At 43.8% G+C, this 235981-nt stretch overlaps 1 protein-coding gene and 1 long non-coding RNA gene across 2 annotated transcripts; one reads left to right on the forward strand and one right to left on the reverse strand.

Moving 5' to 3' along the window:
• Positions 1–7027: 7027 nt before the first annotated feature.
• LOC138736302 (dynamin-1) lies at positions 7028–222297 on the reverse strand. Its single transcript, XM_069885585.1, has 20 exons — positions 221967–222297; positions 169118–169191; positions 156171–156320; positions 155422–155625; positions 155052–155150; positions 148876–149036; positions 148366–148508; positions 146299–146434; positions 144952–145019; positions 140398–140536; positions 125496–125582; positions 124637–124707; positions 122976–123027; positions 112907–113020; positions 54452–54561; positions 50801–50912; positions 34616–34789; positions 28298–28539; positions 27936–28166; positions 7028–10649 (listed from the first exon to the last, which is right to left on the reverse strand). The coding sequence occupies exons 1-20, from the start codon at positions 222125–222127 to the stop codon at positions 10622–10624; spliced, it is 2556 nt and encodes an 851-aa protein (XP_069741686.1). The 5' UTR covers positions 222128–222297; the 3' UTR covers positions 7028–10621.
• Positions 208031–217962, forward strand: LOC138746949 (uncharacterized). Its single transcript, XR_011347211.1, has 3 exons — positions 208031–208212; positions 216824–217009; positions 217453–217962. It is a non-coding gene; the product is annotated as an uncharacterized lncRNA (long non-coding RNA).
• Positions 222298–235981: the final 13684 nt, after the last annotated feature.

A 235981-nucleotide genomic window follows, 5' to 3' on the forward strand; every position in this document is an offset into this window, starting at 1 on the left:
TTTGTAATTATAATTAGGTAAAAAGTACATTCCGAGGATTTCCCTGTTCCTACTTCTCAAACCATTGAGCACTTTGCCAACAAAGTATCAGTACAACACACCTCATCAACCTATATCTCCAAAGACAAAACACTTGCAGAGTTTTACCTGCTCATCTGATGAACCAAATAGATGAGAAAGAAGACTGGCATTGGTATAGCAGGGGGATGGCCAAACCACGGCTCATGGAGCCACATACACACAAATGTGTGGCTCGCAGATGTATGTTGGCTGTGTTATGTTAGTGGGCATGGCTTGCGATCATATGATTGTGACGTGCGTGGCTGTGTTGTGGGCAGTAGAATTAGCAGAGTGTAGAGTAAGTGTAATCCTGAGCTCCCGACACCCCGGCTGGCTGCCTGCCCATCCAAGCTCCTAATGTCCCTGCCACCCACTGAAGTTCCCGACATCCCAGCCATGGAGTATCTCCACCTGCCCACCCATCAGAACTCCAGACATCTTGGATGTGGACTTTCTACCCGGACCCTGCCAGTCACCCATCTGAGCTCCTGATGCATCGAACAACTCAGGTACTTACCGCTGTCAAAAGTTGTATGTGTGTAATAAATGACCCCCTAAATTTTTGCTTAAAAATTGACCCACAAAATTCCACAATTAAACAAGTATATGTCGTGTGCAGTTTGATTATTGAAACCAATACAAATTACCAGTTTAAAAACTACATACATGCATAAATATTATTACATATGTGTAATTCTTAATATTTGTATCAAATCACATGCATGTAAGAGTAAAATGTGTATGTAATTTTTTTTCATGTCTGCGGCTCTCAAACATCTTAAGTTTACGGTATGTGACTCTTACCTAATCAAGTCTTTCCCACCCCTGGTATAGCCCCTTTCGCAAATCTAGGCCATCACAAAGTATTAAAAAATAATGATAAACTTTTGGCAAATGGAATGTAGGAAATATAATAGAAAAATTCTCCACATAAAGAAACATTTAATAGATAAATTCTGCCTAACCAACACAAAACAAATGACACCAGTAACCTTTTATGTAGGATTTATTGTTTTTAAAAGAAGATTGAACACCAATGAGAAACAAAATTACGAGCTGGTGGATCAGATAACAAAGATCATCCTGCTTGAAGACATTATGGTGTGAATAACCAGAAATATTCACAAGAGAAATACCTTGTTTCCTCAGTCTGCATGGCACTACACAATACCATTAATTAATATGTAAAGGACCTAATGTAGAAACATTCCTGCAGGTGGCAACACAGGTAATTTGCCTTAATTATCCTGGACATAGAATCTGGCAGGGAAACATTGGTTTGACCATAGCTGGAGTACCATGTACGGTTCTGGCTAGCACACAAGAGGAAGGAGATGTCTGCACTGGAGAGAGTGTAGAGTCTTCAGGATACTGTCTAAGATGGAATGATTCATTTCTGAGGAGAGACAGGTTCATGCTTTACCAGTAGCCAATTACCACGGCGCAGTCATTTTTCTTGGTAGCCCCTTTGTGCTGCCTGTCCCTGCTAATGGTTCACCCGACACAGCCTGTTAAGTCTTCACCCTTTCATGTCTGCTCCAAATCCATGCCACCATCTCAATTTCATGTCTGCTCAAGCATATTCCTTTCAGGTCTCCAGCCCATCTACTGAGTCCACACTTTTTCCATAGCCAATTGCTGCCCACCCACTTTTTTTCCCCAAAAATATACTTTATTTGCAATAGATTATATACAATATAGGAGAAAAAATGTTGAAAACTTTTACATTCGCAGCTGCTATCATATCAAGTAAATTATTTCCAATACAGGAAAAGCTGTTCAAAACTTTTTACATGGTGCCAATCATCTTATCAATACACATTTCACATTTTACATTCATCTCTTAATACTACATTACGACCACTGCAGAACCTTGTTGTTCCCCCCCCCCCCTCCCCATACCCCGTAGGTTGAGAGGCTTGCTTCACATGCATCGCTCTGCTCGGTCATTGATTGGTTGCCCCTTCGCACTATCCGTCCCATCTTCTGCTTTTTTAAAAATATTTCATTTTTTGGATTTTTTTCATAAATATACATTATAAACTCTTCAATATTAATATATATTTCTGAACCATCACTTTCCATTAACTTTCATTTTCAGGCACCTTGTATCATACCTGAATCTATCTGTGTTTGACCTGTGTAGAGCTCGTCGAAAGAATCAAAGACTTGTTGATCCAAACCAAGGCTTTTATTAGCAAAAGACAGGAGCTCTTCACAGGTGGCCGACCAGTCCGGAATGATCCGACCTGGCTAGGGACACAACCCTTTAAGGCCCAGACAATAGGCGTGGCTTAGCTCTCAGCCAATCGCTGTAAGCACAGTCTAGATACAGTAACTATATTCACTATATACATTGGTGATAGATCTGTACTATCACAATCTGGAGCCCTTGGGAGTTATTGGTGAAGTTTTACAGATCATAAGCCATGGGAATCAATTGCAACATGTTCCACTATGCAGATGACTGCACACATAGTGATTGAGTCCTGCAGATTCTGGAATTGAAAGGCCTGGATCTCAGGGACTCAGGATTGAGCTCAGGCTCTCAGGAGTTTGCTGGAATAAACATGATAATTTACCAGAAATTTTGGGTAAAACCCAGTTTGCCCTTCTATTCAGCAGGACCAGGGATGTGCACTCTCTCAGCCCCACACAAGCACACTTAGGCCTTTTGCATCTCAGGCCACAGGGTTTGATTGGCACCTGATGATGAGGGCTGGTCTAAAAGGAAGCGGGACAACTCATCAAAAGCTTAAATCGTTAAGCATATTGGATAACGTGGCATTTAATACTGACTCCCACTGGAGTACCTTAGTCATTGACCACAAATAAATTAGAGTTTATTCTGAAATAGTCAATGGTTGATCAGGTTATTTTATATACTTTACTTTCTTTCCTTCCTTTTCCAAACGGCGGAGTGTTAGTTGACCTATCCCTCCCCTGCCTGGTGCCAGGCGAGTTTGACTGAGGTATGCTGTCAACCCTGTCAGAGGTCATCAGAATGTGGCCCACTCCTGCTCTTAACTCACCTCCAAACTGACAAATCTGCCAGCTCAGGCAACTGGCTGGGAGACAGGAAGGCAACTCATGATAAGCAACTCCCTGCTCACCATACTGGTGAAAAATTAGAGGGTGCTGCCAATACTATGGCTGCAATTTTACCAAAGTTTCAAGATAATGTAAAGAAATCACTTTATGATTTCATTCCAGGAAGATCCTGAGCAAGACAATTAAATCTTAAGCAGCAACACATTTCTGACCAATCTTATCATAAAATGTCTGAAAAAGCCAAAGGACATTAGATTCTAGCCTGTAACGAAAGCCAAACTATCAGCCTAGGCAACCTTTTCATCCCACACTATCAGAGCTGATGCAAATTTATCTTGTTCAATCATGATACATAATGTGGCCTGTTGCACGATATTCTAGTACAAATTTGATCCATTGTGAAATTAAGGATTTCGACACCGAGAAGATTTAGAGTTTCGTATTCCATTTGTTCAATTTGAGAGATGTTAAAATTCCTCAATGAGCTTTTAATGGTTATTTTAAAATCACTTCCATAGTTACTCCAACAGATGGTATCCTGGTTATATTTGGCCTACTTCATCAGCCACTTCCAAAGCAGATACAATCTGTTTTGGTTTATTGTTAAAGTGACAGCATTTCTTAACATCAGTTATTTGAGGATGGAAGGGATCATTCCATCACAACACAAAGATGTTGACAATGTATGACATTTTAAACAAGTGTAAATATATTAGTCATGTTCATAAAGGCTCTGTTTCTGGGATTGCGTGGTATTTCTGTTGGCCAGATGTTTCCAGCTTCCATGGCAAATGAAACCACACAGCCTCAGTGTCATCAGAATGTCAACTCCCTACGTATGGCCTTATACAGTCATGAAGGGTCCTTGACCTGAAACGCTTACTCATTTTATTTCTCCACAGATGCTACCTGACCTGTCGAGCAACCCTGGCATTCTCTGTTCTAATTCCACCCTGTCCTTCATCCTCCCATCTGGATATTCCATTCAGAGAACTGGTTTCCAAAGTAGGCCTTTGCTCTCATTCATTCCAAACATTATCTCTCACTCCCTCAGTTGTACAATTTACACCACTTGACAGTGCTACACCACCCAGTCAACTGTATAACAGACATTACAGTTTGCACCCCTCCCAACTACACACACAGAAAAGAAGGCTTCAGACTATCAAATATTAGAGGACATGCTTTTAAGGTAATGATGGAAAAGTTTAAGGGAGATGCATGGGGCAAATATTTACACAGAGTGGTGGGTGCCTGGAATAGTTTGCCAGGGGAGTGGAGGGAGCAGATTTGATAGTAGCATTTAAGAGGTGTCTAGATAGGCTCATGAATATGTGGAGGACAGAGGGATATGGATCAAATGCAAGCAGCAGAGCTTTAATTTGAGCATTGTGTTTGGCGCAGACAGGTGGCCAAAGAGCCTGTTTCTGTGCTGTACACTTCTATATTCTGTGTCCTACCAGGTTAGCAGCCAGATGCTTATACTATGGACAGCTTCCATTTCTCCACTTAGGTACTGCTTCAGATTTATCTCTTTGATAAAATATTTGGTCACCTCCCTCTTTAGCTCGCAAGGCTAGTGATGAAGCATATCAGCTTCTGTCAGAGCGGTGACATGGATCCATTCCAGTCCACCTATCATGGCAACAGGTCTAGAGTTGATGCCATCTCATTAGCTCTACACAAAGCCCTGGAACATCTGGACAGCAAAGATGCATACATCAAGGTGCTCTTTATTGACTACTGTTTGGCTTTTAACATCATCAACCCCCAAAAACTGATCAGCAAACTCCAAGATGTGGGACTCAACATCCCACTGTGTAACTGGATCATGGATTTCCTCACCTTCAGACCACAATCAGTGAAGATTGTTAGGAACTTCTCCTCCACAATCTCCATCAGTACTGGAGCACCACAGGGCTGCATTCTTAGCCCTCTGCTCTACTCACTTTACACCTATGACTGTGTAGCTTGATATGGCAATAGCACCATCTACAAACTTGCCAACGATACCACGGTAGTGGGTTGTATAAAGGAAGGGGACGAGTCAGCACTCAGGAGGGAGATTGAAAACTTGGCTGAATGGTGCACCAACAACAACCTCACACTCAATGTCACCAAAACCAAGCAATTGATTGTTGACTTCAGTAAAGCCAGAGGTTAAACAATCCAATGATCATTGGGGGATCTGAGGTGGAGAGGGTGATCATATTTAGGTTCTTGGGAGTCACTATCTCAGAGGATCTTTCCTGGACCCAACACACCAATGACATTGTGAAGTAAGGACGTCAGCCCCTCTACTGCCTCAGGAGTTTGCGAAGGTTTGGTGTGAATCAGAAACCCTGGCAAATTTCTACAGATGTGTGGTGGAAAGTGTGCTGACCAGCTGCATCATGGTCTGGTATGGGCCTCTTGAAGTGTGTTTCTGTTAGACTGGCTGTATAATGAGAATTCTTCTAATTTGTATAGAAATGAAATGAGGGAACTATTGTATAAAAATGCTGTAATATCAAACAGTCAAACCTAAATGTATACAAATGACCCCGATTAAAATCTGGAATGTTCACTTTAATCACACATGAATTGTTTGATTACAAATTTAAAACTGTGGAGCACAAGGGCAAATAAAGGAAAAAAAATGTCCTTATCCCAAACATTATGGAGGGCACTGTAGTTTCTTAAAAGTTCCATCTTTTTGTAGTTTACACCTGGAGTGAGACTCCATCTGCTGGACACCAGAATATTCACATCCTATTATCTGCATCCCAGATTAATATGCCAATTTATATGCATTTCAGTGTACCAGTCGTGTTTTAATGGGATTGTTCACTGGAGACACCAAGACTGATGAACGAATTCCCACAGATAATAAGACACCCCCCCCCCACCTTCTCCCCCATCAATCCCCAAACCTGACTGCCTCTTAGATGCCAGGACACCTGTCGACAAACTCCAAAATCTAATGCACACACAAATCCCTCAACTCCACACCCTGCCACGAGACCCCAAATCTCACTGCCCTGCAAACCATAAAACTCACTGACCCTCAGTCCCCAAAACCCTCTGACCCTGTCCCCAAAAGTCATTGACCCTCGGTCTTCCCATTTCACTAATGCTCTCCTCCAAAACTCACTGATCTTCACTCCCCAAAACTTACTGTACCTCAGGTTAGAAGCCATCAGACTTCTCAACAATAGACTCAATCAGGGACTCATTTAAGGTCTGTTACTTTATTGTTTTTTTTCCTCTCTGTATTGCACAGTCACTTGTTCATATTTCTTTTTTTTATTTACATGTGTGTATTGTGTACAGCTTTTTTTTTGCACTACCAATAAGTGGTAATTCTGCCTTGCTGGCAGAAAAAGAAATCTCAGGGTTATATGTGATATTATGTATGCCCTCTGACAATAAATCAGAAATTTATTATATTTCAAAATCTTCCCATTAGTAGTCTACCTGCACAAAATTATCCTTTTTGGGACAAATTGTTTGTTAAGTAAGTAATAATTGTTATTTAGTTCCCCTTTAAAAAACTCACCTAAACTAATAAAACATAGCATTTCCAGATGTTTTACCAAGAGTGTGATGTAGAATCAGCCTCCTTATCTGGTGGAATTCTCCCTATTTAAATAATCTGCTAAACAATTTCTTCTATTCTCCCTTGTGTGTATCTAGTTTGCCTTTTTAATCCTTCACCATGGTCAGATTTCTGACTTTGCATGATACTTTCCAAAACATTCTCCCTCTCTGGTGCTCTTACGCAGTTCTGTGCTTTCAGATTCCTGGCAGTTTTCCCTCTCTCCCACATGCCTGTTTCCCCTTTAGCTCACTTCCATATTATTTCACGTCAAATAATCTTACAGCAGGCCTCTGCTTGGGAAAAATGAGAGAAAATAAAACAGTAACCATTGATCAATAGCCTCCACAAAGACACAGCTTTATTGTAAGGAGACTTCGATTACACAGATATGCCATTTTTGTATATGCCACAGGTCACTTTCAAAGCATAAATACACCCTTAGCATCAAATTTAATTTATTTCACCAAGGATATCATATTCACAGATTTCAAATCATATGCTTGTATACCAGATATTTACTAAATTAATATACACCATCACAGGTTCATTTAAACTAAAACTCTACACAAAAGCATGACAGGTTTGTTTTGTTTTTCTCCCTGAAACACACATGAACACTTTGAGGAGAGGCATTTGTGACACCTTAACAAACTGGTTCATACAGAGGGCAAAATAATTATACAGCTCTGTCCTGGATATGTGCAACAGCGTCGATATGCAGACATCAGCATAGATAATTATATATATTTATATTGTTTTATTTCAGGATAGATTGAATGCTGAAGAAACTTGACGCACAATAAGCTAAAACAGACTAGAATCTCAGGAAGGGGCACTGGGTTCCTAGGTCTCAGGGGCTGCCAGTGGATTTGCCGAAAATATGGGAAAAAGAGAAAAACAGCAAGTGGGAGAGAGGAAGGGGAAGAGAGAGAGAGGGGAAAATAATCAGCCCAATGACATCAAGTTATGTCAATGCAAGGCTGGTTGGAAAGGAAAAGATTAAGGGTGTTGGCACCTCATCTGCCACAGGATTCTGCACATAATGTGGAATATTCAATGTTTCCAGGTGATTCTGAGATATTTTCTGGATAAATTTGATCACTGAGGAGGAGGCAGCGACATTTCTCCTCATAATAATTTTGCCAGACACCAGATGGAGAACTTTCCCCTTCCTGTGATGACTGTTTGGGGAAGAGGGGACACATTCAATTCTGACACAGGGCAGGGGTTTGCACAAGCCCAACTAAGGGCATTGCATCTCTACCTCTCTGATCACACCCCTACTCATTGCACAGCCTCCCATTTAAGACACCATCTTCCATTGGGCACACCAGCACTCTGGACCCTGCCCTCGATGAGATGACTATTTGAGGTATATTTTGTGGCCACCCTGAAAAGAAACTGAGCTGAGCCTTTTCAATCAGTATTTTTTAAAATTTTGGTCAAAATTACAGAGCCTGTTTTCTTGAATCAGTTAAAAAATAAAACAAAAAAACAAAATCGAAATGATAATTCAGCTGTTGAATTAAGTGCCATAATTTAAAATTTCACAAACACAGTAGCTGTGTGTTTTTCTTGGCTGACCTACATACACTAAATATGAAATTTATAAAGCACTCCAAACTACTTGTTAAATGAATAAAAGGGACATTAGGGGGATCCATTTAAAGATGAGAGCTTCCACATAATGACTCCTGCATTAGCACTGCATCCGACGATCACTTCCTGGGGCATGAATCCAAGAATATGTAAATGATTGTGAAAGGGATCAGCTCTTTTAATACAATGTAAAGGGTATGGAGGTCTATGATCTGGGTGTAGCTCAATGGGACTCGGCAGAATAATAGTTCATCACAGCTGTGATGTTCTATGGTTCTATGTTATCATTATACCACTTACCTAGTATGGTTAAGTGGAAAATGAATCAATGGCCAGTTGATGGACATGTGAGAGAGAATAGGTTGAAGGAAAACAAGGAAGGACTGATGGGTCGGCTTGGATGGGAGCCAACTACATCTTATGGGTTGGCTGGCCTCCTTCTGCGTCATGATAATTAGCAACCAGGTCAAAATTCAAGAAATAGTGTTAAATCTGCCTAAATCACCAGGCCAAACCCCTATCCTGCCTGATCTGGGCACACACTTTGACAAGGCATGAGGGTGAAGAACAGTACCATTTGTGTGATACCCAGGCTGTGACGGCAAAGTAGGTTCAGGGGGAGATGCTCAAGAATATGGAGGGTTTTGACAAAAATAAATAATAAAAACTATTGCCACCTAAATGTAATCTGAGAACACAGATAAAAGAATGACTCAAAGGATCGGGGATTCTTTTAACTGGCAAATTTCTGCTGCACAAATGCAAGTTGTTGGAAGCAGGCTCATCCAGAATTTTCTGAAAGGAATTGGATAAAATTGTTGATAGAAAGATATTTCAGGGCAATGAGGAAAGAGGTTGGGGACCAATGAATGAGTCTATCAAAGAGTCTTGTGCAGACCCAATGGCCTTTTTTCTGCCTTGTATCCACGAAGAGGGCACCTTTCTGAGTTTCCTACCAGCTCTCAGACTTTCCTCTCTCCCAAACTCGAGGAAAAGCATAAAAAGATTCAAAACAAAACAGTTAAAAACATGACAAGAATGAGGGAAGTCTCCTTTTGAACTGTCTCAAATATTCTACAAATAAATTCAGAACCATTGACAAGTCTAGGCTGTACATTAGCAGGTTTACTAAGCAAGCTGTATTAAAACAGAGGTATAGATGCTTTGGATCAGGTTCACTTTGATCTACGGAGAGGTCTTTCTCATGCACAAATGCACCAGTATACGATCCACTCTTTGTGTCGCTGTTCTGTCACAAGTCACCAGTCCATAGATTTCAGCAATGAGTTGACCACAAAGAATGGGATTGTGTCACCTGAAAATAACTTGATTGCAATGCCTAGATATATTACTATGAACTGTGTGGAAAATGCAAAAAGCAGGATGGATAATGGGAAGCCAAGGCAATGAGGAATATGAATGACCAGTTTTGACCCTAACTCTTTTGGGGCCTGAGTAAACAAAGTATGATGTTGGTGAATGTGCAGCAGAAAATTCCCAGAATGAGACCAGGGATGAAATACTTTGGTTTTGTGGAGGAGTGGAAGGATTGGAATTGTTCTTCGTGGAGCAGAGAGGGTACTCACAGTTACCAGGGGTAATACGAATCTACCCTCACAGGAGGACTGGTAATCAGAGGGCCACAAAGAATCAGAGCAAAGATGTATGCCACTATGATGTGGGGTGTATGTAGTAGGCCCATTCTCCTGGTGAAATGAATCATGCTGAATTTGCTTGAAATGACTGTGTTTGTAACAAAGGTTATCAAAAGGACATTCTTTTCCTGGAAAAAAGATGGCTGGCTATGTTCTGGGGGGAGAGGGGATTATATGTATGAGAGGTACCCTGAGGGCCTTCTGCCATATCAATCCTTGTAGTGACGTACAATGGATGAGGTGTTTTTATAGACCAATTCTGCTCTTTACACACTTTGATCTTTCTTTCAGCAGGGGACTGCCACACTTTAGTAAGAAAGAAATGAATAAACAAAATTATTACAATACTTGCATAGCTGGTGCAAAAATAAAACAGATTTCTTCATCAAACTATGATCTCAGATATTGGGAGTGTCAGCAGAACTTATGAGTAAAGAAAAAGTTGCTTCTTTCATTAAATCTGTGCCGTAAACACTTTTTGTGTTATGTGGGCTTTCTTTAATACATTTACAATTTGACAGTATACTTGACTAGCTGAGCATTCACATTATAAGCAGACTTTATGTTTGGGCTACATGGAAACATGAGGGGTAAGGGGTGCAACTGCACAACACAGCAGCCCCAAGCCTGCTCTGGTACCTAAGAGTCTCATCTCAATCAGTCGGACATTGGTGGGTCAGGTCAGCGAGGTGGGAGATCTCCTGCTGTAAAAAGAAAGCATCGCAAGAGAAAGAAACACACACAATGTCAGTCAACTGCCAAAGCACAGCACAAGATTCAGTCAACATCACACCATAATGCAAGGTTCTCCTGATGATCGGAGTGATGCTTAAAAGTGAAATGCCAAGGAGTTGGTCTTAGCTGTCCAACTCATTTGCACCATGAGACTCTACCTTTTTAACTCCCTTTCTTAGCAAGGGTCTTCTCGGCTCAGAGTACATCAGCCCCAGTGATAGCTTCGGAAAGTAGGTCAAGGTGAGTAGAAGAGGATGGATAATCCCATCACTTTGTACTACAGCCAGATCAATAACTACTGGACCATTGATTTTAGCAGTGATTTGATGACAAAGGAAGAAATGATGATTAGTTTCTGATATCAACTGACTCTTTTTATCTTAACTGAGGTAGGCCATTGGCTGTTATCCCACATGAGCCGAAGTGATCTCCTCAGAATATTCCCTGTGTTTTGGGCGAGGGTGACACGGGGTTAGATTAACAACATTTAGGATCTGAGTATGATGAATTACACTTACTGATGACACTGCCAGCGTCAGGTTGTCGAGGATGATGGTCAAGCAATGTGTTGATTGGCTGAGAGAAGCTAACAGCGAGCAGTTTGTTCTCTTTGATGACTATATTGACATCAGGGAAGGATGAGACAGTCTCAGAAACCCTCTCACACAGATTGGTATTTGACCAATCTATGTGTTTGTGAGAGGCATTGCAAACAAGGCTGAGAATATTTCCCAATATCATAAGTACATCATTAATGGCAAACAAAAATACACAGCAAAAACCTAGAGGTGCATTTAATAGTGCCTCAGGCTGTTATTGATTAGTTTAATTCAATGTCTTCCCTCCTGTGCCACCAGGGTGGAAGTTCAGTGAGACTGAGCTGAAAGTATGCCTACATCACAGATCATTTCCATCTGCAGGTCTTTTCAATGTAATTCATTTCAGAGAGAGGCAGCATGACTACTTTTGGTAAAATCTCTCTTTAAACTGCATCCAAGTCTCTTTGAGCAGATTTAGATCAAGGATCACAGAGTTTACAGGGTTACCCTGGAGTCCATTCAATAATGGATGAAACAAAAATGATGTTCATTCAGCTGCAAAGGATCATGTACCACACTGCAAGCACAAAGGTACAGCCACAGATTGAGATGACAAGCAGTCAGGGGTATTTCTGGAGACACAAGGTAGGTAATCATCCATTATCTTTCACCTTCCAAGTTGGGTTTTAATAGCTACAGACACAGCTGGGAAATATAGTCTTTTGTGCCAAAAACAGCAATGGCTTCATGTTACCCATCACTACCAATATTAGAAAAGTATCACCTATTGATCAGTCAGCTGGTGGCTAGGAAATGTCAGCCTCAGTTTCCAAATGGCATGAGCTCCACTGACATTGGAGGCCTGATTCAGCGACACTGGGACACAGATTCTGTAAATTCAGGTAAAACAACCCAAGATGCTTCACAAAGGCATGAGAACAAACCTGTCTCAACCTAAGCTTGGTCAAGGAAGATGTGAGGGGATGTTGGGGGTGGGGTGGGAGGGTGGGTGGAGAATGGCAGAGTATGTTATGGAGATGCAGAGCCTCAGCCTTAGACAGCTTTAGGCATGGTGGTTGTGGTGGGGGTAAGGTAGGGCTAAGGGCAGAGGGCACAGGATGGTAGAGTCTGAGGAACAAGGCTCCAGGCCTGGAGCACATTAGAAAGACAACAAGATGCAAGGCTACAAAGGGTACAAAATGATCAATGGTTTTGGAGAGGCCACGTAGCCAGCAGAAAGAACCAAGAATAAAGGGTGAGCATTTCTTTGGAGGAGGGGCTATGTACAATTGTTGTCATGGAGGCAGTCAATGGCAGACTAACTGGACAGCACTGGAGTATCTGGGGAAGCAAGTCATCCTCTGTGACAGGTTCCCGAGGACGAAGTTGTTATACCTGCTTGCTGGTCTTTGCTTCTGAAATTTGGTTCCATGCGTGTAGTGGTAACCAAATTTGAGAAGTAGAATTCAACTCATGTACATAACTATGATGTACATGTTACATTAACCATATGATTCAGCAGATAACAAGGACTTTGTTCCAAGTGATAGCAGCTGATGGACAGAGGCAGAATGAAAGATGGGTGATATTACAGGGACGATGACAGCATGCTCTATGGTAGACCCCAGGGTGCATGGTGTGCGCATACAATGTGTGTATTTTATGCATGCATGAGATGGGTATGTCTATGTATGTGTGTCTGAGTAAAAGTGTGCTTGAAAATATATGTGTTTATACGTATGTGTATGAATGTGTGCACACGTGTACATGTGTGCATACCATGTGTGTAATATGTATGTATGTGTGTATGTATGTATGTGTGTATACAAGTCTATGTGTCTACGTGTGCATGTGTATGTGTTTGTGCGCACGTGTGTGTGTGTGTGTGTGTGTGTGTGTGTATGCATGCCCCTCCTATTTGACTTCACCCTGTGAGACATTCTCTGAAATAAAACAACAACCCATCTGATATTACTCATTCCATCCCCCAGAATTAGTTTGTATTTCTGGGAATCAGTGGACATGTGAAGAAACATCAAATATTTTGGAAATGTTAAGTCTTGACTGCACACTTGCAGAGGTGACCTTCAACGTTTGTGGTTTCTGCAACATAGATTTCTTGTACACTCCTCCACATCTGCCAAGGTGCACACCAGTTATTCAGAGAATTCACAATGATGGATGTAGTAAAAAATGCAGAGTGTGACAGCACAGACTTTTTTTGGGGGAAATTCTGTATTTCTTTTTAAATGACCTATGAGAATAATGCTCAGCTCTGGAGGCCCCAACATTGCAATATAAACCTTTTAACCCATACAATTGCTACCTTCACATGTCATTTCTACCAGATTTAGCCAGGTACCCTGTGGGAACTTTAGCACACCCAGACCCCGTTTAAACAAACACCCTGAGGCTGGCTGTGAACAATGAATAGGTTGGTTACAAACCAAGACCCTGCTGGAAGCATGAAAGTGGTCACACCCATCTAGCAACAGGTCAAGAGAGAGAGCCAGATTATAAGAGACACGCAAAAAACATGCATGCATCATACGTGGAGAGGGGTCCACACCAGTAATGGGAAATGCAGTAAACACAACATAACAAGTCAAGAAAGTTTCCATTAAAGTTCAATTTCATGCTCTGTTCTCGAAGTATTGTCATTCAGTAGATGTCACATTAAATGGTGGCTCCTTTAACTTTTGTTAGACTTGAACGTTTTTCATAAACCCAATGTTTTCCCCTTATTCTGAAATCTAATGGAAACAAATTCCTCTCCCAATGCCCCACCCACTTGTGATGCTGAGACAGCTGTCTGCCTGGCTGGTGGGAATTTCACAGGCAATTGCGGGGAGTCATCTGGCTAGAGGTGCAAGTGTAAAGTTGACGCTGGGAATGTACTGGTATATAAGAATATGAGGGTACAGACAGGGTGGACTGCAAGCACCTTTATCCCAGGGCAGCAATGGTCAATACTAGAGGACAACTGTAAGGTGAGTGGAGGAAAGTTGAAGGGATAAGTCAGAGGTAAGTGTTTTTTTAAACACAGAGAGCAGTGGGTGTCTGGAATGCAATGTTGGGAGTGGTGGTGTGCACTGGTACAATGAAGGCCTTTAAAAGACTTTTAGATAGGAAAAGTAAAGGGTTATGGGCTGTGAGGTTGGAAAGGGTTAGATTAATGCTGGAGTAGGTTTATATATGCCAGCATAGCATTGTGAGACCATACTGTGCGCCACTGTCCTATGTTTTAAGATCAAGAGATCGCTGAGAGGCACTGGTTCTAAGCTCAGGATGTTGCACAGATGCACCTTGTTGTCTGGTCAGCTGCAGTTGTAGGTATAGGTTCAGTAGTGCAACTGGTGGAGCTACTACTTCTAAGATCCAGCCAATCCAACCCCTGGTGCTGACCCCGTGGTCTCCCCATGTTCTCCCTGTTAATGCCTGGCTTTTCCCTGAGTGCTCTGGCTTCATCCACTTGCCAAAGATATGTGGGTTGGGTGAGTAAATGGCCCAATGCAAAAATGGGCATAATAAGGTTTTGACAGAATTATTGGAAATGAGAGGGAAAAGGTTTCAGGGAAAGCTCATGGAAGAGCAAGATTGCTCTGTGAGTAGGCATACAAATGGCCTCTTTCTATGTGCAGTAAAATCTTTGTAATACGGCATCTATGGGGATTGGTAAGATGCTGGATCAGTGAATTTTCCAGTTGCTTGAGTTTGCGTGTTGCATGATTGGCGAACTAATGGCTTGGGGGCACCAATTTTAAACTTCTGTATTTTGTACTATTTATTTTCTGCAATTTTTTGCCAGTTGCTTGAATTGAGGATAACTGGGGTATTACTGTAGTAAGGAAAAATGGAAATATGGAAATAAAGGCAAGGAGTTTTCTCATTCACTTTTACTGTTCCCCGGTATCACAGAAGTCAGACTTCTAGCAACAGTCACCACATTTACAAAATCTTCTCCGCCTGCAGAATATTGTTATCAAAGGTACTATGCAAATACAAGTTATTTCTTTTGTATCATACATATTGCCAGATATTTGCTGCCATTTGCAAACCTGTACAGCAATTCTCTCCACTAGATGGATGGATGCATCTCAAGGAGACTAACCACTAGCCAGCAAACAAAATACATAAAAAGAGATTGGGAATTAATTCTGACAGAGAAGATAAAGGAGCCAAAACCATTTTTGAAGCAGTTTGGTTGAATCAATGGGTTAAATGATCTTTTGTCATCCTTGACTTTGTCATACATTGTGTTTCTGGTGTCTGTGCACCAATACTGGCTGGACAAAATGAGCACACAATTCAATGAATGCACTACATCACATTCAAAATATTCCAAAGTATGGACGTGTTGACCTGGCATACAGAGAATGCCATTGCACTGACAGTGTCCTCTATAACAGTCATTTTCCATTGGTAGCTGTCAGCAATGGTAAAATTTTAAAGTCCTTCCAGTCTTCCCCAGTTTTTACCCTGGTCAATGCCAGCATGTGTGCAGACCTGGTGATTGCCCCAGTATCTGAAGCTGGTCAATTGAGTAGGGGCTGTGGAGGTGTTCCAATAAACTTGTTCAATGATACAGAACTTCGAGTCCTGGAACAGGAGGCCGCTGCTTTGATGATCATTCCATCACGGGGACTGCCTGATGCTTGCTCACTGGTGGGAAAGTTACCTGAGCTGGTGAACAGGAGGTGGGGAGGTAGGTATCTGAGAGACAAGATGGGCAGGAAGAAAGATGAGGAATAGTGAGTGAGTGAGCGGATGGTGAGGAGTGTGGGGAGGGGGAGTGAAGGGACGGAGAATGAGGGGACAGAAAGTGAGGGGATAGAGTGTGAGGGAATGGTGGGGAAAGCAGTAAGGGGATGGTGGGGAGAGGGAGGCGACAGAGAGCAAGGACACAGTGAGTGAGGGAATGGTGGGGAGTGAGGGGACGAAGAAGAAGAGGACAAGATGAAGGGATTGGGAGTGAGGGGACAGGAGTGAAGAAATGGGTGTGGGAAGAGGAGATGGGTGTGGGGAAGGGGAGTGAGGGGACAGGCAGTAAGGGGATGGTGAAGTAAGGGGATGGAGAAGAAGGGGACAAGATGAGGGGACGGGGCATGAAGAAATGGATGTGGGGAGAAGGGGAAAGAGGAGATGGGTGTGGGCAGACGGAGAGTGGAGCAGGTGGAAGCAAGTCTCACAACTGAACTCTAAACAGAATGTTGTGCCAAGAGGGTAACAGTGGGGAAATGAAATGTCAGTTGCTACCAAAGAAAATAGACCCAGTAACAGAGGACATGAGTGTACTTCAACATCTGCAGTATTGTGACCCCATCAACACTAGAACGAACGAGTAGCAACAGCTCAGTGGACGAAGGGTTTATCGGCACTGCCTTTATCATTGAGGAGGAAAATGCTGACAAAACACATTTGATCCAAAAATATTTCCATGACAGACTAACACAGACTGGGATATCCTCTCATACACTTGCTCCCCAACCTCTCGATAAAAGCAGTGGCCCCTTTGTTGACTAGTCCTACATGGGAGGAATGACGGAGCAAGGGTCATGCAAAACACAGTGGAGAAGCAGGGTTAATGAGCAGCACCACGTACCAGTCGAGGTTTAATGTCCTCAAGGGTCACTTATTGTTATTCTGAAAGATAATATCAAATAAAGATGGCAGACAGGCAAGGTCAAAGGTTACAGATCATGAAGACAAAAGCACGTGATGAGCTTTGCCCTTGGATAATTTTCCATTACACAAACAAGCTCACACCAAGCCCCCCACAAACAAAAAGTACAGGTGCCTAGAGAGGACACACATTCATTGCCTGGACCAGTGTTATTCATTAACCTTCTATCATACACCACACTCCTAGGAATGCTCCTGTTCCATGAGTACGGGGAGAAATGCTTCTAATGAGGTGCCAGATCGTGAAGCACATTGAAGTTTTGACGTGCAGACCCTCAGCCGCTAATTTCCAGATCCAGACATTTGCTGATTGAAAACTGAGCCCTCCATTCCGGAGAAAATGGAAATGGAGGAAGTTCGCCTGTTCTCTGGACATAGAGAGTGGTGGGGGAAGCCCAGGTCTGTGGTGTATTTCTCTCAGAGTGATGGGGTCAGGGAAATGTGACCCTGCACATCAGCTCCATCAGTGAAGTTGAGCGCAGAGCCCAGACAGACCCAGGTCAATGCCTGCAAAATTCCCATCTACCCTACCAGTTTGTGACACAAATCTCACTGGTCTGGACATTCCTTGCCTTTTTGCTAGTTTTATTGACATATGTCAGTCAGTGCTCCTTTATATGGCGATGCACATTATGTAGCAAGGCAATTTACAGAACCTGGATGTTTGTCCCCTGTAGGAACCCGTACTGGTCCTAGAGCAGTTCAGTCCTGGTCAGCTAGAACCCCTGCCGGTCCCTGCGAAAACAAAAGTCAGGTCATTACTAACACCAGCCATCTGATTGGATGCACTGATCCTCCACTAATCTCTCCCTCCCATCTCACTTTAGGCCACAATTCCCCAAGAATTCCATTCTCAAGGTTTCTGCAGCCTTCCGGTCCCTTAGTCAAGATACTATGACTCCTGCAAGAGATAGACAGTAAGTTGCAGTCTGAAATACAATGAGGTGGAAACAGGTTCTACATCAGCTCCCAAAGGCATGTGCTGAAAAATAATCAAAATAACCTCAGTGACTGAATCATTTTCACTTTCTCCCTCCCTCCCTTTCCCCCCCTCCCTCTCCTTCCCCCATTCCCCTTGATAGCTCCATCCAGTAAAGATCTGTCTATCAGGCTCAGTTATGAAATTTGTAATTGACAACCTCCTCATCCTAGCTCATGAGCACCTACAGATCAGACTCAACCACTATCCCACCAGTATGGCTCACTATGCCCAGAGTTCTCTGCACTGCACAGTGGAACAAACTACTAATCCTTGTATCTCCTTCGGTGGGTAATTTAGAAACTGAGGGTGTTGAAAATTGGGATGTGCACTGTCTTCACTCGATGCTCCTGAATTTTACAGGTGTTCTAGGTGGCAAGGAGGGCAGAGAGCTTCTTCTATGCAGATTTAAACCAAGGCCCCAGGATATGATAGGGTGGCAAGCTGATTCACAAGTCTACCCTGCTCCCCAGCTAATTGCAGCTATGTGTTCCACTGATGTCTCAGCCGAACAGACTTTCCAACAAAGCTCATGTCAGCTTCCAATGTAGGTGAACCTAACACTAAATACTTCTTCAGGTTTTAACTTGGATAGACTAATTCTGTGTATCTGGTCACTGGGTGGCGGTGTAACAGAGGCTTGACAGGGCTTGGCTTTAATTTACTTGGAATAATCAAAGCCTTACACAGGTGCAACGGCCATGCAGATGAGACACATTAATAGTGAGGCCCATTTATGCGTCAAATAATTTAAAAAAAACAATTAATTCTTTGGGGAGTTAACTGCAGGAGTTAAATAGTCGCTTTGTACCTGCAAATCCAATTTTCACATTGAGATGTGACCTAGCCATGATAGGTTAGAATATCTGACCTAGACAAGAATTGATCTTAAACTTCTTTGACTATTTCTCCCACAATCTTACAGAGGATGCAAGAAGGAACTTGAATCCTGATGAGCAGTTATCTTACAGGTTACTTCGTCTTCCTAATCTCGTTTCAACAAAAAAATATCGGACTCTGTCAAAACATTCTCAATGCTGCAGTGGCTGGTACATTGTGACAGGTTATTCAGCCCTTGAGACAGTTTCCATTATTCATGTAGATTGGGCTGATTACTACCTTAACCCCTTGGTTTCTTTTCCTTTGATACCTTAACCTGATGAAGATCAATTATTCTCTGTGGCACATCTACCATTTATTCCTGAGTTGATTTTTACCAGCTCTCTTATGTCAGAGTTTTTCCTTCTAAACTTCATCTGCCAGGCTCGGTTATGCAGGGTTTCATCTCCCTCTCAGCTGATCTACTCTCTACTGCAATATATTATAGTCTTTGGTCCTGAGGGAAATGGAAAGTGATCTCCTGGGTTTTGATAAGGAGGGAGCTGAGAGGCAGAAACCTCGAGCTCAGGGTCATGATCTCAAGATAAGTGGCAGGCCATTTAGGATTGGAATGTGGGGATCGGCCTTCAGTTAGATGGCAGTAAATCTTCGGATATCTCATCCAAGCAAGTCATATTATTGCATGATCCTAGCTCAACGGACTTTTCAGCGAGAAGCAGGATATGCAGGAGCAGACCATGCCAGATGGGAATGAAGGTTAAAGTGAGGCAAGTGATCGATTAGGTAGAGCAGGCTAGAGTGATCACTAAGTTCCAGTGACTATTTCTCATTACCTAATCACCATCAGATTTTCTTCAACTTCCTTATATTCTTTCAATCCTTGGTGTTGTTTGTCTCCATCTAGGATTCTCAATTGTACAAGAAACATGCGTATGTTGCATCATCAACTGTCTTTCGTCTTCTTTGGAATGTGGAGTGAGTTCACTACACTGGACTATAGATGGTGCACTTAGCCAGCTGGTGCTCCAATTCTTGTGATGCTAGTTATCAGGGTGTTCATTCATCTTGCCTCTCCTGGCACAGGTGGATGTGAGGATCCAACTGCTCAGAAGGAATGTCTGCCACTACTAACAATCCTCACTGCTCCTCTTGGCATTATTGGCCATTGCAGCCATGAGATCATATGTAAAATACAAATCAGGAGAAGTCAGGATGATGTAGGTTATGGAGCAGCGTGGTCTAAGGGTGTGGATGGTACAGAGACAAGAGACAAGGAAGTGTCCTTCTCAGCAATTGTCCAGAAGTAAAGATGAGGGCAGGGGCTCTGTGTGGTCACCAGCCTGAATCACAATGGAAACTTCTTCTTTCCTCTTCCTCCTCTGAAGAAGTTAGAATCGAAATGTACTTGCAGCAGACACCATGGACATTCAATCCCACTGATGATGTTTCTGCTTTAAGTGTGATTTCCCTTCCTCATGTAGGCTCAGCAACACCCCAATAGTTGTCACTCCTCATATTCATCCCATTTCCTCCTCAACCACTCCACATTATGGAAATCTCCTGACCAGTCCCCGAATAAAGCAATTTCCCTTCAATTTTCACTGGGTTGAACACCAACAGATTTACAACTACGGTCACCTGAGCCTGGAAATGGGACACCACCTCCCCACCTCATTACCCTTCCCTACCTACCACCAGCCGATAGACAAATTTCTGTCCAAATACTCCATCTTTGTGGAATGGCATGCAGTAAAGACTGGGAATTATTTGATGGCAGAGCTTTATGCAAAAGTAAATTCTAGGCTCTGCCAAAACCAGCCGTTCCTTTCTGTATCATGACTGATGTAAATTATAGACTGCTTTGTCCTTTTGGTTTAGGTCAGAGGACAGGGCCCTGAGTTAATAATACAACAGTGGCTAGAAATGGGTCCCCAATCATTTTTCCTTTATTAGTTATTATTTATTTAAATGGTGAAATTCTCTCTTTAAGCACTGAAACAGAGAAATCTTGGGATTAGAGAAATCTGCATTATATTGTTTTGCACTATAAAACCACATCCCACTCATTTCTTATCTTCCTTTACTTTCTACTCATGCAATATAATTAATACTGACATCAAATCAAATGTAAGCAAGGAGGTTGAAGGGTTTATATATAGGATTTTTTTTAAAAAACTTTAAGAGATACAGCACAATACTGAGATGATGATTCTTGAAGAGGGAGTATCTTGAACTGGTGGTTGTTGCTTCTGAAGAAGTGGTCACCCTATTTTAGTTACAAAGGGAGAATTTCTTCACCCAGAGGGTTAATGGCTCTTTGGAATTCTTCTCCTAAGGGAGTAGTGGATGTTAAGTCATTGATTATATTCAAGGCCATGATGGACAAAAGTTTAGGCCAGATGGAAATGGAGAACAGGCTCAAAAATGGTTGAGGACAAGATTAAATCAGTTTTCAGAACCTTTGGTTTAGAAGGCTCGAATAACATGTGCACCTATGAGTTATACCTGATCTCCAGGGAAAGCTCAGAAGGAGATGGAAAAGAGTTCAACCATCGATCAGGAATGTGAGTCGGTTGGTTTCAGGCTGGTCAATGGCCTCACTGTTTCCTTGTGGTTTCATGGTGAATGGGGCCATACAGGCCAGACTGCTGTTTCCGCCTTCAACCAGCAAAAAGCACACCCACAGTACCAGAGGCACTCTGTAGCTATGCCCTGGGTCGCTACTTAAAATCAGCCACTGCAATGCATTCAAATATTGTGCAAACTGTAAGCATTTTGTAGGAACAGCTTTTATAAGGAGTGAGGTGGGGATATACACAAGGGGAGATCGAGAATGAAAGATAGTACAGTGACAAGAGGGAGAGGGTGAACTAGGCAGAGGCAAATAGACAATGCATACACACAGCTGGATCAGTATACAGCCGGGCAGAAAAGAATGCATGCGCGCGCACACACGCACACACACACACACACACACACACTTCATGCACAATTTCACACACACCTCACATATACACACCATGCACACACACACACACACACACACACACACACACACACATACACACACACACACACACATACACACACACAGCAAAACGAGAGACAGACAACTGAAGCGCTATCAATAACTCGAAAAACTGGAGTTACAGAATGACAGGCTTTTATTCACAATAAATTTGAAGTGTATCCCATGCTGTGACCCAGGCTTTTGGGGTAGGGGTTATGGCATTGAAGTCTTTATACCAGGTCAAGTGGGAGGAGCCACAGGGCAAGGGGGCAGAGCCAGATAAATGAGTATAAAACAGTTCACCATATTCACCCCTTTTTTTAAATTTTGTCCAGTGGGGTGAAGTGGGACAGAGGTTCTTACAAGTTATATCTGTCCAGTAGCCCAGTTTTTCGTTGCGACCGTTGGAGAGTTGGTTGCTGGGATATTGCTGGGACTGCTGTTGAGTCCTGGACCTCAAACACCACGTCAACTTGCTGGGTGCATGGCAGCTCAACTGGAGTGACTGTGGCGGGGGTGGGGCTAGGATGCTGTGGTGATACAACCACTACACTGGCCGGATTCCTACCAGCCTATTGCAGGGGAAACCACTATACCTGCAGGTAGGCAACCTGGGAGGTTGGCCCCACCTGCCCGCTGTCAATCACCGGCCTGTATAAAGACTCAAGCTGGCCCCTTCCTAAATTAGACGGGCACGTGGAACCAGAGGCTACACAGATCTGGTGTTCACTTTGGTGTTCAACTTTAAGCTGATTAAAGTCTGTAGTACAGTCTTCTCGAGTTTTGTATTTGTTTGCTGCACCACTGCACTGCACAATTTAATCAGCTTAAAATTTTGAGGACCATGCAGAGATTCCTCATCCTTGAGAGGCTGAACATAGACCATCAGCACCCGGATGTTCCAACATACTTTGAGATATGGAAGCATGCGATTGAGGCAATCATCCACTCTCAAGGAGAGGTCATCAATACGAACCAGAAAAAGCTCATGGTCCTACGCACCAAGTTGGGCCCCTGTGCTTTTCACGCCATCAGAGACTGCACAGACTTTGAACCTGCAATGGCCACCTTGGAAAATATGTACAAGCCCCCAACAAATATACTCTAAGCCCAGTACCTATTCAGCATCAGAGTACAGCAGCCAGGTAAGATGACCGATGCTTACCTGAGGGCTCCACGAGAACTAGCACCCCTGTGCACTGTTCAAGCTGATGTGAATGCAGGGGAAATGAAGTGACTCGTCTGAGGTGTCTGCGAGTGAGGGCTGCAGTCGAGAGCAACCCGACAGAGACTGTTGGAGGAGAACATTGCCTCCCTCGTCAGGATCATGGAAGTGGTCCACTCCCTAGAAGCTGCAGCTCACCATGTGGAGGTCTTTGATGCTCACCTCCCCCAGTCACCGGCTTGGCCAATACCGACAACAGCCGAAGTCACTGAAGGGCCCCACAAGGAAGATACAATTGCCGCCGCTGACGTCAGCCACCACTGTAAGTACTGTGGGTCATGGTGTGGGTCAGACAGGTGCTCCTGTAAGAACTGCCCCACGAGGATCTCACACAGCTCCAAAGTGTGCCTCTCCAAACCCATGGGGAGCACTGCGGCCCTCCGCGACCAGCCAGGAGTGTCTCGTAACCCTCTCTAAGTGCAAGTGCTGGGCTACGCCATTACCCTGATCATCCTTTCTGCCCACACCTACCTCACTTCCGGCCTGACCGTTGAACTCACCTTGTGCTCACCACGGGCACCGCCATCTTTTGTCACCCAACCTCTGCCTGCATTGATGACGTCACTTCAGGCTGGGCTGACACCATGTGCATTCCCTGACGCCGCCATTCAAAGGCTACTCACTGGCCGCACCTCACCACAACCGTCAGGGAGCAGTGACTCGGACCCCGAGGTGGTCCTAGCATCCACCATGCTGACGAAAGGCATTCTCCATGCACTCAGGTGCTCAATAATGGACATCACCGTCAATAGGAAGGTAACAAAATGCCTATTTGATAGCATTAGTATTGAGAGCTTTGTGCACCTGAATGTGGTCTGGACAATGAAACCCAGCATACTTCCCCATCATTTTTGCATTTCAGGACCACTCAATCACGGCACAGTGGTGCTGCTCAGTGAACAATGGTGGGGGGAGGGGGGCGGGGGGAGGGGAAGACATAGGCTTTAGGCTACTGGTCATGCCCAAGCTCTGACCCTGGTTATCCTGGGACAAGACTATCAATGTCACCTCCACAGCCTCACTCTTGCCTTCGGTGGCCCTCTCCCCCCACTCACCATCCACAACACGAAGCCCAGCGACTGCCCCCAGTGCACCTGCGGACTCTCCACCCTCCAGGTATCCCCGCCATCCCTTTTCAATTACCTAACACAGGATTGCAAACTAATAGTGGCCAAAAGCAAGCACTACTGTGCAGCCAACAGAGCCTTTATCAAGGCTGAGGTGAAACGACACGTGGTGGAGGGAGTTATAGAGCCTAGCAACAACCCCTGGAGAGCCCAGGTCCTAATAGTAGTAAAAGGGAGAAGCAAACCGAGAATGGTCATCGACTATAGCCAGACCATCAACTGGTACACCTAGCTGGACACCTACCATCTGCCCTGCATTGCCGACATGGCTAATGAGATAGCCCAGAACCGGGTCTTCTCCACAAATGACCTGAAGTTGGCCTACCTCCAGCTCTCCATCCATGCCCGGGATTAACTTTCTACTGCCTTTGAGGCAGATGGGTGCCTCTACCAGTTCTGTCGGATCTCTTTTGGGTCACAAATGGAGTCTCCATTTTTCACTGGAAGATGGACCGCATCGTAGACCTACACAATCTAAAAGTGACCTTCCCCTACCTAGACAATGTCATCATCTACAGCCATGACCAGCAGGACCATGATGCCAACCTGGAGAGATTTCTCCAGACGGCAGAGGCGCTGAACCGCACTTACAACAGGGAGAAGTACATGTTCAGCACCACCCACCTCGCCATCCTTGGGAGCATCATGGAACATGGTGTCATCGGTCCCGACCCTGAATCCATGTATCCTCTAATAGAAATCCCCCTGCTCCAAATGCTCAAGGCTCTCCATAGGTGTCTAAGGCTCTTCTCTTACTACTCCAGTGGGTCTTCCCACTTCTCCGACAAGGTCTGCCCACGTCCCAGACCACTACTTTTCCCCTCCCCACAGAGGTGCAAGCGGCCTTCACCCGCATCAGACAGGACATTGCCAACGCCACTGAATGCTATGGATGAGACCACCCCATTCCAGGTGGAGTGCGATGCCTCTGATGTTGCCCTCACTGCCACCATCAATCAAGGGGGCAGACACGTGACCTTTTTCTCCAGGACCCTCCACGGTTCAGAGCTCAGACATTCCACCTCTGAAAAAGAGGCCCAGGCAATCATGAAAACAGTCCACCACTGGTGCCACTACCTGTCAGGCAGATGGTTCACCTTCTCAGTGACCAGTGCGCAGTGGTATTCATGTTCCACCTACAGAGGCAAGATCAAGAACGACAAGATCTTGTGCTGGAGAGTTGAGCTGGCCACCTTCAGCTACTTCATCCAGTATAGACCAGCGAAGTTCAATGACTCCCCCGATAGCCTGTCCCAGACCTGCGACAGTGCAGTCTGAGCAACTGCAGATGCTGCACAACACCCATTGCCACCCAGGCATCGCGCGCCTCTACCACTTCATTAAGTCCCAGAACCTCCCCTTCACCGTCCAAGGAGTCCAGTCCACGACTGAGTCATGCAAACCGCACTTCTTCCATCCACCACAGGCCCACATGGTGAAGGTCACTCAGTCCTTCGAGCGACTCAGTATCGACTTCAAGGGACCACTACTTTCCACGAATAAGAACGTCTATTTCCTCTTGGTCATAGACGAATACTCCTGTTTTCCCTTCACCATCCCTTGCCCCAACATCTGCACTGCCTCTTTTATCAAGGCGCTGGTGTAGATCTTCACCATATTCAGATACCTGGAATTCATCCACAGCAGCTGGGGGTCCAGTTTGATGAGTGAGGAGCTGCACCAGTACCTGGTGGTGAGAGGCATTGCATCTAGTCATACGACTAGCTATAACTCCAGGGGCAAGGGCAGGTTGAACACGAAAATGGAGTAATTGGAAGGCAGTCCTCCTGGCCCTGAGGTTGACCACGACACACCACGCCATATAGTCGCTCTTTTGCACGGCTACCAATCAGACCCTTCATGAACGCCTTTTCTTCTTTCCTAGGAAATCTACAGCTGAGTCCAATGAACAGTAAATAGGCATGGAAGAGAGAAAGGAGTACAAAGCTTGAAAAGCAATATAGTTTGTGGGAAGAAAAATGGAACAAGAGAGGAAAACATTGGAGACAAAAACAGCTGGACAGTAAAACTGGAAGAGCTAAAGAATTAATTAAAAGTTGGGGGGGTGAATGGGCAAAGGGAAGCGAATGTTGTGGTGCTGACAGAAATAAGAAGAGGGAAATGGGGTGACTTTGCTTCGAGCCTGCAATGGTCCAAATGGCCTCTTGTATAATAATAAATAATTTTTTTCATTTTCTTTTTTCATGACTCAATTTCCACTGCACTCTTGGAAATAGAATTGCCAACAATCAACTTTCTGAACATAATTTCCCTAAGCAAGATTTAAGATCCTACAGAACTAAATTTTTATACTTTTATTAAATTCGATTACATTATGATCATTTTCCCCAAAAGTACCTTCATTTGGAGTCCTTTCTCACCTGACAGAATATTAGATTTAAATTCAGCTGTTTCTTCTTTAATTTCATAACACATTTATCTGGAAAACTATCCCTGAAACATTTCACGTTCTCCACAGTTACTCCCCAGTTCCTCAGGATTATGACATTTCTTAATTAGACGCACCCCTAACTTCCTGAGTTATGCCACAGCCTCATCACCTAAATGGATTTAAACAAGAATGTCTGCAAATGCTGGGGTCAAGTGTGATACACAAACATGCTGGAGACACTCAACAGGTCATGCAGCATCCATAGGAAGAAAGGGTAATCAACATTTGGGCTTGAAAAGGCTTTTTATTCCTTTTAACTCAGGCACCTGCCTGTTTTTACTTGTACCTGATGAAGAGCCCAGTTCCAAAACATTGGCTACCCTTTACTTCCTATGGATGCTGCATGACTTGCTAAGCTTTTCCAGCACATTTGTGCCCTGCATTGATTGCAATCTATGGACAACTCCCATCAGGATTTCCTGCCTTTTGCTGCTTCTTGGCTCTTCATTCATTGAGCTAAGATCCTTTCCATCCCTTAAAATCATGTCTTCCTCACATCTTTTTTTTTCCCATTTATTTCACTCTTCTAAAGTATACTGGAAAATGTTCGTGATTGTGTTGCAACCATGTCTCTATAATGCCTATCAGATGATATTACAATAAAACCCCTGGTATCTGGCATCTACGGAGATTGGTGGACGCTGGGTAAGCGAGTTTTCCAGTTGCTCGAGACTGCGTGTTCCATGAATGGAGAACTTAAGGTGATGGATGCCAATTTTAAACTTCTGTATTTTTTATCCATTTATTTTCCACAATTTTTTTGCCAGTTGCTTGAATTCAGGAATAATAGGGATTTTCATGTAATTGATTTCTGTTTGTGTCTTTAACTTACTTATTCCATTATGAATATTGAGTTCATTTGGATAAATAATCTATGTTTTTTTTTACCATTTCTCTCTGCTTTGACTCCAACTTATATCTGCAAAAACTTGTTCTTGTCATTATCCACATTGCTCCCCTGCATTTCATACCATGTCTTTACCTCCTGGTTCTGAGTCTATTCTGCAACCACAGGAAAGTTGTGAGAATACTATAGAGTAGAGTTGGTAAAGGACATTGATCAAATGGTGTGACTGGAAGACTTGCTTGACAGCTCAGTGTTGTCTGAACATCCAAAGTTCAAAGAAGTTTTTAGTCCATTGGACCATGGAAATGATTCAATTACAATTGGGTAGATATGGACTGGGAGATTGACTGCATTGCAATGCCATGGAGGGTTGGCATGAGTGTTTGTATAAGAACAATGCTAATTGTTACCCCCAGCCTCTGCTCTGCTTTTCCCACTGAAATTAGAAGACCACCATTTCAATCAACACACATATGCAAGTTAAGACATTGACAATATCTAACGTTCCCATCACTTCATCTCCATTGGGCAACACGTTTTCAAACAAATCTTACCTGGGGACCCCAGGTGGAGCTCGGTTAGGCCTGGAGGGGACCTGAGGTGGAGCCCCAAATGGATCAGGAGAAGCCCCAGGCCGAGAGGGAATTGGTGGAGCACTACCAGGGGGTCCTTGTGGGGGTGGTCCTGCAGGTGGTGGTGGACCTGGAGCAGGGCCTCGGGAGAGCGGCCGAACAGGGGGAACGGCCGGAGCTCTCCTCTGTGGAGTGGGGCTTGAGGTCGGAGACCTGGGGAAAATAAACCAATGGAAATCATTAACTGTGCATTATCATAGAGTGAATTACAGTGCAGAAATGGTACCACCCCTGTACCCCAGCACCAATAAGGTGAGACAAGGGTGATACTTCAGTTCACATACCTTCGCCCTGATGGTATTTCCCTGACTCCCAGCCAGGAGTCATCTACAGGTGGTGGGAGAGGAGTGCTGATGGTGCTGGTATTGATATCACCAATGATATTTAAGGCTTCTTTCAGGGCATGGTACATTCGTAACATCTCCTCACGGCGCTGTGCCTGTTCGGGAGACTCCTCCATCAGAACGTTCTGGTCTGCACATGAGTAGAGCTGGGCAAGGAGTTCAGAGTGAATGAAGTCTTTTGTCTGTTTGGGAAATATGAACACAGAGGAACCCCAATTAGTTCTGACTGAGTTTTAATCCTTCAGCAAATAGCAGCTGAACCGCCTGACTGCAAAGTAAATGGTTAGGATCCCAGTCACAATCAAGTCCAGGCCACACTGATCCCAGCTAAGAAGAAATGGGCCCACGGTCAAACTTAATTCCAGGCTCAGATCCAGAGCAAGGCCCAAACTCAGGACCAGGTCCAGCACCGAGGCCCAGCATCAGACCAAGACCAAGCTCCCCAACCAGAAAAACTAGTCCAAAACACCAGATCCTGATAAAAATAGGTGGGCAGTCCAAGTTATGCAGGAGCATTCATATAATGTGAAACACTCGAGAGGACTTTGTTAGCACTGGCACACCATAGCAGATTCCCTGCCCTTTAGAATCCAAACAGGCTCTAAAATAATATAAAAGAGGAACCAGTAACTTCACTTCCAAACACCTGACACTCCTCCGAGCGAGATGTTGGAGCAAGGCTTCTGATCAGAGAGATGAATATGGGATTAGGTTCCCTCACTGGGAGTGACTGGTTCAGGAACAACAGCTCAAGTAAAACAGGAGACATGGAACTCCACAGTCTTGATGTCATTCTCCCTTGGGTAGAGGGGATGGATACGTAAAGGTATGCTGTTTAAAATATAATGCAAGAACCAGAAACATCTTTTATATTAAAACCTAAGTTGAACCAACCAACTCTGACTTTACTGGAACTCTCCGAGAGCTTAACAGCACCACTCCCATGATCCTTTTTGCCTCCACTGGGACTATGATGTCAGCCCAGTGCGAGCCTGCATCTCCATACCCGGTCTGCTTGCGGATCAGTGCCACCCGCTACATGGCCTCCCCCCCCACCACGAACCAATGTGAGCCGAGTCCACAGTTCGTAAACAGTTCATTTGTTTGGGAGGCCAACCTCTCTGCTGTGGGGGGCTGGAGCTGTTACCAGTTGGTTGAGGTCAAGGGGTGCTGGTTGAGGTGGTCAACTATGAACGGTTCCTGCCTACCTCCAATGTCCAAAATGCACATCGTCCCATTGTGTCATAACATGGACCATCATATGGGCACTGAAGGGACATCTGGTTCGCACCTCACCTTATGAAGACATATTCACAGTCTTCAAAATCCTTCAGGATGTAGGATGGAGCTGAACCATGGCGTGAGTTTGGGATGGGGTTCAGAGTGCCCACCTGCTCGTGAAGTCGCATTAGCAGCACTGTAGGTGTTTCCTCCTGGCCGCGAGTCGCTGGCACAAACTCTCCCGGGACTGTCAGCAGGGCCCCATAGACAAGCTCAGCAGAGGACATGGCCAAATCTTCCTTCGGCTCTATGTAAATACCAAGGAGCACCAAAGATAGCTCATCCACCCAATCTGGGACTTGAAGCCATGCCATGAGGGCCGTCGGGCCATCTTCAAATACAATGGAACCTTTCCACCAGGCTGTAAGACTGTGGGTGGTAGGCCATGGTGTGATGTAACTGGGTCTCTAGGAGCTGTGCCAGTGCTGCCCATAGGCCGGATGTGAGCCATGTCCCCCTATCTGATGTGATAGTGGAAGGAAGGTCGTAACAGGCTACACAGTTGGTGATGAGGGCCCTGGTGCAGGATGATGTGGAAGTGTCTGAGAGTGAGACAACTTCCAGCCATCTAGTGAACTTGTCCACCATCATGAACAAGTACGTGGTGCCTCTAGAAACAGACAGCAGCCTGACGACGTCCACGTGGACGTGGTAAAATTGTCTATGTCAGTGGGAAGGACTGAAGAGGGGCTTTCACGTTCCACTGCCCCTTGGATGTCTGACAGTGCAGGCAAGTTCTAGCCCAGTGCCCAACCTGTTTATGCAGCCATGCCATATGAATCTGTCTGCGACTAGTTGAGTTGTCACCCAGATAGATGGGTGGGCCAACTTGTGTAGTGCGTTGAAGATGCAACATTCCATGTAGTGGGAACGATGAGCCTAGGTCGGTTGGTGGATACATCACAGAGAAGTGTGGCTTTGGATGGCCAGAAATGCACGTCTTCCAGCTGTAGCCTTGAGACTGCAGTGCAGTAGGCTGGTATCTTACCATCATACCGCTGGGCCATTGCGAGTGCTGTATTGTCGATTTTGGGGGACAGGAGAAACATATGGGTCAGAGCATCAGCCACGAGGTTGTTCTTGCCGGAAATGTGCTTGATAGCTGTTGTGTTCTCTGAGATATGAGAGGTGATGCTGCTGCCTTCCCGACCACAGGTCCGACACCTTGGTGAAGGCAAAAGTGAGAGGCTTGTGATCGATGAAGACTGTGAAATCCTGTCCTTCGAGGAAATAGCGGAAATGGAGTAAGGCAAAATAGAGGGCTAGTGACTCCCTATCAAATGCACTGTACTTCTGCTCCGGGGGTCGCAGATGTCTGCTGAAGAAAGCGAACTGTCTCCAATATCTATCAATCAGCTGCTCCAGGACACTGCCAACGGCCGTGTTGGATGCATCAACTGTGAGGGTAATGGGCACATCAATGCACGGATGCACTAAAAGGGTGGCGTTGGCCAGAACAACTTTGGCCTGGTCGAAAGCTGGAGAAGACTCCAGATCCCAGTTGAGTTCTTTGGTCTGACTGGACAGCAACTTGAAAAGAGGTTGCATTATCCTGGCATCATTAGAAGTTGACCATACCAACAAACTCCTGCAACGTAGATGGCTTGATAAATTTACAAATGGCCTCAACCTTTGAAGGAAGAGGGATCACCCCATGTCAATCGATGTGGTGCCCAAGGAAATTGATGGCCATCAGGCCAAACTGACATTTTATTGGGTTGATGGCTAGGCCGTAGTCACGCAGGCACTGGCAGAGCATCTGCAGGTATGTTAGGTGCTCCTGTCGTGAACAATTGATGAAGAGGATGTCGTCTAGGTAGATAATAACAAATTCCAAGCTATGTTCCACTGAGTCCATGAGTTTCTGGATAGTCTGCACTGCATTTTTGAAGCCAAATGACAAGCGGAGGAACTCAAAAAAGCTGAATGGAGTGAAGAGGGCTGTCTTGGGGACACTGCTGGGACGCATAGGGATTTGGTGGTATTTCCAGACCAGGTCGATTTTTGAGAAGATCCTCGCTCCATGTAGATTGGCCGTGAAGTCCTGGATGTGAGGAAATCAGGTACCGGTCAACTGTTATAGCATTGTTGAGCTGAGAAAGTCCCCTCAAGGTCTCCATCCCCCAGAAGACTTTGACACCATGTTTGATGGAGAGGCCCATGGGCTATCCAAATACCGAATGATTCCCATCTCCTCCATCTTCCTAATTCTTCCATGGCGAGCCATAGATTGTCAGAAGGAAGCCTGCGTGCCTGGGCATGTAGTGGGGGTCCCAATGTGGGGATGTGGTGCTGGACAGCATGTTTCAGGACTGTGGCATTATAATGGCTGAGAATCCTGCAAGGATTCTGGCAAACTTGTTGCCTGATAAAGTTACCAAGTCAAGGTGGGGAGCCATGAACCTGGGTTCTCGAAAGGTTAAGGTCTGAAAGGTCCTGGAATTGACCAGATGGCACCATTTCAGATCCACCAGGAGGTATTGGGCTCGAAGGAAGTCTGCGCCCAGTAGAGGCTGAGACACATCAGCCAAAGTGAAGGTACAGGTAAAAGAGCAGGAGCTGAACTCGAGTGGGATGGTCTGCACCCATACATGCATATGCTGCTATTATTGGCAGCGGTGAGGGACGGTTTCAACTTCCTGGAGTGAGTGACTCGGTTCGAGTGGGACAAGATGCTGACCTCCACCCGTGTCCACAAGGAAGTGCTGCCCGGAGTGCCAGTCCCATAGATAAAGGAGGCTGTCTCAGTGGCTGATCGTCATAGCCAACAGCGATGGCTGGCCCTGGCGTTTCCTGGATGGGAGCAAGGTGGGTGGCAGCAGCGGTCTCCAGAACCTCATTTCTGATGGTACAAACACCACCACTCCGAGTTTGAGACTCCACCTGTTGTGGCTGTCGCCAGCCTCCTCAGTGGAGTGGGAAAGAAATGAGTTGCTGGGTGTGAAGCAGCAGCTAGGTCAAAGGACTTCCTGCCATATTGCTTGGCATGCCACAGGACATCCGCACGGGCTGCTAACCTGTGTCGGTCATTGAAGTCATCACTCGCGAGGAGTAGGCAGATTCTTCTGGCGTCTGTTCTGGAAATATCTACTTGAACAGTAAGCAGGGCCTGTGGCCATCCATTAATGCCAGCAAATCATTCATAATGGTAGTCGGCATGCAGTCACCCAGGCCATCCATGTGGAGCAGTTGTGCTGTTCGATTGTAGCGGGAAAGGTCCAAGGTGCAGATAAAGTGCATCTTAATTGTATTATAACTGTTGGTGGCTGATGGCTGATGCAAGAAGTCGATGATTCATCCAACAGTCTCCAGGTCGAGCAAACTGATCTTGTAGTAATAAATTGTGGAGTCTGCGGTGATCTACCTGACCTGAGGCTGGGCCTCAGCCTGTTTGAACCAAATTAGCATTTGTGAGGTCCAAAAGGTTGGCAACTTCAGTGAGACTGTGTTCTGTGCACTCGTGTCATTCATCGTAGGGTCCAAAATGCCATTTTGGACCACTGTGGTCAGTGTGTGTACAGTGAATGAAAGAAAAACCACACAGAAGCTGGGAGTGAGTTGAACCAACCAAATGATTTTTCTTTAAATCTCAGAGAGCTTATCAGCACAACACCCATGATCCTTTTCAGCTCCTCCCATTGGGATCATTGTGATGTCATCCCAGTGCAAAACCTGCACCTCTGTAGTCCAGTTTACTTGCAGATCAGTGCAGCTCACTACAATACCTAATTACGGCCTCCTCAGCCATCCATGGCAATGCATTCTGCAGATTTACCACCACCTGGCTGGAGAAATTTCTCCTTATCTCTTTTCTAAAATGACATTTTTTAATTTGAGGATGTGCCCTCTAGCCCAAGACTCTCCCACTACGGGAAACATCTTTTCCACACCCACTCTATCTCGTCTTTTCATTATTTGGTAGGTTAAGAAAGAATTGCATTCACATTCATAAGGCCTAGATCTCTCAACAGCCATCACAATTTCTATAGGAACCTCTCAAACCAGCACACTCCTGGATTGGGAAGAGCAGCAGTGGTATGGCAATAGAACTAATGTCTGCTCTCCCACCTTCTCCCCACCCCCCACCTCCAAAAAGAAGTCCTGTATTGTCACTGAGTCAAATTCTAGAAAGGCCCTGCCAAACCATTGTGTGTGAATGCCTCACTTAAGGAGCAGCAGAGGGGAAACTTGCACCATCTCTCTTTCTTTCTTTCTTCTTCTTTGGCTTGGCTTCGCGGACGAATATTAATGGAGGGGTAATGTCCACGTCAGCTGCAGGCTCGTTTGTGGCTGACAAGTCCGATGCTGGACAGGCAGACACGGTTGCAGCGGTTGCAAGGGAAAATTGGTTGGTTGGGGGTGGGTGTTGGGCTTTTCCTCCTTTGTCTTTTGTCAGTGACGTAGGCTCTGCGGTCTTCTTCAAAGGAGGTTGCTGCCCGCCGAACTGTGAGGCGCCAAGATGCGCGGTTTGAGGCGATATCAGCCCACTGGCGGTGGTCAATGTGGCAGGCACCAAGAGATTTCTTTAGGCAGTCCTTGTACCTCTTCTTTGGTGCACCTCTGTCTCGGTGGCCAGTGGGGAGCTCGCCATATAACATGATCTTGGGAAGGCGATGGTCCTCCATTCTGGAGACGTGACCTACCCAGCGCAGTTGGATCTTCAGCAGCGTGGATTCGATGCTGTCGGCCTCTGCCATCTCGAGTACTTCGATGTTGGTGATGAAGTCGCTCCAATGAATGTTGAGGATGGAGCGGAGACAACGCTGGTGGAAACGTTTTTAGAGCCGTAGGTGATGCCGGTAGAGGACCCATGATTTATATGATGTAGACCATCTCTACATGGGAAATAAATGCCTTTGTGCGTATATCTCAAGAACAAATTTTAAAATGTTTTGGGAACCCCAAATTATTTATCACAAACTGTGGCCTTAAAATCAACCTTCAAGGAAGATGCAAGGAACTGAATCTGGTACTCACATTAATGATCATGAGATGCATAATTGTCTTGGGCATGAGGTCCCGGATGGTTTTGTTAACAATTCCCATGTACGAGTCAACGAGGTTGCGGATGGTCTCAACCTGTCTCTCCAGCTGGGGATCCATTGAGTGCATGAAGCTGTCACCAGAACCATTCTCTTCATTCTCACTTTGCTGCTTAATATGGTGTAAAGAAATTGTTAGATTGTAACCAGCAACAGACAACTAAAAATGTTCAGTGACTCTCTGTACTATGTATGCCATGAATTCAGGAGAAAGTATCTCCACTGGAGATACCCAAGTCTCTCAGCGTAAATCACCAAACATCATTTTTGGAAATGTGGCAGTGTACAGATTCCAGCATCAAAATTACTTTTGAAGGAATTTTGAGCTTTGGACATGTCTAAGATGATTTTTTTAAAAAACCTCAGAGATTTCCAAACTCACCTCTTTCAATAAGTCACATAGTTGTAGCAACACTATTAAGATATTCACCAAGTCTTAGGACGTGAAATTATTCATATGAACTTGGAAGCACCTGAAATTTTCTATACCAATGGTGATATCTCAGAAAAATATTCTTCTTGTGTTGAGACCATTGAAACAATTTACGTGCTCCAGGACTTCTCAGTGAATTCACACATATTCCCCAGTGTCCCTGAATATATTCAAACCCAGTGAAATCATTTGTAATTCCTCAGACTGAAAATGCTAACAATCGCTGGGGCCACCTGAAATTATTTACTTGCATCTTTGGGGCCAGCATTTCCAACCTCAAGAACTTATAACTCACTCAATTCTTCAACCTGCCCCATATCCTCTTATTAATAACTGAAGATGTGAATTATCCCTATTTGGAAATCTATGCTTCAAACTAAATCAATTTCTCCTCAAAATACACTGAAAAATAGAGAATTACTTTGTTTTTTTTTACTTAAAGTTGCAGCTTACAATAGACCTCACTGTGTGGGAACCTTATGATGGCAGACCTGACCCAAGCTGAGGAAGGGTCAAATCAAAGAAATGCCTCTCTTAACATCGATTCTTTCTTTGGGCTAAATTTCTAACAACCAAGAAAATGGAACAAGAAAGGCTCATTCAACCTATCTAACAAACTAATTCCACAGACTGTGTATAAACTTGCCTTCTCATGGGCTCTATCCATAATATTTACACTCCTGAGGGAAAGTTCTGTGTAAATAGTTCCTAATCCCCAAAGGAAGTGCTGCGTAAATCCAAAAATATTCAACCATCCTTACCCTTAACTGCTTTGGCACCTTTGCCCTCCCAGGACATATCTCTTGCATCCCACTCAATAACTGTTGTGCCTTGAGAAGGATTTTACTGTATTCTTAGACATGAAAAGACTATAAAGCTTTGAACCAGAATTAGGCCACTCAGCCTATTGAGTCTCTCTGATATTCAAAGCATGGCTGATGTATTTTTTCTTTCAACCTCATTCTCTTGGATTCTACTCATGATCTTTGAAGCTCTTACTGATATGAACCTAGCAACCTCTGCTTTAAATATACGCAATGATGGCCTCCACAGCCAACAAGTGCTAAAGATTCACCATCCTCTGGCTGAAGCAACTTCTCCTCATCTCTGTTCTGAAAGGACATCCTGTTATGCTGTTCTGTCTGGTCCTGGATTCTTCCACTCTGGGAAGCATCCTCTCTGACCAATCCTCTACCTTTTCAGCATTTAGTATGTTTCAATGAGATCTCCCACCACCCCCTCCCCCCATCCTTCTAAATTCCAGTGAGTACATGCCCAGAGCCATCAAACGTTAACCCTCTCATGGGAACATTCTTGTAAACTTCCTTGAGACCCTTTCCATCACCAGCACATCGTTCCTTAGGTATGGGGCCAAAAATGGCTCACAATACTCTGAATGTGGTTTGGGCAATGCCTTGTAAAGGCTCAGCATCATATCCTTACCTTTATATATTTAGTCCTCTCACTATGAATGTTAACATTGCATTTGCCTTCCTTACTACAGACTCAATCTGCAAGTTAATCTTCAGGGAATCCAGCACTAGGACTCTCAAGTCCCTGTGATCCCCAGCTTAATGAATTGTCTCCCTATTTAGAAAATAGTTCACTTCTTCATTCCTTGTACCAAAGTGCATGACCAACACTACCTGGTCCTCCAAGTGTCTTTGTGTCATCCACAAACATGGCTATAAAGCCATCAATTGCATCATCTAAATCATTTACATACAGTGTGAAAAGTAGTGGATCCAACACTAGTCATTGGTAGCTAGCCAGAAAAGACTCCTTGTATTCCCACTCTAGCCTTCTGCCAGTGAGCCATCAATAGAAGCTGAAGGGTTGCAAGGGTAAAGGTAGGGATCATTGTCTGAAGATGAGGATTAGGACTGAAGTAAAGGGAGATGTTATCAGTAGGAGGTCTGTGAAGGTTTGGATGCTCAATTGCTAAGTATATTCCACACCTCTATCATTAACACCAGACTAACATTCAGACATCACTAAAGGAGTGCTTTTAATCACATTTCAAGCGACCTGGGAAAGGTCCCAGATAATGAATAACATCTCTTTCATAATTGCCAGTGTGATTTATTCTTGGAGCTGGATCATTACAGCTCCTTTCTCTCTCACTTATTCCATTGGACACCTGACATGTCTATCCTCACAGTGCTCCACTCACCCACAACTGATTGAAAAGCAAGCAATTTTTTTTATCGTAAGATCAAACATCAAATTACCACTTTCTAATCTCCAATACTTGCAAACAGAACAAAAATGGTCCCTGTCAATTGCAAAGGTTGCATGGTTTTTCCTCAGGAATTTATATTTAATTCCTGGGAACTCCAGGATGATCCTAAGGCATTGGCGATCCTGGCCCCTTTAAATGTGCAAGGTCTAAGAATTGTGTATTCCAAGTTCTCAGGAAATGACTCATTCAGAGTTCATCTCAGAAACAATTCGGCAGATGCTCACAGAATATTTTAATACTTGATGGCTTGGAGTATTAATTTTTAAGATGCTGTTCTTGCTGTCAAGTTCAGTTTTCAATGTTGAATTCCATTGCAATGGACAAATTCTTGAAAATCAATGTCCCCTCTGAAAATGGGGAAGGGTGTAGTGCTGTGGTAATGTGATGAGCGGCAGCCATGCCTATAAAAGTGACACCTCCAACTCTGGTACAGATAAGGAGGATCATTTCTTTCAGCAATGCAAATGCTGCCATCAAGGGTGATCTTGGCATGGATGCTGCAGCACTAGTGCTTCTCCAATATTAGCCACATGCCATGTGTGACTAGTTGAAAATCCGGATGTGTTAGCTTGGGTTCTTGAAAATAATGAAAGAGTTACAAACACCATTAATGGGCTTGCATCATGAACGTATGTGAACTTGGTAAGATAGTAAGACCTATTTTTCACTGACTATTTTTTACCACTTTGATTAGATGGTTGGTAAATAAATGTGCATGCATTTATCTGAACTGTACATACTTATGTTTTTTGCTAAAATGGTGATGGACAGCTCAAATAGCTGTTGCACGGCCGTGCATTTGGCACACTAGTACATTTTCCTCTGCCATGAATACAATGACAGAGAACACATCTGAAAAAGATCATGCACTGCACTGACCACTCGGCATGCAACAATTCAAAGGCAAGGGTGATTTCAAATGGAGAACCACCACAACCATACCAATGAAACAGGCAATGAACAAAAATAGTACTAAGTCATGCAAATCTAACACAGACAGGCAAAATCAGTGTTCAATCACAAGAAAAAGGAAGGAGCCCAATTGTCAGTCTTTCTGAAATCAGAAGCACAGGAGACTGGTTCTGCTTCAGAAAGGAGATGAAGAGAGGTAAACCTACTTACATTTTCTTTATCCTGGACAGAGGTGATGCAAATTAAACCAATTAAAGGAGGAAGAAAATTCATTTACTGAATTAATCACCTGTTTAGCCACTGGGAGCAAGGTTTAAAAAATCAAATGAATGAACAAGCATAGCATTGTTAGAACCACTGGAAATAAACTCACCAATAAAACAAGGCACAAGAAGCAAGCACAAGAACAAACCCAGTGTTTTCTACTTTTATTTTAATTTCAGAATTCCAACACCTCCTGTATTTTCCTTTCTAAAGAGTTACAACCACTGCTGCTGGAAAATTCTTCTGTTCCTGTGGTTCTGATACATTTGGTCTTTCCTCTGTTTCTGCCCTTCCCCTTTCTACACATCAGCATGAACTTGTGCTGCATTAGGGCCACTTGGTCATCACTACCCTGATTATACTCTGCTTTCAACATATAACAATGGAATGTAGAAAAGCACAGTACAGTCCCGCAATGTTGTACCAACCTATATAAACCTACTCCGTGACCAACCTCACCCTCCTCTTCTTTACAGTCCGTAACGCCGCCACACCCCTTCCCATTTCTCTTACACCATGTGCCTATCTAAGAGTCTTTTATACCTCACTATTGTATCAGCCTCAACCTTATGTCCAGCAGTGCATTCCAAGTACCCACCACTCTCTGGTAAAAAAGGCTCTGCCACTGACATCTCTCCTCAATGTTTCTCCACTTACCTTAAACAGAAGTCCTCTGGTATTGGCTTTTGCCACCTGGGAAAAATGTAGTGGCTGTCCACTCTAGTTAAGCCCCTCATAATCATATACACCGCTATTAAGTCACCTCTCATCCTCCAATATTTCAAAGTAGTTCAATGTTTCCTCATAGGACACATTCTCTAATCCAGGCAGCATCCTGGGAAGTCTCCTCTGTACCCTCGCTAAAGCTTCCACATCCTTCCTATAATGAAGCAACAAAAAATGAACACAGAGTTATATCGAGCTGCAACATTACCCCATGGCTCTTGAACCTAATCCCCCATCTAATGAAGGCCGGTGCACTCCAAATGCCTTCTTCACCACTCTGTCAATTGTCACTGCTACTTTGAGAGATCTATGGCTAATGTTGGAAAGTGAGAACCCTGGCAATCGTTCACCTTCAAAGGCTTAAGCAATGCTGAGGTAGGTGTTGGGAAAGGGAAGTTCTGATTTAGGAATTACCCATTCACTTTTTATATAAAATATAAAGCATCTCTTTAATTTTGCAATTGCTGACGATATTATTGGGGTACTCAAGAAATTTTGTTCAGTCAATGATGCTACTGAAGCAGCTTCAGATGATTTCAGTGAAATTACAACAGCCAGAATCGCTTAAAGTATCATTACCAGCATTTTCCAGCTTGAAATAAGATCAGAGATGGACACCAGAAAAGAAAGCATGTTTACATTAAATGGGATTTGAGTGTGGGTTGCAGGTTTCCCTTTAAATGTGACTGTCCACAGAGAAGCTAAAAAATGTCAGTTCCTGCCACAGGAATTTTGTTGGCTGACTTGGGATGTCTACCCTGTTTTATGATTCTTTGAGCTCATTGAGCCCACAACCATTGAGCCTGAGGAATGAAGCAGTTTCCTCTCCCTTTCTTATTTTGTCTTTCTCAGCAGTTATTGATCGAGTACCACGTGGGTGAATTGTCTCAAATCCCTTGAAAGTTGTTGGCTTCTTAATGTCTTCCAGTTCTGATAGAGAATCATAGGTCTGAAGTATTAGCTTGATTTTTCTCTGCACAGACACTGCATGATTTTAGACATACTGTACAGTAATAGGCCATTTCGGCCTAGCAGTCCAATGCCGCCCAATTTACACCTCATTAGCCTACTTTTTGAATAGTGAGAGGAAACCAGAGCCCCCAGGGAAAACACACACAGGCACAGGGAGAATGTGCAAACTCCTGACAGTCAGCACGGGATTTGAACCCCGGATCAGGCCTGATCACTGGTGCTGTAAAGACGTTGCGCTAACCGCTACACCAACCGTGCTGGCCTGTTGATCTGTTGAGATTTCCAGCATTTTCTGTTCTCATTTTTATTTCAGCTTTCCATCTATCTTTATATTTTTCTTTGTTCGCAGCAATATCAGAACCAGAATGATAAACCTTCTGCAATATCGCCACATTGTAAACCATCATCATCACACTATTCCCTTCACCATTCACCAGTCCCTTTTTCCTCTCTACTGCAACTGCCTGCTGTTTCCCATCACCAGCTATTCCTGTGGCTTCTCAGAGACAGGTTTCCCTTTTGCTTATGTAATTAAAAAATTCTCCTGTGAATTAGTAACCAGAGGACCAGGGGTAGAACTGCCCACAGTTGTTTCTGTACAGCTCAGAATGACAGACTTCATCCCGTCCTGTTGTGAAAAATCTGGATCTGAACATGAATCCCACAGCACATTCCACCACTCACCCCTCAGAACATAAGGCTAAGCACATGTTGGTGTGATGCATGGATCATTCTTTGGCTCAAGTATTGGCATTGTTAAATTTTTGGTCTATGGAGAGTCAATGATAATTGGGAACAGGTATGAAAATGGAACTGAAGCCAAGAATGCATTAGCCACAATCTTATTGACTGCCAGAGCAGGCTTGATGAATCTTCTTTTTCTTACATTTAGTAACAGCTTGCATTTATAGAGGATCTTCCATGTGCAAAAGGAACATGAATTTAAGAGTTTAGTCAGACAATTTGACACTGAGCCATGTAAGAAGGTTAACAGTAAGTAAGGGAGAGACTGAAAGAAAGAGAGATAGAGAGTGAAATGAGTAAGACAACAGTTAATATTTTGAGAGGGACTTCTTGGCAGTGACCAGCCAGGTCTCCCTCCCAAAATGCATCTCCAGAATTTTCTGTTGATATTGAATGTAAAGTGTTTGTGTGTGATTTTGTTTATGTGATTTACTTTTTAACAAGTTAAATAGTAGAAACCCCAGCCCCTTTCTTTATCGTTTATTGGTTGCTGTTGTGCTGTGATAAAGTAGGACTGTGGCCAAGCAGATGTCGGCAAATGAACTGAATGGAAAGAATGACAAGAGTTTCCTATTATGCAGAGTCCCAAGTTATAACATTCAGCGAGGAGCCTGCCAGATTTCAAGAAGCAACATCACTTAACATCAAAAGAAGGAAGGGTCAGTGGAGAGATGGGATGTGGGGAGTTGAGACAGGGGAAATCCTGACATACAAATATTTCCACGTAAATTTTTAGACAGAGGCTATGCATGTCTGACTAATGCTAAATAGTTTGCTGGTGAGTGTGGGCCTGACAGTGCTTCCAAGATGTGAGGATTTTAGAACACTCCCTTGTTCAGTCATAAGTCAGAAACTGGAACAGGCTCCCTCCTACTCAAGATCGCAAGATCACAAGATTATAGAAGCCCAAGTCGGTCCATTGGCCCATCAAGTCTACTCCACCATTCTAATTATGAGTTGATCCATCCACCTACTAAGCCCCCCTCCCTGGCTGTTATATGTGAGCAGATGGGGCCGAAGCCAGGGTGCGGGACCAGCTACCAGCACAACACACTACCAGTGAATCCCAGTTCTATGAGGTCTCCCTTCATCCTTCTATACTCTGAGTACAGCTCAAGATCCGACAATCGTACCTCATGTACTAATCCTTTCATACCTGGTATCACTCAAGTAAATCTTCTCTGATTCTTCTCCAATAAGACACCCAAAACTGTACTTAACCAATGCTTTATAATGCCTCAACATTACATCCCTGCTCCTTTAGAAATGAATGCCAACACTGCATTCACCTTCTTCACCACTGACTCAACCTGGAGGTCAACCTTTAGTGTATCCTGCATGAGGGCTCCCAAGTCCCTTTCCACCTCGGAATTTTGAATTTTCTCCCCGTTTAAATAATAGTCTGCCTGTCTATTTCTGCACCAAAGTGCATGACCATACAGTTTCCAACACTTTATTTCATCTGCCGCCTTTTTGCCTATTCTCCTAATCTATCCAATTCTCTCTGCAGACTTCAGTATCCTCAGCATCACCCACCCTACCACCTATTTTGGTATCATTTGCAAATTTAGACACAAAATCATCTATTCCATAATCCAAATAATTTATGCACAATGTAAAAAGAAACGGCCCTAATATCGATCCCTGTGGAGCACCATTGGTAACCAGTAGCCAACCAGAATAGGATCCCTTTATTCTTACTCTCTGTTTCCAACCAAACAGCCATGTGAGTATCCTTCCTGTAATTCCCAGGGCTTTCATCTTGCATATCAGCCTTTTGTGTGGCACCTTAGCGAAGCTCTTTTGAAAGTGTAAAATCTACTGCATCCCACCTGTCTATCCTACTTGTAATCTGTTCAAAAAATTTACAATAGATTTGTCAGGCATGATTTTCCTTTAAGGAAACCATGCTGATTTGAGCCTATCTTTTCATACGCCTCCGGGTATTCTGTAATCTCAAACTTGACAATCGACTCCAACAGGTTCCCAGCCACCAATGTCAGGTTAATAGGTCTATAATTTCTGCTGCCTTGTTCCCTTCTTAAACAGAGGAGTGACATTTGTGATCCTAAAGACAACCGGAACCATACCAGACTCCATTGATCCTGAAAGATTATTACCAATGCTTTCACAATCTTTAAAGCTACTTCCTTTAGAACCAAAGGGTGCATTCCATCTGGTCTCGGGGACTTATCTACCCTTCGACTATTTAGGTTCCCAAATCCTTCTCTCTAACAATCATCACTGTACTTACTTCTCTTCCAAGAGAGTCATGAGAGTCTAGTATGCTTCTAATGCCTTTCACAGTAAAGACTGATTCAAAATATTCATTCAGTTCCTCTGCCATCTCCTTGTGTGACAGAGTATATATATTATATATATGTTTTTGGGAGATTCATTGGGAAATGTTTGTTAGAGTTGGTCATATACAAACACTTTAAAACAGATCTTATTTAAAATACTGGAGCTCTGACCCATGCTAGTCTTTGCAAGAGCTTTGGGGAGTGCCCAAGAGACTTCACTAATGGATTGTTATTTACAAAAAGACAACAGATGAAAGACCTTGTTGGAGCCATAGATTGTCTGCAGTGGAACTTGCAGTTCTCAAAGGGTCATGTGCTTTTGCAAGCAGAGAGAGTAAAACAGTCTTTCTCTGAGAGAGAGAGAGAGGCACACTCATAGAGATCACTTCTACAGTGTTACAGCCAGCAACAGTAGCTGGGACTGGAACAGGACCAGTTGGCAAACATGTAGAAAACCCCACGTGGAAGATGGGTTATAAATGCTTGATTCAGCCTGGTCAAAGCCATTGTGATTCATGCAAGAGGAGAGAATTGGCTGTCTAAAGTTTCACTTGGAATAAGAGAAACAAAAAGGAACTCTGTGGTGACCTGAAAGAAAGGCTATCATCTGAAGAACCCTGAAGGGGGCAAGTTTCATCAGCAAGACGCTGGAGTGGCTGATTAAAAAAGGAATCAGTTGTGGATGTCCTGGAACAACAAATCTCTCTCTGAAAACTGAAAAGAACCTTCCTGAGTGGTAACCATTTACCTTTCAAAGCACCTGGTGAACTTTATAAATGTTAAATTCTGTGCACAGCATAAGAATTGCCTGCAACCAGTGAACTTGGAGGAATGAGAAGTGAGATTGGACTGTGAACTAAAGAACTTTTCTGAACTTACACACACATTACATACACGTGCGCTTAGTATTAGAAAGGGGTTAAATTAGGTTAAGTAAGTTAATAGTGATAAGTTAAGGTTTGATTCTATTTTCATGTTTAAAGATAATTAAAAGCAACTTTTGTTTAAGTAATCATTTGTCTTGGTGAATATCTATTGCTGCTGGATTTTGGGGTCCTCTGGGCTCGTAACAGTTGTCTCCCATTACAATTTCTCCAGCATAATTTTCTATTGGTTGTATGTCTACTTTGGTCACTCTTTTACTGTTTATATATTTTAAAAAGCTGTTCCATTCTCTTTGATATTACTTGCTAATATCACAACCTTTTTATCTGCTCTAGATAGTGGACAGGACCAAGCCACAATACCCTGATGATGGACAAGACCAATGAGATCCTGGAACAAGATAATAATGCCACACTCCTTTAGTATTTAATATTAGCCTGTGGCAGTAAGGTTCAGGTGACCTGAACTTACAATATTCAACTGAGATATGTCTGACACAAAATTATATTGTCTTTTTTCCTTCATAGAGTTTTTTTTTAAATTTACTGTTACATTTTGGGTCAGTGAACTAGTTTGAGGCATGGCTACTACTTTGACCATTTGCCACCCATCCTCTGAGCCTTTTGTAAAAGTATAAAAATACTGCCCTGGGCATCAAGACCCAGAGCTGTGCAAATTAAGTCAAAAATAATCTTATAATATATGTTAGACCCATTCCCTCTGTCCACCACCAATCATTCATGTGCCATCCTTGGGTGTGATGGAGTGCCATGTCATGGAAAAGTTCAGTCAGATCCTTTGCCACAGGTCTCAGTAGCTTACACAAGAGGGCATAATGACACATTCTCATATGGAAGCCTACAGGATGTGAAAACCAGCATGGGATTCTGCCATGAATCTACCTGAATCAATATTCAGACATGGGCCAATGAGGGGAAAATATCATCCCAGCTATAATTCAAGATTCAATTTATTGTCATTGAAATAAAACTGTCATATTACACGTAATTGCCTTTGCCTGATGTAAGGCAGACAGATTCGCCATTGGCAGAAATTGCCTGAAATGCTTCTTACAGTCAGAGGAAGAGAAGCAGAGTCCCCCCAGAGTCACCAAGTGTCCAATAGATTGGCCTTGTCACGAATTAACAACCCTCTTTTTGTTAGGGACTAAAGAGACTTTGTTTGCACCAACATAGGAACAGCAAGGCAAAACTCCACCAGACAATAGTGAATTCAAAATATTAGTTTTTATTAAACTATAATAACATGACATTTCTAACATACCTCTAACTTAAATTCTAATGTAAACTCTAAATTTAACCCAACTATGTGCAAATGTAAATATGTGTGTTAAAGTCCCCAAATTCTGAAAGTCAGTTTATAAAACTTCAGCATCATTTTGGTCTCACTTGAAGTCTTAAATTTTCAGTTCAGAAATAATCATAAAGCGGTTTTAAACATCATCTCTTCAGGCCTCTTTAAACTCACAATTCTTTCAATGAGTTGTCCTTCAGAGAGAATTTCCTTCATATGAGTGATTTCACAAACTCCTTCTTAACTTGCCTAAGGACACCAGAGACTGTTTACTTCTCTTGAATAAAGACTTTTAGAATCTGTATTCCAAACATTTAAACTGCCCTCTTTATCTTAAAGAAACAGTTAGAAGAGAGCCGACTTATTTAAATTCCACTTATGTTGTATCTCCTGTGAATAAAATAATAAAGTCCTGCCTTTCCTGGAGGTTGTTTTTCTTCTTCTTCAGTTTTCTTCTTAAGAGTCATGGAGTTTCCATCCATGATGAGGCTGCACTCTTTATTTTCTTAAAAGGGCAGTCGGAAAGTCAGCTTCCCTTTTGAAATCCACTTATTTTCTGTATTCCCTTTTTATTAGGAGTAATACATAACAGTACCTATTCTGGTTAATGTAATTCAACCCTGTCTTTCACAAGGTTCCTGTCACACAGGGTCTTAACTTCTGAAAACTGTTTCAAAATGTCTGAATTTGATCATACATTTTCTCATGTTACATGGTATGTGATATCTTTTTTGTCTTTGAAGTTCATAATGTCTCTTGACATTTATGTGCTAAAACATCTCTGTCCAATTACTCACAGAATCAAAGTAATTAACTTTGTTTGATGATTCTCTCCTAGTTCCAGGCTGTCTGGAATTTACTAACAAAATGTCTTCTTGTCTTTGGCTTGTCTTCGCGGACGAAGATTTATGGAGGGGGTAAATGTCCACGTCAGCTGCAGGCTCGTTTGTGGCTGACAAGTCCGATGCGGGACAGGCAGACACAGTTGCAGCGGTTGCAGGGGAAAATTGGTTGGTTGGGGTTGGGTGTTGGGTTTTTCCTCCTTTGTCTTTTGTCAGTGACGTTGGCTTTGCGGTCTTCTTCAAAGGAGGTTGCTGCCCGCCGAACTGTGAGGCGCCAAGATGTACGGTTTGAGGCGATATCAGTCCACTGGCGGTGGTCAATGTGGCAGGCACCAAGAGATTTCTTTAGGCAGTCCTTGTACCTCTTCTTTGGTGCACCTCTGTCATGGTGGCCAATGGAGAGCTCGCCATATAACACGATCTTGGGAAGGCGATGGTCCTCCATTCTAGAGACGTGACCCACCCAGCGCAGCTGGATCTTCAGCAGCGTGGACTCGATGCTGTCGGCCTCTGCCATCTCGAGTACTTCGATGTTAGGGATGAAGTCGCTCCAATGAATGTTGAGGATGGAGCGGAGACAACGCTGGTGGAAGCGTTCTAGGAGCCGTAGGTGATGCCGGTAGAGGACCCATGATTCGGGGCCGAACAGGAATGTGGGTATGACAACGGCTCTGTATACGCTTATCTTTGTGAGGTTTTTCAGTTGGTTGTTTTTCCAGACTCTTTTGTGTAGTCTTCCAAAGGCGCTATTTGCCTTGGCGAGTCTGTTGTCTATCTCGTTGTCGATCCTTGCATCTGATGAAATGGTGCAGCCGAGATAGGTAAACTGGTTGACCATTTTGAGTTTTGTGTGCCCGATGGAGATGTGGGGGGGCTGGTAGTCATGGTGGGGAGTTGGCTGGTGGAGGACCTCAGTTTTCTTCAGGCTGACTTCCAGGCCAAACATTTTGGCAGTTTCCGCAAAACAGGACGTCAAGCGCTGAAGGGCTGGCTCTGAATGGGCAACTAAAGTGGCATCGTCTGCAAAGAGTAGTTCACGGACAAGTTTCTCGAGTCTTGGTGTGAGCTTGCAGGCGCCTCAGATTGAAGAGACTGCCATCCGTGCGGTACCGGATGTAAACAGTGTCTTCATTGTTGAGGTCTTTCATGGCTTGGTTCAGCATCATGCTGAAGAAGATTGAAAAGAGGGTTGGTGCGAGAACGCAGCCTTGCTTCACGCCATTGTTAATGGAGAAGGGTTCAGAGAGCTCATTGCTGTTTCTGACCCGACCTTGTTGGTTTTCGTGCAGTTGGATAACCATGTTGAGGAACTTTGGGGAGAATCCGATGCGCTCTAGTATTTGCCAAAGCCCTTTCCTGCTCACGGTGTCGAAGGCTTTGGTGAGGTCAACAAAGGTGATGTAGAGTCCTTTGTTTTGTTCTCTGCACTTTTCTTGGAGCTGTCTGAGGGCAAAGACCATGTCAGTAATTCCTCTGTTTGCACGAAAGCCGCACTGTGATTCTGGGAGAATATTCTCGGTGACACTAGGTATTAATCTATTTAGGAGAATCCTAGCGAAGATTTTGCCTGCAATGGAGAGCAGCGTGATTCCCCTGTAGTTTGAGCAGTCTGATTTCTTGCCTTTGTTTTTGTACAGGGTGATGATGATGGCATCACGAAGGTCCTGAGGCAGTTTTCCTTGGTCCCAACAAAGCTTGAAAAACTCATGCAGTTTGACATGCAGAGTTTTGCCACCAGCCTTCCAGACCTCTAGGGGGATTCCATCCATACCTGCTGCTTTGCCACTTTTCAGTTGTTCAATTGCCTTATATGTCTCATCCCGGGTGAGGACCTCATCCAGCTCTAGCCTTAGGGGCTGTTGACGGAGCTGGAGCAGGGCGGAATCTTGGACTGAGTGGTTGGCACTGAAAAGAGATTGGAAGTGTTCTGACCATCGGTTGAGGATGGATATCTTGTCGCTGAGGAGGACTTTGCCGTCTGAGCTGCGCAGCGGGCTTTGGACTTGGGGTGAGGGGCCGTAGACAGCCTTTAGAGCCTCGTAAAAACCCCTGAAGTCGCCAATGTCCGCGCTGAGCTGGGTTCACTTGGCGAGGCTAGTCCACCACTCATTTTGGAATTTACTAACAAAATGTCTTCTTGTACACTCAAGCAAACAACCCATTGTTCCACTTATCTCAAAAAACCTTCATAAAAATCCTTCATCTCTTGGTTTCAACTGCAGAAGCACCCATTCCGTCTTTCAAACTGGCTTCTGCCTTCCATCTCAAAGAATCGTGTGTGTTTAAAATGCTAATGTGTTGTCTTTATGCAGAAGCATGCTAAAAGCGACAAAGAACTATATGTTTGTAGAATGTAAATAAGCCCTGATGACCCAAACCATATCTAGATAAAATATAGTTTTAAAATTAAACTAAGGATTAACACAGATCTGTTACAGCCCCCAGCACTTCCACAGCCTCCACAGCCACATAGAGTCTAGTCCAAACCATTGGCAACCCGAGCTCCAGATCTGAACCTCCGACATGGTCAGGAACCCTTCAGTGCCTTCGGCACCCTGTAATATCCCGGTTCCGATACCTGGTAGCCCTTCAGCCAGTATCGAGCCAGTCTCCAGCAGCCTGCAACCTGGCGCGAGTGTCCTGACTGTGGTCTCCAGCAGCCCCCAGCCTCCATGGGATCCTCACCTCGAGTCGCCAGCAGCCCACAGCATGCATGGGACTTTCAATTGCAGAGCCCCCCCCACTGTTCTGCTGCCGTGGTCACCGTCCTGAGGGTCATCTCCTCTGCTTCTGCTTCTCAGAAGGGGGATGATCTCCCCATTTTCTGGTGCCCTGCGCCAGTCCTCCGCTCCCCTGGAGCCTGAAACCCCTCGTGGCTGATGCTGATCACAGGCGCTGCTATCTTAGGTGCAGACCCCATGGAAGTGGGATTTTTAATAAAACTACCATTGGCTCCTTCAACAGGCAGTTCAAAGCCTGCGCAGAGCTGACTGTAGTTGACTGGGTGGTTGGGCCCTATAGGAGCACTGTGTCTCAGCTCCCTGGTCTCTGTAGGTCCACACCAGTGACAGTGCTGCCATTACAACATGTCATCATGCTCCTATTCCCATCTCTACCAAGAAAGTCCAACTCCCTGCCCTTGACATTCAAAACTATTACCATTGTCCAGTACCCCACTATCAATATCCTTTCAACGACCAGAAATTCAACACAAATAGCAGGATTAAATCAGTTCAGAGGCTGGAGCATAAATACATATGCTGACACACAAAGCTTTTCCATCAACTTAGACACAAGATAAATTTGTGATGGCATACCCTTCAGTCACCTGGATAAACACCCAATAGGTTTGAACCAATCTGGAGCAAAATAGCCCACTGTATTGGGCCATTCACCATCAACCTATCTGTTAATGGTCCACAGTGTACCATCGAGAAATTACAGTATTTTCTGAACTCGTGACTTTGATCATTAAGAGGGAGAAGTGCATAGGGGGAAACCTGCAGGTTCCCAGGTTATGTTTTTAGACAAACAGCATGGTAACAGGCTCGTCTGGCCCACGAGTCCCTGCTGCCCAAATACACCAACTAACCTACAACTCCCATACATTTTGAAAGGTGGGAGGAAACTGGAGCACCCAGAGGAAACCCACGCAGACACGGGGAGAAAGTACAAACTCCTTATGGACAATGCCAGATATACATCATCCTTAGTTGGAAATCGATCAGTGTTTCTGCTTCATTGCTGGGACCCCCTCATAATAGCACCATCAGACCATCTTCTCCAGAATGAGGGTGACATTTCAAGAAAATAGCTTAGCATTGCTTTCTTTAAGGGAAAATACAAATTTCTTTATATTACAACATAAAAGGAAGACTTTTGGCCCACTGAGTGTATACCAACTCTCAGAATAATCCCACCTTTTCTGTACCCCCATTTACTTCTCTGCAACTTGTTCTTTCTCACATTCAAATAATTTCAGTCTTCCAGCATCCCACAAAATGCATAAATAAAAAAGTCAGGTTCTAATTCTTTGAAGAAGGAGAAAGCCACAACAGTAATTTCTTAAAACAAGCATATCTCAGTTTTGCAATTATTTTGGTGACCTCCAAATTGGTGTCAGGGCAAAATTCAGGATACCCATCCATGGAGGAAAAGAGTAATATCCATTTTCTAGTGCAGCCCTTTGTTTGGGATACACTAGCATACTAAAGTGTGTTTTATTAACATTGATATTGAAATATATGCATCTAAATGTAGATAACAATGGTTCTCAACCTTTTTTTCCCCACTCACATACCACCTTAAGTAATCATCTATTAACCACAGAGCACCTATGGCATCCTATTTATGATGACCATGCAAATATGGATTATATAAAGTTATGTCCTCTCCTTTTGTCTAATGTAGGTACTCCAACTTCAATACACAGACATATGAACACAGATTTGTACACAACACATGCGTATTTTAGGATACATACCCCAACTCTTTCTGGATAGACACCAGCTCGAAGGAATGAAGCCTTCCAGCTATCTACCTCCTCCTGGGTTTCACAAGCCAGCTCCAGCTGACGGTAATCTTTGTAAACATTCCTGTTAAAAAGATAAAAGATGGGAATGAAAAGCCACAAATTGGGAAGACTGCAAGCAGCACACTGACGCACAATCAACAGGGATATTGCAGTCTATGAAAAGTGAAGGAGTTCTGGCTGTTGTCGTTTCGACTCAGTATGCTGAGTGCACATCTGGGTAGAAATGTTAAAGAAACCTGATGTTTAACAGAAAGACAATTTGGTCTCTAAATAGAAGCAAAATGAAGCCCACTTTCAGACTAACTCAAATCAACTTAACTCACAGCCAGAATATCTGAGAGCTCCGCTAAAGTCTAAATTTTATTTTCATACATTGTGGGGTCCCTTTTTGAATTACTTTCATAATCTTTGATTTTTGATGGTAGGAAGTGTTGATTAATGAGGTAATTTATCACTGATAAAGAATTAGTCTTATTTTTCTGGCCAAACAGCTTCTTTCTTGGAAGTGGGTTTAGATTTTCTTTTTATTAATAAAAAAATTGGTACAAAACCATTTGTTTGATTGAAAATGTAGGGTACCTTGGATGAAATGATATGATATGACATCTTTCTAACTTTTAATATATGTACTCTGTAATTTTTGAAAAAAGTCTAAATTTTAAACTTGAAGATCGAACCAAAGGATGGAGATGTGAAAAGTAAAGGATCAATATTTCCCTGAGCCATTCTTCTCAGAAATATAAATTATTCATAAGATATCTGGAAGAAATGAAATGACTGTGACAGTGGAAATGGATACAAAACGAGGTAAACATGCTATGTTATGAAAATGTACTTTAGGTGGGACAGGAGGCTGTGAATGGCTTTGAAAGATGATAGTGTTGCAAGGCATAACTTTTTAACTATTGTTAAGGTATAGGTGCTGTCAGCAAGACCAGTGTTTATTGTCCATCACTAATTGAACTTGAACAGAATGGTTTATGAGTCCATTTCAGGAGACATGTTACCGTAGGTTTGGATCACCTCTTGACTATTGGGTTGGGAATGCAGATGTTAAGATTATAATTAAATTACAGATCCTTAAAAGATATTGGGTAGGGTTGAAAAAATTATATTAATTAATCATTGAATAAATATTATTTTCAGTTGTTTTATGCTTCCATTTTTGTTATAAAATTAATTATGGTACCAGAATAATATTGATTTTTTTTAAAGCTTCTCTTATTTTTTAATGGTGGGCGATGGATTAAGTCTGAACGATTAAGAAAACTTTCCAGGCGGCACTGAGATTCAGTCAGATCAGAGGGGAATTGCCCTTCTCTATGGCACCAGCAATTACCTTGGTAAAAGGTCTATCCAAAAATAAAATGTTGTAATGACTTGTACTTGCCAGGACAAATACCTGCCATGACAAAAGGCTATCTGTAATTGTACACTGGGACATATTAAATTACATAGCCATTTCATTTTGCCCTTCCCAGGTGCTCCCTTTCAAGTGTGGAACTACCAAACTGGTCAGAAGTGGGCTGGCCACAGCTCACATCAAGGCTAATACAACCTTAATGATTGGGACCACCTTAACAAAACAGATTCAAGCAATTCAGTGTAAGCCTGGATCACCTACCAAAAGCCATTTCTGAGAACATGCAAAAAAAAACACTACTGAAGTTCTTTGTGATTATAGTGTTATTGAAGCCATGGTTCAAAATGCACAATTCCATTTTCAAATTACCATATCAAACTCCATTTTTACATATTACAATGGATGCTACCATAATGATAGATGTCTAGTACGTTTCAACAGCAGTGCTGCTATCATTCTTTTGCCCATTATCATACTTAACTCTATGTCCTCTAAACCATGCATCTCACCTGATGTCAGGTTTGACAGAGTACAACTGGAAGCTTCAAATTCAAATGAAATCAAAGACAGCAGAATGATAGCGAAGTAATATTATTGACCACACCAAATCATGAATCTAACCAGTTTCAAAAGGAAATTAAACTGGACAAAGTGCAGAAGATTGTGACTTCTCTAATGTTTGCTTCAGATATAGTTCTTTTCGTAAAAGGCCTTGCCCTTTGTTCAAAAAATTCCTGCTCTCTCCAACTTTGACCTATCATATATCTGCACAAAACCAGCTATGACTTAATTGTAAAGGGTCCCTCAGTTCCACCATACACTGTTTTCTCCAGTGTTGGGTACAGTCATAGAGTCGCAGCATAGCACAGGCCCTTCAGCTCAACTTGTCCATGACAACCAAGGTGGCATTCTAGGATAATTCCATTTGCCTGCATTTGATCTATATCCTTCTAAGCCCTATCAATCCACAAGCCTGTCCAAATGCCTTTTGAATGTTGTATTGTGTCTGTTGCTTGTAGCTCATTCCAGATAAGGACCACCCTCTGAGTGATAAGGTTGCATCTCAAATCCCTCTTAAATCTTTTCCCTGTCACCTTAAACCTATGCCCTCAAGTTCTAGGATCATTAGAGAGTCCATCACTACCTACACTGCCATTTGGAATTCAATGCACCATTTGATATCTTCTCTTAATCATCATGACCTAACACTCAGCACCTCTTGACAACCCTGGGGACTGTGTGGTGATGTGAGATTTTGACATAAATCAATTGCCCTGAGAAATCGGTCCATTGTTGTATATTTCAATGGATTAGTGTTATATGTAACACGCACTGGAGGTGGAAGTCTATTTGTAACTCATTGAGGTTGACCTTTGCAGAGATGCTGAGTAAAATTTTCCCATGTGGCTGCAATGACAGGAGTGTAATTTCTTCCAGCAAGGTTCAATACAAACACTTCTTAAATCACTATTTCAGTATCTCATGTCCACTTTAAATTAACTACTAATTTACATTTTTGCAAAAATAGCGTGGTGAGAATGTATTCTAAGAAAGTTATGCATGAAACACACCAATGGAACTTCTACACTAATGTTTGTTTTTTTTTTATTTTGGCCCCAGCTGCACTGTACATGAGAGTCAATTCGGGCTAGATTCCAAACTGCCACAAAATGGAATCTCACTCACTCCAGCCAGTTTCATACATCGAGAATCCCTAGAGTATAAATTCAACCAGTTCTCCAGAATTCATATCTTAATATGAGAACATTTTATTTCTAAAGGATTATCTAACCGTTTCTGAGGGTAGGGTCTCACTGTAGTCTTCAGAAGGTTTCTGCATTTAGGCGGGAAACCAGGGTTATATGTGAGCAGATGGGGCCGAAGCCAGGGTGCGGGACCAACGGAAAAATTACAGTGAAAGAGTAATGCCAATAAACCACATGAAAATATTGAAGGAGTGGAAAGGAGACTTTCAGCCTTAAACAGTGGCCACCTGGTCAAGATCTTTCATTTCCAATGCCTGCCCAGTAAACACAGATCTGCCTGCCAACATCCCCCTCAAAAGTAAAAATTAATCCCAAAATGGAAAAAGGCTACTAAATGTAAATGTACACCAACTGTGTGAGATTACCTTTGAAATCAGTTGATCATTATTCTGGAATGAACACACTTTTTCCCTCTCCTCCCACCATACAAATAATCTTTAATCAATCAGGGCAACGTCAAGATGAACCCACCTCTGCTCTGTGTTGAAGAGAGCAAATATGTGCTTGCTGGACATAAATCCCTTTTCTATGTCACGCAACTTCAGGTTATCAAGAGGCAACATATATTTCTTCTCTTTCTCCTGCAAGACAACAATTTTGTGCATTTAAACATCTCTCTCTGAGCTCCCAGGTTGGAGGAGGTGGAAGAAGTGTCATCTTGTTCTGGTGGCACACACAAAATGTGAATAGCAAAGTCATACTCCCCATATAAGACAACAAAGACTCAGTAAACCAGAAACAGATGAAGGATATAATTTATGGGGAAGGTTAATGAGCTAAATTTTATTTAATTATACGCTAAAATCTGTAGGACACTGTAAGTTTGAACCAATTATGAAATGAAGGGACAGTGTATGATTTCCTCCCCCACCCCCCTCCACTGCTCTACTTACTTTACATCTCCAACTGTGTAACTCGGTACAACAATAACACCATCTACAAATTGCTGACTATACCACAGTAGTGGATGGTATAAAGGAAGAGGATAAATCAGCATACAGGAGGGAGAGTGAACACTTGGTTGAATGGTGCACCAACAACAACCTCGCACTCAGTCACCAAAACCAATGAGCTGATTGTTGTTGACTTCAGGAAAGCCAAAGGTTTACAATCCAGTGATCGTTGGGGGATCAGAGGTGGAGAGGATGTAGTGCGAATAAAAGTTCTCACAACTGGAGGGAGAACAAATGCTTTTATTAGCTTATAACTAAGGGTAGGGTCTCACTGTAGTCTTCAGAAGGGTTCTGTGTTTAGGCGGGAAACCAGGGTTATATGTGAGCCGATGGGGCTGAAGCCACGGTGCGGGACCAGCCATCAGCACAACACACTACCATTGAATCCCAGTTCACTGTATTCACCCCTTCCTGTAGAATTTAGGGTCTGTGAATGAAGACCGAGAATATATATTCTGGGAGTAAAAAAATATACATTTATTTGCAAATTTACAGATTTAAGCAGGCCATGCCACTTGAATCTGTCTGTGACCAGTTGAGTTGACACCTAGATGGATGGGTGTGCTAACCCATGTAGCGCGTCAAAGATGCATTACGTTCATGTGGCGAGAATGATGGGCCTAGGTCGGCCAGTGGACACGTCATAGACAAGTGTGGCTTTGGATGGCAAACTCCTTGCCCAATAAGGTTACGAGTTGAAGTTGGGGGCCAGGAACTTGGCTTCTCAAAGATGAAGGTCTGGAAGGTCCAGACATTGCTATTTCAGGTCCACCAGGAGGCACTGGGATCGAAGGAAGTCTGCACCCAGTAGGGGCTGAGACTCATCAGCCAAAGTGAAGGTACAGGTAAAAGAGCAGGAACTGAACTCAAGCAGGATGGTCTGCACCCATATGTACGTATGCTGCTATTGTTGGCAGCAGTGAGGGATGGTCTCGACTTCCTGGACGGATGTCTCGGTTTAAGGGGGGAAAGTTGCTGACCTCCACCCCTGTGTCCACAAGGAAATGCTGCCCTGAGTGCCAGTCCCATAGATAAAGGAGGCTGTCTCAGTGGCCAATCATCATATCCATCAGCGACAGCCGGCCCTGGCATTTCCCAGATGGGAGCAAGATGGATGGCAGTGGCAGGCTCAAGAACCCCATTTCTGAGGGTAGAAGCACCATCGCTCCGAATTTGAATCTCCACTTGCTGCACTGTTGCCGGCCTCCTCAGTGGAGTGGGAGAGAAACGAGTCGCTGGGAGTCAAGCAGCAACTAGGTCAACAGATGATCTAACATATTGCTTGTGGTGCCACAGGACATCCGCATAGGCTGCTAACCTGTGTGGGTCACTGAAGTCATCATTCATGAGGAGTAGGCAGATGTCTTCTAGCATCTGTTCGAGAAATATCTCCTCGAACAGTAAGCAGGGCCTGTGGGCATGCATTAATGCCAGCAAATCATTCATAATGATGGTTGGCATGCAGTCGCCCAGGCCGTCCATGTGGAGCAGCTGTGCTGATTCATCATGGCGGGAAAGGCCCAAAGTGCAGATAAGGAGCACCTTAATTTCCTCATACCTGTCAGTGGCTGATGTAAGAGGTCGATGATTCGTCCAGCAGTCTCCTGGTTCAGCGAACTGGCCACGTAGTAATAAATTGTGGAGTCTGCAGTGATCTGCCTGACCTGAAACTTGGCCTCAGCTTGTTTGAACCAGATTAGCGACTGTGAGGTCCAAAAGGTTGGCAGCTTCAGCGAGACTGTGTTCTGTGCACTCGTGTCATTCATTGTGGGTCCAAAATGCCGTTCTGGACCATCGGGCTCACCACTGTGGTCAATGTGTGTGCAGCGAACGAAAGAAAAACCACACAGAAGGTGGGAGTGAGTTGAACCAGCAACTTATTTTTCTGGAACTCTCCAAGAGCTTATCAGTATGACCCCCCCCCCCCCCATGATCTTTTGCAGAATGCCCCCCCCCTCCGCCCCCAGGACCATTGTGATGTCATCCCAATGCGAACCTTTTCTGCCTCGCCCGCAGAAAAGAGAATCTCAGGGTTGTATTTTATATACTCAGACAATAAATTTGAAATCTGTCTCTCACATCCTCAAACTCCTCACAGCTAATAAATATCCAGATTTTCTAGTCACTGTAATAATGAGGTAGGAATGAGTGTCATTTTGTCCACTGTGAACAGCAGTGTTGGTTGAGGAATAATAATTAAAATGGACTCAGGGTATAATGGAGTATGGTCATGCAGTGTTAATTTACTAAACCAGCAGCCAGTGTTCTGGGTGATTGGCCCACAAAGAGGAGCTCAATCCCTTGCATGGCAGCTGATCAACTTTAATTTAAGTACTTGACTAACCATGGAATTTAAAAAATATAGGCCTGTCATTCTAGTTTTGGAAGTTCAGTCTCATGGATAATTCTCCAATGCGAATATCACACCCATGGCAGAAGAACTCTGCAATGACTTTTGCCACTGGCAAATAGGCAGAGTGGCAGCTATGCAACCCCAGTTCGAGAAAGTTTAAGACAGCAGCTGAAAGTAACAGAAAATTACATTGCACCTATAATAGCTCTATGGAAATTGGGCTTGGTCTTACTCAGTTAATGAGTCAACCATGGAGGTATGCATCTCCCATAATTCACAGCAGTCAAGAAAAGCTCCTATTTTTGGCACAAGGTGCATGCATTCACTGAGAAAAGATGCTCACACACATCTCTCCAACATCACAGAAACTTGGCAGCCATGCCCTATGATGGATGATGTCACAGCAATATACAATGATGCATTACATGGCCCTTACTTTACAAAGATGGTTGTTCTGGTGTTGCCAAATAACAGAGAGAGTTCTATTGCCTCCAGAGAGGCAATCGCACATAAGCAGCAACCCTGAGGCAGCACAGGCAAGTACGCTTCCTCTGTGAATTGGCAGCAGATGTTGGAATAATAGACCTTGAACCTGTCCATACAATCTTCATTTTTCAGCTGTAATTTATTCTTAAGGCCAATATGGCAGACGGAAGGCACGTGCAAATCATCGAAAGTCGACATTGGATTTGAACAAAATACAGTCTACACGCTGAGCCCCAGTAGAAGCATGAAATTATATTCTTTCCACTGACAAGGACAGGTCTAAGGCATTGTTGAGAATCCCTCCACCTCCTTCACAATTATTTTCCTTGGCACATCCAAAGAGAGAGGCAAAGGTGGCATTTATGGTCAATATTTAAATTTTAAATAAAAAATAAATAAATTTACTAATACAGCATGGTAACAGGCTATTTTGGCCACGAGTCTGTGCCCCCCAATTTATATCCAATTAACTTACACCTCTGGTATATTTTGAACAGTGGGAGGAAACCAGAGCTCCCAGAGAAAACACACACAGACACAGGGAGAACGTACAAACTCCTTACACACAGCATGGGATTTGAACCCTGGACCCAATCACTGGCGCTATAAAGGCATTGCACTAACTGCTATGCCAACCATGCTGCCCATTTTTTAAGGACACAAATACCTTGGTGTCCTTAAAAAGTGATTGCACAGGATAATACATCTGCATGGTTTCCTGGGTGTAAGCCTGGAGATACATATAGTGAAAGCTGAGCAGAGACAGTAGATTTTGTCTCCAACATGAAATTAGCAAATGAGGTGAATTTTCACAATTACTTAATTGCTGATACTAATATTACTTCCAAGGTTTTTGTTTTGATGAATCCAGAACTTTAAATTGTCATGGCAGATGGACATTCGTGTTTTCTGGTTTATAAATCTGGATGGGACAATCACTCCACTCCACTACTAATGCACATTCACTCCAATACAATCCCTATTCTGCAATGGTATTCATGTTTGTCAGTCAGTGATAGGAAATGACTGCAAAAATGACTGACAGGCAATTTATCAGCTCCTGTTCAATTGGGGTTCAAGCCCCACTCCTGGAACAGGGGTATTAGGCTGTTCTAGAGATGCAGAATGGAAACAAGCCCTTCATTCACGAACTCTATGCTGACCATCAAACACACATTTATATTACTTCCATGTTTCATTCTCCTTGCATTCCCATCCACTCTCCCCGAGATTCTATCACTCACCTACGTAAAATGGGTAATTCACAGTGTCAACTAACCTACCCATCCCACACACCCTGGGACCTGGGACGTCTATAGAGCATCATGAGCAAACCCACACCACCACAGGGAGAATGTGCAGGCACCACACAGTCAGTGGCCAAGGTCAGGGTTAAACCTGACGCACTGAGGGATATAACTTTAAACTGGGACTTTGTGTGTCCGCCTGGGTGGATGTAGAGGCTCCCCTGAAGTTATTTTGAATAAGAAAGGGGTTATTCTTATGGTAAGCCTGCAGTCAACAGAACTAGTCCTTTCATAATGGGTACCAGATCTCGGACAGCAGTCATTACACTTCAAAAGGATCTTACTGCCTATAGTTTGAGGCCTTACGAGGGTGTGCAAGGCCCAATATGTGAAGTAGCTGGAGAGGAATCTCATCATTCTTCCTTGCTGAGGAAGCAATAGACCCATGTCCTGCTGCCACGTTAGCACACTCGTTGCTACAGGGGTGCAAAAGTTTAAAATTTCCTTTCGTCTAGCCAAGCGGCGCACCCTCCGCAGATACTGCAACCAGCAGAATACAGAATGACAGAACCATGAATTATAGCTTAGTTCCAACCAGTCTCCCTGCTCCAACTAATACCCTTTTCAAGCAAGTCATTTTAAAAATATATATATACAATACACTCTGCTAAGGTTTAGTCTGGGGCTGAAGCAGCTCTTAAACATCACTGAGAATCCTAATTTCCTTCAAAGGGCCTGCTTAATATTAATAACATCTGGAGTTAATAATCCAACTTACTGAACTGTCTGCCCTGTTTCATTATCAGAACTGCTGATCCCGCTAGAACAAAATACATCCAGCTGCACTATTTTAAGCAGTGCAATTAAATAAACCAGCTCAGAGCATTTTTTTTCATCTTCACTTCCCGCAGTTTATTCAGGCTACACTGTAAGGGGGCCTCATTGCAGCAGTCACCAGCACCCTCTTGACAGCTTGCGTTTCCATAGCAACCCTGCAAACCAGAAGGAAATCATGATGGAGCCCCTGGGAGATGAGATTGATGGCAAGTTCATCCTGAAGTTCTTCCAGGCTATTGGTGTTCTTACATGGTTGCATTTACAGCAAGAGTGCAGTCTTGAAAAATTAGCAGTGACACTGCATTTACTGAGGGACACAGTCCTCACAGTTATATTCCCAACTTAGAGAGGTCAAGAAGAGTCAGCCTCTCCCCTTCCCAGCCTCCCTGGCTAGTGCTGCCATTCAACATCAGGGCTAATCTTCCACCATTTCTTGCACTGAGACCATAACCTTCCACGTCATCATCCCAAAATCCTTCCTTCTCAGCCTCCAGTATTCAATTACCAAGCAGCTGCAGCCCCCTTGGGTTGAGGTGTCCAATTTTTGTCACCTTCTGATGAAGGCCACAAGACATAAGAGCAGAAAGAGGCTATTCAGCCCATCAAGTCTACATCGTATTTCAATCATGAGCTGATCCATTTTCCCACTCAACCCCACTCCATGAACTTCTTGCCATAACCTTTGATGCCCTGGCTAATCTGCCTTTCATACACCCAATGACCGCCTCCACAGCCCCCTGTGGCAACAACTTCTACAGATTCACCAACCTCTGGGTAAAGAAATTTATCCACATCTCTGTTCTAAGTGGGCGTCCTTCAATTCTGAAGTTGTGGCATCACCCTAGACACTCCCTCCATGGAGAAACAATCTTTCTACATCTGCTCTATCCATGCCTTTCAACATTCAAATGGTTTCAATGAGATCCCTTCTCATTCTCCTAAATTCCAACCAGTACAAGCCAAGAGCTGTCAAACGTTCTTCATATATCCGCTTCAATTCTAAAATCATCCTTGTGAACCTCCTCTGAAGTCTCTCTAATGTCAGCACATCTTTACTTAAATGAGGAGCCCAAAACTGATCATCCCCCTCAATGACAGACCTGGGATAACTATCATCATTTCAACTCTCCAGGCCCTGAGGCTGGTATCTATGGGTCAACACCACTGAGCCCAAACTACATCGCTATCAATGAGTCACTTCTCATCCTTCTCAGTGTGACTGTACTCAATCTCTTAGGAAAGGTCATTCACCCTGCTGGCTTATTCTGCCATTTTGATTGTGCTTTGATCTGTACCTTGAAGCTAATTCAAGATCAAAATTCCATTTATTGTACACAAAACAAACATATTGTTTGTCCTGTAAAGCCACAGAAAAAATCCGCCAACAATAATGTGCTGCTATCAACCAAAAGAGAATTCTTTCAGCGTCTGTGCGCCAATGAATCCTGCCACCTCCTCCAATGCCTGCCGCCTCCTGTGCCTCCTTCATCTGTCACCACACGGCCTGCCCTGCCCAAAGATGAACCCCAATCTCAGAGCACCTAAGTCACCTTCTCGGCCCCCTGGTTTTGAATCCCTGAACTAATTGGAAAGCTATTAGTGCCCAAGCCTCTTTGGAGTCCCTGCTTGCCATCGCCACCCTCAGATCCCAGTCTTGACATCTGATTCCCGCCATGCAGCTGCCAGCATTCCACAGCCTGGTATGAGGCCTTAATTTGCCAAGGTCCACAATGGAGAGGGGGGCCATGGGTGGGTGAGGGGGACCATGGGCTCATTGCCATCAAGGTTTACATGAACAATTGCCTTTCCAAATGAAAGACCCAGGAATCTACAATTCCATAAAATGAAGCAAAATTACAATTTAAATTGGGGTCACATAACCTTCAAGAATTATGTGTTAATAATCATCTGCTCTTTATTCCTTCCTCACCAATAAATGACAATATAGTTCGACTTCCTTGGAATATTATGCCATGTAATGCTTTGGGAGTGAAAGTCTTTTGGTCCATCTTGCCATCTTCTTTTCAGATCCTCACTTTGCCTCCATCATCAATGATTGAATCAGCCTGTTTTCCCACAACTCTCTGTTCAACAATCACATACTGGCCCAAATTTCTATGGTCCTGATCTTAGCTTATTAAAATGAGCCAAGCCTGTACTCCCATTTCCCACTGTCACCATCTTGTCTCTCAATGAAACCACCCCTATTATGCTTAACTAGTGGCCATGTGATCACTGACCCGAGACAAGGACAACCCACCGACCCTACAGAATGGGGAAGCATCAGAGAATGGGGGGAATTGGGTGGATGTGCCTGCGGCCACAACAAAACCACAGTGACAAGCAGAATATTCAGCAAAAGAGCTGACTGCTCTGGAACTGTGACAAACACCAGGCCACATGGCTGCTCAGGGTCTGGGATGAGAGGGCCCATGATGTTAACCTCTCCCATCACCTTCAGAATTGAAGGACGCCCACTTAGAACAGAGATGTGGATAAATTTCTTTACCCAGAGGTTGGTGAACCTAGGACAGCTTATTGGACCAGCTGCCTGAAGGGATCTGTGTTGGCATCTCCCGTGGAATCGGGTGGAGACGGCAGTGCAAGCCTGATACCCAACTCTGCTAGATTGAGACCTATACCACCAGCCACAGTGGAATGTGATTAGCGAGGGGACAAGATCATCAGGGAATGAGTTTTAATTACGGACATATATGAGGGACCCTGCAACTGCTATTTCCCTAAAAACACAGGGTGACTGATGTCCTAGAGGTCAGTGCGTCCTGACCTAAAATAGTGGTCCTGCCTATTATGGCACCAGCAACCAGGAAGACTGTCCGAGAAGCCATCAGATTATTAGAAGAGCTTGTCAAGCCCGCAAGGGTGGGTGACAAGGGCTCCCAGTTTACCTGCAAAGAGTATTTGTGCACTGGGGTGGAGTGCAATCGCATTCATGGGATCCCCACCTCTGCTTTGTATGAAGAAGAACTCCAGGAGAAGCCTTATTGGGGGTGAACCCATAACTCACAACAACACTTCCTCAGCTTCTCCCCCACCCACAGTGGCCCCTGACTTCCTTAGGGAAGAGCTGAGAACGCTGCTGAAACAGGAATTTGCCCATATCCGGCACCAGGAAACTTCACCCATGGGGTGGCAGACATCCGCATCCTTCCCATAGGATGGAGGCCAGGGTACCTGACGGATACGCTCAGCTGTCCTCTACTGGCTGGGCAACCTGAAGCCATACATCCCAGTAGCTGTATACTGGGGCAAAGGGAATACACAGTGTTGGATGGCCCTAGTACACACTAGGGCTGAGCATGCTATCACCCCCAGCATCCTGCAGTTTGGGGAGGATTGCAGGTCTCCACAGAGGGTTTAGGAGGTTCCACAATCCCAACCAGAGAAGTTACCATCCACCTATCTATAGGCAATGATGCACCCCGCTCCGTCCCCGTTTAGGTTGCTCACTCACCCTAGTGTATCTTGGGCATGAACATGCTGAAGGGGAAATCCCTACACACCAACAAGGGAGAAATTCACATTCAGGGTCACCCACATGACCAGAGTAGTTTGGGCAGCCAAATGGGATCCAATAGTCATTTCCTACTTTCCAAGGTAGTCAGCAATCAACAATACTGCATGCCTGGAGGCAACAGAGAGATCACAGTATCTATAGACACACTATTGCGTGAGTCATCCAGCCTGCTGTTTGACTATTCAACAGCCTGGTTTGGCCTGTGTGAAAGAAAAATGGCACGTGACACATGACCATCGATTACAGATAACTGAACAAAGTCACATCTCCCCTCACTGCTGCAATCCTGATGTAGTTACACTGGTAGGGGACATTGAGGGACAGGAGAATATGCCGTTGTCGACCTTGCAAGGGCTTTCTTCTCCATCCCCTCAGTCCCAACTCTCAGAGTGTCTCCCTAGCCACTGAACAAGCCTGAATAATATTGGTGAGCACTGGTTGAGCTTGTCAGTAGGTCATAGCGAGTGTAAGCAAGAATGGTACCCAGGTACGCCAGTGTCCACAGCCAAGGGTACAGCAAAACTGCAGGCTCCCTGGATGCTCAATGGAACTCACTGGATATGCAGAAATTGTGCTGACCCCTGGCTCCCCATGGAATGGTATGGTGGTTGCTTTCCAGGATAGGTTGTGCCATATCTATCACCTTAATGGCCTACCACAGACACCAGGTCAGAAGGGCAACCACTGAGGTGGAAAGATTCTAGATGATCGCCTTCCTCCGTATGGCACTGCCCACTGTCCCACAAAGTAATCTACATGACCAGTATGCTGGAGACACTGGCCAGTGAGATGGCTGTAGCATTGCAATATATGGAGGAAGCATTGACTCAAGTGGCAGCGGAGCTGATGGCACGTCCGATGGTTACCTTACAGAAATGGATGGCCCTGGACTATCTACTCATCACTGAAGGTGGTACCTGTGCAGTGATTGGTAAAGAGTCCTGCACTTACATCCTGACAAATCAGGGAACATCACTCAAGTGGCTGAACTTATCCAAGAGTCAGCGGGTAAAAGTGGAATATCAGGGGACCAGTTCCTGCATCATGACTCCTCTTGGGAAATCAGGTGTCCCTTTGGGGCTCTGGAGAGTTAGTGAGCTATTGCCATTCACTGGGTCACTATGATCTCTCTCGTGGCAGTGGGGTTTCGTTTTTGTGTTGTATTTATAAATTTATCTGGAAGGCTCCTAGTCTGTATTAATGTATGTAATGCTTGGGGAGTGTCGTGACTTCTGAGGGGTGGAATGTAGAGTGGATTAGACCCCTCCATCTGAAACCTGGTGGGAGTGTGGATTGTGGAGGGGCATGTGACCTCTCCATCTGGGACCTGATCGGAAGTCACCTCACCTGCTGATCAAGGTCAAGCCTTGCTCACAGGTCATCAAACACCTGATCATTGGCTTAACAATACCTGGGCCAGACTCTCCAAGTGATGGCACTATAAAGCCCACCACATGCGAGCCATCGCCCTCGTCTGGGACGAACCTGAGCTCCACTCCAGGTTGGGAATCGTGGGCCACGCTGGGGGATCACAGGTAAGGTGTGCCCAGGCAAAGAGTTGGGGGAGCTGTAGTATTGTGTGCCTAGTGTCCCTCATTTAGTTAGATTAGAGCTGTGCCAGCCAGGGATATCAAGGGGTGGCGGGTAAATCATTGATTGTAAATCCTTCTACTCACTAGTGGTTGCGAGTATATGGGTTCACCCCTGTTGAAACTTCCCTAAATGTGTCAATAAAAACTACTGTTCAATCAGCCGCATTCAGACTCGTTACCCTTCGGACCCATCAAACCAGTTTCACACACACAGAGAAATGGTTCCGTCCTCCCTCCTCTTCAAGACCCTTCAATCCATCTGAGAATGTTTGCCTCACTAGTTTGAGCAGGTGGCAGAGGTCAGTAGATAAGATCCTTCACATTCCCCTTGTTCCTTTACACTGTCCAATCATCTCACCCCACCCACCCACCTGACATCAGTTGGGACAATTTTACACAAGTAACATTCCTCACAGTGCCTAGCAGACTCTATGCTAATTAGCACGACACGTGAAGTCCACTGCTGAGAGGCAGTCACGATGGCTGGCCCTGGAAAAGTTAAAGAAAAACAAAGAATGCTGAGGCTGGAATTTACAGCAAAGATTTTCTGGAGTCAATGTTTCAGGTCTGGGCCTTTACCTCACCTCCTTTTCTCTTTAGTCTTGATAAAGATTGGGCCAATACAGACACAATGCTAAACAGCAGCACCAACCTGGATTCAAATCCAGTGCTGTCTTTAAGAAGTTTGTACATCCTCCCTGTGTCTGTTTGGGTTTTTCTGGGTGCTCCAGTTTCCTCCCACCCTCCAAAATAAAAACATGTAGATTTTAGGTTAACTGGTGTATTTGGACAGCACAGACTCTTCGATTAAAAGGGCCTGTTACCATGGTATATGTCTAAATTAAAAATTAAATGGTTGGCCTAGAATGTTGACTGAGCTTTTCTACTCATAGATACTGCCTGACCTGCTGAGTTCCTCCAGTGATTCTTTAGGCTGCCACGGAATTGATAACCCATGCTTTACTCTCTCCCAAACTACAGCATTTGCACCTGTTTGCCACTCTAGTGCATCATACCTGACAAAATGACCTGGGGTTTCAGTTGGTCCTCAGGCGCAGGGTACCTTGCGTAATAATTTGTAAGCTTATTTGAAGCAATGTGAGCATGAGCAGCCGGCGGATATTTTATTGCCCTTCCTTAACTGTTCTTCAGAAGAAAGTAGGCAACCACCTTGCATACCTCTGGTGAAGGGACTTGTGTAGAGGTGCTACAGGGCACAACTCCGTCAATGATAAAAGACTCTTCGACTCAAAGCACAGAAAAAGGCCCTTCAGCCCACTCGGTCTGCACTGCCCACAAAACATCCTACACTAATCCCATCTTATTTTCCCCAAATTCCCATTAACCCCAGGGAGATTCTACCACTCAAGTATTCATTTACAATGGCTAATTGGCCTACAGTTCACTTTCCTTTGCTATCCCCTCTGTTCAGACTTTGGGAGTCCCCAACACGATCCTGTACCCAAATGGTAGAGGGACTCCAGTACATCGTGTGTGCAGAATTCTCTGGATCTGCCTGTTTCTACCTCAGAAACATTGTCCTGCCCCAGCTGCAGTTGATGTGCTATCTTTTGCCACAACCATGTCTTTATATTTCCTCTGGACAGGACAGTTCCAACAGGCTCCTGACTGCTCTCCCGTCAATTCAAGTCCAACAAAGCTGCTGCCCATGTCCTAACCCATTCTGGTTTATCCATCAACTCCCTCCTTCCTTCTGCTCTTCCTTCCCAGTTTCAACCTGTCTCAAAACATTGGCACCAAAGTGACTTAATCTCCCTGCTGTCTTTAATTTGCATCGTTACTGACCCATACAACACAGCCAAAGGGCCTCAAGTGGTTTCATGCAATCTCCCCTTCTCACACCTCCCTGATATCACACCCTAACCTTCTTCCCTTAAGGCAGATATTAAAAACTTACCTCCTGGCCATCAGCCTTTGCATGATTCAGTGTCAAATTTTGTTTGCTGATGCTCTTTTAGAAATTGTTGTTGTTAGTGCACTGGAGTAGCAGCTTTTTGAGCCTGAACTGAGACTTGACTCCAATGCATAGCCTGCTAATGAATAACATGGGATATTTGTGCTTTGCCAGGTCTCTCAATGAAATTACATTCCAGTGAGATCCATTCCCCAAAATGAAAATCCGCTAGGAAGAAGAGAAAGTCATGGCATGCACAATTCATGGGATTCCCATTTTCTATCAAATGTCTGGAAACAGTTGGTGGGGGAGGGTGGGGGGCAAATGCCGATTAGTCCTTTGATCACTGCATGCAAACCTGTTAACCAAGGTTCTTCAATGCTGGGAGTTGTCTCTCAAAAATAAAGGTCACTTCACCCCTCATCAGATTCACCATGACATACCAGAAATGCAAGGGCGATTGGCCGAGACCCAGCTGTGGCCATTGAAGTAAACATTGGGAGTCAGTCATTGGTAGCTGAAGAAGGGGGGGAAAGAGCCACAATGTAGCAAGAGGTAAGAATGCTCTAGCAAGCCATTTCCCCAGCAGTGGAGACCAGCGACCCATGCCAGTGGGAAAACGTTTGGGAATTTCCTCCGGTTACAAATTTCTTCTGTCTGACCATATTCAAGGCACAAAGAGAAAGCAGGACAAATTTCACCAATGAGCTGAGGAACTCTTTTTTTTTAGAAACTCTGCACACAAGAATGTAGTTAACGTGCTTTTCAGAACTCTGCACGTGGTCTCTCCCTGGTGGTTTGATTTCCTCTGTCTGTAACCTCTGCAAAAGCTGACTTTGACATAAACTGATGCTGAAGTGCTACTTCTGGGGCCCCCTGGAGATTTATGAAAGTGGTATTGCTTTCCCCCCCTAATTCAGGAAACGAAGGAAATGGAGCTGTAAAGGAAATGTCTTGTATGGAAATTCTTTCATTCTCCTTTTCGGAGTGGTGGGAATGTACACATCGCAGCCAAGCTGCAAGGCCAAGCCATTTCCAAGAGCGTCCAAACTGGGTCAGAAGTTCATTTCCGTTCCTCAGCCAGTCTCACTAATGTTGTTCCTATATTCCGTGCTAAATACCAATTCACTTATCGAGTTATAAAAGCAGGGAACTTTGGAGAAAATAGAGGGAATAGAGAAAAAAATGTCAAATCAAGAAAGAGAGGCAGTGAAAAGAATAAAGTTGCAAATTTTTCATGTAATGTTAAGTTGTTTAATTTAAACATCATTTGATTTTGATTCCATTATGTTATTTTAATATTTTTCCTTCTATAACCAATTGTAAACTGTGCAAAGTTTTATAAAATGTACTAATTGGTTTCCTGTAGGATCTTTAAAAATATTGTTTCTCCCTCCATCTGTTCAGTTTGGCTTGTTGGCTGTTTTATGATCCATTGTAAGAAGGGTAATTTGGGGGGGGAGGGGGGAAATAAAACTATATCATTTGTGCAAGATACCACTGGCTGTCTGAGGGAGGCTGAGGGAACTCTGTTGTCAATTGGTGTGTTCTGCAGACGCTTGAGAGGGAGAAGCTACTAATGAGAAAAGGTAAAAGTACAAAGAGATACAGAGAAAAAGTCAAGAGTAGTGAGGAAGGAAGAAAGGCAGTTCCTTTCCTTACTTCTGTCTGATTTCTTTAAGGTAAGTGGCAGCAAGTTTGGAGGAAATATCAGAGGTATTTTTTTTTACTCAGAGAGTAGTGAGTACCTGGAATGCATTGCCAGGGGTCGTGGTGGAGGCTGGTACAATTGGGACATTCCGGAAGAGTCTTAGACACATGGATGTAAAAAAAAAGAGGTTTATGGGTGTGAGGTAGGAAACAATTAGACTGTCGTAGAATAGGTTTACATAGGTCAGCACATCATGGGCCAAAGGGCCTGTATAGTAATGTTCTAACTCCTCTGAGACTAATGTAGTCTTACTGTCAGTCGAATAATGTGCAGTAAGGTAACAAGCTAAAGTTTGGTGAGGTGGTGGTGGTGGTGAGAGATATGAGTATAAGTTAAGGATGAGGTGAATAACAGGTAGGAAAGGGAGAGAAACCTGTCAAAAGGCAAGAGTTAAGCACATTGTTGAGGTTGAGGATATGTTAGAAAAGGGAATGGAACAGGATTGGAGGAGGTGGGAACCTCGGGTGAGCTGGACAATACTCAGTGTCTGCACTGGTAGACAGTTTGGCCAACACCCCCACTCCCCTCCAGTGCAGAAGGGGCAGCAGCAGGGAGTTTTAGCAAAGAAGGAGCAAACGAACCTGGAACGAGCAAAAGATGGACCATTGTGCTTTCCACTTACTTTCAAAGAACAGTGATTGGATTGTAGGAAATGTCACTTGAGATTATTGTGCCCCAAATAAGCTGATTAATTTACTCATCCCACCCAGAGAACTTTACTCTCCGTCTCCCATTTATGGTTCCAAATGTTTTTTAAATTATTCACGGAATATGCAATACCTTTCCTCTGACAGTGACTGCTTTTGAAGAGTACATCTCTGGTTAGAAAAGGCTTCAAACCATCCTGGGATACTGGGAATAGAATATGACTTTCAGCTCTATCAGTAAATGAGGCCTCTCCAAAAATCTAACAGGGCAGGATTCTAAGAGATGGAATCTAATAACATTTGGATGGTCAGGGGGAAATTAGGGAGCACCAGCATTGATCTGTGTGTGAGAACTTGTGCCTCAACAAACAAGAGGGTAGATGTGGGCAAGGCAGTTGATGTTATTTTTATGAATTTTATTAAGCGTTTGATAAGGTTTCACGTGGTAGGCTGGTATGGAAGGTTAAGGAATGGAGGCCAATTAGTCAAGTGGAATAAAAAATTGGCTCAGAGAGTAGTTGCAGAGGGCAGTTTTTCAGACTGGGGGACCGTGACCTGTCAAGTGCCTCAGTGTTCAGTACCAGAACCCTTGTATTTTGTAATATACATAAATGATTTGGACAAGAATGTTGGTGGCAAGGTGAATCATTTTGTTGATGACATGAAAATATGTGCCAGAGTGGACAGTGAAGAAGGTTAGCTGGGTTTACAACAGGATCTGGACCAGATGGGTTAAGGAATTGTAAATGCAGTTCACCTGAGAGAAGTACATGGAGCTTATTTGGGTGAACCAAACCTTGGCATGATTTACTCTGTTAATGGCAGTGCCCTAAAGACACTGGATCAGAGGACCTTGGGGAGCAGATATACAGCTCTTCAAAGACGGCAGCACAGGTAGACAGAGTACAGCATTTAGGATACTTGCCTTCATCAGTCAGGATATTGAGTACAAGTGTTGGGACATTATGCTGAAGTAATATAAGATATTGGTGGAGCCAATACTTGTGTGCAGGGTCTATAGCAGGGGTGGCCAAATTTCCTTAACCATAAACTTCAGATGTTTGAGAGCGTAGCAATCATGCGATCACAAGCCACACCCACTAACACTATCGTTAGCTCCTTTCAGGTGGCCATAATACCCGAATGTAAAGCCACCTAAAATACCCGAATGTGGCTGTCGGGAGACCACCTGAAAGTGGAGAACCCGTCCCTGAGGTGTACTTACTCAACCCACCTTGGGGAGGTATATTCTCCTCTTCTGAGTGCTCTCCCAGGCACCTGAAAGCAGCAGCCTGAAAGCGGCTAGCCGCTTTCAGGTGCCTAGCAGGGGGCGGGCTGATGACAATCGGCCAGTGACCCAACTCCCTGTGACTAACAGCCCCCCTCCCCACTGCCCGGCGGCCCAATTCCCCGCTGCCCGGTGACCCAACTCCCCGCTGCCTGACAGCCACCCTCCCCACTGCCTGGTGACCCTACTCCCTGCTGCCTGACAGACTGCTGGGGCTGGAGCGGCCGGAGCAGGAGGTTGCCCACCCGATAGTTTTGTTGAGAAAAGTATTTTCCAATCCTTGTCTTGCAAATCATCCATTTGCAAAATGGTGATACACAGCAGATAGTGAAGAAGTACTATTTCAAAGGGAGCAATTTTGCAAAAGATGCTTTTCTAATCAAGTCTACACACCAAAAGTTCCCCCGAGGCACCTGAAAGCAGCAAGGCAAAGCTTTCAGGCGCCTAGCAGCGGGCAGGCTGTTGACAGTCAGCTGGTGACCCGCTGACAGCCACCCTTCCCGCTGCTGACACCTCCCCTCCCCACGAGCCGCACATTACATGTCAAAGAGTCGCGGCTTGGCCACCCCTGATCTATAGGAAGGCTATTATTAAAGTTGCAAAAGGAACAGAAGAGGTTTATGACGTTATTGCCAGGATTAAAGAAGATGAGTTATGAGAAACTAGACCCGTTTTCCTAAGCATGTAGGAGATTAAGAGGGAATCTGATTAAGGTCTATGAAATCAGGAGGGGCAGAGACAAGGTGAATAGTGACAGACTGATTCCTAGAGCAGGAAAAATCTAGAATGAGAAAGTATAAGGTGGGGGGGGGTGGGATTTAGAAGGGACATGAGGGGTCTTGAGCACATGGAACTAACTGCCTGACAAAATTGTTGAGGCAGATACATTAACTTTCTCATAGAAACACAGATAATTACATGGATGGGAGGGGAATGGGCCTCATGTGGGCAAGAGGGATTAAAGCAGGAGGGCATGTTGTTTCACGTGGACAAGCTGGTCCTGTGGGCTTGTCAGAATCTGTAATTCAGCAAAAGCCTGTGTAGCAACTTGGGTTCCGATAAGAAAAACAATAAATCTGAATGAATAAATCTCAATAAATCTGAACTTTTAACTTAAAAACTGGTCAAATCACTGATTTTGGCTTGGGGCTGTTTTCTTACTTTAGTCCCAGTTACATTCAATATTAGTTAGCCAGGACTATGATTAGCTGGTTTATGGGGTTGTGTCTGACTGTGCCAGAGTAAACCCTCCTTCCTCTCATCTCAACCCCCAAACCCCTCCCCCAATTCCCACATACCTAAAGTAACAATGACTGAAAGCAGTCAGAGCAGTAGGTGCAGTAACAGCTTCACTCCCAGAGGAACTCGATGTCTTCTACGACTGATTCGACCACAAGAACAAGGAAGAAGCAGCACTGTGAACCCCCATGTCCCCTGAATGTCCATATCCGATTATTACATGTGGGCTGCCTTCAGGAGAGTGAATCTAAGGAAAGCATCCAGTCCGGACAGATTACCTGGACTAGTATTAAAAACCTGTGCTGAACATCTTGCCAATGCATTCACAGATATCTTCAATATCACACTCTAGCAGGGCGAAGAACCTACCTGTTTCAAACAGGCATCAATTATACCGGTGTCCAAGAAGAGTGTAGTAACCTGCCTTAATGACTTTCAACAAGTGACACACACATCAACAGTGATGAAGTGATGAATAGGCTGGTGATAAAGCATATCAGCTCCTGTCTGAGCAGCAACATGGCTTTGTTCCAGTTTGCTTATCGTAGTAAGAGGTCTACAGCAGATACCATCTCACTGGCTCTACACAAAGCTCTGGAACACCTGGACAGCAAACATGCATACATCAGGATACAGGTACACAATCCTTTATCCGGAACCCTTGGGGGAGAGTGTGTCCCGAATTTCGGATTTTTATAGATTTCAGAAAGCCAGATTTAAACCCACCCGAATTGTGCTTCTGATCCACCCCCTTCCAGTCATGCTGTCGTGTCCCCTCGCCCGCCCAACTCGCGCTGCTGGTCTCCCCCCTTGTCCGCCTGACTGGCGCTGCTGTCCCTCTCCCCACTTGCTGGATTTTGGAGCTTTCCGGATTTTAGATGTCCAGATTGTGTACCTGTACTCTTTATTGACTAGAATTCGGCATTTAACACCATCATCCCCTCAAAATGGGTGGTATTGATTATACTGAAAAGTTGCAGAGAGACCTGGATAGATTAGGAGATTGGGCAAAGAGGTGACAGATGAAATACAATGTCAGAAAGTGTCGAGTTGTACACTTTGGTAGAAGAAATTGATGGGCAGACTATAATTTAGATGGGGAGAAAATTCAAAATTCCAAGGTGCAAATAGACTTGGGAGTCCTCATTCAGAATACCTGAAAGGTTGACCTCCAGGTGAACAAGGCGAATGCAATGTTGGCATTTATTTCTAGAAGGATACATACAAGAGCAGGGATGTAATGTTGAGAACTCTGCAAAGCCCTGGTAAGACCTCACTTGGAGTACTATGTATATTTTTGGGCACCATATTTGAGAAAAGACATGCTGGCCTTGGAGTGGGTTCAGAGAAGATTTAGTAGAATGATACCAAGATAGTATTTGAGGATGATTGTCAGCTCTTGGAAAGTACTTATTTGAGTACAGAAGGATGAAGGGGGACTCATAGAGACACTTCAAATACTGAAAGGCCTGGACAGAGTAGATGTAGCTGGGATATTTCCCATGGTAGGGGATTCTAGGACAAGAGGGGATAATTTCAGGATAAAAGGGCGTCAATTTAAAATAGAGATGCAGAAACATTGTTTTCATCAGAGGGTCATGAGTCTGATGAACTTGTTGCCACTGGTGGCTGTGGAAGCAAGGTCATTAGGTGTATTTAAGGCAGAGATTAATGGGTATTTGATTAGTCAAGGCATCAAGGGTTACGAGAAAAGGCCAGGGAGTGGGGCTCAGCGGGTAGATGGATCAGCTCATGATTTGAATGGCAGAGCAGGCTTGATAGGCCATTGAGCCTACTTCTTTTCCTATATCTTGTGAAAAATGATCAGCAAACACCAAGACCTGGACTCCTCACTGTGTAATTAAATTCTGGATTTCTTCACCTTCAGTCCACAATCAGTGAAGATTAGTAAGAACATCTCCTCCACAATCTCCATCAGTACCAGAGCACCATAGAGCTGCATACTTAGCCCCCTGCTCTACATGCTATGACTGTGCGGCTCGGTACGACAATATCAACATCTACAAATTCGCTGATGATACTATGCTAGAGGGTTGTGTAAAAAAGGGGCAATGAGTACAAGAGGGAGATTGAAAACCTGGCTGAATGGTGCACCAACAACATCACACTCAAATTTAATTTCTTGGGAGTCACTATCTTGGAGGATCTTTCCTGGACCCAACTCACAAAGGTTATCATGAAGAAAGCACATCAGCACCTCTATTTCCTCAGAAGTTTGTGGAGAATTGGTATGACACCAGACACCCTGGAAAATTTCTAAAGATGTGTGATGGAAAGTGTGCTGACCGGCTGCATCACTGTCTGGTATGGGAACACCAATACCCCTTAGCTTAAAGCCCTGAAAAAGGTAATGGACACAGCCAAGGACATCAAAGGCAAAACTATCCCCACCATAGAGAACATCTACAGGAAATACTGCCGTCAGAGAGCAGCAACTATTATCAAGGATCCACATCACCCCTCATCCTTTGTTCTCACTGTTAACTTCAGGAAAGAGGTATAGGTTCCACAGACCTGCTCCACTAGGTTCAGGAACAGCTGCTATCCTTCCACCATCAAACTCCTCATCAACAAACTCAATCAGGGACTCATTTAAGGACTTTTACTTTTCCACTTTATTGATTTTTTTCTCTCCAAGTTGCATAGTCAGTTTATTTTTACTTATTTACATGTGTATGTTGTGTACAGTTTTCTTTTGCAATAAGTGGTACTTCTGCTTCTCCCACAGGAAAAAGAATTTCAGGGTTAAACGTGATGGCATGTATGTACTCTGACAATACAGTAAATCTGTAATCTGAAGAAGTCATATCACAACAGTCAATTAGCAGCTCCAAAAGCTTGAAAGATTCCCAATTGTTGGTTAAACTTCATAATTATTTAACAGAAATTAGATAAAATGAACAAGAGGAAAACATTTAACTCTCTGGGTAAGGTAAGCTTATACATGATCACCACGAAGAATGGCAGAGGGTGCCGATTTTGATGGAGTTGGTTTTGTCAGGCTTGTCACTCACTGGACACCTGCAAGAATGGACATTTCAAACAACTATACAGAAAGATGAGGCTATGAGTGAGGGAACAAAGAGAAGCTGGAGGGACTTAGTGGTCTAGGCAGCATCCATGGGTAGAAATGGTCAGTCAATGCTTTGGGTCAGGACACCGATTTGGGGACTAGGCTGAAAAGGAGATACAGAAAGATGTGAGGGAAAAAAAGCAAAAAGAGAGGGAATTAAAAAAGAAGAAAAAAGTTAAGAAAATGAAAAAGAGTGATAAAAGCAAAATAAAAAAGCTAAACTTATCTTGAGTTTTCATATATATATTTTTTTTTAAATCACTTTATTATTACCTGTATTTTGATCATTCATCCCTGACCCTAACTGTGTAACATCAGATTAGATCTAATTCTAAATGAATAGTGTTACTAGCCACAGGGCCAAATGTTACAGGGAGTCAAACAACAGACTTCGCCAAAGTTTAAGGGCACTTTCTCTTTACTGCTGGATTTATCTTGCCTCTGAATTCATTTTATAGAAAAAGAACTAATTGTTAGTCCCCAAGAGTGGGGAGTACAGGGAGTTTGAACTGTGAGGTAAGAGCTAACAAGGATTTGAATATTAGATCAATTGAAGGCAATTTGAACACAAATGAAAACTGCATTTTATAAAGGGTTAAATATTCTCGAGTTAATTTTACATTCTCTCATTTCCATAATGTCATGATAAAATTTGAACTACAGTGTGTACTACTTATGACTGTTGGGTCAATTTTGGAATGAATGCAGTCAATTTTTTATTTTATAATTAGTTTGTATACAGAGTGACGAAATTCCACATTGCATGCAGTTAATGGAGTAAATTCTTTCCACTGCTCTGAAGGAAATTAAGTTTATTTTAGTTTTTCCCTCTCTCTCTGTGTATAGCAACAAGGTCTCTTCTTTTTTTAAGCCAGCGAGGAATTACATCCAGATAATATTCTTTATTGAGTCTGCAGGATTGGTGGAGAAGGAACAACCCCGATGGGTGATCAGAAAACATATGGAACCTTTACAAATGCAGTGAGTGCCAAAAAATGTTAACATTCCACAGTTTCTATATCCACAGTTTTTGCAACTCCAGTCCCCAAGGGATGACCTTTCCCTTATACGGCTTATGCACCTTCGCCTTTAACCCTTTTACCACCAGTCAGTGCCTCCTCCAGCTCTCTTTCTTCCTCTCTCTCATCCTCACCAGCGTCCCCCCAGCCCGCCCGCTTCCCCCACCCCACCCCCCCATCATAGATCATTTGAAACTGCCACGTCAATCCTTGCAGAAGTGAAGGAAACGAGGGAAGAGCTGGTGCTACAGAGAGAACAGTTGTCTGCGCTCTTAAAGCTTGCTGGGAGACCCAGAGAGTCTAGCCTGTGTGGAAAAAAAACAAGACTACAATCCCATTCTGTCTCCCCAGTGTTCAGACTACCTGTTCAGGTCGATGCTATTGTACAGTAGTCTGCACATTGGTTAGACTGTGTGTGGAAAAATCTTCGAGCTTCTTTTACTCATCGGCTGAGGATCCTCCGTCAATCCTTATTCTGACCCAAACTTGCTTCAGTCAATAAGCCTGACCTCCATGGAGACTGTCTTTCATTTCCCATGTGCTGTTAGTGGCACTCAGGTAAAGCAGTAGATTTTGATTCCTTTTAACAACTGGACAAAATTCTTCTGAAAGTGCCTTTTCTTTCTCATCCCTTGACTGTGGTTTCTGGTTCCAACGTACAGTATCTGTTATTTGTCAACCCTGTTCTTTTTACTTCTATCTCTGCATGCTCGTTCACAAAATATTTTAATCCTCTCATTTCACTCACAATGGTAACTATGCCACTGGTCAATATGAATGAGTAATTACAGCCAGGGAGACTCCTTAGCATGTCATGATACACCGCTGTGTGCGTATGGTTTAATGTAAGTTTTGTACATATTGAATAAAAAATATTCTGTTTAATGCTTCTCAGCCATTGTCTGCATTTCCATTATTCTACAATAGATAACCTTTGATATTTTTTAAAATTTGTTGCTGTCATGAACACGGTATCATTCAGCTCGGTTTAGAAGGAGGAGAAAGTCATCTAGGGGACATTCTAACTTTTAGGTTATGTTTCAATAATTTTTAAGTTATTAGAAATGCAAAATAAAATTGTTGCTTTAATTCTGTATCAGCCATGATAGTCCCTTGATTGAAGAATCCACAGCCAATTCTTAATAGGAAGAGAATGGTCATCTGGGTGAAGAATTTCAATGAAGGAATGAGCTATTATCCATGGGGCTGTTCTATAGTGCTAGTCCATGACTTTAGGTAATAAGGAAACAGTTTCAGGATGAAGGAATGTTTGGTGGGGGCCCTGAAGTTAGGGGAAGGGAGACTTACCTTTCACATGCTTCTCTCGGGAAGAAATATAAATCTCAGTCTTGCCATCTAACAATGCACAACCTTTCCCTCTGACACACTGTTTCTACCGTCGGGTGTTACCACTTCACAGGCTCTTGAGAGGTTTGTCTGTCCCACTCAGGGTGCTTGGACTACTTTTTCTGGGGTATTTCAAGCCCATGTGACCACGATTTTTGTCATAAAAGTGCATTTCATAAAGGTATCAGTCCAAAACTACAGAAGTGGAAAAAAGTCAAAGTAAAATTAAAAGCTTTTAACTCTCTTGTGACAGATAACCTTTGAACCTACAGCTAGCATCCTCTTCTGGACTGTCAAGCATTTAGTATTTCCTTTATTTTCTTGTCAAAAATTAACATCTTATTCAAATCAAATCCAAATTCTAAAGAGAAAGAGATCGGGATTCAATCCCCAATAACCATGCAGAGCTCAAAGGCTGCCTTTAATTCATCTCCCTTTCATCATTTTTGCAGAGCAGATGATATTAATATGAAACAGATTTTACTATTGCAACACTTCACAAAAATAAAATGGCCGCTCTTCACAACGCATTCAACATTAGTGGGTGGGGGGAGAGAGTTCAGTCAGCTTCTGACTTGAACAATATGGAAAATCTTTCTATTTTCCTTTTTGTAAAAACAGTGCAAAATACTTTGTTCAAGTTAAAAAAAAAAGAACCTTGGTTGGACACTGACAGGATCGACATGTTTCACTAAAAGCACCACCTCATAAAATCTGCTGACGTTTATTTATGCTTCTGTGGTTCCCCTTGCACATTCGGGTCTTAAGTTGAAAGCAGTTTAAAGTAAACTTCTGTTGGTATTAACCCAAAAACATGGACTTCCTCTTAGCTTCACATAAAATACTCTTTGGATGGGCACTGCTCTACATTTCTTTGAGCTCTTTGTCTCCTTTTTAATTTCAAAATTATTTTTTTTTACAGAAATAAACTTTGAAATTATTACTTTCGTTTGTCCTTGCACAGGCAGCACCTCTCCCATGCCAACACATAGGTATTCATCCCTTGTTCCATGTCATTCCTTGACAGAAGGGGCTCCACTTCTGGTCACTTGCTATTTCACTTTGTCACTGGATCACATTGGACCTGATTCCTGGCAAAGGACTGGTTCCTATCCACAACCCTCCAGTTTTGTCCTTGGGTCATCACGAAAGAAAGATTAATTTCCCAAACACTTATGTACATTGAAGAGAGAAAAATCGTAAGGGCATGAAAATTTGCAGTTTTTTTTCCCCACTTCATAGTACTGTCAAATTGTTATTTTGTACAAGAAGGCCATTCGGCCCTCTAATTATTTGTATCCTGTCCACTTAATATGCTTTTCCCATATAACCCTGCAAATAATTCTCTCTTGTGTCCAATGTTCCCTCGAAGGCACTGATTAATTTTTCTCTCACCACCATTACTGGCAGGGAATTCTAGATCATAACCAACCTCTGCATAAATTAAGCATTTCCTCAATCCCCACAAATCATCTCCACAAGATTTAAAATCTGTATCTTGTGGTCCTTGAATCAATTGATAATAGGAACAACATTCCATAAATGACCCCTATCATAATTGGTCATGATCTTGAATGCATTTGTTTAAAATTAGTTGTAAGAATATTGAAGATGGGAGAAAGATTTTTTACTAGCAGTTGAACTGGAAGCAAGAGAGCACATGATTAAACTCCTAAGAATTTATCCAACCCAAGCTGTAAGCATGGATCCAGGATGACTCACCTCCTGTCAAGATGCCACTCCTGCCTCTTAAGGTTTCTCTTTGAATCTTAACTTAGATCAGAAAAAAAAAACTGGAGGCTCAACATCAAAACCCAGACCAGAAGTACAAGGACCATATCAATCCACAACTGAACATGATTACATCAATCAATTTTTAAAAAAATTTAACATCCAATCATCGGAAATGAACATTTTCAGATTATTGACAAGACTAACCATGATATTATTCTGCAAGCCTTCAAAAAACTAGAATTGGCTGATAAAAAGTGTCAGCGCAAAGATTTATCTTCTCCTGTTACCTTATCCAATCAGTGCCTGGTGTAACACTTCTCAACTTGATTTTAAGGGGTCACTGCTTTTAGATGTTTTCATGATAACCCTGAATGACAGGTGTCAAATAAAGGTTTCGAACAGAGGGTCCAGAAATAAATGCAAATGTTAGTCCTAGACCTCTATACATGTTGTTTATTTATAACCCAAATGTGTGATGCGGCTGCCCATGAGTTTTGTAAATGCCACAATTGGTAACAAACCCGAAGGAATCTGATGCAAAATATTTAGAAGATAAAGTTTTATCTCATTGCAAAGATTATTCTTTTATTATTTTGAACACTGCTCTCAATCTGTTTGTGATTAATATCTTCTCAAGTTTAAAGCACAGAACTAAACACATAGGAGAAAAAAAATCCTAATTTTTGTTGAAATTTGGTTGATCGAGGTGATGTTTGTCTGAGCAAACGTCCTTGTATCATCTAAATTACCACAGTGACTCTCATTATTACCTCTATTCTATTACTCTCCTCCAGATCATTTCATGTTTAATCTTTCTTTACATCCCTTCAGATTCAAGTTTACACTACATATGCCTGTTTGACCCTAAATCTCTCCCATATCTATTTAGGCTGCTTTAAGTGCACTGTCATTATTCTCCACTACAATATTAACTGGTTCACGATTACTCATTTTGTTCCCCTTTTTTCAAGAACAGTGCAATTCTTCCACTCCAGGAAAGTTTAGACAAGTTGTGCAAAGCTTCCATAATTTCCTCCCATCAATAACCATATAACCATGTAACCATTTAGTTGGGACAATTTTCACCTGGATCTTACGTTTTCTTTCTTTGGTTTGGCTTCGCGAACGAAGATTTATGGAGGGGTATGTCCACATCTGCTGCAGGCTCGTTGGTGACTGACAAGTCCGATGCGGGACAGGCAGGCACAGTTGCAGCAGTTGCAAGGGAAAATTGGTTGGTTGGTTTTATCTATATTCAAAGAAGTTATAATCCTCAGTATTTTCTCTCCCATCATGTTTATGCCATGTAATGTTTCACACAACTCCTCCTCAAATACAGCATCATCTGCCTCTTTTGGGAAGAGAGCCACAAAATATTGATTAAGAATCTCCCCACAACCTCCACAGAGGTCTTTTTTTTAACCCAAACCCCTTTCTCTTTCCTTAGTTATTCTAATGTTCTCTGTGTAATTAGAGAACACACCATAAAGCCTCATATGACATTACTTTTGATACATGATCCCTCTCACAAGTGCAATTGTTTCTTCAATCAATGTTTCCATCAGCCCTCTTTTTATATCCCCACTCTACCTCATCTGGAAACCTTGAAACCAGGAACATTCCTGCCACTCTTTAAGGTGCATTTCAGCAATAGTTCAGATATCTTATTGAATGTTTGTCTGCTTTATTTACTATACATCTTGCAGTTGGGAATATCCCATTATATGTGTGTGAGAAAAGCCCAACATGGAGTCAACAGTAGAAGTTAAAAGCCTGGCAGAAATTCAATAGGAACCTCTTCCAAATCCTGATTTTCCCTGCTATTACCTAGGCATAGTGAAGTCTGTGCAGAAATCTTTGGCACTTCACTACGTTTCCTCGCCCCACCCCTCACTACTGTCCCCTCTGAGTGCCACACTTTAAATGACAGTTAAAGCCATAGATTTTAAAATGCCCAGCTGTAATGGGATATGAAGAATTTACTAACACTCTCCATTTTATTTGGAGGGGAAGATTAAAAGTACCACATATTAACTCATTGCTACACATCTGAAATTGTCACATTTGATCTTTTTGCTCAAATACTTTGCAGAAGAGATGAAAGGTCCCCTCCTCACTCCCCTTCCCCTCAGCTGGAGCTCGTTTGCTGTTTGCACTTTCCTGTCACTTCATAAAGCTATCCTGGTGATCAAAACAAGCATCTGAGCACGACTGCTGTCCAGATGTCGGACATTCTGCTTAACCCTTTAAACACTGCATTCATTCTTTTTTCAATTGGTGTATGGGTCTTCAACTCCACAGAGCAGATTTGCAGGTGAGTTGGCGATGGGAAATATTGCCAGGACTCCAAATGTGTCTCATTCAGTAGCGGGTGGGAAGATCACACCCCATTCGGGGGCCTTGGAACAAATAGTCAAGGCTAGTGCTCCAATGTGGTACTAAGGGAGTGCTTTATTGTCAGATAGACATTACACCCAACACCCAGGGCCTATCATGTGAGGAAGCAGATGCCGGCCAGCTAGTAAAGCTGCTACCTCACTGCTCTAGTGATGCAGGTTTAATTCTGACCTTCAGGTCCGTGTATGTGGAGTTTACCTATTCTCCCTGTGATCGCGTGGGTTGCCTCCAGATGCTCTGGTTCCCTCTCACTTCCCAAATGGTCAATATAAATTGTGGAATTTGCATGTGATGTGGAAGAATGACAGACTCCCTAGGAAGCAGAGGCTTCAGCACTACAGCAGGGAGAGAAGGGCGCAGATAAAGAAGGCAGAGATAGAGGGAGGGGTCCGAGGAAAGGAGAAGGAGAAGGAGAGTCAGAGAAATAGTGAAAAACACTTGCATTTGATTTATGACTCTAGGACACACATGTCAAACTCTGGCCCGCAGGCCAATTTTGGCCCGCAATATAATTATATTTGGCCCACAAGATCATTTCAAAAATGTATTAGAGGTGGCCCGCCCTGCAGCAAGAGCCGATGCTGTTTTTTGGTAATGTCACCCCCACCATCCTCCCCCTTCAATGCACATCCTTCCCCATTGTAACACGAGAAATTGTAATACGAGAAGTCTGTCGATGTCATCAGCCGGCAAGCCAGTTGGAAGGCTCCCCGCACAACCAGTCACTTCTCCCACCTGTCGAGCGGTGTGGCGGATTGGCGAGCGCCTGTGATTTCCTGTCGGCGCGACGGGCATGGCAGGCTGCGCACGGCCCCCGTGCAGCGCGAGCCCCGCGCGACTGGCACCGGACGGCCCTTCCAGAGCGCGAGTGCACTTCTCCCGGTCGCCACGGCCTTCAGCGCTTGCACCCGCGCGGACCCCAGGGACGGCTGGTTCGGCCCTGCACGTGAAGAGAGAGATGGTGGCTGTCCGCAAAGGCTGATCGGCAGCGCGCTGGGCCTGAGTGGGTGGGTAAGCAGGGGTGGGCAGAGGGTGTAGGTGAGGAGTAATGGGCAGGGGAAGTTATGGTGGTGCGAGGGGCAGTTCGAGGGAGGGATGAGTAGAAGGAGGGGTGGATAGGGAAGAGGTAAAAGGGGAGGGGCAGGACGAGTAGGGGAGGGGTGATTAGAGGGTGAGAGACGGGTAGAGGGAGGAACAGGTTGAGGGGAGAGGCAGTAGAGGGGCGTGTATAGGATGGGGTGGGTAGAGGCAGAGCGAGTGGAGTGAGGGGTGAGTAGAGGTTGGGTAAAGGACTGGTCAGGTAGAGGGATGAGTGAATAGAGGCCTAGAGCCTGAGGAGTGAGTAGGAAATGCTGAGTCCTGATGCAGGCCAAAATGGACACAGCCTGTGAATGCTGACTACATCTCCACAGGGACCAAATATGTTTCCCTCAGGTCAAGCAAAGGGTGAACTTGAGCTACCTACTCCTGACCTGTAACATTATATCCTAAAGTTTAACATTACATATGTTGAAAGAAGAGAAAACATGCAGTAGTTGTTGAAAATTTTCAATAAATATTTAGTTCGGCCCTCGACTTAGTCCAAGTTTTTAATTTTGGCCCTCAGTGAATTTGAGTTTGACACCCCTGTTCTAGGACATCCCAAATGGCTCTGAATCCAATGAAGTGCTTGTGGACAGGATTATCTACTCTGGGATGAAAGGTCAGTTTTCATGTTGTGAGGTGACCAGAATACATCCAAAGACACCACTTAATGCCATCTGGCTGGAGAATGCCTAGATGGAAAATCAGGTGTTGTTCCTTCAATTTACGGGTGAATTTGGAGGGATAGTACATGAGGCCATGAACAGAAATGTGAGTATGGGAATGTGATGCAGATCTGAAATGGTTGGCCATTGGGAGGTCCCTGTCACTGATGTGGATGGAGCGAAGGTGCCTGTGATGATTCTTTTATTGTGATAAAGAAATGTAAGTTATTTTATAACAACTATAATTTATTAGTGACAGTACTCATGACCTCATCGAGGCATCCATTTTGAATCTATTCCTAGCTGCAACAACTCATCTTTGACTCCCTCCAGTGGTCAGGAGATCAGGATTATCACTAGCACTCTATCATTGCATCCTCTTTCCTTGAGATGATTAACCTAACAACATGACACACCAATACTCTATTCATTTCAATTTAAAATACAACACCAACGTAAACACAACCATCATTACCTCACACTTATCCAGATTGAACACCATGTGCTACTTTTCCACCCAACTCTGCATTCTGTTCATATCATTTTGTAACCTGCAACAATCTTCAACACTTTCCACAACTCCTCCAAACTTCATATCATCCACAAACTTACTGGCCATCCTTACACTTCTTCATCTAAGTCTGTGGTTTTCAAACATTTTCTTTTCACTCACATACCACTTTAAGTATTCCCTATGCCATTGGTGCTCTGTGATTAGTAAGGATTGCTTAAGGCAGTATGTGAGTGAAAAGAAAAAGTTTGAAAACCACTACTCCAGACCCAATTGGTACTGAAATATTTTGCTTGAAAAAAATAATAATTAGCCCATTTCCTTTGGAGTTATAAAACCGTGCACTTAACGAATCATTTAGGTACGATTAAAACAGTGGTTTTCAAACTTTTTCATTCTACCCACATACCACCTTAAGCAATCCCTTACTAATCACAGAGCACCGATGGCATAGGGAATACTTAAAGTGGTATGTGAGTGGGACAAAAAAGTTTGAAAACCAATGATCTAGGACATTTATAAAAATTACAAAGGGCAGAGGTCCCAGAACAAATCCTTAAGGATCTCCACTGGACATAGAAGAACCACAAATGGTCAGGATTTACAGAATGCAAGGAATGAGGATTTGGTAGGTGGGAGCCATGATTTGCTAACACCACCGCCAGCTCTTGGTCGGTCTGCAGCTCAATGGGTGTCGATAGGATCCGGTAACATTCCACACATGTTCATCATATTTCTTGGAATGACACGCACAATTGAAACATGGAGCAATTCACCAGGTATGGAGGTGGCTCAGGATTTGGATCAAAAAAGCTTCAAATACCACAGCTCCCAAAGTGGACAGCAACTTCTGTCCACCATGGGAATGGAAGCTGACACTGGGGGCATGTACAAGTTCAAACCATTCACTGGCACTCAAGATAAAAACATCAACCAGGGCAAAGAGGTGAGCCTACCTTTCTAACAATGGTTTGCATTCCAGCAGTGATATTTGAATGAGGGGAGATTTGATAGAGGTATTTAAAATTAAGAGGGGAAGAGACTGAATACATGTAAATAGGCTTTTTCCCACTGAGGGTAGGTTAGAAACAAGTCAGAGGACATGGGTTAAGGGTGAAAGGGGAAAAGTTTAGGGGGAATATTAGAGAGGAACCTCCACACAGTGGGAGTGTGGAATGAGCTGCCAGCTGAGGTGGTGAATGTGAGCTCTTGTTGCAGTGATTGAAGAATGATAAATCTGCTCTGTCTGAGTAGAAGTCCATTGACAACACTCAGCTCAGTTCCGATGTTGTAGTATGGCTGGCATTCACCTCTATGCCAACCTTCATTTAGATTCTTGATAGCCTTCTGTAGAACTGTGTTCCTTTCTGTTTTAGCTGTGATCTGCTTAGATTTCACATCTGTCTCTATGGAACTCTCATTGTGTGATTCACTCTGCTTCGTTGCCCTGGATAACGTATCAGCTGACTCAATACATTTCCCTAGTGTGTACAATATCTTTACTGGGCTTAAATTTTCACATGCTTTGTCACCAAGCAGTGATTCATGTCCATCTGGGACTATTGCAAACCTGATGTAGTGTTCTTTATCTTTAGCTTTCACCTTGAGTTTACATGTACCTTTCATGTTGATACTCTGTCCATTGTAGGCTTTGAGCTGTACAGGATTTGCATGGATGTATGGCTTTATCTTCATTGCCTTGATGTCTTGCTCACAGATGAAGTTGACCTTTACCTGCATCCAGTTTGAAAGGAATATTTCTTCCATTTGTATGCAATGACACAGTCCACTTATCCTGCTCGACTCTGTTCATGCTTGGCTGTTCAGTGTCTGTTGGTTTATAGTCTTCCATCTTGTTGATGTCATGCCAACAAGAGTACATCACAGGGAGCAATTCTTTTCTATAGTGTGTATAGTGTGCACAACTTCACTTCTGTTTTGTTTCCCTTTGGAAAAAACATTGCTTTGCGAAATGATTCTGCCCTTTGCACTTATTGCAGACTTTTCCATAGGCTGGGCATTGTTTTGGTGCATGTTGAGTGCTTCATCATTTACAATTGAATGTCCCTCCATCTTTTTATTGTTTCCTATATCTTATGTTTTTTTGTTTACATGTATGGACACACTCTGTGGCTACAGCTATGCCTTCATTTTCACTGGCTTTTCCACTCTCACTGAACTTTTTCGTGTGCTGCAGAGCTAGTTCACTGGTGTGGCATATCTTCACAGCTCCAGCTAAGGTAAGCTCTGTCTCTCACAGTAACCTCTCTCTCACTTTCTTATCAATAATCCTGAACACAATTTGAAAATGGATCATTTAATCTTGCTGTAGTCTGAAATTATATGTTCTTGCTTTTAATGTCAAGTCCATTATAAAAAGTATCTAAACTCTCTCCCAGCAGCTGTATGTGTGAGCAAAACACGTACCTCTTGAGCATTTCATTTTTCTTTGGCGAACAGTATTCATCAAACATCTTGATAACCTTGACGAACTTGCCCTGGTCAGCTGCCTTGGCAAAAACAAATGTGTTGAAAACATCTAATGCTTGAGATCCCAAAGTAAGTAGCAATGCAATCTTCCATTCATTGGGCTTGCTATTGAGTCAAATGGCTTGCAGATACACTATAAATTGTTGTTTGAACAACCTCCACTCATGGACGACATTTCCAGTCCAATTGGCAGCATCTGGAATGTTTACATTCTCCATGTTTTCTGCTGCTATCGACTGATACTCACTTTGCACACTCCTGAGGTTTCTTCCACTCCTTGTACCATGTGATGTTTCTTTTATTCTTGTATTCTTTTATAACAACTACACTTTATTAGCTACAGTACTCATGACCTCATAGAGGCATTCATTTTGGATCTACTCTTAGCTGCAACAACTCATCTTTGACTCCCTCTAGTGGTCAGGATTATCACTAGCACTCTATCATTACAGAACTCAGTGAAGCAATCTCCCAATTTGCACCCTCTCTCTCCAATGTAGAGAAAGCCACAAAAGGAACACTGGAATCAGTAAATCAATCCTGCGGATGCACAAGTGAAGTGTTGATTCACTTGAAAGGCCTGTGGTGAGACAAGAGGTGTAGGTGCAAGTGCAGCACCTCCTGCAGCCACAGGGGAAGGTGCCCAGGTGGGATTATTTATGGGGAGGGATGAGTACATGAGGGAGTGGCCTCTCCAGAAGACAGAGAGGAGAGGAGAGTAGTACAATCTTGTTGAAGTGCCAGAAATTCCAGAGGATAATGGGATCCATGCCTCCCCCCTTACCCTTTTATTTAGATGCCTGCTGACATTTTTCCATACCTTGATGAAGGGCTCAAGCCCGAAATGTCAGTTATGTATTTTTATCTTAGCTATATAAAGGACACTGTTGACCTGGTGAGTTTCTCCAGCATTGTGTTTTTACTAGCAGATATGGCAGAATCTCTCATGCTGCACAACAGTTCTTGCTAATAGGGCCAATAGTGCTGGGAGCCTAATGTCTCATCTGAAAGGTGAAACTTTGACAATGCTGTAGATGCTCAGATCTGTGTTGAAATGTCAACCTGGATCTGCTGTGGGCGGTGGGGGGGGGGGGGGGGGGGGAAGGAATCTTGATTGTTCAACCTTCTGGTGTCATGATGCTGTTATCTCTCCTCCTAACCTCTCGCTGAAGGGTGTTCAACATCTGATTAATGTAAAATGGGCCACACCTTGGATATATTTCCCCTGGGGTGATCGAGCTGATTTATAATTCTTGTGCACAGAATTACCAAATGATTCACCCTTCCTCTTTAAGAATTCCTAAACCATTGTGACAAATGATGATCCATTGTTAGTGTACAAAATTAATTTGCTAATCTGACCACAATGTTGAGGCAGATAAATGCCAGTGGAAAATAACTTTGCAGTGTTCTTTTACTTTAATGACTGTGCTTTCCATCCTCTGAATTCCATGATTCCCCATTCATGCAACACCCATCCCTTCAAGCACGCTCCTCAGTCGCAGGCTGGATTTTAGGTTTCAGGTTGAAATGGCCAGTGACTTGTACTAAATTAAATTAAATTTAAAAAAATTTAGACACACAGCATGATAACAGGCCATTTCGGCTCATGAGATCGTGCCACCCAATTTACACCCAATTAACCAACACCCCCAGTACTTTTGAACCATGGAAGGAAACCAGAACCCCCGGAAAAAAACCATGCAGACACAGGGAGAACATAAAAACTCATTGCAGTCAGCGCGGGATTCGAATCCTGGTCCCAATCACTGACTCTGTTGGATTCTTCTTCTTTGGCTTGGCTTCGCGGACGAAGATTTATGGAGGGGGTAAAAAGTCCACGTCAGCTGCAGGCTCGTTTGTGGCTGACAAGTCCGATGCGGGACAGGCAGACACGATTGCAGCGGTTGCAGGGGAAAATTGGTTGGTTGGGGTTGGGTGTTGGGTTTTTCCTCCTTTGCCTTTTGTCAGTGAGGTGGGCTCTGCGGTCTTCTTCAAAGGAGGTTGCTGCCCGCCAAACTGTGAGGCGCCAAGATGCACGGTTTGAGGCGTTATCAGCCCACTGGCGGTGGTCAATGTGGCAGGCACCAAGAGATTTCTTTAGGCAGTCCTTGTACCTTTTCTTTGGTGCACCTCTGTCACGGTGGCCAGTGGAGAACTCGCCATATAACACGATCTTGGGAAGGCGATGGTCCTCCATTCTGGAGACGTGACCCATCCAGCGCAGCTGGATCTTCAGCAGCGTGGACTCGATGCTGTCGACCTCTGCCATCTCGAGTACTTCTGTTGGATTAATCACTACACAAACCACGCCACCTCCGCCACACCAACCATTCTACCCACAGCGGTGCAATGGCCAAAAAAGTGCATCAGCACTTCTATGTCCTCAGAAGCAGGAGGAAATTTGGCATCCCTCAACTTCTCTGAGTACACCCTGGTATGTCGGTGTGTCACTGCATGGGATGGGGCCTGTTCCCTCAACTTCTCTGATGGCACCATGGTGTGTCGCTGCATGGGATGGGGCCTGGTCCCCCCAAGACTGCAAGAAACTGCAGAGTTGCAAATTTGTTTCAGACCACAGCCGCCCTCCTCCATGGCTCATCTATAACTTCCTAACTTCCACTATCTTGGAAAAGCAGCCAACATATTAAAAGACTCATCTTACCCTACTCACACTCTCTACACACCCCTCCCACCAGGAAGATTATTCACCATTCTGATGCCACCCAATTCAAGAACAGTTTCTTTCCCCCCCATTATTCGACTCCTGAATCAACCCCAAAATAGTAAAGTGAAACACAGAAGTCTGCAGATCCAGTGATTACAAAATGCTGGAGGAAATCAGCAGTTTTGTAGAATCCATAGGAGGTATAGAGATATTATGAATGTTTCAAGTCTGAGCCTTACCTTGATGAAGGCTCCAAAAAGGCTCCAAAAGTAATCCTGGAAATCATAGGCCAGTGAGCTTTATATCAGTAGTAGACAAATTGTTGGAAGGTGTTCTAAGAGATCAGATATACAATTATTTGGATAATCGGGAACTGATGGGGAATAGTCAACATGGCTTTATTCATGGTAGGCCTTGTTTAACCAATCTGATATAATTTTTTCGAGGAGGTTGTCAGGAAGGAAAAACTATGGATGTTATCTACATGGATTTTAGTAAGGCCTTTGACAAGGTCCCATGTGGGAGGTTAGTCAGGAAAATTCAGGAGCTCGGTGTTCATGGTAAGGTAGTGAACTGGATTTGACATTGGCTGAACAGGAGAGGCCAGAGAGTGGTGGTGGATGATTGCTACTCAGACTGAAGGCCTGTGACTAGTGGTGTGTCTCAGGGATTGGTACTAGGACCATTGTTGTTTGTCATCTATATCAATCATTTGGATGATAAATTGGATCAGCAAGTTTGCTGATGACACAAAGATTGGAGACATTGTGGTCAGTGAAGAAGGTTTTCAAAGCTTGAAGAGGGATCTGGACCAGCTGGAAAAATGGCAGATGGAATTTAATGCAGACAAATGTGAGATGTTGCATTTTGGAAGGACAAACCAAGAAAGGACAAACACGGTTTGAGGGGAGATTTGATAGAGGTATTTAAAATTAAGAGGGGTATAGACAGAGTAAATGTAGGTAGGGTTTTTTCCATTGAAGATAGTTGAGATACAAACCAGAGGACATAGGTTTAGGGACATATGGGAAAAGTTTCGGAGGAATATTAGAGGGAATTTCTTCATACAAACAATGGTGAGACTGTAGAATGAGCTGTTAGCTGAAGTGGTGAATGGGGGCTCAATTTTAACATTTAAGAAGAATTTGGACAGGTAAATGGGTGGGAGGGCTATGGACTATGTGCAGGTCAGTGGGATTAGGCAGAAAAATAGTTCAGCACAGACTAGAAGGGCTGAAGAGCCTGTTTCTGATCTGTGGGCTCAGGGGCCTTGTTTCTAGTAGGGATGGGGGGGGGTGGGGTGTTGATGGGGAAGTAGAAAAAGAATGAAGATGAAAAAAAGATGAGAAAAAGATTTAAATATATAAATTCATGAGGAGGTCTGGTCAAGATTGGGCAAGGAGAGTTTAATTAATACATTTAATGTTAGATATCAAATGATACAATATAATTTTTTACACCAATTATGCTATATTCCGTATAAATTACATGGACCTAATTCAAATTGTTCTGACAAATATTTCAGATGTAACAAAGAAACAGGAACCTTATTACATGCAGTTTAATCTTGTGAAAAAGTGGGAAAATTTTGGGAAGACTTGAATATATTATTGGGATAAATTATGAAGATAAAGATACCAAGAGATCCCAGAATATTTTTGTTAGGTGATTTATATGACATTGATACTAAATTGAAGTTAGAGAAATATCAATGAAATTTTTTGAGTGCGGCAATAGTGGTGGAATGGAAATGTACGGCAGTAACATGGAAATCAGATAATTTTATAAGGTTGGATAGATGCCATATGGAAATTCAAAATTGTAGACCATTGGAAAAGGTTATTTATAATTTAAGGAATTAACCTGAGAATTTTTATCTGATTTGGAAACCATATATGGATTTCATCAGTAAGAGTTCATCCACATCATCCATAACATCTGCTCCTCCAAATTAATAGATACAAGATAGAATAATATGTTAGGAATATATGAATAGTGAATGATAAATACATTCAGGTGTTTTCTCTTTTTGCTCTCTCTTCTTTTTCCTTTGGGGAGTGGTAGGGAGCGGGGGATATAAAGAAAAAAATTATATATCGTTTTGTATCATTTTTATTACATTGTATTGTTATATGATGAAGAATTATATGTATGTACTTTTTTCTTGGAGCTGTCTGAGGGCAAAGACCATGTCAGTGGTTCCTCTGTTTGCGCGAAAGCCGCACTGTGATTCTGGGAGAATATTCTCGGCGACACTAGGTATTATTCTATTTAGTAGAATCCTAGCGAAGATTTTGCCTGCAATGGAGAGCAACGTGATTCCCCTGTAGTTTGAGCAGTCTGATTTCTCGCCTTTGTTTTCGTACAGGGTGATGATGGTGGCATCACGAAGATCCTGAGGCAGTTTACCTTGGTCCCAACAAAGCTTGAAAAACTCATGCAGTTTGGCATGCAGAGTTTTGCCGCCAGCCTTCCAGACTTCTGGGGGGATTCGACACCGTGAGCAGGAAAGGGCTTTGGCAAATACTCGAGCGCATCGGATGTCCCCCAAAGTTCCTCAACATGATTATCTAACTGCACGAAAACCAACAAGGTCGGGTCAGATACAGAAATGAGCTCTCTGAACCCTTCTCCATTAACAATGGCGTGAAGCAAGGCTGTGTTCTCGCACCAACCCTCTTTTCAATCTTCTTCAGCATGATGCTGAACCAAGCCATGAAAGACCCCAACAATGAAGACGCTGTTTACATCCGGTACCGCACGGATGGCAGTCTCTTCAATCTGAGGCGCCTGCAAGCTCACACCAAGACACAAGAGAAACTTGTCCGTGAACTACTCTTTGCAGATGATGCCGCTTTAGTTGCCCATTCAGAGTCAGCTCTTCAGCGCTTGACGTCCTGCTTTGCGGAAACTGCCAAAATGTTTGGCCTGGAAGTCAGCCTGAAGAAAACTGAGGTCCTCCATCAGCCAGCTCCCCACCATGACTACCAGCCCCCCCACATTTCCATCGGGCACACAAAACTCAAAACGGTCAACCAGTTTACCTATCTCGGCTGCACCATTTCATCAGATGCAAGGATCGACAATGAGATAGACAACAGACTCGCCAAGGCAAATAGCGCCTTTGGAAGACTACACAAAAGAGTCTGGAAAAACAACCAACTGAAATACCTCACAAAGATAAGCGTATACAGAGCCGTTGTCATACCCACACTCCTGTTCGGCTCCGAATCATGGGTCCTCTACCGGGACCACCTACGGCTCCTAGAACGCTTCCACCAGCGTTGTCTCCACTCCATCCTCAACATCCATTGGAGCGCTTACACCCCTAACGTCGAAGTACTCGAGATGGCAGAGGTCGACAGCATCGAGTCCACGCTGCTGAAGATCCAGCTGCGCTGGATGGGTCACGTCTCCAGAATGGAGGACCATCGCCTTCCCACCGTGGGAAGGCCACCGTGACAGAGGTGCACCAAAGAAAAGGTACAAGGACTGCCTAAAGAAATCTCTTGGTGCCTGCCACATTGGCCACCGCCAGTGGGCTGATAACGCCTCAAACCGTGCATCTTGGCGCCTCACAGTTTGGCGGGCAGCAACCTCCTTTGAAGAAGACCGCAGAGCCCACCTCACTGACAAAAGGCAAAGGAGGAAAAACCCAACACCCAACCCCAACCAACCAATTTTCCCCTGCAACCGCTGCAATCGTGTCTGCCTGTCCCGCATCGGACTTGTCAGCCACAAACGAGCCTGCAGCTGACGTGGACTTTTTACCCCCTCCATAAATCTTTGTCCGCGAAGCCAAGCCAAAGAAAGATATGTATGTATTGATGCGAATGAAAAATAAAATCTTCAACAAAAAAAAAGATGAAAATCATTAATTGTTTCCTTTCCTGGGAATTTCCTTGGTCTTCACTGAGATGGAGCCACATCAGTCTGAACGGTCAGTGAGCAGCCAGGGTGGGTTCCAGTGGTGGCCAGTGGGATCACGTACTTCAAAAGGGGACTGCAAACCAAAAAGGTATAAAGCTAGTTTTGGGGATGCTGTTCATTGGCCCATTCAGGGAAGAGGGAGGTAATTATCATCTACTGTTGGCCTTCAAAAGAATCCAGATCATTAGAGAGTAAACCAAATATAGTTATTTTCATTCCCAGCAGTTTTATGCTCCATTTGTTATGAACTCACTATTTAATTGAACAAAGGACATTTCTTGACTGAGAAGTGTGTGCTGTACAGATTGGTAGGGAGCATACTGGCCTACTCCATGGCTGTGCACGTCCATTGAGACTTCATTGCATGCTCTCCACCTCCACCCTTTCCTTCCACCTAATCCAAAACCGCTTTTTGCTTTTTGTTTCCCTGCTCCCCATTTCCTAGATTTTTGGTGACCAGTAAATGGATGCATTGAAAGAAAGTGGGTCTCTTTTGCTTTTAGCCTTCAAACAATGTCGGCTCCCAGAGAAGCATAGAGGGCTGGCAACTCCAGACTATATGTAGAAGAAAGAAAAATAATGACAGGCATGTGGCTGGAGGGACTGCAGGAAGGGGGAAGGGAATCCAAGCGACATGTTACTTCAGCTAATCACCCAATGCCAAGATCTGGCTCCAACTTCTGTTACTAAATTTTTCAGACACTCTCACTGCAGTTGACACATTCCAAGTGTAATTTTCAACTTGTTGCTGAAGAATAAAACCGTGGGTCAGGAGTCCATTATAGAAGCTGCCTAATTATCCTTTCATTGCTTCAAAGGAAAAGAGCAGGCGATTTCTATAAAGGGGGTCAACTCCCGTAGTTGGGCTAACATTCCAGCAATAAGTTGAAGCACCTCCTCAGCTTCCCAGATCCTTTCTTTCTCATTCTCTGTCTCAATTGTTCATCGTCTATCTCTGTCTCCATTCCCCTACATTCCCCTTTATTATGTTTTAGGTTCTTAGCCTCAAAGTTAATATGAAGGAATTGGTCTCTTCTACATTTCAATCTTGTTCTCACTCTGTTTATCTGTTTGAGGTGGACGTGGAGGGGAATGGAGAATAAAGCCACTGTGTGTATCACCTTTTGAGAAGCAATGAAACCAAGATGCCCAATCTCCGCTTCAGTGCTTGTGATTCGGTCCCTGATTGAGTCTCCCTGCTAATGTTAACATGAGCCCGCAACATCTGGATCCATTAACTGGCTCAGTAGTGACTTCCTGCAGATGTAGAAGTATTCCATAGATCAACAGAATGAGGCAGCAAAAAAAACTGACATACTAAAAATTACAATTATACACAAGAAAGCACATTCTTTTTCATTAACCCTCCAATTGCCACATCTGGTACTCTTTAAATCACACAGTATCCCCTATTGTGAAGCATGGTTGCCAAAATACTGAGTTCATAATTTCTTACACATTTAAACTATTGACTGTTGAGGGTCAATTTTATGAGTGTGTGTGTGTGTGTGTGTGTGTGTGTGTGTGTGTGTGTGTGTGTGTGTGTGTGTGTGTGTGTGTGTGTGTGTGTGTGTGTGTGTGTGAGTGTCTGTGTGTGCGTGTGTGTGAGAGTGTGTGTGTGCGTGTGTGTGTGAGTGTGTGTGCGCGCGTGTGTGCGTGTGAGTGTGTGTGCATGTGAGTGCGTGTGCGTGTGCCTGTGCCTGTACGTGTGTGTGTGAGAGTGTGTGTGCGTGTGTGTGTGTGTGTGTGTGTGTGTGTATATATATAAAAGATACAAAAATGTTATGGTTGAAGGAATGTGTCCAGGAGCCAGCTATACCCCCACATTGATTCCCATACCTGAATGGAGTGGTTGCGTTGGTGAAAGGAAGCCTTCAGCCAATTTCTGACACTCCCCTACAGGGAGGCACACTCACTCTTGGGACAAAGGCAGATCATTTTCAAGAATGGCTCAGATAGTGCACTCACAGTCACTGATGATTGTATGGGGAAAATCAAGTTAGAGATAGGGGTTAAAATCTATTAACATAGCACTGGATTAATTTAAAATAATGGAATTGAAAGTGGGGCAGCCAGCTCAGAAAATTCCACAATCTCTTCATTTTCCACTTCTGTCTAAACTATTTCAATTATTACTGGATTATTTTCTGAAAAAAAGGATCCACTCATGCCCGGAGAAAAAAAAATCAGATCAATGTTGTGATCATCAATTAGTTATTGCTATGAAATACTTGAAAGATAACTGGAAATGAAGATTTTTTATAGAAATATAACTAACTGAATTAAGTTTCATGCCACAGAATGGCTTCTGAACTCATAACCTCTGGACTCAGAGGCAAGCACAGATCAATTGAGCCTGGGGCAGCCATTCTGGAACAGAGTCTGAAAACAGCTAAGCTCTCCCATCATGCATAGAGTGAAGCAGTCCTAAAAGTAGATCATGTTCAAATACTTCCTTCCATTAGTGAGACACCCAGGGAAACTGGAGTCAAAGCAGTGCATTCAATTTCTTCAATTCTTTTGTTCCGGCAAATAGATTATTAAACAAAAATCATATGTCTGCCAAGCATGCTTGGTGAGACTCAGGGAATGTCACAATACTTGCTCCTTCCAGCAGTTCCACTGCCATTTTTACCATTGATTGTCCTGCACTTCAAACCTCATGCAATCAAACCTGCTAACACCTGTTAACTAAAAGGTATTGTCTGGTTGGCTACCAGTCAAACTCCCTTTTACATGTATACCATATTTTATAATAGCAAAATGGGATTGGAAAGCAATTAAAAAAAATAAAACAACTGTTTCCTGGGATTTCTTCTTATAGATTTCTTGGAATTAATTACGGTAAAATGTTATAGATTTGAGGGCAGTCAAAGGATGGTAATCCTAAATGGGCAAGTACAGAGAACTACACTTCTGCATCTTAAGGTTTTGCCCAAGATGTTGTAAAGGATCATGGGATTCACAGGAGAGACTGCGCACATAAACATGCACACAACACACACGGATAATCTGCTATGTACACACACAGGCACTCTCCCTCTTTCATGCCTACACACAGGCACAAACACATGCATCCACACAATATTCCATGAATACGTACACACATGCACATACAGGTGCACACACTGCAGCAACAGTTCATGGCAAGACTTATGCTGTCCTCTTTTCATTAACTGTATGAGAAAACAGATTCTCCAACAGAAAATACATATAATTTAAACTTCAGGTGGAAATATGCTTTAGATAATTGAGTAGATTTTAAGGAGTTAAACAGGAAAGTCTGCAGCCACCTTGTGATTGTAGCGTGCAATACACAAAAGAACTGGAGAAATTCAGCAGGACTTAGAGGAAGTAAAAGGCAACCATCATTTCAGGCCTGAACTTTTGTCAAAGTATGACAAAAACAGACAGGTACCTGAATAAAAAGATGGTGGGAGAAGAGGAGAGGCGGGAGAAAGGAGCAGGTTACAGGTTAAAGGTGGTGGGAGAAGAGGAGAGGAGGGAGGAAGGAAGGAGCAGGTTACAGGTTAAAGGTGGTGGGAGGAGAGAAGGGAGGGAGGAAGGAGCAGGTTATAGGTTAAAAGGTGAGAGGCCATGGGTGGAATTTTTGTTTTGCCTCTAAACCTGAGATAGTGTTTTTACTGTCAACAGCCTAGGCTTCAGATGTTTGGAATTTACACCATACATGGAGCTTCCATGGGATGTTGTGGACTTCCATCCATCTGCCCTATTGTTCCTCTCTACTCCCACCCTTTCACAATGTAAATGCACTGAGGTTGGCTTCAGGAGACAACATGCAGGGGAATCATTTGCAAATACAGGAGAAAGAAACAAAAAGGTACTTAGAGATAAGCAATGGAATAAGGAGTGAGAGGGAAGTATAGGAGATGAAGGCTCTTTAGTGCTACCCACTAAAGAAATTCCCAGAAGTCGAATCACTAGTATCTTTAATTGAAAGTGGGCACCTCCCAAATTACAGCAGTGGCTGACACAATGTAGCAAAAGTCATCATGCTTCAAACAATTAATTCTTAAAGGTGTGCACACTCACATCAGGAAGGTGTGAGTCGGGTGGATGCTAGCCTGGTATAAATTGCATGTATTCTTACAGCACCTTTCTTAACCTCAGGAATACACTTTATGGGCTATTTGGTGCTTCAGATATGCAGTCACTTTTAAATTTATAGGAAATATGACAGCATTTGTGGATGGTACAATCCCACAATAATATTAAATGGCCCAGTGTGGGCTATGCTGAATCTCTGACCCAAATACAACAAACTAGATGAGGCACCTCCAGTCTCCTTCATTCACTGACCCTCATTCAATATCATTCACCAATAGGGCATCGAACATAGAACAATACAGCACAGTACAGGCCATTTGGCCCTTGATGTTGTCCCAACCCATATACTGCTTCCTAAAAAAAAAGTACTAAGCCCACCCAACCCCCTAACCCTCTATTTCCTTTTCATCCATGTGTCTGTCTAAGTCTCTTAAATGCCCTCAATCTTTCAGCCTCCACCACCATCCCAGGCAAGGCATTCCAGGTACCCACAACTCTCTGTGTGAAAAAGAATTACCCCTGATGTCTCCCCTATATATCCTTCACTTTGTACATGTGTCCTCTGGTGTTTGTTGATCCTGCCCTGGGAAACAGGTGCTGCATTAGAGATCGGATTTTGGAAAGAAAAGCTGACTAGATCCAGTTTTTAAAAAAAAAGTTTATTGTGTTAAAATTTCTGACACAGGATAACCACTCCTTCTGGGGACTCCAGCTCTCCCCTCCACCCAGAGGAAATTTGTCATTTTTGAACAGAAATTTTTCACTGCACCACAGGTGCTTCATGCAGCACAAGATTATTCCTAATAGGATTTTGCATCTCCTTGCCTGAGTGTAAGTCTGATCTCTCTAGCAGGCCTCATAGCAAGAGGACGCAATGTTAACTATGAGAAAGGTCCTTAAGAATTTTAACAGTTTTTTTTTAAAGGCTATATAACCATATATAACCATGTAACAGTTTATGGCATGGAAACAGGCCATCTCGGCCGTACAAGTCCACGCCAGTTTACTCAAACAACACCGCTATCTCCCCCCCCCCGCCTATTCTCCACCCAGAACCCTCTAACCCCCCTCTTATCCATATATATCCAGCCTCCTCTTAAATGAAAGAATTGACTCTGCCTCAACTATTTCCTCCAGAAGATTATTCCATACAGCCACCACTCTCTGAGTGAAGAAGCATCCTCTAATGTTTCTCCTAAAATTTTACCTCCTTACCCTCAACTTGTGTCCTCTTGTTTCAACCTCCCCTGCTCTCAGGGAGAAGAGTCTACTTGCATCTAGTCTATCTATTCCCTTCATAATTTTAAACACTTCTATCAAATCCCCTCTCAATCGTCTACGTTCCAAGGAATAAAGTCCTAACCTCTTCAATCTTTCTCTGTACTCTAGGTATTTTAAGCCAGGCAACATCTTTGTAAATCTTCTCTGCACCCTTTCCACCTTATCTATATCCTTCCTATAATATGGAGACCAGAACTGAACACAATACTCCAAACTTGGCCTCAACACCTTAAACAGTCGTAACTCACTTCCCAGCTCCTATACTCTATGCTAGGATTTATGAAGGGCAGCATACCAAATGCCTTCTTAACTACTCTGTCAACATGAGAATCCACCTTCAAGGAACCCTGCACCATGACTCCAAAATCTCTTTGTACTTGTGCATTCCCCAATGTCCTCCCCTTTACTACATATATCCTATTTCGATTATTTTTACCGAAATGAAGCACCTCACACTTCTCTACATTAAATTCCATCTGAAGTCAAGCTTACAGGCCTATAATTACTTGGCCGACACCTCATGCCTTTTTTAAACAACGGAAATACATTAGTTACCCTCCAATCCCACTGCACCACACCCTCTTCCAGTGATCATTGAAAAATCACTGATAGTGCCTCTGCTATTTGCTCCCTGACCTCCCTTAACATCCTGGGGAAAATCCCATCAGGACCAAGAGACTTATCCACTTTTACTGACCCTAGATGCTCCAAAACCCTCTCTTTACTAATCCCTATCTTTTCCACAACTAAGCCATTTGCCTCTCTTATCTCATATAGTTCAATGTCCTTTTCCTTTGTGAACACAGATGAGAAAAAAAATCATTTAATAGCTCTCCCATCTGATATGGTTCCTCGTACAGTTCACCGCTCTCATTTTCCAGCGGTCCTATTCTATCCTTAACCCTCCTTTTACTATTCACCTATGTGTAAAAACCCTTTGGATTCACTTTTACCTTATCAGCTATTGACACCTCATACCTTCTTTTTACCTTTCTAATTTCCTTCTTCAGGTTTTTTCTGCAATCTATGTAATAATCATACATCTTATCCATTTTTTGCTTCTTAAATTTAGTAAATGCCCCCCTCTTATCCCAAACCAACTTCCTTATATTTCCAGAAAACCATGGTTCCCTTAGGTATTTTGCCTTGCTTTTCGATCTGACTGGCACATAAAGATCCTGTACTCTCAATATCTCTTCTTTAAATACCCTCCAAATCTCCTCTACCTCCTTTCCAGAAAAAAGATCAGCCCATATAATTTCTGCAAATCAATTCTCATTTCTTCAAATCTAGCCTTCTCCCACTCGAAGACCTTCAACCTCGGACCCGACCTATCCCTTTCCATATTTAAGTTGAAGCTAATGGACCCATGATCACTGGATCCAAAGTTCACACCAACGCACACTTCCGTCACCTGCCCTATTCCGTTCCCAAACAATAGATCTAACACTGCCTCCCCTCTAGTAGGCACTTTAATATACTGCTGTAAAAAGCAATCCTGCACACATAGTACAAAGACTAAGCCATCCTGCCCTCTCACTGATTGTGTTTCTCAATCAATGTTAGGAAAATTGAAATCCCCAACTATCACAACCCTGTTTCTACTACAGCTATTTCCCTGCACATTTGCTCTTTCAGTTCCCTATCTTCTTTTGGTGGCATACAATATACCCCTATATTTGTAGCCTCACCTTTCTTATTTTTTAGTTCAACCCACAGAGCCTCTTGCGATGAGTCCTCCACTCTATCTTGCCTCAGCACCGTTGTAATATCTTCCCCGACAAGCAACGCCACACCTCCCCCTCATACCCTGCCAATTCTGTCACATCTAAAGCAACAAAATCCTGGAATATTTAGCTGCCAGTCACAATTCCCTCAACCATGTCTCACTATTTGCTATCACATCATAAAGCCACGTGTCAATCCACACCATTAGTTCATCCACCTTTTTTACCACACTCCTTGCATTGAAATAAATGTATCTCAGAGATCTTCCACCTTTAACTTTCTGCCTCTCACCCTCTCTACAATTGTTACTATGGCCACTATTTATTACCTGCTGCTGTTCCACCTCCAGATTGTGTGAAAAAGCTTTTTTTCTTTGCCTACAGACTCTTCTTACTCTCCTTCCTGACATGAACCCTTGTCCCCAACCTTACTAGTTTAAAGCCCTAGCAAATGCCCCTGCCAGGAGACTGGTACTTCTGGGATTTAGATGTAACCCATCCTTACAGTATAGGTCCCATCTCCCCCAGAAATGGTCCTAGTGGTTCAAGAACTTGAAACCCTGTCTTTTACTCCACCCCTTCAGCCACACATTCAGTCTCCACCTGACTCTAATTTTGCCCTCACTATCGCATGGCACAGGAATTAATCCAGAGATTATACCCTTAGTGGTCCTTCTTCTGAGCTCCCTGCTTAACTCCTTATATTCATTTTGCAGGTCCACTTCTTCCTTCCTACCAATGTCATTGGTACTGACATGGACCACGACCTTAGGCTCTTTCCCTTCAGAACACCTCAAACTTTATAGGCAGCTAAAACATTCAGCTATAAGTATTCAGTCAATGTGGTCTACATGGATTTTAGTAAGGCATTTGACAAGGTCCCCCACGAGAGACTCATCCATAAAGTCATGAGGCACGGGATTCAAGGAACCTTGGCTGTGTGGATAAAAAGTTGGTTTGTAGGAAGAAAGCAGAGAGTAGGAGTGGAATGAAAGTATTCTGTCTGGAGGTTAGTGACTAATGGAGTGCTGCAAGGATCTGTTCTGGGAACCCTGCTCTTTGTGATTTTGTCCTGGATGAAGAGGCGGAAGGAATGGACAGTACATTTGCCAATGACACAAAGGTTGGCGGAGTTATGGATAGGGCTGAAAGTAGTCGAAGATTACAAGAGGGTATAGACAGGATGTAATGTTGGGAAGATAAGTGGCAGATGGATTTCAATCCAGGTAAGTGTGAGGTGATGCATTTTGGAAGGACAAACCAGAAGGCTGAGTACAAGGTTAATGGTCAGATACTGAAGAGTGTGGAGGAACAGAGGGACCTTGGGTTCCAAATCTATACATCCCTCAAAGTCACCACACAGTTTGACAGGATAGTTAAGAAGGCCTATAGGATGCTGGGCTTCAAGAGTAGAGAGGTCATGTTTTAACACTACAAATCTCTGGTGAGACCACATTTAGAGTATTGTGTTCAGTTCTGGTCACTTCATTATAGGAAGAATGTGGAAGCTATGGAGAACGTGCAGAGGAGATTTACCAGGATGTTACCTGGATTGGAAAATAAGTCTTATGAGGCAAAGTTAGCAGAACTGAGACTTTTTTCTTTGGAGTATAGAAGGATGAGAGGGAACTTAATAGAGGTCTACAAGATTATGAGAGGCATAGATAGGGTGGACAGCCAGCACCTGATTCCCAGGGTAGGAATAGCAAACACCAGAGGACAAATGTACAAAGTGAAGGGAGGGAAGTTCAGGGGAGACTTCAGGGGTAAGTTTCTTTATGCAGAGAATTGTGGGTGCCTGGAATGCCTTGCCAGGGATAGTGGTGGAGAATGAAACATTAGGGGGCATTTAAGAGCCTCTTAGACAGGCACATGGATGGAAGAAAAATAGAGGGTTACAGGGAAGGGAGTGTTTAGTACTTTTTTTAAGGAATATAGGTGGCAGCACAATGTCGATGGCTGAAGGGCCTGTGTTGTGCTGTAGTGTTCTATGCTCTACATGATGTTTATGCCACAGTAATTTCAGGCAATGATCATCTCCAACAAGAGATTAATCACTCACCTTTGAGATTCAATGGGTTTACCACTGCCGAGCATTCTGTGGTCACCAGTGACCAGGAACATGACTGCACCAGCCACATCATTGTGGCTACACAAGTGTGGCTACAAGCAAGTCAGAGGCTGGCATTCTGTAGTGAGTGAAAAATGAGCTGCTAGAGGAACTCAGCAATTAATTCTGGGGTCTGCAGCCTCTTGTGTCTTCAGTAGTGATGACTCATTTCCTGACAAATGACTTTCCACCATCTACAAATCAGGTTTAATGTCCAGTCAGCTCCAAAACACGCAGAAATATGGAAAATGTGAACGCAATCAAGGTCTCTATGCTTGAGTGAAATCTAGAGTTAAAGAAAAAAGACAAACTGGAAAGACCAAAATAGAAAGTAGTATCACTAAAAGAGATAAAGATCTGAGAGAATGTCAGAAACAATTGAAGGAGACGGTGGGGGGTCCATGGATTTGTGGTGGAAACTGGTCATGAAACCTTCCCATGGAATGGAGACAATGGTCGAGAGATGGAGCAGGAAGAGAGAACGTCTCTTAGTGAAATCACATCCAGGGTCCAGCAGACCCCAATTAGCTGAAACAGGTTCTTCTGCTAATAATATTAATCAAATATTAATCTTATAAAAATGCGTACACGGTTCAACAATGTTAATGGTAACTTCACAGGAATTTGATGTATTAAGCTAAACTGGAGGATGAATGGAGGGTGCGGTGAAGTAGCCATTTTAGGTGTGAGTGGCTTATTGATGCGCCACCAATAACGTGAAAGACTGGAGTTACAGAGCAATAGGCTTTTATTTACAATAAACTTGAAGGCCATCCTGTGCTGTGACCCAGGCTTTCTGGGGAGGGGTTATGGTGTTGGAGACTTTATACAGGGTCAAGAGGGAGGAGACATGGGTACAGTCACAGAACAGGGTGAGCCAGTGTTCAGCAGTTTGCCACATTCACCCCTTGTATTTTTTTTAATTTTGTCCAGCGGGGTGATGAGGGCACAAAGTCTTACAAGTTAAGTCTGTCCTCCGGCCTGGTCCTCTGTTATGACTGGTGGAGAGCTGTGCTATGCTGTAGCTGGGTTGTTGGTGAGTCCTGGACCTTCAGCACTGTATTGACCTGCTGGGGGGTGGGGGGGGGGGGGGGGGGGGTGGCGCGTGGTGACTCGACTGGAGTTTCTGGGGCGGGGATGGGGTTTGGGTGCAATGGTGTCTATGAAAGGGCAGGGTGCTGTTAGGTGGGTATGGACCTGAGGGTCCCCCACTCACATGAGGTCCCAGATGGAGACAGTTTCCTCACGTCCATCCGGGTAGGCCATGTATGCATATTGGGAGTTCACATGGAGGAACCAGACCCTTTTGATCAGTGGGTCAGTTTTATAGCCCCTCACGTGTTTCCGTAGCAGGACCGCCCCTGGGGACATCAATCAGAATTGCAGGGTGGGCCCTAATGTGGACTTCCTGGGCAAGGAGAAAATTCGTTCATGAGGCGTAGCATTGGTGGCAGTACATAACAGTGACCTGATAGTGTGGAGCACTTTGGGGAGGACCTCCTTGCATTTAAGTGCAAGGAAGATGGCCTTCCACACGGTGGCATTCTCCCTCTCCACTTGGCTGTTCCCTTGGGGTTTATAACTAGTCATCATGCCAGTGGCGATACTTCTGGCCACCATGAATGAGGACTCCCAGTTGCTGTGGACATATGATGGGTACCTGAACAGGGTGAACACATTGTGCAGTACCCTGATGACTGTGGTGGTGGTCATGTCTGGGCAAGGGATGGCAAAGGGGAAACATGAATACTCATCGACGATCATGAGTAAATACATGTTGTGGTTAAGGGGGCCCTTGAAGTCCAAGCTCAAGCATTCAAAATGTCATGTGGCCTTTGTGATAGTACAGATCTATCACCAATGTACATAGTGTATATAGTTACTGTATCTAGACTGTGCTTACAGCGATTGGCTGAGAGCTAAGCCACACCTATTGTTTGGGCCTTAAAGGGTTGTGTCCCTAGCCAGGTCGGATCATTCCGGACTGGTCGGCCACCTGTGAAGAGCTCCGGTCTTTTGCTAATAAAAGCTTTGGTTTGGATCAACAAGTCTTTGGTTCTTTCGACGAGCTCTACAATTTTATTAGCAAAAACAATTTTTTTGAAAGTGATGGAGCGTTTAACTCGGCCAGAAAAACTTGATATCGACCCACAGTCAGCTACAGCCTTCAAAGCCTTTAACTTCTGGCTGCTGAACTTTGAAAACTTCCTGAGATTCATTCAGGTAGAGGAGGATAACCAGCGTATAACAGCATTGCTGTCTATGGTGTCCTTGAGAGTCTACGAGAACATCCAGGATGAGACCACTTACACCGCAGCCATAAAGGTACTGAAGGAACTGTATGATCAACCGGTGAACAGAGTTCATGCCCGGCTCATGCTTGCGTCGAGGAAGCAACAGCCCGGCGAGTCCAGCAGGGCATATTTACAAGTATTAAAGGCATTGGGCAAGGACTGTAACTGTGTGGACAAAACTGCTGCCGAGATCACTAGCGACCTCGTCCGGGATGCCTATGTGGCCGGGCTCCGATCGAACGAAGTGAGGCTGCGTTTGCTCGAACAAGGGGTAGAAAAACTAGAGGACGTGGCCCGGATTGCAATCACAATGGAGGATGCAGCCTTAAAGTCCACCGAGCTCCCTAGGGACTGGACCCCTCGTTCTGATGTGAGTAGAGTGCCCTTCTACCCTACCCCTGACGGCCTGTCGGCTGCTGCTACCCTGCCCCGTGCGAACCCGAAATGTTATTTCTGCGGGAGGGACAAGCACAGCAGGTCCCAGTGCCCAGCAAGAAAAGCCAGGTGCCAGAAGTGCCTTAAAAAGGGCCACTTTGCTGCAGTCTGTAGGTCTAAAATGGCCGCCAGCAAACACAGTGCCTCGTGTGAAGCTCAACCGCCACTATCCCATTCAAACTCTTCTTCCCCAGAGCTCTCGTCCAATGAGAGCGAGGGCTCCCCTGCACGGCAACGCCTGACGTCACGGAGACGCCGAACCCGGAAGGGGCAACCCACCGTCGCAACCATGGTGATGGCCTGCCTCTCGCCCCCGTGCGGAACACTTGACACTACCGCCGCTGCTGCCGCCGCCACAGCCACCCCCGGGGCCGACGCTACCGCCGCTGCTGCCGCCGCCACGGACACCCCTGGGGCCGACCCTACCGCCGCTGCTGCCGCCGCCACGGACACCCCCGGGGCCGACGCTACCGCCGCTGCTGCCGCCGCCACGGCCACCCCCGGGGCCGACGCTACCGCCGCTGCTGCCGCCGCCGCCACGGACACCCCCGGGGCCGACGCTACCGCCGCTGCTGCCGCCGCCACGGACACCCCCGGGGCCGACGCTACCGCCGCTGCTGCCGCCGCCACGGACATCCCCGGGGCCGACGCTACCGCCGCTGCTGCCGCCGCCACAGCCACCCCCGGGGCCGACGCTACCGCCGCTGCTGCCGCCGCCGCCACGGACACCCCCGGGGCCGACGCTACCGCCGCCGCAGCCACCCCCGCGGCCAACCAGGTGCTCACCCTAGCGTCCATCGCTGACGACCGCCAGGGCCCGACCGCTGATCGCGAGCAACTACAAACCCCACTACTTACCATTCACCCGCCACAACAGCACTTCCGGGAGGATCTCCAACCTGCTCCTCGAGCGTTGACTACGTCATCCCGTTGCGTGACGTCATCCCGTTGCGTGACGTCATCGCGCAAAACTCGCCTGTCAACTGCTTCAATAACATTAAACCAGCAATGCTCTCATCCCCTCACCAGAGCAATGGAACTGATTAAAGTGCATGGACACTACACCAATTGCTTATTTGACTCTGGGTCAACTGACAGTTTTATCCAGCCAGATCTGGCCCTCCGTTGGGGACTTGACATTATCCCCACTACCCAGAGGATCTCATTAGCGACGAGGTCGCACTCGACTGGGATAAAGGGGTATTGCATCGCCACGCTGGAAGTACAGGGCGTGACGGTCACCCACTTTAAATTATTCGTCCTTCCCCAATTGTGCGCCCCAGTGTTGCTGGGATTAGACTTCCAGTGTCAGTTCCAAACGGTTTCCCTACACTTTGGGGGACCCCACGCCCCCCTCTCGGTCTGCCATCGCCCCACTCCCGAAGCACCCGAGCAACCCGCCCCCGTGCCCCGGGGCCAATCCTGCGGCCTTTCCACACTCCGGATTGCCCCGCCAGCACTCTTCGCAAACCTCACCCCTGGCTGGAAGCCTGTGGCCACCAAAAGTCGGCAATATAGTTACGAAAACAGGCAATTCATTAGGAGTGAGGTGCGTAGATTGCTGGATGAGGGCATCATCGAACCCAGTTCAAGCCCCTGGAGAGCCCAGGTGGTGGTTGTCAAGAATGGGGAAAAACTACGGATGGTGGTCGACTATAGCCAGACCATTAACCGCTTCACACTCCTGGATGCGTACCCCCTGCCACGCATCACGGATGTGGTGAACCAGATCGCCCAGTACTGCATTTTCTCCACTATTGACCTACGTTCGGCCTACCACCAGCTCCCGATCCGCTGCGAGGACCGACCATTCACGGCCTTTGAAGCGAATGGGCGGCTATATCAATTTCTCAGGGTACCATTCGGGGTCACAAATGGTGTCGCGGTCTTCCAGCGGGAAATGGACAGGATGGTGGACCAGAACGGGCTAACCGCTACCTTCCCGTATCTGGACAATATCACCATCTGCGGCCACGACATGCAGGACCATGACGCCAACCTAGACAAATTTCTTCAAACTGCCCGTCAGCTAAACCTGACTTACAATTTGGACAAGTGTGTTTTCCGGACCACACGACTCGCTATTCTAGGTTGTGTGGTGGAAAACGGGATAGTCATGCCAGATCCTGACCGCATGCGTCCCTTAATGGACTTACCCCCCCCCCCACATACCCAGAAAGCTCTCAAACGCTGCCTGGGCCTTTTCTCGTATTATGCCCAATGGGTTCCAAACTACGCCGACAAGGCACGTCCTCTTATCAAGACCACCTCTTTTCCCCTCTCGACCGAAGCCACAGCGGCTTTCGATCGAATCAAATCTGACATCGCTGCTGCGACGCTGCACGCGATCGATGAGTCTGTCCCGTTTCAAGTCGAGAGCGATGCATCCGACTTCGCCCTGGCAGCCACCTTGAAACAGGCCGGTCGGCCTGTAGCCTTCTTCTCCAGAACCCTCCAGGGTCCGGAGAGTAGACACTCCTCGATCGAGAAGGAGGCCCAGGCCATAGTTGAAGCGGTACGTCGTTGGAGACATTACCTCGCTGGGAGGCGCTTTACACTGTTGACTGATCAACGCGCGGTCTCCTTCATGTTCAGCAACACCCAGCGTGGTAAGATAAAAAACGACAAAATCGCCAGATGGAGAATCGAACTCTCCACCTTTAACTATGACATCCTGTACCGGCCTGGTAAGCTCAACGACCCGCCTGACGCGCTCTCCAGGGGGACGTGCGCCAGCATACAGATGGACAGACTACGGAAACTCCATGAGGCGCTCTGTCATCCAGGGGTCACTAGGTTTGCTCACTTTGTCAAGGCGCGCAACTTACCCTACACAGTTGAGGAGATCCGCTCCATGACCCGAGCCTGTTCGGTGTGCGCCGAATGCAAGCCCCACTTCTTCCGTCCGGATAACTCCCACGTCATCAAAGCCACCCGCCCCTTCGAGCGTCTTAGCGTAGACTTTAAGGGACCCCTACCGTCGACCAACCGTAATACCTACATCCTTACGGCCATCGACGAATACTCCCGCTTCCCATTCGCTGTGGCCTGCCCAGACACCACTGCCACCTCAGTGATACAGGCCCTTCACAGTATTTTCACCATCTTCGGGTACCCCAATTCCATCCACAGTGATAGGGGGTCCTCATTCATGAGTGCAGAGCTGCAACAGTACCTTCTGGAGTGTGGTATTGCTTCAAGCAGGACCACGAGCTATAACCCACGCGGTAATGGCCAGGTCGAGAGGGAGAATGCCACCATATGGAGAGCGGTTACACTGGCTCTCCGGTCTAAAGGTCTCCCCACCTCTCACTGGCAGGAGGTTCTCACTAGTGCCTTACACTCCATCCGCTCCCTCCTATGTACTGCAACAAATGCCACCCCACACGAAAGGATGTTCCTTTTCCCGAGGAAATCCGAATCGGGAACCACTGTACCGGCATGGCTCACCATCCCTGGCCCTGTCCTTTTGCGACGCCACGTCCGGCACTCAAAGAACGACCCCTTGGTCGACCGAGTGACTCTACTCCACGCGAACCCACATTACGCATACGTGGAGTTCCCAGACGGGCGGGAGGACACTGTTTCGGTGCGGGACCTAGCTCAGGACGCGGTAGACCCAGCAAACCCCCCAACTCCTTATGCTCCAGGCCCCGTGCCGCAACAGAAGGACCAACAGCACCCCAATGACTCGGGCCACCCTGCCGACAAAACGACTGGGGAATTGAGCGACGGAGCAGTCGCACCCGATGAGCCCGCTGGCGACACCACTCCAGCGACCCCAATCCCGGCACCACGGCGGTCACGCCGGATGGTCAGACCCCCTGACCGCTACAGTCCTTGACCTACCCCTTCCTTTTCATTCTCTCCCTCGTTTTTGTTTTTTTTTTCCAGGGTCAATTCTCCAAGAAGGGGTGAATGTGATAGTACAGATCTATCACCAATGTACATAGTGTATATAGTTACTGTATCTAGACTGTGCTTACAGCGATTGGCTGAGAGCTAAGCCACACCTATTGTTTGGGCCTTAAAGGGTTGTGTCCCTAGCCAGGTCGGATCATTCCGGACTGGTCGGCCACCTGTGAAGAGCTCCGGTCTTTTGCTAATAAAAGCCTTGGTTTGGATCAACAAGTCTTTGGTTCTTTCGACGAGCTCTACAGCCTTTACCAGCAGCTTGCTATCTGGTTGGTAGAAGTGCAGTTTGCACTCTGCGCAGACCTGCCAGTCCCTAGTCATGTCTCTGACATCCCCAATGGAGTAGATTGATTCCGAAATATAATGAAATAGAAAAATCTTGTGACTCTGGGGTGGCAGAGGTAATTGTGGAAGGTTTTGAGGCGGTCTATCTGTATGTTGGCACATGTTCCTCGGGACAGGGCATCGAGGGGCTCATTGAGTTTCCCTGGCTGGTACAAGATGTCATAGTTACAGGTGGAGAGTTTGATCCTCCACCTCAGGATCTTGTCAATCCTTATCTTACCCAGCTGCTTGTTGTTGAACATGAATACCATGGCCCATTGGTCCATGAGCAGGGTAAAACATCTGCCGGCCAGGTAATGCCTCCAGTGCTTCTTTACCTCAACTATTGCCTGAGTCTCCTTCTCGATGGGCGAGTGTTGGACTTCAGGGCCTTGGAAGGTACGGGAGAAGGCCATGGGCCAACAAACCTGATTAAGAGTGGAGGCCAGGGCAAAATCGGACGTGTGGCTCTCCACATGAAATGGGCAGATTCATCCACCACGTACGTTGTGACTTTAGCGATGTCTTCTTTTATTTGACTGAAGGCTGCCTGGGCCTCTCTTGTCAGGGGAAGGATATGGACTTGATAAGGGAGCAGTCTTTGTCCACATAATTAGGGACCCACTGGGCATAATAGGAAAAAAATCCCAGGCACCTTCTCAGGGCCTTGAGCCTATGGGGGAGGGAGAGCTCTAGCAGGGGGTGCATGCGGTTGGGGACAGGGCCAATGACTCCATTCTCCACAACACAGGCAAGGATCACCAGGTGGGTAATGTGGAAAACACACACCCCTGTTATAGATGAGGTTTAGCCATTTGGCAGTTGTGAGGAATTTCTGGAAGTTGGAGTCATGATCTTGCAGGTCATAGCCACAGATCATTATGCTATCCAGGTAGGGGAAGGTGGCATGCAGGTCATTTTGCTCCACCATCCGGGTCCATCTCCCATTGGAAGACGGAGACACTGTTGGTAACACCGAAGGGGACCCTGAGGAAATAGTAGAGGTGGGTAGCCATCATGTGATACCCTGGCGTATACTTCATTGACTTTCTCCCCCTACTAGTCTTTGAGTATGTTCATTGCCTCCATGTACGTTGAGGCATCTCTGATCATCGGGAGCATTTGATGTCCGACACAGGAGAAGAGTAGGTGCAACTTGTTTGCCTTCATGGCCACAATTCCGGAAGAATTTTGCAGAAAGACCTCAAAGCAGCTTAGCTAGAGTTCAAAGCAGTCTGAGGCTTCTGACGATTGTGGGACAATCTGCAGCTTATCAGACTTCAAGAGTTGTTCCATTATTAGAAAAAAAATATTGTAAATAAAATTGATGCGTTATCAATAAAGCGTAAGACTGGATTAACAGAGCAATAGGCTTTTATTTACAATAAACTCGAAGGTTATCCTGTGCCGTGACCCAGGCTTTCTGGGGAGGGGTTATGGTGTTGGAGCCTTTATACAAGGTCAAGAGGGAGGAACCACAGATACAGTCACAGGATGGGGCAGAGCCAAAAAAATGAGTGAATAGCAGTTCACCAAACTTATATTTTAACCTATGACATAAATAAAGGGCAGTATGGTTACAAATCTTCCGCTGTCTCCCTGTGTTCTCCCTCTGCCCATGTGGGTTTCTTGCAGGTGCTCCGGTGATGTATGGGTTAGTAGGTTAATTGGTCACATGAGTGTATTTGGGTGGCAAGGGCTTCTGGGAAGGAAGAACCTATAACTGTGCTGCATCTCTAAACAAGCACACAGAAGCAAAACAAACACACAAACTATATAGATAATACAGCAACCCCTTCAGATATGCTGTCTTCATAGCCCAGGAGCCCTGTGAACTGATGAGAGGATAAATGCGAGTTTAGCTTTGGAGAACGGGTGCACAGACTGGCGATTCTGGCTGAATATCTTAGTTTTAAAAATATTACCCTGATTCTTTTCATTGCCATTTCTTCTCTTCCTGCCACTTTCCCTCAACTTTTTGGGAGCTTCTAATTGCTCGATAAGGAAGAAACAAAGTCACTGCAGCACATCCTGACAATATTCATCAAAACATCTAATAGCAATAGCTTTACAAATAGAATATTGCCTTTTTAAGTTGTATTTCTAAATTAAAGAACTTTTTAAAGCAATCTTAATGGGAAAGATAACTATTCGAACTCTGACATCATAAAAGTTTGAAGCATTTTGAAAAGTATAGCAATGGAATGAAAACTATTTCACCAGTTAGCATAAAGAAGTAACATTTAAAATAATTCTATCAAACAGTACCTGAGAGTCAAGTTATAGCTTTGTCTTTTAATTCTAAAGCAAAAGTGAAAAAAAAACAGTACCTGAGGAGAGACAGTAGTAAAAAAAATCCATTCCACACCTAGGATTCCAATTGAGATGATTACCAAACATTTCCCGATACAGTCACCAGAAAAGTAACCAAGGTAAATGAAATCTCACCTGGAAAAATTTCATCCAGCGGCCCCAATTTGAAACACTGACCCACATAGAGTTGGCAAATCACAACCAACTGATGTTTGATAAGCATGGGGCAAGCACACCAGATACTGTTTGACCAATGAGTTGGATAATCTGCCCTTGTGCAACTAGTGCATAAGACAAGCTATTGGATGCTAAGGGGAGGTTTCTGGTGGAGCTCAGTTCAAATCACATCTTTATTAAAGGACTAAATTGTCCTCACCTCTGACCCAAAATTTAGCTTTCACCTTCAGTTGGTTTCCTTCAGCATTCCCTTTTTTCATTCGAGTTCACATGCTGCAAACTCCTGCAGGCTAAAAATATTCTCTCGATAGAGGGCTTGAGTGGAAAGGTGGATTTGAGATCAGTCAGGATCTTACTAAATGACCAAGTAAGCCTATGCTGTTGCATGACCTTTTTCTCAGATTGAGTTCTTAGGTTCACAGTGGATTTTAACTGCTATTTAAGGTTTCACCATATTTCCAGTGTAATGAGACATATACAGAAATGGTTGATAAATTTACAGCTGTTTTATATTATTTCCAGGTGTATTCTGTGGCCAATTGCTCTCTGCTGTTAATGCTTCATGTGGAAGGTTCCAGCATCTGCCCCTCTGTTGAAAGCCACAGCAAGTAAAGCTCTCTTGACCCCTGAAATTTTTATTTTAATCAAATATCCTTGCAGTTTGTTTCAATTACTGTTTGTTTTATAGTAACTTAATTAGAACATTTTATTGATTAAGCAATTAAATTTAGATGTCAGGGTAAAATCTGAATATTAGATGCCAGGCAAGATCCTTCCCAAGTAAGTGAGCTTTGCATGACAGTGAGGTGTGGTGATCAATTTGGAAAATGCCTCAGAGGGGAAATAAAGACAGTGGAGCTGCTGGATTTCCATGCAAGTATTCAATCTAAAGAATAGAGTGAAGAATTTACCTTGCAAGGAGTTCAAAGCTGTGACTAGAGTCAAGTGAACAATATTAGCTTGGCATAAAAAGCCTCTATCAAAAGCATAACAAATGTCAACTATGTGCCATCAAATCAGCTAAACCATCTTCAATAAGCTTGGTTTTCATTTGCATCTCAATTATTTCTTTTTTAGAATACTCCATAAAGCTTTAATCTCTATAAGTATTGCCCTTGACATCAGGCAAGGTTCTTCCTGATTGATCTCTCAATTCTAGAAAAGTTCAGAGTAATATTTCTGTTTGATCAGGATCAACATTCCATTTTGAGCTTTACATTTTCACTCCCACTTCCTGTAATATCTACAGTATCTCTAAATTTCTTCTTCTGATTCTTCCACATGTCCTTCTCCTAAATTCAGACAGTTGACATTCCACCTCATGATTTATCCAGCGAGTTCAAAGCTGTAACACCTCCTCCTGTCTTTTGCAAACATCTTTTAATTTGATGTCAAGAGAATATTTTTAGCCTATCCAACCCTTTCCTGCCTTGGTGGGCTCTTTCACGATGAGCCTTTTCTCCTCATCCATAGTGTATCAACGTTGAACAAAAGCACTGCTATAATCCTGGCATCAATGAAGTAAATAATGAACTGACCTCATCGTCCTTGTACCAAGATAGATTCTCAGCCGTCAGCACAAACCAGTACTCCTTGGCTCCTCCTTTCATGATGCCAATGTTATTGATGGTGAGCCAACCCTTCCTGATTACCTAAAACAAACACAAGAATGAATGAATATACAAAAAAGCACATTGGTAACTCAGGGCTTACATTTAATACACAGGGTGGATACACATAGATCTTCTTTTGCAGATCCGTGTGTGTTATTGCAGAGTTAAATGCAAAACATGACAGTATCATCTACATGTCAGAAAATGGAGAGCATATTAAAAGGTTAGAATCCATTTCGATGCCAAGATCAATCATGAGAGTGAAGCTCCAGCAGTAACCAGCACCACCCATCATTCCCAGGTTCACTTCCACCCTATCCATCATAGTAAAAAAGGCGTACCTGAGCCTCAAGGAGAGGTAGGAGATTTATTTCCCCAGAATCTACTTATCACTTAATTTTCTGTTTTTGGAGGCTAACAAAAATGCAGAATACTTGAACATTTTATGGCAGAAATAAACCAATTATTGGAGTGGACTTTTCCAGTGAAGCAAATTTGGCAGTGGACCCAAAATAGCAGGATGTGCAGAGAATGGTTGGCAAAGAGGCAGAGAAATTGTACTTTGAATGAATGGCTTCCAAGTTCACACCAATCGGAACTGGAATTCCAAAAATCCAAATAGAACACGGCAAGGCTCTCTGAAGCTGTATCAAATGAATATCCAATGAGAAGATGCAGAGGCCTCTCTCACTGCCACCTAACCATTGCTGCACTCTCCTTTTCACTGCCACTTCCAGTGAGAGCCCAAAAGTCCCATCTGAAACCCACAGAGCATTGTCAAAGCAGAGAACTAATTTCTCCAGTTTCAACATCTTAGATTGGCATTTAAAGCAGAATGTCAGCTCACTCCAAAAACCTTCAGAAAACAACAAAACCACTCTGCATGGAGACACCGGGCATCAAGGGGGTCAGATTCATGAAACACTGAAGCTAAAACAAAGAGAACAGGAGAAAACCCCATCAGCATGCAACAGAGGAAGGGTGAGAGCCAGAGACTAACAGCTCAAGCTATAAAACTAAACACACAAGCGCATGATCAAGTGGATGTACATCTGGGTTCTGTCAGCGATGGAAGTGACTGCAATACTAGAACACACCAACTCTACCTTATGGCAAAGAGCAGGGTGTCAGTAGTGGATGGCAGATGGGACACTGGCACTTGGCCATTATGTACTTCTTCTGATTCCACTCCCTCACCAGCATTATCAAGTATTAAAAGAGCTATAGAGGTGGCATTCAATCATTTTTATTTCCTCCAAACAGCCAGGCAACATGGAGGAATTAGATCTGTGTCACTGCAAGGGAGAGAGTGGAGTGGAAGAGGAACACCAGTGGGCTTTCTGCTTCGCTTAATTCAGTACTGATAAACTCACAGCTAATGGATTGACCAGTATATGATCACCACTTATTTGATCACCACTGATTGACCAGTATATGATCACCACTTATTGCCAAGTCCTGAGATTCACTTCCATGTTCAGAATTACACCTTGGGTATTGGAGCAGGAATTCATGGTGGCAAGAATATATTTGTATTCTGGGAATCATCATTCTCAGAGATCTAGATAGTTCCCCTTCTTCCCAATTAATATATAGCTGATTAGTACAATAGTACCTTCAAGAATGATCAAGAAGGCTGACAACTTTCTTCATTCAAATTTTTTTTAAACACTAAGGAAGTGATTAAAACCTTTCAGCCTGTCGAATATGTCCAACCATTCAACCAATCAGAGTTGATCAGTTTCCGACCTCTGTTTCCCAATATTTGCTCCCTATTGGTCAATATCCCTTCCCTCCATCAATGATATCTACAGGGAGAGGTGCTTAAAGAGGGCTCAGAAAATCATTGGGAACCCTTACCATCCAGCCCACAGTATCTTTGAGACACTACCTTCGAAGAAGAGTAAGGAGCATAAAACCTAGTACTTCTTTTCTTTGGCTTGGCTTCGCGGACGAAGATTTATGGAGGGGGTAAAATGTCCACGTCAGCTGCAGGCTCGTTTGTGGCTGACAAGTCCGATGCGGGACAGGCAGACACGATTGCAGCGGTTGCAGGGGAAAATTGGTTGGTTGGGGTTGGGTGTTGGGTTTTTCCTCCTTTGCCTTTTGTCAGTGAGGTGGGCTCTGCGGTCTTCTTCAAAGGAGGTTGCTGCCCGCCAAACTGTGAGGCGCCAAGATGCACGGTTTGAGGCGTTATCAGCCCACTGGCGGTACTGCCAGGTTGGGAAATAACCAGCAGGCAGTGAGACTGTTGAACAACCTTTGAACACTGTAAATTAATTTTATATATATTTAGGTTGGATCGCTATGTATATATTGTGATGTTTCTTCTATTACAATAAAGAAATTTTGGTTCTTTTTAAAATAACTAGATATATTAACTAAGCAAACAGCACAAGGAAAGAACATACACATGCCAGACCTTGTGTGGAGGCATCCATCTTGAATCTACCCAAGATGCAATAGGATTCCCAAGATGCAACATTCCCCAGATGCACAAACTCTGTCTCCAATTCCTCCTCATGGTAGCAGCCTATCACTACATCCCCTTTCCTTGAGATGTTTAATCAAACATGACATATTAGTAGAATTTAAAGTTCAACACAAACATAACATGAACATCAGCAACACAAGCTTTTAAGACTGCAGTTAATTTTATTTTATAGATTTAATCTGTCAGCTGCTTTGACAACTCATGTGGATCTTCTTAACACAGGTGCTTGTGTTGGCTTTACTGGTCCACTACTGTCTCGCACAGGTGGTGTTTCCTGCAGGCTAAATCCTCCACAACTGTTTGTTCCTGCAGTATCTCTGGCATTTTCAGCAGGCTCCTTCAATTCCTCCTCAGTATTTTACCCTCCTCTCTTCCGACAGTGTAGGATCTTGGATTTACTTCTCCCAGAACAGTAGCCTTTTTGTCCCAAATGTTTGAATCTCTGAGTCTCGCTGTCATGTTGTGCCAGTGGCCCTAAGCTTCTTGCTGACTTATCATAGTTTGCAGACGCTTTTGTTTCTGTTTGATATCTTAGTTCTTATTTGGGCCGGCAGAGTAGGGAAGTGCATTGTCTACGCCCCATCAGAAGCTCAGCATATAACATGCCATGTTCAAATGGTGAAGCTCTTAAATTCAACAGGGCAAGATAAAGATCTGAGCCACTGTCTAGCTCTTTCTTGAGCAACTGTTTAACTATGTGAACTCCTTTTTCAGCTTTAACTTTTGAGTGTGGATGCAGAGGACTTGAACTCACATGTTGGAAATCATACTCTTCTGCAAAGTTCTGGAATTCTCTACAACTGAAGCATGGTCCATTGTCACTGCAGACAATTTGAGGAATTCTGTGTCTTGCAAATATCGATTTCATATATTGGATCATAAAGCAGCAGACATGCTAAGAAGCAGCACAATCTCCGGATAGTTCAATAGATACTCAATAACCAGCAAGTAATTATTTCCATCCATGGGGATCAGATCAGTCCCAACTTTATATTGTGATTCTGCTGGTAAGTCAGTTATTATCATGGGTTCATTTGTCTGCTTTGCGTGATATTTCAAACATGTCTCACAGCTTGAAACCATCCTGTCAATGTCAGAATTTATCCCTGGCCAATAAACAGCAGTTCTAGCCCTCCTCTTTCATTTTTACATTCTAAGGAGCCCATCATGCACCTTTTTCAGCATCTGTTCCTGCAGTGATTGAAGAATGATAATTCTGCTCTGTCTGAGTAGAAGCCCATTAACAACACTCAGCTCAGCTTTAATGTTGTAATATGGCTGACATTCACCTCTAGGCCATTCTTCATTTAGATTCATGTTGACCTTCGGTAGAACTGTGTCATTTTCTGTTTCAGCTGCGATCTGCTTGAATTTCATGTCAGAAATGGGAAGCAATTCAGTAATCAGGTTCACATCTGTCTCTGTGGAACTCTCATTGTGTGCTTCACTCTGCATCATCAGCTAACACAGTAAGTTTCCCTGGTGTGTACACCAATTCAAAGTCATAATGTTGTAACTTCATCATCAGTCTTTGGATTCTCGGTGACATTTCACCAAGATTTTTCTTGATTATTGCTATTAATGGCTTGAGGTCTGTTTCTGCCACAAATGTTGGTAGACCATACACATAGCTGTGGAATTTCATGGGTCCATAGAGCAGACCTAGACACTCTTTCTCGATCTGTGCACATCAACATTCAGATGTTGCCCTTGCCCTTGATGCATATGCTACTGGCTTCAATCTTCTCCCACAGCCTGAAGTAGTAAGGCACCTATTCCATCTTTTGAAGCATCCATGGATATTTTCATCTTTATGGATGTGTCAAAGAACATCAAAAGTACTGGTTCTGTAGTTAGAATGGTCTCCAGTCATCCCCATTCTTCCTTGTGGTGGTCTGTCCACTTTAATTCACATTTGTCCTGTAACAACTTCCTTAGGTACATTGTTTTGAAAGACAAGTTTGGTATGAATTTACCAATGAAATTGAACATTCCCAGCACTCTCAATATGCCTTTTTTGTCAGAGGGTCTGGGCATCTCTAGAATTGCTTTCACTTTGCTCTTGTCTGGCTCTACACCTGCCTCTGACAGTTTATCCCCCAGACCAAATGGACATTTTTCTCTGTTTAACTTTAATCCATACTTCTGGATGTATTGTAGCACTTTGATGAGCCTTCCGTTGTGATGTTTTTGTGTAGATCCCCCTAGGATCATGTCATCCATGTACACACATACCTCATTTATGCCTTCTGTGATGTGCTCCATTGCCCTGTAGAACACTTCTGGAGCTGAGGAAATTCCAAAAGGCATTCTCAGATAGGAGTATCGGCCAAACCGTGTATTAAATGTACAGTATTTTGTGCTATCATCATGTAGTTTTATTTGCTAGAAGCCCCGGGATGCATTCAATTTTGTGAAAAACTTTGCACTGGCCACCTCACTTGTAATTTAGAATTTGATAATGTTCCCTCTTTATATTAGCATTCATGTCCATGCATATACGCAGGTCACTGTTCTTCTCTTTGACACACACCATTGAATTCACCCATTCTATGGGCTCCCCCACTCTCTTTCTGACCCCTAGGCCTGTCATTCAATCAAGTTCCTGCTTGAGTTTTTCTTTCAGTAGCACTGGAACTGGCCTCAGGGCCTCCACAACTGGGTGTGCATCCTCCTTTAACTGTATCTTATAGGTGAATGGTAGGACGCCAAACTCCTTGAAGATGTCTGGAAAACGATCCATTATTTCCTCTCCGCTGTTCTGGATGTTGTCACTGTTAATGTGATACACTCTCTTGACTAGGTTTGTTTTCACATACTTTGTCACCAAGCAATGAATAATGTCCATCTAAGACTGCTATGAACCTGAGGTGGTGCTCTTAATCTCTAACTTTCACTTTGAGATTACATGTACCTCATGGGATGTATGGCTTTATTTTCATTGCTCTGATGTTGTGCTCACAGATCATATTGACCTTTACCCCTGTTTCTGACTCAAAAGGAATATTTGTTCCATTTTTATGCAATAGCACAGTCCATTTATCCTGCTCACTTCAGGCTCTACCACGCCCATGAAAAGTGTATCACTGAGAGCAGTTTCTTCTACAGTGTGTACACTTTTACTTCTGTTTAGTTTCCCTTCGGTAAAACAGCATTTTTCATAGTGATTCTGCCCTTTCCACTTGTTACAGACTTTTCCATAAGCTGGGCATTGCTATGGTGCATGCTTAGTGCCACATTGTTTACCATTGAATGTCTCGCCATCTTTTTGTTATTTCCTATGTCTCATCTTTTGTTTGTGTGTGTGTCCAGATACTGTGGCTATAACTATTCTTTCATTTTCACTAGCATTTACACTATCACTGAACTTAATCGCATGCTGCAGAGCTAATTCACTGGCATGGCATATCTTCACAGCTCCAGCTCTGTCTCTCGCACCAATCTCTTCCTCATTTTCTTGTCATTAATTCCAAACATAATTTGATCATAGATCATTGAATCTTGCAGTGACACAAAATTGCACGTTCTTGCTTTTAATTTTAAGTCTGTTAAAAAAGTATCAAAGCTCTCTCCCTGAAGCTGTGTGAGTGAACGAAACACATACCTCTCGAAGGTTTCATTTTTCTTTGGTGAACAGAGTTCATCAAACATCTTGATAACCTTGCCGACTTTGCCCTGGTTTTCTGCCTTGGCAAAAATAAATGTGTTGAAAGCCTCCAGTACTTGAAGTCCTGCCACACTAAGTAGCAGTGCAATCTTCCATGTATCCAATGGCTTGCAGGTGGCTTTGTTTAAATAGCCTCGATTCATGGTTGACACTTCCTGTCCACTTTCCAACATTTGGAGTTTTTAAACTTTCCATATTTTCACTGCTGATAGCGATTGTTACTCACTATGCACAATGTGTGCTTTTTTTCTTTCACTCCTGTGTACAGCAGAACTTGGCTGATTCTTATACTGTTCGCTGTTTCTTCCACTCCTGGTACCTTGTGATGTTTCTTCTATTACAATAAAGAAACGTGGATTCTTTTTTAAAACAACTAGATTAACTAAGCAAACAACATGAGGATAAACATACACATACCAGACCTCATATGGAGGCATCCATCTTGAATCTACCCAAGATGTAACAGCATTCCCAAGATGCAACATTCCCCAGATGCTACACACTCTGTCTCCAATGCCTCCTAGTGGTCGCACTCTATCACTACATATATGTGTGTATGGTTTGCACCATGGTCCTGATGTGCCATTTCGTCTGGTAGTACATGTACAATCAAATGACATTGAACTTGGACTACCCATCGCTAAAATGTTTACTTTTGAAAACTTCAAATGACACCCAACAGCCACAATCATTTTTCCTAGAAGACCCATCCTCTTGTGTGAAATAACCCTTCCCAATTTCACTCCAAATTGGCCCAGCTCCCTCAGACGAAGAACTAGTTCTCCTATATTGAACCCATCTGATCATGCCATTATACATGTCAAAATTACATCTGTCTCTACTTCTGAATCAAAGGGAATGGAAACCCAGCTCCATGGAAGCCACTTTTGTAATTTAAGGCCTGGTATAATTAATTTTCAGTGGACTCTATAGAGCCATAATTTATGCCCAATATTCTGTTCCACAGAAACATAACTACCTCATTTTCTATTCCATGCCCACTGAGGATTTTTATGAAGACTTTGCTCTTGTCATTGTTAGTTCATATAGGCAGGTTCTCACACCCTTCAATCTCACAGTATTTAGCATTCCAACATTTATAGTCTACCACAGTCTTTCCCATTTTTGTAGTCAGTCCACTCCTGCTGACTTCTTCCTTCCATTTATACAGTGATGTGGCCCTGGGAAGTGAATGGTGATGAATGGAATTGAGAACAAAGGAGAAGGTGATGGTGGGCACCTTTTCCAAGGACCACTGAGAAACTGGAAGTGAATCTGCTGACGTAGCACATGTGGGAAGTTTTCCAAAGTCCCAAGATCCAATTGGACCAAACAAAGCTTCTCAACATAAGGTGAACACTCACCAATTGGAGCATGTGACTTTAAAGACCCAAAATCATGGGTCTTGGAGATCTGGTCTTTTTTAAAAATTCCTGCAAACTCCCAATCAAGCCCAGAGTATTTTCAGGTGTCAATACCTCACCTCAAATTAGAACAGCCCAATTCACCCAGATGTAGTTCCAACACTTAACCAGCATTGTCACGGCAACGATATACTCACCATAATTTCATCCTTCACAGAGTAACCATAGCAGATGTAAAGAAGCCAAGCAGAGAAGTGGCAAGGGGAAGAAGGTTCAATAAGGAAAGGAAGAATATAAAATGAGCCTGATTATTACACCAGTAAAATGGATGGCATTTGCTTACAGAACAATCCACATACAGCAGAAACTACACATCTGTGGTCTCGACTCATTCAAGTACACAGCTGCTGTGCTTTCAGCCTTCAATATGGCAGGCATTGAAAACTGATGGAAATTTGCAACTTCAAATATATATATATATATATTTTTAATGGGTGATCTGAAAACATTTGCAGTGAAAAGAGTTCAATCAAAATTTTCTCAGTTTACTAAAGTTGACGAACATGCAGAATTTTTAAAAAATTTATTGGAAATTCTCAAAATTTAATGATGAGTTTAATTCTTTAATAGACTTTTTTTAATAATTTGTTTTTCTTTATCATTGAATTCTTTTAAATGTCTTTCTTGAATGAGCTTTACTATCACAAACGTTACCTGATGAGGAACATAAAATGAAAATCGCCATAAAAGCAACAAAGAAATAAAGCCCAGTGCAGTTGAACAAAGCTATTAAAGGGGAAGGAAGTTGAAGAAATTGTCCGACTCTTCATCCAAGATTCGTGACTGGAACCACCTTTGTCCAACAGGTCCTTGGTGAACTGCAGTAAATACAACGTTTGTGATCCAATGGGTGAAAACGATTTGGATGCTGTGTCTAATGGGCTGCTTGGAGCTGTGACCATGGAGTCGATCCCATGAGATCAAATTCCTAATATCAAAATGCACCTTCCCCTTCACACCAGAGGTTCTTGCAGCCCAGCCAATGATGGGCAGGCAGTGAGAGCATGTACAAAATGTGAACAGCAACGTAGCAAGCTTGAGCAACCAAGAAGGAGAAATCTGGCTTCACTTGACTTTATCTACAAGGAGAAAAGTTCAAAGCAAGACAGTGGGGTCACCATTTTAGTCCAGTGTGGAATGGAGGCATCATACAAGGGTTGGCCAGGGTTCTCTAATTGGTCTCAGTGCCTTCTCGGCTAAAGATTCAGCCAGGTTTTCCTTCCAAAGAGTTTCCAGGGTGGGAGTCAGAAAGATTGATTTGGGAAAAGGCCACAAGAGAGAGGGAATGGAAGTGAAGGGGCAGGAAATTGGGATGGGGGAGAGAGAAACATATTTCCTACCTCCTTATGACAAAGATGTGGGCCATTTGGCACAATGAGTCTGTGCCAGCTTAGAAAGCAATCCTACTTGTTTCCATTTATCCACCATTTCCACTAGGGATAGTATACAGTTACCAAGCAACACATATTTAGGAGGTGAGAGGAAACAACAATATCCCTGAGGGAGCCTATAAAGTTGTAAGAGGATGTGCTAATTCCATACAGAGAGTACCAGAGGTCACGATCTTACCAAGGACTCTGGAATTCTGAGGCAGCTGCACTAACTGCTACACCACTGTAGCACCACTCATAGGTGTTGAAAGACCAAGTGATGGATCAAGTCAGAGAAAGAGCAAGTGGGGAAAAGGATCAAGAGGGAGAAGTGTGAGAGGGCACTGATGAGAGAGGGGGTCAAGTATGGTGAGAGAACAGCAAGAGAAAGAGGACAGAGTGAGAGGAGAGAGAGAGTGAGAGGGAGAGAGAGTGGAGGGAGGGAAAGGAGAAAAGAAAAAGAGAGCCCGCAGTGGATGAACTTGTACACTGATGACAATGGTCGAGTCTTCTTAGGATGTGCCCTGTCCGATGTTCAAATCACTGACCAAGTGCATTCTACAGAGGGTGGGGATATCAGCTGACTTTGTGACCCTACCCAAATCCAATCTCATCCTGACTGCCTTCAAATGAGGGAGCAGGATTATAATATGGGTGGGACACACTTAAAAACAGTGCCAGAGCTGGTACCTGGCATGGATGGGTGCAATCAATGCCAGGAAATGCTGCACCACCAAATCATCAGCCTCCTCAAGATTAGTCCCTCGGGCCTGGGACCCTCCATGGCTCCTTGCGACACTGGGCTGAACAACCATTGGCCTCTTCAAGAATGTGTTTAATCCACATTATGGCCTGCACAAAATCTCTTGACCAGGATACAGTGACGGCTGGGAGACCCCTGAGAAGATCAGCACCAGTCCTTTGGGGGACTGCTTGGATTCAGCCTGTGCCACCCAGAGGCTATGCTTCACCTCCAATCAGATACAACAGCCAGATTGCGCCCACATTCATCAGTCACTCCCGTTTAGTTTGTGGATACCTGGTTGCCTGCAGCCTTCTTCTTGCTCAGCTGACAGCTCCTTGGCTGTGCACTGTAAACAAGAATGAACAACAACTTCAGCACTTCAATCTTCAGCAGTGAACATTTTATTTGGAAAAAAAAAATGACCAGAGAATTTTCTAAATGTTTGGTGCTGTGCCCTCTATCCTTTATCCACCTATTACCTCTTGCCTTTGGGACTGCACTCCTCCCTCTCCTCCACCATTTTGTTTGGTAATTTTTCCATACATTGATGAAGAGCTCAAGCCTGAAATGTCGGTTATGTATCTTTGCTATATCAACAACACTGTTTAACCTGCTGAGGTTCTCTGGCATTGTGTTTTTACTTCAACCATGGTGTCTGTAGACTTTTGTGTTTTACATTCTAAATGTTTATATGTCCTGCTCAGCTTTGTGAGTGTCACAGCTCAAACTAGTGGTGTTTGAATACAAAAGTTAAATGTCACAGCTGCTGTTAAATATAGCTCATTGCTCCACCCTGAGCTGATAACTGTACAGGGCCACCTCTGTAGGAGGATCATATGCCAACCATTGAACCATAAGCAGCACCACAGTTCTGCGTGATTTTGTCCAAACCTAACCCTGATCAGCAAGATTAGGACCCAGATAGCTCAGTCAGTAGAGTATCACTTTTAATCTGAGGATCCAGGGTTCATGTCCCTGTTCAGGCAATACATTTCAGGGTGGCACTGTTGTTGTAGCGGTTAGCACAACACGTTACAGCACCAGCAATTGGGACCAGGGTTCGAATCCTGCACTGTCTATAAGAAGTTTGTACGTTCTCCTGTGTCTGTGGGTTTTCTCCCACCATTCAAAAAACATGTCATTTGGGTATAATTTGGTGGCATGGGCTCTGTTACTGTGCTGTATGTCTAAATTTAAATTTAAGCGGGTATCAACCAATGAGATAGTTATGTGGTATGATTCAACAAATGGTCTGTTGTGAAGCAAATAATTTGCTTAGACATGTAGTCTATTTGGAGGGCAGTCAAAAGAGTCTTCATTAATTTCTCCCAGTAAAAGCAGTGATTTATCTTAAATAAGGCAGAGGGTGGAGAATAGTTGCATTTATATTAGATGGATAAAGCCAAATTCAGTCATTGAATGGACTGTACTCAATAAATTGGATTAATTGGAGAATTAACCCAGTATCTCGACTCCAAATAATATTTCAGAAAGTAGCCTCGAGTCTGTCATACAACTGCCTGGAATATGTACACATACACACACATACACACACACACACACACACACACACACACACACCTCCATGCATGTACACACATATGCATGCGTACACACACCCAACCACACACACACACACCCCCACACACACATCCCACCCCCTTCCCCCATCACAAACACCTAGGCTAGAAGCTGATTTGCTTCTGAACTGCTCAAAGCTCCTGAAGCTTTTGAAGGTCCTGCACCATTGTGGCCTTTGAACAATGCAGGATTGGAATCAATTAAGCTAGTCTGAATCAGAAATGGAAACTACAACCCTCTTGAGGCATAGGTCTGAAGATATCAGGTGGAGAAGGGGCATGTCACCCCCTCAGGCAATAGAGAAGCCTTAGGTGAAACCAAATGGGCAGTGATCATATACTAACTGCAGTCTATGCTGTTAGTAATTCACTTACTTGGCAAAGCCAATGAAATCCTCATGGTTTGTGTTCATGTAGGACAACTCGATGTCTATCAGCAGCATGACCTGCAAGACAAGAGCAATTGCTGAGCTTGACTCTGAATTCAAAAAAAGCAGTAGATTACATCACGGTGCTGGGATCAGAGGTCACCAACTGGAGCACTTGTATCAAAATAGCCTATTACTGGCCGATACACTCAGAAACGCTGGCCTCGAGCAGAAGTTATACTGCTGAAACAGAAGCCAGGGGGAAGTTTTCCAGTGAAATCTGAAAACTGTAACTGAATGACCTGTGCCAAAACAGGGTTCAAGCAGCAAGCGATCTCCACCATTAGAGACAGTGCAGGAAGTGATAAGGGAATGCGAGAGGGTCCAGTTCACCAGCATTTCCTGCTCTTTTATTAGTAGTCTAGTTTGCAATTCAAGGATGCTGCAACTAAGGGAATTTTCAGATAAACTACAGTAAAACTCCTAAAATCTGACTGCTCAGGGATTGGGTCGGTCCGGATTTTCTGGATTCTCGGGCAGTACCTCTGTGGCATTTCCCAATGCATACAAACACATATGCAATGCGCCCGCGCGCGCGCACACACACACACACACACACACACACACACACACAAAAAAAAAGACTAAAAAGATGCTGGAAGCAGATTCAATAACTTGAAAGGCTAAGTTCATGGGAAGATGCATTGGCCACTGAGGAAAGAGCATAAGTACTGGAGTAAATGGCTACTCTTTCAAGTACCGATCACCTCCAGCAGTATTGAATTGTTCACTAATTGGATCCTCCCTATTCAGCTGAGCCAGCACAAAGTAAATACTACTCACTCTGGCCATTCCAAATTCCATACCTGCTCTTTTGTTCTGCCTTCTCGGTCTCGGATGTGAGTGGTCACAATCCGGTCCATTTCTTCCCGCAGGTGTGGATATTGGCCCAACTGCAACAAAAAAAGTGGGTGGACAGGTGGAAAACAGCCCAAAGTAGTTTTATCCCCCATTAATACACAATGCTTAAGACACCTAAATGAGCACATTGCAGTACATTACTGTGATAAGCCAGCAAGTTCCTTCAGTCAGGCCCAATTCAGCTGATACTCCCCAGACAGCATTGGACACGTGTTGGCACTACAGCAGACAGGAGCAGCCAATTTGCACTCTGTGCACAAACTGTATTTATTCAACTTGCACAGCCATTGGACAAAGTGGCAGCTTTTGTCATGATCAGTACAAGGAAATGCTTGGAGCTCATTTAATCAACCTGCACAAAAATTCATGGATTTAAGAAATTCTGCCCCCGCTTTTGATCTCAATCCTCTGCAATGCATATAAACCCACTGTTCTGTTACCCCGGGAAGTCGGATAATAAGGTGCTCGGGATGGTAGGACACAAATCATCGCCAATGGAGCAAGGCCCTCAGCCATCTTACTTTAACTGAAAGGGGTCAGGGTCTTCTCCCTCCTCCCTCCTCCCCAGCTATTCTCCCAGCACCCAACAATAATGACGATGAGGGATGAGGTGAGGAGACTGGATATTCTGGTTGCATGGGGCCGTGGCTGGAGATAAGGCAAAGAGTATGGAACACCAATGGAAAATTGAAAGAGCAAGTAGAAATCAGAAGTTTGTATTTTTTGAAAAGGTTCAGATTCTTTGGTCAGGCTCTGAGAGAAACACTGGAAGAGAGAAAACAATCATAGTGCCAACTGAACCTTAATTACTTTGCATTTATCAATCTTACAGAGAGATGAGGTTGCCTGTGCTAATGCAGTACTGTACAGCAATATGCACACCATGGTTCCCCTGATTATATGTACATTCTATCAGCATGCAAGCAGACAGCCATGCAAGCGCCAAGGAATATTACGGGCAGGAATAAACAGGAGAGGAACAGATTAGTACACAGGGTGGAAGAATGACAGCACATAGATTGAGGTATATTTTAAGAAAGGCAATGTTGGCCTCAGAAAAGATTTTAGTTTGATCCTAACTCTACAACCAGAGTCAGTTTTCATGCCTGCCTCACCTTTTGAAACTTTAATAAGATAAGTGACACTACGGAATGAAAGATATCATTCCTTTGCAAAGCTGGGCTCCCCTACACTGTCCCAGGCTGACAGCTGCTGGTGTTTCCAATCACTGGATGCTCATTTGAATGGTATTTCACACACCCCCACCCCAAACTCTTGCTGCAGTTCCAAAACCAAAAGTGAATAACATAATTGGAAAGTACGCGCGTGCACACACACTCTCACACCCCCCCCTTCACGCACATCCACACACACACACACACCCACGCCCCCTCGAATGCACATGCACCCTCGCACACCCAAGCTTATGTAGTGGTCATCTGGTCTTCTAACTAAATGCTAAACTTGCTCAGATCTCTCATTCTTGAACCGAGAACTGTTCTGATCTAATGCTGAGTGTTCTGAGAGAGGACATGATCTAGGAAAAACCCAAAATTGAGACCTTCTGCTTGGAAAGCTGGTTGCAAAATGTGTTTGATTCGTAGCTTTGTTCAAGTAAGGGAGAAGATCGTCTTCCTTTTCAGATGACAAGACCAAAGTGAAACACAACCATCCTATTTCCCTCTTCTACAAAAATATAGCCAATTATTAGTAACACCAAGCAGTATTACTACCCTAAGATTTAAGGTTAAACCCAACATTGAGTCAAGCAACTACATTCTAAATGATGGATTATGCAGATTTTTGATAGTAAAAATTATTACAGGACAGACACTTTCATTTAGCCTCCCTTTGCCTGGACTTCACTTGAGTCATTACAAGAGTTAAAACAAAAGGATCAACATCACCACAACGCAATTGCGTCAGGCTACATATTATCTATCCAATGGTCATTTTTGTTCACTACACTTCTCTCATAAACACTAAGGTTACATTGACATCTTCCCACGGACCCAGCAGGAAAATGCAAAACTTGCAAAGAGAATTGTTCGTGGGTGAACAAGAAATGGCAAGAGGAACACTTGGCCAATTCATATCGCATTTATTTCCAACATGGAAAACAATTGAAAATTGTAAATTATTCACATTGAAACAAATGAGAAAAGTAATGCACTCTTACATGTTAATATCAGCTGAAGGTTAAAAAAGCTCAAACCCACTTCAGACTTTCACTGTCTACCTTTCCACTCCTGCGTCAGCCTTTTAACTTGAAATGTGCCGCCCAGTGAAACCCCACTGCACTGACATGCTGTACATGTACCTTCCCCTATCCAGAAGAAAGAAGATATTACTTGCTTTTGTTAACTGAAACTGAAAAGTCTGAAGGCTCATAATATGTTATTTCCCATGCTAGTCAAGCCCTTCATGCAGAGTCAAGACCTCAGTCTCTGTGTATACTACTCCACTTACAGCAAAACAAGGTGGATAAATGCTCCAGCACAGAAATGTCACTGGCAAGGGTAATCAGGAAAGGAGCCTGCCAATTACTGCCCAGGCTGGTATGAAGTGCCTTTCTAAGAAGATTTTAGCTGTGGGGTTGATTGCAAACTTGCAAGAGATTTTCCACATGACACTAATGTGTGTTAGGCTCCACATGAGTACACAGGGCCCAGAGTTAGAGCAATTGGAACAGTATTTGAGGTGTAATCCTCTCACAACTGTTCTGCCACTTGATTAGATGGTGGCTGCTCAATGTGTTACGCTATTTGCCTGTCTTGGCTCTGGAATTCTCACCTAACAAACCCTGGATATTTGTTTGGGTGGGGGGGGGGGGCGGGGTTTATTCACATTACAATGCCCTAGAATATCTTATCTCCCACATCCATCATAATGCTGCAGAAACTCAGCAGGTCAAACAGTGTACTTTATATATACTTTTTAGACATACAGCATGGTAACAGGTCCTTCTGGCCCAAGAGCCCATGCTCCCCAATTGCTCCCAATTGACCTACAACCTCAATTTCTTTTTAAGCCTTTCATCAAGGTACGTTTTGCTCATACCTTGATGAAGGTAGCAAGTCTGAAACATTGGTTATGTATTTTTATCTTTGCCATATAAAGTGCATTGTTTGATCTGCTGAGTTTCTCCAGCATTGTGTTTTTACTTCAACCACTGTGTCTGCAGACTCTTGTGTTTTACTCCCAACATGGTGCTGCCCCTTGTGCTGGACCCACATTGTTTTTCTGTCCACTAACGAATCTTTGAATTGTCTTAGATACTTCAAACCTCCATGATGAAGACAACACCACTTTCCTGACATCTTCTCAGAATTTAATTCACTAATGTGACACAAACTAGACTCAAGATAATTGGACTCAACGATCCTAGCATTAGCAGCAGGGAGACAGAGCCTCAGTTACATTTTGGCTGAAAACCATGCTGCTTTATATTCCCTTCCAAGGTTACATCAGGATCAAAGGGTGTTTGAGAGGGTGGTTGAAAGGTAAGTTGTTCAGGGGTAATATATCCGAGAATTTCTCACAGAGTGGTGAGAGTGTGGAATGAGATGTTAGCTGAAGTGGTGAATACGGGCTCGATTTTGACACTGAAGAAAAATTTGAAAAGCTACATAGATGGAAGGGTTATGGTTCGGATGCAGGTCAATGGGATTAGGCAGAATAGTTCAGCACAGATAAGGAAAATTACCAGTTTCTGTGCTGTCGTGTTCTCCTGTTTTACGGGTGGTGAATGCAACAAAACATGAACTGACTGGTAATTACTGTAGGGACGTGGGTGGAGCAGGAAAAAGTATTAGGGCACTACATGATCAATGAGTAAGTGGAGCTGCAATAAGCCAACAGGTCAGGGCTCATGGGGTGACATTATGGACAGAGTTGCAAGAGATGTCAACTTAAGGCAAATGGATAACATAAGGGGCAGATGTCCTCAATCCGTGCACCAGGGAGGGTAAGTAATGGTGATCACTCCAGGCTTCCCCATACACTCCGAATGGAGGACAGTAGTGGGACTGATGCAGTCCATGCATCCCTGTGTAATAAACATGACTCTCATCTTTGAGTGGCTGAATTCCACAAAGGAATGATTTTAGGGAAACAAAATCATAAGGGGCAATAAATCATAATTTATTCCCGATTCTAGAACTTGAGGTCAGAGATTTGAGGTGAGGGAGAGGGTTTTAAGACAAACCTGAGGGTCCATTTTTTCCATGTAGGGGGTTAATTCATATCCAGAACAAGCTGCCAGAAGAAACTATAAGAGCAAGTACAATTATGATATTCGAAAGATATTTGGATAGATACATGGATAAGAAGGGCAGGGAAGGATATGGATCAAATGCAGGCAAATGGGAGTAACCCTGAATAACAACTTGGTCAGAATGGATGAGTTGGCACTGAAGGGCCTGCAGCATGCTGTGTGACTCTGTGACTCTCTGTGGCTATAACACAAAGCTGTGAACCGGTGGCATCACACCAAAGCTAGTGCAGTATCCTGCTTATTCTTTGGGTTACATTTGTATCCCCCCCCCCCCCACCCCCCAAACCCATTGAGAGTACTGGATGATCAGAGAGCCTGTGATCACAAGAAGCAGTTCAAAACTGAACCACAGAAATAGGTTTTACTCAGTGAAAAAGACCCCATGGGGCCGTTTCCTGTGGAAAGTGAAGCTGGCCACCATAGTTCTGAATCCTGCTTCGCATAATCATCCTGTGTCTAAATGCTTCCCTCTGCAATTGGATTCTTGATTTCCAGTTGGGTAGACCTCAGGCAGTCTGGATCGGTAATAGCATCAAGACTATCATACTGAGCATAAGGGCCTCCCTGGGCTGCGTGCTGAGTCCACTGCTGTTCACTCTGTTGACCCACGACTGTGCAGCTAAACACAGCTTGAACCATATGATCAAGTTCACTGACAACGCGACCGTGGTGGGCCTGATCAGTAAGTATGATGAGTCAGCATACAGAGATGAAGTGCAGTTGCTAATGGACTGGTGCAGAGCCAACAACCAGTAAATGAACATTAAAAGAGATGGTTATCGACTTCAAGAGGGCCCGGGGGGGGGGGGGGGGGGGGCCGCGGTGAGGTCATCACGTCCCTTGAAGTGCATTTGGCAGAGAATCTCACCTGGTCTCTTAATACAAGCTCCTTAGCCAAGAAAACCCAGCAGCGCCTCTACTTCCTGCAAAGGCTGAGGAAAGTTCATCTTCCACCCTCCATCCTCACTACATTCTACAAAGGATGCATTGAGAGCATCCTGTGCAACTACATCACCACTTGGTTTGGAAGCTGTACCACCTTGGACCACAAGACACTGCAGAGGATAATGAAATCAGCGGAAAAGATCATTAGGGGCTCTCTTCCAACCATGAAGGAAATTTACAACACGATGCAGGTGAAAGGTCATAAACATTTTGACAAACTCCACACACCCCTCATGTAAACTGTTCTCTCTTCTGCCATCTGATAGGAGGTGCTGCAGCACTCACGCCCTTACCTCAAGATTGGGCAACAGGTTTTTCCCCCAAGCCATCAGACTCCTGAACTCCCAGAACATTTAGGGACAAGGTGCCAGAGACTGTAAAGTTTAACTTCTATTCTAATTTCTATTTATGCAAATATGCTCCGTGGTCTTGGAGAAACACTATCTCATCTTTACAGTGTGAGCATGGTATGAACGATAAATAAAGGTGGCTTGACTTGACTTGAATGGTGGGGAAAAAAAATCACAGGTTGCCTCTGGATGCCTGAGTTTCCATAGGCTGTTCAGCATGGGAAGCCATTTGGAGACCCAGAGGCAGCCCCATTGAAATGAATCGCACACAAGGGTGCCCAAGGTCAATGGATTCAATTTCTCCCGGAAGTAATCGCTAGTTCAATCTACCCTGGGTAAGACCACTTTACTGCACCATTGGCAGATAAAAATAAGGATGCTTAGGCTCTCAGGTACAATGACCATACTATTAGAAAAGATTCTTATTGCAAGTAGTTGATGCATGTGGAATCTTTCAATAATTGCTTATAATGATGCAATCATCAGGAAACAGCATTTCACATTCTGTCGGGTATATTACAGACCTGAACTCAGCATTAAGTTCAACACTTTCATCGAACAGAAAAATCTGCAGGCCCTGTACAGCACAGTACAGGCCCTTCAGCTCACAATGTTGTGCTGACCCAATAACCTACTCTATCTGTCTAGAATTGACCTTGTGCAAACCCCTCCATTTTTCTCTGTTCCATGTACCTATCTAATTGTCTCTTAAAAGATCCAACTTTCACCTCATAGATGTTTACAGGATTTTCTGGTTTTATTCCAGATTTCATCTATTGATTTCAGATGATGATTGGACAATTTACCTCTTCCCCAATTCCAGTTTGGATGCTTCAGTTCTCCCCCCACCATCCTCGATCACCTTGCAGAGCAATCACTGGTTACCATGTAACTTTCCAGCCTCCCCTCCGCCTCGGGGACTTCCCTCACAGTCTCTCCCTCCCAATGCAGCACCTTCACTCACTTACTCATAATATTCCCTTCAACTTCTTCCAGTTCATCGGCCTCAAATGTTAGCTCTCCTTCTCTTTCCACAGATGCTGCCTGCCCTGTGGAGTAGTTCCAGTACTGTATTTTCTTATTCAGAGTTCAACATCATCAGCGTATTGTTGAAGATTTTAACAGATTTATCTAATGAAAATAAACTACACAATTAGCTGGAGGGTCACCTAATAAAATATTCACGCATAATCATGAAGGAGAAGTTTGAAGGGAAAATATGTTGCATTTAATTCCATCAACTTGTTGAAAAATGAAGGGAAGCAAACTACAATATGAACAAGAACTCTTCTACTTGCCTTCAAGGGCATTAGTTTTAACTGTCATCTGCCAGAAGCTCGTTTGAATGGTGAAGGACACCATCTTATGCAAGATGAGATTAGGGCTCCGTACTTTAGATCAGCCATTCTGTACTGTTTTTTGGCTGTGGCTCTTCTCAAAGTTTATGGGACCACTTCCCTGCGAAGCAATCCAAGCTTAGTTGGTTTATTTTGTAATTCTCTCCAAGCGGGTACATAAAATGCATAAGAAATATTTTATGATTTCAGTCCAAGCCCTCCCCCCCTTAAATGTGTTGTAACTTCCAGGGAGGCAGTATGGCCCCTGTTGAGAATAGCTGCTTTAAATAATGATGAGAATTCTCAACCAATCATGGGAGGAACACATGGGCTGATACTGATTCAATTCTCTCAAGAAAATTAAGAACTTTATGAAAATGGGTGAAAGTCCAATTAAAATGCTGCAGTCACCAAGGTTTATGACTCATTAGTTGCTGATGCTCTTCACAGCGGTGTTTTGATAATTTTTAAGGGATGAAGATTTCACAGGAACACGTAATTATTCTGATGAAGAAAAACTACAAGGATCTGGGCCCAAATCACATCTACGAATCCATAGGAATGACCTTTCAGAAGCAAAATGGCAAAGTAACAGGGAGAAGGGAAAGGGACATTGGGCTATATGAGATAAGAGAAGCAAAGGGCTTAGTTATGGAGAGAGTAGGGATTAGTAAAGCGAGGGTTTTGGAGCTTCTAGGGTCAATAAAGGTGGATAAGTCTCCTGGTCCTAATGGGATTTTCCCCAGGACTTTAAGGGAGGTCAGGGAGCAAATAGCAGGGGCACTGACAGTGATTTTACAAGGATCACTAGAGGAGGGGGTGGTATCATGGGATTGGAGGGTTGCGAATGTAGTTCCGTTGTTTAAAAAAAGCATTAGGTGTAGGCCAAGTAATTATCGGCCAGTGAGTTTGACTTTGGTGGTGGGGAAGGTTATGGAGGGTATTCTTCGAGATAGTATATACACATATCTGGATAGGCAAGGATTGATTAGGGGCACCCAGCATGGGTTTGTAAAAGGAAAGTTATGTTTGACAAACCTTGTTGAGTTTTTTGAGGAAGTGACAAAAAAGGTGGATGAAGGTAGAACAGTGGATGTGATCTATTTGAATTTTAGTAAGGCTTTTGATAAGGTTCTGCATGGAAGGTAAATAAGGAAGGTTCAGATTTAGAGGAGGGTGTGTTAACTGGGTAAGTAAATATGCAGATGATACAAAAATAGAGGGAGTGGTGGATACAGAGATAGGTTTTCTTGGATTACAGAAGGATTTGGTTTGTTTGGAAGAGTGGGCTGAAAGATGGCAGATGAAATTCAATGTAGACGAGTGCGAGGTTCTGCATTTCGGTAAAAATAACCAGAATAGGACATATGCAGTTAAGGGGAGGGCACTGAGGCTCGCAGAGGAGCAGAGGGACCTGGGGGTGGGGTGGGGGGGAGGTTTTGGTACAGAGTTCACTGATTCCCATGTAGACAGGGTGGTTAAAAAGGCATATGGTATGCTGGCCTTCATAAATCATACTATATAGTAGCTGGGAGGTGATGCTGCGGCTGTTTAAGGCATTGGTGAGGCCTGGTTTGGAATAATGTGCTCAGTCTGGTCTCTTAATTATAGAAAGGATATAGATAAGGTGGAGAGGGTACAGAGAAAGTTTACAAGGATGTTGCCTGGTTTACTACATCTGGATTTCAGGGAGAGATTAAGGAGCCTGGGACTTTATTCATTGGAATGTAGACAACTGAGAGGGAACTTGATAAAGGTATTTAAAATTATGAAAGGAATAGATAGACTAGATGTGAGTAGACTCTTTCCCCTGAGGGCAGGGGAGGTTGGAACAAGAGGCCATAAGGGTAAAGGAGCAACACTTTAGGAGAAATATTAGAGGTGGCTTTTTCACCCAGCGAGTGGTGGCAGAATGGAACGATCTTCCAAAAGAGATCGTTGCGGCAGGGTCCCTCCTGTCATTTAAGAGAAGCACATGGAGGTGAGGGGATTGGAGGGTTATGGGCGGAGAGTGGGGGTGTTGAGCTAGTGGAGTTGTTCAAGTGAACCGGTGCGGACTCGAAGGGCCGACATGGCCTGTTTCCACTCGTAAATGGTTATATGGTTATAAGATTTGATTGGTATCTTTTGTTGACTGTTTGACACTTATGATTCCATATCTGAGATTGCTCACGGTGCACACATCCCCTCTGAGTTTATTAAAACTCTTGGCAATTTTAAAGATAACCAATGGTCTTCCCCATTCTCTGGAAACAAGCCCCACCCTGCTCTGTTCAGTGAGAAGGTACTAACACTTGAAATCTGAGATTAAAAACAGAACTAATGAGCAGTCAGTAACTTGCAACATAAACTCCGTCTTCCCTTTTACAGATGCTAGCTGAGACCCACTGAGCATTTCCATCATTTTCTCTTTCTATTTCTGTTCTGTAAGTATTGCTGTCCTCATCATGCAAATTCCCAATATCAGCCAAACTTTCTGCACAGTTTTTCCTAGCCAAAATTGTGAGGAAAAATTGGCTTGACCCAGTTCACTCTCTCAAGCATCCAAGTCACCAGACATAAAACAATGTGGGAAATTGGAAAATATTCTTTCATTTCTTCCATTATGATAAGGTACATGAAGATGAAGGTGTCAGGTCAGTGGGGTGGGGTGGGTGGGGGGGTTGCCAAGGAGTGGAAATGGCCTTCAGAAACTTGGCTGAGCATTAATGACATTCCATGGGCAAGGGGCATTAGCATGAAATGTCAAAGATCAATCCTTGGCACAATTACACAGGTTCCCTCCATCATATAACCCTGACAGTCCCTGTTTTTTCCAATTGATTAGTTTTAGGACAAAAAAAATCAACAAACATCAGATGAGACAGAAAGAATGAACTGGGAAACTAAACATTTTTTGAGCAATGAACTTATATGGAATGTTCTGAAATTAAAGGATTTTAAGTCAATTTCATGACTTCTCCACTTAACTCCAGATTACTCAAATATCCCAAAGACAACCCAGGCTCCAATGCAACAGCTGACATTCTTTTGAGTAGCAAACTGAAATTGGAAGCTCATGCTCTACATGTATCTTAGTCAGCATTGCCTTAGAATCAAAAAGGCATCAGTTTAATTTTGAATTAAATGAATTAATGTAGCAAAGGCAGGGTTCAAAGAAAGGGTTTGACCTTTTACCTTTTCAGTACACTTTCTGATGGTGCCAGTGAGTTCGCTCACCACCATATCTACGCACTTCAAACATGGCTCCTTCAGCTTTTGGATCTGCTTTTTCACTATAGCCTCAAAAGCAAGGTCAGGGGTGAAGAGCCCAGTTCTGCATTGCATCATGGGAGGAAAATGACAACAAGGGGTGAAGGCGAGGAAAGAAGGTGGGGAGTAGCAGGGTGTGGGTATGAAAACATGGGGAGGACATAAAGCAAAAGGAAGAGTAAGACCTTGGTTACCTTTAAGGTTTTCAAACTATGGAGGGGGGTGAGGATGGGGTGGTGTGGGGACAGGGGGTGGGAGGGGGGAGAGAGCGCAAGTTCCAGCTGACAAACAAGTATTTAATACACTGAGTATTGAAAGGACAGCATAATTGGGCTTTTTAAAGTGTTTACAGGGAGCAAAAGAGTTTCAGGTGCAAAATTAGAAGCCAGGCGATGGACTCATTGACTCAGTGGGAAGCCACTGAGTCATGCAGGACATGTTTCTCATCACTGCAAAAAATAGTTTGCTTTGGAGTTTAGCATGTCAGCAGAGCAGTGCAAGAACCAACTGAGGGGTTTCTGCGGCAAAAGGGCACGACTCAATATTTATAATGTAAACCCAGTCCAGTGGCAACTGTCCCCACATCAGTTCTGCGTGGCTGATAAGGGATAAACTCTTGCAGTCAGTGCCACAGCAACATCCAGGATAGGTGAATTGCTCACAGGCTCACTTGCCCTTCTTTGCTTACTCTCTTTCTTATATCAGGATGAAAGCAGTTTTCCTTTGATGACGTAAATGGTCATTCTCCCATCTGGATTGGAACTGACAGGTCAGCAGGATGACGGTGGCGTCGTAGTACAGTAAACTGAAGTCAATAGCACCCAAGGCATCCATTATATTTCTTCTTTGGAATTTACACCCTAAACCTCACACTCCTTCAAGAGATTGACTCCTGGGTTGGAGGGGTTTTCCAAGGTTGAGGAGATTGAGTTTTGAAGAATGAAAGGGACCAACAAGATGGTTATTGAGTGGATGTTTCCATTCTTGATGCTATCTGGAAATAGGAGGCATAGTCTCAGAATAAAGTATCACCAGTTTATGACAATTTAAGAAGATGAGGAAGATTTTTTTCCTCTCAGAGGGATGTGACTTTTTGGAATTCTCTCTCCCCGTGAGTTCTGAAGGCAGGGTCTTTTAATATATTCATTATTTTGTCTCTAGGAGAGTGAAGGATAATTGGAGAGGGGCAGGAATGTGAATCTGAAACCAAGATTGGATCAACCATGATGTTCCTTATCAATGAAGCAAATTGCATGGCCAACTCTAGCTCCTATTTCTTAGCTTCCTGCTAAAACCTGGCTTGAACCTGGCTTTTGGTTATCTAACCCAAACTTCAGCTCTTTACTCAGTCTTGATCTTGTTTGGCAATGTTGCTGCAAATGTTTGTGGTTAAATATGTCAAAATGCTGTACAAATACAGCTTGTTGCTGTGTAATTTCCAGCCCGTGAAACAGTCTTTCAGGACCCTCAAACTAGATGATTCCCTATCTTTCAGCTTTCCCCTTTCTCTAACAACAAGGTTGATCTTTAAGAAAGCAGAAAGATAATTTCATAAAGCATCTACAATTATGACAGGGCATGGAAGATGCAGAGGGGCTTTCCCCCAGCTGGAGCGATATATGGGAGTCTGGAATTGATGCAGCACCGTGGTTCAGCTGATGGAACCAATACCTCACAGCACCAGAGATCCAGCATCAATCTGACCTCAGGCCCTGTGTGTGTGGGGAATGATTCAGATTCAGATTGCAGATTTACTGTCAGAGTATATCCATAACATCACATACAACCCTGAGATTCTTTTTTCCTGTAGGTGCGGCAGAATTACCATTTATCAGTACAGGTAATACAAAATAAAAGTGTGCACAATGTACACATGTAAACAAGTTAAAAATGTTAACAACTGACTGCACAATACAGCGAGTGCAAAAGTAAGAGTTCTTAAATGAGTCCCTGATTGAGTATGTTGTTGAGGAGTCTGATGGTGGAGGGATAACAGCTGTTCCTGAACCTGGTGGTGTGAGTCTTGTGGCATCTACACCTATTTTCTGATGGTAGCAGTGAGAACAGAGTATGTGCTGGATGGTGAGGATTCTTGATGATTGCTGCTGCCCTCTGATGACAGTGTTCCCCATAGATGCACTCGGGAGTATGGGTGTCTCCGTACCAGTTTGCACATTTTCCCTGTGGCCATATGGGTTCCCTCAGTCACCACCCACAGCCCAAAGCTATGCAAGTTGGTAGCTTATACTGCACTACCAATATGCAAGAGGTAAAATCTACAGATAATTGATCAGAAAAACATGGAGTTAAATTAGGATTCATGGTTAATAGATTGTTAATGGATGACTGAGGGCCAAAAGGCCAGTTCCTGTGCTGTACTAGTTTATACATTAATGACTTAATGATGCATGAGCTTAATGAACAGTGATGCAAATTTGTGACCAACCTCACTCCTTGGTTATTAATCCAAAAGCATCTAAAGTCTTGATCTCCCACTCCACATTTTGAGAAACATTTTCCACTTTTATAGCCTTCAAACTCTGATTCTGCCCTGCCACACAGATCCCTTGATTCACTTGGGCCCAACAATGTTTTGTACTCGAGGAAACAACTCACACAAGCTCCTGGATCCACCTAAAATATTCAAAGGGGAAGAGGGAAGTAGATGGCAATATTGGTGCTTTGAATGTTGAAGAGTAACAGAGGAACTAATAGGCCAAAATAATTTCAAAATAAACCAGAGCAATGATGGGGAATAGCAAATTAAGAAAAGGTGGTGGTGAAAGCAGATTAAACAATAACTTCAGAATGCTTTTGAAATATACGAATTTCCAAAGTTCAGGGAATGAACATGATATTGATATTGGTTCCAGTTAGATAAATGAAGGTGATCTTATCAAATGGTCTTGTTTCATACACTAAACAGTAGGTTAAGGGATACAAAGGTGGAAAACCCATTGGACATCTGCTACACTTTCAGTTCTGTCAATCTTTAGTTTCAAAAGTCAACCCTTTACTCCATAATATTTTAGCCACACTTATTTCATGCATAATTTATCAACAGCGCAAAGTCAATGCTTCTCAAGGAGGGGAGTCTCTCTGTATCTGTGGTTCACCTGCATAATGAAATATTAACTGGATTCAATTCATACAGAACCTCAAGGATTAGGTTAGAGAAGGATGACTTGGTAGAGATGGAGGTGTGAGGGGAGGGGTGACTGGTTTGAAAGTATGGACCTATTGGTGAGGACCTGCACTACTGTACACACCACACAATAATTCCAGTTGAAGGGCCATGGGCATTGTTGAATTGCGCTGCCAAAACCATTCTAATGAGCAAATATAGATCAGTTACACAAACCATGCCAGAGTTCTCCAAGAGTTTGGGACCATTAAATACTTGTTTGTCCAGTGCTGGCGTTCATCTCCCCTCGCAAATACCAGGAAACCACCACACTTACAGGGGAAGTGATGTGCTATCTTAAGCCCAAAGTTAGCATCAGCTGAAAACAAGGGTCAATTTAGGGATTCTTGAAATACATTTTTGCTTCAATAATTGAACAAAAGGCTATCCACTGGGCTGGTCTAAATTTGAACCTGGAAATCTGAAAGAATTGAAGCAGCTGATGCCTCCTCTCTGCTGCCCAGCCATTTTCTCCCACCTGATTTGTGCCTCATGATGTGCAAGGCATTCACTCTAAAGATTTTTAGCAATGATCAGAACTCAAGCCAGTTCCACTGTCCAGGGACTGGACCTTCCAGAGTTAGACATTTCCAATTTGAGACCTACTTTAGACTTCTGATTTCCCCACATTGTTCCTGTGCCCTACTGTTGTCACATCATGGAAGTCATGCCATGTCATTTCCAGCTGATACAATGGGGCATAAACAGCTGTTTAGAGGTGCTTGGGCTTAGTGTGCTGTAACATGGCAAACTGGCCTCACTTGAGGTAAACAAATGGAGACACAACTCTGTCCCCTGAAGAGAATAAACTTTTTTTAAGATGTGTTTGAAAACATGATTTTCACTTATCAATTAGGTGAACTTCTGAGTTCTGATCCCTCTTTCAATTTGCCCCCTGCAACCATCTTAGGAACTCTACTTCACTACTGAAGACCCAGATTTGCTTGGTTCCACCACTGATGGCTAGGCTTTTCATTGCCTCAGCACCCATCTCAGGAAACCCTTCCCGGAGCCTCTCCTTCCCATCCTTGGAACATTCCTCTCAAATGAAAACTGTCCAAATCTCCTCCCTTGGCTCCATGCCAATTTTTGTGAATCCATATTTCCCAAAAGCAGTTTGGAAAGTCTAATTTGGTCAAAGATGCTAAAAAAATGAAATATTATTGTTAAGGAATACAGTTAAGGGGACGTTAAGAAAGAACTGTTCTTACAAAACTGCATCTGAAGGTCATTTTAGCTCCATTTTAAAACAGTCAATATTAATGTAAAACTTTATGCTAAAATGTCTGCTTAAAGGTTATTATTTCACCTGAAAACTGATATGAATATTAACTATGGCATCTGTGCTGTGTGTGAACATGCAGGGTAAATTATAGCTTGTGCCTGCAGCCAGGTTACTGCTGCTTGCTAAGCCCAAACACCCAAAGGCCATCCCAAAGGCAACTCTCTGAAGATCCAAGAGCAGGCAGCAAGTTTTCAGGACTCCATGACATAGCGAATTACCTTCTTGGTACACTGCCTAACCGTACTGATTAACTCATTGATAACCATGTCCACACATTTGAGGCAGGGCTCTTTGATCTTCAAGATCTGCTTTTTCACAATCGTTTCAAATGCCATGTCGGGAGTGAAAAGCCCCGTTCTATCAAAGTGAGGAAAGATGGCAAAGTATTGAACATCGAACATGGTTAAATGTTTAAGAAAAAAAATACAGTGTTAGCATTAGAGACCATTCAGGACAACAATTCTCAAGAGCTGTAAACCTCTAAAAGTCTTCATCTTTCTCTTGTTTGTTGATTCAACTGAGTTGCGGGTGTACTTATATCACAAATGAAATCTTGGGTTGGCATCCAATACCATTCAGAACAGATGTGGTTTTAGTTAACTACAGTCGAATGCTGAATGATGCACTCTGCATTAGCCTTTATCTCAGCACAAACCCAACGAGATTTGAAGTCTCATTGAAAACACTTCTTTCCTTCACCCACAGTGAGATGGACTAACAGTGTTCATTTGTATTTGTAATGAGACATCCAGCCACAGCCATATGGGAATGAGATGTGCTCATCTCATCTCACCTCTCATTTCAGAGAGGTACCTTTATGACTAACAGGATCTTGGATTAGCACACTTAGTAAGTGAAAGCTCAGCATGCTAACTTGTCAGTGAAATACTGTACTCCATAAATTCAATAAAACAATAAATAATGTCTTTACTGAAAATCAGAATTTTGTAGGAATTAAAGTAATATTCTTGCTTCAGACAAATTTCTAAACACTTGATAGGTTCAATGAAAATAGGTGTTGAGGGAGTGAGTGATGAAGGTGTCCGATGTGCAGCCACTGTGTTTAATGTAGCCACCTCAGCTGGAACAGGTGGGTGAAACCAATCTTTCAGCATTAATATGGGACAACGTAATAAACCCTTTATAATATCAAGAGCATCCAAATCGTTTGATAGAATTGAAATTGTACTTAGGATAAAGTCAATTCAGGACAATTGGTTGCCCTTTTACTTTTGTCAAAGTCATTTCATTTAAAATAAATGGTAACTTGAATGTTTTGTTTAAAAAGTTAATATCCTTATTCTCAGCAACTCTGAAACATCCACAGCAACTCTCATATTTCTGGAGGAGTATGTAAATGTGATGAAATCCTTGATTACAGATTCTTGGATGAAATCTACTGAAGACAGTGGTGGATCACTTTGGAATTAAACAGTCTGACTTGCTGAGTGTTTTCTATTTTATTTCAACTTTGCAGTGTCTGTGTTCCCTATCTTTGCTGGATCTTTATTCAGTTTATATTTTGGGGACGGAGCATGTTCTACTCCTTCTCACTAAACTGTTTATGACAATGTGCTTTCAGATGGAGAGCTGCTCCATACTTGGTCCTTTTGGCTCTCTGAACTACAGCAAAAAACTACAAAAGGAACTGGATTATTTTAATTTTGGAATATTTCCAAGCCTCAGCATGGAGGAGTATTTCTCTGGTTGGACTGAAAGCTCTACCACTGATTATTGATGCTCATGCATACATTGAAGACTATTTCCTCACAGTCCTGGGAAACTCACAGTTCACACAATGTTCGTAAGAGCAAAACATAATGATGCACAGAGGAACTTTGTGAGGGAAAGTAAACCAGGAGAAAACTCCAGTACACCAAAAACTCTGGCTGCTATGAGATAAAGCAAAGAGAAACTCCATTCTGCGTCAGCCATTGAGGTAAAGTTAGGGGTTAGCAGACTTGGAAATTCATAGGGCAGTGATGTGGTAACAGAGTGAAAGGATGAAGGAGGCAAAGAGAGGGAAGAGGTATAAGGAAAGCAGTGAGGAAGAGAGGGGGTGGGGAAGGCAGAGGGAGAAAGGGCAATAAAGAAATAAAATGGATAACTCAGAAAGAGGCAGGGTGAGAAAGGTAGAGACACAGAACTAGGGAGGAAAATGAATGTGGATGGCAAAGGAACAGTGGAGAGAGAGAAAGAGAGAGTTGAGGATAGAGTGTGAAAGGCAGAAAGGCAAAGAAGACGAAAGAAAAGATATATAAACAACATAGAAACAAATTGAGGAAACGAGTTGAAGGGGAAGAATCCAAATCACATGACTGGCAATTTCCCACAAGGACATTAAGTCCTATTCCAGGGATCAAGGAGGTCCGGAACAGAAAGATGGATTCCACCTCAGAAAACAGTAGCTGCTGCCCCAAGTTTTCAACAGGAGAGAACTGAAGTGATTGTGGAATGAGTGGACTACCAAGGAAGTCAGGAGTGACTCCTGGGAGGTGCAATAATGATCATTTCAGCTTTCTAACTCAATTTTTTAAAAAGTGACTTTTATTCTGAAGAAGCTTATTAATGGAGCAGGGCGGCCTCCTCCTGTGGGGCAGCTGTGCTGTGGAATCTAATGAGGCAGAATTTGTAATCAGCTCTGAAATGGTTGATTGCAGAAACATTTCCAAAGTGCCCCATCTAAAAAGGACTAAAATGGGCAAATTGGCCACCCCTTTCATTGACAGAAATGCTAATAAAGCTGTATATTAAAAAAAATAATTTTAATGGAGTAACCTATAAAACTTGAACATATTTCAAACATATCTTATTTGGGAATCATTATTCCAGCACCCCTCCCATGTTATACCGCAATGGTTTCTCAAATTAAAGCTCCCCTTGTCAACAGTAACATCTGCAGCTTCACGTCTGTGCCACTAGAGGGACCAATTAGCTCCAGGTTAATGCCCAGATGCCCACCATCACGGCACAGAAAGAGGCTATTCAGTCCATCTGCTCTATGTCAGAACTCAGAATTCTTTATTTTTATCTGATCCCACCCTAACCCTAACCCTAATACACAAGACAATCAGGGAAATTTTGCTTTGACCTCACAGGTAACTCTAGAAATGGTTCATTCTGCAGCAAACTGTTCCTGTTCAGATGGGTTCTCTCTGCATTTGTTCAAGTTTAGAGCTCAGTTTCTGCCTTACATGATGATGGCCACCTGGAACTGAACTGACAATACCCAACTCATTTAATATCCAATCCTTAATCCCAAGGGATTTTTAAAAGATTTGAAAATCTTTGATTTGATTTGATTCAAGACCACAAAGATAAGGATGGAAAGACCGGGTCTGCTTTGCCATCTAACATGCAAGTCCTCTTCCCACACTTCACATTAATTATCACCAGACATCCTCTCCAGTCTTACAGCCTAGAGGCAAGAATGTAAAGCCAATGGGTTCCTTCAATCTAAAGTCACCAAAGGCAGGAAATATGTGGACTTAACTTTGGTTCTCTTGGTTTAATTTTGGTATGGTTTTGGACAGGACAGATCTCTTTCTCCAAAAGGACCTCTAAATAACCTACAAACTGTCACAGGAAAACCTGCAATTCATAAAATTTTAGTTGTGTTATGAACTACTTCCATTTAAAATAGAATAAACGTTTTTGTCTTTAAAACTGCTTTGGCTGAATATTCAGTTCTCACAATCTTGTTGTCCAAGAACCCATAACAAAATAATATGATCATCTTTTTAAAAAAAGTTTGGTCATAATCCAACTTAATGTTCCTGATCTTGAGTTGGGACAAAGGGAAGGACTTTTGAAGAACAGGGAAATCGATCAGGGTGGAAGACTTGGTGATGATCCCAAATACGAGGCTGTCAAACACTTCTCCCAAAAAGAAATGGCACCAGAAACAAGAGGTAGAAAATAAATTAAATTGGAGATTTTTTTAAAATCACTTTGTCCTCTGTCTTCTTCAACTTCAGCACCGGCACACAATAATGAGGGTGAATCCATCGCAGGAAGGGTTTACAGTGTGAAATCTAAAGTGTTCACAATCACTACTCTGGAGACAAAGTCTTGGAGAACAGGTTCAGCTTTATTTCGAGTCTTCAGAGTTGGGTGTCCCTGGTCTGGAGACACACTGAAGGTTCAGAATCATCACTCTTTTGTCCAGTCCTGCACTCAACATCACCCCACCTTCATTTAGTCTCTTCCAATCAGAATCCCAATACATTACAACATTCTCCTTTTTCCTTCCATCAATACAGGTATCACTCAGTTCCTCCCTCTTCATACATCACATGTTATGTTAATTAGTTCATTCCCTCCTTAGGGGCCTCTAAGTTAATATTCATGTCTCTATTAAGCAAGTGCAGTATTAGCTATAGACTACCTTAGGTCACTGTACCAGCCTGAACCAGATCCTTGCATCCTTGGGGCTCCTGATAAGAAGAAGCCTACTAGCTAGTATTGTCTGTTTTCAAGCTCTCATCTACATTCTTTGCATTCCATCGCTTTTCACAGAATAGTGCGAGTTTAATCATCTTCAACCAAATTTCACAACAGCATCAGTAATAAACCAGGAGTTAGTCAACCTATCATTTCAATCTAATGCAAGGTGAAGAAAAAAATGGAAGATCAATCCTCCTTCCCCCTAGGTTCAGGGGTGGATAGAGACCAAGATACCTTGACTAAGAGAAAGGAAATGGTGATACAATAAATACCAGATATGCTTGAAAGTACCAGGATTACTACCTTAAAGTTTTACAGATACTTGCCTGATTCCATGGATGTTCTTGATGGCATAACTAATCTCTCGTCGCAGCTCCTTCTCATCAAATTCCATCTGTCACAGGGAATAACATAAACACTTTTAACAAGGCAATCCATACAGCAGAAAATAACCCCACCCTCCCCCCCTCCTCCAACTATAGATGCAATCTGTCCCCCTTTGTGTTGTGATGTCAGCCAGGGAGAAAGTTGTAGCTGAAGTACCTGAAAAATTCCCAAGAATTTTATGCATTGATCAACACCCACATATGAGAAAGAGAAGCCAAAGAGAGTCCCTTCAGAGTCACAGAGTGTCCGTGGAATGGAGTGAAATATAAATAAGCAATGATTTTGATAAGGTGGAGGGGGGTGGTGAGTAGAGGATTCAAGCAACTGGCTCCACTGAGCTGGACAATAACAAGCTTAGTTCTTCTCATTCAATCAAAAATAAAATGACAGGTTAAAAAGAAAATAAATGAGTAGATTGTGACTGATTGTGTGGTCCATAATGAGCTGTGAAATCCAGTATCGGAAATATTTGTTCCCAGTCTCCAAAGATCAGTCAGAATAATGCAGATACAGTAAGAACCAAAATTAACTTAAATACATTTGAGCTCAGTTGGACTTCTACAGGCATGATAAATGCTAAGCGGCCTTCAGCAGTGGTGGTGGACTGAACGGACCTCCTTATTACAGTGGATGATTTATGGTGGTGGAATCGTGTTGATTTCTCTGCTATGCTTAGGAGGTAGAAACTTTTAGGACCAGTATACCAGATTTTTCTCTTTAAAATATAGCACAAATTTAGGGAAGATATGTTCTATGGTGTTTTATAAATGGAATGCACTAATTCCAAATTAACTCCACCTGATATCTCAACAACCCCTTGAGTTCCACCAGCATAAACCTCCGTGCTGGGATGAAAGTCCCACTGCTGATGTGACATGGTTCCCGACAATAGTCCTGGCAGTGACTGCACACAAAGTAGAGACCCATTTCGTGAGCTAAGTAGTACTGCAGACAACTAAAATCAGTGCAAATATAGACCAATAAACAAAGTGACTCGTTCCACTCTCAGCTGGTGAAGAATTAATGATTATCAATGCACTCTTTACTGGATCAAAGCAGACACAGTTGTCTTGCTCCAACTGGTGGTCCATGTTCACCTTGGAGCCACTTTAATGTACATCTCACCAGGTGAAATGGCAATATTTCTGCTCCATCAACAGTGGATACAACCCTACAGTTGCCTGACATCAGTAAATCAAAAAAGCACCAGGGGTTCAGTTTGAGATTAGTGGCAGTCAAACTGTTAGAGATCAAATAGCTCCAAGATGTGTCGCAACTTCAGTTACCTTGACCAGCTCAAAGGGAAACCTCTCGTGGAAGATTCGGTTTATTCTCGCCCCACCCGACAGCTCGTAGGTGTCAATCTGGTCCCCTGATCCTTCAATGCGTTTCTCAAAATCTACAGCAAACTGCTGAACCATCCTGTCAAAGAACACAGAGTTTTATGCAATACATTGAAACACGAAGGGCTGGATGATGTCCTACTACATCCCAGTTCAGTTCTTCACAGCTTTTGAAACCATTGATAGTACCCAGATGACAAAGAGAAACGTTTCTCTATTTCTCCCATAAAAGGCCTCGTTCTAATTCTTTAAGATCATGTGCCCTTGTCCTCAATTCACTCATGCAGGAGGTAATTGTTTCTACCTTATTGAATCCTACGAACTGAAACACCTCGCTCTGTCAATCTCTGACACTCACAAGAGTTGAGGCACAGAAACTATGAGTAAAGCTGCTTATTTGAAGCAGGGGCCAAGTCTTCCCTGACTGATTATAGATCAAAAGCAACTTGCACTTAAGACACTGCCTTTAATGCAAGAAAGTATCCCCTGATAATACAACAAAATTTGACAATGAGCTGTACTGACTTTGTGAAACAACTGAGCAAAAAAAACCAATTTGTTTGCAAGACAGCAGACAAACATTAACATATTGAATCTTAAAGCTGTGCAATACATGGAACATCTGCTCAAATGTTGCTTTGTTGAGAGCAGACATATGAAGTGACTTCTGAATTGTAGTGTCACCATTCCAATATACATAGTTACAAACTAATAGTGTGCTTACGATAAAAGTATACCCATATTGCATGAGTTAGAGAAGGAAATACTGCAAAAGGAAATTAAAAGATTGGTTAATGAAATGAGTTTGAAGGATTCCTTTAGAGCAGGGGTGTCAAACTCAAATTCACCGAGGGCCAAAATTAAAAACTTGGACTAAGTCGAGGGCCGAACTAAATATTTATTGAAAATTTTCAACAACATCTGCATGTTTTCTCTCAACATATGTAATGTTAAACTTTTTCTTATTAAAATAAATGTTTAATAATAGTTTTGGTTAAACTCTTTCCATAAGAAGCATTAACAAATAAGAAATAAAATATTCAATAAATAATATTTCTCTCTAGCCTTTAAGCCAAGGATCGCACGTTGCCGAGAAGCATGCCAGGGAGCGGAGGTCTGCAGGGATCCCTCCCCAGCCCAGCCAGCAAACCCGAGCGGCATCCCCCCCCGGCCCCCTCTCCCTCCTCCGCCCCCGCCTCCGCCTGCCGCAACCGCCGCCAACAACCCAAGGAGTCCCCGCTGGTCTCGCCATCTCACCGGGAATACCGTGAGAGCGGTAGAACTCGTCCGCGACCTCCACCCCAGCGGAAAGTCCGATGCCCAGCAGCACCCGCCCACAGATGAAGCTCAAGGAGACGCGGAGGTGACCCACCACGTCCAGCCACATGGAGCTAGGCGGCGGGTCCGTTGTAGCTAGGCGGCGGGTCCGTTGGAGCTAGGCGGCGGGTCCGTTGGAGCTAGGCGGCGGGTCCGTTGTAGCTAGGCGGCGGGTCCGTTGTATCGGCGCCGCTGTGAATATCTAATTAACGTTCCCGTTAACTATATCGGTGTACTGCTGTGCCTGCTGTGGAAGTGCTAAAAACTACTATGGTGGTGCCTGCTGCTGTGCATGTGCTATACTTGAGCGGCGGCCAGCGGGCCAACTCTAATATATATTTAATATGATCTTGCGGGCCAAATATTGGCCCGCGGGCCAGAGTTTGACATGTGTGCTTTAGAGGAAGAGAGAGAGGACAAATTTAATTGGGGTATTCGACAGGCAGGAATCTTACGAAAATCTCATCTTCAATCACCCTGTTTAGAAGACATGGGTGAAAGAGTAGCTGATACACAAGACCAGAGTTGAGGAATGAAGAGTTATGGTTAAGATGGGTGGTTGAACAGGAATTAGTGGGGCTGTGGAAAGAAATGGCCATGGGAATTGACTAAAAGATAAAAAGAGTGAAGAAAGCTCTATTTGAGTGAATCCCTGATGCTGCCAATAACACACAGTGAGTGAGCAGTACTTACTGGAGCAAAGCTTTCGTTTTCCTTGAAGGATCATCAGGTCGGAAGTTCTTGTATTCATCCACTTCCTTCTCAATGGATAGCAGCTGGCTTTGCAACTTGTTGCGAAGGGCAGGCAGTGTGTCTCTGATGTGGTTTGTCAATTGCTGTTAAAGGGAGAGTAGTGAAGAGAAAAATTGAGAACAATAAATGTTGCGAACAGATCCAAAGTCAAGATCCAATCTGATCCAGAATTCAGCAAGTTCCTTGGTCTCTGAAACCTGGCCCTCTCACTCTGGTCTTTCTGCAACTATAAATACTTGCAGAGTTTATAGATAAAATTTGTCTGGACAAAACAAACTTTCATAATTCTTCCTTTATTTTACTTCCCGGAGTTGCTTGTACCATTCTCCAAGAGATCACTCAATCCCCGAGTCTCCCCTGGAGTGTTGACAAATCCAGTCCTCCATTCTTCCCTGCATCAGAAAGGGCACAGAAGGCTTGTGTAACTGAGGAATGTCAAGCTGGAATTACCTGATTGAGGACTTTCTGAAGGTAGGGTGTTCCCATGCGATCAGCCATGTGCCGATAGGCTGGGTGTGAAAGGAAGAACTTTCTCTCAGCAGCAAGAGCAGCTTGGATATCTTTTCTCCCATCAATGTCCTTCTGGCTTCTGTTCACCACCCCGATGTAGCCTAAAGCAGAGGACAGAAGATAGGATGTCAAGACCAGACCAAGCTCCTACCACACAGTGATGAGAAGTTGTGGTGACTCGCTGCTGACTCCCCTCCAGAACCCCTGACCTGGTTGAGAGTCCTCAATCTGGATTGAATGCTGTTCTAGCAGCCCAGCAGGTGAACACGAGAATTCCAACTCAGTATGCAAGTTGACAGCTGTAGAGAATCTGTATCCTGCTGGATGTATTCCTCCCCACCCCCCACCCCCCAGTCAATTGCCCAGGAGATCTTCTCCCAGTCACACCAAGAGGGCTTCTCCCAGTCATACCAGGAGGTCTTCTCCCAGGTACCAAAGGAGGGTTTCTCCCAGACACTCTGCAAGGAGGTCTCCTCCCAGTCACACAAGGAGGTCTTCTCCCAGTCACACAAGGAGGCTTTATCCCAATCACAGCAGGAGAATTTTTCCCAGTCACACCAGGAGATCTTCTCCCAGTCACACCAGGAAGCTTTCTCCCAGTCACACCAGGAGGTCTTCTCCAAGTCACACCAGGAGGTCTCCTCCAGTCACTCAAGGGTGTCTATTAACAGTCACACCAGGAGGTATTCTCCCAGTCACACCAGGAGGTCTTCACCCAGTCACTCGGCCAGGAGGTTTTCTCCAAGTCACACCAGGAGGTTTTCTCCAAGTCACACCAGGAGGTTTTCTCCCAGTCACACCAGGAGGTCTCCTCCAGTCACACAAGGGTGTCTACTACCAGTCACACCAGAGTGTCTCCTCCCAGTCACAAAAGGAAGTCTCCTTCAGTCACAGCAGGGTGTCTCCTCCTGTCACACCAGGAGGTCTCCTCCCTGTCACACCAGGAGGTCTTCTCCCAGTCACATGGCCAGGTCTCCTCCCAGTCATACCAGAGTGTCTCTTCAAATCACACCAGAGTGTCTCCTCCCAGTCACAAAAGGAAGTTTGTTTCAGTCACAGCAGGGTGTCTCCTCCCGGTGACACCAGAAACTCTTCTCTCGGACACACCAGGAGGTCTCCTCCCAGTCATAACTGGAGGTCTTCTCCCAGTCACACCAAGATGTTTTTTCCCAGTCACTCAGCCAGGAGGTCTCCTCCCAGTCACTCAGCCAGGAAGTTTCCTCCAAGTCATACCAGGAGTTCTTCTCCCAGTGACAACAGGAAGTCCTCTCCCAGTCACACCAGGAGGTCTCCACCCAGTCACACCAGGTCAACTCTCAGTCACACTAGGAGGTGTCCTCCCATTCACTCTAGGGTGTCTCCTCCTGTAACAACAGGAGGCCTTCTCCCAACCACACCAGGAGGTGTCATCCCAGTCACTCTAGGGTGTCTCCTCCAGTAACAACAGGAGGTCTTCTCCCAGTCACACAAAGCAGTCTACTGCCAGTCACACCAGAAGGTCTTCTCCCAGTCATGCCAGGATGTCTTTTCCAATCACACCAGGTTGTCTCCTCCCGGTCACAACAGGAAGTCTCCTCCTGTCACAGCAGGGTGTCTCCTCCTGTCACAGCAGGGTGTCTCCTCCTGTCACAGCAGGGTGTCTCCTCCTGTCACAGCAGGGTGTCTCCTCCTGTCACAGCAGGGTGTCTTCTCCAGTCACACCAGGGTGTCACCTCCAGTCACACCAGGTGGTCTTCATCCTCTCACACCAAAAGGTCTTCACTCAGTCACACCAGGAGGTCTTCTCCCAGTTACAGCAGGGTGTCTTCTCCCAGTCACACCAGGATGTGTCCTCCCAGTCTCTCCAGGGTGTCTCCTCCAGTAACATCAGGAGGTCTTCTCCCAGTCACACCAGAAGGTCTTCTACCAGTCACACCAGGGTGACTCCTCCAGTCACACCAGAGTGTCTCCTCCAATCACACCAAGTTGTCTCCTCCAGTCACACCAAGAGGTCTACTCCCAGTCACATCAGAAATTCCTCACCCAGTCACACCAGGGACTCTCATCCAGTAACACCAGGAGGTTTTCTCACAGTCACACTAGAAGGTCTTCTCCGTGTCACACCAGGAGGTCTTCTCCCAGTTCACAACAGGAGATCAACTCCCAGTAACACTAGGGTGTCGCCTTCCAGTCACACCAGGGTGTCTCCTCCCAGTCACACCATGAGATCTCCATCTAGTCACTAAAGGAGGTCTTCTCCCAGTCATACCAGGAGGTCTCCTCCCAGTAAGAACTGGAGGCATTCTCCCAGTCACACCAGGAGGTCTTCTCCCAGTTCACAACAGGAGATCAACTCCCAGTAACACTAGGGTGTCGCCTTCCAGTCACACCAGGGTGTCTCCTCCCAGTCACACCATGAGATCTCCATCCAGTCACTAAAGGAGGTCTTCTCCCAGTCATACCAGGAGGTCTTCTCCCAGTAAGAACTGGAGGCATTCTCCCAGTCACACCAGGAGGTCTCCTCCCAGTCACTCGGCTGGGAGATCTCCTCCCAGTCATACTAGGAGGTTTTCTCCCAGTCATATCAGGAAGTCTTCTCCCAGTCACACCAGGAGGTCACGTCCCAGTCACACTAGGGAGTCTTCTCCCAGTTACAGCAGGGTGTCTTTTCCAGTCACACCAGGAGGTGTCCTCCCAGTCACTCTAGGGTGTCTCCTCCAGTAACATCAGGAGGTCTTCTCCCAGCACACCAGAAGGTATTCTCCCAGTCACACCAGGGTGACTCCTCCAGTCACAATAGGGTGTCTCCTCCAGACACACCAACGTGTCTCCTCCAGTCTCACCAAGACGTCTACACCCAGTCACACCAGAAGGTCTTCTCCCAGTCACATCAGAAGTTCCTCACCCAGTCTCACCAGGGTCTCTCCTCCAGTCAGACCAGGGTGTCTCCTCCAGTCACACCAGGGTGTCTCCTCCAGTCACACGAGGAGGTCTTCTCCCAGTCACACCATAAACTCTTCTCACAGTCACACCAGGAAGTGGCCTCCCAGTCAGTCTAGGGTAGCTCCTCCATTAACAACAGGAGGTCTTCTCCCAGTCACACCAGGAGGTGTCCTCCCAGTCACTCTAGGGTGTCTCCTCCAGTAACAACAGGAGGTCTTCTCCAAGTCACACCAGGTGGTCTTCTCCCAGTCACACCAAAAGTTCATCTCCCAGGCACACCAGGGTTTCTCCTCCAGTCACACCAGGGTGTTGCCTCCAGTCACACCAGGAGGTCTCCTCGCAGTCACACCAGGAGATCTCCTCCCAGTCATACCAGTGTGTCTCCTCCCAGTCACATCAGGAGGTCTCCTCCCAATCACACCAGGAGGCATTCTCCCAGTCACACAAGGAGGTCTTCTCACAGTCACACCAAGATGTCTCTTCCAATCACACCAGGGTGTGTCCTCTCAGTTACAACAGGAAGTCTCCTCCAATTACAGCAGGGTGTCTCCTCCAGTCACACCAGGTGGTCGTCTCCCAGTCACAGCAGGATGTCTCCTCCAGTCACACCAGGAGATCCCCTCCCAGTCACACCATAAGGTCTTCTCCCAGTCACACCAGAAGGTCTCATCCCAGTCACACCAGGAGGTCGCCTCCCAGTCATACCAAGTTGTCTCCTCCCAGTCACACCAGGAGGTCTCCCTAAAGTCACACCAGGAGGTCTCCTCCCAGTAACACCAGGAGGTCTCCTCCCAGTCACACCAGAAGGTCTCCCCCTAGTCACACCAGGAGGTCTCCTCCCAGTCACACCAGAAGGTCTCCCCCTAGTCACACCAGGAGGTCTCCTCCAAGTCACACCAGGGTGTCACTTCCAATCACACCTGGGTGTCTCCTCCCAGTTACAACAGGAAGTTTCCTCCTGTCACAGAAAGGTGTCTCCTCCAGTCATACCAGGAGGTCTTCTCCCATTCGCACCAGGGTGTCACCTCCAGTCACACCAGGAGGTCTTTGTCCTCTCACTCTAAAAGGTTCTCACTCAGTCACACCAGGAGGTCTCCTCCCAGTCACCCCATAAGGTCTCCTCACTGTCACACCAATAGGTCTCCTCGCAGTCACACCAGGAGGTCGCCTCCTAGTCATACGAGGGTGTCTCCTCCCAGTCACACCAGGAGGCATTCTCCCACTCACACCAGGAGGCATTCTCCCTGTCATACCAGGAGGTCTCCTCCCAGTCACTCAGCCAGGAGGTTTCCTCCCAGTCACACTAGGGGGTCTTCTCCCAGTTACAGCAGGGTGTGTCCTAACAGTCACACCAGGAGGTCTCCTCACTGTCACACCATGAGGCATTCTCCCAGTCACACCAGAGGTCTTCACCCATCACACCAGGGTGCCTCCTCCAGTCACACCAAGAGGTCTTCATCAAGTCACACCAGAAGGTTTTCTCCGAGTCACACCAGAAGTTCGTCTCCCAGTCACACCAGGGTCACTCCTCCAGTCACAACAGGGTGTCTCCCTCAGTCACATGATAGGTCTTCTCCCAGTCACACCATAAGGTCTTCTCAAAGTCACAGCAGAATGTCTCCTCCCAGTCACACCAGGAGGTGTCCTCCCAGTCACTCCAGGGAGTCTCCTCCAGTAACACCAGGAGGTCCTCTCCCAGTCACACCAGAAGATCTTCTCCCAGTCACACCAGACTGTCTCGTACAGTCACAACAGGAGGTCTTCTCCCAGTCACACCTGTAGTCTTCTCCCAGTCACACCAGAAGTTCGTCTCCCAGTCACACCATGAGGTCTGCTCTCAGACACACTAGGAGGTGTTCTCCCAGTCTCACCAGGAGGTCTCCTCCAGCCTCTGATATTCAAACTCTCCTGCCCGAGGAAAAAGACTCTGTCCATTTACCTTGCCAATTCCCCTCATTATTTTATGTACCTCTATGAAGTCACCCTTTCGTCTCTCTCTTTACAACTCAAGCCTGCCATTCCCAGTAACATTCTCCGGGCAAAACAATAAGGACAGCGCCGCTTGAGCTGATGTAACGGTAGAGCTACCACTGTGCGGACCCTTGGTGAGAGAGTTACAGTACTCCTGCGGTGTCCAACCGCCCAGTCCGATTGCCGTGAGTCCATACAGTCTTTGAGCTCTGTACAGATAGTTTTATTTAAAATCTTGCAGCTGTGGTGTCTACACCCAAGATGGCGCTGCCTAGGAGTGGCAGCATCCACAAGGATTGCAGACTTCAGGAAAGTGGAGGATAGGCACAGGACTCCAGAAAACAGGGAGACGAACCCCCCACCCCACCTGAGAAGGAGAAACAAAGAAGATAACCACGGGATGTTGACCTCGGCGGCGGGCCAGTGTGGGGTTCTGCGGCTAAAGAACACACAGGTGGTGGGCCGTGGGTGACTCGAGTCGAAGAACTCATGCAGACTGTGTTCTAGGGACTCGCGCCAGTCTGTGCACTACTGGAGACTGAAAGGGTATCGGAACCGGAATGTGTGAGGGTTCCATGGTCACTGAAGGGTTCCTAACCACATTGGAGATTTGGATCTGGAGCTCAGGCTGCGGATGGTTTGGACTGGACTCTGAGGATGCGGAAGCTGCGGAAGCACTGGAAGTGGAAGTGAATCCACGAATCCACAGACACTCGGTGACTCTGTGTGGTGGGTGTGCCGGGGGGATGGGGGGGGGGGGCAGAAACCTCTCTTTGCTACTCTTTCTCTGACTGTCAGAGGTGCTTCGGGCAAATTCTGCCAATGACGAACCTGTCTGCTTTACAGCAGGCAAAAGGCAATGTCATGTAATACGACACTGTTTTTTTATTGCATCTTGAGCCTTGAATCTTGAACATTTTTCTGTAACCTTTTAGAACAAGAGAAAGTCTGGAACAATTTCAGGAACTAAAAATACTCCCTTTTGACAGATATCGATGAACATTTGATTTGAGCCTCTGCAAGTAGTAGACAGGCAGGAGGGACCGGCATGAAGTCAAGTGAAGAGATGGAACAGGAAACAAGCTGCAGAGATAGAGGAGTGCCAAGGAAAGGTGGAAACTTCACACATTCCTTTATTGCAAGGCTAATACACTTCTGCAAGTCCTTATATCAAACCCAACATGGGACAGGTTTAAACCAGGCAATAACTGAGTTGCATTTACCTCGCCTCAAGGGCAAGAGCTTGTTCTCCAAGATATCACGAGCATCTGTTCCTTCATCCATCAGATCCAGCTTGGTGATGACTCCAATCGTGCGCAAGCCTGTGAGTGGACAGAGAGGTTTCAGACAAAATTCACACCCAAGGCCCAAGTCGGCCATGAAGGCTGTGCACAACCTCACCTCCCCTCCTACACACAAAACCCATACCTCCCCTGCCTCCTTGCAGGGCAGTCATCGGAGAGGTTGTGCCTCATAACTCCCAGCTCCTAGTGATGAAACTATGAGGCAGAGAGTGGGACACAGATTCCTCACTCATTTGTGAAGCCACCTTCCCGAGGGGCAGTGGATCAAACCAAAATAATAATGGCGTACCTTGTGGGTCAACTTCTTTGGCTATCTTCAGGGCATCAGAGTTGGCCAGGTCTGAATTGGCAGGGGATACTGCCAAAATCAGACAGTTTTCCTTTGTTACAAACTGCATGAGCATATCTCTGATCTGGAACTCAATGTCCATGGGCTGGTCGCCGACAGCAATCTTGGTCATTCCAGGGAGGTCAATCAACGTCAGGTTAAGCACTGAAGAAGGAGCAGAGAAAGTGTTCCAGACCTTTACAGCAACTGAAGCTTTCCATCCAAGTAAATTGGATCGAACTTGGCTGCAGCTTATGTTTGGTTGAAACTTTAGCAACATAAACATGTATTTGATTGCATCAATATGAACAAAATAAAAAAATAGTCCTACTCTTTTTACCATTTTACCATCTAATATCCCTCAATTCAGTTGGAAGTATTTCAAAGAAGTGAAAAGAACCTACAACACCAAGGGTATGTTGAAAAATGGTTGAATCAAGTCTACCTTGTCCATTAGATTTTCACAGATCATGTTTTTCCTGAGGTTAAATGTCTTTCTATTTGTGAAAAGTGCATTAAGAAGGTGGCACACCTTCATCATCAAAGCTATTTACAGGTAGACAATATATGTGGATGTGATGCCCACATCTCACAAAGGAATAAATGAAAGAAAACATTTCTGTCACAAATAAGTCTGGAAGAAATGGCGCAGATTGCTTGTCTGTCTTTCTACAATCGTGGAGAGAAGGATCATTCTTCTGCACACTTACCGTTAGGCGAGTAGACCCTCAGGTTGATCGGAATGGATGAGATGCCCTTGTTGCTGCCCGTCACCCGGTCAGTCTCTTGCTCTATTTCCTGCCGCACTTCATCAAAGTCTGTGAATTTCTTCCCTTTACAATGCAAGAACTCCGCATACTCTAGAGATTGAAATGCAAAATACAAAAAAATTCAAGTTGACCTGTCTGAAGAGGCTGGTCATTTTTAAGCATCTTTAATATTGTCAGGGTCATTTGGTGGAAACATTTTGCAGCATTTTTGTCACCATTCCCACCATCGATTTACTCTTTCATTCTTGGGCTATAGCAAGCCTGATGTTTATTGCTATTCCATCTCTGTTGTAGTCCAAATTGTTGGTTAGACCATTCTATGGCCATCTGAGCATTGGTTATGTCACTGTGAGCTTGGGATCTCAGAAAGGAAAAGGGCTACAGAAACACTTCCTTGTAGGACGTTAGTGAAGCAAATAGGCATTATATCACCTTAGCAGGCCCATGGCTAATATTACTGATATTAGCTTTTTATTTCAGTTTTAGTTAATCAACTCAATTTAAGTTCCTTCACAGCTGCACTGGGATTTAAACCAAGCTCTGCTGGGATCAAGGCCAACAAGCCTGGTGGTCAACTTGACCTTGGACAATATCCATCCTTCCGAGCTTGCGCACAGAATATTACCAGGGTGCAGAATGTTGCGGGGGGAAAGGAGGAGACCAAGATCATAGCCATGTTTCAGTATATTTAAATTACCATGCACATGCAAGTTGTTCCTGTCCTCAGCTAATCGATATGCTTTCCACAGAGATCCCGGGGGAAAGTTCTAAGACACAATGGCCAATGTTCCACTCTCCAAACTCCTTTGGAGTTTGGGCAGAAACGACATGGGTCATCTTCTCATTATCTAAGTTAACTGGACATAGAGTAGAAACAACAAATGAATATTTTGAACACAATCTTGCACATGGTGATGGAGGAAGGTGGTGAACACATTTTGTGCTTCCCACTGGGGGAGGGAAAGCAGAGGAACAAAATAAAACCTTTCTGAAAGAGTTGGGGATGATGATGGGCAGAGAAAAGGATTTCTGTATAAGGGCGAGTGGTAGACTGCCAGCTCTTCAATGTATAATCATCCAGGTGGGACTTCTTTCCCTGGGGAGAGAAGTCAGAATGTGGAAGTTGTCACCAAGCAAATGGAGGCCAATGGTTTAGGTGATGCTTTAAGAAAACTGGATATGCATGAGGGAGGAAAGGGATACACTGAAAGGATGAGATTAAATAAATAACAACATGGATATATGGATATAAGGGGCCAAATAGTCTGTTTCTTCAATTCAATAGATGGTTCAAATAAGAAAACCAACACTCAGGCTGTAAGAGATTTGCAAGAAGAATCTAATTACTGTCCACTGTATAAAGTAGCAGCTTCCACTATGCTGAATGAAGAACTGAACAAAACTGGATTGGATTAATCTTGAGTTGCTTTATGCAATTGTTTACAGAGATTCCCAACCCATGTAAGCAAGTCCTTTTTTTTGCAGTGGAAAGACAAATGGGGCACCTAGGCCAGGTGAGAGAGGTGGCATTGAAAGAAAGCAGAGTAGGTACTCCATGAGGCTTCTTTGACTGCAGCTCTCATCTTCATATCCGAGATAACCGAGGACACATGGTCCAGGGGCAATGTCGTTAATTTCATCCCCATCTGGAAATCCATCACCAATCCTTCATTGTTGCTGTATCTAAATCCTGAATCTCCCCTCCTTTCAACACAAAGACAGCCACAGTTCTAGATCGCAGACCACCAATTTAGGGAACAAATGGTAGTCTTGCCAGAAGCTGTAAAATAATTGATTGAGATGGAAAAATTGCAAATAAGGCTCCTGTGATCCTTTCAGAGTTCATCATATTTTTAAATCCTAGAATTTATCCTGGAATTACATCTTGACTTTTTTCTATAACTGATGAGCTGTCATTTTGAATTTTTCATTTTCATGCTTGACGGACTGTGGTTTTCTGGGTCTTAGAGGAAATGGATGGAAAATAGTGAGTTGGAGAGTTCTCAAGTGGAAAATCCCATCCTTTATATCCCCAGGAATCCAATGCTTGGCTTCCAAAGAAAACAATGGAGAGATGTGCATGTCTATCCTGTCAGCAGAAAGAGACATGCAGAGACTTCTGTTCTTGTGGTCTCGAGGACATGCCTCAATTTCAAATGTGTAGTAATGGAACTCTGCAGGCTGACCCAGTTAAAAATGGTTAGGAATCTATCCATTACATTTTACAGTTCAAATTAAATCTGTATTATTAAAACTCTTTTGTGAGCTTTTGTGGGGCTGCAGGAAATGATCAAACAGACCTGACACAATCTAAACAAACCTGATTCTAGCCCAAGAAATTTAACATTTCAGACCAGACCTGAACATCGCTTTCTGAAGGTTGGAAGTCTTTTTGAACATCATTTACAACACAAGAACAGGTTAAAAAAAAATCTCACAATCTAAAATCTAAATAAAATGCCATTATATAATACATTTATTTGTAGAGCACCAAGCCATCTGATTGGGTTGGGTAGCCAGGATCTGGGGAGCAGGGATTGTGACTTAATGTGAGGTTGGGAAAACAAACCAATCTTAGATTCCTTAATGGGTAAATAAAGGGTGATGTGATTAGTGTTGCGATTAGCGCCATGCTGTTACAGTATCAGTGACACAGGTTCAAATCCAGCATTGCATGTAAAGAGTTTATATGTTCTCCCCATGTTTCGCCTGATCTCCAGTTTCTTCCCACTTGACAAAGACATTCGGGATTAGTAGGTTAATAGTCACGTGAGTGTATTTGGGCAGCGCGGGCTCATGGGCTAGAAGAGCCTGTAACTATGATGTATCTCCAAAATGAACTAAAAAGCAACCTGTCTCAAATTAAATTTTTAGTTTATTGTGTCTGCCTATAAAATCTATAACTAATCCCACTGTCCTGTTCTTTCCACACAACTACCAGTTCCAGCCCCAGACAGCCTCCTGGTGAATTAACTCTCTGTGGCTTTTACTCCAGTTGGCGCCTAACCAATCTTTTGTACAAATGTAATCTCTTTCCTCTTAAATTCTATGTCCCCATTTATAAATTCCAAAGCTGTTGGATTTCTTTTTAAAGTTTTTCCTGCCTTTAGAAGATTATGTATGTGAACACCTACCATGAATCTCTCTGCCAATTTCAAGTTTGGTTTATACTCTTTTTCATGTTATTCTCTTCTCCCATATAGCACCTTGGGCTTATCCTTTTAAATCTACTTCCTTGGCCAAGATTTTATCAGCAATCTCATGCCTTCTACTTTGGTGTAGACCACGAAAGTCTACAGACTCAGTGATTGAAATAAAGACTCCTTTGGTAGCATGTGTACCTTCATGTTGGAAGGCACTCTTGCACAAATCTGGTACTGAAGAACAGAAGAAGTGTCAGAGGGGCTGTCCTTCAGAAGAGGAAGTGAACTGAGGAACCAGCCTCTACCTGATAAGAAGGTTAAAAATCCCCAGCATCATGATAAATATTTTTCTCTCATTGTTTGTTACTCTCGATCCAGGCATAAAGGGTTTCGGGATCAATCGGGAAGAACATAAAATCAATTTATTTGCTGTTAATGTTCTCATATATCTGACAGAGCCAGTTAACTCATTACAAAAAGTGTAGTCTAAATTGAATGAAGTCAATTGGACAAGAGCGAAGATATGCCTCTTACGGGGTGTGGGGTGGGGCGAGTTATGAACAAATTAAGAGAAATTCTCAATGGGATTAAATGTTTAGATATCAGGGTAGATAACAACCTGCAGAATTTATATGTTGAATTCCCTTGCTTCGGAAAATTGAAGATAATCTTAATAAATGAGTGATCCTCTAAATAACTTTGGTTGGAAGGGTAAACTGTATTAAAATGAAAATGCTGCCTAGAGTACAACATTTCTTTTCAAAGTTTGCTTGTTCTTATACCTCAGGGATTCTTTCAAACCCTTAATAAATGCATCCAGAAGTTTTTGTGGAAAGGTAAACCTTCCAGGTCTCTATTGATAAATGAACGGAATTATGAATTGGGAGGTTTAATGCTCCCGGATTTTTAAAAAATATTTTTGGGCAATCCCATAGATGTTTGTCACCTTCCTCTTTGATGGAGGAGACAAGTATTCATGGGTAAAATTGGAGTTGCATAAGGTTGGTGAGAGGATAGCAGAAAACCTTATATGTTCTAAATTATTATCAGGCCCTAAAGAAGCCCCCACCCCTTAAAGCATATAATCACAATATGGAATAAAATTAATGGTCAGATTGGGTACAAGGGGGGTCTTTCATCTAAAACACCCCTGACTCAAAATATATTAATTCCATTTACGATTGATAATAAAATCCTGGACACTTGGTCCCAGAGAGGGGTCAAGTGTATTGAGGATTGTTATGAGGGACAATTTATGACATTTTAGCAAATTAGGTATAAATATGGAGTTTTAAATATCATACATATTTTTCTGCTATCTTCAGTTAAGTTCTTATTTAAGGGACAATTTCAGTCCAACACTAACCTTCCACAGTGTAGCAAAATAGAGATTCTGGTTCAAAAGGGGACCACAGGAAATTTTATTTCAAAAATGTATTCCTTACTTCAGGCAGGAGCCCCTAAACAAGGGCTTGATAAATCAAGACAAAGGTGGGAATCAGATTTGGGTACAAAAATTTATCCATTTTGGTGGTCCGCCATATGTCAGGACAGCATGATTAACAAGATTAATGTAAGGTACGGCTCGTGCAATATAACATCTTACTCCACAAAAGTTACATAAATTCCAATTGGAAATATCAGACCAATGTTTTTGACGTGTTCAAGAATTAGGTACTTTCTTGCATTCAGCCTGATCCATGCCTAAAGTGAGGCCTCTCTGGGAAGATTTGGGTAATCTCCTGGAATTCGATATCCTCAGGTACCTGAATTATTTTTATTGGGGAATTTAGACAATGCAAAACCTAAAATGAGTCTGTTGCAATATCAATTAAAACCTGTTAAGCTCACTTTAGTGGTGGCCAGGAAATGCACAGCAGTTACTTGGAAATCTGATTCCCAACTGGAAGATAGAAATGGAGAAGATCACCTTAAAACCTCAGAAACAGGTAGGATGTATTTTTAAGAATATGGAATTCATACCTTAGGTACATCGAGGTAAATCTTTAACAATTTCCCCCTTCTGTCTCATCCCCCTGGTGCTCACAGCGCCGAGGACCTTGGATAAGTCAGGTTATTTGTCATTTGATGGAAATGGGGTTTATCTGAGGTGAAGCCAATCTTTTATTTTTCTTATTATTTCTCTTTTCTTACTTTTTCTTCTTGTTTCTTGGCGTATCTTGTTTCTTTCTGTATCTTTCTATTATCTTTTTCTCCCTTTGGTTCAATATGGACATTGAATTTGCATTTTTGCAGTATTATTATAATATTTTTCTTTACAATAATTGAATCACATGTTGACTTTTCCTTTTTATCACTTTCTTTAATATCGACACGGGGATCGATACTTGTATTATTTTGTTAATATTATGGATACTGATGTTTTACTTTTCGATCATTCATTTTGACTGAATGTTGATTGAAAATTCTCAAAATAAAATATTTTTAAAAAGCATGACTGTCAGCCCCTCACATTCTGGGCTCTAGGTAAGCCAAGTAAAACAGACAAGAGGGGAAAAAAAGGAAAATGGAAGATTGTTCAACATATAAGTGGAATTAGGCTAATTGGCCCATCGTGTCCACTCTACCCATCATGGCTTATTTACTATCCTTTTCAACCCCATTCTCCTGACTTCTCCTATAACCCATGTTCCCCTTTGTATCCAAGAATCTGTTTTAAATATACCCAATGATGGCCTCCATAGCCGTCCATGGCAACGAATTCCATATATTCAATAGTGCAAGTCAGTGAAATACCTGTATATGGTAAACACCATGAGGGTCTTCCACTTACCATAGTGGCACGGACAGGATATCAATCACATTTTAAGAAACAACCAGATGCCATAATCGAAAAAGAGGCACATGGAGATCAGATTATAATTGATGCAATTTCATCAATTTTATATTTATGGAGGAAAAAGGGAAGGAATATTTAATTAATGTGCTTTGTATTACTGTAACTGGAAATGACATGTTCTATATCAAACAAGGTGCTTTGTGGATGATTATGCTGCAAATGTCATGTCAGTTGAATAAATCTCACAAGCAGCCCGGACATTCAAACCCAGCTGCAGCTCTATTTCTCTATTTCTCAACCCTATACTCCTTTTATACTACCAGATTGTCAATCCATTTGATCAGGATTGAAGAAGATTTCATTCTAGGTTTTTCAGATTAATTCATTTGCTCACACAAGAAAATGTTCATAGTTGACTCTGAAGCTCACACAAAATCTCAATCTGCTCTGCTTTTTAATAACGAGTCTAGAACCAAGCACCACCTTGGCAATTGGCTGCACAAGTGGTTGGAGGAAGGGCAGGGTTGTAATGATGCAGAGAGAGAGGTGCTTGCATGTGTACATGCATGTATGAGTGTGTATATGCATTCTAATTCAGTAGCAGAATACAGGTCAGCAACGCAGCTATACGGTGCATTTAGTAACTCGGGATGATTTTCTTCGAGGGTGGCCCCAAGACTGCAGAATGGGCAGGGGACAAGGCTCACCACCTTGCAATGATCCAGAGGCACTGATTTTGGGTGACAAGGGTAACCAAGAACATCACTTAAGTGGATAGAAAAGTTCCCACAGCTTTTGCAATCATGTACAGTTGTTCTCCATTGTCTCCTGGTCCACATTGATCCTTCTATATCGTATACATTAGAATAGTGACTACACTTTGAATGTATGAATTTTTGACAGTATATGTAATGCTTAAGTATCCAGAGGCCTCGTTCTTTTGACTGGATTACTAGGGATGTTGGGTTATGGGAAAAAGGCAGGAGATTGGGGGGGGGGGGGGGGTGAGAGGAAAAAATACATCAGCCATGATTCAAATGATAGAGAAGACTTGATGGGTTGAATGGTCTTATTCTGCTCCTATATCTTATATTTACATCCCACTATAGCAGTGGCGGGATTTAAATCCAAATAATTAATTAAATCTGGTGACTGTGAAACTCTTGAATTGTTGGAAAACTCATTCAGTTCACTAATATTCTTCACCCTGCTTAAATATGTGACTCCAGATTGACAATGTATTTGAGTCCAACTTATTTCTTGGTTCAGGAATATGGTTACTGTAGCTGAGCTGCCAGTGAGTAAAGAGATGGACACAAGGTCAGTATGGACCTGATTCCTAAAGGACTTGTTTCTGTGCTGAAGAACTTCATGACTTTATAGATAAGGTGTAGCCACAAATTAGCTTAGCAACTGCATGGGGGCTCAACGTAGGAACCTTCCTCAGCATTGCCTTGCCAGTAAATAACTGTTTTGCCACAGGGGACCTGTAAGTTATTTTGCTGCAGCCTCCATGAAATGTTAGTTGTTTCTTAAAAACAGATGCCGCCAGCAGAACTGTATAATTAAGCTTGGAACTCACAACATTTCCCTGGGATTTAAATCAGCTGCAGTGGTTGCTCCATCCTCCCAGATGTCTTCCCATTCAGGAGAAGAAAATCACTGCTTTCTTCAGGACAGAGGGTACCCTTAGTTATCCAAATCAATGACACAAAGAAACCTGCCATCTGACAGACACCACCCCCTCCCCCCACCCACCCCCACTCCCAAAGCACTGGTTCAATGATGGAGAGCGTTCAGGAAGGAGTCTTCCTGAAGCTCACGTTAAAAGCCCACAGGACAGCTGTGCTAGGAGATAGAGAGCTCAGTTCTCCTCTAAACTAGGAAGCACAAAAGGGTAGTGTCTCCACACTGGAAAAGGCCTCTCTGTTGTATGTCGGCACGGTTAGTGTTTCTGCTGAGTTGGCACTCTTACATCAGCTTTACTGTCAACACTGAATGGGTAAAAAGGAAGTTTACTTCTCACCGTGAGCAATAATTTTATATTTGTTCACTATTACCATTAAGTAAGCTCTTCACTAGTCAGCCAAACATTAAGCAAGGTATTAATAAAACACCCTTAACATAGCAAAATGTCCCAAGGCACTTCACAGATTAAATGATTAACACATTTACATCAAGTCTAAGATCAAAAGAGAAATAAAACAATTACTTTGGAGAAAGTATCCACCCCTGTGATGTACAGATCATTTTGTGATATTAGTTGCGGCAGGCGGCGGACAGTGGAGGAGGGGGAGGGATGCAGTAAGCAAAGCTGTGTTCTCTCTTTTAGGTCTAAACTTCCATAAAATGGCTTCCACTGTATTGAATGGGGTGAAATTGATGTGAAAAGGACCCTCCAATTAAACTATACACACAATTCCAAGCAAAGTTTTATATACTAAAGAACTGCAGATTTCTTACTGTGTCCATGTTTCTCTAGGATGTGCAGTTCTTTATCACATACAAGCACATGCATATGTATGCAGGCACACGGAACAGGATGTAAACAAAGCAGCATCTCACATGCAGAAGCTCCACGTCACCTGTGGATCACCAAAAGGCTTTTGAAAGTGGTGCAAGTGTCTGTATTACCCACATTCAGGAGTGAAGACCATGAATGCTCTGTTTGATTGGATAGAAATTTGGTCTCCACCTGTGTGAGAGGATTCCCTGCCTAGCACTATATTTGCAGTGTGACCTGAAAGTGGTGAATTGCACTGGAATACTTTAAAATCCAAGCTGAGGTGTGGAATGGAGTAACAGCCTTCTTCTGCCTCCTTGGGTGAGCCTTCATTGGCTTTGTGATTCACTTCAGAAGATAATTAAGTGACTATATTGGTCTGGAGCAGACAGGTGGGGTTATTAGTGGGGTGGGGAAAAAACAATTCTCTCCTGTCCACAAAGCCTTCCCTAAACTCCAGGACATTAACCCAAGTTGTAAAATGCAAGTCAAGCAACCAATTCCGCTCAAACGTCAGTGTCGGAGGGTGGGCGACAGTGCCCCTTGTGTTCACCATGAGGTGACATTACACACAACAAAATACCATAACCTGAACTGTACAAAAGAACTGTGGAGTGTGGTTTGAGTTCTTTGTGCAGGAAAGACACATTCCTGATGTAATACCTCTTGCATTTTTGTAGTGCCTGCACAAGAAGCAGAGCAGAAGCATCACAGTGTGTGCAGCTACACTGAAGCTAGTCAGCAGAGATGACCAATGAAATAAAACCCACGTTCAAAAAAGTTGGGTCGGATTAGCTATACCTAAACTGCTGGGTCAGGTTACAGCACAGTTCACTGGATCTACACTTAACAAGGTGCAGGCTCAACATCTGTTTCTGTTTGAAAGAGTTGGCACACACAGAAACTCTCTTTGTATTGACTCCTTCCCTTTCTTACAGGCACTACAGAAGCTTCAGTGCTAAACTATCCCTGCACTCTGCATCTCCCCTCCTAGCTTCTCTCTCTCTCTCTCTCATTTCCTTAAAATCTGCTGTTACAAGCCCAGGGGACCCCAAAACCCAGCAGCAATAGAAATTCACCAAGACAAACGGTTACTTAAACAAAAGTTACTTTAAATTTTCTTTAAACATAAAAACAGGATCAAGCTTTAATTTATTACTATTAACTTAACTTAACCCTCTTCTAATTCTAAGCACACGTGAATGTAATGTGTATATGTTCAGGAAAGTTCTTTGCTTTAATAGTCCAGTCATTCATTTTTTCACTTTTCCAAGTTCACCGGTCGGTATCAGGCAATTCTTATACTGTTCACAGAATTTAACATTTATGAATTTTCATCTTAAAGGTAAATGGTTACTGCTCAGGAAGCTTCTTGTTGGTTTCAAAGAAATATTTGTTGCTCGTTGGACACACACACAAACTGATTCCCTCCAATCAGCCACTTCAGTGTCTTTCCGAAGAAACTTGTCCCATCATGGGTTTTCCAAGTGATAACCTCTTCTTCCAGGCCACCACAGAGCTCCTCTTGTTTCCCTTATTTCACGAGAAACACTCCAGCCAGCCATTTCCTCTTGTAAGGACTACAGGGGTTTTGAACAGGTTGAACTCAAAACTCACAACCCATCTTTAAAATGGGGTTTTAACAAGCTTGCCATGTTGCAGTCTCAAAATCTACTACAGAACTGACTTCTCTCTCTCTCTCTCTCTCTCTCTCTCTCTGCTTGTAGAAACCAGAACTCTTTGCAGGACTCCAAACCCAATCCTTGAAAGATCTTTTTCAGCACTTGAGCCCAGACTTTTCATTTGCACCTGCTTTGGAAGGAACTTCCAAAGCAGTTCCATTGTCATTTGCAAAACAACTGGTCCCTGAATGTCTGGCTTCAGCATTAAATGAGATGTGAAATGTAAGTATCTGTTTGTGAAGTGACCTACATTAAATCCCTCCAATCTATCTCTTTTAAAAACATTTATATATAATATAATATAAACCATAACACTGCCTTTTCAACAAAGCTGTCAACCCGTCTGCACATGAGCTGGGATTATTTTAGAATCATAGTAAAGGCACTACATAAATGCAAGTTACTGTTGCTTAAATACTACCTATCTCCTTGTATTTCATTGAAAGATCATCGACCTGAAATTTTATTTTGATTTCTCTCCACTCGAACCTGACTCAGATCAAGTTCTTTTTCTACCACATTACTTTTCAACGGTTCTTTAGTAAAACAGTCGTGAAAACTGACTCACCTGATTTTAGCACTGGAACACTTCACATTGAATATTGGCAGAGCACTCCTTTGCTGACATTGCACACGCCATTCCATCTCGAACCAGTGAACAATACAGCACAGAAACAGGCCCTTCAGCCCATCTAGTCTGTGCCAAACTATTACTCTGCCTCGTCCTATTAATCTTCACCCGGACCATAGCCCTCCATACCCCTCCCATCCACATTTTTCTTCAATGTCAAAACTGAGCCCACATTCAGCTGGCAGCACACTTCACTCCATCACCATTTTCTGTCTGAAGATGTTCTGCCTCATGTCCCTTTAAACATTTCATCTTTTACCCTTAACCCAAATCCTCTAGTTTTTAATCTCACCTAACCTCAGTGAAAAATGCCTGCTTCCATTATCTCTGGGCTAATATAACAGCCTGGTTACAAGAAAGGTCTTTTTCCCAGTCCTCCAAAGAATGCAGTTTACTATCAATCAAAAGTTAAAAATTGACAGAGGTGCATCCTTAATAGAGTCACAGAGAGATACAGATAACTCGGAAACAGCCCCAGCAGCCCATGTGTCTACACCAAACATCAAGCGCTCATTTTTACAGTAATTCTACCCTAACTCACTTTAATCCCATCAAGTACTGCATTCACCTACACTCTAGAAGCAATTTGAGGCCTCACAGTTTGGCGGGCAGCAGCCTCCTTTGAAGAAGACCGCAGAGCCCACCTCACTGACAAAAGGCAAAGGAGGAAAAACCCAACACCCAACCCCAACCAACCAATTTTCCCTTGCAACCGCTGCAATCGTGTCTGCCTGTCCCGCATCGGACTGGTCAGCCACAAACGAGCCTGCAGCTGACGTGGACTTTTTACCCCCTCCATAAATCTTCGTCCGCGAAGCCAAGCCAAAGAAAGAAAGAAGCAATTTACCCAGATCAATTAACCAATCAAGCCAAATATTTTTGGGATGCAGGAGGAAACCAGAGCACTTGAAGAAAGCCCACATTGTCACAGGGAGAATGTTCTCCATACAGACAGCACCAGAGGACAGAATTGATCCCGTTCACTGCAAGTCAGCAACTCCACGAGCTGTTCCACTAGTACTACCTGGGAATATCCGGTAATGGAGATTACTTGTCTCTGTACTTCCACTGCACTATGGAACATAAATACAAATAATTAGATTATTATTAAACTACAGGACTGCTGTTAAAATCTCATCCAGTTCACTAATGCTCTTCAGGACAATACAGTGCACTTGGGACCAACACTGGCCAATTTGTGATCCCAGCCATTCAGTATCGATCCACCAAACTGAAGCAGAAAAAAAATTATACAACACAGCAGACCACCAAGTGTTGGCCAAAATGAACACAGCCCAGTCAACTTTGCACAGATCCCCCCACAAATCATCTGGGGACTGGTGCCTAAGCTGCAATTGCTGCCCCATGGATTAGTTAGGCAACAGCTTGACATGGTTGACATCCTCCTCAATCATACTTTGCAAACACCGCTCTAGCAGGATATCTCCTGAGATAGGAAGAATGGTGTGGCAGTAGAGGCCCATCACAAGAATTCTCAGCATCACCTCCAGACTCCATCCTTCATACCATCACGTGTGAAACATGGAAAAGGCAATCTCCTCCTCTTCTCTATTTACCACCCTCCCTTAGTTTAGCTCTGTCTGTGGCAGAGTCTGTATACTTTTAATCAGTGCTCTTCCACATTGAATGACACTTACAAGAAACATTAAATCTGCTCCTGGATGGGAAAACACCAATGTCTATCAACTAGGTGTATCTTGGTAGCACCACTGCAGATCTTGAAGGATATGGCTCCCAGAGTGAGTAAGTCAGCTTCAGGGATAAACCCATTTGACCTTGTCTTCTCCAATCTACCAGTGGAAGATCCAACTGTCCACAGCACCATTGGTCGAAGAGACCAATGCACACTCCTGAATTCAAAGCCCAATTTTCCCTCTGGCGACACTCTCCATTGAGTTGTGTGGTTCTACAAACATGCTGAATGAGAGAAACTCAGAACATTTCTAGAAATTCAAAACTAGACCTGCATTAGATGCATCTTAGCAATCTTTTAACATTATTACCACGTAAACTGAGGTGAGGGATTCTCGTGGGACCTGGATGGGCTGCAGGTCATTGGAAAGCCACTGTTCATGGGCTATATAAACTTTCATTCATGGCTCCTTACCTGTTGGAGCATTAATCAGCTGAAGAACGAGGGGTCTCCTGGTGACGATGCCAGATCCACGAGGGAGGAAATCCCTGAAATTAAGATTTGGACACAGGTGAATATTGTTTCACGAAGGTAGGCAGTGATGGCAAGAGAAATCAACTAAAACATTGCAAAGTGGACAAGAGCCTGGGATTGTCAAGCAAACAGGAGACAGGTTGTTTAAAACTTGACATTGCTGGCTTTGATTTCTACAGGAATCTTTTTCAATACAAAAACCAAAAATACTGTAGTTGCTGGAAACCTGAAAGAAGAACAGAAAATGCTGCCAACACTCAGCAGGTCTGGCAGCATTTGGAAAAGGGGTAGAGTTAACGTGATGCTTCTGAGAAGTGTTCTTGGACCAGAAACAATGGCCCTGTATTGATGTCCTTTCTTTCTCCCTGACTCTTTCTGTTTTTCTCTCTCTGAAAGAAGAACAGAAAATGTTCTGTTTTTCTCTCTCTGAAAGAAGAACAGAAAATGCTGCCAACACTCAGCAGGTCTGGCAGCATTTGGAAAAGGGGTAGAGTTAACGTGATGCTTCTGAGAAGTGTTCTTGGACCAGAAACAATGGCCCTGTATTGATGTCCTTTCTTTCTCCCTGACTCTTTCTGTTTTTCTCTCTCTGAAAGAAGAACAGAAAATGTTCTGTTTTTCTCTCTCTGAAAGAAGAACAGAAAATGCTGCCAACACTCAGCAGGTCTGGCAGCATTTGGAAAAATGGGTAGAGTTAATACGATGCTTCTGAGAAGTGTTCTTGGACCAGAAACAATGGCCCTGATGTCCTTTCTTTTCTCCCTGACTCTTTCTGTTTTTCTCTCTCTGTCTCTCTCCCTCTGTGCTTCTCTTCCTCTCCCTTTGCCTCCCTCTTCCTATGAACGGAATCATTTGCCATGCACATTAACAGTTTGGATGAGAAGATAGGTGGCATGATTATACATGGTTGTCAAAGGTTACATCAGGTTTTGGATCAAGAGGGAAAGCAGTCAAGGGAATGGCAGATGGAATTTAACTTGGACAGGTTTAAAATGATGGTAAGTTAAATTGGGCCAGGACATACACAGTGAATGGCAGGGCCTTGAGGAGTGTAATAGAACAGAGAGGACTCAGGGTACAACTACATGGTACCCTGAAAATGGCAACACGGGTAGACTTTGTTGCCTTTGTTGTCAGGGTAAAGGGTGCAAGAGTTGGGATGTCATGAGGCAGATGTGCAAGATGCTGTGGAGTATTCTGTACAGTTCTTTTAAGCAAGCTAGAGGAAGTAAAATCTGGTGGTGCTGCCAGAGCCGCTGTAATGGTAGTGCTGCCACTGGTGCGGACCCATGGAGAGCAGGGAACAGAGTCACAGCACCAGTCCAACCACTGTCATCTCTGTTCGGTCTTTAAATGGCCTGTAAATGGAGCCAGTGATGGTTTTATTTAAAAATACTGCAACCACAGTATCTGTGCCGAATATGGCGGCACCTACAATCAGCAGTGGCCATGAGGAGTTACAGACTCCGGGAAAGCATAGATCTGGTGCAGAGCATGAGAAAAACCCCCGTTTGAAAAGGAGAAGCAGAGGAGATGATCTGCGGGACAGTGACCATGGCGATGGACCAGTGAGGAACTCTGAGGCTGAAGATCACACAGGCAGTGGAGTGTTGGTGACTTGAGGCTGTGGTTGAGGGAGTCACACCTGGCTGTGGCCTGCTGGAGACTGGCTGAAGGGGTACCAGGTATCAGAACCGGGATGCAAGAGGATGCCTAGGGCGCGAAAAGGGTTCCCTACTTCTTAAAATATTTTTATTGATTTCAATAAAGAACTTGTACAAACAAAAAAGGTACAATTTAATAATGATATGGACAGTTACACAAACTAAATAAAACATTCCGTATAACACTGACATATCTGAATTGTAAATAACATCCATAATTCAAATTCTAAATAACATATACCTTTTTTTTTTGGAAAAAAAAAACCCTAATAATGTTAAAAAAAGAGGAAAGAAGAAAATAGTAAAGGAGAAAAACTCAAACCCCTTTTACCTAAACTGTGTTGCCAGATGCTACATATGACTGGTATTAAAAGGAAAGTTCAGGTGCAAAAAAATAATATAAGGAACGTGGAAAAGATACAAGTCAGACAATTTAATGGCATTGGAGTAAAAGTATAAAGTAAGATAGTGAGTCATAAATTACCCCATAACTTCTGGAATCTTATATCTGAATTATTAATCTTTTCCATGTTCCAACATGATGTTATGGAACCATTGATCATGAGTAAGTGGGGCAGCATTCTTCCATTTAAGTAAAATCACTCGCCTCGCCAAAAGAGAAGCAAAGGATTCCTGATTGAATTGGAGATTCGGATCTGGATCTCGGACTGCTGATGGTTTGGACTGGACTCAGTGTGGCTGCGAGGGCTGCAGGAGCACTGGAGGCAAAACCAGTAAAATAGAACAATTATAACAGTCTGAGATCTCCCTTTTGCTTCTCTTTCTCTGACTGCAAGAGGCACGTCCAACAATTTCTGCCGATGGCGAATCTGTCTGCCTAACTGAAAATAAGAACAAATTTTGTGTAATATTGCACAATCTTGATTACATGACAATAAATTGAATCTTGAATCTTGGAATGATTTGATAGGAATGCACTGCAGGGCTTGAGTTACAAGGAGAGAAGGAATCAGCTGGGACTGTTTTTCCCGGAGCAAAGAAGGCTGAGGGATATCTTTCACAGGTTTAAAGAATCACAATCTTTTTCTCCTAGGTAGGGGACATACAACTAGAGGGTATGGTGAAAGGGGAAGATTTAAAGGGGATCTGAGAGGCATGTTTTCCACACACAGGAGGTGGATATTTGGAAGGAGATGCCAGAGGAAGTGGTAGAGGCAGAGATGATTGCACTGGTCCCCACTTATCTATGGTTTTGCTTTGCGTGGTTTCAGTTACCCTGGACTCACAGTCCAAAAAATATTAAATGGAGAGAGAGACCACATTCACATTCACATAACTTTTATTACAGTATATTGTTATAATTGTTCTATTTTTTGATTACTTATTATTTTAGTTAATCTCTTATTGTGTAATATTTATAAATTAATATTATAGGTATGTATGTTCTGTGCTATCTGCGGTTTCAGGCATTCGCTGGGAGTCTTGGAACATATCCCCCATGGACAGACAGGACTATTGTACATTTAAAAGACTTCTGGACAAATTCTTGGCTTAGAAAGGTTTGGCCAAATGCAGGCAAATGGGATCTGCTCAGGAAAGCACCCTGGTCAGTATGGAGAGATTGGGTCGAAGGGTCTTTTTCCATGTTGGGTAGCTGTATCCTCAATCCTCATCCTCAATGTACTTTCTTTGCATATTGGCTGGATGATTTTTGATAAGCAGTCAAATAAACTTTTCAATATACAATTTTGCACAGAGAATTGAAGCGAGGGGTTGTATGAAAAACTCACCCTGCGCTTTTTCCACTTCATTAACAACCATGTAACTTGCATCAGTGCCTGGAGAGAGATCCTCAAAGACTGAAGACTCCAGGTAAACACTGGAAGTGGGAAGTCCTGTGTATAATCTTAAACTGTACACAGAGCTTATTTGTCTGCAGTGCAACCCTCAGGTATAGTTGTCCAATAAATGAAACACCTGGAGCTAACATATAATCACTACCCTTAAGGTTAGGACCTTCACGAGGAAGATATTCACCTCTTGCCAAACGCAGAATACCTGAACACTGATAAAGATCAAGTGTTGCCCTGATGCCATCAGATGAACTGCCATCGTTCAGGTATTTTGATTGGAAGGTGGCGCCATGTCATGAGGCAAGAAGGGAACTGATGTCACACACCTATTCTTTGTTACCATGACAACAAATGACAGGACCCATATGTAGGCTTTCAGTTGGTCAGCAAATCAAAGCAGACCGCTCTCTTTAACTGGGGATGATTTTGCCTTACACATTGCAACACCAGCTGCCAGAATTAATTTGCAGAAGCAGTTTAGTTGCAAAGACAAATGATTAGCAACAGGTCAAGAGAAAAGATTACAAGGTTTGCTCAGCTCCCTGTCGTATCACCAACATTGTAACAGACATCATACTTCTCCAGTAGACTCTGCAACTTCAACACACTCTTTTCTCTCCTGAAGATTCAACCAATGTGCCTGGTGATTCTGGCATCCAGAAACGGAAGCTGGCCCAGCAAGGCATACCATTTCTGCCAGCAGACACCCTAAGGAAGTGAGCAAGGTGGTACTTTCACAATCCTGTTCAGTCACCAGGGTGAATCATCTTAACCCCAGGCTGGCTGAGCAATGTCAATCCAACACAGCCCCACAAATCAGTTTGGGTGCATACAACGGGTACCCTCTCTCCCCAGAAACACTCTCACGTTATTCAAGGGGCACTCTCTTCATGCACGTGAAGGAGAGAACCAGTGAGTAGGGCTGTTGACAGCTTCAGTGACCTTGGGTCAATCCCATCTGTGTTTACACATCCTTCCTACAACCTTTTGGGAATCCCAAGTGCTCAAGGTTTAAAGTTCAAGGTTCCTTATATTGTTACACAATAATAGATTAAAAAAGTAATATGTATGATTTACTTCAACTTTTGTCTGCCATAAGGCAAAGAGTTTCCATAAACATTGCCCAGCAACCGTAAAAAAGAGAAGCAAAAGAGAGCCCCTTCAAAGGCATTGAGTGTCCGTGGATTTGCCTCCAGTCCTCCCGCAACCTCTCCAACTACACAGGCTCCAGTTCAAACCACTGGCAGCCTGAGGTCCAGATCCAAACCTCTGATATGATCAGGAATCCTTCAGCGCCTGAGGTCCTTCTTGCCTTCAGCACCCTCTCGAATCCCAGGTCTGATACCTGGTTCCTATGAGCCAATCTCCAGCAGCCTGCAGCCTGTGTGGGCCACAGCCCATAACCTGTGCGAGTCTTTCGATTGCAAGTCGCCAACAGCCTGCAGCCTGTGTGGGTCCTTCAGCCGACGAGACCCTCGCTGGTCCGCTGTGACTCTTGCTGGTCTGGTGTCATGGTCACCATCCTGTAGGGTTATCTCTGATGCTTCTTCTTGTCAACATGGAGAAGGGGGAGGGTGTGTTCTCTCCATTTCTGATGCCCTGTAATAGTCTGCTGCTCAACCAGAATCTACAACCCCACATGATACCCTGCCTAGTACAGGTGCAGGAATTTTGGGCACAGACACTGTAAAATGCTGTTTAAAGCCTGTACAAAACCATCAGCATTACATTCAGGCATTAGGACCCTGCACAGCAGTGCTGAGTCTCCACTCCCCGTTCTCTCGGGTCTGCACCAGCAGTAATTTTGCTATTACAGCAGCTCTGGCAGTGATTCCAATTTTTGTTTTCTTGTTTCATCCCACATCCCTCTCTATTGCAAACACATCCTCTTTTAGATATGGAGACCAGATCAGTGCACTTGATTCCAGATGTCATCTCCCCAGGGCATTACATAATTGGAGCAAGATGTCTCTACTTGCACTCAAATCCTATTACAATAGAGGCCTGACCATTTGTCCTTCGAATTCCTTGCTGAACTTGCATTTTAACTAATGTGATTCATGGAAACTGACACCCAGACCCATCTGAACCCATGACCTCTCATTTTTCCACATTATTTTCCATCGTCTATGCCCTTGTCCATTCACTTAGCCTGTCCATTAAACCTCTCTGTGTCCTCCTCACAGATCCCTCTGCCATTGAACATTGTCTCATTAGTAAATCTAAACAGGTTCCAACATCCAAATTATTGCTATGCACTGTAAACATCTGGGCCGAGATCCTATCCCTGCAGCATCAAAGTCTCCCGATCTATGCAACCTGACTTAAACTTTCTTTGGGATTGGGGAGGGCTTGCTCCAGTAGTTCTGTACATTTTGAAGCAACCACCAAGCCAAAGAGGAAAGTGCAAATTCTTACACAGAAGGAACAGTAAGTAAGTGGGTCTTTTGTGAATTGGTCATTTACATTGAGTTTCTGATTCAGTCCAGTGCATGAACTTACCATTCCCTATGCCATCCTGAATGGTCCCTCTCTACTTTGAGGAGACAAGGGATTTCTTTGAGACACTTACATTTTCTCAAGGTGACTTTGAGCACAAATAATTTTTTTGCATTCTCTCTCTGCCTGATAATCCCTCCCTGAGACAAAGGTTGGGATAGTGTCTTCTTTTGGGAATGAGGTTTCAGCCTTATAAACAACATGGCCAGCCTAAGGAGTCACTTGAGGATGACAAGAGTCTCAATGAAAGAGATGATGGTCTGAGAGAGGACAGAGATGTTGGTTTGCTATGAGTTCCATGGTATATTCCCAATATGTTGTGGTGCCTGCCTTAGGTAGTCCAGATCTCAGAAGCATGTAGGAGGGCAAGCATCACTGCTGCCTGGTCAACTATGGCTTTTGCATCAGCTCCTTTTTCTCATTGTTCGAAGGCCATATTGGCAATATTGAAGGTGATGGTGAATTTCATCACTGATATCTACTTTCCCTGAGAAGTGTGATAGTACAGATTCTATCACCAATGTGTATATGTACAGATTGTAGTGTAGGATGACTGTGATTGGCTGAGAGTGTAGCCAAACCTACTGGCAGGTCTTAAAGGATTGCTCCTAGCCAGACCAGGTCATTCTGGACTGGTCGACCTACTTGTGATATGCTCCAGTCTTTTAGTTAATAAAATTGTAGAGCGCGTTGAAAGAACCAAAGACTTTACCAGGCTGATACAGTATGTACACTCCATACCCGAGCCTCCCCGGTATGCGCTGAGTGCAAACCAAGGCAGAAGCCTACTGCCAGCAGCAGCCCGAGCCACCCGCCCCCACAGCCTCACCTGTAGTCTCTCCACCCTCCGAGTTGCTCCGCCAGTGTGTTTCGCAAACCTCACCCCTGGCTGGAAGCCTGTGGCCACCAAAAGCCGGCAATATAGTTATGAACACAGGAAATTTATCACAAATGGCGTTACGGTCTTTCAGCGGGAAATAGACCAGATGGTGGACCAGAACGGGCTGACTGCTACTTTCCCATATCTGGACAATGTCACCATCTGCGGCCATGACATGGAGGATCATGATGCCAACCTTGAGAAATTTTTTCAGACTGCAATTCAGCTGCACTTGACCTACAATTTCGACAAGTGTGTCTTCCGGACCACTTGGCTCGCAATTCTAGGTTGTGTGGTGGAGAACGGGGTGGTCATGCCAGACCCTGACCGCAAGCATCCCCTCATGGACTTGCCCCTCCCCACCCCACCCCACACCCAGAAGGCCTTCAGACGCTGCCTGGGCTTTTTCTCTTACTATGCCCAATGGGTTCCACACTATGCCGACAAGGCACAGCCACTCATCAAGACCACCTTGTCAACAGAAGCCATATCAAATCGGACATCGCTGCTGCAATGCTGCACGCCATTGATGAGTCTATTCTGTTCCAAGTCGAGAGCAATGCGTCCGACTTTGCACTGGTAGCCACTTTGAACTAGGCCGGCCGGCCGGAAGCCTTCTTCTCCTGAACCCTCCAGGGTCCTGAGAGCTGACACTCCTCTGTCGAGAAGGAGGCCCAGGCCATCATCGAAGCAGTACGTCGTTGGTGGCACTACCTCACTGGCAGGCGCTTTACACTGCTGACTGACCAATGCACGATCTCCTTCATGTTTAGCAATACCCAGCGAGGTAAGATCAAGAACGACAAAATTGCCAGGTGGAGAATCGAGTTCTCCACCTTTAATTATAACATACTGTATCAGCCTGGTTATCTCAATGACCCACCAGGTATGGTCTCCAGGGGGACTTGCACCAACATACAACTGGACAGGCTTCAGAGACTCCACGAGGAGCTCTGTCATCCAGGGGTCACTAGGTTCGTGCACTTTGTCAAAGCCTGAAACCTGCCCTACACGGTCGAGGAGATTCATTCCATACCCGAGCCTCCCCGGTATGCGCTGAGTGTCCGGAGAACACCCATGTCATCAAAGCCACCTGCCCCTTTGAGCATCTCAACGTAGACTTCAAGGGGCCCCTACCGTCGACCAACCATAACACCTACATCCTTATGGCCATCGACGAGTACTCCCGCTTCCCGTTCACTGTGCCCTGCTCAGACATGACTGCCTCCTCAGTCATAGAGGTCCTGCACAGCATCTTCGCAATCTTCAGGGACCCGAGTTACATCCACAGTGACAGGGGGTCCTCGTTTATGAGCACAGAGCTGCGGCAGTACCTTCTGGAGTGTGGTATTGCTTCAAGCAGGACCACCAGCTATAACCCACGCGGTAATGGGCAAGTCGAAAGAGAGAATGCCATCGTCTGGAAAGCAGTTACGCTTGCCCTCCGGTCCAAAGGTCCAAAGGTCTCCCCACCTCTCGCTGGCAGGATGTGCTCACTAGTGCCCTACACTCCATCTGCTCCCTCCTATGCACCACAACCAATGCCACCACCCATGAAAGGATGTTCCTTTTCCCGAGGAATTCCGAATCGGGAACGACCATACTGGCATGGCTCATGGTTCCCAGTCTGGTCCTCTTATGATGCCATGTCCGATACTCAAAGAACGACCCCTTGGTTGACTGAGTGATTCTGCTCCATGCGAACCCACGTTATGCCTACGTTGAGTACCCAGATGGGTGGGAGGATACAGTCTCAGTAAGGGACCTAGCCCAAGCCGGATCAGGCGCAGCAGTGCCTTTAACCCAACCTCCCCCTATTCCTTCTCTCCCAGGTCATGTGCTTGAACAGAGGGACCAGCACCAACCCACCAGCTCAGGCCAGACTGTCGACAACGCCGTTGGGGAATTGAGTGAAGCAGTGGCCGCATCCGACGAGCCTGCCGGAGACCCCAATCCCAGCATCACGGCAATCACGCCGGATAGTCAGGCCCCTTGACCGGTACAGCCCCTAACATCCATCCACCCCGGGGTCAGTTCTCAAAGAAGGGGTGAATGAGATAGTACAGATTCTATCACCAACGTGTATATCTACAGATTGTAGTGTAGGATAACTGTGATTGGCTGAGAGCGTAGTCACACCTACTGGCAAGTCTTAAAGGATTGCTCCTAGCCAGATCAGGTCATTCTGGACCGGTCGACCCACTTGTGATGTGTTCCAGTCTTTTAATTAAAGCCTTGGTTTGGATCAACAAGTCTTTGGTTCTTTCGACGCGCTCTTCAAGAAGTGACTCCTTCAGTCTGGAATATGATCCCCATTTCGCAAGTTAGCAGCAAGATCCTAGAAAATGTGGATAGCATCCTATTTAACCAGACCTGTAATCTCCACTTTTACAGTAGGTTCCCAGTCTACCATGGCCAGCTCACACCCATGCCTTCAGAATTTGCTTACTCAGATTTAAGGACATGATCTCACTCTGGATTAAATGACTTTCAATCTTAACACTAAATCCTATCTGATTACTGTTCCTTAAAGGCCTTTTAATTACCAGATCATCAATTAACCTCTTTCATTACACATTTCATCCAATATTAGATCTGCAATGGTCTACAGTGGTTTTTCATCATATGCTGACTTACAAAACCTTCTCTTCTACCAGGAATTTCTGCACATAATTGGTTAATTTGTTTTTCTATAGATTAAAGCCCTCGTGTATTATGCTGGTTACAAGCATCTCCTATTTCTCAATATTGTGTCCTTCATTAATGAGCCCTAAATATAATTGACTATATTGTTTTCTAACCCTCGCTGCTTCCTAGAACCAGTCTATCAGATGCCCCTTGATTTTCTCAGCTCAGTTCCTATCTCTTACTATTTTCAAATTATTGTTAATATCAGAGCTATCCCACCTCCGTTTCTGCTTTACCCATCTCTTTCAAAAATTAATTACCGGTTGTAATGTGATCAGTGGTATTCGGAAACGTGTGGAAATAAACACACTTTTATTAGCTTACAATTAATGGCCAGTATCTACAATGGTCTTCAGGTAAATTGGAGGCAAGGTGAGAAAACAGGGCTTATGTTGGGACCGATGGGGGCAGAGCCGAGGAGGAGCCGGTCGTCTAATCTAACCATAGACAGTGAATTCCGGTTCACTGCATTCACCCCTTCCTTCAGAAGAGAACCTGTGGGTGAAAACAGAGACCACGTTCAGCACACGAGCTTTTACCAGTTATTTACAAGTTGAGTCTGTCAGGGGCCCTGGTTATTCTGGTGGACTTTGCTCTTCCAGAACTTCCTGTGCCTCCTGTAGGTCTTGGATACTAGGACTCAAAGGGGGGACTCGGGGGTTCATGATCCAATGTTTGCATGGTTGAAACCATGTTGTCCAGAACCCTGAGCAAGGTATTTGGAGGTTCCAGGCCTACTGTGGGTGTTGGGAACTCAATTCCTGAAGGTGCCAGGTCTCTGATTGAGACTGTGTCCTCTCTGCCATCCAGGTATGCCACATAGACATACATTGGGTTTGCATGCAGTAGATGCACACTCTCGACCAGAGGGTCCATTTTGCTTCTCCTCATGTGGTTTTTCAGCAGGACTGGTCCTGGTGTCGTTAGCCATGCTGGAAGAGTGATCCCCGATATGGATTTCTTTGGGAATATAAACATTACTTCATGCGGAGTCACATTGGTCACAGTGCAGAGAAGTGATCTTATGGAGTGGAGCGTGGGGGGCAGAACTTCTTGCCAGAGTGAGTCTGGAAGTCCTTTAGACCGGAGAACTAATTTCACAGCTTTCCAAATTGTTACATTCTCCTTTTCAACTTGTCCATTACCCCAGGGGTTGTAACTAGTCATTCTGCTTGAGGCAATGCTTCTTGTGAGCAGGAACTGGTGTAGCTCTTCGCTCATAAATAATGAGCCCCAGTCACTATGAATAAAGCTGAACGTGGTGAAAATGGAGTGCAGAGCTCTGATGACTTTGGTGGTGGTGATGGTGTCTGGGCAGGGGATGGCAAATAGAAAACACAAGTACTCATTAATAACGTTATGAAAGTACATGTTTCCATTGATGGAAGGAAGGGGCCTCTCGAAATCAAAGCTGAATCATTCAAAGGGGCGGAAAGCTTTTATCAGGTGTGTTTTGTCAGGGTGGTAGAAGTGCGGTTTGCACTCAGCACAGACCTGTCAAGACCCGGTCATTTCCCTGATGTCTTCCATGGAGAGGGGCAGATTGCGTGCCTTGACAAAGTGAACCTTGCAGGTGATGCCTTGGTGGCAAAACTTGTTGTGAATTGACCGCAACTGGCTGGTGTGTGGCTCGGGATAGGGCATCTGGAGGTTCATTGAGGGTACCTGGTCTATACACTATCTCATAGTTATAGGTGGAAAGTTCGATCCTCCACCTCGCAATCTTGTTCTTTATTTTACCTCTTTTTGTGTTATTGAACATGTGGTGCACTGTTAGACAGAATCAGACACACACAAGGTAAAGACTGTACAACAGGCTTTAATCCACAAAGACTTCCACAGAGCCAGGCTGGCTGTAGCTGCAGTAACTCTGAGTGAGACTTCAGAGGCCGGTGCAGGCTTATATCCCGGAGGGTGATTGACACCCGACCGGATGAGGCTTGATCCATTCAAGTCAACTGATTGACAGCCAGCCAGCCAGGTGTTGTCCTGTTCCCACCACATTCACCCTTTTCTTAAAATTGTCCCGGGGAGGGAAGGGGGGCAGTAACAAAAAATTGTACCCACTATACAAAATACAGTATTTACAGATTGAGACGATCCGGCGGCTGCCAGAGTCTCTGTGACCGTTGTAGGACTGTCTCCTGGTCACTGGTCAGAGGGGAAGTGGGGGGGCTGGCAGCAGGGATCTGAGTGACTGGTGTGGAGCTGCATGGAGGGATGGCCGAGGGGGCCAGGGTCGATGTGTGAGAGTCGTGTTGGTTGGGTGAGGGGGCAGCTTCGTCCCCCATGGCCGAAGGTGGCCCTTGGTGCTCAAGGAGGTGCTGCGTGCCCCATAGCTGCCTAGGGACGGGGATGTATGCCCGGTCGGTGGCATCCTGGGCTGAAGGATGCTGTGGAATGGTGGATGCTCCTTCTGGTGCCAGGTCCCTGGTTGAGACGGTGTCCTCCCTGCCACTGCCGAACCAACGTAGGCGTAGTTGTGGTTTGTTTGTTGAAGGAAAACCTGCTCGATCAGGGGTTCGGCCTTGTGTGCCTGTACGTACTTATGCAGGAGCACCGGTCCCGAGGATGCAAGCCATGCTAGGAGGGACATTCCAGTCGCCAACTTCCTGCCCTTTGACTCGCACGTCCATCAAAGAGTCCCCAAGGTCGTGAGGGATGTCCCTGGTCAGAGTGGTGGCAGCCAGGACCATCTCGGGGTCGGAGTCATCGCTCTCCAGCTGTGTGAGGTGATTTATGGCATCTGGAGGCATGGGGAGCATCGGTAGGGTGGCCTGGTCTTCGCCCATGTGGACCATGTCATCGTCGGTCATGGGGTGCAGTGTGCAGCAACTGATGACGTCCGGAGGCATGGGGAGCATTGGTGGGGCAGTCTGGTCATCGCCCATGTGGTCGTCGGGGGCCCTCTGTGTCGGCTTCTGCCTGGCCCAAGATGGCAACGCCACACGAGGGCCCACAGCACGGCTGGCCTCCTTCCCCAGCCATGTTCATTGCGCCGGGAGAAGTGACATCATCCTGTCCGCCAGAAGTGATGTCACACCATGCGCCGGAAGTGACATCACTGTAGTTTTCGGCGGGGGATGGTCCAGGTGCACGGTGCACATGTTGCGATCGTCGCTGGTGAGGCCGGATGCTGCACCGTCGGGGGCAGGGAAAGTCATAGCAGGGACAATGGCGCTGCCCAGCAGGTGTACGTGGAGTCTGCGGGAGGTCATAGAGGGCTGCTGAGCTGCCGGCTGGTTTTGAGAAGCACACTTTAGCAAAGTGGCCTTTCTTGCCACATCGGGAACAGTTCTGGTTCTTAGCCGGGCAGTTTTGACGCAATCGTCGGTCTGACCCACATCAGGACCCACAGTACTTACAGGGGCATGGGGCGCCCGCCACAGCAATGTTCTCCTCCCTGGCTTGGTCTGGGGCTGCAGCTGCAGTGTGAGGTGGCCATGAGGGAACCTGGGGGAACCTGGCATCGAAGGCTTCGATGTGCAGGGCTGCAGCTTCTAGGGTTCGGACCACTTCCACAGTCTTGGTCAGAGCGTAGATACTATCTTCCAGTAGCTTCTGCTGGATAGCCCTTGAGCATAGCCCTTGGACAAAGGCATCCCAGATCAGACTTTTGACCTCCTCTGCACCTACCCTGGGTTCAGCCAGACACGGTCGGGCCAACTCTCGCAGGTGTCCCAGGTAAGACTCAGCCATCTCCCCGGGTTGCTGGGCTTGGGTATTGAGGAGGTACCTTGCAAAGACAGCATTCATGGGAGGCTTGTACAAGGTCTTGAAAGTGTCCATTGTGTCAGCTTTGACTGGAGTAGGACCAGCATCTTCCGATCTGAGTCCAGGATGCCTCCAGCGTGCACCTCGATGATTGCTTTGACCACGTGCTGCCAGATCGCGATGCGTGTCTGAGCTTCCGGGTGGCGTGGGTCAACTTTGAGGCTCCCTGTGCTCAGGAGCTTTTCCCATGGCAGCCGTAAAATAAATCTTTGTGGATTAAATTGTGGAATGCTGTTAGACAGAATCAGACACACACAAGGTAAAGACTGTACAACAGGCTTTAATCCACAAAAACTTCCACAGAGCCAGGCTGGCTGTAGCTACAGTAACTCTGAGTGAGACTTCGGAGGCCGGCGCAGGCTTATATCCCGGAGGGTGATTGACACCCGACTAGGTGAGGCTTTATCCATTCAGGTCGACTGATTGACAGCCGGCCAGGTGTTGTCCAATCCCCCTTCCACTCCTGCAGGTACAGAGGTTTCCCCCTGCAGTAGGCCGGTGGTACACTATTGCAGGTACAGAGGTTGCCCCCTGCAGTAGGCCGATGGTGATCCACAACAGAACATGAATACTACAGCTCGCTGATCAGTGAGCAGTGTAAATTTCCTTCTGGCCAGGTAGTGCCTCCAGTGTCTGATGGCCTCCACAATGGTTTGAGCTCTTTCTCCACTGAAGGGTTTCAGAGCTCGTGGCCTTGTAGCATGCAGGAAAAGAAAGCTACCGGCCTGCCTGCGTGGATAATGGTTGCAACATTCTGGGTTTGTGCATGGGGTGTATGACGGTTCAGGGGACGTGCACGCAGTCACCTTCCTAGGGTTCCCCTTGGTCCAACAGTCTTTCGTCCAGTGTCCCCTCTTACCTGAACACACAGATCCTTTGCGGGACATCTGGCGCTGGGGAGTTTGGCCTGTCCACAGAAGGAGCATCCCTGTTTGCGTGTGGTCATGGTAGTCGGTACAGAGGGTGGCTACGCTCCAAAGGCCTGGTCTTCCAAGAAGGCGCCACTTTAGTTAGAGAGGTCGTCCGCTCCCAGTGGGCCTGTTCAAGAGAATTTGTCAGATCGAGGGTACTGGAAGGTCCTTTTTCCCCCAACTCTGGCAGCCGCTGCCACACATATCTCAATCTCACTCCTGCTATGAGGATTTGCTCTTCTTCCCTCACCCGGGCTGAGACCCTGCTTCATAATCGCACTTTCTCGTCAACATCCATAGTTCCAGATCATAGTCATTCAGTGATTCACCCAGTCATTGCCGACATTGAGAGAGTCGGTGTCTCGCCAGCACATCGTTCTGAGGCCTCATGTAATGGGCCTTCCAACCCTCGATGGCTGTCTAATATGTCGCACAGTCCCTGAAGACCATGTATCCCTTGTGGCCAACTTGAGAGAGGAGGGCTGATCTCCGGAGGCTGTCAGAGTGGAAGACTTCTTGGGTGGCCGTTAGGTAAGAGTGGAAGCACTCCAACCAGTAGGTGAATTCTTCCAGGCCTCTGGGGACAGAGGGTTGACCTGGAGTAGGCCTGGCTTCAATAGGGCTTCCATCTCATCTTCAAAAGTAAGCTAATAAAATTGTAACTTGATCGATAATACTCACAGATTTGCATGGAGCACAAACATGTTTTTATTAGCTTCCAATTAATGGCTGGTATCTGCAATGGTCTTCAGGTAAATTAGAGGTAAGGTGGAAAACAGGGTTTATATCGGGACCGATGGAGGCGGAGCTGAGAAGGGGCTGGTCTTCTAATCTATACATAGACAGTGAATTCCAGTTCACTGGACAATATTACATTTCTACCTCTGGCTACTTTACAACTATGATTCCATCATGGCTATGAGATGGTACTCATTAATTTCTGCTTGTGTTATTAATTCAGCTACTTTGTGACAAATACTACATCCATTCAGACAAACAGTTTTCAGCTTCTCTTGTTGCATTTCCCGTATTTGGAGGCTTTTATATTTGGTGACGCTGCTCCTTGCTGCCAGACTCCATAATCCACTACACATTTTTGCCACCCTGCACCATCATTTTTGCATTAACTCCCTCAATTTCCGCTCACCAGAAACCCCTGTTCCTCATCCCAACTATCATACGAATTATTCAATTCACTCCATTTCTTCAAAATTCGTCTTCAGCCCCTGTCTGTTTTGGAACAGAAGCAAACGTTTGCACAAGTCCGGTTAATGCCTTCATAACTGTGGGCAACTTTATGTCACAAACGAACAGGCAAATAACCTCGGAAATGTTGAGGTAAAGGCACACTATTCTGTCCGGCTACAATGGACTGCTTCACAAGTTCAATCTTCCATGAACTGGTCTAATTTTGTTTAAGCTATCAGTTTAAATGCTCTCCTTTTGTACAAGATCTGCAGTTTTGCACTGCGGGTTTCAGGAAGCTGCAGTCATTTTAAAACTCGTCTGGTGGTGCTGCAGAGCTGTTTAAAGTAGTTTGGCCTCAGCAGCAGCAGATGTGGCAATCGTCAGCTTCTGCATTTTTCCTCTGATTCCTGCTCCTCTCACATTTACCCAGATAATTTTGGAATGGCCAAATAAATGAAATGCATTTCCACAGTACGCAGAGGACTTGGTAAGATGCACGTGCCAAGAGCTTCAAATTCTGGAGAAGGATCTTCACTATGAAGCAGGTTTGGGCATCTGCATAAAGAAACACAAAGAATGCAGATACTAGACTCTTGAGCAAACAAAGAATCGCTGGAGGAACTCAGCAGGTCAGGCAGCATCTATGGGTCGAAATGGTCAGTCAGCATTTCAGGTCTGAACCCTTTATTGAGACTCGATAAAGGATCCAGACCTGAAATGTTGCAGAGGGTGGAATTCTGCACCCCAGGGAGGTGTGGAAGCTAGCTCATTAGAAGAACTTAAAGTGGAGGTGATATATATTTAACCAGGGGATTGGGGGCTATAGGGATCTGACTCAGATGATGAGGAGAAGCCTGGGGTAGATCAACGTTGAACATAGTGAATGACGGGCAGGCCTGTGGGGCCATGGCCTATTCCTTCACCTTTATTCCAATTTCTTATGATCCATATGAAACAAATCAATTCAGCTGTGCCACTAAAAAGAGCATTTAGTATCTATTAAAAGGTTCAGTGCCACAAAATGTGCCAAGGCATTTCCCAGTGTGATCAAAGCATAACATCAAGGAAATATAACAAAGCCTGGCCAAAGTGGCAGATTTCACTGAGTTGAGAGATGGAGGAAGTTGGGGAGGGAATTCCAACCTTTTTTTTTGGCTGAAGGCACATCTGTCTATAGTGGGGCTTTGATAAGCCGAGCGCACAAGGCCAGGTTAGGAAGAGTGTGGGATCATGGGAGGAGCTGAAGGGTGTAAGAGATTTGGAAGGAGTGACTTGAACACAAAGAGAAGAATTTTACACTGAGGTGCTGTCTATCATGGTTATAATTTGCTGCTTGACAGTCTGACTAGATACAGAAAAAGATTTTGGCTCAGTATTCATTGTATGGCTGAAGTTGAGAACTGTGCTCCACTTCTGAAATTGCTCCACTTAATGAAGCATTCAGTAATTGTGCTGGCTGATAATTTGGCTACAATGTTTCTGTTCACAGCTTTGGGGTCATTGGAAAGGACAGAGGGAAAATAGGAGCAGGAGTAGGCCGCTGGCCCATCAAAACCTGCTCTGGAAATCAACGTAATCGTGGTTGATCAACCCCAGGCCTCCTCTGTGTCAGTTCCCCAGAACCATCAAGTACTTCTTTAACTATTCTCAGTCTCGAGGGTGAGCACTTGTCTGTGTAGACACATCCCTTCTGCAACCTCACCCAATACCAGCCCCTGCTTCTGGTCCTTTGCTATAAGTCCTTAACCACAACTTTAGACCTCACACCTAGACAACCCCTTTCACTCCTAGGCAACCCCTTTCACTCAACCATTGTGTCATGACATCTTCATGACATAGCTAAGTCATACATCAAGTTGTGACATAAGATATCAGTTTTATTGTCTGAGTACTTATATAACATCACATATATCCCTGAGATTCTTTTTCCTGTGTTTGAGGCAGAATTACCACTTAGTGGTTGTGCAAACAAAAAACTGTACTCAATGTACACATGTAAACACATAAAAAATGTAAACAAACTGCAAATACAGAGAGAAATGAAAATTAATGAAGTGCACAAGTAAGAATCCCTAAATGAGTCCCTGATTGAGTTTGTTATTGAGGAGTCTGATGGTGGAGGGGTAGCAGCTGTTCCTGAACCTGGTGGTGTGAGTCTTATGGCACCGATACCTCTTTCCTGATGGTAGAAGCGAGACAGGGCATGAACTAGGTGGTGTGGATCCTAGATGGTTGCTGCTGCTCTCCAATAGCAGTGTTGCCTGTAGATGTTTTCGATGGTGGGGAGAGTTTTTTCCTGTGATTTCCTGGGCTGTGTCCACTACCTTTTGCAGGGCTTTATGTTCAGAGGAAATTTGCCAAGGTTTCTGATGTCATACCAAACCTCCGCAGACTCCTGAGGAAGTGGATTCATTTGTGAGTATATGTCAGAAAAATAATTGATGATGACCTTGTTGTCTCAGACCACCTGAGAAAATTGTGACACCTTTAAGTGTGGCAGAGAGAGTTCAAGGCATTGCCAAGAATGTCGACATCCAAGAAAGTCGGACTAAAACAGGTAGCTTTGGCTTATTAATAATGGATGTCACTGTGCAATAAAAGATGTTGCAAATCGATCATCCCAGTGTCAGGGGGCTTGGCCTAGACTATCCTTTCCAACACAAGTACAGATTTCTGGGCAAGCATACAGAGGGTGGTGCCTTACTTGTAGTGAGGTGGAAACTCTTATTAGGAGAGGAAATATTACAATATTTACTTCCACAATGTACATTTCATGACAAACAGGAATTACTAAACAGGAAGTGCATAAATCTTCACAGAGGTGGGAGATGGATTTGAATATTTCAATTGATGAGCATTTGTATGACAAATACTATTAATGTAAGATATAGATTAGTTCAATATAATTTTTTATGTCAGCTATAATTGATGCCACAAAAATTGAATAAAATTAAATCAGATCATTTTAGATGTGGTGAAGAGACAGGAACCTTCTTACATTTAACTTGGCCTTGGGCAGATTTAGGAAATTTCTTAGAACAAGTTACAGGTATTGTATTTCCACAGAACCCAGATTTATTTCCATTGGGAAATATTGAAGGAACTAGATCCAAGTTGAAACTATCAATACACCAAATAAATTCATTAAAATACCATTTGTGGTGGCAAGAAAGTGATCTGGAAATTGGATTCACACTTTGGAATGCAGAAATTCAAAACTGTATTCCCTTGGAGAAAATTACATACAAGTTGAGAAAAAATGTTTTTTTTTGCAAATTTGGAGCCCGTATATGCAAATTTTAGGTATAAATATGTAGTCGAGTTCTTCCAGCCTCTTGAGACCTGTGTTAATCTTCTTCCTCCTCAAATTGATTGTATAAACCTTGTTGGAAAAGTGATCCTCCGAGCAATCCATGAAGCTATCTTTCCTTTTCTTTACTTTATATTACTATATATCTTTTTTTCACATTTAATTTTTTTGGGGGTGGGGGGTTTAGGGAGGGAGGGGAGTGGAGGACTTATAACCATCATGTAATGATTGAAATTTTCTTAAATTTAAACATTTACTGTTTTGTATGAAAAAAGGTTTACATTATATATTAAAAAAAAAGAGGGATGTGCCATCTTTCAGATGAAGTTAAATCAAGGCTCCATCTGCTCTCTTCAGCAAAGCATTGAGAATCCCACTATTTCAAAGAAATGTCAACTCCATTGACTAGAAAATGTTTATTCGTCCATCAGTATCAATAAAAATCTCATGATCTGCTCATTATCACACTGATGTCAGTGGATCCTTGTCATACAAAGGCTCCAGTTTCCTACAGCAGAGCAGTGGCTGTACTCAAATGTACTTGACTGGCTGCAAAAAAACATTCTGGGGTTATGAATGATACCTGACCATAACTCTGAGTTTAATCACCATCATTCTGTTCAATGACGTCCAGTGTCAGCTTTGGTTTCCGCCTGCTTTCAAGGGAATGTGGGAAAGAGAGGACAATCGCTGAGATAAAAATAAAACACAAGTTATCAAGTATCTCAGTGTTGCAAGGCTGTCTGAAATTCCCTGTCCAACTATGGGAGCGCCTTCAGCAGACGTTCTGAAGTAGGTCATGCCTCTACGCCAGCAAGATCTAGGTAACATTCTGCCATGATAAAGACAAAACCTGCTAATGATCAACTCTTGGGACAATCAGTGAGAGACTGGAGGAACACAGCAGGCCAGGCAGCATCCACGGAAGGAATCGATCAGTCAATTCCCTTTTGCAAGTCCCACAGACAATTTCCTAAGCCCCTGAGTCCGTCCAGCTTCTCAATGTTTGGCTCAACATTTAGGCATGGGCTGACAATTGGCAAGAAACACTTGTACCACAAGCAATGACCATTTCTTAACAAGAAAGAGTCTAAATACCTACCCTTGACATTCAACAGGGTGCCACCATCACTATCCTGAGGATCTCAAACTCATCCAGAAAAAAATCATAGAACTACTGTGGCTATAAGAGCATGCAAGATGCTAAGGGTTTTGTAGTGAATGATTCATCTCCTTACATACTGAAATCCTTCCACCAGCTGCAAGGCACAGGCCAAGAGCATGATGTTCTGCTTTCCTGGATGAGAGAAGTGCCAACACCTCTCAAGAACTTGATACAATCCAGCAGAAATCAGTCTATGATGTGAACACCATGTATCTCTGTGCACCATTTACAAAGCACACTGCAGTTAATTAAGCAAGTTAATACTTTAGCATGTCCCAAGCCCATAACTTCAACAAGGACAAAGGCATCAGAGGGAAAAAATAAATCACCACCTCCAAATCACACAGCTTCCTAACTTCCTAAATACACTCGTCCTTCCTTCAATATTGCCAGAACCTGTTCCTCCCTGCTCAACAGCACTAAAGGAGCTCCCCTTCGCCAGACTTACTTCCAGAAGATGGCTCACCAAGGACAATGAGGGATGGTCAATAAATTGCTACTCTTGAAAATTAATCTCAGAAAGCAGTGTGTACATGGGTTATTGATGAGTGTAAAGGATGGGGGCTGGGGATTCTAGGGAGTTTATTACCTTACTGCCTCATTCAGTCTGGAAGGAAAGATGTACCTCCCAAGTAAATTTATACCCTGCAGGCATTTGTACAGGAGCAAGTCTTGGAGACAAAACCTTCAGAGCAACTGGATTCATTCGAGGAATCTGGCTTGGTTCAGTGTCTGGAAGGAATTTCTGAGTTTGGATTGAAAAATAATAAGCAGAAGGAAAAGAGTACCCATCGCTGCATACAAAAATTTCAGCCGAAAAGACTGCAAAGCTGAACTTATAGAAAATTCTGGAAATACTCAGCAGGCCAGGGAGTATCTGCAGCGAGAGAGGAAAGAAAAAAGTGCAGCACTAATGTTTCAGGCTGATGACCCTCGATCAGAAGCAGAGTGGGAGTGGCCAATCAAAGAGAGTAAGCAGGAAAAGAACACAAAGAGAGAGAGGAAAAAAAACACAATGCTGTCATGTGGAATCACATTCTTCCAACTAGAAGGCAGAGCGTAATGAATGAAAAGACACAGAAGATGAAAAGAAAGATTCCCAAAATGGGAGAAATTTGACGTAAACAGAATGTGACTTTCTGACGCAGCTTTATACTGAGCTCATGTATCTTGGAGACACTGCCATTTGATAACCTGACACCCGTTGCGAGTTGTGGATGCAGCACAGGAGCCCTCCAGGAGCATCATCCTCACCACACAGCTCCCTGCAGGGACTTCCCCCTTCCAAATAGTGGGGGGGGGGGGGGGGGGGGGAGGGGGGGGGGGAGGGAGGGAGAGACATTAGAAAAAAATAAATAGAAGAATTCAAATCACATCAATCCTTACAGTGTTTTCAGTGACAGACTAGAAATGACAAAGCAGAAGAAATATTCAAGGGCAAGTCACCTGCAGCAAAACCATCTGTCTGAAATAATGAGAAGCTGGAGGAACTCAGTGGGTCAGGCAGTAAACATGGGTAGAAATTGTCATTTATCGGTTCGGATCAGGATCCACTATTGGGACAGGTATCTTGTAAGATCTGCACCAGATAAATCCCAAAATAAAAACAGAAAATGCTAGAAACATGCAGCATCCACGGAGAGAGAGCAAGTTAACATCTCAGACTGAGACTATCCATCAGAATTTGTTCCACTGCTCCTCACAACATTGATGGGGGCCACTCTTAGGCCCATCGAACCCTTCCAGCTTAGAGCAACTCTATCCTCCAATGTGACTTATCCAATGCACATTCCCAACCAATTCCTCAAATTCAACACGGGGCAATTAAGAATGGTCAATGAACCCATCACCCGCATGTGGGAGGAAAGCAGAGCATCTGGTGGAGGTCAATGTGGTCAGAGGGAAGGACTTTCAAACTGAGATCAGGAGCGACACCAGCTTACTGTGGCTCCATCGTTCTGTGGCGGATTCTGGACTTGCTCTGGCATCCATCAGCTCTGGAACATTTCCCCAGGAAGTCAGCTGTACATCTGAGCTGATCCCAGTGAGTGGGAGAAAGGAAAAGCCCCCTCAGGTAAGAATGCAGAATTGGGAATTGAACAGTGAAGAAGAGTAAAATTCAGCAGTAGAACAAGTTCAGTAAAGAGAGAAGGGAGGTCAAAGAGAGATGTTGGAGAGATGAAAAGAAAAACAGAGAGTTAAAAAAGCAAGAGAGAGGAAGAAAAAAAGAAAAACAGGGTTTATTTTTCTTTTTAAACTATTTTTATTGAGTTTAATAAAAAATCTATGCACATAATAATCTAGTAAATTACATAAACCATATCATACATAATGTACATAAATTTTAAATCAAAAATGTAGCCATAATTCGTTTAACTTAATCTTATCCAAAACATTAAATCTAGGATGGGATTGCCTTAACAGTTGACACATTCTTCATAATATATGATGATATTAAAAAGAGAAAGGGGGAAAAAAAAGGATAATTCCACCAATAGGGGGAGAATAAAAAAACAATAAAAATTAAAAATATATTTTCTTTTAAAGAAATGCAAGTTATAAATATTTTGAAAGTTATTTTTTACTTTCTGAAATGTCTCCATGAAATATTCTGCATCGGCAAAAGTTAATAATGGGTGGCAGGGTGGTTGATTGAACAAGCTGTTGGGGATGATCTGCAGAGCAGGTCACCTGTGCTCACTGCTATTAACTCGTATGCTCTCACTTCCTCCTGCAGAATCTTCAGGTGCTGATCACCCAGCAGCTTTGTACAAGCCCAGGAGAATGGCCCCAAGGAGCTAAAGAAAAAGTACATTGACAGGGGCACTCAGCAGAAGAATGATGTGGGAGAATCCCTCACTCCCTTGTTTTGCAGTCCCAGATTAAGGGATGGAGTTCCTGTGGTAAACCACTGTAATAATGACAAAAGGCAAAGGAGGAAAAACCCAACACCCAACCCCAACCCACCAATTTTCCCCTGCAGCCGCTGCAACCGTGTCTGCCTGTCCCGCATCGGACTTGTCAGCCACAAACGAGCCTGCAGCTGACGTGGACTTTTACCCCCTCCATAAATCTTCGTCCGCGAAGCCAAGCCAAAGAGAATATAATTATCTGGTCAAGCATGCCTATTGGCCGGTTGAACCTGTGGCCCCTCCCCACAGGCTCCTGTACAAAGGTGGCCCCCTGCAACTCGGTGCAGGACAACCAAACAGTAAGAATATGACATGTTCTCAAATGAATTAAAGCCCATTGGTTTCTCCACAATAGTGGTGCATCAATTTAATTCACTTGAATTTTCATACAATGAGGCAGATCCTCAAACCAAAATGAAAACAGATAACATGGATTCAGAAAAAAAAATTGAAAAATATACAGTTATTTACAAATTTAAGCGATCTGGGGGTCTTCACTCACAGCTGACCTTAAAATCTCAGGCTGGAGAAGCAGTTTGTTAATCATGGAACTTAGCTGAAGGCCCTGGTACTGAACATTAGGTCAGTGTCAACTGACAGCATTTCAGAGAGTAAAGAGAGGACCTCTTGCCTGCAGTAGTCGCCAGGTCTCGCACTGGATTAGGTACCTGATTGTTAACCCAGTGTAGGTTTGAATTGTGGTGCTAGCAGGGATCTTGCCCTTTCCTTTTACACTGGATGGCGCAGGAGCCATTGAGATGGGTACCTTTCTCAAAGGATCCTGCTGCTGGACCCATCCTTCAGCAAATGGCAGAAATCAGGGGGAAGATATAACTTGATGCTGTCAGGCATGAGATCCTGTTGGACGTGCTGACACAACTCCCATGAAGTTTCCAGAGTGACAGGAAGTGACACAGAAGTAGCTGTGGTCACATGCTACTCAATCCTTACCGATTAAGTTCTACATCGAAGACCCTTATCAAACTTTTTGGGTGTGGCACAATGGACCCCACAACAGCTGGTATCTGACGTGGATTCAATTGAAGAATGTAGAGATGCACAAAATCAGTAAATCAGAAACTCCAAGCTGCCACTGTCACTACCAGGGTGTATGTCATCCACATGCCCCCCAACATCCACTGACAGTCAATGAGGAAAGGGATAGCACACAAGAGAAGCACCAATTAAATACGCCACCTTCAAGGGCAACATACCTTCAGAGAGTAATGTGCACATACTGAACATCTCCCTCAGTAAATACCATAAAGATTAAAGTGCAAATGCAGGGCCCAGCTCACAGTTTATTCAAAATGACTTGCTACACAAGAAAAATATCTACATATTTTGATTGGGACACTGTTACCTCCAAATGCAGGTTACGAACAAGGAAGACATATTAGCTGTTTCCTTGACAAACTGATAGGAAACAGAATGTAATGACTGTCTCCTTGACTCTGCACACTCAGACTAACCTTGGAACCATAGAACACTACAGTACAGAAACAGGCCTGTGCTTCAAGAATGAATTTAATCTTTCATCAGTGAATTCTTGATCACATTTTTGCAATGCTTTTGATGCATTACAGAAGTACTCCGCAAGTTACCTCCAGTTTTTTCACCAATTATACCAAGATGAGGATCAAAATTAATGCTCTAAAGGAGATTTGTCCATGTTTTTGCTTAACGCGAACAACCAATATAAAATTTATCACCATTTAGAAAGCAATTGTTTGACCAAGCACTACACTACACGTTGCTTTAGAAACTAATGCTGGATTCTCCAGTGGTAACACTACCTCAGACCCAGTGGGGTTGAGACCTGGCCTTGTGTCAGGGTTGCTAAAGTGGGATAAGAAGTCACAGCCAATGTTTGAGCCTTATCTCCCAGCTTTAGCTGATTAGTGAGTATTATGGGGAGGTGGGGTGGGGAAATGACAAACCTGGAGCGGGAAAACCAAAGCCTGACCCTGGGTTCAACAGGCCCCTAATGACACAGAAACTTAGCTTTCATCTTCAAAGTTCACCTTTACAGTCAGAGTACATCGGTAACTTCATATAACCCCCGAGATTTTATTCCCTGCAGGTGAGGCAGAATTACCAATTATCTATAGTGCAAACAGCAGTACTCAAGAAGATGCGTATATATGTAATCAAATAAAGAAATGTAAACAAACTGACTGTACAATTCAGAGAGAGAAAAAACGTGTACTGGGGATGTAGGTTAATTGGGTGTAAATTAGGCGGCACAGACTCGTGGCCGAAATACCGGTAACTGTGCTGCATGGCTAAATTTAAAACAAAAATTTTAAATGAAATGTCAAAATTTAAAATCAATAATGTGCAAATGTAAGACTACTTAAATGAGTCCCTGATTGAATTTGTTGTTGAGGAGTCTGACGGTGGAGGGGTAGCAGCTGTTTCTGAAACTGGTGGTGTGAGTCTTGTGGCACCAATACCTCTTTCCTGATGGCAGCAGTGAGAACAGAGCCTGTGCTGGGAGGAGTGGATCCTTGATGATTGCTGCTGCTCTCCGACAGTAGTGTTCCCTGTAGGTGTTCTCCATGGTGGGGAGGATAATACCTGTGATGTCTTGGGTTGTGTCCATTATCTTTTACAGTGCCTTCTGCTCAGGGTATTGGTGTCCCCATCTTGTGTCCTATTCCAGCCCTACCATGGAATCCAAAGTACAATTTACAAACATTCCTGCTTTGCCTGAGCCACAAGGTCACTGACACCAGAGTAAAGGAACTCACAGGGTCTTTGACTGTGTACAAGGAGCAAAGTACAAAATGTTGCATCATCTATTGCTATGTAGGCAGGTCTGGGGAACAGAAGTCTACAGAATGTGCAGTGTGCAAATGGCTGCCAGAGCATTGAGCATTCAAATCAAGGCTAATCTCAATTCTCATTTGACTTCTCCCTTGTGTCACTGACACACATCCACACCGACATACAAAGACACACAACAGACTCATATTAATTATTCTCAACCCAGACAAACAGCAGACATGCACATCCTCCATACACACAAACACAACACACAAACAGACAAAAGTGGATTGCTTCAACACCCTTCCTGCATCAGCACCGGTACAATATTTAAAATCTTTATTGTCATGACAGGTAACATATTCATGCATTCTATTTTTACATTTTTGTGATGTGCAGCTCATCAGTTGCCATGTTTGATTCAACAGCATTAAAGAACTGAAGCTCTCCTTAGGTGCTAGTGGTCTCTCGGTAACATGATCGATAGAAACAATCAGCCATTCTATGGGACAATGTAAATTATACCTGTGCAATTACAATATTTCCAATAAATCGGTGCCCAGTGAGGGGAGACCAGCACAGCTATTGGTTTGGACAACATTTTGGTAAATAAGCAATTCCTGTCTTCAGGGCAGATTTAGAAATCCAAAAAATCACATTAGAACAGAGCACAATAAGCATAGTTGAAAGTAAGAATAAACAGCAAAGAATTATTTAAAATGGAAACCTAATCACCCATTAGCCAAGGCAGCTCTTTTCAAATCATGAAGGACCATTCTCAATACCATGAAAATCAACATCAACCATTTCAACAAGGCCTTTGTGTTCACTGAGCAGATAATCCAGGCTCCCAGTCCTGATTATTGTCTGCTGACCCTATCATGATAAGATTCAGCTGTGGATGTCAAATCTGTGGAGAGAAAAATATATCTTCAACCATGGAGCCGCCCACCTGGACTCGCTGCAACAATCAGATCATGAACCAGGCAGCTGATAGAATATTGGAGGTAGGTAGTGCCCTCAATCACACCCAAAATGAGTAACTGCCTTCAAGAAGAAAAAAAAAGCAGACAATTGAAGACACTGACACTAGTTTGTAAAGCAAATTACAGAAAGCAGAGAGAGGGGTAAATAATAGGTTGAATATCAATATATCAATCTTCCAGTGAGCTCCCTCTGCCCATGTTAGAATCCCTGCCACCTTAAAGTGCATGAGCCCATTCCTGATAAATGTGTATACAATCAATATTCTAATCGATTGCAGCTCACGAATGCTTTCCGTGTGTGCTGCTATATGTATATACTGTTGCTGCACTTTACATAAGTGGCTGGCCTGCCCACTGATGACTCAACCCCATGTAACCCCTCTCTCTGTTACCTGGCCATAAAGGTCAGCCTCCCTGCCCCTCGAGCACATGGAGTTGGGCCAGCTGAAATCTAATGTGTATTAAAGCCCATCGTTCCTCACTCAGTCTTTGCAATCATTGATAGAGCGTATCACCGTGAAGAAGCTGGTGAATTGGAGTGAGCATATAGGCCCTGAAGTTGGAGTTTGGAGCAGTTGTTAATCACGCAGACCACATGAAACAGTCTCCACAGATCACATTTTGAAGCGTTTCAACTCGCATAGAAATACAGCTTCATTGCACAGGTTTTAGGGTGAGAAAATCCTAGACTACTACCCTCCAATTCCTGTGAAGGCTTCCTGTTGCAAAGAAAACACACTGATGGTATGGAGGAAGGGAGAGAGAGGAAGAAAGGAAAGGACAAACTCTGAGTGACATCATAGCTGAGAATGGTGAAGAGACAAGGGGAAAGGGAAGATGTGGATTGACCCTTCTCTCGGGTCGGCATCATGGAGGGGGAATTTGCAGGACTTGACCCACCCCTCCAAATGAATTATTGTGCCCCCTACCCATCCAGTCTCACATTGCTGCTGCCACCCCCAGTCTGATGCTGAAGTCCACCCTCCCCCCCCACCCCACCCGCTGTCCAGCATCCGAATCAGGAGCTCAGATTGGCAGTAGGTTGGGGCAAGGATCCCAGTCAGGAGTTCGGATGGGCAGGCAGCTGGGGCATCAGGAGTTCAGATAGGTGGGCAGCCAGGAAGTCAGGAGTTCAGATGGGCGGGCATCCGGGGCGAGGATCCGCAGCCAGGAGCTCGGATGGGCAGGCTGCTATGGGTCAGGAGCTCTGGTGGGTGGAGATTCCTCTGAAGGGAAGCTCCAGTAGATGGGTGGAGTCGGGAGCTACGTTTGGCAGACTGCTGGGGCAAGGGTCCACTTTCAGGGCATCGGGGAGAGTGTATGGCACACTCAGCACAGGGACCCCATCACCACTGCCGCCATTCAGTAAATTGGGATCGGTTAACTTTTCCCACAAATGGAGAATTGACAAGCATCACAGACCAGATGGACTTGGCTAGTTGGAGTTTTCATGGGGAAGATTGGACACCATTCTTTTATGGAAGAACACTTGGGGGGGGGAGGGGGAAGGCAGAGATTTGGGAAGGAAAAGAAAAAAGAGAAATGCAGTTCCAGATTCTCAAAAGAAATATTTGTGATGTTCATTGAATCAGGAGAATTAAGAAGAGGAAAGTTGACTCATTCATTCATTATTAAGCATGGGAAGTGCACACAACTCTAGACACCCAATGACACAGGGAGTTCCAAAACCATACAACAGAGATGTGGTGGATAGCACAGCGCTACTCCCTGCAAGTGCCACACTTAACATCTCATCACAAGGCGTAGTGCGCTGTTAGACAGAATCAGACACACACAAGGGAAAGACTGAACAGTCTTTAATCCACAAAGACTTCCACAGAGCCAGGCTGGCTGTGGCTGCAGCAACTCAGTGTGAGGCCTCTGGAGGCCGGCACAGGCTTATATCCCGGAGGGTGATTGACACCCGACCGGGTGGGGCTTGATCCATTCAGGCCGACTGATTGACAGCCGGCCAGGTGTTGTCCTGTCCCCTTACACTCCTGCAGGTACAGAGGTTGCCCCCTGCAGTAGGCCAGTGATGTACCACCACACAGGGGCAGGCACAGCCCCTCCTCACTCAGCTTTTAGTAAATGGAAACCGGACAACTCAGCTGCACTGCTTAAACACGAGCATCTTTAATAGCAAATACCAGAGAACATCTGGACAAGACAAGTGGAGGAAACTTTAGGGGAGATGTCCGAAGAGTAAAGTTTTTCTTTTACACAGAGAGTGGGGGCTCCTGGGAGGAAGAGGGAGGGGAGGGGGGAGAGGGAAGGGGGAGGGGCTGAGGGGGAAGGGAGACAGGCTACAGGTTACGACTGGAATGGAAAAGACACAGAAGCATGCAGCTCTCATATCTTTGAGGGAGCACACGACACCTGCACATGTCCCACCATCCAAGTTGACAAGGAGCAAATTACATTCAAAATTCATCCTTTTAAAAGTGATTTACAAATGCAATTGCTTTCTCCCTCTAAGGACTACTATAAATGGAACTTTGCATTTCTTGGCACTACCTACCCAATAGCTCCGTGGGAGCATCTTCACCACAGAGTGCAGGGATTCAGGATGAAAGCTCAACATCATCTTCAGGGCAGCTAGGCACTACTTGCCAATGACACCCATGCAGAAAGAACATGCAGAAAGAATTCTACCCTTACAAGCAAGGTTAAGATTTATTTGATGATGTTACTTACACTTCTATGAACTCCCCAGATCGCATATCATTCAATACAGAATACAAAACAGTCAAGGATTTCCCAGAAGCTCACTGAAAAAACTGCAAGTAGCTTGACTTAATGGCTTCACACTGGGTCACAGGTGGAACCTTATCAATGACAGCTGGTCTCTGTGCATCACTTTACTGAATATAGTCTAAACCCAGAGAAATTGGAACATGCACAACGGGTTAGTTTCAGTCGTATATCAGTGTCAACACAAAAGCATTTGAACCTCCCACTCATGGTTACAAACATCCTAACAAATTTACATCTCAACGTTTACCCTTGCACAAACAATTAAATTCATAGGGTTAGAGTCATGCAAGTCATTTGGTCTATCTTGTCTTTTTTTTTAAATTTTTTTATTTTTCACACCATAAACCACATTGACCAAGATACATACATTTTCCTTTTCAAATATATACAGTGTCATTTTCTCCCTCCTCCCATCCCACCCTCCCTACCTCCCCCCCCCCATTTCATTTAAAGTACAAAATCTAAGATACATTAAACCAGTCAAACAATGTTGTCATTCAATAAAAATAAACAAGAAATTCCACTGAGTCAATTCTTTTCATTTCCTTCTCCTTTCGTTATTTTAGGTGGTAGATGTCTCCAGTAGGTTTTCTCTATTGTGTTTCATGTATGGCTCCCATATTTGTTCAAATATTTCAATATTATTTCTTAAATTATATGTTATTTTTTCTAATGGAATACATTTATTCATTTCTATATACCATTGTTGTATTCTCAAATTATCTTCTAATTTCCAGGTTGACATAATACTTTTTTTTGCTACGGCTAGAGCTATCTTAACAAATCTTTTTTGTGCACCATCCAAATCAAGTCCAAATTTTTTGTTTTTTATGTTACTTAGGAGGAAGATCTCTGGATTTTTTGGTATATTGTTTTCTGTAATTTTATTTAATATCTAGTTTAGATCTTCCCAAAATTTTTCTACTTTCTCACATGTCCAGATTGCATGAATTGTTATTCCCATTTCTTTTTTACAACGAAATCATCTGTCAGATACTGTTGGGTCCCATTTATTTAACTTTTGGGGTGTAATGTATAGCCTGTGTATCCAGTTATATTGTATCATACGTAACCTCGTATTTATTGTATTTCTCATCGTTCCAGAGCATAACTTCTCCCATGTTTCCTTCTTTATCTTTATATTTAAATCTTGTTCCCATTTTTGTTTAGTTTTACCATTTGTTTCTTCATTCTCTTTTTCTTGCAGTTTAATATACACATTTGTTATAAATTTTTTGATTATCATTGTATCTGTAATCACATATTCAAAGTTACTTCCCTCTGGTAACCTCGGACTGCTTCCTAATTTGTCCTTCAAGTAGGATCTCAGTTGGTGGTATGCAAACATTGTATCGTGAGTTATATTATATTTATCCTTCATTTGTTCAAAGGATAATAATCTATTTCCTGAAAAACAATTTTCTATTCTTTTGATCCCTTTTTTCTCCCATTCTCTAAAGGAAAGGTTATCTATTGTAAAAGGGAGTAACTGATTTTGCATTATTATTAGTTTTGGTAATTGGTAATTTGTTTTATTCCTTTCTACATGAATCTTCTTCCAAATATTGAGCAGATGATGTAATACTGGAGAACTCCTACGTTGTACCAATTTTTCATCCCATTTATATAATATGTGTTCAGGTATCTTTTCCCCTATTTTATCTAGTTCTAATCTAGTCCAATCTGGCTTTTCCCTTGTTTGATAAAAATCTGATAGGTATCTTAATTGTGCGGCTCTATAATAATTTTTAAAGTTTGGCAGTTGTAAGCCTCCTTGTTTATACCATTCTGTTAATTTATCTAGTGCTATCCTCGGTTTCCCCCCTTTCCATAAAAATTTCCTTATTATTTTCTTTAACTCCTTGAAGAATTTCTCTGTCAAGTGTATTGGCAATGCCTGAAATAGGTATAGTATCCTTGGGAAAATGTTCATTTTAATACAGATTATCCTTCCTATTAGTGTTAGTGGTAAATCTTTCCAATGCTCTAAATCGCTCTATAATTTTTTCATTAGTGGATAATAATTGAGTTTATATAGATGGCTGAGATTTTTATTTATTTGTATACCTAGGTATCTTATTGCTTGCATTTGCCATCTGAATGGTGATTCCTTCTTAAATTTTGAGAAATCCGTATTATTTATTGGCATTGCTTCACTTTTATTTATGTTAATCTTGTAACCTGACACTTCTCCATATTCCTTCAATTTCTTATATCATTCTTTTATTGATAGTTCGGTTCTGTTAAGTATACTATAACATCATCCACAAATAAACTGATTTTATATTCCTTGTCTTTTATTTTTATCCCTTTTATATTATTTTCTGTTCTTATCAATTCTGCTAGTGGTTCTATAGCTAACGCGAACAATAAGGGTGATAGTGGGCATCCCTGCCTTGTTGATCTGCTTAAATTAAATTGCTTTGATATATATCCATTTACTGTCACTTTCGCCAATGGCCCCTTATATAATGCTTTAATCCAATTAATATACTTCTCTGGCAAACTGAATTTTTGCAATACTTTGAATAAATAATTCCATTCTATTCTGTCAAAGGCCTTCTCTGCGTCTAAAGCAACTGCTACTGTTGGAGCTTTACTCCCTTCTACTGCATGAATTAAGTTAATAAATTTACAAATATTGTCTGTTGTCCGTCTTTTTTTAATAAATCCAGTTTGGTCTAGATTTACCATTTTAGGTACATAATCTGCTAATCTGTTTGCTAATAGTTTAGCTATTATCTTATAATCTGTGTTAAGTAATGATATTGGTCTATATGACGCTGGTGCGAGTGGATTTTTCCCTTGCTTTGGTATTACTGTAATTATTGCTGTTTTACATGAATCTGGTAAGCTATGTGTTTTGTCAATCTGGTTGATTACTTCCAGGAGGGGAGGAATTAATAAATCTTTAAATGTTTTATAGAATTCTATTGGGAATCCATCCTCTCCTGGTGTTTTATTATTTGGTAGTTTTTTTATTATCTCTTGTATTTCTACTATTTCAAATGGTTCTGTTAATTTATTTTGTTCCTCTATTTGTAATTTTGGTAGTTCAATTTTAGTTAAAAATTCATCTATTTTCCCTTCTTTTCCTTCGTTTTCAGTTTGGTATAATTGTTCATAGAATTCTCTAAAGTTTTAATTAATCTCCGTTGGATTATATGTGATTTGTTTGTCTTTTTCCCTTGATGCCATTTTCTTAGCTTGTTCTGTCTTAAGCTGCCATGCTAGAATTTTGTGTGTTTTTTTCCCCTAGTTCATAATATTTCTGTTTTGTCTTCATTATGTTCTTTTCCACCTTATATGTTTGTAGTGTTTCATATTTTATTTTTTTATCTGCCAATTCTCTTCTTTTAGTTGTGTCTTCCTTCATTGCTAATTCTTTTTCTATATTTACTATTTCCCTTTCCAACTGCTCTGTTTCCTGATTGTAGTCCTTCTTCATCTTGGTTACATAACTTATTATTTGCCCTCTGATGAACGCTTTCATTGCATCCCATAGTATAAACTTATCTTTCACTGATTCCGTATTTATTTCAAAATACATTTTAATTTGTCTTTCAATGAATTCTCTAAAATCCTGCCTTTTAAGTAGCATGGAGTTTAATCTCCATCTATACATTCTTGGAGGGATGTCCTCTAACTCTATTGTCAATATCAAGGGTGAATGGTCCGATAATATTCTAGCTTTATATTCTGTTTTTCTTACTCTATCTTGCATACGAGCTGATAACAGAAAAAAGTCTATTATTGAGTATGTTTTATGTCTACCTGAATAATATGAATATTCCTTTTCCTTTGGGTGTTGTTTCCTCCATATATCCAAAAGTTGCATTTCTTCCATCGATTTAATTATAAATTTGGTTACTTTGTTCTTTCTGTTAATTTTTTTCCCAGTTTTATCCATATTTGAATCCAAATTAAGGTTGAAATCCCCTCCTATTAATATGTTCCATTGCGTATCTGCTACCTTCAAAAAAATATCTTGCATAAACTTTTGATCTTCTTCGTTAGGTGAATATACATTGAGTAGATTCCAAAACTCCGAATATATCTGACATTTTATCATTACATATCTCCCTGCTGGATCTATTATTTCCTCTTCTATTTTAATTGGTACATTTTTACTGATTAATATAGCTACTCCTCTTGCTTTTGAATTATACGATGCTGCTGTTACATGTCCTACCCAATCTCTCTTTAATTTCTTGTGCTCCATTTCAGTTCAATGTGTTTCTTGCACAAATGCTATTATCAATTTTTTCTTTTTTCAGTAAAATTTAGCAGTTTCTTCCTTTTGATTTGGTTATGTATTCCGTTAATATTTAAAGTCATATAGTTCAACATAGCCATTTCATACTTTGTTTATCTTCCCTTTCCGTTTCCTCATCACCTTTCCTTCTTATCCATTTCTGCTTTCTTGTTTTGAACACTTTATAAGACAACATTTCTAAAACATCAAACATTTTCCTTATTCTCCTATTTAAAACTTCTTTAACCCCATTCTCCCCTCCCCCTCCTGAGTTGCCCTTTATCCCTTGTCGGGCAACCACATCTCCTCTCTCCATTTGGATTTGTGAATTCACTCGCAAGCGTCAACTGATTTTGCAGTTACCGTAACTCCTCCCCACCCAGCCCCCCCCCGGAAAAGATTTCAATTTTCATATATAACAAAGGTCACTCTTTTAATTCCCTCCTTATTCCCTCTATTCCCTTTCATTCCCTTATTAATTCTTATCTATACTCTATATATTTTCCTCTAAATACGGATACACTCATGCATACACATATATACATGCACATCTTTATATATATATATTTTTTTTTTCTTTCAAATATATATATATATATATATATAATATACACCCATATACACACATACATATAGTTCGTGGTCATTTTTACTCTCATTACATGTCTTCATCTCTCTGCTTGTTTTGTAGTTGTTCTGCAAATTTTCGTGCTTCCTCTGGATCCAAGAATAGTCTGTTTTGTTGCCCTGGAATAACTATTTTAAGTACCGCTGGGTACTTTAACATAAATTTATATCCTTTTTTCCATAGGATCGTTTTTGCTGTATTGAACTCCTTCCTCTTCTTCAGGAGTTCAAAACTTATGTCTGGATAGAAAACATTTTTTTGACCTTTGTATTCCAGTGGCTTTTTGTCTTCTCTTATTTTCTTCATTGCTTTCTCCAATATATTTTCTCTTGTTGTATATCTTAAGAATTTTACTAAAATGGATCTTGGTTTTTGCTGCGGTTGTGGTTTCGGGGCTAATGTTCTATGTGCCCTCTCTATTTCCATTTCTTCCTGTAATTCTGGTCTTCCTAGGACCCTGGGGATCCAATCTTTTATAAATTCTCTCATATTCTTGCCTTCTTCATCTTCCTTAAGGCCCACTATCTTTATATTATTTCTTCTATTATAGTTTTCCATTATATCTATCTTCTGAGCTAACAGCTCATGTGCCTCTTTAACTTTTTTATTAGATTCTTCTAATTTCTCTTTTAAGTCCTCTACTTCCATTTCTACGATTATTTCTCGTTCTTCCACATTATCCACTCTTTTTCCTATCTCTGATATGACCATTTCTATTTTATTCATTTTTTCTTCTGCACTCTTAATTCTTCTTTTTATCTCATTAAATTCTTGTAATTGCCATTCTTTCACAGATTCCATATATTCTTTCAAAAGAGATATATCCGTTGTCTTGCCTTTCTCTTCTTCTTCCATTTCTCTATGTTCTTCTTCTTCTTCCTCTGGGTTGGACATCTGTTGTTTCCTTGTTTTCTTTTTGCTCTCTTCTTTCTTGTTGTCGTTATTTTCTATGTTCTGCTCCTGTTGCTGTGTTGCAGCTGTCACTCTCAGCTGTGGAGATCGACTCTGCAGCTGTTCCCCCCTCCCGTCGGTGTGTTTTTTTTCATGCGCGGTTGCGCACTTTTATTCGGCTCTGCGAGCCATTTTTGTAGTCCCAAGCTCGGGACTTCCACTGACCTTAGGGAGCGGGCTTCTCTCTCCGCGGTGGGCCTCCTCGGACAGGTAAGGCCTTCACCTTCTTCTTCCGACGTTCTTTCATCTTCTCTTCTTCCCGTTGTTTTCGAATTTTTTCTCTTTGCTGCCATTTTCTTCTCACCTTTACTTTTACTTTGTTTTAATTTTTATTCTTGTACCTTTGTGTTTTGTGTGTTTTTTTTTCAACTTTTCCGGAGAGGGCTGGAATTCCCTGACCTACCATTACTCCATCACGTGACTCCTGTCTATCTTGTCCATGTAAATTACATTGGCATTCTAGGTTAGTTCTATTTGTATTAGTCAATATCCTTCAAAGCCCTTCATAAAATAAATCTGTCCAAATACAGCAAAACCCTTGGTATCTGACGCTTAGGGAGATTGGTTGATGCTGTATAAGTGAATTTTATAATTGCTTGAAATGATCTGCTGCTTGATTGGTGAACTAATGGCGATGTGCACCAAGTTTAAACTACTGTACATTTTACCTATTCTATTTCCACGATTTTTATGCTTGAAGCCGCTGGTTTCTTGAATTTCAGATAACAGGGGTTTTACTGTATTGTGGCCACTGGAATTGCAATGGGCAATGATGAAATAACCACACAAGGCGTTTCTTCAGTTGAATCAAATGGATTTATTTTAAAAGCCCAAATCACGCACCTGACAGGCACTGATGTCATCACATGGCCAGTTCGATGCCTTCTGAGAGTTGTAGTGTCACCATAGTGCCACTACACACCCCCACCCCACTCCCCAGAACCGGCATAAAGGTTTGTCTGTCTTTTAGGTGGTCAACCTCTGTGATGGACTGTTGGCTGCTGCAGAGGGAAAGACTTGTCTACATGAGCTGGTTTAAGCTTGTCAATAGTGAAAGACTGTGGTTTCCCTCCAATGTCCAAAATACAGGTTGACCTAGTTTGTCTGAGTATCCTATAAGGTCCTTCGTAGGGCATCTGGAAATGTTGACCAACTGTTTCCCTACAGACAAAGATATATTCACAGTTTTTGAGGTCTTCAGGCACAAAGGAAGAATATTCTCCATGTGACGATGGTGATATAAGGGTTTTGCGTATTTGGTAATGGCCTCAATTTTGGTTGGTAGCGGGGTCACGCCCTCTGGAGTAATTCTATGCCAAAAAAAATCAATAGTTCTTGTCCAAAAACACATTTATCTGGATTGATAATCAGTCTAAATTCTTGGAGATGTATAAAAAGTGTATGAAGATGTTCCAAATGTTCCTCTTTAATCCTAAAGGGCACTAAAATGTCATTGAGGTAAATGAAGACATTGGTCATACCACGTCCTAAAGCGTCCATCACCCATTGAAACGATTGAGCAGCATTCTTTAATCCAAATAGCATTCTTAAAAATTTGAACAACCCAAACGGGGTAATTATTGCTGTTTTTGGAATGTCTTCTGACTCTACTGGTACTTGGTAATAGCCACGCATCAAGTCTATTTTGGAGAATATTTTTCCTCCATGCAAATTAGCCCAGAAATCCCAAATATAAGGTATTGGATAATGATCTGGGATGGTGGCATCATTAATCTGCCTGTAATCTCCTCATGGTCGCCAACCTCCATTGTGTTTTGGGACCAAGTGTAATGGGGATGACCAGGGGTTGTCAGATCTACGAATCATGTCTAGTTCCTCCATCTTGGAAAACTCATCCTTAGCTAAACACAGTTTCTCTGGCAGCAAGCGATGTGCTTTAGCATGGATAGGAGGGCCATTAGTATAAATGCGATGAGTAACATCATGCTTTGCAGTGGACACAAAAATTTGTAGAGTAGTAATTTCATGGAAATCTTCCAACAGCTAGGAGAATTCATCTACTGGTTTACCTAATGTTGGAAGGTGCAGAGCAGGGGTACAGGCATCTGCAAGAGGAATAGTCTAAAAAGTAGTTCCCTCTATTAGCCAATGCCTTTTTAAGTTAATGAGGAATGAATGATCCCGAAGAAAATTTGCCCCAAGCAAAGGTTGGGATATTGCTACTATAATAAATGGCTATGTGTAGAGATGGTTCTCGAACTTGACATTCATCTTCCTGGTAGCAGGTCAAGGACAACTGGTCCCATGCATACAATAGGCTGGCAGGTTTTTCACCAACCACTGCACCCCTAACTGGTGGTTGGCCTGAGTGTTTTCCACAAATGGGCAGGGTGGAAATCACTTGTGGCCATTTACTCCCCAATGCCAAGATGAGGTGTCCACAGGCTGCTTGCTCATTTTGGACATTGTTTGTTTGTTTGTAAGAGCACTAGAGTGTGACACGGGGTCAATATCGGAGGGGTTGGCTATGTAGACTTGTCTTTCCTTGCTGTCCTTTTTAGCCAGCCGTAGAATGTCTGCCTCTGTTTCTACAGCTCTTGGGTCTTCGAATGAACAGTTGGATAACAAGAGTCTAATATCATCTGGCATTCACTCTAAAAAGAGCTGCTCGAATAACAGATTGGAACTTTCACCAGATGCCAGGAACAGCATTTCGTCCATTAGCTATGGTCTCCCAACCCATCGAGGTGTAGTAGTTTGGCTGCTCTTTGCCTACAGGACAAATCATAAACCCACAGTAAAAGTGCTTTTAAAGCATCATACTTGTTGGAATGTGGTGGAACCTATAGGAAGTCACCAGCCTTCTTAGCGACGGCCTGATCCAGGGCACTGACGAGATGGTGATAACGAGTGGTGACTACACCAGTGAGCACAACACTCGTACAGAGCCAGAAAACCAGGTTCAAATCTGCCACTGTCTGTAACGAGTTTGTACGTTCTCCCCGTGTCTATGTGGGTTTCCTCTGGGTGTTCCGGTTTCCTCCAACCCTTCAAAAACATGCAGGATTTGAAGGTTAATTGGTGTATTTGGGCAGCATGAGCTCATGGGCCAAAATGGACTCTTTCCTGTATGTCTAATTTTTTTTTTTAAAAAAGGACACTTAAGCTTGATACAGAATGTGGCAGCTTGCTTCTTGGGCACCACAGCCATAACCATTGCCTCACTGCACAACTGATGCACAGAAGCAGTGGTTTGTACCATCTACAGAATGCACTGCAGCAGCTCACCCAGACCCGCAAGGACAGGACAGTAAAAGCAAGGAAGTTGCCCTCCAAGCCACACAGCATCTTGACTGGACACTGGGTCAAAATTCTGGATCTACCACCCTACAGCATTATGGATCTCCCCAAACCTCAAGGACTACAGTACTTCAAGAAGGAAGTTCAAACCACTTCCTTAAGGTTGAATAGGGACAGGCAATTAAATGCTGGCTCAGTCTGTTAACCCCGCATCCCTAAAAAAAACATATGCAATGAAATGGTGCCAGAGATTAGAGATGTGTTTTATGTTAAGAGTTGACAAATTTGCCTTACATTTTTAATATAATGGAAGGTTAAGGGAGGTGCAAAATTACAAGAATTGTGGACAGGGTTGAAAGTGTCATAACAATCAAATGAGATAACAATGAGAATTGATGGGGTCACATTGCTGCATTTAAATTGCAATCTGGATGCTGTCATGCTTGGATGGAAATCTGTGACCTCTTTGTGTTGTTCCCTCTCCTATTTATATTTAATTTCAATTGATATTGGAGTCTCTGGGGCTGGCAGGAAACCTGGTCAGCAGGGGAGACAGGTTTAAAATAATTGACATAGGGGAGGAAAGAGGAAGAGAATTCAAGAAATAAACAGAGGATGAAAAGGTAATGAAATTATCAGCTTCAGTATGGATATCTGAGAAGGAGATTTGCAGGGTAACATTACAGGGTTAAGTGGCACTAACTGGACTGCTCTTCCAAAGAGGAACAATGGGTCAGATGTCATTCTAGAATTCATTCCAATTACATATTCATTTAAAGAAGGGAAAATACAATGCTAAAGCTGGAAATACACATATCTGCATGTTTGCTTATCATCGTTCCAAGACCAAGATCCTCTTTCACCCACATGGATATGTGTTGGTTGCGTTGTACATTTCCAGCACTGCATGTTATTGGCACCCAACATAATCTGAGTCTGTTAAAGAGCCTCACATCAAGACCAACCTCTTAATTTGATTTATAAAATATTTCATGCCTCCCTATCCATACGCCAGAGGAAAAAGTCCTATTCTCCCCTCTATTCTGGCTCAGGACTGTGCATATAGGATTTGATATGTTTTGGTTAGGATTCCTTCTGATCAAAAATGCTCATAATTCAGCTCTCTCAAGATCAATGTGTTCTTTTCTCAATTTGGCCAATTAAATGCACCAAGGACATTAAAAGTGCATAGTAATTAGTTGGCCAAGTCAGTTGAATAACGGAGTGTATTTAATTAATTTCTCAAACTGTTCAGATATTGCAGGCTTTTTCAATAGGGCAAGGCAGTGCCTGGGAATCTATTTCAGTGAGAAACCATGAAAGCTGCTTGAATCAATATCTAGAAGTGTGTTAACATACTCTACCACATGTTCACATGTTCTAGCCAAAAAATCATATTTTCTGTTATTCGTTGTCAAAGGTTCCTTTGGGTCAGTTGTTCCCAAATCTGTTAGGTTTCACAGTGTTACAGTGATACTCTTTACAAGAATGTACCCATACAACATGTACAGGTATAGACACATAGATGCAGTGTGGAAATTCAAGAGGCCTTTGGGTCATTATTGTTCTTTCTCACCCCACTTTTACCTTCTCCTCAAGTCATTACTTATGCTAAGAGAAACTCAGTGCCAACGATCTTCAGCTCCATACCAAAGGAGATGGAATCCTTGCCACCCAATCAGTGTCAGCCATAGCAGATCCCATCATCTTGGCAGCCAAGAGGCATCATGTGGCTTTTCAAAAAGGTAGCAGTGATTTTCATACCCAACCCACTGGTAAAGGATGACCTTTATGGCATTCCAAGAGAAGGAAAGAATGCATAGCAAAGTTGTCAAGGTAGCCATGATTTTAAATTTCAGCAGTTAGAGGGAAAAAAGAAACAAAAGAGCAAATTGAAACCGAAATATCCAGAAAAATAAATGACTGGTCACCTAAAATTACTGAATTCAGCATAGAGTCCCAAGGCTGCAACTTGCCCATATTGAAGACGAGATGCTGTTGTTCAAGCCTCATTGGAACATTGTAGGTGTCACAAACAGGTTGGATAGATAATTAAAGAGAAAGACAACTGGAAGCTCAGAATCGTTCTTGCAGTTTAAAAGGGGTACTCTGCGAAATTGTCATCTATTGTATTTCTCTAATCATGAGCACTGAACGCAGCAGATTAAATTGGACGTCTACATGATTGGTGTGACAGAAACAAGATCTGATTCATGAGATACTGGCACCAGTATAAGGGAAAGTCTAATATTGATGCAGACATCATGTGATCACTGGTGGGACCAATAAGTGGTAATTCTGCCTCGCCCGCAGGAAAAAGAATCTCAGGGTTGTATGTGATGTCATGTATGCCATGAAAGACCTCAACAATGAAGACGCTGTTTACATCCGGTACCGCACAGATGGCAGTCTCTTCAATCTGGCGCCTGCAAGCTCACACCAAGACACAAGAGCAACTTGTCCGTGAACTACTCTTTGCAGACGATGCCGCTTTAGTTGCCCATTCAGAGCCAGCTCTTCAGCGCTTGACGTCCTGTTTTGCGGAAACTGCCAAAATGTTTGGCCTGGAAGTCAGCCTGAAGAAAACTGAGGTCCTCCATCAGCCAGCTCCCCACCATGACTACCAGCCCCCCCCACATCTCCAACGGGCACACAAAACTCGAAACGGTCAACCAGTATACCTATCTCGGCTGCACCATTTCATCGGATGCAAGGATCGACAACGAGATAGACAACAGACTCGCCAAGGAAAATAGCGCCTTTGGAAGACTACACAAAAGAGTCTGGAAAAACAACCAACTGAAAAACCTCACAAAGATTAGCATATACAGAGACGTTGTCATACCCACACTCCTGTTCGGCTCCGAATCATGGGTCCTCTACCGGCATCACCTATGGCTCCTAGAACGCTTCCACCAGCGTTGTCTCCGCTCCATCCTCAACATTCATTGGAGCGACTTCATCTCCAACATCGAAGTACTCGAGATGGCAGAGGCCGACAGCATCGAATCCACACTGCTGAAGATCAAACTGCGCAGGGTAGGTCACGACTCCAGAAATGGAGGACCATCGCCTTCCCAAGATCGTGCTATATGGCGAGCTCTCCACTGGCCACCGAGACAGAGGTGCACCAAAGAAGAGGTACAAGGACTGCCTAAAGAAAGCTCTTGGTGCCTGCCACATTGACCATCGCCAGTGGGCTGATATCGCCTCCAACCGTGCATCTTGGCGCCTCACAGTTCGGCGGGCAGCAACCACCTTTGAAGAAGACCGCAGAGCCCACTTCACTGTCAAAAGGCAAAGGAGGAAAAACCCAACACCCAACCCCAACAAACCAATTTTCCCTTGCAACCGCTGCAACCGTGTCTGCCTGTCCCGCATCGGACTTGTCAGCCACAAACGAGCCTGCAGCTGACGTGGACACTACCCCTCCATAAATCTTCGTCTGCGAAGCCAAGCCAAAGAAACTCTGACAATAAATCTGAAAATAGGGTAAGAGAAAAGACTTTAAATGAAATAAGTTGAGGTAGGGATCTAATGATAGAATGTTAAACAAAACAAATGGAAATGAGAAAACAGTGGTACAGGACAGTGAAGGGGAAAAATTAAAATATGGCAGTGTAGAGCTCGTCGAAAGAACCAAAGACTTGTTGATCCAAACCAAGGCTTTTATTAGCAAAAGACAGGAGTTCTTCACAGGTGGCCAACCAGTCCAGAATGATCCGACCTGGCTAGGGACACAACCCTTTAAGGCCCAGACAGTAGGCGTGGCTAAGCTCTCAGCCAATCGCACAGTCATTACACTCTAGATACTGTAACTATATACATTGGTGATAGGTCTGTACTATCACAGGCAGGTATAAGGAAATTGGTGTGGCAAAAAAAAACAAAGTCAAATCTTAAGCTTCTTTATCAGAATGCACTTGGCATGTGTAACAAGATCAAGGACTTGGCAGCACAAATAGTTGCACTCAATTATGATCTGATGGTTATTACTGAAAAGTGGTTGCAGAATGAACAGGACTGGAAACTCAGTGTTCTATGTGATTCAAGGTTCTAAAAGATTCAGTGAAAAGGACATGGGATATCTTTGTTAATCAAGGAAGGTCAAACCATGAAACTGAGTAGTGATGCAGATGCAGTGGTCAGCGATGTGGAATTGGTTGGAAGTAATGAAAAATAGGGCAAGAAGAAATGGGGGAATGCAAGTTATTGCTTTGCAGTAGGACAAAACAAAAATGAAGATATCAAAGGTATGAAAAAAGGAAACTGCAAATTTCAAGGTAGATTTCAATCTGCACATTGATTGGTTTAATCAAAATGGCAAGGTTACTGTAGAAGAGGAATTTATGGCATGTGTCAATGACTGCTTCTTTAGGCAGTATGTTACAGAGGGTCTAGGACATTTGGCGCTGGACATTTTGGTGCCCACAGCTTGGTGCTAGATATTTTGGCCCGCCACCCATTCTGTTGGGCGATTCTGTCCTGCCGCACTACCTGAAACACCAGCATTGCAGCACTGTCTGAACCCCACAGTGTTGCAGAAACTCCCCTTCACCCCCAGGAAACTGCTCCCCTGACAAACAAGGGCTTTTCATAGATTATAGCAATATATTTAAATTATTAAAAGCAGTCAGGGAACAATAAAAAACTAGGGTTTTTGGTAAATTATAGTGCTATATTTATTGCAAGTTTAATTACATATCATGGAATATATAATTAATTTAATTTAAAATTATTTAAAAATTAAAAACACTTGTTAAAAACAATCCAATTGTTGTAAAATAGATTCTTTGTTCCGAGCATCTAGAGCAACTCACTGCAACCACTGTGACTATAACCACTGTTGCCGTTTTCTCTCTCTCTCAGTATGGTTCACGCAGGTTTTGACAAGAAATTGCGATAAAACCATCGAAAGTAAAACCCACCGTTAACCAAACAGAGCAGTCTATAGTCACAGCCCTCAGTATGTGATAGGATGCAGATAAGTGTTATTAATGAGAAACTTGCATACACATACATATAATTAATATCCTGCAATATATTATTAATGACAACTAATATTAATGATCTTCTGCTTCCATTGCCACCAGGGGAGTGGTTTCCTGGGAGGAGGGAGTTTCTGAAAGGCCAGGTTTCAGGCAATGCTGCAACCCTGGGGGGTTGCCGGGCCAGCACCAAACTGTGGGCACCAAAATGTCCGAAGGGATACAAAAGTCTTATTTTTGCCAAAATATCCGACGCCAAAATCGATTCCGCGCTACAGAACCCATTTTCAATGGGGCCATTGTAATGAGGCATGATTAATAAATGTTTTGTGGTCACTAGGGAATGAATATTTGTGGTCAATATGACTGAAGTCTAAATGCAGTTTGAGGCTAAATACCCAGAATCCATAACCAAGCACACCACTAGTCACAGGTCTCCAGTCTGAGAAGCTATTGTCCATGGCCACTCACTGGCTTCTCCCACACAGCCAATGTTTTTGAATATTTTAATATGAGATTTCACATCCAAAGTACAGAGTACCTATGGATAATGTTAAAATACTCAAAGATACACTACACTTAAAATCACCAATGCCTGAAGAGGGTGCACAAAATCAGTGAACCGGTGCGGACTCGAAAGGCCAACGTGGCCTGTTTCCGCTCCGTAAATGTTTATATGGTTATGTCCTCAATGCAAGGACAATTACACTGGTATGAAGGCATAGTTGTCTAGAATGAACTGCGTAAACAGGTCTAGGGACAAGACAATGGATAAGCAATGGCAGATACTTACCAACCAGTTCATAGCACTCAGCAGAAATGTATTCAATAAGAAAGAGACATTCTAGGAGAAAGATTGTAGCTTCAAAATGGTAAAGGTTAGTGGTAGACCAGAGGACTGGGAATTTCCAAGAATTTCATTGCGAGAGACAAAAAGTTAATAAGAGGGGAAAAATTGATGAGATAAATGGCAAGTTATGTCAAAACCAACAGCAAGGTCATTTATGGCTCTAAAAAGAAAATAGCTGACATCCTCAGAGGGTGAGATTGCAAATTAACAATAGCCAACAAGAAAATGGAAGATGTTTAAGCCAAAGGAACACTGGACAGTATAGATGCTTTTTCAGGATGCTCTTTATCAAACACAGTTCAGCATTTACCATCACCCCGTCAAAACTGATCAGCAAACACCAAGACCTGGGAGTTAACACCCCACTGTGTAATTGGGATCTTGGATTTCCTTACCTCCAGACCACAGTAAGTGAAGATTGGCAAGAACTTCTCCACGATCTCCTTCAACACCACCCCTGCTCTACTCATTTTACACCTACGACTGTGTGGCTTGTTACAACAATAATGCCATCCACAAATTTAGCAACAATACCACAGTAGGGGAAGGGGATGAGTCAGCGTACAGGATGGAGATTGAAAACTTGGCTAAATGGTGCACCATCAACAACCTTGCACTCAATGTCATCAAAACTAATCCAGTGATCACTGGGGGATCAGAGGAGGAGAGAATGAGCAAATTTAGGTTCTTGGTAGTCATTATCTTGAAGGATCTTTCCTGGACCCAACATACCAATGGCATTGGGAAGAAAGCATGTCAGCACCTCTACTTCCTCAGGAGTTTGCGGAGGTTTGATATGACATCAGAAACCCTGGTAAATTTCTACTGATGTGTGGTGGAAAGTGCGCTGACCAAATGCATCATGGTCTGGTAAGGGGACACCAATGCATCTGAGCATAAAGCCCTCCAAAAGGTAGTGGACACAGCCCAGAACATCACAGGCAAAACTCTCCCCACTATTGAGAACATCTACAGGGAACACTGCTATTGAGGGCAGCAGCAATCATCAAAGACCCTCACCACCCAGCACACGCTCTGTTCTCGCTGCTGCCATCAGGAAAATGGTACAGATGCCACAAGATTCGCACCACCAGGTTCAGGAACAGCTGCTACCCCTCCACCATCAGACTCCTCAATGACCAACTAAATCAGGGAATCATTTAAGGACATTTACGTGTGCACTTTATTAATTTTCTTTTTGTTCTTGCTGTATTGCAGTTTGTTTACATTCATTTTCTGTTTACAGTTCTTTGTTTACATGTTTACACAGTGAACAGTTTATTTTTTTTGCACTACCGATTAGTGGCAATTTTGCCATGCCTGCAGGGAAAAGGAATCTCAGGCTGTATGTGATGTCATGTATGTACTCTGACAATAACTAAATCTGAAATGCTTTGCATTGGTCTTGACAGTGGAGGACACTGCAAATATCCCACAGATATCTAATGAGCTGGTTTCAAATAGCATGGACATAGTTGTAACATCACTTTCACAGAGGACATGGTATTAGAAAACCTAAACAGCCCTAAAAACAGACAAGTCACCAGGTTCCAATGGCCTTTCCCCAAGGATTCTAAAGGAATTGTTGCAGAAATAGTGACGCCATTAGTTGAAGCTTTTCAAAACTCAAGAGTTCCAGGAATAAACAGATAGGACAGCTGTAAACTTGATTCTATTATTCAAGAAAGGTGGAAGTCAAAAAGCAGGCAATAATAAGCCTATTGGATTAGCCTCCAAGCTAGGAAGAAATAGTCATTTAATGAAGAATAATGAAATCAAACCAAGTCAAAATTGTTCTATTAAAGGTAAATTATGTTTGACAAATTTGCTAGAGCTTTTCAAGGAAACAACAAGCAAATTGAGGGATCCAGTAGGTTTAGTGGACATGGATTTCTAGAAGGTATTTGAAAAGGTTCCACATTAAAGGCCAGGATAATAAATAAGAACTTGTGGGATTAGAGGAAGAAAGTTGAAGATGAGTTGCTGCATGGAAAACAAAGTTAGAATAAACAGACTGGAAAAATGTATTCTAATGAGTTTCCCCCAAGAATCAGATATTAATTCAATTATATACTATTTGTATTAATGACCTGGAGATAGAAGCAGAATATTAGGTATCCATGTTTATTAATAAGATAATATTAGGTGGGAGAGCACTTTGAGAAAATGAAATTTGGCTTCTTCAACAGGGAAGATGTAGATTGGTTGAGTGAACGAGTGAAATCTTGATAAATGGAGTTTAATGTAGGAAAGGACAAGGTCGCGCAAGAGGAATCCAATGCTTTGCATGCAAAAAAGTTACACCAAGTGAAGAATGGATGGATTCAGATGTACTTGTGCATGAATGACAGAAAGTAAATTGGGCAGGTACACCAAAGTGATTTGGAATGCACATGTCATACTGACCTTCAAGATGTTGGTGTTTAAAAATGGAAGTATTGTTACAATTGTATAGGGTGCTGATGAGTTCACAATTTAGTCACCTTATCTTAAAAGGTATATGTACTGGCATTGGAGTCAGTATGAAAGAGATTCACTGTTAAATCCTGGAATGAAAGGGTTGGTTAGCAGTGGCGTCACTAGGGTTGGTGTCACCCAGAGCAATAACTCATGATGTTACCACACCACCTCCCCTACCCCCCACCCCCCCATGGACCTCCATCCATACCAGACCATACAGAATCCTTAGTAATATTTTTGTACTAATGTTACTTGTAAATCGTAATTTCCGTATATCACTGAATTTAAAGGCAATAGTAGTGAGATAAACAGCTCGCAAAATCAAAATTGCACCTTTAAATTGCAACATCATAGTACTTCATTCTCAAAAATGTTATTCATGTAGGTTCACAAATACGAATTACCACAATTTTGTAGCTAAATTGCCAGAAATTTTGACTATAAAAACACCAACAGCAACAAAAACAATAATAAATGGTTGTAGGGTGTGGAGACGAAACCATGTGATTCAAAGCATCACTGTAATTGGATAATAAATGACAGCTCTGACCACGGTGCATTGGAAGGTAATTAGCATCAAGTTTTAGCCTTGTAGGTATATTGATACATTTATGCTGGTCTTATGAAAAATGTTTTTGTTGTAATAACTAAACTACAGGGATATTTTTAATTAAAAATATTAAAACTCTGCTGAAACATTGCACAAAAATTTTATAGACAGTCATTTTGGTGTCACCCAGTGTGGTCTGCATGCCCCACACCCCACCTCCCCAGTGATGCCAGTGTTGGTTAAGTACAACAGTGAATCTTTTTTTTACATATATTTGTTAAACTTAGTTTCCTCTTGAGATGATTGGTTTCTAATTTAATTTGTACTTAATGTTTATATGTGGCTGGAGTAAGCAAGATTTTCTTGTATTTGTATATTTTCGACAGTACAATAACAGGCCATTCCAGCCTACGGCCCCCTGCTGCCCAAATACACCCAATGGACCTACACCCACATACGTTTTTGAAGGATGGGAGGAAGCCAGAGCACTCAGAGGAAACCCACGCAGACATGAGGTGAACATACAAACTCCCTACAGACAGCATCGGACTTGAACTGGTTTTGCTGGCACTGTAAGTATTGAGTGAACTGCTACACTAACCGGATTGTACTTGTACCTGTGACAATAAGCTCTCAGCATCATGTTTCAATCATTTTCAGTGCAAGTTTGGGAGGAACAGCACTTTATTTTCCATCAGGGCAAACTTCCAGACTCAAAACTGAATTCATCATTTCCGGGAACCTGCATTTTATTCTGGATATGTCAGTTTCCGTTTGCTCTTTTATTTTTGTTCTCTACTGCCTTCAACTGCTGGTATTTGAAGTAAGCTTGATAACTTTGCTCTTCACTCTATCGTAGACATTCTCTCCAGCCCTCTTCCTCTGTGCAACATAAGGCACACTTTTTCTCACTTATGCAGTCCTGGTGTGGGGTACTCGACCTAGGATGTTGACTCTGATACTCAAGCCATGTAAGCTGCCTGACATGCTGAATATTTCTCGTCTTCTGTTGCAGCTTACATATGCATGTGGTTGTTTTGTATCTGCCAAGGTAAGAACGTTGACCAGGAGAGAACCCTCTGGCTAATTACTACTGGAATCATCGCAACAGGAAAAGTGTCTTCTATCAACACAACAGCAAACAAGAGTCGCGGCCCATCAAAGCAACACACTCCAGAAAGAAACAGCTTTGGAATTGAATCAAAAGTCATTTGTCAGCCTTTGAGACTGCCTCCGTCTGGAAACAACATGTGACCCTGTTTTGAAAGTACCTTTGCTAATTTGACCAAGACATTCTGATTCTTACAGAACCTTGGTGCTCTTAGGACAACACACACTGGAGCCCTGGCTGAGTTTTCACTAATTGCAGCAGATTGCCCCTTCAATGAGGCAGCACTGGGGAATGCAGCAAATCTGATGACATTTCACTGAACAAATCAACAGTGCTCTTATCATCCACATTAGACATTTCCTTCACCCAAATTAAAATATTTTATCTCAACCAAAAAAAGCACGCATTTCCTTCCTGTCCTCGTTTCCATTAAAATTTGTTCATTGCCCTTTCTACTTGATCTTTAAAAAGATATATTTTTGAGCAAAATTCACACACTTTGAAGTTCACAATTTAAACCCAACAATGAACAGTATGGGGTTGAAATTCCAAATTTCCTGAAGTAGGGGAAAAAAAATTGTCATTAAATTGTTATTTTACCTCTTTATTTAAACAGAGAGACAGAAAAAAAAAAACCCATAGGAACTTGTGTTCTCAAAGCACAATTCCAGGAGCATAATTTTTTTTCACAGCAACAGGACTGAGAATGATGCAGCTGCTGTGACAATGTTTTAGCACCTAACAGATCATTCCACCTATGTGAAATGGGTTTGGAAGACCTAATCTGCCGGACTTGGAGAGCAAACCAGGACCGCAGGCAAAACAGAGGTGGCACAAATAGAAGCCTAACAACGACGCCAGAAGGAGTCCATCATCTCCATAACTCCACCCTCACCTGCCCTGTCATCTGTCCCCTGCCTTACTTGGTGGAGGCAAGTTGTCTTTGATTGCAAATGACCACCATCGAATGGAAGCTGGGTTAGTAGATCTTCGGGGTGGGGGGGGTAATATCCAGGGGAGAAGGGTTCAATTCCCACCATGGGATTGGAAGTGTTTGCATACAACTTAAAGTAAGATCTAGAAATGCTAGAAATGACCCTCAAATTTAACCACTCCCACCTGACCTAACCTGTACTTACCTCAAATCTAACACCACTACCTTTTGAAGTAACTCAGTATGCTGTTGAGTTCAAGGCCACCAATATATTTTCAGGCCACTACATGTAGAGTAAATGGAGACCTCATCAGTAATGCTTGCATCCCAATAAATAATTTACATATTTAAAAGAAGAATGGAGTAGATGGCCTACTCCTCCACATTGGAGAGTCGGCGCAGATTGGGAGATCACTTTGTTGAGCACCATAGCTCTGTCCGCCGCAATAGCGTGGATCTCCCAGAGGCCACCCATTCATTTTCCCATTGCATTGCCTTGCTGACATGTCTGTCCATGGTCTCAAGTACTGCCAGACTGAGACCACCCACAAATTGGAGGAACAGCACCTCATCTTCCATATGGGCACCCTTCAACCAGATGGCATATCAACTTCTCTGGCTTTCGTTAACCTCCCCTCATTTCTTCCCCATCACCTTCCCCCAGCTCTGTATCCATCTTTTCCTTTTGCATAGATATAATAAATTCTCACCTCTCCCCTTATCATATCCAATTAGCACCAATTGTTGGTCTGGATTCCTCCCCCAGCCAGCATTGTCTGTATTCTGAGATTTCATGATTTTCACTCATTCTGCTTGTTCCTTGAAGAAGGGCTCAGGCCCGAAATGTCAGCAATATATCTTTGCCTTCTATGGATATTGAAAGACCAGCTAAGTTCCTCCAGCATTTCAATATTTTTTTCCTATTTCTTATGTCTGTGCCATCAACAAACAGAACCATTTCCAGCTGAGTTTGCTTCTCCAGTGCTTTGAGGACACTTTGCTGCAGTTCAGTGGCTTGGCTTTGAGGTTCCTTCAGAAATAATGCAGCAGGTATGTCAGACATCATTTCTGGTTTGACCCAAAAAAATGAAAAAGTCAAACCCAAAAAATGCCCCCTCCTTAAAAATTCTGGATATGAATTAAACTAGGGCCGACATGGCCTTCTTCCGTGCTGTAAACGGTTATATGGTTATATTGAGGAACTACACTGCAAAAGCAAGCTATTTTTCACATTGAGAAGCACATCTTCTTCCAACCCACCAAGAACCCAAGCTCTGGAATTCCCTCTCTAATATTCTTTGCCTCTCTCCAGGAGACTTAATTACTTGGGCTAATGTTCTCTTCAGCACTCCAGAGAAGCACCAAGCAATGGAGATGCTGGAATCTTGGAATAATTGGCTTGACATCCCACCAAACTCCCATTATGTGTTTCCATACGATTCTCTTAACTTTATGCAGGTAACAATTACATTATAACTTTGCATGAATACAGCAATATACCCACAAATGCTCCAGAGGCTCCGGTTTCCTCCTACTGTTCAAAACATACCCGGGGGTGTAGGTCAATTGGGTGGAAATTGGGTGGCATGGACTCGTGGGCAGAAATGGCCTGTTACTGAGCTGCATGTCTAAAATTTAAATTTAAATTAAACTTGAAAGCAGAGTCTCGAATAATATGTTTAAGAATAATGATTCCATTGTTGATTGGATACTGTTAAACTATTGTAGACATGATGTCCATCAGTGTTAACTGAATCTGATACATTCATGTTGAACAACCTCCTTGTCCAAACTCAATTAATAATAAATTGCAAGTAAAAATGGAGAACAATTGAACTAAAAGAGAAAATGTTGTATTTATGCTGCTTATTTCAGGCAGCATGGATGTAAAGAAATCAGTTTCATTAGCTAAAGGACCATGTTAAATAGGCATCCTGAGATAGGAATACCAGCCTGTATTATTTAAGGCCTGTATTATTTAGAGCTTTTCAAGACATGAGCCATTTTTAAGCTCCCATTAAAGTAGTTCTGAGGTTCTGTTACTGCTGTGTCTAGAAACCCCAGCAGCCAATTTGTATAAATTCCCACAGAGAAGAGTGACCAGTTTACTTGTCTAGTGGAGATATTTACAGGGTAAACATGAGGACCTTCCGCTCAAGTTCAAAACAGTTCCACAGCACCAGTTATTCCTGGTGAAGTCCTCTCCCTTGGAAAACTGTGCCCATCATATTGCAGATTGGATCCCAGTTTCCTGTTCCATTCTCTTGGACAGAGTAATACCGTGCACCAACAACACTGCAGTCTGGGTCCCGGTTCGCTTTACCAATCTCTAAGGCAAAGCAATACCAAGTAGTCAGGGGAGTTCAGGAAGGGTTCTGACCTTCATTCATCTACTGTCGGGAACATAGCGGCCACTGGCAGACAGCAACAGAACCAACTCCACTGAAGATGCCGAAGAGTCAACAACCCATAAGGAGTGAAAACAGGCACCGTTTCACACTTGAATTATGAAACGTTCTTCACTTCGCAATGAGGTCAATTCTGCATCATTTGTCATGAAACGGTGCGATTTCAGAACCTCCCTTGCCATGTTGCCACGGCGACAACGTCTGGTTGTACATTTTATCTTTAACATGAATCCTGTGGTTGCAGTCTCACCCATGGCAAGCGGCGATTTTTGGTCCTGGGGAAGTGGGCGCGGAGCGGGGGAGTGATTGACGGGAGTCCGGAGATCCCTGCAAACCCACCCTCAAGGGAAAATGACTTCACGTCCAATCAACCTGCGGTTTAAGGTGTCGCCCACCGAGCTGTCCTAAAATCTCAATTTTAAAGAGCCTAATGCTGGAAAGCTGAGGAATAGAGGTGCAGAAACAAGGGGTTGAGAAGCCGGGTCCTTGTCTAAAGGTCACACACACTCACTCCTCCCACGCACATTAACACAGGCGCTGGTGGATGCACCGGCGAATGCAGAGAAACGGGGGCGGGGGGGTAGTGGACTGTTGGTGCAGTGACAGATCCGCAGCTGCTTGCACACGAATCTGCCCGAGACTGAGGCAATCCTTGCACCGACTGCCGGTGCCAGTGGGCTAAGCCCTCCAACCACACCAAGGAGGACATCATTAAAAGGGTTTTTTTTAAGCTGAAGCCAAATTGTCGACAACAGTGAATTTGATGCTTTGGAAATATGCCCATAGTTCAGGTTGTGCGAGAGTGGGAATGTCTTTTTTTAATCTAGTCCTCGATTTAAAACTTAATCTTTAAAATATTTTGCCAAGCGGCGCACAATACAAATTTGTTGGATTTGGGCAAAACAAATTCCCAATTCGCTTTATTGCCAAACACGCAAAAAGGGCAGGAATTGTATGCTTGCAACGACGAAACGGACCAGTTAATCCCCCCACCCCTCTGGTGTTTCATCAATTTAAGGACGCTATGATATTAGAAATGCTGATTAATGAATGGAAAATGCAGGTAATGCACTTACTTTCCAACAAAATTTTCCAGTACTGAGCTTTTCCCGGCGCTCTGCCCTCCGACCACCCCGATCTGGGGCAGATCCAAATTCGCATTCTGTCCGATTTGAGAGAAAGCATCCTGCATCCGATTGACAAGAGGAATCAGCTCCTCCATCCCACGGTTTCCCATCTTTAATCGCTGTCCACCAAGGCGGTCTTCCCGGCTTAAGACCCCAGCGAATTAATTTTGATCTGTGCAACAAACAGATGACAGTAAGCCAACGTCTGATGGGCAAAACAAGGCCCACATTGAGGAAAGAGGGATGCAGAAGGCTGAGACCGGACCTTCTCCGCTCTGCTCGCTCTGCCTCCTTGGTTCCTGCTCCCGTTCCACGGGGCGATTTAAAGCGTAATCCGGTGCGCGGCGTCTGCCGGGACATGTCGTCCGTCTATCCGCACGCCGTGTTGTAAGCGGCAGATGGCGTACTACAGGTTCCAGAATGCATCACGCTGTCATCTACTTTGCTTGCCAGCTCGTCCAGAAGAGCCTGCGGATTTCCGCGGATTGTCCTTGTTCCCATTGAGTGCCCAGAGTGGACCATCTGGTGACTTGTTATCCTTGCATTTGGCTTCTCAGATGGAGCATTTTTTAATACAAACTGGACTGAATTTAAGAATAGAATCAATCAATTTCTATCACAGGTTCTGCACTGCAATCGGAGAGGTGTCCTCATTCTGTAAATACAAGGAAACGCCGGCCATCTAATTAGTGCCATCACTGTGGGTTAAAATAGATCGGTGCGGGCAATGGTGATCCTTTTGTAATGGCATAATTCGTGATGAGCTGCCACGGAGAACAAGGACAGGGGCGAAACGCAAAAGTCAGCCAGCCGCTGGGATTGTAGTAAAAACACAGATGCTGGAGGAGCTCAGCCGGTCTCGCAGTGTCCAGAGGAGGTTACCGACGTTTCGGGCCTGAGCCCTTCTGACAGGGGACATCTTTCTTCCTCTATTGGATGAGCTGCAGGAGATTAATCATCCGTTCACACATTGGTATTCTCCCTGTCTCAATCTGTAAAGCAATCATGAGAAGATTTGTGAATAATTGTCACACTGTGAGACTGCTCTTGGAGTGTTGTGTGCAGTTCAGGTCGCTCAGTTGGAAGGGAGCTAAAGAGGATGCATTAAAAAAAATCTAGGACTGAGGCTGATAAGGAGAGACCAATGTCTTTGATAGACTAAGGGGTTTCCACCCCCCCCCCCCCAGTGAAGGAGGTATACAAAAACATGAGAGAAAGTGAATGATCCCAGGGGGATGGGCGTCGATTTAATATGAGAGGGGAAAGATTTAAAGGGCACTTAATTAGCTTGGACAGATACATGCATAGGAATGGTTTACAGAGATATTGACCAAATGAGGCAAAATGAAGTAGGCAACTTGGTGAGCATGGATGGAGGGCCTGTGTCCCTGCTCTTTGTATTACAATGAAGTACACATTATAGATTTTGTATATCTTTCATTATTGCCGAGTCAGAATGTTAGAATTTCCGATCTTAAATCATCTTCAGCAGTTGAAGAAAACAGCTCACCCACATCTTCTCTGGGATAGCTAAGATGCCCTAATTTTTGGTCATTTTAATATTCATTTATACATTTCAGCTCAACCTCCCAAAGAAGTTATGATAGCTAGAATGCATAATGGGGTAAGGCAGAATAAGGTGCCCAGCAAGAGATCACAAATATATATTGTATTTAATCACTGGTGTCCAGTATCTTCAGATCAGTAATAAAAGGAACTAAGAGATAGCTTGAAAGCTTCACTGAAGTGCAAGAAAGGGAGAATGATTGGAATTGTTTAGTGCAACAAGTCTGGTCTCCAATTCAACAAGAGGACAGTTTATCTCTGTAACCTAACCCCATAACACCACTTCTGCCCCATAACCTTCATCACAATTAGTTAATATAAGTTTATGTTAATGGGAGCAGGTACAGTGAAACCTTAATTTTATGGACCCCAATTTAACGTGAATTTGGATATAATGCGATGAGTCATTGAACTCGGGCATCGGCTCCCAGCAGGATTGGGGACCTCTGACTCCTGGGCAGGCCATTCAAGAGAGGGTGAGAAAGGGCTCCAGAAACAGTTTTAAATTCTGCCTTCTATGAGGAGAATAGATCCTTTCACCAAATATAATCCAAATAAGAAAATAGATCCCGATAAACTTTAGTTGATTTTAAACTTAAGAACATTACTTTCCATTTCCATTTAAGGTTTTCACAATTACCAAATTCCAGAATGACATCAAATGTTCTTCGGTCTGTTAAGATGTCATTTTGTTTCTCCTCCTCAGTGATTTACATGGTTCATTGAATGATGCCATACTTAATTACATTATAAAGGGTGCACAAACTCTGTAGAGTGCCATATAATATCCCTGGAAGGCCTGTATTCTGAAATGTAGTTTAGCTCAGAAATAATCTTAGTAAGTTGACTTTGGCTTGAGATAGAATTTTATTTTCCAAGTTTACATATGTTTAATATCAACTTCCCTGAACTGCTGGGGGGTTAATTTTATCTCAAGGACCATGCCTTAGGTACAGAGGCTTGAGGGACTCCTAATGGATGTTTAGTGCAATTCTGCCTTTACATCTCAGTGAGCTGCTTTCTTCTAGATTGCTAAAATGAATTGGATGTAGGCCATAAGGTTGGTCTGGTTGGACAAATTCAATCTCAAATCTAAAGTGTATGCTACATCAAACCCACTGTAATTTGGCATTGATGGACAAAATAATTTTGGTTGAAAAAGAAAGAAAAAATATTTTTAGTCAGCCATTAAAATAACATGAATTACTGTACAATTTGGTGACTCTTGAAGCACCCAAAAAGCACACTAAAAACAGGGATTGTCTTGTAGGCCAGATACAAAAACGTGACGTAAAATTCTACTCAAAATACCACTCGATTGGTTCCGTAACCCACTCAGACTCCATCCTACAACAAATTTTTAAGATACCAGTATATTAGAAAGAAATCTTTATTGTTTAAAAAAAATCATCTAAAATCTTTCAAAATCACTCTAATCGTCTGAGGCAAAGAACTTAGCAAGCACATCTGCAGCCTCACTGTTTACAATGTCATCAGGATCTTTGAGTAGTTTCCGAGCAATTTTTGTTTTTTGTTGTATTACCAGATATTTCCTGTTCACGAAGCAGCTGCACCAGCCCATTGTACCTTTAAAATTTCTACTGTGTTCTGGGTTTGACCTTGCCCACTTCAATCTATATGCTGTGATTTTATTTCTTGTGACTATGTAGCAATTCTGCCTCTGTTCAAATCCCTATTCTTCAATGTGATTTTCAAACTCTGACCAACGAATGATTCCTCTTCTCATTGAACATTGTTTATTTAGCATTTTTCTTAAAACATCTTCATTCTTTCTCCACTCACTTACCATCTCTCAGTTATGTCAAATGTCCTCGCAGCAGCTCAGTTGGTCGATTCCTTGGGCATTTCAATTACTTTTAACTTAAAACTTTCTTCGTTTTGCTGGAGGTTCCAATGATAACATCTAATAGCTCAGTCAACGTGACACCAGCTCAGTCAACACATTTTTTTTTGGGGGGGGTTGACTTATACACTAAAAATATGATTAAAACCATGAAATTCAGGCTGAAATTGGGGACCCGTCTAATCTGAAGGTCATGCTGTATGCCAAATTATATGGTAAGTAATAATAATGTAGAAAATGCAATGATGAGAAGTGATCATGTAATCCATTTATATGGTTTGAAAAGTAACAAAAGTTCAGGACATCAGGAAAGTGTGTCATCATTTCTCAACCTGACAAAGCAAATAGCACCACGACTTTCATGTCAATTCTGAAAGATGGCATTGCCAAGGCAACACTCCTTCAGGGTTCCACTGGAGAAAAACTGGAAAGGAGAGCTGAAGTAGGACTTCGGCCACAACCTCTGTCATGTTCATGCCCTTTTGTAGTCTTCCAACACTGCAGGAAAATGGGGTGGAGCTTTCCTCTGGATCTATTAGGACTACACATGAAAGTCTTGGGTATTGAGAGAGACTAACCAAACATAATTTCATCATTTAAAAATACATTCCAATCTTGTTGGTACAATTCCAGCAGAGTTAACACAAACCTTAAATGCAATTCTATATTTTAAAAAAACCCATCATGAATTATTTAAGCTAAAAAGGAATAGATTTGATCTGGCCAACACACAAATCAGATGAAGAGCATTGGCTATAATTAAGATAACCTGTCTTTGTTCATCTGTGCTAACAATCTGTCTGCAAAGTTCCTATCATGAGTATTGGAAAAACTAAAAATCTGCAAAGCATGTGGTGGTCACACAGCTCAGAATTGTTCTGCCTTATGGGATTCTTGTGAAATTTCCCATTCTGAAAGATTAAGTAAATGCAGCTGATGATAGCAAATATCGTTGTAATATCTCAACAAACCCTTGCAAACCACAAAAAGTAAATTCCATGCATGTGAAAATTAACCAAAACTATTCTCCTCAGCGGAGGACAGGTTCAGTGCCCCCTGGAGGACACTCCGAGTATACCCCCAATAAAATCAGCTTGTGATGACCTGCACAGTGCAAACAGCATATCCATTCAATAACCCTCAACTGAAAGCAGCTCACTCAAAACCTCTTACCTGAAATCAGCTCAAAGACCTTGCAGATTAATTAGAAACAAATCAACACCCTTGAAATATTTTGTTCATCTCCAAGAGTGGTGGTTGACATCAGCGTAGTCTTGGTTCAGAGAATGCTGGCAAGTATGCGTCACAGTTCTTGCCCATTGAAACACACCATAGGAAAGTGCTGAAGGATAGCAGCTGGCTTTCTCTCACAAAGGCAATGGATTTGGTGGTTTTGGAGGACTCAGGAACAATGGCCACACAGGAAGGGTGTGACATGGAGAGGAAGGTGGAAAATATGTCATCCCCTTCATCCTTCTGCTTCTTAACTTCTTTGTGGATGGGCGGTGGGGTTGGGAGGTTCTTCCCAAAGGACTGCTTCCAATTGTTCATGTAGTCAGACTTACGTGGCAAAGTCATGTATGAATTGGAATGCTAATATGGATATAAATGCAGACAAATATTTGTGTAAAATCTCTCACAGTGAAGGATTAAAAGAGAAAAACATGAATTTTGAAGGTGAGAGGTACAGCATTAACAGAGGATGTTGAATGAGTTGTACAGCAATATGTCTGGTTGGATCATCTTACACCAAGTACAAAGGACCCGATAGAGTATCAGGAAGCAGGCTTGGTTTTCATGGAATGTAGCTGGTCAACACCTACATCAGGTGATGAATTAATATTTAAAGAGAGACAGCCTACATTAACAAGTATTCACTAGTATCCCCTTGTTTCTTCATGAAGCTGTTACTTCGAAAATGCGTCAAACCACATCCTTGGATCACTGCAAAGCCATTAGCAATCTGTGTCAGAAGCCCATGCGAAACATTTAGGTACGTTTTCGGATGCTGCATTACCTTTGGTGAAATATTAATGAGAATCCATTTATAAAAGTATGATTTCCTCCATCAGTTTCTGGACTGAAGGCAATATTCCTTCTAATTGAGCCAAATAAATTCAGCAAGAGTAATTAAAATTTGTGAAACTCAATCGTAAGTGATCAATAATGAAATACCAAGATGTGATAACCAGAGCATTATCACTTCCATATCCCCTTTGAATAATTTCATCATTCTTTAGCAAGGGTGGGCAATAAAAATCGAAAATAGATAGATCATCCAGGTTTAAAGCAATTCATTATTATCCTTGTAATGTAGCGGCTACTACGGTAGAGCGACTGAAATAATACAAAAACACACACCAGACTAGTCAACTGAAGACTGATTTATTCAGGGTTTACAGGCTTCTTTTATATACTGTGTGACCCGGGCTCCACGGGACAAGGTGGGACGTCACTAGGAAATTGCTGCTGATCTGGCAAGTAAGTGTCCCGCGTCTTCCGGCAGGAGACTCAGGGGTTCAACGTGCCGTTCCTCAGTATCTCTTTGCATGTGGTGCAGTAGGTGAGTAGGCAGATGTTCACATTATGGTTCTGCATGCACGCAGAACCCTGCCGGCAACAGTTCGCATTGCTGCACTGTGCGCCCGCTCACCCCCCAGAATTGTCGCCAGAAATTAAAATACCAGCTGCATGTGCCTTAGGAGGACGCCAACGCCGTTTGGGCTGGGGGCATTGAATGAGTGCAGTGGGATCCATATGGGTAGGCTTGAGTCTGTCCACACTAAACAGTTGCGAATGTCTCTCAATGTCAAAAGTGAACACAACTCTGTCCCTCTTAATCATGTGGCCCTCATATGGTCGTTGTAACAGCACTCCTGGGACCTGTCTGCGTACAAAAGCAAAATCAGCATTGAGGAGCTGTGGGGGGCACATGTTGTTTAAGAGTTCCATGCCAGATGGTAGGAAGAGGTTTCCTGCTAGTGATACCCTGTCGAAGTTGCTGAAGGACATCTAGGTCAGAGTTGGTTGTACATGAATATCCACTGGAACTGTAAGGACCATGCCATAAACCATTTCTGCCGCTGATACAGACAAATCTTCCTTTGGGGCCATGCGAACTCCCAGTAGAACCCATGGCAACTCATCAACCCAACTGAGTCGGGCCTTAAGTGCGGATTTTAGTTGCCGGTGGAAACATTCCACAAGGCTGTTGGACTGTGGATAGTATGCAGTAGTGTGGTGCAGGTGTGAGCCACAAAAGCACATGAAGGCAGACTATAATGCAGAGGTGAATTGTGCTCCACGGTCTGAAGTTTTATGTGTTGGGACACCAAACCTAGCAATCTGTGGTGGTACAGCACTGGCCTACGACAGGGATTCCAATCGAAAGAGGCTCATCTTAGTCCGATCAAAGCTGGGTCCCCGAGTCTTCCAGGCACTCAAAGACTGCACCGGGTACTCATAAGTGATGAACACCCTCGAGACCATGTATAAACCTCTCACGAATGTGGTCTTTGCAAGGTACCTCCTCAGTATCCGAGCCCAACTATCTGGGGAGACGACAGAGTCTTACCTGGGAGCCCTGCGTGAGTTGGCCCGACCTCATCTGGCTGAACCCGGGGTAGATGAAAGGGAGGTCGAGAGGCTGATCAGAGATGCCTATGTCCGAGGGCTACGCGCGAGGGCTGTCAGGCAGAAGCTGCTGAAAGAAAATATCTACTCCCTGGCCAAAACAGTAGAGGTAGTCCGAACCCTGGAGGCAGTGGCCCTGCACACCAAAGTCTTCAATTCCAGGTTTCCTCAGGCCTCCGCATGGTCAGCACATTTTGCTGCTGTGGCCTTTGATCAAGCTGGGGAAGAAAACATTACTGCTGCGGGCACCCAGCACCCCTATAAGTACTGTGGGTACCGGTGTGGGTCTGATCGTCGATTGCGCCAAACCTGCCCAGCCAAAAACCAGTATTGTTCGAGATGTGGCAAGAAAGGCCACTTTGCCAAGATATGCCTCTCAAAGCCAGTTGGCAGCTCAGCGGCCCTCTATGACCTCTCCCCCCTCCCTCACAGTCCCCGCCATGTGCAATTACTGGGCAACGCCATTGCCCCGTAGCCACTTGTGGCCTCCCCAACCCTAGCAGCCCAACTTCCATGCTCACCGGCAATGATCGCCGTGTGCATGCCATGTGCCCGGATCAGCCCTTGCTCTCACCAGCGCCACCTATCGAAGATACAATGAAATCGCTTCTGGTCTACGGAATGACTCACTCCCACCAGCCATGATGATGTTGCCCTCCCCGACAACCAGCGGCGTGATGTCACAAGCGCAGCCGGAAGGCCAGCCATGCCTCACCCACTCACACGGCACCACCATCTTTGGCCGGAGAGGCACAGACGCTGCTGACAGAGGCCCTCCCAGGCCTCCAACAATGACGACGTGGTCAATACAGCTGCTGACCAGGCTGCCCTACCAACGCACCCCACACCTCCATGCCGCTAACCATCGCACACTGCACCCCACAACTACAGAGAGCACCACTGGTCGACACTCACCTCTCACGATGCCTGCAGAGGACACCGACGACCACAATTTTCCTCCACCATTGGGGAACAATGACTCGGACCTGTGATGGTCCTAGCAGCCACCAACCTGACCAGGAATGTTCCCCATGACCTCAGGTGCTCCATGATAGACGTAAACATCAATCAACAGGTAACAATGTGCCTAATTGTCAGTGGCAGCACCGAGGGGTTCATTCACCTGAGTGTGGCCCACTCACTAAAGGTAAAAATCCACCCCACCACCTTCTCTATCACCTTCGCCACCAAGGACCATACTATCAATACCCTTGGGTGCTGCTCGGCCGATCTGACTGTGTGTGTGGGGGGAGGCATACACCGGGTTCAGGCTCCTGGTCGTGCCCAAACTCTGCGCTCCAGTCCTCCTGGGCTTAGATTTCCAATACCACCTGCAGAACTTCACCCTCGCCTTCGGGGGGCCACTATCTCCACTCACGCTCCGCAGCACGCCATCCAACTAGCCCCAGCCAATCTGTGGCCTCTCACGCTGCACATCACCCCTCCCATATTCTCCTCACACCTCATGCCAGACTGCAAGCCGATAGCTGTCAGAAGTAGGCGCTATTGCACCACGGACAGACTTCATCAGGGCGAAGGTGCGGCGGCTCCTGGCGGAAGGTGACATAGAGCCCAGCAACTGCCCTTGGAGAGCCCAAGTCCTAGTGGTCAAAGGAGGAAGCAAGCCAAGGATGATCATGGACTACAGCCAGACCATCAACCAGTACACCCAGCTGGATGCCTACCCCTTACCAAGGATAGCCGACATGGTCAACAAGATAGTCTGCTACTGGGTCTTCTCCACAATTGACCTGAAGTCGGCCTATCACCAACTCCCCATCCACCAGCGGGACAAGCCCTACACTGCCTTCTAGGTGGATGGGCACCTGTACCAGTTCTGCCGAGTTCTGTTTGGGGTCACGAATGGAGTCTCCATCTTCCTGCGGGTGATGGATCGGATGGTAGACTGACATAAGCTAAAGGCGACTTTCCCATCCCTGGATAATGTCACCATATGCAGGACCATGAAGCCAACCTGGAAAAACTTCTCCGGACGGCTGAGGAGCTGAACTTCACTTACAACAAAGAGAAGTGCTTGTTCAGCACCATCCACCTCACCATCCTGGGGTACATCATGTCACATGGTGTCATTGGCCCAGATCCAGAATGGATGAGCCCGTTAATGGAGCTGACCCTTCCCCCCCCACCCCCCCACCATGCTCAAAGCCCTCCGCAGGTGCCTTGGCTTATTCTCTTACTACTCACTGTGTGTTTCCTGCTTATCGGACAAGGTTCGCCCATTGGCCCAGCCAAAACTTTCCCGCTCCCCCCCAAGGTGCAGGCAGCCTTCATGTGCATCAGGCAGGATGTTGCAGTCACCACGATGCATGCTCCCCCTTCCCTACCCTCAACCAAGGGGGGCACCCAGTCCCCTTCTTCTCCAGGATCCTCCATGGCTCCAAGTTAGGGCACTCCGCCATTGAAAAGGAGGCCCAGGCAATCGTGGAATCGGTCCGCCACTGGCACCACTACCTGGCCGGTAGGAGGTTCACCCTCCTCACTGACCAGCGGGCAGTGGCGTTCATGTTCAACACCACCCACAGGGGCAAGATTAAGAATGACAAGATCTTGTGCTGGAGAGTCGAGCTAGCAACATTCAACTATGACATCCAGTATCGTCCAGGAAAGTTTAACGACTCCCCCAACACCTTCTCCCAGACCTGCGCGTCGCTCCACGATGACCAGCTGCAGACACTGCATGAGTCCCTCTGCCACCCGGGCGTCACCCGCTTATACCATTTTATCAAGTCCCGAAACCTCCCGCACACTGTCAGGGACGTCAGAACCATGACCAAGGTGGGCCAAGTCTGCGCGGAATGCAAACCTCACTTTTTCCACCCACCCCAGGCTCATGTCGTGAAGGTCACTCGGCCCTTCAAGCGCCTTGGCATGGGCTTCAAGAGGCCCCTGCCTTCCAAAAATCGGAACATCTATTTTCTCATGGTCATAGACGAATACTCCCGCTTCCCTTTTGCTATACCTTGCCCAGACACCTCCATGGCCAATGTCATCAGGGCACTGACCTAGATCTTCACCACGTTTGGCTACCCCGCATTTATCCACACCGGAGGTCTAGCTTCATGAGTGAGGAACTTTGCCAGTACCTGACATCAAGGGGCATCGCACCTAGACGCACAATTAGTTACAACCCAAGAGGTAATGGGCAAGTGGAACGCGAAAACGGGGTGATCTGGAAGGCAGTTCTCCTGGCCCTTAAGTCAAAGGTGTGGTCCGTAGGATGGCAGGATGCTCTTCCCGATGCGCTCCAAGCCATTCGTTCACTCCTGTGCATGGCTACCAACGAGACCCATCATGAAATTGGTGATGTGAATGTCTCTCCCAGCTTGGCTCATGTCCCCGGAACCGGTGCTCCTGCATAGACATGTGGGGGCGCACAAGGCCGTACCCCTGGTCGAGCAGGTGTTCCTCCTACACGCAAACCACAACCACACCTACGTTTGGTTCGGCAGTGGCAGGGAGGACACCGTCTCAATCAGGGACCTCGCACCAGCATCCTCCAGCCCATGACCTCGCCGGCCTGACACACACCCCTGACAGCTATGGGGCACTAAAGTCCTGCTACAACTGTGGGGGACGAACCCACCCCCTTGCCCATCCAATGCGATACACTCGCCTTAACCCCGGACACCCCGGCCATTCCTCTGCACTCCACCATGCCAGCTGCTCCAGCCCCCCTCCTCACCCTCACCCTCACCAACCAGTGACCAGGAGCCAGTCCTGCGACGGTCGCACAGACTCCAGCGGACGCCAGTCCATCTCAACCTGTAAATACTGTATCTATGTTTTGGGGCTCTTTACTGCAACCTGCCCCCCCCCCCCCAGGACATTTTTTAAAGAAGAGGGTGAATGTGGTGGTACACCACTGGCCTACTGCAGGGGGAAACCTCTGTACCTGCAGATGAGCATGGGGACAAGACACATGGTGGCTGTCAATCAGCAGATCTGAATGGACCAAGCCCCACCCGGTTGGGTGTCAATCACCCTCCGGGATATAAGCCTCAGCCAGCCCTTCGAAGACATTCTCAGACTTTATAGCAGCACAATCTCACAGCTGGTTCTGGGGAAGTTTATGTCGAATAAAGCCTGTTGTACAATCTTTTGGTTTTGTGTGTTTGCTTCTGACTGACAGCACACCACATGATCCACTTGACGATGAATGTCCTAGCACATATTTCAGTGTCACTGGATGGCAATGGAATGGCCTCTGGCCAGCACATGGAACCACTGTTAAAATGTATCTCATGTTTTGAGATACTGGCAATGGCCCGACCAGGTCCACATGCACATTTTCAAACCTTCTGCGTACTGCTGGAAAAGGCTGAAGAGGTGCCTTGATGTGCCGCTGAATTTTGGCCGTCTGGCAGGAGGCGCATGTATGTGCTCATTGAGCAACATCTTTTCTTGGTCCATGCCATACATGTTTATTTGACATGAGCTTGACCGACGTTCTGATGGATGGATGAGACAGGCTGTGTATCTGGTCGAAAAGGTGTCGCCTCCATGATGCCAGAATCAATGGTCTAGGGTAGCCCAAAGACACATCACAAAGAAGGGTTGGTCTCCCCTGTTGTGGTGCTACCCGTTGTATGTCCAGGTTAGTAATGGCCGAACTGTATGTCTGAATATCGGGGTCTGTGGCCTGTGCACTGGCCAATTCAGGAATATTGATTCCACCTTGAATATGATATACAATCAGTCTGGACAGCATATCTGCAACCAGATTGTCTTTTCCTGAAACATGGCGCATGTCCGTTGTGAATTCTGAATCATATGATGTGATGCTGCTGTCTTGCCGACCATGGATCCGTTATTTTGCTGAAGGTAAAAATGCGTGGCTTATAATCCGTAAACACAGTGAAATGGCGACCTTCCAAAATATATCGGAAGTGCCATGTGGCTAGGTACAATGCCAACAGTTCCCGATCAAATGTACTGTACTTAACTTCTGCTGGTGTTAAATGTTGGTTGAAGAAAGCGAGGGGTTGATAATAGCCATTGACGTGCTGCTCAAGAACCACACCCATGGCTGTACTCGAGGTGTCAGTGCTAAGTCCCAAGGTAGCCTCAGGGTTGGAATGGGCAAGTATTGCTGCTTTGACTATTGCCTCTTTGGCAGTCGTAAACGCAACCTCTGCCTCTGATGTCCAGGTAACGTCCCTGTGCTTGGTGGAGACGATCTGAAACAGTGGTCGAAGAATGCCAGCAGCTGCTGGAATAAACCGGTGATAGAAGTTTATCATGTCCAGAAATTTCTGCAGTCCCTTAACCATGATAGGCTTGGAAAAAGCACGGACTGCGTCTACCTTACCGGATAAGGGAAATATACCGTCGGCCGTGATCTTGTGTCCAAGGAAGTCGATGGTGGATCTGCCAAATTGACATTTGCCAGGATTGATGGTAAGATTGAATTCCTCTAGCCATTGGAAAAGGCGGTGCAAATGCAGTTTGACTGGCTATGAGGATATCATCCAAGTAGATGTATGCAAACTCCAAATCCTTGCCTAAAGTGTTGGAAGGTTGGAGCAGCGTTTTTCAATCCAAATGGCATCCTGAGGAATTCAAAAAGCCCAAAAGGGGTAATAATTGCTCTTTTAGGGATATCATCCTTATGGATAGGTATCTGATAATATCCTTTGACCAGATCAACCTTGTAAAAAATGTGGTAACGGTATAGATGGGCAGCAAAACCCTGTATATGAGTAATTGGGTACCTATCAAGTGTTGAAACATCATTAAGCCTATGGTAATCGTCACAGGGTCTTCATCCACCTGTTTTCTTGGGTACCATGTGTAAGGGAGATGCTCAAGGACTGTTAGAGCGTCAAATGATACCCAAATCTTCCATTGCCGTAAACTTCACCTTTGCCTGCAGCAGTTTAGGAGTGGAAGACGATGAGCTCTAGCATGAATCGGTGGGCCTGAGATGTCTATGTAATGAGACACACCATGGGCTGTTTTTGAGACATTGAAATTAGGAGTGAGAATACGGGGAAATTCGTTGAGCAGGGCAACATAGGCCTTCTTGTGCAGCATATGTACCCCGAGCTGGGAAACACTCCCTTTGCTGCATGCCAGCAGGTATGTCTGAAAAGTGGTGGCATGAACCAATTTCTTCCATTTCACGTCTACCAGTAAGTCATGGGATTGTAAAAGGTCCGCACCCAAAATTGGCGGAGCAACAGAAGCTAAGACGCAATTCCAATGAATGTGGTCCCTCCTATTCCAATTGAGATCAGTCTCGTGTCAAAGCTGGGAATGGTAGTTCCATTTGCCGCTCGAAGAGCCAGGTGTTGTTGTTTATGCGTCCTTTCAAAATAGGTCGGCGGGAGTAAACTGACCTCAGCACCTGTGTCCACAAGAAGCTTGCGCTTACCCGCGTCATCTTGAAGATACAATAGGCCAGTATTTGCGGCAGCTGCCGAGGCCACTACTGGCAGCCGGCTCTTTTTGTTTCCCTGAAATAGGAGTAAGGCTGGACATATTTAAGTGCATTTTTCTCCAACGGCAGTGGTAAAAACACCACACTCGACGTACGTCAGCACGTTCCTCCTTTTTTGATTGAACTGCAGATACAGGAGGCTCGTAGGATGCGGGAGATGTATCTGCTGCCAAAACAGGCTGTATTTGAGCAGACTCTTGTATCGGAGTACGATAGAGCCTGTCAGCCTCCCGCCCTATGTCATGGGGATGGCAGAAATCCATGCCAGCGATGGATATAGTGACACAAGCTGGGAGCTTTGATAGGAATAGGGTTTCAAAGAGCAGGCAAAGAGAATGACCATCCGCCAATGGAAGCATTTCATTCATTAGGTCCGATGGCTTCCTTTTACCCAGGCCTTCCATATTCAGAGGCCGCATGCTTGTCAATTTCAGTGTATCC

This window comes from Narcine bancroftii, chromosome 1 (genome assembly GCF_036971445.1).
Source record: "Narcine bancroftii isolate sNarBan1 chromosome 1, sNarBan1.hap1, whole genome shotgun sequence".
Lineage (NCBI taxonomy): Eukaryota > Metazoa > Chordata > Chondrichthyes > Torpediniformes > Narcinidae > Narcine > Narcine bancroftii.

What these genes read in the sequence shown, in the direction of transcription:
- LOC138736302 (XM_069885585.1), bottom strand. Translation starts at nt 222,127, where the DNA reads ATGGGAAACCGTGGGATGGAGGAGCTGATTCCTCTTGTCAATCGGATG. An exon ending in TTCAGAAAGTCCTCAATCAG is followed by an intron (nt 148,509 to 148,875) that starts GTAATTCCAGCT and finishes TCCCTTTAACAG; the next exon opens with CAATTGACAAACCACATCAG. An exon ending in GAAATACCATCAGGGCGAAG is followed by an intron (nt 28,167 to 28,297) that starts GTATGTGAACTG and finishes TATTTTCCCCAG; the next exon opens with GTCTCCGACCTCAAGCCCCA.